This window comes from Dendropsophus ebraccatus, chromosome 10 (genome assembly GCF_027789765.1).
Source record: "Dendropsophus ebraccatus isolate aDenEbr1 chromosome 10, aDenEbr1.pat, whole genome shotgun sequence".
NCBI classification, from domain to species: domain Eukaryota; kingdom Metazoa; phylum Chordata; class Amphibia; order Anura; family Hylidae; genus Dendropsophus; species Dendropsophus ebraccatus.
The window spans coordinates 12271411-12501134 of NC_091463.1; the positions used below are offsets into that span (position 1 = coordinate 12271411).

Sequence of the window (229724 nt, forward strand, 5' to 3'; positions counted from 1 at the left end):
GGGAGAAAGAGCCGCCTCATCCACAGAGACTGGGAGAGAGAGAGCCGCCTCATCCACAGAGAGAGGGGGAGAGAGAGGGACGCCTCATCCACAGAGAGAGGGGGAGAGAGAGCCGCCTCATCCAAAGAGAGAGGGGGAGAAAGAGCCGCCTCATCCACAAAGAGAGAGGGAGAGCCGCCTCATCCACAGAGAGAGGGGGAGAGAGAGCCTCCTCATCCAAAGAGAGAGGGGGAGAGAGAGACGCCTCATCCACAGAGAGAGGGGGAGAGAAAGCCGCCTCATCCACAGAGAGAGGGGGAGAGAGAGCCGCCTCATCCACAGAGAAAGGGGGAGAGAGAGACGCCTCATCCACAGAGAGAGGGGGGGGAAAGAGAGCCGCCTCATCCACCGAGAGAGGGGGAGAGAGAGGGACGCCTCATCCACCGAGAGAGGGGGAGAGAGAGGGACGCCTCATCCACAGAGAGAGGGGGAGAGAGAGCCGCCTCATCCACAGAGAGAGGGGGAGAGAGAGCCGCCTCATCCTAGGAGAGAGGGGAAGAGAGAGCCGCCTCATCCGCAGAGAGAGGGGGAGAAAGAGCCGCCTCATCCGCAGAGAGAAGGGGAGAGAGAACCGCCTCATCCGCAGAGAGAGGGGGGAGAGAGAGCCGCCTCATCCGCAGAGAGAGGGGGAGAGAGAGCCGCCTTATCCACAGAGAGAGGGGGAGAGAGAGACGCCTCATCCACAAAGAGAGGGGGAGAGAGAGACGCCTCATCCACAGAGAGAGGGGGAGAGAGAGCCGCCTCATCCACAAAGAGAGAGGGGGAGAGAGAGCCGCCTCATCCACAGAGAGAGGGGGAGAGAGAGCCGCCTCATCCACAGAGAGAGGGGGAGAGAGAGCCGCCTCATCTACAGAGAGAGGGGGAGAGAGAGACGCCTCATCCACAGAGAGAGGGGGAGAGAGAGCCGCCTCATCCACAAAGAGAGAGGGGGAGAGAGAGCTGCCTCATCCACAGAGAGAGGGGGAGAGAGAGCCGCCTCATCCGCAGAGAGAGGGGGAGAGAGAGGAGAGCCGCCTCATCCACAGAGAGAGGGGGAGAGAGAGCCGCCTCATCCGCAGAGAGAGGGGGAGAGAGAGCCGCCTCATCAGCAGAGAGAGGGGGAGAGAGAGCTGCCTCATTCACAGAGAGAGGGGGGGAGAGAGACGCCTCATCCACAGAGAGAGGGGGAGAGAGAGCCGCCTCATCCACAGAGAGAGGGGGAGAGAGAGCCGCCTCATCCGCTGTATACCGTATAATCAGAGATACTTACAGGGCTCGGCCAGAGGTAACCCACTAGCACAATTAACATGTAAAACAAGGTTTCTATGTGGCTGATAGTGGAAGTATCATTCATCCTGCAGTAAACTAGTCAGCCATAAAGCAGAGCTGCCATATAGCAAACAGATATAACAATAAGCTGTAAGAAGCTGCACAGAAAAGGGAAGTAACTGAGAAGACTGAAAGTCTATACCAGCCGGAGGCCGATAACACGTATTCTGCCTATTTGTTTTTTTCCAGTGGATATGTTATTTTTTATATACACTGCTTAATGGTGCGTTCACACCTACAGGATCTGCAGCTGATTTTCTGCAGCAGATTTCATTTAAATAACTGAACACAGCATCAAATCTGCTGCAGATCCTGTAGGTGTGAACGCACCCTAAGAGAATAAAGGGAACATTAAACCAGACAATGTAACTCCAAGTCATGGAGACATCTGTAAAAGCTTCCTGTCCGGTTATCAAGCAACACTGACTCAATCTATTCTCTTGCTGTTGTACAAATGGAACAGACCACAGGTAGACATGATCGGCAATAAGCCAGACATCCCCTATAAAGGAGCAGTGCTGCAGGTGGCGACCACAGAACATTTCTCTGCTCTCATTTTTTTTAGCTGTTGTTTTGGTCGCTTTTGCATTTATCATTGCTCTGTCCCCTAGAGGTAGCATGAGGTGGTGTCTACAACCCACAGAAGGTGCTTAGGTAGTGCCGCTCATCCAGGATGGAACATCAATAAGAGCTGTGGCAAGAAGGTTTGCTGTGTCTGTCAGCACAGGATCCAGAGCATGGAGATACCAGGAGATGTGGAGGAGGCCATAGTGTCCAGAGCATGGAGAGATACCAGGAGACATGGAGGGGGCCATAGTGTCCAGAGCATGGAGCAGATACCAGGAGATGTGGAGGAGGCCATAGTGTCCAGAGCATGGAGAGATACCAGGAGACATGGAGGGGGCCATAGTGTCCAGAGCATGGAGAGATACCAGGAGATGTGGAGGAGGCCATAGTGTCCAGAGCATGGAGCAGATACCAGGAGATGTGGAGGAGGCCATAGTGTCCAGAGCATGGAGAGATACCAGGAGATGTGGAGGAGGCCATAGTGTCCAGAGCATGGAGAGATACCAGGTGATGTGGAGAGGGACATAACTGTCCAGAGCATGGAGAGATACCAGGAGATGTGGAGGAGGCCATAGTGTCCAGAGCATGGAGAGATACCAGGCGATGTGGAGGGGGACATAACTGTCCAGAGCATGGAGCAGATACCAGGAGATGTGGAGGAGGCCATAGTGTCCAGAGCATGGAGCAGACACCAGGAGATGTGGAGGAGGCCATAGTGTCCAGAGCATGGAGCAGATACCAGGAGATGTGGAGGAGGCCATAGTGTCCAGAGCATGGAGCAGATACCAGGAGAAGTGGAGGAGGCCATAGTGTCCAGAGCATGGAGCAGATACCAGGAGACGTGGAGGAGGCCATAGTGCCCAGAGCATGGAGCAGATACCAGGAGATGGGGAGGAGGCCATAGTGTCAAGAGCATGGAGAGATACCAGGAGATGTGGAGGAGGCCATAGTGTCCAGAGCATGGAGCAGATACCAGGAGATGTGGAGGAGGCCATAGTGTCCAGAGCTTGGAGCAGATACCAGAAGACATGGAGGGGGCCATAGTGTCCAGAGCATGGAGCAGATACCAGGAGATGTGGAGGAGGCCATAGTGTCCAGAGCACGGAGAGATACCAGGAGATGTGGAGGAGGCCATAGTGCCCAGAGCATGGAGGAGATACCAGGAGATGTGGAGAAGGCCATAATGTCCAGAGCATGGAGCAGACACCAGGAGATGTGGAGGAGGCCATAGTGTCCAGAGCATGGAGCAGATACCAGGAGATGTGGAGGAGGCCATAGTGTCCAGAGCATGGAGCCGATACCAGGAGATGTGGAGGAGGCCATAGTGTCCAGAGCATGGAGCAGATACCAGGAGATGTGGAGGAGGCCATAGTGTCCAGAGCATGGAGCAGATACCAGGAGATGTGGAGGAGGCCATAGTGTCCAGAGCATGGAGCAGATACCAGGAGATGTGGAGGAGGCCGTAGTGCCCAGAGCATGGAGCAGATACCAGGAGAAGTGGAGGAGGCAGTAGTGCCCAGAGCATGGAGCAGATACCAGGAGACGTGGAGGAGGCCATAGTGCCCAGAGCATGGAGCAGATACCAGGAGATGGGGAGGAGGCCATAGTGTCAACAGCATGGAGAGATACCAGGAGATGTGGAGGAGGCCATAGTGTCCAGAGCATGGAGCAGATACCAGGAAATGTGGAGGAGGCCATAGTGTCCAGAGCATGGAGCAGATACCAGGAGATGTGGAGGGGGCCATAGTGGCCAGAGCATGGAGCAGATACCAGGAGATGTGGAGGAGGCCATAGTGCCCAGAGCATGGAGCAGATACCAGGAGACTTGGAGGAGGCCATAGTGCCCAGAGCATAGAGCAGATACCAGGAGATGTGGAGGAGGCCATAGTGTCTAGAGCATGGAGCAGACACCAGGAGATGTGGAGGAGGCCATAGTGTCCAGAGCATGGAGCAGATACCAGGAGATGTGGAGGAGGCCATAGTGTCCAGAGCATGGAGCAGATACCAGGAGATGTGGAGGAGGCCATAGTGTCCAGAGCATGGAGCAGATACCAGGAGACATGGAGGGGGCCATAGTGTCCAGAGCATGGGGCAGATACCAGGAGATGTGGAGGGGGCCATAGTGTCCAGAGCATGGAGCAGACACCAGGAAACGTGGAGAGCCATAGTATCCAGAGCATGGAGCAGACACCAGGAGACGTGGAGGGGGCCATAGTATCCAGAGCATGGAGCAGACACGAGGAGACAGAGAGGAGGCCATAGTGTCCAGAGCATGGAGCAGACACCAGGAGACATGGAGGAGGCCATAGTGTCCAAAGCACGGAGCAGATACTAGGAGATGTGGAGGAGGCCATAGTGCCCAGAGCATGGAGCAGACACCAGGAGACGTGGAGGAGGCCATAGTGTCCAGAGCATGGAGAGATACTAGGAGATGTGGAGGAGGCCATAGTGTCCAGAGCATGGGGCAGACACCAGGAGACGTGGAAGGAGGCCATAGTGTCCAGAGCATGGAGAAGATACCAGGAGACATTGAGAAAGCCGTAGTGTCTACAGCATGGAGCAGATACCAGGAGACGTGGAGGAGGCCATAGTGTCCAGAGCATGGAGCAGATACCAGGAGATGTGGAGGGGGCCGTATTGTCCAGAGCATGGAGCAGATACCAGGAGATGTGAAGGAGGCCATATTGTCCAGAGCATGGAGCAGATACCAGAAGAGATGGAGGAGGCCATAGTGTCCAGAGCATGGAGCAGATACCAGGAGACGAGGAGGCCATAGTGTCCAGAGCATGGAGCAGATACAAGGAGATGTGAGGGGGGCCGTAGTGTCCAAAGCATGGAGAGATACCAGGAGACATGGAGGGGGCCATAGTGTCCAGAGCATGGGGAGATACCAGAAGATGTGAGTGGGGCCATAGTGTCCAGAGCATGGACAGATACCAGGAGACAGGCCAGAACTCCAAGTGATGTGGAGGGCAACAACCTAGCAGCAGGACCGCTACCTCCTCCTTTGTGCCAAACATCATGCAAGGCAATTGGCATTTGCCAGAGAACACCAAGATTGGCAGGTTGGACATTGGCACTCCTGTGCTCTTCACAGATAAGAGGAGGTTTACACTGAGAACATGTGACAGACATGAACGAGAGTCTGGAAACACTGTGGAAAACATTCTGCTGCCTGCAGCATCCCCCTACATGACCAGTTTGGTAGTGGGTCAAAAATGGTGTGGGGTGGCATTTCTTTTTGAGGGATGCTCAGCCCTCCATGTGCTCGCTAGAGGTATTCTGACTGCCATTAGGCACAGAGATGAGATCCTCAGACCCCTTGTGAGACCATATGCTGCTGCAGTGGGCCCTGGGGTCCTCCTAATGCAGGACAATGTGGCTGAAGTGTGTCAGCAGTTCTTGCATGATGAAGGCATAAATGCTATGGATTGGCTCTTCTGTTTCACAGACATGAATCCAATCTAGCACATCTAGGACCACAGACTCACAGGTCTGGGAGGAGATCCCTGTGGAGAACATCCACCTCCTCATCATGAGCATGCCCAGGCGTTGTAGGGAGGTCATACAGGCACATGGAGGCCACACATACACACACACACACACACACACACACACACACACACACACACACACACACACACACACACTACTGAGCCTCATTTCTTTGTCTTGAGACATTTCCACTGAATCCTGACCTCCATGGGATATTAATCCAGACCTTCATGGTATTTTCATCTAGACCTCCAAGAGATATTCCTCCAGACCTCCATAGGATATTCATCTAGACCTCCAATGACTATTCATCCAGACCTCCATGGGATATTTGTCCAGACCTCTATGGGATATTCATCTAGACCTCCATGGGATATTCATCCAGACCTCCATAGGATATTCATCTAGACCTCCAATGACTATTCATCCAGACCTCCATGGGATATTTGTCCAGACCTCTATGGGATATTCATCTAAACCTCCATAGGATATTCATCTAGACCTCCAATGACTATTCATCCAGACCTCCCTGGATATTCATCTAGACTTCTATGGGATATTCATCCAGACCTCCATGGGATATTCATCTAGACCTCTATGGGATATTCATCCAGACCTCCATGGGAAATTCATCTAGACCTCTATGGGATATTCATCTAGACCTCCATGGGATATTCATCCAGACCTCCATAGGATATTCATCTAGACTTCCATGGCATATTCATCCAGACCTCCACAGGATATTTATCTAGACCTCCAATGGGTATTCATCCAGACCTCCCTGGATATTCATCTAGACCTCCATGGGATATTCATCCAGACCTCCATGGGATATTCATCTAGACTTCCATGGGATATTCATCCAGACCTCCAAGGGATATTCATCTAGACCTCCATGGGATATTCATCCAGACCTCCATGGGATATTCATCTAGACTTCCATGGAATATTCATCCACACCTCCATGAGTTATTCCTCCAGACCTCCTAGACCTCTACGGGATATTCATCCAGACCTCCATGGGATATTCATCCAGACTTCCAGGGGATATTCATCGACACCTCCATGAGTTATTCCTCCAGACCTCCATGGGATATTCATCCAGACCTCCATGGGATATTCATCCAGACCTCCATGGGATATTCATCCAGACCTCCATGGGATATTCATCTAATTTACATTGATTGTAAACATTTCTATGTTTTATTTTCAGCACATTCGGCTATGTAATTAATAAAGATTTGCAACTGGAATATTTCATTAATTGAGATCTAGGAGGCGGTCTTAGTTTTCTCTTTATTTTTTTGAGCAGTGTAGAATTACCACAATTATATATACTATATGTTCATAGGTAAATTTGTTGTTCACGTCTTTATAGCATCATAGTCAGTGACTGATCCTGATATTTCTAAGCTTAATTAAAATTTACTTTAGACGTGGCTTCGATACATAGGTATGATTTTCGCTTGAAGATAGGAGGGGCTTCCCATTCTGTATATGAAATGAGGGATGTATATTGGTTTTAGAAATTTTTTGATATGATTTGTGTCCATGATTTTCTACTCTGTTAGGTACAGCAGTGGAGAGGTTGCAATCATAGCTGGGTCTCTATGCATCAGGGCATCCATAACCTTTCCTGGCACATGAGGAAAACAGCAATACCCCAGAGTCTTTTTCATGAAGATTCCGATGCAGATTTCATGTTTAGAATAGCTTAGATTCAATTCCCAAATTCCAGAATTTTCTGAAAGATCGGAAATCCAGTTAATGGAAGAAAGGATTTCTTTGATGGAGAATCCATGAATATGCATCCAAAGAAACATAAAGAAGGAGCACGCTTATATAAATAAGATGCATACTTTTTGGGGTCTTAGTGAGACCCCATTACGGTCCCTTACAAAAAAAAATTCCCAGAATAGAGAAAAGGCATGAAAACTCTCAGAACTGGTGGCAAGCAAGTCCATAACCTAATTCACTGAAGAAGCATCCTGAGGTTATTGCGAGTCATCTCCATATGATTTATGCTCTGGCGCCGTCTACTGGTTGAGACTTTCCTTTTCCTTATATTGAATTGTATGTTAAGCAAATACCAATCTTGCAAAGAAAAAAGCAGTCGCCATCAGCGCAGTAACTAAATCTCTTTCCTTATTGACGTCTGATGCTGTGATCTATGGAGCTAAACAGAAACCCATTAATGTCATAGTAATCCCTTCTGAAAACAAATGGCAGTCACGAAGGTGAAGGCTGTACCTGACTCACCTGTGTTACATCGCCTGGCAACAGCACAATTTGTCATCCTAAATATTTACCTGTTTGATGATACAACAACAAAGGAGCAAATCATTTATTTACCGTACGGAATACCAGGGCTCATCCCGGGTCATCTGCATGTGGAGCGTATTCCTTATGGAGCCAGCACAATGTCTGCGAGCTTCATCACTCATAGGAACTCATTCTTTTTTACTCTCTTTCATTGTTACGGTCAGAAAACACTGATGGTTTCCTGAAGCCTCCTAAAAGGTTTCCTGATCAGTGCTTTATGACTGTAAAAACGGCCACGGACGTACTATAGCTTACAAATACCTTACTTTTCTGTGATTCATAAGACCCCCATACACCTTTAATAACTGTCGGCCAAAGGATCGTCCAGACGTCAGTTTTATCTCCCGCCCGCCACCCATCCTCCATCCTCCCCATACACAGGGACGTTCTTGAAGGCCAAGCGTTCCTGTGATCTGTATGGGGAGTGGTACGCCACCGCTGCCACTTATCTCTCTCTAAGCAAAGGGGTCAGCTTCTGTCATGGCCGACCCCTATCACCACCGACATCTAGACAGTAAAGTACAACGATATGAAGCAGTCACCTGTCAATGGAACGACAGTGACATGGGAGGGTGCATGGGGTAATAGTTGTCCCCCTGATGCCCCAGAAGAAGGTGTAACTAAGAAATGCCTGATCTTGGGGGGATGTTGTGATGTCGAGGGGCACCTCTCTCTGTATACAGCTCTGACTCACAATATATACTGCACAGTCACTGACATATTTACCAAATATACCGGGCCACATAAATCATAGGAGCAGGAAGTTTACAGCAGACATAAATATCTGTCACCGTGGAGGAGATGGGGGGGGGGGTCAGGATTACTATATGGTGGGGGTTACTCAGTAACAGAGCATCTTCCCGGCTTTCCTCATCAGGCCATGTATCAGGGGGTACTCTGCAGGGTGACGCTGAGCCTGTGTATCTAAGCCTAAAGTGTGCGATACTGTCTACTACGCTGGTGTGTCTAAGCCTATAATGTATCATAGTGTCTGATGAGCTGGTGTACCTAAGCCTATAGTGTGCAATACTGTCTGCTGAGCTGGTGTATCTAAGCCTACAATGTATGATACTGTCTGCTGAGCTGGTGTATCTAAGCCTATAATGTAAGATGCTGTCTTCTGGGCTGGTGTATCTAAGCCTACAATGTGTCATACTGTCTGCTAAGTTGGTGTACCTAAGCCTATAGTGTGGAATACTATCTGCTGAGCTGGTGTATCTAAGCCTATAATGTGTGATACTGTCTGATGAGCTGGTGTATCTAAGCCTGTAATGTGTGATACTGTCTGATGAGCTGGTGTATCTAAGCCTGTAATGTGTGATACTGTCTGCTGAGCTGGTGTAGCCTATCATGTTTGATACTATCTGTTGAACTGATGTACCTAAGCCCATCATGTGTGATACTGTCTGTTAAGTTGATGTATCTAAGCCTATCATGTGTGTTACTATCAGACACTACAGAGCTCTTGTAGCTAGAGTGTGAGTGATATTGTTCGCTGAACCAATGTATCTAAGCCTGCTATGTGTATCTAGGCCTGTCATGCATAACACTGTATCTAAGCCTATTTTGTTTAATACTGTCTGTTGAACTGATGTATCTAGACAAACGTGTGTCTGCTAAGCCGAAGGCTGCATTTACACGGAACGATAATTCGCCCGATCGTACAATTAACGATTTCGAAGTAACGATTTTTTTTATAACGATCAGCATTTAGAATGGAATGATATATCGTACGGAAAATTTGGTTTGTGATAGTTTTGCAATCGTTTAAGCCTATCTCGCACATAGGAAAAATCGGTGAACGACTGTTAGGTGCTGTATCTAAGCCTGTTATGTGTGATGATTTGTGCAGAGGTGGTGTAGGTGTATCTAACCCTGCTATATGTCATATCGTCTGCTAAGGGGATGTATCTAAGCCAATCTTGCAGGATACTACATTCTTAACTGGCGTATCTAAGCCTATCATATGTGATATTACCTATTTAGACATTTTTTTTTAGTCTTTCATTTTTTCTTTTCTGGTGTATCTACGGATATAATACATAATACACAATGCTTTTTTCTCGGCCTGTGATGTGTAATGCTGTCTGCTAAGCCTTATATCCACATGTGGTAATTTCTTTCAGAGCCGTGTATCTAAGCCTATTATGTATCACACAGGCTCAGAGAAGCGCACACATGTAGATTGCAGACGTGCAGTGTTATGGACACTATGGGAGGCATTTATTAAGTCCGGCGTTTTTTACGCCGGACTTAAAAATGCCCCCGCAGCTCCGGCTGAGGACTGGAGTAGGTTTTCGGCGTATATTTGGGCGGAACGGATGATAAATCGCGCGGACTCTGAGTCCGCGCCCTCCGTTCCGCCCACTTCCCGCCTACTTTCCGCCCCCTGGCGTACTCGGCGGAAAGTGGCGATTTGCGATTATTTTATTCGCAAATCGGCCATTTGCGTATAAAATAATACGCAAATCGGCACTTTCCGCCAAAAATCATCCGTCCGCCGGATGATAAATGTGGCCCTATCTGTATATTTGTGCCGTTCTCTGGTATTCTTGGCTCGGATCCCTGAGCGGCAATAACAGAATGACTAAGTATCATCCTCCTCCTTACTGTGTAACAGGACGGCTCAGAGCGGAGATCCCACAGCCAACTCATCCACAACTACTATATATATATCTATAGGGGGACACAAGGATGGGGATTTACCTGAGAGATGCTGATAACCTTACCTTACCCTATCTGTGGGCATACACCTGATATAGTAGTTATATTCCTGTATATAGGAGCAGTATTATAGTAGTTATATTCCTGTATATAGGAGCAGTATTATAGTAGTTATATTCCTGTATATAGGAGCATTATTATAGTAGTTATATTCCTGTATATAGGGGGCAGTATTATAGTAGTTATATTCCTGTATATAGGAGCAGTATTATAGTAGTTATATTCTTGTATATAGGGGGCAGTATTATAGTAGTTATATTCCTGTATATATGGCCAGTATTATAGTAGTTATATTCTTGTATATAGGAGCAGTATTATAGTAGTTATATTCCTGTATATAGGGGCAGTATTATAGTAGTTATATTCCTGTATATAGGAGCAGTATTGTAATAGTTATATTCTTGTATATAGGAGCAGTATTATAGTAGTTATATTCTGGTACATAGGGGGCAGTATTATAGTAGATATATTCTTGTATATAGGAGCAGTATTATAGTAGTTATATTCTTGTATATAGGAGCAGTATTATAGTAGTTATATTCCTGTATATAGGAGCAGTATTATAGTACATATATTCTTGTATATAGGAGCAGTATTATAGTAGTTATATTCTTGTATATAGGGGGCAGTATTATAGTAGTTATATTCTTGTATATAGGAGCAGTATTATAGTAGTTATATTTCTGTATGTAGGGGGCAGTATTATAGTAGTTAAATTCTTGTATATAGGAGCAGTATTATAGTAGTTATATTCCTGTATATAGGAGCAGTATTATAGTAGTTATATTCTTGTATATAGAAGGAAGTATTATAGTAGTTATATTCCTGTATATAGGAGCAGTATTATAGTAGTTATATTCCTGTATATAGGGGCAGTATTATAGTACTTATATTCTTGTATATAGGAGCAGTATTATAGTAGTTATATTCTTGTATATAGGAGCAGTATTATAGTAGTTATATTCTTGTATATAGGAGCAGTATTGTAATAGTTATATTCTTGTATATGGGAGCAGTATTATAGTAGTTATATTTTGGTACATAGGGGGCAGTATTATAGTAGATATATTCTTGTATATAGGAGCAGTATTATAGTTATTCTTTTATATAGGAGCAGTATTATAGTAGTTATATTCCTGTATATAGGAGCAGTATTATAGTACATATATTCTTGTATATAGGAGCAGTATTATAGTAGTTATATTCTTGTATAAAGGAGCAGTATTGTAATAGTTATATTCTTGTATAAAGGAGCAGTATTGTAATAGTTATATTCTGGTACATAGGGGGCAGTATTATAGTAGATATATTCTTGTATGTAATACTGATACAACTTTTTAGTGTTCTGTATAGTTTGTTTAGTCTGGCAGCTGATGGTGCAGATATTCTCACATTCCCATGCTGACTCTCAGACTCTTTAGTGACTCCCTTTTGCCTCCCCGAGGCCTCCTGTTTAGCAGGTGTATGACGACACATTAGAATTATAAATAGCCACTAGTGGACGCCGCCTGGGACACGTAACAGTAGTGATGATCTGTAGCGATGTGTCTGGCTGCAGATCTCCAGCCGCTCTTACGTGATTCTCTATACACGGCTCCCGTCTGCTTTGTCACATTCTCTGTTTTTACTGTTTGACCTGTGAGCTATTTCTTGCTCATCCAGGAAAGTTTGATGGGTGGGTGGAAGGTGGGGGGGCTTTATACAATAACCGCTGGGGTTGTCACCTAGTTATGAGTATAAACAGACCCCTCTCCCTGATGATAGTGCATTGTATGTGCAGGGGGGGGGGGTGTCTCACATGAATGACATGGAACCCATGGGCTCACTTCCAGACCCTTGTAGACTGACGTCCAGAGGAGAAGCGTCACCCTGCGTCACCCCCGTAGCTGGAATAGATTTCTTGGTTATTGTGTGAGCATTTGGCACCGGGACAGGCCTTTCACTACGTTCTAATCTCCTACAGATGTCTGTGTTGTGTTTTCATAAGAGGTCAGTCAGAGGAAACCGCCATTCACATGGTCTATTACCCAAGTGGTGTTTTTCTCCTATGTTATACGTGCTTCGTATCCTCAGATTTATACTTTGCTCAATATATTGTATTAATATGAGTTGTAAAGGAATCAAAAACATCCCAGCAATGCTAAGAGCAATCCCAGAAGAAGGCCAAGTCGGCAGCGGATCACCCTACAACATGATGGCGGGCCGACCCCATGGCTGATCTGGTTTCCCATCGTATAACGTTGTAGCTTTAGTGACCTTTCTAGTACAAGAATAGAAGAATAAAATTGCAGTGATGATTGACATGTGAATAGACCTGGCCTCACCTGCAGAGCTAATAATAAATAGGTTCACACACAATAGCTAAGTAGATATCATTTAAAGGGATAATCCAAATATTTTTATATATATATATATATATATATATATATATATATATATATATATATATATATATAATTGTGCTCAGGGCGCAGCTAAATAGAAAGAAAACAAAACCTATACTTACATCTCTCCTCCCTGCCACCACTGCTATATCTGTGTTGGCTTCCTGCTGCGCTGCACTTCCTTGTTTCTGTGTAGTACAATGACCAACCTGCTCAGCCAATCAGTGGCCACAGTGGTGTCCTGACTCAGCCCCTGATTGGCTGAGCAGGACGGTTCATATGTAACATAGATACAGACACATAGACAAAGAAGTGCAGTGCAGAGCAGCAGAGGACCGATATGAAGATAATGGTGGCAGGGCAACAAAAGGCGGAAGTGTAGAGATAACTGTGCACAGTTAAAGAGTTAGGGTCTTATTACATGGGCTGATGGTGGCCCGATTGATAATGTAAACAATGTAAGCTTATTTACTGGGCCTATTACACGGCTTGATTATCGTTTAGCAAGGGCTGCACAGACATTGTTAGCCCTAGCCAATCAGTTACACTATTACATGTAGTGATGCGCAGTCTGCGGCCGATGATTTTAGGTCTGGGCCTAAAGAAACAATCAGCGGCTGATCGTTGTCTCTATTACACGGAGCCATAATCGGCCCTTAGGAGCTTCTCTAGAATACTGGGGGGGTTATACAGATTTACAAAAACACAGCTGCTTTCTCCAGAGAACAACAACACACCTGTCCCCAGATCTATTGTACAAGCAAATGCAATAGAAAAACTGACACCTGTGTAGGTAATAAGGAGTCTGACACCTCTGTAGGGAATAAGGAGGAGTCTGACACCTATGTAGGGAATAAGGAGGAGTCTGACACCTATGTAGGGAATAAGGAGGAGTCTGACACCTATGTAGGGAATAAGGAGGAGTCTGACACCTATGTAGGGAATAAGGAGGAGTCTGACACCTGTGTAGGTAATAAGGAGTCTGACACCTCTGTAGGGAATAAGGAGGAGTCTGACACCTGTGTAGGTAATAAGGAGTCTGACACCTCTGTAGGGAATAAGGAGGAGTCTGACACCTGTGTAGGTAATAAGGAGGAGTCTGACACCTATGTAGGGAATAAGGAGGAGTCTGACACCTATGTAGGGAATAAGGAGGAGTCTGACACCTATGTAAGGAATAAGGAGGAGTCTGACACCTATGTAGGGAATAAGGAGGAGTCTGACACCTATGTAGGTAATAAGGAGGAGTCTGACACCTATGTAAGGATTAAGGAGGAGTCTGACACCTATGTAGGGAATAAGGAGGAGTCTGACACCTATGTAGGGAATAAGGAGGAGTCTGACACCTCTGTAGGGAATAAGGAGGAGTCTGACACCTATGTAGGGAATAAGGAGGAGTCTGACACCTATGTAGGGAATAAGGAGGAGTCTGACACCTATGTAAGAATTAAGGAGGAGTCTGACACCTATGTACTGAATAAGGAGGAGTCTGACAACTATGTACTGAATAAGGAGGAGTCTGACACCTATGTAGGTAATAAGGAGTCTGACACCTCTGTAGGGAATAAGGAGGAGTCTGACACCTATGTAGGGAATAAGGAGGAGTCTGACACCTATGTAGGGAATAATGAGGAGTCTGACACCTATGTAGGTAATAAGGAGTCTGACACCTCTGTAGGGAATAAGGAGGAGTCTGACACCTATGTAGGGAATAAGGAGGAGTCTGACACCTGTGTAGGTAATAAGGAGGAGTCTGACACCTATGTAGGGAATAAGGAGGAGTCTGACACCTGTGTAGGTAATAAGGAGTCTGACACCTCTGTAGGGAATAAGGAGGAGTCTGACACCTGTGTAGGTAATAAGGAGTCTGACACCTCTGTAGGGAATAAGGAGGAGTCTGACACCTATGTAGGGAATAAGGAGGAGTCTGACACCTATGTAGGGAATAAGGAGGAGTCTGACACCTGTGTAGGTAATAAGGAGGAGTCTGACACCTATGTAGGGAATAAGGAGGAGTCTGACACCTATGTAAGGAATAAGGAGGAGTCTGACACCTATGTAGGGAATAAGGAGGAGTCTGACACCTATGTAGGTAATAAGGAGGAGTCTGACACCTATGTAAGGATTAAGGAGGAGTCTGACACCTATGTAGGGAATAAGGAGGAGTCTGACACCTATGTAGGGAATAAGGAGGAGTCTGACACCTCTGTAGGGAATAAGGAGGAGTCTGACACCTATGTAGGGAATAAAGAGGAGTCTGACACCTATGTAGGGAATAAGGAGGAGTCTGACACCTATGTAGGGAATAAGGAGGAGTCTGACACCTAAGTAAGGATTAAGGAGGAGTCTGACACCTATGTACTGAATAAGGAGGAGTCTGACAACTATGTACTGAATAAGGAGGAGTCTGACACCTATGTAGGGAATAAGGAGGAGTCTGACACCTATGTAGGGAATAAGGAGGAGTCTGACACCTACGTAGGTAATAAGGAGGAGTCTGACAACTATTTACTGAATAAGGAGGAGTCTGACAACTATGTACTGAATAAGGAGGAGTCTAATACCTATGTAAGGAATAAGGAGGAAGCCATAGTGTAACAGTAACTACACAAAGCTGCATAAACACCTGAACAGCAAGGAGAATGTCATGTAACAGGAAAATTACTATAATAACCTGACACCTGGCTTTTCCTTTTACATGACATTTTTCTCGTATCCCGAATGACCTGGAGATCACAAGGGATGTGATATAATCTCCGGACGGTAATAACGTTTTCTCATCTAAGAACTTGCGCACTTTCCTAAAACTCTCAAACAATCATCATGTGACTCCAGAAACAAATAAATGAAGAAACTTCCGTCAGGGTTTCCTGAAAAACACAGCTGCGGTGATGGTGCGGCTCACGGCCATCATTTCCTGATTGGTGAATTTATTCCTTACAGCCGAGTCGGGTCACGAAGACTGGTAACAGGATCCCTGGTCGTGTGAGTCTGTATTTACTGGCAGCAGAGACTCACTCAGCCGAGCGCTACCTCCATACTGAGCCAGATCCCGGGGTGATCGAGGTCAAGAGAGCCGGAATATTCTGGAAACGGCGAGATCTGATTTTCATTGCTGTGATTCTATAATGTGTAAAAGGAAAGAATGTAGACATCAGACATCAGGCAAGGCTTACAATAAATTTACTTTGAAAAATTATTTCCCCGATTTCTTCCCTTTTCACTATTTGTCATGAAAAGTTCAGATTATTCAAATAACACGAGAAAACAAACTATGAGGCTTCCGAATTCTGACCCATGAGGATCTATAACTCTGACCCATGAGGATCTATAACTCTGACCCATGAGGATCTATAACTCTGACCCATGAGGATATATAACTCTGACCCATGAGGATATATAACTCTGTCCCATGAGGATCTATAACTCTGACCCCTGATGATCTATAACTCTGACCCATGAGGATCTCTAACTCTGCCCCATGAGGATCTATAACTCTGACCCATAAGGATCTATAAGACTGGCCCCTGATGATCTATAACACTGACCCATGAGGATCTATAACTCTGCCCCATAAGGATTTATAACTCTGCCCCATAAGGATTTATAACACTGACCCATGAGGATCTATAACTCTGACCCATGAGGATCTATAACTCTGACCCATGAGGATCTATAACACTGACCCATGAGGATCTATAACTCTGACCCATGAGGATCTATAACTCTGACCCATGAGGATCTATAACTCTGACCCATGATGATATATAACTCTGACCCATGAGGATCTATAACTCTGACCCATGAGGATCTATAACACTGACCCATGAGGATCTATAACACTGCCCCATGAGGATCTATAACACTGACCCATGAGGATCTATAACTCTGACCCATGAGGATCTATAACTCTGACCCATGAGAATCTATAACTCTGACCCATGAGGATCTATAACACTGACCCATGAGGATCTATAACTCTGCCCCATGAGGATCTATAACACTGACCCATGAGGATCTATAACTCTGACCCATGAGGATCTATAACTCTGACCCATGTTGATATATAATTCCTACTAACACCGGCTGTATTGTATGTATTAAGGTATCACCCTTCTATATATATCCGGCATGTGTAAGTGAACGTGTGACTGTATCTGCCATTAATACGACCGGCGTCTATCGTATCCTGGAATCACTTACTCTGCTCTATTTCAATCCTATTTGCATGGAGTTTTTATGTTGGCAGAGACGGACATTGTTTTAGTTGTGAATATCGCTCCCACACCCAGAAAATAACACAAGGTTTCCATTGAAAACGTGCTCCACCCTTCCTCCATACTCCACGTGCCCTGGATTGTGTCTGTGCAGGAGTGTTATACACTAGGTACAGTATATACACCGCCAGGCCTGTCCAGTCCAGGATATTGCTTATATAACTGAATGATATGAAGGGCCACGTGCGCATAATGTATTATTCCCCGAACAATGACAAACAGAAAAGGTTCACTGGGATGGTCATTTGTCCGGCCAAGATGGAGGGATCTCGCCATTGTTCAGACTCCTCTTAGGCTTCCTACAGATAGAGGCCAAGAGACGGGTCATGCCCTCAGCCACATTACAGGGGTTATCTAGTGCTACAAAAACATGGCCCCTTTTCCCCCTCTCTTGTCTCCAGATTGGGTGGGGTTTCAAACTCCATTCCATTGAAGTAAATGGAGCTTAATTGCAAACCACACCTGACCTGGAGACAAGACAGGGGGAAAAGTGGCCGTGTTTTTGTAGTGCTGGATAACCCCTTTAACCTTATTGCCGTATACTAGTATTAGCAGAAATCACAGGAGTAATAGCAGTGTAGGACCTACAGAATCATACTAGTCAGACATCTTGTATTGCCAGGATAATGGCCACTAATACGCAAGATACCAGGGGACGCGCCAACAATTTGCAAAATACCAGGAGGCGGTCACCAATACAGAAGATACCAGGGGACGGACCACCAATACACAAGATACCAGGGGACGGACCACCAATACACAAGATACCAGGGGACGGGTCAGCAATACGTAAGATACCAGAGGACAGGCCACTAATACGGGAAAAAAACAAGGGACCGGCTATTAATACGCAAGATACCAGGGGACAGTCAACAATACATAAGATACCAGGAGACGGTCAAAAATACGCAAGATACCAGGGGACGGGGTAACAATATGTAAGACAGCAGGAGACGGTCAACAATACGTAAGATACCAGGAGACGGTCAACAATACGCAAGATACCAGGGGACGGGGTAACAATATGTAAGACACCAGGAGACGGTCAACAATACGTAAGATACCAAGGGACAGTCAACAATACATAAGATACCAGGGGACAGTCAACAATACGTAAGATACCAGGGGACAGTCAACAATACGCAAGATACCAGGGGACAGGGCAACAACATGCAAAATACCAGGGGACAGGCCACTAATGCTGAAAAAAAACAAGGGACCGCCCAATAATACGCAAGATACCAGGGGACTGGCCAACAATACGCAAGATACCAGGGGACGGGGCAACAATATGTAAGATACCAAGAGACGGTCAACAATACGCAAGATACCAGGGGACAGAGCACCAAGATGCAAAATACCAGGGGACAGGCCACTAATGCTGGAAAAAAACAAGGGACCGCCCAATAATACGCAAGATACCAGGGGACTGGACAACAGTACGCAAGATACCAGGGGACGGGGCAACAAAATGCAAGATACCAGGGGACTGGCCAACAATACGCAAGATACCAGGGTACGGGTCACCAATACACAAGATACCAGGGGAGCAGGGGTGGACGCAGACTGCAAAGGGCCCCTGTGCAAAAAATGTGTTTGGGCTCCCATAACCTATTTGTTTCTCCACCTTTTTGCCTTAAAGGCGCACACATATGTACACCCGGGTATCCGGTACGTGTGTCCTGGTCTCTCGCCAGGGCCCTACAGTACAACACAGATGCCAGGGCCTACTAAAGGACTGTACTGTAGTCTGTGCAGGCCCCAGTGTGGGACTGGGGTACCTGTGGCCCACCAATAGAACTGATCATGGGGGGGCACCCAAATAAAGAACCCACCAGAAGCGACATGCAAATCTTGTCCCATCTTGGACTGATGTATCTGTGACCACTCCCGGAAATTCAATAACTACAACTCTCAGAATGCCTTTCACTTATGAAGCTCTCAGAGAATGCTGGGAAGTGTAATTTCAACCCCTTGAGTTATCTGCTCATTTGTACTTCAAATACCAGCACATCCTGAGGGCTGCAGACTGCAGTAAATGCTGGGAGTTGTAGTATTAGCAGCTGTTGTACTTGGAGGGCCCTGGATCCATTATACACTGGATGCTGTGTGGGGGATGAGAGTATATAACTCAGAGTGTGGAAAAGACCCCAGCACTAATAGGGGATAGAACAAAGGGCCCTTAATCACTGTTGGGGCACAGGTAGGATACATGTACTGTATGTGGCTGCACAGGTGAGATACATGTACTTTATATGGCTGCACAGGTGGGAGACATGTACTGTATGTGGCTGCATAGGTGAGATACATGTACTGTATGTGGCTGCATAGGTGAGATACATGTACTGTATGTGGCTGCACAGGTGGGATACATGTACTGTATATGGCTGCACAGGTGAGATACATGTACTGTATGTGGCTGCACAGGTGGGATACATGTACTGTATGTGGCTGCACAGGTGAGATACATGTACTGTATATGGCTGCACAGGTGGGATACATGTACTGTATGTGGCTGCACAGGTGGGATACATGTACTGTATGTGGCTGCATAGGTGAGATACATGTACTGTATGTGGCTGCACAGGTGAGATACATGTACTGTATATGGCTGCACAGGTGGGATACATGTACTGTATGTGGCAAGATACCATGTGACGGGCCAACAATACACAAGATACCAGGGATCGGGCCACCAATACATTAGATATCAAGAATATTTAGCTAAGTCCGAGCTAAATATTTAGCTAAGGTGACTTGTATGCTGTACTCATGGTGGGCTGTCACTGTACAGTAAGCTCTCTGACCTTCTACATGACACAATGGAGGACTCTTCAAGTGTAAACAGAAGTAAAAGAAGCCCTTGTAGATGAAGAATACCGTGCTGGAGACACATGGGTGTCTCATGTCTGCAGCGCTGTTTACGCACAAGCCCCAGACTGAATGTTTTGGAGACACGAAGGGTTCCCCAAACAAGGGGATTGTGGGAGATCCCTGATTGAGATGCCATTCACACGGATGGCGGAGAGATTACTCATATACTGTATGACGGAAGACAGTCAGTCTGCACTAATGGACTGTGCTAAAAATAGGGTCTGACTCTACAAAAACAATATCAGGGAGGTGAGAGAAGAAGCTTCTGCGTCTCCAAAGAGCAAAAGTGAGACCCAAATTTTGGGCAGGAGTTTCTTCACATGCTGCAGATACTCAGAAGGATGACTCGTAAGATGACTGCGTATACTCAGAAAGATGGACCCATCCACCCCAAGTCCAAAGGAGATCATAGTCTGCAAGTATAGGGTTATCTCTGGATAGATTTTCCCGTTTCTGTGCAGAATATTTGGTAAAAGCTGCATATATTACCTGTGGTTTAGCGTTGCAGATTGCAGTACCATGCACGTGGATGACGTTTCACAGATCATTCACATACTGCAGATTTTTTTCCCATGCAGAAATTGAGCTGTGGGTTAGATTTTCTGGTGCGCATCATTTCAGTTCTGTTGCAGAACCACCAAGGATTGTTAGCAGATTTTCTCCATTGACTTTTAACAGGGATGGAAACATCTACTGTAGTGTCCCACCACGGGTGTTAGTGGTCTATACACCCCTCACAAAAGCCTGTACTCTAAGTGAAGTGGCAATGAAGTTATGTCTAAGTTTTGCCACTAGATGTCGCCATTATTTGTATCTGCACTTGTATATTGCACAGCTGTAGTATACAAGGGTTTACTGTTTGTTGGTAATCTGCGCACCAATTTTCTGTTCTCGACCTATCTCTATTCTCTTTTCTTTCTCTGCACTTTCCTCTCCACCACTCACAGGAGGTATTACACACCCTGTAGAAAGTTGTCTCATTGGGAGAGGAAGTACACAACCACACGCACAACAAGACGGTCCCTACTGTAGTCCAGCTGGGCCCTGGCTCTGCCAGATCCCCCCACCTGTAGTCTAGTCTAGAGTGTGGTAGTGGACAGACATATGGGAAGCACAGAGACTCTTTTCTTCTTCAAAGCAACACTTATCCTTATTATGCAATGCTAAACCACTCAGGAGAGGACAAGTCAGAGATCACTCCAACCCACGCCATGAACATCTCTAACAGTGCAGGACAGTATCTTGAAACAAGAGGAACTGATCCGGATAGAGCAAAGTTGCTACAAGCCTACGTACTCTATCTTGCAGCGCAGGTGTAACCAGGTAATTTGGCAAGCTTGCTCAACTCATGTAACAAGGTCAGGGGCTTGTGTCACCCTAGAAGGACGGTTCTCCCGACACTGTAGGGTAACAGGTGGTACAGCGACAACGAAGGTTGAAAAGGTCCAAAAGCTCTTAACGCAGATCATGTCTAGTCAAGTCAGAAGTCTATTATCTGCTACTGTATTGAGTATTCCCAAAGTAAAGAAGATTTTATTTATGGTAACAGGACTTAGGAGTGATTGTTCCGGCACCTACACAGCCATTACACCATCCTTGGGTCATTCCCACTTTCTGTGGGTGGAGGTACCGATAGTCAGGGTGGGTCATCTCTCCACTCTGGACCACCGTTATAAGTACCCAAGGGACCCCATCACAGTCCGGCAGGTCACCGACCACAGTGGAAAGGGTATAGCCAGCCTCCCTAAAATAAAAGCAGATCGTCACGACAATCTACCATCCGGCTGAGCTATACTCCGACCAACCACTACAGTAGTGGCGTCACACAGTACCATCTGGCAAGTGACCGGTCGTCCATAGGGCTACACCCCACTACAATGATATCTGCAAGTAATATATAGTTACAGACATTAAAATTTATAGATTTTTTTTTTACCCTTTTTGCACAATCCAAAGGGAAATCAATAGCAGCAAATCCGCATATGGATGTTTTGGTGCAGGATTGTTACCTTAACCCCTTCAGGACCAGGCTAATTTTCGTTTTTGCGTTTTCGTTTTTTCCTCCTTGTGCTTAAAAGGCCATAGCACTTGCATTTTTACACCTACAGACCCACATGAGCCCTTATTTTTTGCGTCACTAATTGTACTTTGCAATGACAGGCTGAATTTTTGCATAAAGTACACTGCGAAACCAGAAAAAAATTCAAAGTGTGGAGAAATTGAAAAAAAAAACGCATTTCTTTTATTTGGGGGGAATGTGTTTTTACGCCATTTGCCCTGGGGTAGAACTAACTTGTTATGCATGTTCCTCAAGTTGTTACGATTACAATGATATGTAACATGTATAACTTATATTGTATCTGATGGCCTGTAAAAAATTCAAACCATTGTTAACAAATATACGTTCCTTAAAATCGCTCCATTCCCAGGCTTATAGCGCTTTTATCCTTTGGTCTATGGGATAGTGTGAGGTGTCATTTTTTGCGCCATGATGTTTACTTTCTATTGATACCTTGATTGCGCATATACGACTTTTTGATTGCTTTTTATAAAATTTTTTCTGGATTTAATGCGACCAAAAATGCGCAATTTTGCACTTTGGGATTTTTTTGCGCTGACGCCGTTTACCGTGCGAAATCAGGAATGTGGTTAATTAATAGTTCGGGCGATTACGCACTCGGCGATAGCAAACATGTTTGTTTATTTACTTTTATTTGTAACCTGGGAAAAGGGGGGGGATTCAGACTTTTATTAGGGGAGGGGGCTTTTTACTTATAACAATACTTTTTTTTTTTTTTTTTACACATATACTAGAAGCCCCCCTGGGGTTAGGGTTATTCCCCCCCTGGGGTTAGGGTTATTCCCCCTGGGGTTAGGGTTATTCCCCCTGGGGTTAGGGTTATTCCCCCTGTGGTTAGGGTTATTCCCCCTGGGGGACTTCTAGTATATACACTTTGATCTCTCATTGAGATCTTTGCTGTATAGTTATACAGCAAAGATCAATGAGATAGGCACTCGTTTGCCTTCGGCTGCTGCAGCCAATAACAAACGAGTGCCGAGCCGGGGACGGCGCCATCTTGGAGAGGTCCCCGGCCGGCTTCAGTTACGGAGATCGCTCCTCCGGGATAACGTCCCGGAGGAGCGATCTCCTCCACTAGACACCAGGGAACAGCTGAATCCGGTAATCGGATGCAGCTGTCATGTTTGACAGCTGCATCTGATTACTGTATTAGCGGGCACGGCGATCGGACCGTGCCCGCTAATACCGGCAGTCTCGGGCTACAAGAGGCACCCGGGACCGCCGCGGTTCAGAGCGGGGTCGCCGCGCGGCCCCGCTCTGAACGCCCGCACCCGCGCGAGGGCGTACAGTTACGTCCTCGTGCGGGAAAGGGTTAAAGGGGTTGTCTGGTCAAGACCCATTTTTGCGCTATGGCCGGGGAGGGAGTTAGTGAAAAAAATAACATACACTAACCTCCCTGGCTCCTGAGGAGTCTGATTGTTTGGCATTAGAATACTAATGGCTTAACCCTTAGGCAACCCTGGACGTACCCGTACGTCCAGGGCCGCCTCCATGTGTTCAGAGGGGGGCCGGGTGTTCGACTGCGGTCCCGGGTGCCGCTTGAACCCGGGACCGCGGCTATTAGCGGGCACGGTCCGATCGCCATGCCCGCTAATAAAGTGATCGGATGCAGCTGTCAAAGTTCACATCTGCATCCGATTACTTCATGCAGCCGATCCCTGGTGTCTAGTGGGGTGGATCGCTCCTCCGGGACGTTGTTAAGGAGGAGTGATCCACACATCTTTCCCCGTCTGGGCTCAGCCCCGTAATGGCGCTGATCCCAGCTCGGCACTCGAAGCAATCAATGTGCCTATCTCATTGATCTATGCTGCATATCTATGCAGCATAGATCTGTATGAGAGATCAGTGTACTTATACTAGAAGTCCCCCAGGGGGGGGAAAACCCTAACCCCAGGGGGAATAACCCTAACCCCAGGGGGAATAAAAAAAAGTGTAAAAGAAAAAAAAAAGAGTTGTTATTAATAAAAATGGCGCAAAAAATGACACCTCACACAGCCCCATAGACCAAAGGATAAAAGTGCTATAAGCCGGGGAATGGAGCGATTTTAAGGAACATATATTTGTTAGCAATGGTTTGAATTTTTTTACAGGCCATCAGATACAATAAAAGTCATACATGTTACATATCGTTTTAATCGTAACAACTTGAGGAACATAAATAATATGACAATTTTACTGATAAAAAAGAGAAGATCCACAGCGTCTAAAAAAAGGTTTGTTGTCTTTATTATGAGGCATATAAAAAGTTACAAAAGATAAAAACGTTTGGCCTACGTTTTTATCTTTTGTAACTTTTTATATGCCTCATAATAAAGACAACAACCCTTTTTTTGGACGCTGTGGATCTTCTCTTTTTTACCATTATTACCGGGTGCGGCCCGCTACTACTCCACTTGCTCCTGCCTGAATGTCCACCATCACACAACAAACCACCTATGGTGAGCTGAGTTTTTTTCTTTGTTCATGACAGTTTTACCCCAGGGCGAATGGCGTAAAAACGAAAAAACCCCAAATAAAAGAAATGCGTTTTTTTCTTTCAATTTCACCACACATTGAATTTTTTCCTGGTTTCGCAGTGTACTTTATGAAAAAATTCAGCCTGTCATTGCAAAGTACAATTAGTGGCGCAAACAATAAGGGCTCATGTGGGTCTCTAGGTGAAAAAATGCAATTGCTATGGCCTTTTAAGCACAAGGAGGAAAAAAACGAAAACGCAAAAATTGAAATTGGCCCGGTCCTCTAAGGGTTAAAGCATTGGATGCAGCCCTAGGGAGTCCTAAAACATAGGCCATCGGCTGCATCCATGTTCTCCAGGACTTCCTAGGGCTGCATCCAGCTTCTTCAGCCACCGGTAACCAAATGCCGAACGATCAGACTGGAGCATAGTCGAGAGGTGCTCATCTCTACCACTCAGGCATTCAGTCTCACCTCTGTCAGCAAAGTGGCAGAGTACAGGCGGCAGGGCAGGAGCCAGGGAGGTAAGTGTATGTTGTTTTTTTTTTTTTTACCAACCTCCTCCGCGGCCCTCCCCAGCACAAAAAAGGTTCCTGACCAGACAACCCCTTAATAGTCGGTTCACCTTACATTTTTTGAGGCAAATATATGGCAGTATTTTGACAATTACTGCCGTAAATCCTGACCACGATTATTATTTACAATTGTAATTAGCCTCAAAAAATGTCCTTTTAATCGGTGTCAGGAGGTGAATGGAGCAGGCACAGTGCTTGGAATGTATTGCTCCTTGGTAGGGACCGGTCAGTCATTTGTACGGCCACAACATCTTATTTAAAGCCCTTAAGAAGTACAGACTTTCCCTGACTTTCTGTGCCCGTCGGCAGCGCCACACCCAGCACTTAAGTGTATAAACGGAGGATTAACAATAGAGTTCACCTTAGGACCAATGATCATACAAAGCCACAACTAAATATACACTTCCCTACTGCGCTGCCAGGTCACAGAGGTCTCTGGGGAAATCCAGATAAACCTGGCCCCAAGTGTGGCAGACCCGGCCTTTGTTATCCAGCGAGGGTACGGCCCGGACGTGTCAAGTCACTTCATTGGATATGATGAGCCCTTAAAGGGGTTGTTCACCAAAAATGTTTTTCTTGCAAATCAACTGGTGCCAGAGATTTGTAATTTCCTTCTATTAAGAAAAAAATCCCCAGTCTTCTAGTACTTATCAGTTGCTGTATGTCCTGCAGGAAGTGGTGTATTATTGCCTGTCTGGAGAGCAGGAGAGATTTTCTATGGGGATTTGCTCATGCTCTGGACAGTTCCTGACATGGACAGAAGTGGCAGCAGAGAGCACCGTGTCCGACTGGAGAGAATACAACACTTCCTGCAGGACATACAGCAGCTTATAAGTACTGGAAGATTGGTGATTTTTTAATAGAAGTAGATTACAAATCTCGGGCACTTTCCGCCACCAGTTGACTTGATTTTTTTTTCTGAACACCCTCTTTGAAGGGCATAATTCTCTTTAAAAGAATTGAACTCTATAGACATCTCTGGAGGGAGTCTTTCCCCCTCTTATCGCTCTGCGGTAGGGATAGAACACGTTATCTTTATTCTCAGAGCGGAGAGATAAGACATGCAGACTTGCAGGTAATATTCCGTGTCTGACACTCCACAGCTCTCAGATCCTCCGCAGATCCAGCGGCTGAGTCAGCGTCTCCCTTGCACCACAGCAGAACATTTCGAGGTCACATAATTACACATAGGGCCGCTTATTCATTGTTGCCGGTCTTTATGGTCGGCAAAGAGCAATCCATTCATAAAGAGAGCTCCAGATGCCAACCGGCCAAGGATCTGCGTACAACGGCCGCGTCATGGTTTCCTTTTATAGCAAAAATATTATCACAGGGCTGGATATGTTGTGAGGCGGAAAACAAGATAGCTCGATAGACCCCATTGGCTTATGACGGGTCTGTGGGGTTACGTCATGGTGTCTGACCGGAAGAATCCTGCATCTTGCTTTTGGCTACCTAGCAGAACTCCCACAAGCCTGCCAGATCCACTTTCACTATCCAGTCCCTGGTGGTCAGTGGTTTGTTCACCCAGTCCCCAATGCTGAGTGGTTTGGTGATGTGTCTACGGTCCCTAATGTTCAGTAGGTTGGTGATCTGTGGTCCCTAATGATCGGTAGGTCGTGATCTACGGTCCCTGATGGTGAGTGGTTGGTTATGCAGTCTCGATGTTTAGTAGTTCGGGGATCTACGGTCCCTGATGTTCAGTAGGTTGGTGATCTGCGGTCCCTGATGATCGGTAGGTTGGTGGTCTGTGTTCCCTGATGTTCAATAGGTCGGTGATCTGCAGTCCCTGATGTTTGGTAGGTCAGTGATCTGCATTCCCTGATGTTTGGTAGGTCGGTGAATTGCGGTCCCTGATGATTGGTAGGTCGGTGATCTGCGGTTCCTGATGTTCAGTAGGTCAGTGATCTGCGGTCCCTGATGTTTGGTAGGTCGGTGATCTGCGGTCCCTGATGTTTGGTACGTCTGTGAATTACGGTCCCTGATGTTTGGTAGGTCGGTGATCTGTGGTCCCTGATGTTTGGTAGGTCGGTGATCTGTGGTCCCTGATGTTTGGTAGGTCGGTGATCTGCGGTTCCTGATGTTCGGTAGGTCGGTGATCTGTGGTCCCTGATGTTTGGTAGGTCGGTGATCTGCGGTCCCTGATGTTCGGTAGGTCGGTGATCTGTGGTCCCTGATGTTCGGTAGGTCGGTGATCTGCGGTCCCTGATGTTCGGTAGGTCGGTGATCTGCGGTCTCTGATGTTCGGTAGGTCGGTGATCTGCGGTCCCTGATGTTCGGTAGGTCGGTGATCTGCGGTCCCTGATGTTCGGTAGGTCGGTGATCTGCGGTCCCTGATGTTTGGTAGGTCGGTGATCTGCGGTCCCTGATGTTCGGTAGGTTGGTGATCTGTGGTCCCTGATGTTTGGTAGGTCGGTGATCTGTGGTCCCTGATGTTTGGTAGGTCGGTGATCTGCGGTCCCTGATGTTTGGTAGGTCGGTGATCTGCGGTCCCTGATGTTTGGTAGGTCGGTGATCTGCGGTCCCTGATGTTTGGTAGGTCGGTGATCTGCGGTCCCTGATGTTTGGTAGGTCGGTGATCTGTGGTCCCTGACGTTCTTTGTAAATGTTCACGTTTACATGTAAAAACACAATCATGTTACAACAAAGTCCACAAGAGCCAAGAAATCTATAGAAGATGTGAAGCATCAGCATAGAGATCACATGCCGCACACTGCCCGATTTATAGACAAAGGCTAATACCGCCATCTAGTGGCCAAATACTGAACCTACACCAATACACTACATACTATCAAAGTCCAGCCATAGAAATAGCTAGGGATAGTAATAATTAACAAAGATGGGATTCTCTAAAAGTATCACACATAACATGCTTAGATACACCACCTCAACAGATTGTATCTCATATGACAGGCTTAGATACACCAGCTCAACAGATTATATCTTATATGAGAGGCTTAGATACACCAGCTCAACAGATTGTATCTTATATGAGAGGCTTAGATACACCAGCTCAACAGATTGTATCTTATATGAGAGGCTTAGATACACCAGCTCAACAGATTGTATCTTATATGAGAGGCTTAGATACACTGGCTTAGCAGACAGTATCACACATGGTAGGCTTAGATACATGTTTGTTTATGCAGTAGTACATGTTATATTTATATACCAGCTAAGAAAACAGAATCACATGATTAGATAACCAGCTGAGCAGACAGTATCAAACAATAGGCTTAGATACAACAGCTCAGCAGATTGTATTGCATATGATAGGGATAGATACCCTCAAACAGCACAAAGTATCACACAACAGGCCTAACTACACCAGCTCACCAGATAGTATCACAGAAGACGAGTTTAGATACATGGTTTAGCAGACAGTGTCACACATGCTAGGCTTAGATACCTTGGATCATCATGCAGGGTAAGAACCACCAGCTCTGTAGACAGGATCATAGATCATAGGCTTAGGCCTTGCCATGGGATCACACACAATAGGCTTAGATACATTACTGGGTACGCCATGTAAACACCAGAGATAGATACAATGAAAAATATGATAAATTCTCCCCTGTAAATGTGATGCTGGGGGTGTAGCCAGTGATAATGTTCTGATGGGAGAAGCTGGGGGTACAGTCTCTGTTACTGATCTCTGAGGCTGTTGAAGTTGTAGTTTTGCAACAGCTGGAGGGCAGGAGGTTTCCATCCCTGGCTGACTGCAATGTTTATGTGCTAGGCTTTGGTGACCTCTAGTGGCCATCTTGTAGAATACATCAGCACACAGGTGGCTCACATTTGATGTACAGTACATGTACAGGAGGGTCAGGGAGTATGGAGGATGAAGCTGGCTCAGGATCTGCACCTACTCCATACATGGTGGGTGCTGAGTGCGGCGGACCCCTGACAATAGTAGTTTGGATTGGAAATGACTTCAGTCCTGGTCATTTAACCCCTAGATCAGTGCTTCTCATTTCCAGTCCTCATGGCCACCAACAGGTCACATTTTCAGGATTTCCTTATATAATTATACTAAGTGGATCAGGTTTTATCACAGCTGTTCTTTGTTTGGGATTTACTCAAAACGGGACATGTTGGTGGCCAAGAAGACTGGAATTGAGAAGCAGTGGTGTAGATGGAGCTGTCAATGGTGACTGTGTGTAATGATGGAGGGGGAAGAGGAAAAGGCCAATCTACTAAATACATTCTTCTCTACTGTATCCACAGAGGAGAATCCCATAACAGAGGACATGACTCGGGATAATGTAAATCCTCCCATAAATCTCACCTGCCTAACACAACAAGATGTGGGGAGACGCCTTAAAAACATTAAAATCCATAAGTCACCGGGCCCAGAAGGTATCCATCCTAGAGTTTTGCAAGAATTGAGTACTGTGTTAGACAGACCGATATTCCTAATATTTATAGATTCTATAACGACAAGGAGTGTTCCACAGGACTGGCGCATAGCTAATGTGGTACCAATATTCACGAAGGGGTCAAAGAGTGATGCTGGAAACTACAGGCCCGTAAGTCTAACATCTATAGTAGGTAAAGTATTTGAGGGGTTTGTAAGAGATGCTATACTGGTGTATCTTAATGAAAATAATCTTTTGACGCAGCACCAGCATGGATTTATGAGGGATCGGTCCTGTCAGACTAATCTGATCGGCTTCTATGAAGAGGTAAGTTATAGACTGGACCTGGGGGAGGCTGTGGATGTTGTGTATCTGGACTTTTCAAAGGCATTTGATACTGTGCCGCATGAAAGGTTGGTCTACAAAATGAGGATGCTGGGACTCGGGGAAAACGTATGCAAATGGGTAAGTAACTGGTTGTGTGATAGAAAACAGAGGGTGGTCATTGATGGAAAATATTCAGATTGGGTTTTAGTTACTAGTGGGGTACCACAGGGGTCAGTGTTGGGTCCACTTCTTTTTAATATTTTTATTAATGATCTTGTTGTGGGGCTACAGAGCAGAATCTCCATTTTTGCAGATGATACTAAACTGGGTAAAGTAATCACCACAGAGGATGATAATATCATATTACAGAGGGATTTGGAGAAGCTAGAGGCTTGGGCGGTTGTCACGGCCGCGGCGGCTTCCCGCGTCCCGGGTTGCCGCCGCGACCGCCTCCTGTCCCGTGCAGCCGCCGGGGTCCTTGTGTAGGGACCCGGCGCTGCTGCTGCTTCGGCCCCTGGGGCGCCTCACCTATCCTCCGTGCATGTCGCGGTCTGTGCTGGCCGGCGCGCGCGTCCCCGCCTCCTAGGGCGCGCGCGCGCCGGCTGTCTCAGATTTAGAGGGGCAGTGCGCTCCTAATTGGTTAGTGGCACCAATCACTCCCCTATAAATCCCAGCATGCGCTGTCCTTAGTGTTGGAGCCTCTACATGCTTCCCATAGCGTTGGCCCAGCCCCCTGTTGTTCCTGTGTCCTATTCCGCTACCTGGTCCTAGTCCCTGTTCCTGAGTCCTATCCGTTACCTGGTCCTAGTCCCTGTTCCTGAGTCCTATCCGTTACCTGGTCCCAAGTCCCTGTTCCTGGTTCCTGTTCCCCTGTCACTCCATCTGTTCCCGTGTTCAGCCTGTCACGTGCGCTCTCACCTGCAGACCATTGCCTGTGCCATCTCCTGCCACGCCTCGCCTGCCGACACCAGCAACCAAGCCAGGGGTAGCGACCTGGGGGTCGCCTGCCGCAGCAAGTCCATCCCGCCTTGCGGCGGGCTCTGGTGAAAACCAGCGGCCCCTTAGACTCCGCCCCCTGGTGAGGTTAGTGCCATCGCTGGTGTCGGTCCAGTGGATCCACTACTCCAGGCGTTACAGCGGTGAAATGGCAAATGAAGTTTAATGTGGATAAATGTAAGGTTATGCACTTGGGCCGCAGAAATAATAAGCACAGTTATGTGCTAAATAATGGACCTGGGGGTATTGGTGGACAGTAAACTCAACTTTAGTGATCAGTGCCAGGCAGCAGCTGCCAAGGCTAATAAAATAATGGGGTGCATCAAAAGAGGTATAGATGCTAAAGGTGAGAACATAGTTTTGCCTCTTTATAAATCACTGGTCAGACCACATATGGAATATTGTGTAGTTTTGGGCATTGGTATATAAGAAGGACACAGCTGAACTAGAGCGGGTGCAGAGGAGGGCAACAAAGGTCATTAAGGGAATGGGTGGGTTACAGTACCAGGACAGGTTATTAAGCTTGGGGTTATTTACACTAGAAAAAAGACGTCTTAGGGGCGATCTGATCACAATGTACAAATATATGAATGGACAGTACAGAGATCTTTGTAGTGATCTCCTTACTCCTAGGTCTGTAACAATGACAAGGGGGCATCCTCTACGTCTAGAGGAAAGAAGATTTCATCATCAGCATTGACGCGGGTTCTTTACTGTACGAGCGGTAAGACTGTGGAACTCTCTGCCACATGATGTTGTCATGGCCGATTCATTAAATAAGTACAAGGGAGGCCTGGATGCTTTTCTTGAACAATATAATATTACAAGTTATGGGCATTAGATTTCCGGTGATACCTTGATCCAGGGATTATTCTGATGGCCATTAGAGTCGGGGGGGAGTTTTCCCCCTGTGATGGGGCAATTGTCATCTTCCTCATAGGGTTTTTTTCCTTCCCCTGGATCAACACAGTAGGGTTTCCCTAGGTTGAACCTGATGGGCTCTTGTCTTCTTTCAACCTTATTTACTATGTTACTATGTAGGCATTCAGATGTCAGGTGGTGATCTCCTGTGTAAAAAGAGAACAGAGCCAGAATCAGACATTCATTGTTTAGTGTCCGTTCTGGGTTATTATCTCTGTTCTAATTTACTTTACTTACTTTACTTAAGAGCTGAGCTGTGATAACTAGAGATGAGTGAACCTGGAGCATGCTGGAGTCCATCCGAACCCAAACGTTCAGCATTTGATTAGCGGTGGCTGCTGAAGTTGGATAAAGCCCTAAGGCTATGTGGAAATCATGGATATAGTCATTGGCTGTCTCCATGTTTTCCAGACAACCTTAGAGCTTTATCCAAGTTCAGCAGCCACCGCTAATCAAATGCCGAACGTTTGGGTTTGGATTGACTTAAACTCTAGTGATAACCCGGCACAACAACTACACAGTGTATGGCAGTGTCTGCCTTGGGCTCTGATCTCTATATAGGTGGGCACCATGTCTTGGCACCCCACTAATCTGATATTGATGATTGGTCCTAAGTACAATTATTGCCCAGAATGAATACACCTTGAGGCTATGTTCACATTGCGTATGATTCCGTCCGTAGTGCGGACCGCGAATATACGCAGGTAGTTTTGAGGTTGATGCGTTCGCTGGGAAGTATACGATATACGCCCGCACAGTGCACACTACGTATGAGCTTACGGCCGGATCGTATACGGCGCCGTGAAAAATGAACAAGACCATTGTTTGAGGACGGAAATGTTGAAACTCACGGCCGTGGATGTCCATGCGGTCCCGTACGGAGTACTTATTTCAGCTAAATTGAACTTGATTTTTCGATCCAAAAGGTTCTGTGAGTTTTATTGGGCTGGGCGAAGATTTCCAAGTAAATGACCTGTTTCAGATCGCTTCGAAACAAGCTAGGGAAGCATAACTGTACTGCGGGCGTATGTTCGCGGTGCGTACGCATCCGGGCAAATGTCGATTTTTTTGCACGCCCGTAGTTTCAGCCGCACATGTACGGCAGCGTAAGACCTGCGTACGGATTTGTACGCAGTGTGAACATAGCCTCAAGAAGCATGATAACCAGAAGGGGGACTGTATAATCCTGTAAGATCTCAGAGGTCCAATGTCTAATGGTGTGTTTACACAGACAGATTTATCTGACAGATTATTGAAGCCAAAGCCAGAACCAGACTAAAAACAGAGATCAGGTCATAAAGAAAAGACTGAGATTTCTCCTGTTTTCAAATCCATTTCTGGCTTTGGCATTAATATTTAATTAATAATTAGTATTAATCACGGCCGTTGTTGCCAATTTGCAAGCCGTGATTAATACTTCACTTACATTGTGCTGCAGCTAGAGGGATTCCCGGCCGGAGTGTATACACATAGTATATTATACATACACATAGTATACACTCCAGCCGGGATCGCTAACGGCCCAGCAAAAAACTGACATGCCTATTTTGTGCGGCCGCTATTTACTGAATAGCAGACACACATCCCTGACAGGTCACACAACCTGTCAGTTCCGGCCGCACGCTCCATTGTGTGCAGCGGGGAATTTGGATGCAGGCGTATAAAGAACGGCCATCACTCATTGATATTTGGTCATCTCACAGGCTATTGGCTCATGACAAATTTTATTAAATACAGTATAAATAAAAAAAGAAATGGTGATAACAACAACGTCCTCTGCCATTGTGAGCTATGAATGAACGTCCTATCATAGTGATATCAAACCGTGCTCCAAGATTTGGGGGGGTGAGCGGGGGGGAATGATGTTCTGACCATTTCGGCGGCCATTTCTCTATCACGTTCGGATTGTTACATTGTATCCCGTCAGATACAAGCGCAGCAGGAACAGCAGAGCCAGTTCTTACAGCAAATCCTTCTGGGAAATCGCGGCTCGGACACCGACTCTTGGCAGTTGCCCGTTGGTTGTCGGCTGACAGGGACGTTCTTTGCATATACTTTGAGTTCCTGGTCCGTATCTAAAGCCTTGCTGGCAGATCTTGGGCTATCTTTTTCGGATTTAACGGCTAGAAAAGCGGCCAGATCTAGGTCCAGCATGGCCACCCCTCCCCGGGGCGTTGGGGTGTTCTGGCGGCACTGCGGACATGGGATCCATCTTTGCTCGTTGGTCACTGAGTCGAGCTTCCGGATACAAGTCTGGCAAAACGTGTGGCCGCAGTACAGCCGCCGGGGCAGCCGGTTGGACAGGTTATAGCTGGAGAAGCAGATGATGCAGTCGATTTTACGGCTGTTTCTTTTCTCTTCCTCCTCAGCCGATGCATTTCCAATGACGCTGGAATCTGATTTGTCAGAGCATTCCGGGTTGTTGTTACTGTGAAACATTCTCAACCTGGAGAAAGAGGAGTAAAGATAATAAGTACGAATAAAAACGTGAAGGAAATCACTCATCCGGCATCTGACAATACAGGAAACACAGAACAAAACTGTTAATCAAATGTTACAGTATTGCAGTTCTTACACTGGCCACCAGATGTCAGGAAATTATAATACAGTGGTGGTGACTCGCTTTACAGTCTGCTGTGATAACTCAGAAGCAAACTTAGTTAAAGGGGTTTATGGTGACCTCCTGAGGTGTTGTGTCGGAGGAGCGGCCAGTCACTTGCTGGATGTTGAGGTGTGACGCCACATCTGTGGTGGTTGGCCAAGACACAGACGGACCTTGAGGTGTTACATCGTGACACCAGTGACGGTTGGGCACACAGGTGTGAGGGCACACCTGCTTTTATTTTACAAGGCCGGTTGTACCTTTTTTCCCTGTGGTCAGTCTCCGGCAGGGTTGATACAGGGTCCCTTGGGTTAATGGAATCAAGGATGACCTGAGTGGTTTAGTGACCCTCCCGGACCATCGGATCTGCCACCCACAAAAAGGGAAGTGTCCCAAGGTTGGGGTGTATACTGTGTCGGTGTAAGGTAAAAGAGTCTCTTTATCATAAGTAAGGCTGTTTTTACTGAAGAGTATGTGCTTGCAGCAGGATACACAGTTATGACCTTTCTCTTGATAAAGCATTGGATAAGACACTTGATAACAGCTGTAGATAAATACTTGGCAATACAGCAACCGAATCTGCGACAGGATTGAATCTGCGGCAGTGTTGAATATGGCTGTACTGATTGAGTAGCTTGTAGAGTGATGCAGAGAAGCAGAGTAGCAGAGAGGGGGATGTCGTGAGAGTCTCAACCCAAGTAGTACTGTGCTCTGCCGGGATGTTAGAGGATGAGGTAGAATAGTGCTTAAAAGAAAAAGAGGAAGAAAACACCTGTGCCCGTGACCTTTGATTAGTCTTCACACCACCTTATGCCCACTAGACTCGACTGAAACTTCCTAGAGGGTGACACAGGCCCCAGACCTTGTTACCTGGAATGAGCGGAATTCTGAGGGTTCCCTGCTGACAACTGTGCTGCGAGTTCCTAGGTTTACTGCAACTTTGCTCTATCTGGATCAGTTCCTAGCTTCTGTGGCTTTTGTGGATACTGTCCTGCTCTGTTACTTCTCCTAGTCCACGGCGTGGGTTGAGGGTGTCTCTGACTTGTCCTCTCCTGAAAGGGTTTAACGCTGCATAGTGTTGTGTAGCATCACTTGAAGAAAAGCTGTAGGTTGCATCCTGTCTCTGTAGAGTCTAGCTACAAAAGCCTCTCTGGACTGGTTCAGCTGTCCCTGACAGAGGACCTGGCAGGAGCCAGGCCCAGCTTGACTGCAGCAGGGAATGTCTTGTATTGTGTCCTCTCTGCACAGGAACCTAGACTGGGCTACACTTGCTCTACCCATGTGACTTCCTTCCTCAGCATATCTAAGGTGTGCTGTAAGTGGGTGAGGAGTGTGCATGCAGAAGTAAAGAGAGATAGGATAGGAGACAAGAAGAAAGGATTCCTATTGGCTCACAGATCCATGTGGTACAAGAGAAAAAACAATAACCTTATTAGTAACTTTGGCTGTGCAATACTCAGACATGTACAATACTGCCATCTAGTGGCAGACAATAAAATAACTTCTAAATACTCCAGCATTTCTTAAAGGTGTACTCCGGGCAAAACATATTTTTAAATATGTCATTACATAAGGAATGTTATACAAATCACTACTATACACTTATTATGGGAAATGCACATATAGTGCTATTTCCATCAATATAGTAGATCAGGAAGGCTTTACTTCCTCAAAAAAATCGTGATGTCACGTCTCAAGCCGTTTTTTCCGGCAGGGTCCAGCAGGGGGCGCGGTATATGTAGAAGAACAGAAGTCCCAAAATACTAGCAGGGATGCCGCTGCTGGGTGTTTTTCCCGGCCCCTCTCTCTCCTGCGGGCGTGCAAGACAAGCAAGAGGCAGGTTACTTAGGGCTGGTGCCGGGGTGCGTACCTCTGCTCTGATGTTACTGCAGATCCGATGCACCTGGTGGATCTGCTGCTGTACTTGAGGCCCCGGTCTCAGAGGAGAATTAGGCCGCAGGCGGGATTGGTGGTCCGGACCGCTCATCCCGCTGCATCCCCGGTAACATCAAAGCAGAGGTACGCACCCTGACATCGGCCCTAAGGAGGAGAGAGAGAGAGAGAGAGAGGGGCCCGGAAGAACACCCAGCAGCTGCGTCCCTGCACGAAGATGTGCCGCGGTGGGGAAGCAGCACAGGGGAACGGCTGCTGTCTCTTACCCGCAGGCACATAATGACACCAAGCTCCGCCGCCGCCTCTCTGCGCCCTCAGGACGTGCCACTCCGGCCATTACCGAGCCGTCAGCTTCTCCAGCAACAGCGCAGGGAGACGGGAAATGGCACCTCAGCCCCCTGCACTGCTGCTGGAGAAGCTGACGGCTCGGTAATGGCCGGAGTGGAGCGTCCTGAGGGCGCAGAGAGGCGGCGGCGGCGCTCGGTGTCATTATGTGCCAGCGGGTAAGAGACAGCAGCCGTGCCCGGACCTGGCTCTCCTCCTGGGGCCTCCGGTTGTCTGTGTACTCCGTGTGTGTCCAGACATAGCCGGCCAGCACCAGGCCTCCCGATAACCAACCATAAGGGGCCCGGAAGAACACTCAGCATCGGCTTCTCTCTCTGCTTCCCCTGTGCTGCTTCACCACCGCGACACATCTCCGTGCAGGGACGCTGCTGCTGGGTGTTCTTCCGAGCCTCTCTCTCTTTCCTCCTTAGGGCCGGTGTCGGGGTGCGTACCTCTGCTTTGATGTTACCGGGGATGCAGCGGGATGAGCGCTCCTGCACAGGACATAAAATTTGGGGGTCCCGATCACCAATCCTGCCTGCGGCCTAATTCTCCTCTGAGACCGCGGCCTTTAGTACAGCAGCAGATCCACCAGGCGCGTCGGATCTGCAGTAACATCAGAGCAGAGGTACGCACCCCGGCACCAGCCCTAAGTAACCTGCCTCTTTGCTTGTCTTGCACACCGGGAGGAGAGAGAGGGGCCAGGAAAAACACCCAGCAGCGGCATCCCTGCTAGTATTTTGGGACTTCTGTTCTTCTAGTAAAGCCTACCTGATCTACTATATTGATGGAAATAGCACTATATGTGCATTTCCCATAATAAGTGTATATTAGTGATTTGTATAACTTTCCTTATGTAATGACATATTTAAAAATATGTTTTGCCCGGAGTACCCCTTTAAGCTGATGAAAGTACTTTTTGGACAGGTGTATGAAACACAAAAAGAAAAGAAAAAGAACCACCTTTGTGGGATACCACAGGTTGTTCACCAAGAAAAAAAAAATTCTTACAGTCAACTGGTCCCAGCAAGTGCCAGAGATTTGTAATATACGTCTGTTAAAAAATCTCAAGTCTTTCAGTACTTTTCAGCTGCTGTATGGTCTGCAGGAAGTAGTGTATTCTCTCCAGTCTGACACAGTGCTCTCTGTTGCCACCTCTGTCCATGTCTGGAACTGTCCAGAGCAATAGCAAATCCCCACAGAAAACCTCTCCTGCTCTTCAGACTCTTACAGGGACCCTTGTGTGGTGTCCCACTAGAGGTGTTGCAGTTATATACACCATTCGCAAAAGTCTGTACTCATTATATTATTACTGTGATAAAACTAGCCAGTAGTGACTAGCCAGAGACAATCTCAACCCACGCCGAGGACAAGGAAACGTCACAGAGCAGGACAGTATCCATTACAGAGCCACAGAGCCAGGAACTGATCCGGACAGAGCAAAGTTGCAGTAGCCAAGGAACTCTGTCTCGCAGCGCGGGTGTTAGCAAAGGAACCCTCAGCGTTCCGCTCATCCCAGGTAACAAGGTCTGGAGCCTGTGTCCCCATTAGGAAGGTTCAGCCGAGTGTAGTGGGCATAAGGTGGTGTGAAGACTGAAGTCAAAGGTCAATACATGGGCATAGGTGTTCTTCTTCTTTTTCTTATTATTCTTACAAGTATTTGTACCTCATCCTTCAACATCCTGGCAGGCACATTACTACATGGGTTGAGACTCTCACGGCATCCTCCTCTCTGCTACTCTACCTCAGCACAACTCTACCAACACGACTATATCCTACACTGCATTTATCCTACAGATCTGGTTGTTCTGTTGTCAGGAGTTTATTGGGAACTTTGTCAAGTCTGTTATCAAGTGTTTTACCTAAAGGAACTTTATACTACCTAGTCTTTATTACCTACTGCACATTTACAAGCAGTAAACTAACACAACTTTATTGCAAGACTCTGTGATTATTCGCCACCACCGCCACAGCACACCGCAACCTTGGGACATTCTCCCCTTTCTGTGGGTGGTGGGTCCTACTATCTGGGAGGTTCATTACACCACTCTGGCCATCCGTGACATAACCCCAAGAGTCCCAGTAGCAACCCGGCAGGACACAGACCACAGGGGAAAAAGGTACAACCGGCCGGTAAAAAGTACAATCATCCTGACTGAGTAGCGTGCTGAGAGATACAAAGAACCAGAGTAGCAGAGAGGAGGATGTTGTGAGAGTCTCAACCCAAGTAGTCCTGTGCGATGATGTTGGAGGATGAGATAGAAAAATACTTAGAAGATGAAGAGAGAATACCTGTGCCCGTGTATTGACCTTTTAGTCTTCATACCATCTAATGCCCACCAGTGTCGGGTGACCTGTCCTATGAGGGTGACACAAGGCCCCAGACCTGTTGTTACCTGGGATTAGCGGAATGCTGAGGGTTCCCTGCTGACAACCGTGCTGCGAGATAGAGTTCCTAGGCCTTAGCAACCTTGCTCTATCCGGATCAGTTCCTAGCTTACTGCTGTCTGTGGATACTATCCTGCTCTTTGACTCTCCTAGTCCACGGCATGGGTTGAGGTTGTCTCTGACTTGTCCTCTCTTGTGAAGGGTTTAACACTGCATAGTGTTGTGTAGCATTAACTTAGGAGAAATGGTGAGCTGTGTCTTGTCTTGCTTCCTACCCATACGGGGCTCTGACTAATACTGACTTAAGAAGGGGACCTGGCAGATTGCCAGGGCCCAGAGAGGACCACTGTAGAGAGCTGACTAGCTTGTGTTCTTCCTCTACAATGTCCAACACGAAGGACCTGTGCACTTCCTCTACCCATGTGACTTCCTTCCTCAGCGTATCTAAAGTGCGCTGTGAGTGGGTGAAAAGTGCAATAGAAGAAGTAAAGGGAGAGGTGATAGGAGAGAAGAAGAAAAGACTCCCACAGGTCCACAGATCCATGTGAAATACAAACAAACAATAACCCTTTACACACTTTAGCTGTGCAGCATCTGAATTCATATATCTTATACAGCGATATCTAGTGGTGAAACTTTTATGAGGGTTTAACCAATAGCAACACCCGTGGTAGGACACCACACCTTCATATACCAGCTACATATTCCTTGGGTTATTTTCCCCTTTCTGTGGGTGGCGGTACCGACAGTCCGGGTGGGTCATCTTCCCATTCCGGACCACTGTGACAAGAGCCCAAGGGACCCATCACAACCCGGGAGGTCACCGACCATTTTAGGAGAACAGTTCAGTCAAGAACAGTTCAGTCAGACACCACTTAAAGCAGGCATACCATCACACCTGTGTGGCGTCACAACAGTACCATCACCAGCTAGGCTATACCACACTACCAGCCACCATAGAAGTGGCGTCGCCGCTACCACCTCAGTGTGTGACTGGTAGCACCTTCACCAGAGGCCCACCACATAACACTATACCATACAGTCATCATACATATATAATATACCATACAGTCATCATACATATATAATATACCATACAGCTATCATACATATATATAACACTATACCATACAGTCATCATACATATATAGCACTATATCATACAGTCGAGTATCTTCCTAGTACTATAATGGAGTTGTTCCTACCTTGGACTGCGGACACCGTCTTACATGACCCCTGGAGAGTGGACGAGATGCTTCTAGTTGGTTCCATGAAGAAGACGGAAAATAAGTAAAGGAGGTCGAGGTAATGCAGTCAGCCAGTGAGGAAACCATAAGGACTTCTCCGTCCACTCAGGTCTGATACCTCCATCTTCATCTGGTCAGTGTGAGAGGTCGGCCGGGGCCCAGAGGGTAGGAGGACTGTGCACTGCCCAGCAGCTCCATGTTTCATGTGTCAGGTGGCGGCTCTTCTCCTGTGTGCGGTCAGGTGGCGGCTCTTCTCCTGTGTGCGGTCAGGTGGCGGCTCTTCTCCTGTGTGCGCTATCAGCGGTGTAATTATATCAGGCTCAGGTTACGGTGTCAGTCAGCTAGTGTATCACAGCAGAAACCCTGCCTCACCCCCAGCTCAGCCTGACAAAGGCTCCGAAACCCAATCTGCCCCCCATCTCCCAGGACTTGGCTAACCCTTCCTGCTCCTCCGGCAGATGAGCGACCGGCAAGACTCTTTATTCCTAGAGTTCCCCTTATTTCAGATACATTTAGGGGAATTTCCAAAAACTACTGCAAACATTCCGTCCTACACACAGACACATGAAAGGTTCAGATCAGTCGGGGTCTCAGTGCTGGGGGCTTGTTAAAGGAGTACTCCAGCGAAATTTTAGACACTGCTTTTATAAAGTTATATTGATATGTAAATTACTTCTATTTAAAAGTGTCCAGCCTTCCAGTACTTATCAGCTGCTGTATGTTCTGCAGCAAGTGATGTATTCTCTCTAGTCTGACACAGTGCTGTCTGCTGCCACCTCTGTCCATGTCAGGAACTGACCAGAGCAGTAGGAAATCCCCATTGAAATTCATGGGCATGATGGGAATCGTAGTTTTATGGTCTCGGATCCATCACTGTTCACACCAGGCAGGATGGAAATATTGATACAATTAGTGATTCTGATTCCGAGGTCTCCATAGCAACACAATTTAAAGTTCTAACGGCAGCAGCTGGAGGTTCTCCTGTTATATTCTTTACCCCTCTGCTCATCCAGCGTGTCTGATAATCCGCCACGTGTCCGCTCCTCTGGATTATAGGGATTTAGGGTCACATTATAGGATTCCGGAGTCACAGAACCCTGCGTCTGTATCAGAGATTTCTAGTAATTACAACTTCCTGGTAATTGCGAGAATAGAGAGAAATTCCTTGTATTATTATAACCTATTAGGGATCTTATTACGTCCTGGGCGCACGCGGTGTTGACCGGATTGGGCCAGATCTGGACGCTCAGTCACTTTGTGTATCATGAGAAATACCAGGATAGTATACAGGGTTCTAGCCCCATTCTTGCTCTGTCCCAGGAATAATTTCGGAGGAAGCTCTACTCTTCCCATCATCTCTCTGCATTCTACGAAAGGAAAGTATCATAGCTACAAAGCAGTGCCCCCCCTGTCCTCAGGTTGTGTGCGGTATTACAGCTCAGCCCCAACACTAAGCTGCAACACCAGACACAGACAGTGGTGTGAAAAAATCAGGAACTTCTAGGGTTAGGCTACAAATATAGGGGATATCCGACATGCCTACCTTACTTTCTTCCAGAAACAGTGCCACCCCTGTCCTCAGTGTGCATGGGGTATTGCATAGTTGCCAACATTTGAAAAAATTTTCCAGGGACACTTTAGGGTTACAAAGGGGTGTGGCTTATTGTGGGTGTGGTTTTGGTGGGTGTGGCCTCTCATGGGAGTCGGTTCAAAATTTTCCAGTTTACAGTATATTGCACACCCATGTTACAGGTCCCCAGTATATTACACACCCCAGTTACAGGTCCCCAGTATATTACACATCCCAGTATTAGGTCCCCAGTATATTACACACCCCAGTTACAGGTCCCCAGTATATTAGACACCCCAGTTACAGCTCCCCAGTATATTAGACACCCCAGTTACAGGTCCCCAGTATATTAGACACCCCAGTTACAGGTCCCCAGTATATTACACACCCCAGTTACAGGTCCCCAGTATATTACATACCCTAGTTACAGGTCCCCAGTATATTACACAGAGAATTAGAGCACTCTACTGACTGACTGTATATACTGGTAGTTTGTACCCATATGATGCAGCTGCACGCCATATACTACTTCCCCCTTCATCCTCCTGCCCCTCCATCATCATACTACTACCCCCTTCATCCTCCTGCCCTTCCATCATCATAGTACTACCCCTCTAATACTCCTTCCCCCTCCATCATCATACTACTACTCCCTTCATCCTCCTGCCCTTCCATCATCATAGTACTACCCCACTCATCCTCCTGTCCCCCCATCATTATACTACTTCCCCCTTCATCCTCCTCCTATCCCTTTATCATCATACCAGTACCCCCTTCAGCATCCTCTTGTCCCTTTATCTGTATTAAAAAAAAAAAAAACAACTATACTTACCTCACCAGCAGGGGTGTAACTAGAACTGTCTGGGCCCCATAGCAAACTTTTAATTGTGCCCCCCAATATGCCAATAACTGACCGCTAAGCCGTGAAGAGAGCGCAATATGTATATATAGTATTAAGAAAAGCATTATAGCACCATGACCACTGCCATAACCACTATATTGTTACCAACCAAATCCAGTTTGTTAAGATGAATAATACAAACAGTACCAGTTTACATGGGACAAATATTACCCCCTCTCACTGACTAAAACCCCCACATACTGAATAATGCTACCACTGCTATGGAATAATATCCACAGTCCAATATCACCAGTGGCCATATAGTGGCATGTATAAGCTCCACACAGGCTTTACACACCATAAGTGATTACAGTGCAGTTACAGACAATAACTCACAGGGGTCGTCTTCTTTGAGTGCATCACAGAAGGCGTCTTCTCCACTTGGAGTTGCTCACTTTTTCCCTGCTTCTCCATCCAGCCTTGGCCACCATGAGGACATCTCTCAGTAGGATCTGCCAGACAAACAGTTTAGGTTCCTCACTCCTACACATCTATTTGCTCCATCTCTTTCCTCATATAGTAGTCCCCTCTGTATCCATATAGTAGTTAGACCACTGTGTCCCTCATTAAGTAGTTAGACCCTTCTCTACCCCCATATAGTAGTAAGGCCCCTTTGTGCCCCTATATAGTAGTCATACCCCGCTGTGCATCTGTATAGTAGTTAGGCCTCCCTGTGAAGGTGTCCCCTCTAGTAGGTAATATCCCCCATGTAGCTATTTCTCCCATAGGTAGTGTCCCTGGTAGGTAGGCATCCCCCTGTAATTAACCCCCCTGGAAGTGAATCTCCCCCTATGTAGTCATTTCCTTGGGTAGTTAGCCCCCCTCTGTAGGCATCTCCCCTGGTAGTTATGCTCCATCCTTCCCATGTAGTCATCTCCCTTGGTTAACCCCTTCCTTCATACAGGCTTTCACCTTAAAGGTACCCCGCCCCCCATGTAGACAATCTTATGTAAATTACCTTCCCCCCCCCCAATGTAAGCAATCCCATGTAAGTAGCCCCCCTCCCCCCATGTAGGCAATCCCATGCCTGCTAATCAAATCCCATGCATGCTAATTTCCCCCCACCTCCATGTAGGCAGTCCCATGTAAGTAACCCCCCTCCCCCCATGTGGGCAAACCCATGCATGCTAATCCCCCCCCATGTAGACAATCCCATGTAAGTACCCCCTCCCTCCCCCCATGTGGGCAAACCCATGCATGCTACCCCCCCCCCCCTCCAATGTAGGCAATCCCATGCAAATTAACCCCCTCTCCCCCAGTGTTTTGCTTGCGGTCACAAGAGGCTGATCCCCCAGCAGACGCGCAGCTCCCTGGCACACGCCGAGGAAGGGACCGAACCAGGGAGCTGGAAGCCGCACGTCTGCCGCGGAGGGGACCGAGCCTGCAGGAGAGAAACATGGCGGGGGAGCGAGTTGCAGGTCAGTGTTTTTTTGGTTACTTTTTCTTATCTGCTTTGCATGGGGGGGCATCTATATGTGGGATACATGGGGAGCCATCTATAAGGGGGATAACACAAGGGGGTCATCTATAAGGGGGATAACATTGGGGGGGTCATCTATAAGGGGAAACACATGGGGGGGTGGCCATGTATAAGGGGGATAACACAAAGGGGCTATCTATAATGGGGATAACACAAGGGGGCCATCTATAAGGGGGAATACTTGGGGGGTGGCCATCTATAAGGGGGACTACAAACGGGGGGGGGCGTATACAATAGGGCATGCACAGAGGGGTGCATGTACTATAGTAGTCTACACCAGTGTTTCTCAACCTTTTCAGGCCAAGTACCCCCATGCGACAAGATGCTCCAGCCGAGTACCCCCAACGATGCCATCCATTAATAACATTGCCCAGGGTAGATTTACATGTACGTTTCACAGCAAAATCCACTGCGATACTCTGTACTGTTATGGCCTATGGCTCTGCATTCTCACAGAGGATTTTTAATCTGCTGCGAGAATGTAGCCGCTGCCTATTTACCTAATTAGCTGCCGGCCCTTAACAGATCATACTTACCTCCCTGTACTCCCACCTGCTTCTCTGGCTCCCAGCTCACTGACAGCCCGCTCATCCAATCAGTGGCTACGGTGGGACTGTGCACTGATTGGCTGAGCAGGCCGTCAGTAAACCGGGTGCCAGAGAAGCAGGTGGGATATATCCCACAGAGATGGATATGTCCCCCTGGAGCCAGATACCTCCCCCCATGTGGTCAAGAGGCCTTCTTCTATGTAGCCAGATATCTCCCCCATGTAGTCAGATACCTCCCCCATGTAGTCAAGAGGCCTTCTTCTATGTAGCCAGATATCTCCCCTATGTAGCCAGATACCCCTTATATGTAGCAAGATATCCCCCCATGTAGCCAGATACCTCCTCCCCATGTAGTCAGATACCTCCCCCATGTAGCCAAATACTTCCTCCCATGTAGTCAGATACCTCCCTATGTAGCCAGATACCTCTGCAATGTAGTCAGATACCTCCCCCATGTAGCCAGATACCTCCCCCATGTAGCCAGATACCTCTCCCCCATGTAGCCAGATACCTCTCCCCCATGTAGCCAGATATCTCTCCCCCATGTAGCCAGATATCTCCCCCCATGTAGTCAGATACCTCCCCATGTAGTCAGATATCTCCCCATGTAGTCAGACACCTCCCCCATGTAGCCAGATACCTCCCCCATGTAGTCAGATATTTTCCCATGTAGTCAGATACCTCCCCCTACGTAGTCAGATACCTCCCCATGTAGTCAGATATCTCCCCATGTAGTCAGACACCTCCCCCATGTAGCCAGATACCTCCCCCATGTAGTTAAGATACCTCCTTCTATAGCCAGATACCTCCCCATGTAGCCATATATCACTTTTCCTTTTCCTCTCCATCTGGCCCAGACCACCATGATGATTTCTTGCAGCTACAATTTACCTCTTGCCAGAGAACCTGCCAAACATCTTAGGCGTCACAGTTTTCCTTTAACTTCCCTCCCTTTTTCCTACCTATAGGCTCCCATACAGTAATAATTCCGCTGTTTGGTGTAATGCGCTGTAAAGTGAGTAGGTGTGTGGGTTATCCCTGTATTTAGGATCCCTCATTAAAAATAATATCCCCTTCCATGACCCTCCATATAGTAATAATGCCTCCTGCCCTGCCCCCATAGTAATGCCCACCCTTCTACTCCCTCCCCCTCCTGCCCCAACAAACAAAAAAAATTCATACTCACGTTATCCGCCCATGGGGGGGGAGGGGTCTTCCTCTCTTCTCCAGCCTCTGAGCCACAAGGAGATTAAGGGGAGAGTAAGGTCTGAGGGGGAAAAGAAGGAAAGAGGAGGATAGAGGAGGTGAAGGGGGAGTGGAAGAGAGAGAAGGTGAAGGGGGGAGAGGAAGAGAGAGGAGGTGAAATGGGAGAGGAAGAGAGAGGAGGCGAAGAAGGGAGAGGAAGAAAGAGGAGGTGAAGGGGAGAGAGGAAGAGAGACGAGGTGAATGGGGGAGAGGAAGACAGGGGAGAGAGGAGGTGATGGGGAAGAGGAAGACAGGGGAGAGAGGAGGTGATGGGGGAGAGAGGAGGTGATGGGGGAGAGGAAGACAGGGGAGAGAGGAGGTGATGGGGGAGAGGAAGACAGGGGAGAGAGGAGGTGAAGAAGGGAGAGGAAGAGAGAGGAGGTGAAGGGGGGAGAGGAAGACAGGGGAGAGAGGAGGACAGAGAAGGAGAGCGGTGATGGGGGTGAGAGAAGGTGATGGGTGATGAGGGGTGAGAGGAGGTGGTGGGGGTAGGGAGGAGGTGGAGGGGGTACAGAGGAGATGATGGGGGTACAGAGGAGATGATGGGGGTACAGAGGAGATGATGGGGGTAGGGAGGTGATGATGGGGGTAGGGAGGTGATGATGGGGGTAGAGAGGTGATGATGGGGGTACAGAGGTAATGATGGGGGTAGAGAGGAAGTGGAGGGGGACAGAGGTGATGATGGGGGTAGAGAGGTGATGATGGGGGTAGAGAGGAGGTGGAGGGGGGGTAAGAAGTGATGATGGGGGTACAGAGGAGGTGGAGGGGGGAGAGAGGTGATGATGGGGGTACAGAGGTTAAGATGGGGTAGAGAGGTGATGATGGGGGTAGAGAGGTGATGATGGGGCTAGAGAGGAGGTGGAGGGGGGAGAGAGGTGATGATGGGGGTAGAGAGGAGGTGGAGGGGGGAGAGAGGTGATGATGGGGGTAGAGAGGAGGTGGAGGGGGGAGAGAGGTGATGATGGGGGTAGAGAGGAGGTGGAGGGGGGAGAGAGGTGATGATGGGGGTAGAAAGGAGGTGGAGGGGGAGAGAGGTGATGATGGGGGTAGAGAGGAGGTGGAGGGGGGAGAGAGGTGATGATGTAGTGGTGCGCCGGGGGCTTCTGCTGCAGTGGATTGTGGACCGGGAGATGGGGCACCCCACTTCCACAGGCAGCAGCGTCAACCGTATGACGAGGGGGGCCCCATCTCCCGGTCTACAAACCACTGATTGACCGGAGAGAAGCAGCGTCAGCCGTAGGGGAGACCGGGGAGAAGCGGCGGCAGGTGGACATGGGGGGCGCCCTATATCCTGGTCCACAATCTACTGCAGGAGCCGCGGGCGGGGTAGCACCACTACCCCCTCACAACTCACTGTCTCTGAGGCCCTGCTGGTCCGGCCGCCTGCGGGGACATCAGCCTGCCACCGCCGCATCTCCTCTCCTCTCCGCCGGGTCACCTCAGGCAGCCTGTTCGGGATTCGTCCCCAGGCTGCCGCATATCCTCCTGGGGCCCCCGGCTGGACGCTGCAACCCGATCCGGGAGCCGCGGGGGAAGAGCGTGAGGCTGCCGGATCGGGTTGCAGCGTCCAGCCGGGGGCTCCAGGAGGATATGCGGCAGCCTGGGGGCGAATCCCGAACAGGCTGCCTGAGGTGACCCGGCGGAGAGGAGAGGAGATGCGGCGGCGGCAGGCTGATGTCCCCGCAGGCGGCCGGACTAGCAGGGCCTCAGAGACAGTGAGTTGAGAGGCTGCTGGTTTGTATCCTCGGACTTCATCCTTCCCCCAGCAGCCTCACCATGTGCTGTACAGAAAGCTGGTGAGGCTGCTGGGGGAAGGATGTGAGAGCAGCGGCGGGGACAGGTGCCGGGACATTGCTGGGTGATAGCAGTGTCCCGGCACCCAAAATATTTTTTTCCCCCACCTCCCGGCGTACCCCTTCAGCCTGCGGCGCGTACCCCCTGGGGTACGCGTACCGCAGGTTGAGAAACACTGGTCTACACAGAGGGGGGTATGTACTATAAGGGGAGGTCACATAGAGTCAGCCTACCCACTATATGAGGGGGTAAAGGGGACAATACAGATGTGCAGTGTGTAGAGAGATGAGGATGGTGCCAGAGTGAGGAGACTAATATATCTGTCTGGCAGATTCTGTGCATTCGTGGCTCGGAGAAGTTCTCATAATGGCCCAGGGATGATGGAGAAGAAAATGAAAAGGGAAGAACTCCGATCAGAGAAGTTGTCCCCTGTGAGTCACCTGATATAACTGCACTGTAATGTATATGGTGTACAGAACCTGCGTAGAGCTGGGTCAGCCTCTATATGACTGGATGAGGTGATAGTGATCTGTGTGCAGTGGATGTTATTTAGTAGCAGCGGTGGTGTTAGTCAGTATGTGGCGGTGTTAGTCAGTATGTGATGGTGTTAGTCAGTAGCAGCGTGGTGTTAGTATGTGGCGGTGTTAGTCAGTATGTGGTCGTAATATTTTTTGCTTGTTATCTGGTACTGTGTTTTATTGGATTTAGTATACTGGATTTGGTTTTCAAGCGCCACTTCCCCGCACTTATTTTACTACACACATAAGGCAGATAGGCAGTTAGCTATGTGAGTGGGGGGAGGGGTCTCAGAGAGTTGCAGGATGTGAAACAATGGATGACCCCCAGGATGACACTTTTGTACCATTATGGGAATAGATTAGTGCTGGGTGGGATCTCAGGATCTGTAATATTACAGCAGCCACCAGCAGAGGGCAGTATCAGCCTTTATAAGATACATTGTAGGATAGAACTTACAGGAAGATATTTAGGTCAATTAAAGTAAAAAGTTTTGTATAAATCCAGCAGTATTTCTCAATTTGCAAACACGGGAAGAGGCAGATATCCCTCCAGGGAAGGAGACCTGTTGCCAGGAGGGAGATCACCAATCCACCCTGATATGAAGCCCTATCAGGTACATTCGCTTTAACCCCTTCATGATCGGTCAAATTTTCGTTTTTGCACTTCCTCTTTTTCCTCCTCGTGTTTAAGAGCTCTTATTTTTGCGCCACTAATTGTACTTTACAATGGCAGTTACAATTTCCATAAAGTATGCTGTGAAACTGGGATTTTTTTATTAATTATACATTTACATTATACTTTAACTTTGAGATCATTGCTGTATTAGTCCGATCTGCAGCAGACCAGATAGGAGGATTGCCGAGCCGGGATCAACGTCAGTGCGAAGCTGAGCCTCGACCCGGTAAGCAGGATAAATCTTCCCTCCCCGATCGCATTGCGCGCGGGGGTGGGGTAGATCCCCCACTAGACACCAGGGAAAGGGGCCGATCATACATTTAAATGCAGCTGTCAGTTTTGACAGCTGCATTTAAATGAATAATTAGCAGGCGCTGCGATCAGACCAAGCCCGCTAATAGTCGCGGTCCCGGGCTACACATAGCACCCAGGATCACGGTAGTTCAGAGCGGGGTCACCGTGCGACCTATACCCCCTACCCGCATCAGGACGTAAATGTAGTGACTGATGCGGAAAGGGGTTAAGTTTTGCTCAAGAATAGAACAGTGTTGGTGCGGGGAAGCTGGTGCAGCGGTCCTTTCACTGGAACTGCTTCTTGTTTCCCACGCACGGCGCTAGTCTATTACCAAGCAGCAGCCCGGGCTGATGCACTTCTGGGAGGAGACCCCCACCCCTCTGTGACGCAACTCCGGTTCTTGCAGCGAAATTATCATCCCACTGTATGGTCGTCCCCGTTCACCACCGCAGCCTGGTACATACATTACCAGGTCCGCGCTCCGGTTTGCTTCAGGGCTCCCGGCCTCTGGACGTCCCGCTCAGCCAATCAGTGGCAGTGGTGGAGCAGCACACTGATTGGCTAAGTGGGACGTCTAGGCGCCAGGAGCCCTGAAGCAAGCAGGAGTGTGGACCCGGTAATGTATGCACCGTGCCGCAGGGGTAAAGGGGGCGGCTTTTACATACCCACAGCGGGATGACAATTTCACTGCGAGTTTGTAATCATATTGAAAGTGACAGTGAAGGGACCCACTGCGGATACGTTATGCATGACCCACCCTTAAAGGGGTACTCCGGCCCTACAGTATAATCTGTGTACGGCCGGGGAGGGGGTTGAAATAGAAGCCGGCGGTGACTTACCTCCCCGATTCCAGCAGCGGCTCCTGGATCGCACCGCCCCGTACCCCTGTCCCGCGGCCGCTTCCTGGTTAGAGCTACGGCTTGAGACGTCACGCCTCATGCCACAGCTCTAACCAGGAAGCGGCCGCGGGATGGGGGTAAAAGGTGGCGCGATCCGGGAGCCGCTGCTGGAACCGGGGAGGTAAGTCACCGCCGGCTTCTATTTCAACCCCCTCCCCGGCCGTACACAGATTATACTGCAGGGCCAGAGTACCCCTTTAAGAGTCTCCATTGATACATTGCCCCCTATAGAGGAGACTCTTAAAGGAGTGCTCCATTGGATATTTTTCAGTGATCTCCCTTAGCTCAGTGATTGTTGTATTTTGATTAACTATCATTTTACCCCTTTAAAAGTCAGTGCTAAAAATATTAGGAAAATTAACATCATGAACAACACGTGTGCTGATCCTGAGTTACATCCTGTATAATAATCCAGAGCTGAACTCACTATTCTGCTGGTGGGGTCACCTCTGTCTGGGCATGCTGGGAGTTACTGGTATGGTACACTTATTTATACCATATGGGTTGCCATACAAGCGCCCGTAAAGATCCCACACATTAGGAATAAGGTGAGCAGGTGCAGTTTAGCACCAGCAGGGGGCGCTCATTTGGCTTCTGCTATGGCATTTCATTGCTCTGTGTATAGTCAAAAGAATTTTACTCCAAAGTTTTGATCTAGTTCACTAACAAAAATACACAAGGCAGCATATTTGTGGTGATTACAGCGTACAGAGTAATGGAAGATTAGGAGTTAATCCCGGCTAATGACGCTAGGTGGTAAATGTTGTCACACACGGCTCCTGTTTATAGGGTACGGTATACTCACTAACCAAGCTCAGGGGTCACGTCACCAATAATTGAGGGCACCATAAAGTTTGAAAAGCACTAAAACATCATAGCCATTACCTTCTTGTATATATGAGCGGTATTATAGTAGTTATATTCCTGTATATAGGGGAAGTATTATAGTAGTTATATTCCTGTATATAGGGGGCAGTATTATAGTAGTTATATTCTTGTATATAGGAGCAGTATTATAGTAGTTATATTCTTGTATATAGGAGCAGTATTATAGTAGTTATATTCTTGTATATAGGAGCAGTATTATAGTAGTTATATCCCTGTATATAGGGGGCAGTATTATAGTAGTTATATTCCTGTATATAGGGAGCAGTAATATAGTAGTTATATTCCTGTATATAGGAGCAGTATTATAGTAGTTATACGAACTGAAGAGAATGGAACCGCTGCACATCCCATCTATGGCTGATACTAATGCCGCTAGGCCTATATTAAAAATCAACACCAGTGTCTGTATATGAATTGATCAAGCCATATTGCCCCGTGTACCACCGCGCAGGTCCTCTGGTCCACACGGGTCCTTACGCTAACTCCACACCGTGTCGGTCAGCGACCGCCAACCCCGCAAAGCATGCACGTGCAGGGAAGGGAGGCCATGGAACGGCCCTGCAACCCCAATGTCACAGGACAAGACCCAAAAAGCCCCACCAAAACCCGGCCAGCACCACCGGCGGGGAAGGCTGCCCCCAAACGACACAAGTATGGATATGGTATTACACTTACCATTGCTGCTCTCACAGAATGGGGAAGACATAGGGTCCAGACATGTGAGCACAGGCATATCCTGCTAATTTTGGTCATGTGGGTCTTATAAAGGAGTGCTAGCTGTTCAGAGAGGGAGAATTGTAAAACACGAACTGGAGAGAATGGAACGGCTGCACATCCCATCTATTGCTGATACTTATGCCGCTAGGGCTATATTAAAGTAGTTAACTATTATAGTAGTTATATTCCTGTATATAGCAGTATTATAGTAGTTATATTCCTGTATATAGGAGCAGTATTATAGTAGTTATATTCCTGTATATAGGAGCAGTATTATAGTAGTTATATTCCTGTATATAGGAGCAGTATTATAGTAGTTAAATTCCTGTATATAGGAGCAGTATTATAGTAGTTATATTCTTGTATATAGGAGCAGTATTATAGTAGTTATATTCCTGTATATAGGGGGCAGTATTATAGTAGTTATATTCCTGGATATAAGAGCAGTATTATAGTAGTTATACTCTTGTATATAGGGAGCAGTATTATACTAGTTATATTCTTGTATATAGGGGGCAGTATTATAGTAGTTATATTCCTGTATATAGGAGCAGTATTATAGTAGTTATATTCCTGTATGTAGCAGTATTATAGCAGTTATATTCTTGTATATAGGAGCAGTATTATAGTAGTTATATTCCTGTATATAGGGGGCAGTATTATAGTAGTTATATTCCTGTATATAGGAGCAGTATTATAGTAGTTATATTCCAGTATATAGGAGCAGTATTATAATAGTTATATTCCAGTATATAGGAGCAGTATTATAGTAGTTATGCGGTTCAGGGAAGAAACAGAGTGCTGCACCTCACACCTATGGCTGATACTAGTGCCGCTAGGCTAAATAAAAAACACATCAGAATTTTGTGTATGAATTGATCAAGCCATACTGCCCCATGTACCTCGTGCCGGTATCTGATACACATGGGTCCCTACACTAAGGGCCCTATTCCACCGGACGATTATCGTTCAGATTATCGTTAAATCGTTCGAATCTAAACGATAATCGTTCGGTTGAAATGCAGTAACGATTAACGACCGAACGAGAAATCGTTGATCGCTTTATAAGACCTGGACCTATTTTTATCGTTGCTCGTTTGCAAAACGTTCGCAAATCGTTCGCATTGAATAAGACATCGTTCGGTCGTTCGCAATAGATACGAACGCAATAGCGAAGAAATACGGAAGAAGAAACGATCGCAATTACGATCATAAGTAACGATTATCGTTCCATGGAAATGAGTGAACGTTTTCAGGTCTTTCGCAATAGCGGTCGTTTGAGATCGTTAATCGTTAACGATTATGCTAACGATAATCGTCCGGTGGAATAGGGCCCTAAGTCCACACCGTGCCAGTCAGTGGCCACCAACCCCGCAGGCGTGCACAGTCAGGGAACGGGGGCCATGGGACGGCCCTGCGACCCCCATGCCACAGGACCAGACCCAAAAACACCACACCAGAACCCGGCCAGCACCGCCGGCGGAGAAGGTCGCCCCCAAACAGCACAAGTCTGGATAAGGAATTACACTCACCATAGCTGCAGCAAACAGAATGGGAAAAAACAGGAGGGATTAAAACCATGTGCACTCAGGTGTCTTCTGCTAATTGCGGTCATGTGGGTCTCACCAGGAGGAGTGCAAAACACGGAGAAAAGAGAGAAACAAAATGCGGTTCAGGGAAGAAACAGAGTGCTGCACCTCACACCTATGGCTGATACTAGTGCCGCTAGGCTAAATAAAAAACACATCAGAATTTTGTGTATGAATTGATCAAGCCATACTGCCCCATGTACCATCGTGCAGGTATCTGATACACATGGGTCCCTACACTAAATCCACACCGTGCCAGTCAGTGGCCACCAACCCCGCAGGCACGCACAGCCAGGGAACGGGGTCATGGGACGGCCCTGCGACCCCCATGCCACAGGACCAGACCCAAAAACACCACACCAGAACCCGGCCAGCACCTCCATGGCCTCCCTTCCCTGCACGTGCACGCTTTGCGGGGTTGGCGGTCGCTGACCGACACAGTGTGGAGTTAGCGTAGGGACCCGTGTGGACCAGAGGACCTGCGCGGTGGTACACGTGGCAATATGGCTTGATCCCTTCATATACAGACACTCTGGTGTTGATTTTTAGATATAGGCCATAGCGCATTAGTGTGCCATAGATGGGATGTGCAGCCGTTTCCATTCTCTCCAGTTCGTATTATAGTAGTTATATTCTTGTATATAGGACCAGTATTATAGTAGTTATATTCTTGTATATAAGAGGTAGTATTATAGTAGTGATATTCTTGTATATAGGAGCAGTACTATAGTAGTTATATTCTTGTATATAGGGGGCAGTATTATAGTAGTTATGTTCTTGTGCATAGGGGGCAGTATTATAGTAGTTATATTCTTGTGCATAGGGGGCAGTATTATAGTAGTTATATTCTTGTGTATAGGGGGCGGTCTTTATGTTGCTATCTCAGGACACGGTTGTATATAATCCGCAGTCTTTTCTTCCTCGGTGCTCTGTGACTCTCTTAGTACAGATGTGCCCTGGGGCTGAGTTATTACAGAGACGCCATCTGTTTTCTCTGTACTAGAGTAAAGCTGATGGTAACTAGTTTCTCCTTATACAAGCAGCATACATTTTCTGGCAGATTGTCACCATTGTCCCTCTATAATATATTTTATAAGAACTTCAGTGAACCAGTCTCTTCTGAGAAAGTATGTAGAAACACATAGTGGAGTCATGTAGAGAGTAGACAGGCAGCTCTCTTGTCAGTGTCCCCGGCATCCTCATGTTATTACATTATATTTAGTTACCGCGCAGGTTATCCCGGTGACTACAGGGAAATGTAAGCGGTAGAGAGGCAGTCATGTGTCACTGAGATATTTGCATGACCTTTTACACAGGTGTTTATGTCCTCATCTTTGAAGCAGACATCTCACCCGGCCGTGATTCATTTCCACTTTCCATCCTGGGCACCTTGTGTCCATCAGCTGAGCACATATCCGTGTATACATTGTATACATATATCCATGTGTATTGTATAAGGCCTTTTGTGTTCATGCCGTATCCCAGCACCCGTCCTGCCGCTGTAAATGGTTGTTGTGTGGCAGCAGATTTGTTACACTGTGACTGATCCATTATGACTACTCTGAGTCAATACATGTATTATATGTATTGTATTATACATACACTGTGGTTTAAGGGGAATTCTGGAAAAGTAAAACTGAATTCTGTTTAAAAAATATCTATAAGCATAAGAATACTCTCCAGCTCGCTTTAAAATTTATTTATTCTTTATTTGTATAATGTTTAAAAGGCCGACGCGTTTCGGGCTCTCTTGCCCTTAATCGTGGCTCTGTGTCAGATGGTCCCCAGACGACTCGTAAATTAAGAGGTCGTCACCCAAAATATAGGGGGGGACTATCCCTGTCCATTCCCCACAGTGATAAAGAAAGGCAAGCAAAGTGGCGTCAGTAGCTACGTTGTTTCTCTCTGTTATTAGAGTGCCCCGTTGTTTCCCTGTCAGTTATTAGAGTGCCCCGTTGTTTCCCAGTCAGTTATTAGAGTGCCCTGTTGTTTCCTTGTCAGTTATTAGAGTGCCCCGTTGTTTCTCTCTGTTATTAAAGTGCCCCGTTGTTTCCCTGTCAGTTATTAGAGTGCCCCGTTGTTTCCCAGTCAGTTATTAGAGTGCCCTGTTGTTTCCTTGTCAGTTATTAGAGTGCCCCGTTGTTTCTCTGTTATTAAAGTGCCCCGTTGTTTCCCTGTCAGTTATTAGAGTGCCCCGTTGTTTCCCAGTCAGTTATTAGAGTGCCCCGTTGTTTCTCTCTGTTATTAGAGTGCCCCATTGTTTCCCTGTCAGTTATTAGAGTGCCCCGTTCTTTCCCGGTCAGTTATTAGAGTGCCCCGTTGTTTCCGTGTCAGTTATTAGAGTGCCCCGTTGTTTCCCTGTCAGTTATTAGAGTGCCCCGTTATTTCCCTGTCAGTTATTAGAGTGCTCTCCTGAGCACTCTCTAGAGATTTGTTTCTTCCTCTGAGCACTCTGTGAGTGATCTCCAGTCCTGACACGTGATCTCCTCTCCTCTTCGGCATCACAGGAGCCGTACCTGCAGAAGGAGTTCTTTTTATGCTTCCTCCGCTTCAGCTCTGCGCTTGGCGTCCCAGTGAACATGAATACAGCGATACATACATAGGACAGAGTTGCTTCTCAGCACAAAGCCGATATTCATCTCACAGTAGCCAAACAAAGTCGTCCATTGTCCTGTGTGTAAGCATAGACAGGGCCTACACATAGCATGCAGGTTCTGTATTGTGGCCGCCAGACAATCAGTAATCTGTCACCGTCTCCTTGGACCTGTCATTATACAGTAACTACCTGCGCTCAATGACTCCATAGTCTCGCTGTCCCGGCCATCACAATGCCTGCTTGTTTGGTAGAAGAACTCACCGGGAATATACTTAGTATACTTGTATACAGCTCTTGTAGGCTGTTATGCGGCCAGTTCAGATATGGGGAGAGAGGAGGAGACACAGTTTGGGGATACTGGTTTATAGGTGGGTGACCACAGCGAGTTCTCTGTGCACTACAATGGCTGCCGCCTCCTGTCATTCCTGAAGTACAAAATGCAGCTCAGTACAGTGACATACGGCATAGAGGAAGTATTATCATGTACATGAAGGTAGAGTAGCTTTAATTCACTACATCTGCAAGTATCTTACATGTCTTGTACCATGATTGGGCCCAGAGCTGAAATCAAAATTCTGCTGATTTCCTGTTAGCCCTTAAAGGCGCAATCCAGAATATTCTTTTGAATTAACCGGTGACAGAAAGTTATACAGATTTGTAATTTACTTCTATTTAAAAATCTCCAGTCTTCCAGTACTTATCAGCTGCTGTATGTCCTGCAGGAAGTGGTGTATTCTTTTCCGTCTGACACAGTGCTCTCTGCTGCCACCTCTGTCCATGTCAGGAACTGTCCAGAGCAGGAGAGTTTTTCTAATTGGATTTGCTGCTGCTCTGGACAGTTCCTGACATGGACAGAGGGGGCAGCAGAGAGCACTGTGTCAGACGGAAAAGGATACACCACTTCCTGTAGGACATAGAGCAGCTGGTAAGTACTGGAAGACTGGAGATTTTTAAAAAGAAGTAAATTACAAATCTATATAACTTTTTGACACCTGTTGATTTGAAAGCATTTTTTTTTCTTTGCCAGAGTTCTCCTTTAAACTGCCAGACCTTAAAGGGGTTATCCAGGATTAGAAAAATGTAGCTGCTTTCTTGCAGACCCAGAGCCACTTTTGTCCTCACCCCTTTATTGAAGTAAATGCTACTGAGCTGTAAATACCACATGCAACCTGAGGACAGGGGTGGCGCTGCTTTTTCACTCAAAAAAATGTGTTTCTAATTATGGATAACCCCTTTAAATCCCTGTACTTGTCATGCCCTGCTGTGTTGGATTGTGGGAGATGCCTGGAGCAATAACAACCATCTCAGGAAATGAGTTCAGACTTGTCGGTGGCACTTTGTTCCCCCCTGTTGAGTGTTCAGCTCCTGTTGGTCTGGCGGTGATGGCGTCCGCTTCGTATCACCCAGGCGTGTCCTTTAATGGGATCCTGTACTGCCAGCAGGTGACTTTCTAGTCTGGAGTGACGGCAGGGCGCTCGGAGGGCACGTCCAGGTAATCATTAACCCTGATGATAGTCATAAGTGTTATGGTGGTTACCGATCACCCAGCTGGATGGCTGCACCAGTCACCGAGAGTCAGGTGACTGTGCCATTACTGCTGCAGCACAGGTTGTCACCCAGCTGTCTCACAAGCCTGAACGGCAAATCTTCCTACCACAATCTTCCTATTACACAGAACGATTATAGTTCGAAAAATCGTTAGATCGTTCGGATTTGCACGATAATTGTTAAGTGTAAACAATGATTAAACGACCAACGAGAAATCGTTAGGCGTTTGATTGAGTTTGGACCTATTTTTATCATTAATCGTTCACATGGAATAAGACGTTGTTCGGTCGTTTGCAGTAGCGGCGAACGCAATAGCGGCAACAAGACGACTGCAAGAACGATCATAAGTAATGATCATCATTCTGTGTAATTGGGCAAACGATTTCAGCGGTCGTTTGAGATGGTTAATCGTTGAAATAGTCCCCTATTATATGCTGCGTTTACACAGAGCGATAATTCGCCCAATCGAACGATTAACGATTTCAAAGTAACAATGTGTTTTTTATAACGATTTAGCGTTTAGACGGAACAATATATCATTTGGAAAATTCGTTATTGCGATTGTTTTCAGATCGCTTAAGCCTATCTCACACATAGGGTGAATCGGTAAAAGACTACTTACACGAAGCGATCTGCGGATTTTTAGCAAACGGCCAATGACGATTCCCTTCAGCCCCTTCTAATGGCCAGCAAGCTCCTCATGGCTTACAGCTAACAGCATGGGAACGGCCCTGAGGAGGAAGGTAAGAGACAGATCTATAGGGGATCAACCCTTGAAGGTAAATCCGGGAAATCTCCTCATTTTTGAGGTTAGACGAAGCATTTATTACATTTCAGAACAGATTGTTCAGGCCAAAATCTCAAAAAATACAAAACTAATATTGGCCATGGTCACTAAATCAAAGTTAGAGATCTTGGAGGTTTTTTTTTATTAGGTTTATATATGAGCGGTTATAGAACAGTCAGAACCCGGGAACAAACGTTATGTTATGTTACGTAGTATTATAGATTCCTGGGGACATACATGTACACCCAACTGGCTCATGCGGAGTAATAGGTAAGATGCCAGACCTCTGACCTCTGCCCTGGACTCAGGGGTCACCGCAGGAATCTCCGTCCTATGTGATTGAGGAAAAGAAAACAACAAATAATAAAAACCCAGAGGGACGAGATTGTGAGACGCTTTATAGCTGCAAAGAGGAAGAAACCGACACGTCCTGCAGAACTCCGCACATTCCTTCTCTGGGTGTAGAATAAAATTAGAGTGACACGCTGACACTTGGGGTACAGGATAGTGACACTTGGGGTACAGGATAGTGACACTTAGGGTACAGGATAGTGACACGCTGACCCTTGGGGTACAGGATAGTGACACGCTGACCCTTGGGGTACAGGATAGTGACACGCTGACACTTGGGGTACAGGATAATGACACTTGGGGTACAGGATAGTGACACGCTGACCCTTGGGGTACAGGATAATGACACGCTGACACTTGGGGTACAGGATAATGACACTTGGGGTACAGAATAGTGACACTTGGGGTACAGGATAGTGACACACTGACACTTGGGGTACAGGATAATGACACGCTGACACTTGGGGTACAGGATAATGACACTTGGGGTCCAGAATAGTGACACTTGGGGTACAGGATAATGACACTTGGGGTACAGGATAGTGACACACTGACCCTTGGGGTACAGGATAATGACACGCTGACACTTGGGGTACAGGATAATGACACTTGGGGTACAGGATGGTGACACACTGACACTTGGGGTACAGGATAGTGACACGCTGACACTTGGGGTACAGGATAGTGACACGCTGACACTTGGGGTACAGGATAGTGACATGCTGACACTTACAGGATAGTGACACTTGGGGTACAGGATAGTGACACGCTGACACTTGGGGTACAGGATAGTGACATGCTGACACTTGGGGTACAGGATAGTGACACTTGGGGTACAGGATAGTGACACTTGGGGTACAGGATAGTGACACGCTGACACTTGGGGTACAGGATAGTGACACGCTGACACTCGGGGTACAGGATAGTGACATGCTGACACTCGGGGTACAGGATAGTGACACGCTGACAGTGGTGTCGCTCATATGATTGCCATGCCCGATACTTCCTTGTACTGTGGTGACAGCTGAGGATTAGCACAGTATATTTGTCTCCAGGGTGACAGTCCTGATAACTTATCTTTAGGGTTTATGACTCTCGTATGATGTGACCTTTACCCCCTGGAGCATTACTGCCTGAGTCACAGGGTAAGTTCTAGATTAATTTGTGGTATAAATATCTTGTGCACCCAGGTAACATCTCCTCATAAAGTCCCATAAATATTGGGGTCCGGAGCAATCTGTATTCTTTGATGCTATGACAGGTCTTTTCCTTACACCTGATCCTCCATCCATCCATCTTATTCTGAATCCCGTCCATCACTCTCGGAGGACACCTCTTATATGTGAGAGGGATTACTTATTATTGTACATTATAGTAATACAGGAACTTCCCTGTAACAATGAGCAGATCCACCCCAGGCTTCTTCTCATTGTCACTTACCTGGATAGAATATATTCATGACCGAGAGAAGACAACACAGGAGGCGTCACAGCTGCATGGACAATGAGGTCTCCTTATATCCGGAGTCAGGGATCCTGCTGACTTATTATAGGGTGGGTCCGCACTTGGGATAGCTTTCCAGCTGTGGACCCCCACATAAAGCACATGAACTGCTCAAAGTTTCCTGAAGATAAGTCTAATAATTCAGCCATTTGATTGTTGAACGTCGTCAATATACCTTGGTGAGATCACTAGTCCCAGCCATACGTATCACTGTCTATAGCTTTAGAAATTTTTAGGTGATGCATGGTGCACCACTGCTTACTGTATGGACAGTAACAGTAATATCCTACCCTCTCATTTACTGATCCACAAGATTGATGCATTTCCCCCAATGTCTTCTCCCTTCTTCATAGTGGAGATTATAACCTGGGACGGGGATGACGGGGAGGGCCGGTAACATCTCATATATCATAAGGGACAATGTGTTCTAGCTTGTAAACTGATGTGTTGACCTCTTGGCATGACTCCCAAATATTTTCTAATACAATAGTCTCTTCATATCGGCCAGGTAAGTGTGTGCCAGGGCTGTGCCAGCCGGGCAAGAGATGCTTCATTGCTTCATAGGATTTCCATGGCAGTCGCTTCTGCACAGACGCCTCGATCCCAGGAATCCTCTGTACGCTGACCAGTGTTTAGGCCTGATCCCAGGAATCCTCTGTACTCTGACCAGTGTTTAGGCCTGATCCCAGGAATCCCTTGTACTCTGACCAGTGTTTAGGCCTGATCCCAGGAATCCCTTGTACTCTGACCAGTGTTTAGGCCTGATCCCAGGAATCCCCTGTACTCTGACCAGTGTTTAGGCCTGATCCCAGGAATCCCTTGTACTCTAACCAGTGTTTAGGCCTGATCCCAGGAATCCCTTGTACTCTGACCAGTGTTTAGGCCTGATCCCAGGAATCCCCTGTACTCTGACCAGTGTTTAGGCCTGATCCCAGGAATCCCCTGTACTCTGACCAGTGTTTAGGCCGGATCCCAGGAATCCTCTGTACTCTGACCAGTGTTTAGGCCTGATCCCAGGAATCCTCTGTACTCTGACCAGTGTTTAGGCCGGATCCCAGGAATCCTCTGAACTGTGACCAGTGTTTAGGCCTGATCCCAGGAATCCTCTGTACTCTGACCAGTGTTTAGGCCTGATCCCAGGAATCCTCTGTACTCTGACCAGTGTTTAGGCCTGATCAGTCATAGCTTTATTACCTTTTCCCTTTACATGGGATATTCTACATGTATATTTCAGTATTAGCTGGGAAAACTGATCACCTGATTGAAGACAATGTCTTCTTTGAAAACCATGGTTGTTGCTGTACAAGGACTTTCCATTTCCCTTTGTATACAATACATGCTTAAATATTGAAAACGTTGAACAAAAAAAAACAACAACAAAAAAAAAACCTAATAAAACCAGCCCCCCTACGTACCTTAAAGTTGGCAGGCATGTAATACTACATTTTTCCTGTAGTGGTCACTAAAGAGAGAAAGTATAGCTGGCGGCCCCCACCGCTCTCCTGAGATCTTGTTACAGATTTTGCATTGGGGCCCTGAGCTTCACATTACATCTCTGTCCATCCACTTGTATTATCTGAATCGTACACAGAGACGACCCCGCCATAAGGCGTAGCCACGTCTCCACTACACCCCAGAATCCTGAGTACCTCTTAGCTATGGGCACTGACACGCACATTGACTCATCTGGATGCAAGATAACAGCTATAACATAGGAGTAATAATATTACATAGAGAAGAGTCCGGCAGCTGTTCAGCAGGATCGGTGACCAATAGCTGATATTTACTAATGACTGATCGTCACGTCTCCACCCTCAATAAGATAACGGATCTATCCTACAAATATACAAGGATTATATTTACAGAGCTGGATGGACAGGGATGTAAACCTAAAGAGGGGGCCCTAAAGAAACAGTATCTCCTAAAGAAGTCTAATTCCTGTCCAGGACTAAGCTCTCCCCATATTTAGACATTGCTGACCCTTTTCATGTTAGAAAGAGAACAGGTTCCATGGTCTTGGATCTGTCTCTCAGGGTAAAGGACGGGAGGCTTGGGACAGATATAAGTAGAGGCTGCCAGCCCCGACCTGTGACCAATTGTCACACTGCCTGAGAGATCATGGATCATATCTTAGATCATGGTTCTGATCCTAATAATAGGGTTTACGGAAGCAATGAGAGGAGCAACTACCAATGTAATGTGGTCCCTGAGGCCAAGAAGAGATCTTACAGACAATGGGGGACATTTATGAAGTCTGACATTTTTTACGCCGGGCTTACAAATGTCCCCGCAGCTCAGGGGATTTATGTAGAGGCGCATTACCTCTACATAAATCACGATCGCATGGAGCTCGTCCGTGCAAAAACCTAGTATAATTTTTCCACTGAAAAAATGATAAATGCGGCGCACGCAGAGGCTGCTCCCCCTCTGTGTGCAGCCGAACCCCCCCGTAATGCGGTGACCCACTGGTGAAGGTGGCGCAGATGCGGAAAAAAAATTTGCAAAAATACCATTTGCGAATATTTTTACGTTGCTCTGCCCCATCTGCCCCTAAAAAAGGGCATTTACACCTTTTCATACATGTCCCCCAATATGTATATATATATATATATATATATATACATATATACACACACACACACACACACACGTACATATAGCATGTCTGTGCCTACACAGCAGACTCCCTGTATAAACACCATGATGTCACCCGTTTACCTTCTTCATCGTTCCATTCACTTTGTAGTAAAATTCTCCCATAACCAGTCTAACCATTTGCATATATTTTTGCATATTGTAAAATGCTCACTTACAAGCCTTGGGCTCCGCCAGTATATGTAGATGGGCGGCAGGCTGCGTGCACAAATATAGTCATCACCATCGTGAGATTTTACGAGGGATTTTATTTCACATTTAAGCCATAAAATTCCTCCCTGCAAGAAGTTGTGACTCCTCTCTCTCCGCCTCCAGGCTTGAACACTCGCCGTCCTGCACGCTCATCTGACGGTTTGTTTTTCCCATGGGGCACTGCCTTTACCTCCATGTTGGCGAAAATCTAACAATTTTAAAAAGCAAAAATATTTTTTAAAAAGAGCACAATGCTATTTACCCAGGGAACGATGGAGGAACAGTGACACAGAGATAGGCCGGTGTTTGACTACAGATTATGTCAGAGATAGTGAGCAAACAAAGGGAAAAGTCAATACAGCCCGAGAGATGGGAAACTTTCCTGTCATTCCAGATATGTCTGTCCTGCATAGGAGCGGCCTCTGAATGGCCTAAGACAGTCTGTAACGGTGCAATGATCTCTGTGATCGCCACTCTCCTACAATGACTTCACAAGGTCCGATCAGTTACGTTGCTAGGCCAATCAATCGATCCAGGTCTTTCTTACATCCTTTGGTCGTTCATTTCCTATTACTCAGGGAGATGTGCAGCCAACGCACCCTAGGTCGTCCATAGTTCACGCCTAAAGCGTGATCACTAGCCCAAATACACAGGGCAATATCAGCCACTTCTTCCGATAATCACAAGGTGTAATAAGATCCTACTCTTGGGGTCCACCACTTCTTGGGAGGGTGATCTAAGGCACCCAATATACTAGACTTCCTAGTAAAGGAACAATGGCCTACCATCTTAATAAGAAACAACTGGAAAACCCAACATGGTTATTTACGGTATCAGATTTAATAACAAGTACATATAAAAGGTAATGGCATTGCACACTTGAGAGCTGGCTTCATTATAGGCCATATATATATTAACACTTTGAAGTCCTGAGAAGCTCGATGAGTCCTTTCGGGTAATCAGGAGCATCAGTTTCTGAAGAATTTTTTTATACTATTAATAAAAACAAAGTCAAAGAGATACTTCACCAGGACAAGACGGCAGAACTGCCTCCACAAAGGACGACCATGGTGCTGTAATATTATATAACGGTGCAGTGTTGTAGACTGACCATCTCTCTCAAGACATTCCCAGACGGAGTTGTGGCTTTCCATCAGATTCTTTTGCTGCTGAACGTCAACTCTAATGATGAATCCCGCCGAGCACGCCAAATCTTATATTCCTCTCCCTTACGATATACATATTATATATATATTTTTTTTTTGTTTTTATACAAATTAAAATTCAGTATTTTTTTCAGTTTAGAGAACGTTGAACGTCCATCTTTACAATGTAGGTTTTTAATCTCTTAAAAATATTGTTCCTTCAAATTGCAGATTTTAGCCAGACGCTTACATCTGATCTGCTACCGGAGTGCTGCATTCTTATAGCAATGAAATACTGTGAGCATAGAACTTCAAGGGGATGGTCACTTCTAGACTGTTTCACCAGAGATAGGCAAATCTCAAAGTTTATCCTAGCCCGAGCACTCTGCTTTTTATTACTGGTGACGGGAAAAGTTGGATGCAATCCTAAGGCTGTCTGGAAATTATGGATACAGTCATAGGGAGTCCTGGAAATCATGGATACAGCCATAGGTCATAGGCTGTATCCATGTTTTTCAGGACTCCCTATGGCTGCAACTTGTGTGTTCAGGTGCGGAGAAACCCGAGCATGGTCAAGATTTGCCCATCTCTATATATCACCAAAGATACGTCAGACATGATAAGTCTGTAGAGGCTTGTGTGCGGTGGGAATGTGAGGTGTGCATAGTGTTGTATTTGAGGTGTTGGTGAAATGGAGTAAAAGTAATCGTCCCCTTCAGTTATACGACTGGTACAAAGTAGCATCTAGGAATTTATGTAATCCAGGTTGGGGGTCTTGGTTCATGGATCAAAATCCCAACAATAACTAGAGTCCATATTTCTTGATGATTGACATGTGTTGGCATCGTAAATACTAGATCATTACAATAAAAAATAAAAAATAATAATCCACAGGTAGACCCGATAGTTTTTGCTTTTCGATATTACCTCGAGCTTAATTTGGCAACCGAGTCTACACCCGAGACGTAGACCAGTCCCTCGTCATTGCACTTAACATTGGTTTACAAAGGTAGATAGGAGCCAGAGAACTGGAATAAGGAGATCTCCTTAAAATTCACGTTCAAGTCCAATACAATAAGGAACAACCCGGAGTCATTTTTTGTTTTGTGGCTCAGGAGACGGTCGCCGCGTATTAGGAGACGACGCAGCAGGAATTCCTGCAGCACGAACAGCATTTACAGCAAGGATAGCAGCAGCATGGTTTCTCTTCTTGGTTCACATCTTTGTAGTGTTTGTCCAGGTCGATGGTGTACATGGGCTCGGTTTGGCCTCCGTTTTGAGACTTATCCCCGGCATATGGGTTGTAAGGTCTTCTCCAGGAATCCTGCGTGTGGATTTTGTAGTCGGTGGTTGGGATGGAGGTTGGGTTGTTGTTGCTGCCGGGGGCTTCCTGTGTAATGTAAGTGGGGTAAGTTGGCACCGCTGAGGGGTTGGTAATAACTACCCCATCGAGATCTGCACCAAGTGTGTCCCGGACAAAGCTGCTCTTCAGCTGGGCCCGAGGGATGCTGACATTGGCGTAGGGGTTCTGGACTGTGGCTCCTTTATCCATCTTGGACATGTGACGTCTCGTCTTGGCTTTAGTTAAGCAGCTGAAGGTTCTCTATTGAAAGCAACACCTATAGAGGGGTAAGAATGGAAAATCATCATATAATCAAAGACCAATATCCTGTATCCTTCCGATATACAGGGAATCACTATGCCTACCCTTTCGTTTAATTTGTACTTTTTTTGTTTTTTTAATCCTAAATCTAGACAAACAAAGACATAAGATCAGCGTCCTATATATAAAGTCTCGATAAACAGAAGTGACTATAAGGGCGAGAACCGGACCCGTATCTTGTGTCCTACATTCCATCCTCGTGACTAATGGCTTCATTCGGTTCATTGATCCATATAAAAGAGCAAGAACCACTCAACCCTCGGCACATGCCGCCTTATGGAGAGCACAGAGTAAACTTGGCATTCTCTAGTCGATAACCCAACAGATCTGAGGAAGGACCCCCCCCCCCCCCTTTTATATCGATAGCAAAACTTGGAAGATGCTCGAGGAAGAACGTCCCAGAGAAAGGGTGCAGGGCAAGAGAAATCATATAAATCTATAGTAGAAAGGCAGTAAAACTAAGCCAGCCCATAAAATCCAATCCAGTCAACTTAAAAGTCTCAGAGACCGGTTATTACAGTACAGTAATGTTATACAGCCGCGTGCTCCTACAATACATCGGGAACGTTCACCGCGCCTCATGGAGGAGTAATGATGACTCGACCTCCTTACACATTTCATAGGTTTGTATCGCCTCAGCCTTTATAAACACTCATTTAGAGGGCCGCAGTTTACAACCCAGAATGCACCAGCCATGAAGCTAGCCCATCTACCCGACGTTCCTACAGAATTCTGTTAGTTAAAAGGACATCAGGCCCACTCCTACATACTCGACCCCATGGCGTCATCCTTTAGGGCAGCGATAGAGAACCCTTTAGCTGCTCAGCTGTTGCAAAACTACAGCCAAAGCCTTCAGGCATGATGGGAATTGTAGTTTTAGAAACAGATTGTCAGCAGAAAAAAAAACCCTGGTCCATCTAGTCGGCCCTTTTAGCATTTCCCTTCTAATTATCTTAGGATAGATATATGTTTAGCCCAGTCAGTCTGTTATTGTATGCACATCTGCTGGAAGTTTGTTCCAAGCATCTACTACTCTTTCAGTAAAGTAATATTTCCTCGGATCTAACCTCTCACTGTGTCCTCTTATTTAGTCCTATAACATACTTAAAGGTTCTCTGTGTTGGGGAGAGACCCTGCAATGTGTTTGGTGCAGTGATGGAAGTAAGCACAGCCAGAAAAGAAGAGAGACGATTAGCCGCCCAACGTGGGGCTCAAACCCACGTCCAGGGAAGTAAGTGGGGCTCAAACCCACGTCCAGGGAAGTAAGTGAGGCCCTGGGGTTAGTCTCATGCTCTACCGACTGAGCTAGCTGGGTATTTTACATTCTGCAACCGCCGGAGGGCCAAGGGTCGCCATCGATGCTTTAGGGACATCATATAGATCAGGTGCATTTATCTTCCGACAGGTCAGACAGAATATAATGTAGATCATAATCCGCAGCCACTCCTACGAAACTTCCAGCCTTCCCTACTCACTATAGATTACATTAGAATATTCCGTATCTCCTTGAGTCACCGAGGCGTGTGCGAGGAATGGAATCAGGTCACCATATTAGTGAATGGCCCAGCAGTGCCAGCGACACCAGGATTATCCCTTAAAATGATGGATTAGATACGGAACGTTATGACAGCGGCATTTTCCAACCTGCTGCAAAATTCCAAACATGCGGTGACAGCTGAAGGCTGGGAGTTGTAGTTTTGGATCAGCGGGAAAACACTGACATAGAGAGTGACGTCTATCTCCCCCCCCCCCCCCCCCCCCCCGACTTGATCTGTATGTCATGCACTCCCTGCACTCTGTTTACTTACAGGTTTAGCTTGAGCCAATGAACCTGAACACAACGCCAAAGCTTTACTGAGCAAACAGGGCGAGCGCTCAGTATATGATGTGTATGTGATACCTGGGATACCTTCACTATTGTGTTTTGGCATTAAACGGGAACTCCGGTCAAAATCTTTTATTTTTTCAAATCAACTGGTTTCAGAAAGTTATATAGATTTGCAATTTACTTTTATTTAAAAAAAAATCTCTAGTATTCCCATACTTATCAGCTGCTGTATGTCCTGCAGGAAGTGGTGTATTGTTTCCAGTCTGACACAGTGCTCTCTGCTGCCACCTCTGTCCATGCCAGGAACTGTCCAGAGCAGGAGAGGTTTTCTATGGGGATTTGCTGCTGCTCTGGACAGTTCCTGACATGAACAGAGGTGGCAGCAGAGAGCTGGAAAGAATACAGCACTTCCAACAGGACATACACCAGCTGATAAGTACTTGAAGACTGGATATTTTTAAAAAGAAGTAATTGACAAATCTATATATAACTTTCTGAAACCATTTCATTTGAAAGAACACAAATTTATCTGGAGTACCCCTTTAAGACTAAGCTGCTGAGCCAGTGTATCTAAGCTTATCATGTTTGTATCTAAAGTTGGCCATGCAGTTCATTTGGCCAGCAGCTATTGGTCTTAATCCCTTGATACACATGCACGTTCGGCTTAACTGAGCGTGCATGTGTTCTCAATGGAGCGAGGCTGTTGGCTTCAGACCCTCTGGCGGCTTTGGTCCTCAAGAACAAAAGGACAGGGCAAATGCAATCCATTGTTTCCGATCCTCCTCTCATTTTCTAGCATGGGGAACCCCTCAGTCCCACCAAAGATCACAGGCTGGTTTTCAACCTGAGGCAAAACTACAAAGCTGTCAGTGCAGGCTGGGAGCTGATCTGATGTGTATGGACAGCTCGAGCCTATCTGCTGGGCTTGTGTTTCTAAGCGCATTGTGTGTGATATGGTTTGTTTAGCCAGTGTATCTAAAACTCATGTGTGATACATTAACTCAGCAGACTGTACCTAAACCTCTCACGTTTGATATCATCTGCTGAGCTTGTGTAGCTAAGCCTTTGTATCTAAGCCAAGTAACAGAAGGAATGGAAGCCTCATTCTCCTATGCACGTCCTGCTGTCAGGATTTAACAAGGATAAAACAAATAGTTATAAAGGATTATACACAGAAGCAGCGCCACCCCTGTCATCAGGTTGTGTGTGGTATTACATCTGCACATCAAAGGAACTGAACTGCAACACCGCACCCAGACTGAGAACAGGAGTGGAGCCATGTTTTCTAGTCCTGGAGGAGCCCTGTAATGGTAGCTCAGCTCCACAAGTTCCCATCCTACCTGTTTCTGGCACAATGGTTCCTTCCTCACAGATATAAGAGGGTCGGAGGAGCCATTGCATTGGTATAGTTGCTGTTCACATTGGGCAGTTTGTTATGTGTCGGGAGTCTCCATTACTGACTACCTTAGCCGTGGATCAGAGACTTGTTTGTCATTCGTCATCAGTGACCCCATTGTTATCCGGGCAGAAGGAGGGTGAGTGCCACAGGAGGAACAGGCCGGGCAGGATGGCAGAGGCTACACCATAACTACCTGACACTGAGCTGCCCAAACTGGTTGTGATTTAGGACGGCCGGTTACTCTGCATTAGTCCTAATAAGTCCTGAGGGCATCACAGGCCCCGGCCACTGTAAGGTATAAGGGGCTTACATAGGACTGCTGCAAAACTGGTTGTGTCCAGATCAGGCTGGACGATTACATACCGACCTAACCAATAATAGCGCCATGCGCCATATACTGCCACCTGTAACATGCTACTGACTAACGTCCCCATGCCAGTAGGGATGCCCCATCCATGCCCATGTTATACCACCTCTCCTATTTGTGCCCATGTCATAGTGCTTTTCCAAACCATACCCATATCTTAGTGCCGCCACATCCACACCGCTACCATAACACCTGTCTATACATTGGTAAAGACCATTAGAATAAACACACCTGGAGGATGCATAGAGCGCCCCCTATGTCTCCCCAATAACCCCTTATATGCAGCCCTATGGACAGGTAACATTGGGGCACTGCGCACCCATGACCTATTCGCTCCAGGCCTGACACCATTAGCCGCGGCAGCCATGTTGGATCCACGTGCATCATGTGTGACTAGTGAAACGACTCTATAAACCGGCGGCGTCATTAGCAGCTATTAGAGCGTTACGAGACAGCTCAGGGTTATGTAATGGAGACAGTCAGCAGGGAGACTCATCCTGAAACACAACCCCGGGCAACAGCACTGACACCGTGGGAGAAGTGAGGTGATATACCAAGGTGTACGCAGCCCCCATGTGCGGCGGCCATTTTTATTTAAAGGGATTATTCTGCCATCCTTTATACCACACATAGTCTGTATTCTCTCCAGTTACTGTGCAGGTGAATACAGTCTATTGTTCCCTGTTATCAGCCAGGTCCAGCTCTTCCAAAGCTACAATTCCCATCATGCCTGGTGACGGGAATTGTAGTTTTGCAACAGCTGGAGGGCCGTGATTCTGACCCTTTTGCTCTACAGTGCCCCCCCCCCCCCCAGGTGAATACAGTCTATTCTCCTCTGTTATCAGCCAGATGGAGCTGGTATATACACTGTATATACACCATGGCAGTGTGGTAACCGCAGACGCAGCTTTTCCTCATTACACAGTCATCAGATCCCTCCCCAGATAAATAATGCACTCGCTGCTGTCGCCTGTTCTTCCCTTTCCCTTCAGGAAGACATTAGGTGCGGGCGGTGCTGGGGAGGCCGCTGCGGCTGGTTCCCCGGGATGAGCCTTGCGACATTATCAACCTTATATGAACCTGGACTTAAAGGTGAACCTTCACGACAGCTTAAAGCACGGGTGTCAAACTGCATCTCTCAAGCTATTGCAAAACTACAATCCCCATCATGCCTGGATAGGTAAAGCTTCCGCTGCCCAGGCATGATGGGAATGGTAGTTTTTGGGAGTTTGACACCTGTAGCTTAACTGGGTTCACACTACGTATATTTCAGTCAATATTGTCGTCCTCATAATGCAACCAAAACCAGGAGTGGATTGAAAACACAGAAAGGCTCTGTTCACACAATGGTGAAATTGAGTGGATGGCCGCCATTTAATGGCAAATATTTGCTGGTATTTTAAAACAACGGCTGTTGTATTGAAATAATGGCCGTTATTTACTGTTATATGGCGGCCATCCACTCAATTTTTAACATTGGGTGAACAGAGCCTTTCTGTGTTTTTAATCCACTCCTGGTTTTGGTTGCAATATGAGGACCACAATACTGACTGAAATATACGTAGTGTGAACCCAGCCAAAAGGGAAACTCTACTTTTTGTTAGAAAATATCACAATAAATAAACTGAGTACAGAACGTCCTGCTGTGGCAGCAAGTGTTCAATTTCCCTACAGCGCCACCACAGGGCAAGTGAGGTATTACACAGCGCCCAATGAAATCAATGGGCTGGCATGTAATACATGGCTGCCTGGGGTCCTCCACAGTGAGAGACGCTCTTTGTAGCCAGCCCCTATTTTGGGTAATGGTGAAGGTCCTGGATATCAGGGGGCCAGACCTATGGCATCTGTACCCCTATCCCTAAGCCCACTGGAGGTGAACAAAACAACCTGCCCCCCTTAGCTAACTATTCAGGTTACACATCTAGCAATGCTCAGAACCAAATGTCTTCTAATTTACATTTAACACATTATTGCCTGAAGCTGTATCCTAAAGGTAGGGCATGCTGGGAGTTGTAGTTTTGTAACAGCTGGAGAGCTACAGGTTAAGAGTTACAGACAGAAGGCTGTGAAGGCATACTGGGAGTTGTAGTTGTGCAGCAGCTGGAGACCTATAGGTTAGGGGTTACAGACAGAAGGCTATGAGGGCATGCTGGGAGTTGTAGTTTTAAAGCAGCTGGAGAACTACAGGTTAGGAGTTACTGACGGAAGGCTACGAGGGAATGCTGGGAGTTGTAGTTTTGTAACAGCTGGAAAGCTACAGGTTAGGGGTTACAGACAGAAGGCTATGAGGGCATGCTGGGAGTTGTAGTTTTACAGCAGCTGGAGAGCTATAGGTTAGGGGTTACAGACAGAAGGCTACGAGGGCATGCTGGGAGTTGTAGTTGTAGGAAAAGTGACAGTTTCCCATACGTCTGATATGAGAAGGGTCAGATAGGACGTCCGCCATTGTTAATCCAGTCTTAAAAGATTAATCTCTTTCCGCCTCGGAAACCCCAGAGATCATAGTGCAAGGTATATACAGCGCGGGGCAAAGGGTGTATAATACGCTATAATATAACGTACAGAACACACTTATGACCCTATAATAACCGGGCACGTCGCCCCCCTCCTCCCTCTTTGGTATCTAAAACTTTGGCTAAAGTTTAAAGCATGAGAAGTGATATAATTAACCCTGAAGCTGCCAGGACGGAATACACAGGGGTGGTGGGGTGTCTCACCTGCGCTGCTGTCATTCCACGGCCAGCGTGTTACTGGGGCTTCTCTCCTCCGGGGACACAGGACGACCATAGAGAGCAGAGTGATCGTGGGGAAGAGCCGCTCAGCACTGAGACTCTTCCACCTGTCGCTGACTTTTCTCTGGGAGGGGGAGGGGAGGAGGTGAGTTTCTGCAGCAGGAGGGTGTGACACCGGTTTCACATAGCGCAGTATAGGAAGCCATAGGAGCTTATTGACAATGCAGATCAGGGCGGGGAGTGGTGGAGGCTGCGTATAGACGGCCATAGAGCGCAGACCTATAGATACCTGGATGACACCTCAAGAGGACCCTGTGACGTATACGCTCAGCGGATACATAGATGTATATTTCTGTGGTTTTCGTTGCATACAATTTTTGGGGCACACATGGCGCACAATGGTGGCTTCCGTGTGTTACGCCTGTGTTAAAGTCCTGGCCTGATGGCAGTGGCCCGGGCTGATATCAGTGACCCGGGCTGATGGCAGTGACCCGGGCTGATGGCAGTGACCTGGGCTGATGGAAGTGACCCGAGCTGATGGCAGCGGCCCGGCCTGATGGCAGTAACCCGGCCTGATGGCAGTGACCCGGGCTGATGGCAGTGGCCCGGGCTGATGGCAGTGACCTGGGCTGATGGCAGCGGCCCGGCCTGATAGCAGTGACCCGGGCTGAGCTCAGGTCATCAGACTTCTGGTCAGGCTGGGAATATGGACACATGAGAAGCTGGTCATAGTGTGAGGTGTGTACATGGCCCTAGTGCCTCCACAGTATCATACCCTGACAGGCAGCTTCTCTATGGGCCCTTTAATACGTCTTAGGAAAGCTTGTTCACCAGATTATGGGCAGGTGTAAAACAGCCAGCGATCAGCCGATCAATGAGTAGACGCCGTCTCCTTGGCTGACTGGATCTTTTGACCGGCCACACATCACTCTTACACGGCCCAGGTCAGGTCAGCGCCCACTTGCTCCCTGTTCTCCGCTCGCTCTCGGTGCTATTACATGCAGTGACATTGAGCGTGAGGGCCGCGGAGAGCAGCCGGAGGGGCCGCCCAGTCAATCTTTACATCATCCGGGGGCCCATAGGAGAGAACGGCCAGCAGACCCTCATTATCGTTATCAGGATTTTAGTTCATGTTTTAAATCAACGATCAGCCGATATCGTGCCTATTAAATAAAAGACTTATTGGTCGGTAATCAGCTAAGTATGGCCGATAATCGCATCTCGTATTCGTGCCCTAAGGGGGAGATTTATCAAACATGGTGTAAAGTGAAACTGGCTCAGTTGCCCCTAGCAACCAATCAGATCCCACCTTTCATTCCTCACAAACTCTTTGGAAAATGAAAGATGGAATCTGATTGGTTGCTAGGGGCAACAGAGCCAGTTTCACTTTGCACCATGTTTGATAAATCTCCCCCTAAGGGTCCTTTTACACATACAGATAAATCACTAAAGTGCTCATATAGCGAACGACAGGTGACAATAGGCGTTTAGACGACAAGATAAATTGCTATGGAAAGTGGTTAATGCCATTGTAATTGTGTTGGTATATATTCTGTAAATGATTGTGTTGGTATCTATATACTGTGAACGATGAGGAGATTAATGATGATTTTGAGGTCGGCTACACAGATGCGATCAATGATATACAAACAGATTTTCATTAGTAGTTTGATTGTTGCCGCATTTACACCAGTAGATTATGGTTTATATTGGAACGATTTTTTGCAGGATAATCGTCCCGTGTAAAAGTCCCTTAAGCAGGATGTGTCTGGGCCGTATTACATGGTACAACATTTAATCTAAGCGAGCGCAGATCTGTGCTCGCTTAACGAGACTATCAGACGGCTCGATGATTGTGAAGCAAGGGCTGTATATATATCGTCCGTGCAGCCATTACTGTATACAGTAAATATATACTTACCTGTCCACCCTCCCCGGTGTCCTTCTAGCTTCTCTGAGCTCACAGGACCACCGCTGGAACTGCTGAAGCCATCTGCGCAGTGACAGGCTGCTCACTGGTCGAGACAGTGATTGGCCGAGCAGGCTGTCACTGCAGAGACAGCTTCCGGCGGCTGCGGAGAAGCTGTATAGTAACTTTATTATTGTACTTTACACATTCCTCAGCTGGCAGCCACGTATCACTATTACACACAGCCATGTGTGTAACATGTTTAAGGACAACAATCAACCAGTCATCATTTCTTCAGCTGATCCATGTCTGATTCGGCAGATTAAAGTTTCCTGTAATAGATTCCTTAGCATTAGCAGTGTGCTGCTGTACTTTGTGTCTATCTATCTATCTATCTATCTATCTATCTATCTATCTATCTATCTATCTATCTATCACTTTTAAGTAGTTCATGTGAACAGACCGGAGGGTTTAGGCCTCTATTGTGCGATGCAGGAATTTTAATCCTATTCACATTGCTGACTATACCTACAGCCGGCCGCTCTGTGTAGCGTTGTGTTGTCTTTGTTTGTGATGTCATTGTTGTGTTTTTGTCGCTTTTGTTATGTAACACTGCATTATATTCTGTTCTCCTCCATGCAGTGTCCCAAACAAACACAGCATCTGTCCCATGTCTGGCCGTATATCAGTGTCTCATAGCTATGCCATCCTTTATTGGAAAAAAATACTATATCCAGACATAAATGTCATATTGCTGCATGGGGTTATATGTTGTTATGGCAGAAATATAATGATTACAGGTGAGGTCTTATAACATGCTGGGTCTCCCCCCGCTGTCCTATAAGAAGGCTCTTGGATGCTACTTTTGGGTAGTGTACTTGGTGAGAGGTCACTGACTACTAGACATGTCTCTAAGACATACTGCCTAGTTAATAGACTGCTAGATGCATCATTGGACTGAGAGAAGCTGAATGGTTGTTTTAATAAATTGCCACCCATAATGTTCCGATCAACAGGATCTACAGGCCCAGCTACAGCAACCTGCAAGTGTACAGGATCTACAGGCCCAGCTACAGCAACCTGCAAATGTACAGGATCTACAGGCCCAGCTACAGCAACCTGCAAGTGTGCAGGATCTACAGGCCCAGCTACAGCAACCTACTAGTGTGCAGGACCTACAGGCCCAGCTACAGCTACCTACAAGTGTGCAGGATCTACAGGCCCAGCTACAGCAACCTACAAGTGTGCAGGATCTACAGGCCCAGCTACAGCAACCTACAAGTGTGCAGGACCTACAGGCTCAGCTACAGCTACCTACAAGTGTGCAGGATCTACAGGCCCAGATACAGGAACCAACAAGTGTGGAGGATCTACAGGACCAGCTACAGCAACCTACTAGTGTGCAGGACCTACAGGCCCAGCTACAGCAACCTACAAGTGTGCAGGATCTACAGGCCCAGCTACAGCAACCTACAAGTGTGCAGGATCTACAGGCCCAGCTACAGCAACCTACAAGTGTGCAGGACCTACAGGCCCAGCTACAGCTACCTACAGGTGTGCAGGATCTACAGGCCCAGATACAGGAACCAACAAGTGTGGAGGATCTACAGGCCCAGCTACAGAAACCTACAAGTGTGCAGGATCTACAGGCCCAGCTACTGCTACAAACAAGTGTGCAGGATCTACAGGCCCAGCTACAGCAACCTACAAGTGTGGAGGATCTACAGGCCCAGCTACAGAAACCTACAAGTGTGCAAGATCTACAGGCCTAGTTACAGGAACCAACAAGTGTGCAGGATCTACTGGCCCAGCTACAACAACCTACAAGTGTGCAGGATCTACAGGCCCAGTTACAGCTACCTACAAGTGTGCAGGATCTACAAGCCCAGTTACAGCTACCTACAAGTGTGCAGGATCTACAGGCCCAGCTACAACAACCTACAAGTGTGCAGGATCTACAGGCCCAGTTACACATCCCATCCCTTCAGGCCTTGTGACCCTCTCAGTAGGACGTCACTCTCGAGATCACTTCCCTTCGGGTCTCCTGACCCTCTTGGTGGGACAGCACTCTAGTGATCACATCCCTTCAGGTCTCGTGACCCTTTCGGTAGGATGTCACTCTTATGATCACTTCCCTTTGGGTCTCCTGACTAGAGATGAGCGAACCGGGTTCGGGTTCGAGTCCAGACGAACCCGAACAATCGGCATTTGATTAGCTGGGGCTGCTGAACTTGGATAAAGCTCTAAGGTTGTCTGGAAAACATGGATACAGCCAATGACTATATCCATGTTTTCCACATAGCCTTAGGGCTTTATCCAACTTCAGCAGCCACCGCTAATCAAATGCCGATCGTTCGGGTTCGGATGGACTCGAACCCGAACCCGGTTCGCTCATCTCTACTCCTGACCCTCTTGGTAGGACGTGACTATCGTGATTGCATCCCTTCAGCCCTTTTTACCCTGTCAGAGGGACGTCACTCTTGTGATCACATCTCCTCAGGTCTCATAACCATCTCGGTAGGACGTGACTCTCGTGATCGCATCCCTTCAGGTCTTGTTACCCTATCGGAGGGACGTCACTCTCATGATAACATCTCTTCGGGTCTGAGTCCTGACCCTCTTGGTAGGACGTGACTCTCGTGATTACATCCCTTCAGGCCTTTTTACCCTATCGAAAGGACGTCACTCTTGCGATCACATCTCTTCAGGTCTCATGACCATCTCAATAGGACGTCACTCTTGTGATCACATCTCTTCAGGTCTCATGACCATCTTGGTAGGACGTCACTCTTCTGATCACATCCCTTCAGGTCTCATGACCCTCTCAGTAGGACGTCACTCTGCATTCCTCACCTGTCTCACAGAAGATGTGACTCGGGAGACACCTGTACAGAAGCATCACCAACCCCTCCCCTAACCTGACAATGCAGGAATCTGGTCCGACACCTTCAGCGAATCATTCCTTAAATTCCTTTCACCCCGAGACCCTGAGATATCAAAAGGTGTGGTGCGATGTGCTGATAGGAGCCCAGAATGTGGTGACACCTCACTCCACCCGATCCTCCGTGTGATCTCATGCCATAGTATTTGTTATTATGTGGTGACGATGTGCTCGGTACTGTGCAGTCACCCCATGTATAAGCAGTCTGCTCTGCACAGTATTTCTTATGGTGTTTTCCCACATTGACTTTTAGGGCAGATAAACAGGACACCTCAGGGGAGACAGTACAGGACACCTCTGGGGTCAGTACTGGTCGTAGAGTCATAGTTCAAATTTCCAACAATGTGGGCAAACCTGCAATTTGCTGCACTAACCTTGTATATAAATACTTCTATCAAGACATAGTAGCCTGTTAGTGCCCCCCTCAGCACCTCCAGCAGTGCCCCCGGTGAACTTACAGATTCCTCCAAGGATGCAAGATATATGTCCAAAGGAAGTCTGGAGGCTGAAGAAGTATGAAGGGGCACTAGGACTGGTACTGGGGGCACTAAGACAGTGGGGGGCACTGACATAAGTACTGCAGGCACTGTGATGGGTACTGGGGGCAATGTGATGGGTACCAGGGGCATTGTCATCTGTAAGTACTGGGAGCATTGTGATGATACTGGGAGCCTTGTGATAAGTACTGGGAGCACTATAATGGGTACTAGAGGCACTGTGGTAAGTACTGGGAACACTTTGATGGGTACTGGAGGCACTGTAATTGGTACTGGAAGCACTGTCATCTGTAAAGGACGTACTGTAATAAGTACTGATGGCAATGTGTTCAGTAATGGACCTCTGACCAGTAATTGAAGCACAGTCATCAGTAATGGAGACACTGTGGCCAGTATTGAGCACTATGGCTTGTACTGTCTCTGGCACTGGAGGGTATTGGAGCTGGTACTGGGTACACTGTGGCTTGTACTGGGGCCTTTGTAGCATATTGGGAGCACTTACTGGTCCTGGGGATATTTTGGGCTCTGTGGCTCCTTGTAGGGGAACCATTGCCAGTACAGTGGGCACTGTGATACTGTACATTAGAACAGGGGCGTAGCTATCTACTGTATTTACCTATAACAGCCTATAAGGAGCCTCATGGTTATATACATAGGTGCAGGAGCAGACTACCTTTTGCTCAACCCCTTATTTACTGCAGTGTGTAAGTGACCCAGTATTCTCTTACATGCTGCAACACAAAAAAGTGTTACTAAGCTAAAGACAATTAGCTCTCTCCTTCACTACTCCTGCACTGATAACCTCTGACCTCTGAGCTTCTGCAGAGGTCAGGGGTTATCAGACCAGTGAGGCAGAGAGCTAATTGTCTTTAGCTTATTAAAGGGAACCTGTCACCAGGGACGCAGGCACAGAGCCTGCCCGACCCCCCCGGTGCAGCCCCCGGATACTTACCCTTTCCGGCGAGTCCCACTCCTCGAGCCGGTCCCGGGACAAAGATATCCGAAGCCGTGCATGCGATGTATGCAAAGTACCTGAGATGAGTCCGTTCTCTATTGGCATCGGACTCTTTTCTGCAGCGCGAGTGCACGGCTTCGGGCGCTGATATCTTCGTCCCGGGACCGGCTCCAGGAGCGGGAATCGCCAGAAAGGGTAAGTATCCGGGGGCTGCACCGGGGGGTCGGACGGGCTCTGTGCCCGCGTGGACCGGTTCCCTTTAACCCTTTTTTGCATTGCAGCATGTAAGAGAACACTGGGTTACTTACACACTGCAATACATAAGGGATGAAGCAAAAGGACACAGGAGGCTGTTATCTTCCCTGTGCATCGGGCCCCCTCCTCCCAGGGGCCCCATAGCAACTGCCTTCCCTGCCTCTATGGTAGCTACGCCACTGCTTTAGAAGTATTTACAATACAGAAGCTGAGGGCATGGTGATAGCTGGTGAGACCCCCACACTGGCCAGGGTGGATTGTGCAGGTGACTCTATTGAGACATGACTCTGAAGGTCCTATTATACAAAGCGAATTCAATATAACAATCGAAAATGAGCGATTATCTGTCTGTGTAATAACACCCAACGATCAAACGATGAAAAATCGTTCATTTTTGTTTTTCAACATGTTGAAAAATTATTGTTGGTAGTTCGACGATCGTTCGCATATCTGTTCGTGTAATAAATTGTTCACTAATAAAACATGTTGTGTGGATCGTCCTGAGGAACGATTAGCCACGGTTAAACGACGTAAAAACAAGTAGTCTGGGGGATTCCATCTGACCCCCGGCTATGCTACGCTCATCCTGACTGACTTGCTATAATACCTGACGGACGAGCGGCTTCTAATTTTACACCATCAATCATTTCCATCACTGAGGAGGGAGTGACAACCTGTAACCTGCAAGAACCAATGATCCCTAATAATGGGGACCACCCTGCCCCAAAGATAGAGCCATTTTACATAATGGGGTCCAGGTACGCAGAAGCTTCCCCCACCTCATCCCTGGTCTACAGCCCTGGCAGCCCATCCATGCTGGACTCAGTGGAGCCCCCTGTGTCTATGGCAGATACCCAGCAATGTGTATATATAATATAAAGCAGATGTTTTCAGCCATTCACACTGGATAAATCATGCACATAAATAATCCAGGATCAGTATGTACATCTGTATACCGCCATGTGCGCCCCATACATCATCTCCTGTGTCACACAGAGAACGCAGCCGTGAGTCACAGCATGAAATAAATCTGCCTATAAATGGATACAGGGAATTCAGCTCATGTAAGTGCCCCTAATGTTACATAAATGATATGTTACTAACTGTATACGAGCAATACAGTATTATATAACACATACCGCACTCCACATATACTATATATCCTATTATATCTGTATATGAACCGGGCAACGGGTGTTAAGATCTCACACTCATATATATATACTCTTGTAAATAGGAGCAGTATTAGGCCATGTTCCCACATAGTAATACACCGGCCGGTGTCAAAGATCATCCCGAAAGATCTTCACTGCCGCTGAATCCAAATTCACTGCTACTCACAATGGAGCGTGTGCACTGTCAGGTTTTCTGCGGCCGCCATTCAATGGGATCCCAGCTGGAGTGTATACTATGTGTATACACTCCGTCTGGGATTCCCTCGGCTGCAGCACTACGTGAGTTCAGTAGAAATCACGGCCGTTGTTGCCGATTTGCCGTGATTTACGTAGTGGGAACATAGCCTTATAGTAGTTATATTCTTGTATATAGGAGCAGTATTATAGTAGTTATATTCTTGTGTATAGAAGCAGTATTATAGTAGTTATATTCTTGTATATAGGAGCAGTATTATAGTAGTTATATTCATGTATATAGGAGCAGTATTATAGTAGTTATATTCTTGTATATAGGAGCAGTATTATAGTAGTTATATTCTTGTATATAGGAGCAGTATTATAGTAGTTATATTCTTGTATATAGGAGCAGTATTATAGTAGTTATATTCTTGTATATAGGAGCAGTATTATAGTAGTTATATTCTTGTATATAGGAGCAGTATTATAGTAGTTATATTCTGGTACATAGGGGGCAGTATTATAGTAGTTATATTCTTGGATATAGGGAGCAGTATTATAGTAGTTATATTCTTGTATATAGGAGCAGTATTATAGTAGTTATATCCCTGTATATAGGAGCAGTATTATAGTAGTTATATTTCTGTATATAGGAGCAGTATTATAGTAGTTATATTCCTGTATATAGGGGGCAGTATTATAGTAGTTATATTACTGTATATAGGAGCAGTATTATAGTAGTTATATTCTTGTATATAGGGGCAGTATTATAGTGGTTATATTCCTGTATATAGGGGCAGTATTATAGTAGTTATAGTCTTGTATATAGGAGTAGTATTATAGTAGTTATATTCTTGTATATAGGAGCAGTATTATAGCAGTTATATTCTTGTATATAGGAGCAGTATTATAGTAGTTATATTCTTGTATATAGGAGGCAGTATTATAGTAGTTATATTCTTGTATATAGGAGCAGTATTATAGCAGTTATATTCTTGTATATAGGAGCAGTATTATAGCAGTTATATTCTTGTATATAGGAGCAGTATTATAGCAGTTATATTCTTGTATATAGGAGCAGTATTATAGCAGTTATATTCTTGTATATAGGAGCAGTAAAACAAGAGGAATGTTGTCAGCTCACCCACTCAGCCTAACTTCACCTGATGTGTGGATCTCCGTGATTTGGAAGCTCGCGGGTGCTGGTATTGGAGACCGCAACCCGAATCATCCAAGATAGGAAAAAATGTGTGCATCCGCAGCTTCATAAAATTCAGTAGCTTTATTCATCGTCACAAAACATAAAATAACAAAGTAGTTAAAAGACACGCCGACGCGTTGCAGGGTGAGAACCCCTTAATCATGGCCATGATTAAGGGGTTCTCACCCTGCAACGCGTCGGCGTGTCTTTTAACTACTTTGTTATTTTATGTTTTGTGACGATGAATAAAGCTACTGAATTTTATGAAGCTGCGGATGCACACATTTTTTTCCTATATAGGAACAGTATTATAAATTACACGCTGTAAAGCACCAGAGGAGTCAGCAATGTATAGTCTTGGCTTATTTTCTGCTATGTATACATGTAGGAATATTGCCTGTTGTAGTGCAGGATACAAATTTGCTCCTCTCCTGATATTCTCTATCATGGCTCTGGGGCTGATAAATATTGTTGTATTCTCCTTTGTGTACATAAAAAACATTTCTTATTATTATTATATTATGAAAATAAGATTTATTATATCTAATATCAGATTCACAACACATAACAGTGAAGATAAAATAGTTTTCATCCCTCAAGGTAATAACATTCCTGTCACATGACACAGAAGCGGAAGAGCATTATTAGAGGCTGGAGAAGAATAACTTCTGAATCAAAATTAAATAGCCATAAGTTACATCCATCCGGATGATCTTCACTGCCACTGAATTTGGATGCAGGCCGTGCACGCTCGCATCTGAATTTACCGCTCCATTGTGTGAACTGACATGTTAGTTCCTTGCGGCGCCACTAGAGATCCTGGCTAGAGTGTATACTATGTGTATACACTCCGGCCTGAATTCCATAGAGGGCAGCACTACGTAAGTTACGTAGTAATCATGGCCGTTGTTGCAAATCGGCAACAATGGCGGTACTAATACGTAACTTATGAAGTGTGAACATAGCCTAATAGTCCATACTATTTATATGACGAAAGCAGCAGAATACTATAGCTACTTTAAAGAGAACCAATCACCAAAAAATCACTGTCCCTATTATCAAAGGTAATCTCTCCCTATGTCTATCTATGAAGATACAGACTGCCTTTGCAGTCTGTATCTTATCCCTTTACCCAATTCTCTTGTTTGATGCACGAAGGCCTGGCGCCGCCATCTTGATTACGTCACTTTGCGTTTCACCGCTGGAACGCAAGTGACGTATTAAAGATGGCGGCGCCCGGCCTTCGTGCACCGAACAAGAGAATCAGGTAAAGTATAAGATACAGACTGCAAAGGCAGTCTGTATCTTCATTTTGTGTATTTATGAAGATACAGACTGCCTTTGCAGTCTGTATCTTATACTTTACCTGATCCTCTTGATCCCTGCAGCAAGGCCGGCGCCGGCGCGAGGCAGGAAAGTAAAACGTCTGTAATTAGAAAACGCGGCAATAAAAATGATTGATTATATTTACAAATATTCTTAAAGTGACAATATACATCCAATAAGGAAAAAAAATTTTTTTGATTTTCGGCCGTGATTGGTTCTCTTTAATACGGCTCCCTATATACAGGAATATAGCTACTATAATACTGTTCCTATATACAAGAATATAACTACTATAATACTGCTCCTAAATAGAAGAATATAACTACTATAATACTGCCCCTATGCACAAGAATATAACTACTATAATACTGCTCCTATATACAAGAATATAACTACTATAATACTGCTCCTATATACAAGAATATAACTACTATAATACTGCCCCCTATATACAGGAATATAACTACTATAATACTGCTCCTATATACAGGAATATAACTACTATAATACTGCTCCTATATACAGGAATATAACTACTATAATACTGCTCCTATATACAAGAATATAACTACTATAATACTGCTCCTATATACAAGAATATAACTACTATATATGTGACATTGGGGTTGCAGGGCCGTTCCATGGCCTCCCTTCCCTGCACGTGCACGCTTTGCGGGGTTGGCGGTCGCTGACCGACACGGTGTGGAGTTAGCGTAGGGACCCGTGTGGACCAGAGGACCTGCGCGGTGGTACACGGGGCAATATGGCTTGATCAATTCATATACAGACACTCTGGTGTTGATTTTTAATATAGGCCTAGCGGCATTAGTGTCAGCCTTAGATGGGATGTGCAGCGGTTCCTTTCTCTCCAGTTCGTGCATAACTACTATAATACTGCTCCTATATACAGGAATATAACTACTATAATACTGCTCCTATATACAGGAATATAACTACTATAATACTGCTCCTATATACAAGAATATAACTACTATAATACTGCCCCTATATACAGGAATATAACTACTATAATACTGTCTCCTATATACACGAATATAACTACTATAATAATGCTCCTATATACAGAAATATAACTACTATAACTACTAGACTTGTGCTGTTTGGGGGCGACCTTCTCCGCCGGCGGTGCTGGCCGGGTTCTGGTGTGGTGTTTTTGGGTCTGGTCCTGTGGCATGGGGGTCGCAGGGCCGTCCCATGACCCCGTTCCCTGACTGTGCACGCATGCTGGGTTGGTAGCCACTGACTGGCACGGTGTGGACTTAGTGTAGGGACCCATGTGTATCAGATACCGGCACGAGGTACATGGGGCAGTATGGCTTGATCAATTCATACACAAAATTCTGATGTGTTTTTTATTTAGCCTAGGGGCACTAGTATCAGCCATAGGTGGGAGTTGCAGCGCTATTTTTCTTCCCTGAACCGCATAACTACTATAATACTGCTCCCTATATACAAGAATATAACTACTATAATGCGGTTCACGGAAGAAAAAGAGCGCTGCACCTCACACCTATGGTTGATACTAGTGCCCCTAGGCTAAATAAAAAACACATCAGAATTTTGTGTATGAATTGATCAAGCCATACTGCCCCATGTACCATCGTGCAGGTATCTGATACACATGGGTCCCTACACTAAGTCCACACCGTGCCAGTCAGTGGCCACCAACCCCGCAGGCATGCACAGCCAGGGAACGGGGGCCATGGGACGGCCCTGCGACCCCCATGCCACAGGACCAGACCCACAAACACCACACCAGAACCCGGCCAGCACCGCCGGCGGAGAAGGTCGCCCCCAAACAGCACAAGTCTGGATGAGGTATTGCGCTCACCATAGCTGCTGCAGACAGAATGGGAAAAGACAGGAGGGATTAAAACCATGTGCACTCAGGTGTCTCCTGCTAATTGCGGTCATGTGGGTCTCACCAGGAGGAGTGCAAAACACGGAGAAAAGAGAGAAACAAAATACGGTCCAGGGAAGAAAAAGAGTGCTGCACCTCACACCTATGGCTGATACTAGTGCCCCTACTACTATAATACTGCCCCCTATATACAGGAATATAACTACTATAATACTGCCCCTAGGTATTCTTAGCCTTTGTGCCTCCTGTCATTCATTCTCATGTAGTCCTGACGTTCGGCCACCATCACGCAGTGAAGAGGATGGGTGTTGTGGTGTCTCTGGCTTGTGCGGTATGTGGTCGGGGCAGATTATCTGGTTGATATGTGACACCCTGCATATCCATGACGCACCCACAATGTACAAAGCTCTATTGTTTGTTGTATATATACATACTGTGACAATATCCTTTTCTCCCTCCAGTATAAATATACAGTGAGACGGTAGAACATGTTATCAGTGACAGCGGCTACAGTATTGTAAACCAACATCCGAAACAGCACCTCCATAACACGGCCACCTATAGCACCCCCATACCGCATCCACCTATAGCACCCCCATAACACGGCCACCTACAGCACCCCCATACCTTGTCCATCTACAGCACCCCATACCACATCCACCTACAGCACCCCTATACCGCATCTATCTACAGCACCGCCATACCGCATCCATCTACAGCACCCCCATACCACATCCATCTACAGCACCCCATACCACATCCACCTACAGCACCCCAATACCACATCCATCTACAGCACCCCCATACCACATCCACCTACAGCACCCCCATACCACATCCACCTACAGCACCCCAATACCACATCCATCTACAGCACCCCCATACCACATCCACCTACAGCACCCCCATACCACATCCACCTACAGCACCCCCATACCACATCCACCTACAGCACCCCCATACCACGGCTATCTACAGCACCCCCATACCACATCCACCTACAGCGCCCCCATACCACATCCACCTACAGCACCCCAATACCACATCCATCTACAGCACCCCCATACCACATCCACCTACAGCACCCCCATACCACATCCACCAACAGCACCCCCATACCTTGTTCACCTACAGCACCCCCATACCACATCCACCTACAGCACCTCCATACCACATCCATCTACAGCACCCCCATACCACATCCATCTACAGCACCCCCATACCACATCCATCTACAGCACCCCCATACCACATCCATCTACAGCACCCCCATACCACATCCATCTACAGCACCCCCATTTTACATCCATCTACAGCACCCCCATACCACATCCACCTACAGCACCCCCATACCTTGTTCACCTACAGCACCCCCATACCACATCCACCTACAGCACCCCCATACCTTGTTCACCTACAGCACCCCCATACCACATCCATCTACAGCACCCCCATACCACATCCACCTACAGTACCCCCATACCTTGTCCACCTACAGCACCCCCATACCACATCCATCTACAGCACCCCCATACCACATCCATCTACAGCACCCCCATACCACATCAACCTACAGCACCCCCATACCACATCCATCTACAGCGCCCCCATACCGCATCCCTCTACAGCACCCCATACCACATCCACCTACAGCACCCCCATAACATTCCGGCCCCTTCTTGCTATTACTGTAGTGCAGTGCTTCTCTATTCCAGTCCTTGGGCCTCACCAACAGGTCATGCTTTGAGGATTTCCCATACATAGAACACCTGTGAGAATACCTGATGACTATAATTATATCACCTGTGAAATACTAAGGAAATCCTCAAAACACGACCTGTTGGTGAGGCCCGAGGACTGGAAGTGAGAAGCACTGCTGTAGTGAATGAGGCAGCAGTCTGTATGGCGTGTACATAGATACAAGGTGTATATACTGTCACTAGCTGTGCACTGCAGTATACAGCGACTTCACTTCCTCTATGAGATGCTGCTGTATAGCTGGGATATACTGTAATAACTGTATGTGAAGCTGGCGGCACATCTACAGCACCCCCTTTTTACATCCATCTACAGCACCCCCATACCACATCCACCTACAGCACCCCCATACCTTGTTCACCTACAGCACCCCCATACCACATCCATCTACAGCACCCCCATACCACATCCACCTACAGTACCCCCATACCTTGTCCACCTACAGCACCCCCATACCACATCCATCTACAGCACCCCCATACCACATCCATCTACAGCACCCCCATACCACATCAACCTACAGCACCCCCATACCGCATCCCTCTACAGCGCCCCCATACCACATCCATCTACAGCACCCCCATACCACATCAACCTACAGCACCCCCATACCGCATCCCTCTACAGCGCCCCCATACCACATCCACCTACAGCACCCCCATACCACATCCATCTACAGCACCCCATACCACATCCACCTACAGCACCCCCATACCACATCCATCTACAGCACCCCCATACCACATCCACCTACAGCACCCCCATACCACATCCACCTACAGCACCCCCATACCGCATCCACCTACAGCACCCCCATACCGCATCCATCTACAGCACCCCCATACCACATCCATCTACAGCACCCCCATACCACATCCACCTACAGCACCCCCATACCGCATCCACCTACAGCACCCCCATACCACATCCATCTACAGCACCCCCATACCACATCCACCTACAGCACCCCCATACCACATCCACCTACAGCACCCCCATAACATTCCGGCCCCTTCTTGCTATTACTGTAGTGCAGTGCTTCTCTATTCCAGTCCTTGGGCCTCACCAACAGGTCAGGCTTTGAGGATTTCCCATACATAGAACACCTGTGAGAATACCTGATGACTATAATTATATCACCTGTGAAATACTAAGGAAATCCTCAAAACACGACCTGTTGGTGAGGCCCGAGGACTGGAAGTGAGAAGCACTGCTGTAGTGAATGAGGCAGCAGTCTGTATGGCGTGTACATAGATACAAGGTGTATATACTGTCACTAGCTGTGCACTGCAGTATACAGCGACTTCCCTTCCTCTATGAGATGCTGCTGTATAGCTGGGATATACTGTAATAACTGTATGTGAAGCTGGCGGCACATATTATGCAGTACAGCTGTTTGTGCTGTGCGCCACCTTGTGTATATAACAGGCAGTGCACCTGGAGAATGCAACATCCTGTATATTACTACAGTGTGGGGGAAGCTGCTTCTCCTCTATACTTATAGAGTGGATGATAGGACTGTGTAGTACATCCCTCTCCTATGTAGCAGTATGATCTCTCTCCTATGTAGCGGTATACTAACTCTCCTATGTAGCTGTATGATCCCTCTCCTATGTAGCGGTATGATCCCTCTCCTATGTAGCGGTATGATCTCTCTCCTATGTAGCGGTATGATCCCTCTCCTATGTAGCTGTATGATCCATCTCCTATGTAGCTGTATGATCTCTCTCCTATGTAGCGGTATGATCTCTCTCCTATGTAGCGTTATGATCCCTCTCCTATGTAGCGGTATGATCTCTCTCCTATGTAGCGGTATGATCCCTCTCCTATGTAGCTGTATGATCTCTCTCCTATGTAGCGGTATGATCCCTCTCCTATGTAGCTGTATGATCCATCTCCTATGTAGCTGTATGATCTCTCTCCTATGTAGCGGTATGATCTCTCTCCTATGTAGCGTTATGATCCCTCTCCTATGTAGCGGTATGATCTCTCTCCTATGTAGCGGTATGATCTCTCTCCTATGTAGCGGTATGATCTCTCTCCTATGTAGCGGTATGATCCCTCTCCTATGTAGCTGTATGATCTCTCTCCTATGTAGCGGTATAATCAGTCTCCTATGTATCGTATGATCTCTCTCCTATGTAGCTGTATGATCCCTCTCCTATGTAGCTGTATGATCCATCTCCTATGTAGCGCTATAATCCCTCTCCCTATGTAGCAGTATGATCCCTCTCCTATGTAGCTGTATAATCACTGACCTACGTAGCGGTATGATCCCTCTCCTATGTAGCGGTATGATCCCTTTCCTATGTAGCTGTATGATCTCTCTCCTATGTAGCGGTATAATCAGTCTCCTATGTATCGGTATGATCCCTCTCCTATGTAGCAGTATGATCCCTCTCCTATGTAGCTGTATAATCACTGACCTACGTAGCGGTATGATCCCTCTCCTATGTAGCGGTATGATCCCTTTCCTATGTAGCTGTATGATCTCTCTCCTATGTAGCGGTATAATCAGTCTCCTATGTATCGGTATGATCTCTCCCCTATGTAGCGGTATGATCCCTCATCTATGTAGCGGTATGATATCTCTCCTATGTAGCGGTATGATCTCTCTCCTATGTAGCAGTATGATCTCTCTCCTATGTAGCGGTATACTAACTCTCCTATGTAGCTGTATGATCCCTCTCCTATGTAGCGGTATGATCTCTCTCCTATGTAGCGGTATGATCCCTCTCCTATGTAGCTGTATCATTACTCTCCTATGTAGCTGTATGATCCATCTCCTATGTAGCGCTATAATCCCTCTCCCTATGTAGCAGTATGATCCCTCTCCTATGCAGCTGTATAATCACTGACCTACGTAGCGGTATGATCCCTCTCCTATGTAGCGGTATGATCCCTCTCCTATGTAGCGGTATGATCCCTCTCCTATGTAGCGGTATGATCCCTTTCCTATGTAGCGGTATGATCCCTCTCCTATGTAGCGGTATAATCACTCTCCTATCTAGCAGTATGATCCCTCTCCTATGTAGCTGTATGATCCCTCTCCTATGTAGCTGTATGATCTCTCTCCTATGTAGCGGTATGATCTCTCTCCTATGTAGCGGTATGACCCCTCTCCCTATGTAGCGGTATGACCCCTCTCCCTATGTAGCAGTATGATCTCTCTCCTATGTAGCGGTATGATCTCTCTCCTATGTAGCGGTATGATATCTCTCCTATGTAGCGGTATGATCCCTTTCCTATGTAGCAGTATGATCTCTCTCTTATGTAGCTGTATGATCTCTCTCCTATGTAGCTGTATAATCACTGACCTACGTAGTGGTATGATCCCTCTCCTATGTAGCGGTATGATCTCGCTCCTATGTAGCTGTATGATCCCTCTCTTATGTAGCGGTAGGATCCCTCTCCTATGTAGCGGTATGACCCCTCTCCTATGTAGCGGTATGATCTCTCTCCTATGTAGCTCTATGATCTCCCTCCTATGTAGCTGTATGATCCCTCTCCTATGTAGCGGTATGATCCCTCTCCTATGTAGCGGTATGATCCCTCTCCTATGTAGCAGTATAATCCCTCTCCCTATGTAGCGGTATTATCACTCTTCTATGTAGCTGTATGATCTCCCTCCTATGTAGCGGTATGATCCCTCTCCTATGTAGCGGTATGATCCCTCTCCTATGTAGCGGTATAATCCCTCTCCCTATGTAGCGGTATGATCCCTCTGAAGTGTTCCAGAACAGAGTTCCTTCTTTTATTGTTTCCTTCAAAGTGTGTCTTTATAGCTGAGTCAGTCAATATGTTATTGCCTCTGTTCTGGAAAGTTATGGTCCACTGCAAACTGTGTGTATTGTGTCACCCAGGGGCGTAGCTAGGATTCATGGGGCCCCATAGCAAAAAACTGTACGGGGCCCCATGAATCCTGTACGCCCCCCCCCCCCCCCCCCCCGCCGCCAAACAGACAATGACACACATATACACACACAGAGGCACCATTAACATATATACAGATACGCCACTGACAAACACACATATATACGCTGTAATGTGATTACACTAGTGCAGATGTATACACCCTGAGTAGAATGTACACAGGGAAACCATCTCAGTGTAATAGGAAATACTCAACCAGAAATAAAAGAAAATGCAGCAGATATTAGTGGTGGGTTCTTTTATTAGAGCCCAGCATTAATAGAAGCTGCTGCAGAACATCTTTGGGAGCAAACCTGTCAATCACTTGAGACACAACTGACATACACAAACACACACATATACACCAGTGCTACAGACATTGCTGACATACACACACATATATAGCCACAGATACATACACATACTGACATATAAATATATACACAGATACATATATACACATACTGACATATACATATATACCCACAGATACATATATACACTCACTGACACACATACACAGCACTTACAGCTCCCAGGCTTCCCCCTCCTCCTCTTGTAGTCTGGGCTGATCTTCACATAGAAGTATTGAGGACCTTTGGGTAATGTGACCCAAAGGTCCTTCATCCCTCTCCTGTGCCGTCTGGCAGGTCCTGCTCCTCTGTTCAGCCCGCTCACCCGGCACTACAGTGAGAGGGCTGAACAGTGCAGTGGGGGTCCCTCTTCCTCTCTGGACCCCTGGGGGAGCGGGGTACCTACCATGAAGGTAGGGCAGGCTTCCTCAGGCCTCCTTCCTGCAGGGGCCCCATAGCAGTCGCCTTCCCTGCCTTCATTGTAGCTACGCCACTGGTGTCACCCCTCTCAGTATTCAGGTCTGTTATTTCATTTATTTCTCATGCATATTCAGTTATCAGTGCCTAATGGTATTATGTCGCCTCCCAGTGTTCAAGTATGGTACTTCTTATGTATATTTGGTCCTATATGTTCTAATGGTGTGATGATGCAATGGCTTGGTGTCACGTGACTGCCCCTGCTTCCATGGTAACTCCAATAGTCATCGAGCTCTGGTTGGGGAATACCATGTGACTTCCTCTCTACCTCAGTCCTGTCTTCCACCTTCAGGGGGACAGGGTGTGTGTTGCTGCTGCTCCTGTGTCACAAGGCCGCAACCTTGCGGTACCTGCTGCTGCACTTACCAGAAGTGTTCCTGGCTGTGTTCTATTCTCAAGTCCTCATGATTCTCATCCTAACCACAAGATCTGGGTGCTGTCTTCAGTTATTACTCTCATCATCATCTCTAATCATCAACAGCAAGTATTCATCTCAGTTACATTCCACCCAGCATCTCCACTTCAGTATCACTACTACTCCCATCATTCAGTACGCTATTCTCACAGCCTATTGCAGCTTCACCCATTACTCTGCCTTATCCAAGTCTGCCTTATTCCCGGTTGCATCCGGAGAGACTGTTGCTACGAGTTACCACCGTTATAATAAATACACAACTACCGTTGTTTCTGAACCTTGGCATTGGTGTAATTATTGGTGCCCTGACTAAGGACAACAAAGAATTGCTCGGCCTCCGCTTGGTCAGGTTCCCGGTCTACAGCTGCTATCCCTCGTGCCCATACCGTGACATACCATCAGGCAAGTGGCTAACCGGGTTCCTACCCAGTACTACCACCTACTACTACTCTCAGCGGAGTGGCCCAGCGCACCTCTCCTATGTAGCGGTATGATCTCTCTCCTATATAGCGGTATGATCTCTCTCCTATGTAGCTGTATAATCACTGACCTACGTAGCGGTAGGATCCCTCTCCTATGTAGCGGTATGATCCCTCTCCTATGTAGCGGTATGATCTCTCTTCTATGTAGCTGTATGATCCCTATCCTATGTAGCGGTATGATCTCTCTCCTATGTAGCGGTATGATCTCTCTCCTATATAGCGGTATGATCTCTCTCCTATGTAGCTGTATGATCGCTCTCCTATGTAGCTGTATAATCACTGACCTATGTAGCGGTAGGATCCCTCTCCTATGTAGCGGTATGATCCCTCTCCTATGTAGCGGTATGATCTCTCTTCTATGTAGCTGTATGATCCCTCTTCTATGTAGCTGTATGATCCCTCTCCTATGTAGCGGTATGATCCCTCTCCTATGTAGCGGTATGATCCCTCTTCTATGTAGCGGTATGATCTCTCTCCTATGTAGCGGTATGATCTCTCTCCTATGTAGCTGTATGACCCCTCTCCTATGTAGTTGTATGATCCCTCTCCTGTGTAGCGGTATAATTACTCTCCTATGTAGCGGGATGTGGTTTACCATAATCTTGCTGAAATTTGCAAGGCCATCCCTGAAATAGACATTGTCTGGATGGGAGCTGGGAGCATAGGTTGTGCTATATACTCTATATACTGTCCACCATTGATAGTGTCTTTCCAGATGTTTCAACCGTCCGCACCATAGGCACCAATGCAACCCTATGATGTCATAGATGCTGTCCTGGGAATGTGCTGCTGACATCATGTTCTCAATAAGTATAATTATTTTCATGACCTGGTAAAATGTCTCACCTTAAAGGACGACTCCAGAGACTTTAGATTTTTTGTTATAACATTGATTTAATAAAGTTATATTACATTATAATATAACTTTATTAATATAAACATACACTTTCTACTTTACCACTCACCCTCTGTAAAGTGGCAGCAGTATTTGGTTTACACAGCAGCGATTTGATTTTTATAGCAATCAGACGAAGTGAAAAATCGTTTAAAAAAAACGTTATTGCGATCGTTTTAAGATTGCTTAAGCCCATCTCACACATTTGTAGATCTGGGCTGCAGCAGCCCAGAGTAATACAGCTCTGATCTAATCAATCAGTGCTGCATTATGTATACTGTACTGATCTCTATGATAAATCAGTGCAGTTGTATTAGAATTCTCCCAGGGGGGATTTAAATTATTGTATGTAAAAAAAGCTTTTTTTATTAATAAAAAATCCCATGCCCTAGCAAAAGTTTAAATCACCCCCCTTTTCCCATTTTACAAAAATAAATAAATAAACATATTTGGTATTGCCGCGTCCGTAATAGTCTGAACGATGAAATGATCACATTCCTGATCTTGCACGGTAAATGGTGTAAGCGCAAAAACCCGCTAAAATGCAAAATTGCTGTTTTTTGGTCACATCAAATGCAGAAAAATTGTAATAAAAAGTGATCAAAAAGTACTGATAGAAAAAACAGATCATGGCATAAAAATTGACACCTCACACAGCCCCATACACAAAAAAATAAAAGCGTTATAAGGATAGGGAGGGCAAATTGAAGAACTTTTAGGTTTTTTTTTAAGTTTCAATTTTTTTTAAAAGCCATCAAATAAAATAAAAGTTATACAAGTTACATATTGTTGTAATCGAACAGAGATAACATGTCAGTTATACCACAGGGCGAATGGTGTAAACACAAAACCCTCAAAAATAAAAAGAATTGCACTTTTTATGGAAAAATTAAGTCTGTCATTGCAAAGTATAATTGGTGTCGCAAAAAAGGGTTCATGTGGGTCTGTAGGAGAATAAATGCAAGCGCTACGACCTTTTAAACAGAAGGAAGCCAAAATGAAAGCACAAAAATTAAAAATGGCTCAATTAATCAAACATTTCTCATTTGTAAAAAAAAATTGACAAATTGCATATTTTTTGCATTAAAATATGGAATCAGCACCTTTCATTTGGGTAAAATCAGCAAAAATATTTAGGTCAGAAGAATTTTTTGTTTTCAAATGTAGTCCAGTGTAATTGTTTGCTGTAAACGCACCATAAGAGCGTTATCAGCCCCTCTGTTGCCACCCATGTTTGTGTTGGGAATTGCAGGGCTGTTTTTCCGTCTCTGGAGTACCCCTTTAAGCATCTGATCTGAGTTCTATTAAGAATACAGCCGAGGGCCTACCAGATTTGCAGATTATTGCATTGTGTTTTTATTACATTTATTTACATTTTAAACATTGTCCCAACTTTTGTTGTATTTCACACATTATTTTTTTTTTCACATTACATTCCATGTAAAAAAAAAAAAAAAAAGTACAACTTGACCAGCAAAAGGTGATATCTGTTTATGGAAAGATAAAAAAAAAAAAGTTGTGACTGTTGGAAGACGAGGAGGAAACAAACAAAACCCCAGTACCAAACATGACAGGAAGGGGTTAAAGCAGTCTCTTCCCTCCTTCTTTTCTGTAGTTCTGTGACATCACCAGTAGATGGCGCCATGTAGTTAAGAAATACTTTTACCTTCCTGTTTTTTGTTACACTTGTTCTCATATATTATTCGCCTTCTCTTTTTATGGTTTGGATAAGTAAATTATCTGTTTTCATGACGTTTAGGGAAAGATTCCGGGATTTTTCTCAACATTTTTTTATAATTCTACTTGCACCTTGAACTTTGTAAGTGTCACCACTAGATGGTGCTGTATGTTCTAAGACACATCATTTGCAGCTCAGGGATTCTTTAAATGGAATTCCAGCAATAACTAAAGCAGTGATTCCTGCCATGTGGCTCTCCAGCTGTTATCAAACTACACCTCCTAGTCAGGGCATGCTGAGAGTTGTAGTTTTGCAAGAACTGGAGAGCCACAAGTCAGAAAACTTGCAGCACTCACTTACATGATCCTGGCAGGAGGGGGCGCTGTCTCCTCACCTAAGGCTGTCATGGCATGATGGGAGTTGTAGTTCTGCAACAGGTAAAGAGCCCAAGGTTGGGGGGTCAGCTGTAATCTGTAGGGTCACCTGACAGTAAGTGTTCAATTTTGCTGCAGCGCCACCACAGGGCAAATGTAGAATTACACAGAGTTCTCTGAAGTCAGTGAGCTGTCTATTTAACCTAATGGTGCCTTTACACGGACAGATTTTTGAAGCCAAAGCCAGGAATGGATATAAAAAGAGGAGAAATCTGTCTTTCCCTTATGACCTGCTCTCTGTTAATAGTCTGTTCCTGGCTTTGGCTTCAATAATCTGTCAGACAAATCTGTCTGTGTAAAGGCACTCGAAGAGATGGGGATGATGAACAGACACTCACTTACACTCCCCCCTCCCCACTCCTTCTACCATTTATTCAGAATTGGTGTGTGAGATTAGGATTTCTAAAGCAAAAAAAAACCCTTTAAGTGTTACATCACCTGTGTTCTGACCGCACTTACCCAACCAGTGCTGAAATCCTCTGCACTTCCTCTACTGTGTTTATCAGGACCGTGCACTCTTATGCTTTCTGCTCCTGGGCTGCCAGCAGGGGGGGTGAGAAGATGACACCTGGTGGTTATAGGGCATCCCAGGAACTGCACCTCTCCTGTCGTCAGGTTGTGTGTGGTATAACATCTCAGTTCCATGGAAGTGAATGGTGCTGAATTGTAATACCACACACAACCTGAGGACAGGGGTGATGCTGTTTTCGGAGGAAAGTAGTTGTGCTCCTTTTAATCCTAGATGACCCCTATACTACCCATTCTATACATGTGGGTGACGTGTGTGTCTGAGTAGGATAGTAAACCCTGTTTGCTGCCTGAGCTGTATATACATGAATTATCTGGAGTCATTGGGCTGTTACACAGCAGCTGTGAGCCAGGGAGTCATCTCTCTGCATCCATCTCTCCCCCTGCTGCAAGCACGCCTCCTGTCTGATTGACGTCCCTCCCTGCTGTGACAACGGCTGTCAGTTTTCTCTTTGTATCCACCTCTCTCCCTGATGCATGCACGCCTCCTGTCTGATGGTTGATGGCCCTCCCTGCTGTAACATCAGCTGTCAGTCATCAGGCAGGAGGTGTGCTTTCAGCAGGGAGAGAGATGGAGGCAGAGAGATGACTTACGGCCTTATTACATGGGACAATTATCGTTCGAAAAAGTATAATAGCAGACGATTAAACGACCAACGAGAAATCGTTGGTCGTTTAATAGAATCTGGACCTATTTTTATCGTTGATCGTTCACAAATCGTTTGCATGGAATAAAACGTTCAGTCGTTTGCAGTAGCGACTAACACAATAGCGACGACAAGACGACCGCAAGAACGACCATAAGTAATGATCATCGTTCTGTGCAATTGGGTGAACGATTTCAGGTCGTTCAACATAGAGGTCGTTAGAGATCGTATATCGTTCATAGTCAAAAAATTGCTTCGTGTAATAGTACCCTAACAGCTGATATCACAGCAGGGAGCACTGTCAATTATCAGGCAGAAGGCGTGCTTGCAGCAGGAGAGATGGATGGAGAGAGACGACTGACAGCGGATTTCACAGCAGGAAGGGCTGTCAGTCATCAGGCAAAAGGCGTGCTTGCAGCAGGGAGGGAGATAATTGTATAAAGCTGTTGTGTATCGCCTCAATGACTCCTGGATCATCATGTACATACAGCGTAGACAGCAAATACTCCAGACTGATATACTTATGGCCTGCACCGACACATTGTAACAAACCATGAGGACACAGCTGTGAGAAGTCTGAGGTCAGGTGGGTTTCATCCTCTGGAAATGTCCCGATTCAATGACAGCAAGCACAGGTCTTGATGAAGTGACACATAGAAGGTATAGAGTAACTGTGATCCCCAACCTGTGGCGCAATAGCTGTTGAACAACAGTCTTTGGCTGTCCGGGCATGCTGGGAATTGTAGTTTTGTAACAGCTATAGAGCCATCAATATGAAAGGGGTAGCACAGGGTGTCATTGTTGCATTGGTGTTGCCTTTGGTGACTGTCACCACTGATCTCCGGCTGATCGCGTAGTGCAGGTGGTGGCGGCGGCTGTGTGTGCAGTCTCTCAGCAGCTGTTCATTCGGTTGAGGCTGCGGCTCCATCTCTCCCACGCCTTCCTCCCAATTATTCCTCCTTCTTGCAGACGGTGAGCACAGCGCCCCCCTCCTCCCGTTCAGACTAATTGCCCTCCGAGCGACTAATGATATCAGAGCTGACAGTGCGGGATACAATACCAGTCCGGGAGACGCAGAGCTTTATCTTTACCCCAGAGAAATGTAACTGTGTTGGTGTAAAAAGCCTAAAGTAATGTTCATCCTGAGCTTCCTGGTTCATGAATGGAATGGAATGCTGGGGGACACTAAATTTGGGGGGAGGGTGGTCCACACCAGCAGGAATGCGGACATGTGTCTTGATGTCAGGGACAATGAGCATTGTGTTAGTGGCTGGCGGGTCCTGGGGTAACAGTTTCCTGATCTTCTGATCACGGAGTAGAATAAATAAGCAGTGAAAGCTTCCTACTAGACATAAAGGGAATTCCTGGGGATGATGGGGGTGATGGTGGTCACCTCTTACTTTTCTGGTGGTCACGTAAACCTGTCAGCAGCAAGCGCTTTATATATGACCATACACTTTAATGTTCATAAACAGCGCCACTCCTGTCCGTGCCTGGTATTGCATATGTATTCTATCTATCTGGTGCAATCCATGTAAAAGTGCTGAACAGGAAACAGTGCCACACTTGTTCACAGGATATCTGTAGTACTGCAGCCCTATGCACTTCAATGGGGGTGAGCAGTAATACCAGACACAACCCATGGACAGGTGTGGTGCTGTTTCTTTAAAAAACCATGTTTCTCTATTCCTGGAAAAAGCTCTTTACCTCCATCACCCCCTCCCCCCCCCCAAGACCACCAGGGATATTTACCCGTTGCCACCCTAGAGCACCACATATATCACTTAAAGGGGTACTCCAGCATGGGGGCATTTTTTTCCTGGGACCCGGGAGGAGGTGGCTGAGGGAAACAGCGTCCACTCACCTCCCCGGTTCCAGCGGCGGGTCCCGCATCGCGGCGCTCTGGTCCCCGGCCGCTTCCTGGTGTCTGACGTGGGCCCAAGACGTGATGTCTCAGGTCCGCTCGGCCAGTCAGTGACGGAGGCGGGATCCGTTTCAAGTCCGCTCAGATCTCGCCTCTGTCACTGACTGGCTGAGCGGACCTGAGACGTATCGTCTCGGGGCCATGTCAGACACCAGGAAGCGGCCAGGAAGCGGGGACCGGAGCGTCGCCATGCGGGACCCGCCGCTGGAACCAGGGAGGTGAGTGGATGTCGTTTCTCTCGGCTACCTCCTCCCCGGTCCCAGGAAAAAAAAATCCCCCCCCCCCCCACAAAGTGTGAACACGGCCTTAGAGCCCTATTCCATGAGACGATTATTGTTCAGATTATCGTTAAATCGTTCGAATCTAAACGATAATCGTTTGTTTGAATAGCAGGTAACGATTAACGACCGAACGAGAAATCGTTGATCATTTAATACGACCTGGACCTATTTTTATCGTTGCTCGTTCGCAAATCGTTTGCATTGAATAAGACGTTGTTTGGTCGTTCGCAGTAGTCACGAACACAATAGCGACAATAAGACGACCGCAAGAACGATCATAAGTAACGATTATTGTTCCATGTAAATGGGTGAACGATTTCAGGTCTTTCGCAATAGCGGTCGTTTGGATCGTTTATCGTTAACGATTATGCGAACGATATTCGTCCCGTGGAATAGGGCCCATAGCCTTTTAAAGTCATCACTGTTATCTCTTTCCACACCTGAGACCACCAGGGACATCCCCAAACCTCTAGATCACCAGGGATATTACAGGAATGCTATATACAATAGTGGATAGAATCCTGTGGAGGAGGCCCAGGCCGTTCCTGCTTCATTCTGAGCAGAGAACAAGACGTTTCCCTTCACATTATGCAGTCGGCGGGCATGCAGCCCTCACCCAGGGATTAAGAGGTTAATGCCAACCTGCGCTGCCAGCTATTTATATCCCTGCTGCATCTGGCAGAGCCATACGTGGTAGATGCGGCTGCAGTGCTGGTGTCTGCTCAGCAGGCGGTCACTCTCCACACAGGCTGTCTGTGTACTCTGCACCAGGCCCCGACTCAAAGGAGCCCCTGTTCCCTGCACCACGTGCCGCCCGATACAGCACACTGACAGCGCCGGCCATTGTACGGCTGACAGGCCCTGGTGTACGAGCCTCACCTGGTGGCAGCATGTCATCATACCTGGTGATGTCACCATGCATGGCTATATAATACAGTGAATTAGGGGAGCTGCAGTACCATGCACAACCAGGGGACAGGTGTGGCACTGTTTTTGGCAGAGGTTTGCCTTTTAAAGGCATTGTATGAGATTAGAAAGAAGGTGGTGAGCCGCAATAACAGACGTGGCCCGTAGACTGAAGGGGCGCTGTTTATCATGGAAAGGAGATAATCTTTATTTAATCCTGGATACCCCTTTTACTATGTGGCTTTTTTTTCTTAAAGGGGTTGTCCAAGATCTATAAAAATTTCTCACCATCCGTAGTCCCAGTCAATCCACAGTGTGGCCTTATAATGCAACATCCACAGTGTGGTCTGATGTCACAGTATGCTCTCATGATGTCACATCCACAGTGTTCTTTGATGATGTCACAGTGTTCTCTGATGATGTCACAGTGTGCTCTGATGATGTCACATCCACAGTGTTCTCTGATGTCACAGTGTTCTCTGATGATGTCACATCCAGTGTGCTCTGATGTCATATCCACAGTGTTCTCTGATGTCAGTGTTCTCTTATGATGTCACAGTGTGCTCTGATGATGTCACATCCACAGTGTTCTCTGATGTCACAGTGTTCTCTGATGATGTCACATCCACAGTGTGCTCTGATGTCATATCCAGTTTTCTCTGATGTCAGTGTTCTCTTATGATGTCACATCCACAGTGTGCTCTGATGATGTCACATCTCCAGTGTGCTCTGATGATGTCACATTCACAGTGTTCTCTGATGTCACAGTGTGGTCTGATGATGTCACATCCACAGTGTGCTCTGATGTCACATCTCCAGTGTGCTCTGATGATGTCACATTGTAGTCTGATGATGTCACATCCACAGTGATGTCATGTCACATAACCATGGTGAATACTCTCATCATTGTGGACACAAGAGCTAGGTGCGGACACTGCAGCGCCCCCCGCTGACCTCTCTTCACAGGTCACAGGCAGCATCTCTATGTGAAGACTCTGCAAACAGCTCCTCATATCTCAGCTTCCTGAACATCTATGAATGTAATATGAAGGACAATGATGCTCGGGTTCATTTTTTGAGTGGAATTGGTTAAAAAATGAGGCTAGAGGGGGAGGGGTGTCACGTCCTGTCTGTGTAACTACTACTCCTTTATGACTGGGACTGTCTGGGTGACGTATGTGGAATATAATGACCCCGGCGCCCCCTCCCTGTACGGTGGTCACATGTTTGGTGTCGCACCCTCAGACTATGACATCACCGCACTGGAGGATTTCTATTCTGGGCGCACTCCTCGCCCACTCAGTCAGTTCCCAGAGTAAATTGTCCAAAAATTGTTCCAAAAATACCGGGAGTATGAGTTATGGGCCCGCGCCATTGAGACGTTTACGGCCGCTGGCTCAGTGGTTACAGCTATGGGCGGCGCTCCAGTAACTGCAGCCACAGAGACAGGAGTTTGGGGGGCTGCGAGGGGAGAATCAGGGGGTGCACGTGATCCAAGGAGAGTAAATCACTGAGCTGTGATTGGCCGGTTCATAGATACAGAGGATGCTGATTGGCTGCTGGGTCCCTAATGAGTCTGAGGTGGTTGTCATGGTGACAGTAGTGAATAGTAAGCAGACGCTCCCATAGTAACACCTCTGCAGCCGCCACCTAGCACCATTGTGAGCGAGGACTATGGATTAACCCTTCATATGCATGGGGAGAGCTGTGAAGAGTCATGTGAACAGCGGCAACAACAACAACCCTGTCCTATATAGCGTACTGGCCTTTACTAGCACCCCTCATAGTGACAGGGATGTGCCCCATAACTGTCCTGTACCCAGTACCCCTATAACTGTACTACCCACAGTGCCCCAATAACTGTACTACCCACAGTGCCCCAATAACTGTACTACCCACAGTGCCCCAATAACTGTACCCGCCCCAGTATCCCATAACTGTACTGTACCCAGTACCCCATAACTGTACTACCCACAGTGCCCCAATAACTGTACCCGCCCCAGTACCCCATAACTGTACTGTACCCAGTACCCCAATAACTGTACTACCCACAGTGCCCCAATAACTGTACCCGCCCCAGTACCCCATAACTGTACTGTACCCAGTACCCCAATAACTGTACTACCCACAGTGCCCCAATAACTGTATGGCCACAGTACCCCATAACTGTACCAGCCCCAGTACCCCATAACTGTACCAGCCCCAGTACCCTATAACTGTACTACCCACAGTACCCCAATAACTGTACGGCCCCAGTACCTTAATAACTGTACTACCCACAGTACCCCATAACTGTACCGGCCCTAGTACCCCCATAACTGTACCGACCCCAGTACCCCTATAACTGTACGGACTCAGTACCCCAAAAACTGTACAACCCACAGTGCCCCAATAACTGTACTACCCACAGTACCCCATAACTGTACTACCCACGGTACCCCTATAACTGTACCGGCCCCAGTACCCCATAACTGTACCGGCCCCAGTACCCTATAACTGTAAGGCCCCAGTATCCCAAAAACTGTACCACACACAGTGCCCCAATAACTGTACTACCCACGGTACCCCATAACTGTACCGGCCCTAGTACCCCAATAACTGTACCGACCCCAGTACCCCAATACTGTACCGGCCCCAGTACCCCATAACTGTACCGACCCCAGTACCCCTATAACTGTACCGGCCCCAGTACCCCAATAACTGTACTACCCACAGTACCCCATAACTGTACCAGCCCCAGCACCCCAATAACTGTACCGGCCCCAGTACCCATAACTGTACTATCCACAGCACCCCATAACTGTACCGACCCCAGTACCCCATAACTGTACCGGCCCCAGTACCCCATAACTGTACCGACCCCAGTACCCCTATAACTGTACCGGCCCCAGTACCCCAATAACTGTACTACCCACAGTATCCCATAACTGTACCAGCCCCAGCACCCCAATAACTGTACCGGCCCCAGTACCCATAACTGTACTACCCACAGCACCCCATAACTGTAACAACCACAGTACCCCTTAACTGTACGGCCCCAGTACCCCATAACTGTAAGGGCCCCAGTACCCCATAACTGTACCAGCCCCAGTACCCCATAACTGTACCAGCCCCAGCACCCTAATAACTGTACCGGCCCCAGTACCCCAATAACTGTACTACCCACAGTACCCCATAAATGTACCAACCCCAGTACCCCATAACTGTACAGCCCCAGTACCCATAACTGTACCGGCCCCAGTACCCATAACTGTACTACCCACAGCACCCCATAACTGTACCGGCCCCAGTACCCCATAACTGTACCGACCCCAGTACCCCATAACTGTACCGACCCCAGTACCCCATAACAAAGGTGCCCATCAATGAAATCCATGAATGTTGACTAAGCTCAATGATTGGCAGGACGGGCCAACCATCTAATGTGATGGGGACCCTGACAGGAGGTGATGAGAGAAAGAAGGATCAGGTAGTTGGATTTCCTGCCTAATCCTTTGTTCTCAGAGAAGTGTCTGGCAGCAGCTCATTCTCTTTCCTACACTGAGAATACAGGTGCACCTAAGCAGTCCAAGTGTACACATGTATGGTGGGAGAAGCAGCTGGTGTCTGAACAGCTATCTAAGCTATATGGCTACAATATCAATCACAGTGCCCCGTAACAGTGTCATCCACAGTGCCCCCATATAGTGTCAGCCACAGTGCCCCCGTAACAGTGTCATCCACAGTGCCCCCATATAGTGTCAGCCACAGTGCCCCCATATAGTGTCAGCCACAGTGCCCCCGTAACAGTGTCATCCACAGTGCCCCCGTATAGTCTCAGCCACAGTGCCCCCGTATAGTGTCAGCCACAGTGCCCCCGTAACAGTGCCATCCACAGTGCCCCTGTATAGTGTCAGCCACAGTGCCCCCGTAACAGTGTCATCCACAGTGCCCCCGTATAGTGTCAGCCACAGTGCCCCCGTATAGTGTCATCCACAGTGCCCCTGTATAGTGTCAGCCACAGTGCCCCCGTAACAGTGCCATCCACAGTGCCCCCATAACAGTGTCATCCACAGTGCCCCATAACAGTGTCATCCAGTGCCCCCATAACAGTGTCATCCACAGTGCTCCCATAACAGTGTCATCCACAGTGCCCCCATAACGGCATCATCCACAGTGCCCACATAACAGTGTCATCCACAATGCCCCCATAACAGTGTCATCCACGGTGCCCCCATAACAGTGTCCTCCACGGTGCCCCCATAACAGTGTCATCCACAGTGCCCCCATAACAGTGTCATCCACAGTGCCCCCATAACAGTGTCATCCACAGTGCCCGTAACAGTGTCATCCTCAATGCCCCCATAACAGTGTCATCCACAGTGCCCCCGTAACAGTGTCCTCCACAGTGCCCCCGTAACAGTGTCATCCACATTGCCCCCACAACAGTGTCCTCCACAGTGCCCCCACAACAGTGTCCTCCACAGTGCCCCCATAACAGTGTCATCCACAGTGCCCGTAACAGTGTCATCCTCAATGCCCCCATAACAGTGTCATCCACAGTGCCCCCGTAACAGTGTCCTCCACAGTGCCCCCGTAACAGTGTCATCCACATTGCCCCCACAACAGTGTCCTCCACAGTGCCCCCACAACAGTGTCCTCCACAGTGCCCCCATAACAGTGTCATCCACAGTGCTCCCATAACAGTGTCATCCACAGTGCCCACATAACAGTGTCATCCACAGTGCCCCCATAACAGTGTCATCCACAGTGCCCACATAACAATGTCATCAACAGTGCCCCCATATAGTGTCATCAACAGTGCCCCCATAACAGTGTCCTCCATAGTGCCCCCATAAGTGTCCTCCACAGTGCCCCCATAACAGTGTCATCCACAGTGCCCCCATATAGTGTCATCCACAGTGCCCCCATAACAGTGTCATCCACAGTGCCCCCATAACAGTGTCATCCACAGTGCCCCCATAACAGTGTCATCCACAGTGCCCCCATAACAGTGTCATCCACAGTGCCCCCATATAGTGTCATCCACAGTGCCCCCATAACAGTGTCATCCACAGTGCCCCCATAACAGTGTCATCCACAGTGCCCCCATACGAGTGTCATTCACAGTGCCCCTGTAAGTGTCATCCACAATGCCTCCATACCAGTGACAGCCACAGTGCCCCCATAAGTGTCCTCCACAGTGCCCCCATAACAGTGTCCTCCACAGTGCCCACATAACAGTGTCCTCCACAGTGCCCCCATAACAGTGTCATCCATAGTGCCCCCATATAGTGTCATCCACAGTGCCCCCATAACAGTGTCATCCACGGTGCCCCCATAACAGTGTCATCCACAGTGCCCCCATACGAGTGTCATCCACAGTGCCCCCATAACAGTGACAGCCACAGTGCCCCCATAACAGTGTCCTCCACAGTGCCCCCATATAGTGCCATCCACAGTGCCCCCATAACAGTGTCATCCACAGTGCCCCCATAACAGTGTCATCCACAGTGCCCCCATAACAGTGTCATCCACAGTGCCCCCGTAACAGTGTCATCCACAGTGTCCCCATAACTGCGTCATCCACGGTGCCCACATAACAGTGTCATCCACGGTGCCCACATAACAGTGCGATCCACAGTGCCCCCATAACAGTGCCAGCCACAGTGTTCCCATAGCAGTGTCATCCACCATGCCCCAATAACAGTGCCCTCCATCCGCTGTCCGCCATACAGCGCTGGTGATCTGTATATACATTTCTTCTTGGGCGTTACCGGTGTGCCCCCATCCTCTGGGGTGAGAGGGCTCCCTCCTGCCCTGGGGCCCCTGTACACAGATCTGGCTCCTCACATGGCTGTCACATCGCTGGCTGTCGCCTCCATCACATATCACATCTGACAGCCTCTATTTTTATCTCTCTTCACCCGGAGCCTCGGACCGAGCGGAAAGCTGCGCAAATCTAGGAGGAGCAGAGCCGGCGGTGTGAGCACGTCTCCAGGAATCACCATCACTCCGCACATACTGCGAGCTTATGTGCCCCTCATCACAAGGACAGAATACAGCCAGGGTGTATCTAAGCTGATCACCTGCGATACTGGCTGAATTATATCATATATCAAACTGGCTGCAGAGTCTGTGTATCTAATTATATTGTGTGATACTGGCTGCTGAGACTGTGTATCTAATCATATTGTGTGATACTGGCTGCTGAGCCTGTGTATCTAATCATATTGTGTGATACTGTCTCCTGAGCCTGTGTATTTAATCGTATTGTGTGATACTGTCCGCTGAGCCTGTGTATCTAATCATATTGTGTGATACTGGCTGCTGAGCCTGTGTATCTAATCGTATTGTGTGATACTGTCCGCTGAGCCTGTGTATCTAATCGTATTGTGTGATACTGTCCGCTGAGCCTGTGTATCTATTCATATTGTGTGATACTGTATGCTGAGACTGTGTATCTAATCGTATTGTGTGATACTGTCCGCTGAGCCTGTGTATCTATTCATATTGTGTGATACTGTATGCTGAGACTGTGTATCTAATCGTATTGTGTGATACTGTCCACTGAGCCTGTGTATCTAATCATATTGTGTGATACTGGCTGCTGAGCCTGTGTATCTAATCGTATTGTGTGATACTGGCTGATACGTGTGATACTTTCTGCAGAGTATCTAATCAAATCATGTAATTCTGTTTACTTAGCCAATGTGACCTTAATCCCTACTATGTGTGATACTGTCATGAGTGATAATTTATGGCAAAGCTGAGTATCTAACCCTCTCACGTGATTATGTCTACTTAGCCAATGTATCTCAGTCTATTATTTGTGATACTCTCTAAGCCAGTGTAGCTAAGCTTTTTATGTGTGATACTGTCTAAACCTAAGTTTCCAACTCTGTCATGTGATATGTAAAACTGTCTGCTGAATTCGGGTATGTAACCCTCTAAGGTGATTATGTCTACTTAGCCAGTGTATCTAAGCCTGCAATGTGTGATACATTCTTCCAAGGCACTGTATCTAGCCTTTAATATGTAATACATTCTGCTGGGCCACTGTATCTAAGCCTATCAGGTGTAATACATTCTGCTGAGCTACTGTATCTAAGCCTATTATGTGTGATACTTTGTGCTATGCCATTGTATCTACAGTATCTAAGCCTATAAGGTGGGATACTGTGTACTAAGCCATTTTAGCTAAATCTATCAGGTGTGATACCACTGAGCCACTGTATCTAAGCCTATCAAGTGTGATACTGTGTGCTAAGCCACTGTATCTAAGCTTATCAGGTGTGATACTGTGTGCTGAGCCACTGTATCTATTTCTATTAGGTGTAATAATATGGCAGAGCCAATGTATCTAAGCCTATCAGGTGTGGTACTCTGTGCAGGGCATCTGTATCTAAGCCTATTAGGTGTAATACTGCACGCTGGGCCACTGTATCTAATCCTATCAGATGTGATACTATGGCAGAGTCATTGTATCTAATCCTATGATGTGTGATACTATGGCAGAGCCACTGTATCTAAGCCTATGAGGTGTGATACTATAGCAGAGCCACTGTATCTAAGCCTATGAGGTGTGATACTATAGCAGTGCCCTCCTCCCTCTAGCAGGGTGTCCTGGCACTTGTAGTCCCCCTGCTCAGTGCAGCCGTCTCTCCCTCCTTTCCTATAAGTGTTACTATAAATACCTGAAGGCCTCTTCTCTCCCCAGGAATTAGGTGGAGGTCTGGCTGTTATTCTTTCCTACAGCGGTGGGCGGAGCCCTGTAACCTGCATATAAGCTGCTGCCTGGCTGTTATTAGGCCCCGTTCCCACTGAGCAAAGCTAGCGGAATTCCGCGACGGAATTGTCCGCCGCGGAATGCCGTTAGCCTCCCGCTCATAATGGGAGTCTATGGGAGGCGCGCGCTGCTGCTCTGTACGCGCTGAAGAATGAACATGTTCATTCTTCAGCGCGGACAGGGCAGGAGCGCGCGCCTCCCATAGAGTCCCATTATGAGCGGGAGGCTAACGGCATTCCGCGGCGGACAATTCCGTCGCGGAATTCCGCTAGCTTTGCTCAGTGGGAACGGGGCCTTATTCTTTCCTACAGCGGTGGGCGGAGCCCTGTAACCTGCATATAAGCTGCTATTCTTTCCTACAGCGGTGGGCGGAGCCCTGTAACCTGCATATAAGCTGCTGCCTGGCTGTTATTCTTTCCTACAGCGGTGGGCGGAGCCCTGTAACCTGCATATAAGCTGCTGCCTGGCTGTTATTCTTTCCTACAGCGGTGGGCGGAGCCCTGTTACCTGCATATAAGCTGCTATTCTTTCCTATAGCGGTGGGCGGAGCCTTGTAACCTGCATATAAGCTGCTGCCTAGCTGTTATTCTTTCCTATAGCGGTGGGTGGAGCCCTGTAACCTGCATATAAGCTGCTGCCTGGCTGTTATCCTTTCCTATAGCGGTGGGCGGAGCCCTGTATCCTGCATATAAGCTGCTGCCTGGCTGCTATTCTTTCCTATAGCGGTGGGCGGAGCCTTGTAACCTGCATATAAGCTGCTATTCTTTCCTATAGCGGTGGGCGGAGCCTTGTAACCTGCATATAAGCTGCTACCTGGCTGCTATTCTTTCCTATAGCGGTGGGCGGAGCCTTGTAACCTGCATATAAGCTGCTATTCTTTCCTATAGCGGTGGGCGGAGCCTTGTAACCTGCATATAAGCTGCTGCCTAGCTGTTATTCTTTCCTATAGCAGTGGGTGGAGCCCTGTAACCTGCATATAAGCTGCTGCCTGGCTGTTATCCTTTCCTATAGCGGTGGGCGGAGCCCTGTATCCTGCATATAAGCTGCTGCCTGGCTGCTATTCTTTCCTATAGCGGTGGGCGGAGCCTTGTAACCTGCATATAAGCTGCTATTCTTTCCTATAGCGGTGGGCGGAGCCTTGTAACCTGCATATAAGCTGCTACCTGGCTGCTATTCTTTCCTATAGCGGTGGGCGGAGCCTTGTAACCTGCATATAAGCTGCTATTCTTTCCTATAGCGGTGGGTGGAGCCTTGTAACCTGCATATAAGCTGCTGCCTGGCTGCTATTCTTTCCTATAGCGGTGGGTGGAGCCCTGTAACCTGTATATAAGCTGCTGCCTGGCTGTTATTCTTTCCTATAGCGGTGGGCGGAGCCCTGTAACCTGCATATAAGCTGCTGCCTGCCTGTCTCCTAGGACCATCACAGCCCCCCCCCCCCCCCCCCCCCAGGTTCTCCTCATGTCGATGTCCTCACTGGCGGGCGAGGATTCTATCCATCCCTGCTGATGGTTTCCTCCAGTCTCATCCTGGTCTCCAGACAGAGAGAGTCCACCTGCACTGATACATTGTAACAAACAGAACAGGAGAGTCTGGGAGTCTCCAGCTGCTGCAAGACTACAACTCCCAGCATGCCCTGACAGCCGGGCCAGGGGTTGGATGTGCTTGTGTCTGGGTGGCTGCTGTGGTCCCAGTGGCTTTGTGTGCTGGTGCGGGGGGCAGCCATGGTGCTGTCTCTGTACACATCCCCTATTGTTGTTGTACAGTTACAGACAATACACTGATCCAGCTCTGCTGCTCCGCTCATCCCTCCTCTGCTGACCTCTCATTTTGCTTCGCCAACAACCCGGGTCATCATGGCTGTGCATCCCAGCTACGGGGATACTGGTATCATCTGCTGGGTACTAGGGCGGCCAGTGCCCCCCGGCATGTGTGCCCCCCGAGTCCTGCAGGGAGAAGAGTCCACCTGAGACTGTATCACATGTAATAGGCTTAGATACACTGGACTGACAGACAATATTACACATCTTAGGCTTAGATACACTGGATTGATAAATAATATCACACAGTAAGGATATACAGTGTATGTTTGCTGCATCCTACTATGGATATAGAAGATGTTGGGGGATGTATACTCCGAGTGCACTACTATTCTAACGCCCAAGAATACTGTAAAATAAGATCGTGTGTAGGCTCTCTGGGAGTAACTCCTATATGTCTGGTATATGTGGAGGCGAATCAATACGGAGAGGTATTTATCGTAAAATATATCACAATTTTATCTTATAAAAAGCAAAATTAAAAGTTCATGAATTTATAGGGATAAGCATCATCTTATAAATAAATCCAAACAAATAGTTAAATACATAAATTAAATAAACAATAAAAGCCAACGTTCTATAGTAATTTGCTATAGAACGTCGGATTTTATTGTTTATATTATTTTTATATATTATTATATTATAATTTTTTACTATTTGTTTGTGATCTTAATATCACACAGTCACTACCAACACGACAGGGTTATACAGACTAACCGCATAGATAGTATCACACACCACAGGCTGAGGATGTGCTGCAGAACACCTGCACAGTACATGGATTAGATGCTCTGCACAGCTCTTTCTCAGTACATACATTGGTGAGATGTGCTGCAGAGCTTCTCTGTATATGTAGTGGTGAGATGTGTTGCAGAGCGCCTACTCAGTAATTGGTGAGATGCTCTGCACAGCTCTAGCTTAGCACATACAGTGACAGTAGGTGAGATGCTCTGCAGAAGTAAAGCTCAGCACATTAAGTAACAGCAGGTGAGGTGTTCTGCAGATGAATAGCCCAGCACATGCAGTGACAGTAGGTGAGATGTTCTGCACAGCTCAAGCTCAGCCCATACAGTGACAGTAACTGCAGAGGTAAAGCTCAGCACATGGAGAGACAGTAGGTGAAATATTCTGCAGAGGTATAGCTCAGCACATGGAGTGACAGTAGGTGAGATACTCTGCAGAGGTATAGCTCAGCATATGCAGTGACAGTAGGTGAGATATTGTGCAGAGGTATAGCTCAGCACATACAGTGACAGTAGGTGAGATGCTCTGCAGTGGGCAGGGGTCCTGTAGCAGTGACCTGTGGGATGTGACACAGCAGTCAGTGACTTCACGCTGCGTGATTCCAGGCGTTCCCGCTTCCACTTATTCTTACATAACCTCCCCCGACCTCACAGCCAGAGGCCCCCACCCTAAAGAACACAGCCTGAGGATATGGGGGGGCTCAGTGTAAGGAAATGGGGGGCTCAGCCTAAAGATATGGGGGCAGGGGGCTCAGTGTAAGGAAATGGGGGGGCTCAGCCTAAAGACATGGGGGCGGGGGGCTCAGTGTAAGGAAATGGGGGGCTCAGCCTAAAGATATGGGGGCAGGGGGCTCAGTGTAAGGAAATGGGGGGCTCAGCCTAAAGACATGGGGCGGGGGGCTCAGTGTAAGGAAATGGGGGGGCTCAGCCTAAAGATATGGGAGGGGGGGGGGGCTCAGTGTAAGGAAATGGGGGGCTCAGCCTAAAGATATGGGGGCAGGGGGCTCAGTGTAAGGAAATGGGGGGCTCAGCCTAAAGATATGGGAGGGGGGGCAGTCTGTGGATGGGGGGGCTCAGCAAGAGGTTTGGGCTCCTCTATACTCCCTGTATGTGTGGCCCCCAGCAGACTGTAGCAGATCCCCTGCGGCCTGAGCTCTGGGCTCCTCTATATTCCCTGTCACACTGTAGCAGATCCCCTGCGGCCTGAGCTCTGGGATCCTCTATAATCCCTGTCACACTGTAGCAGATCCCCTGCGGCCTGAGCTCTGGGATCCTCTATAATCCCTGTCTCACTGTAGCAGATCCCCTGCGGCCTGAGCTCTGGGATCCTCTATACTCCGTCACACTGTAGCAGATCCCCTGCGGCCTGAGCTCTGGGATCCTCTATAATCCCTGTCTCACTGTAGCAGATCCCCTGCGGCCTGAGCTCTGGGCTCCTCTATACTCCGTCACACTGTAGCAGATCCCCTGCGGCCTGAGCTCTGGGATCCTCTATAATCCCTGTCTCACTGTAGCAGATCCCCTGCGGCCTGAGCTCTGGGCTCCTCTATACTCCGTCACACTGTAGCAGATCCCCTGCGGCCTGAGCTCTGGGATCCTCTATAATCCCTGTCTCACTGTAGCAGATCCCCTGCGGCCTGAGATGTGACCGATTATCTGCAATTACTATAATTGTCTGATGAATTAGTAATGGCCGAGCGCAGAACCATCAATGTACTGGGGCTCCGGGGCTTAGAGTGTCAGCTCCACAGACAAGAGAACTGGTCTATATGAAGAGCGCTGTATACTATCAGACACTAGTGACATACACCAGCCCAGTATCATAAATTATATCAAAGGCTTAGATACAGAAGCTCACCATCACACAGGATAGCTTACATACAGCTTAGCAGCACAGGATCACACGTGATACATTTAGATACACACGCTCAACACACAGAATGACACTGGATAGGCTTAGATACACCAATTCGGCATACAGTATCATACAAGCCTCCTAGATATACCAGCTCAGTAGATAATATCACACAGCATAGGCTTCGATACAACAACTCACCATATAGTATCACACAGAATAGGCTTGGCATACAGTATCATTCATGATAGGCTTAGATACACCAGCTCAAGAGACAGTATCAAACAGGCTAGGCATAGATACACCACCTCAGTATATAATATCACACATGTGGGCTTAGATACACCATCTTAGCATATAATATCACACATGGTATGCTTAGATACACCAGCTCAGCAGACAGAATCACACAGGATAAACATAGATTCACCAACTAAGCATATAGTATCACACATGAAGGGCTTAGATATTTAGGCTCAGCAGACAGTATCGCACATAATAGGCTAATATACACCAGCTCAGCAGACAGTATCACACATGATATGCTTAGATACACCAGCTCAGCAGGCAGTATCACACAGAAAAGGCTTAGCTACACCAGCTCAGCAAATAGTATCACACATGATATGCTTAGATACACCAGCTCAGCAGGCAGTATCACACAGAATAGGCTTAGATACACCAGCTCAGCATAGAGTATCACACATGATATGCTTAAATACACCAGCTCAGCAGGCAGTATCACACAGAATAGGCTTAGATACACCAGCTCAGCATATAGTATCACACATGACAGGCTTAGATACACCAGCTCAGCAGACAGTATCACACAGAATAGGCTTAGATACACCAGCTCAGCATATAGTATCACACATGACAGGCTTAGATACGCCAGCTTAGCTATACCCTACTGAATGGATGGAATGTTTGGGTGTAACACTGTGACCCCTGAGTCAGGCATATCTCGGTGGTCTCCTCCTCCGGAGCGGACTCGGAGGAGCAGCCAGGTATCCGTATGTCTTATTATTAATAAAGAGAGGAATGCTGCACAATGTGGGAGGAGGATGGGGGGGCCATGGTCGGACCCCCCCAGCCCTGGCAGGAATGTGGTGACAACAGAGAAAGTAGCAGAGGGGTCAACCCAATATAAGCCTGGTATACAGGATACCCACCATACCCAATATAACCCTGGTATACAGGATACCCACCATACCCAATATAACCCTGGTATACATGATACCCACCATACCCAATATAACCCTGGTATACAGGATACCCACCATACCCAATATAACCCTGGTATACATGATACCCACCATACCCAATATAACCCTGGTATACAGGATACCCACCATACCCAATATAACCCTGGTATACAGGATACCCACCATACCCAATATAACCCTGGTATACAGGATACCCACCATACCCAATATAACCCTGGTATACAGGATACCCACCATACCCAATATAACCCTGGTATACAGGATACCCATCATACCCAATATAACCCTGGTATACAGGATACCCACCATACCCAATATAACCCTGGTATACAGGATACCCACCATACCCAATATAACCCTGGTATACAGGATACCCACCATACCCAATATAACCCTGGTATACAGGATACCCACCATACCCAATATAACCCTGGTATACAGGATACCCACCATACCCAATATAACCCTGGTATACAGGATACCCATCATACCCAATATAACCCTGGTATACAGGATACCCACCATACCCAATATAACCCTGGTGTACAGTATACCCACCATACCCAATATAACCCTGGTATACAGGATAGCCACCATACCCAATATAACCCTGGTATACAGGATACCCACCATACCCAATATAACCCTGGTATACAGGATACCCACCATACCCAATATAACCCTGGTATACAGGATACCCATCATACCCAATATAACCCTGGTATACAGGATACCCACCATACCCAATATAACCCTGGTGTAGAGTATACCCACCATATCCAATATAACCCTGGTATACAGGATACCCACCATACCCAATATAACCCTGGTATACAGGATACCCACCATACCCAATATAACCCTGGTATACAGGATACCCACCATACCCAATATAACCCTGGTGTAGAGTATACCCACCATACCCAATATAACCCTGGTATACAGGATACCCACCATTCCCAATATAACCCTGGTATACAGGATACCCACCATACCCAATATAACCCTGGTGTAAAGGATACCCACCATACCCAATATAACCCTGGTATACAGGATACCCACCATACCCAATATAACCCTGGTATACAGGATACCCACTATACACTATGTCCTATATACACATGATGTAGGGGTTGTATCACACAGCATAGGATTACATCTGGTAGGTGTATCACTATTTAGTTTATCTAATCCTGGTTCAGCAGACAGCTATACACATAAAAGACTCATGGCTTAGATACAATAGCTTGGAAGACAGTATCACACATGATAAGCTTAGATAAATGACAGATGGTATCACAAATAATAACATCAGATACAGCATCATTCAGGAGAGGACTGTATATATATATATATATATATATATATATATATATATATAAACAAAAAATCCGCAGCACAACAGCTGAAATAGCAGAAAGGGTGCCTGCTTCCAACTACCTGATCCAAGGTATGCGAATATAGAGTCCAAAAAATGGAAGCGGCACGTCCGTAGATAAGGTGAATCAAGTGTTTATTTGCTCAAAGGAAAAAGCGACGTTTCTGTCCAAACAATATGGACTTTTTTCAAGCCAGAGTGAACACACAGTGTATGCACAGGGTATATATGCACAGCATTTGATTAACACAGTGATTAAGTAATTAAATGTCAAAATACATATGTGAAGAGATAATACGTGCACAAAAATAGTGAGGTAAAACAGATTAAGAGGGACATGCAGTCCCATAGACCTAGTGAAAAAAACATGTAAATAGATGTATATAAATACGTGAATATAAGATTATAAGTTAAATAGCAATCATATCGAAACAATAGGAGCACCTGATGAGCGCCGGACGCCAACCAATGGACAAGAAAAGAAAAATCACGTAATAAGAATGAGCACACCTCCGTGGGAAGTCCTTCCGATGGAACGCAGATTCTCAAAATGGACGCAACTGAGTGCGTGTCAGTAGATCTGCGCATGCGTGAGACTTGGCAAATCTCACGAGATGACGGGGGAATGTCACATGATCAAACACGTCATGCATTAAATGAAAAAACCATAAATAATAAAATGAATCTGAATACTCAATATGAATAATAAATAAATAAATGAAATAAAGTAAACAAATGAAAATAAATAATGAAATAAGATGAAAATAAATAAACAATGTTATGTCACAGCACCACAATGTATAAGGAGTCATAAAGGGTGATTATGTGTGTCTGTGTGGTGCACACCAATTAACACAGGGAGTCCAAGACAGATACGGAGCCCGTACCCTCTGGTCATGCGGCATTGCTCCAGTCGCATTGGCCCGAGTCACGAGCCAGCAGGTTGGAGCTACACCAGCCCCGTGGGGGCACCACTGCACAATCTCTAAGGTGCTGGACTAGGGCCATGGCGGACCCATATAAAATAAATAGCGTATACATAGATTAATTAAATAAACCAATAAATGAAAATAAAAATAAAAATAAATAAAAAAATAAAGAAATATATAAAATAAATAGAAACAAGAAAATAATAATAATAAAGATAAAAAAATAAAAATTAAAATAACAAAATTAAAAAAAATTAAAAAAATAAATTACATGCAGACGAATATAGTGAATCATTCCAAATAATAGGCGGCTCATGAAAGGAGAGAGGTTGTCCAGGTGGCGAAACGTAGTTCATCATGTGGCTCCAAAGATAGCTTGAATTAGTCTCTATACTTCAATTAGCCACGAGAAAGGTATGCAAGCCATTCGGGATGTACTTGGGGATCTTCAATATTCAGCTGAATGTCAACACTTCGTCATGCAATTGATTGAGCTCATACTGACTTGTAACTTTTTTATGTTTGACAAACATTTTTATTTACAGTTGGTTGGTACGGCAATGGGGTCTAATATGGCTCCGGCATATGCTAATCTGTATGTGGAATCACTCGAGGAATCGTCGGTCTATGTGTCCCACCATGCCCAACATTTGAGGGGCTGGTGGAGATACATAGACGACGTATTCATCGTCTGGTCAGGCAGTGATGATGAACTCACCAGTTTTTGGCATTTTCTCAACAGTATGGATCCGGATATCCAATTTACACTCCAACGCTCAACAGAGAGAATTGAATTTCTTGATACCGTAGTTTACATACAGGATGGCCGACTACACACCACACTATACTCTAAACCTACTGACAGGAATACCTTATTGAGGTATGAGTCGAGCCACCCACATAACATGATAGCGAGTTTACCCAAGAGCCAGTTTTTAAGAGCAAAACGTATTGTCAGTGACCCTGATACACTTACCTCCACACTTACCACTATGTCACACAGGTTCCTTGAGCGGGGATATCCTAGGAGAATTATAACAAGACAGATGAGTGACATCACTGATATGAACAGGGAATCTCTATTACATCCACATGAACAGGCTCCTAAAATGAGAAGAATTCCACTGGTTACTACATTTAATTCATCCAGTCCCCAAATTGCTAGCATCATTAATCGTCACTGGCCAGTGATCAAAAATAGCTATCCCACAATTGCTGTATTTCAAGCTAGACCTCTGATGTCCTACCGCAGGTCTAATAACCTTAAAGATTTTTTGGTGAAAACTGAGGTCCCTTTACACAAACCTTCCAGTAGCACGTTCTTGGGCCCCAAACCCATGGGCTGCTTCCCATGTCATAGATGCGTTAATTGCCGATACATCCAGAAGGGACAGTTTTTCACTCACCCAAATACCGGGAAAACCTATGACATTAGACACTGCTTGACCTGCAATTCTGAATGGATTATTTACCTGTTGTGGTGTCCTTGTCCCCTTGTGTATGTTGGGGAAACCACGTATGATGCCAGAACTCGCCTGACACAACATAGATATACCATACGCAAACAGCGCCTTGATCTCCCTGTGCCAAAACATTTCGTTGAAGCACATCATCATGAACATGATCTTAAATGTATGATTATTGATCACATACCACCTCCACCCAGAGGTGGCGACAGACATGCCCTTTTAAAAAAACGTGAACTACAATGGATTTTCCGTTTAAATACATTGAGACCGTGTGGACTCAATGTCGACTATAAGGTTTTACCTAAATATTGCCGCATGTGATGAGTTATTGTGGGGAGAATTGCCTTACTTTGTCCTGAACTTGTTGCGTTCTTCCTCTGCTCTTTATATACCATTTTGAACACACTATAATTGGACATTTGTATTAGTATTGTCATACTTATTTTTTCTTCTTTCTCCTTTTTTCATTAGATCTAATTCAAGCTATCTTTGGAGCCACATGATGAACTACGTTTCGCCACCTGGACAACCTCTCTCCTTTCATGAGCCGCCTATTATTTGGAATGATTCACTATATTCGTCTGCATGTAATTTATTTTTTTAATTTTTTTTAATTTTGTTATTTTAATTTTTATTTTTTTATCTTTATTATTATTATTTTCTTGTTTCTATTTATTTTATATATTTCTTTATTTTTTTATTTATTTTTATTTTTATTTTCATTTATTGGTTTATTTAATTAATCTATGTATACGCTATTTATTTTATATGGGTCCGCCATGGCCCTAGTCCAGCACCTTAGAGATTGTGCAGTGGTGCCCCCACGGGGCTGGTGTAGCTCCAACCTGCTGGCTCGTGACTCGGGCCAATGCGACTGGAGCAATGCCGCATGACCAGAGGGTACGGGCTCCGTATCTGTCTTGGACTCCCTGTGTTAATTGGTGTGCACCACACAGACACACATAATCACCCTTTATGACTCCTTATACATTGTGGTGCTGTGACATAACATTGTTTATTTATTTTCATCTTATTTCATTATTTATTTTCATTTGTTTACTTTATTTCATTTATTTATTTATTATTCATATTGAGTATTCAGATTCATTTTATTATTTATGGTTTTTTCATTTAATGCATGACGTGTTTGATCATGTGACATTCCCCCGTCATCTCGTGAGATTTGCCAAGTCTCACGCATGCGCAGATCTACTGACACGCACTCAGTTGCGTCCATTTTGAGAATCTGCGTTCCATCGGAAGGACTTCCCACGGAGGTGTGCTCATTCTTATTACGTGATTTTTCTTTTCTTGTCCATTGGTTGGCGTCCGGCGCTCATCAGGTGCTCCTATTGTTTCGATATGATTGCTATTTAACTTATAATCTTATATTCACGTATTTATATACATCTATTTACATGTTTTTTTCACTAGGTCTATGGGACTGCATGTCCCTCTTAATCTGTTTTACCTCACTATTTTTGTGCACGTATTATCTCTTCACATATGTATTTTGACATTTAATTACTTAATCACTGTGTTAATCAAATGCTGTGCATATATACCCTGTGCATACACTGTGTGTTCACTCTGGCTTGAAAAAAGTCCATATTGTTTGGACAGAAACGTCGCTTTTTCCTTTGAGCAAATAAACACTTGATTCACCTTATCTACGGACGTGCCGCTTCCATTTTTTGGACTCTATATATATATATATATATACAATATTGCACATGTTAAGCTTAGATACATTTTGATTACAGTTTTTCCCCCTGTTGACACTGACACATCTTCCACTATTTTCTGTCTATAGAGAGCAGATTAGGGGGTGGAAGGAGTCAGTTCCATGGCTGCAGGATCAGACTACTCAGGGTGTTTGTAGTCTGTCACCATGGAGACACATGGGTCTGCACAGGAGCTGTATGCATGAAACAGTAGGAAAGTTTCTATCCCGACTTGTAGCCTAATTTGTTATGGCACTGCATGTAATGGTTAGTGGGGTGGACATGCCCTTTAAGTAGTGGGTGCAGGTGGAACCCCGGCATCTGTATAGGAGGCTGTGTGTTCCATATTACGTATGTGGAGATTGCCTTTGCGTGCAGAACAGCGTACAGACAATAGTCACACGGCATCAGCTATGGGGACAATCCAGGGAGAGTATATAGAAGATTAAACATTCATGAGGCAGAACAATGTCCGGGATTCCCTGAAAAAGCCGCTGACATGTCCCCCGCAGCAACATGGCTGACGTCTCTGTTACCGGCGAGATTCTCTGTCCAATGAAACCCGGGGGACACGGCGACAGCGCCAACACTATAGTACCACGATCCCCAAACCAGTGACCACAATCAACACCCGCAGCCCTGTCACCCCCGAAACACAGCTACATCTTAGATAGATAGATAGATAGATAGGGAGATAGATAGATAGATAGATAGATAGATAGATAGATAGATAGATAGATAGATAGATAGATAGATAGAAGTGTAGTTCCTATCAATGTAGTCTGATATATTTTACATGGATCTTTAGATCAGGGAGATGGATAAAGCGCTGGCTCGGTCCCCCGGCAGTGAGCGGGGATAGCAGAGCTTCCAGCCAGCAGGTGTGATCCTAGCACAGAGCTTCCATCCTCTCCCTGACATGGTGATATAGCGGATGGTGCACGGTGGGGGTAGTAGTGATACATTGCTATTCTCTCCTGTTATTTGTCAGCAGTAAGTAAACCTAGCCTACCTACACGTCTCTGCTGTGAGATTTCCACCACCTCACACTGACCATGTCACCGGTGTCGGTGTGGAGCAGTACATGTCACCCGCCTACACTCCATGTGTCACCTCTCACAGGTTCAGCATTTTCCAACCACAATAAACACATAACAGCTTCCTCTGTTCTATGTAGTCAACACTAATAGTAGAGATCAGAGCAACACTCAGTCCTGTACCCCAAGAGTCAGCGTGTAACTATCTTGCACCCCAAGTTGCAGTACTCCTCTCCCAATTCCAGCAGGATTAACAGACGCAACGACTCCCAACAGATGAAGTATAAAAAACTACTTTATTAAAGGGGTAGTGCGGTGCTACACATTTATTCACTAAATAACACACATTACAAAGTTATACAACTTTGTAATGTGTGTTATTTAAGTGAATGGCCCCCTTCCCTGTGTTTCCCCCACCCCCCGAAGTGTGGTGCATTATACTCACATAATCACTGTCGACCCCGGCCGCCATCTTGGGTCAACCGCGTCATCTTCAGGAGGCGTGTCATCAGCTGCTCATCCGTGATTGGCTGAGCATAACTATGCTCAGCCAATCGCGGCTGAACAGCTGATGACGCGCTGGAGGGGGGCTGGCATGAGGGAAGGCTGGAGTGGTCCAGCCGGCCTTATTAAGATGACACGATCAACCCAAGATGGCGGCCGGGGTCGACAGTGATTATGTGAGTGTAATGCACCACACTTCCGGGGGTGGGAAGAAACAGGGTAGGGGGTCATTTACTTAAATAACACAAATTAAAAAGTTGTATAACTTTATAATGTGTGTTATTTAGTGAATAAATGTGTAGCACCGCACTACCCCTTTAAACTAATAAAAACATATGTAAAAGGCTCAGCATTACGCTTTTCTAGACAGGATCGGTCTCTTCATCAGATGCTACTAATGAAGCATCTGATGAATAGAAAAGTCCGGTCTAAAAACACGTAATGCTGAGCATTTTATATATGTTTTTATTAGTTTAATAATGTAGTTTTTTTATACTTCATCTGTTGGGAGTAGCTGCTGCTGGAATTGGGAGAGGAGGAAGGCATATTGTTCTGTATTCAGATGTGCGTTCTGTATAAGCAAAAATGTTGTAGAAAATATATTGCAACAAAAATTTCAAAATCTTCTCCTTCCTGTTCACATATGAGCAATAATAACCAACTCACATATAAGACTAACAGGAAATATTAATACTCTGACTATTATCTATGTATCTGCCAGATGTAGGAGCCCAGCTGTATCCACTGCTCCATCTCTATCATCCTGGTCTATTCCTGTCTATCTATCTATCTATCTATCTATCTATCTATCTATCTATCTATCTATCTATCTATCTATCTCCTATCTATCTATCTATCTATCTATCTATCTATCTCCTATCTATCTCCTATCTATCTATCTATCTATCTATCTATCTATCTATCTCCTATCTATCTATCTATCTATCTATCTATCTATCTATCTCCTATCTATCTCCTATCTATCTATCTATCTATCTATCTATCTATCTATCTATCTATCTCCTATCTATCTCCTATCTATCTATCTATCCATCTATCTATCTCCTATCTATCTATCTATCTATCTATCTATCTATCTATCTATCTATCTATCTCCTATCTATCTATTTATCTATCTATCTCCTGTCTATCTATCTCTCTCTCTCCTATCTATCTATCTATCTATCTATCTATCTATCTATCTATCTCCTATCTATCTATTTATCTATCTATCTCCTGTCTATCTATCTCTCTCTCTCCTATCTATCTATCTATCTATCTATCTATCTATCTATCTATCTATCTATCTCCTATCTATCTATCTATCTATCTATCTATCTCCTATCTATCTATCTATCTATCTGTCTCCTATGTATCTATCTATCTATCGATCTATCTATCTATCTATCTATGTCCTTGCTATCTATCTATCTATCTATCTATCTATCTATCTATCTATCTCCTATCTATCTATCTATCTATCTATCTATCTATCTATCTATCTGTCTCCTATGTATCTATCTATCTATCTATCGATCGATCTATCTATCTATGTCCTTGCTATCTATCTTACATGCAGTAGTAACATGTGCAGGGATCAGCTATATATCATGTATCTGTGTGCTGAGCAGTGACATTTGGCGGTATACACTGTATGGTTGGCGGGGGTCTCGGCCTCCACATCCTCTCTATATTATTAGTGTCGGTGCAGTATGCCAGGAGCCTCTTCCAGTCATTGACTATTTCATTACTCAATGTTATATCCCGGGAATAGCCCCCTGTCACCATCCATCACCCCTCGCCTCCTCTCCTATATTGCTCTGCACCACTCTGGGGGCTCTTATGCAGATGTAGCAGAGCTCAGTTTGCCATTTGCCCCATTTTACAGCATATCATCATTCTCTGAGCCAAGGTGGAGTGGAAAAACTCATCTCTGCTCCATCTGTGCCTGTATTATCCAATGTATGAAGCCTATGACTCCCTTGTCATGTCGCACAGCCCTGTGCTTGTTCTGGAAGGGGGTGCATATATAAAGAGCCTGTGTCTGCGGACCCCCTCCCCTCCAGCAGCTGCAGGCCTGTATATAGTGAGGCAAGATCATATAGGTAGAAGATGAATGAGAAGGGGTATGGCCTGGGGAGGAGGCTCCTGCACTGACAGCTTCGCCTTGTAGAGAGGGTGGACCCTGAGCTACTGCAACCCACTGGGCTTGTGCTAAGTGATTGAGAGAAACAGGAGCAGCCTGCATCACTGCAGAGCCCACTGCAGACAGGGAGGACCAGGCAGCAGGGACCTGCACTCACACTGGTAGGTGCTGGGGGATCAGGGTGAGGGCTCCGACATCTTATAAGGGGGGGCACTGACTTCTTCTTGCATCCGTCTTGCATCAGGGATGAGGTCTTCTTTGTGCAATGACATTCGCAGCCTCCTGTATGACCACCCATCTTGGATTTATCATCCTCCCCCCCCCCCCCTAAGAGGCTTTCCTGACATGACAACCCATATAAATACAATGTTTCTCTTTGGAAACTTCCCATTCTTCCAATCGGATTACTAGCGGATCCTGGCTGACATCCTGCACAAGCCTTTAATGCCTTCTCCCCCCCCCCCAGGACCTCCAGCCTCATCTCCCTCTGCAGGTGATTGACAGGCGCTCTTCTCTATGTATGGGATTTTTATTGCAGTCTTATTTGAATGTGGATAGGGATGACCCTATGGGGGTTTGTGGGGGGATTGTGTGCGCCTGGAGCGGCATAGAAGAGAGGGAGCGAGCAGGAGATGGGGGGGCGGGGGGAGCGGTGACAGAGCACTGTGCATCTAATCTGCCTTTCAGATAACCTTTGCAGAATGTGGCCTCCCAAAAAGCACTGACAAAGCCTGCCAGGAGCCGTGTCCAGCCTGGATCCTTATGGTGGAGAGGAGGGGGGGTTCCATTGCAGGGATGGGAAGGAGGTGTGTGCCCCCATATTGTAAATAGCTGTGCACGCTCCAATCCATGGAGACTTCCAATATGGACGGTGCTTTGATGCTAGTGATGGCAGAGGCTGCATAGATAGATTATTGGATCTCGTAGAACCCCGAGATCCTTCAGCCAGTGCGGAATGTAAACTGGAATCGTATCAGGATACTAAGGGTTAATGATGGGTTAATCAGTCCATAATATCATATGGGATGTCGCAGATGGTCGGGAATCAGGGACCCGGGGGCTGGACGGTGAATGGGGGAGAAATATCGTAAGAATCGGTCGATGATCCGGTGCGGATTGTTATTTTCTGTGGTTATTGATCTGTGCACCTGTACTGGTCTGATGAGCTGACAATCTAAATCCGAACAGATCCTGCTGGGATCTGTGGCCGACTCCACATCCATTGGTCGGCCCTGGATATAAGCGGCGTCTGAGGTGTCTGGCAGCTGCTCGTTCTCCTTGGAAGTAACAAGCTGATTGGGTATTTTATGGGGCAGTGGAGGATGAGAGTTGTTGGATAACTGATGATTCGGCCCGTGATATCCGGGGGGGCAGTCAGGGGACCATGGCCGGACAAGAAACGTTTCCCCCCCCCATAAGATTTCCCACTTCTGGGCCTCCTGTGATCACATGATTCTCACCATATGTTCCTGCTATCTATGGCGCCTCTATCTCTACATGTCCCATGTGCCCCCCACTATATATGGCACCAACATCTAGGGCAGCACTGTGTGAGGACTGCGATCACTCACATTACCCCCTGTTCACATTGGGGTTACAATTACTCAGCTCAGATATACGATGGGACAAATTTTTCTGGAAGCCAATTGACCAGAAAATAAGAAAACCGGGCAACCCTTGAGGATATATACCCCAAAGAATAAGTAATAGAGAGAAAGATGGACTCCTGTGATGTCATCAGAGAGGGTCCTCCCCACCTCCACTAGAGGCACTATGGCAGGCTCATGGAACAGGACTGATAAGATTACTGAGGATGATGCGGTAGTAGTGGAGCCTGGGACCAGGACTGATGGGACTACTGATGGTGATGGGGGCAGTAGTGGAGTCAGGGGGCAGGATTGATAGGACTATAGAGGGTGATGGGGGTAGTAGTGGAGTCAGGGGCAGGACTGATGGGACTATAGAGGGTGATGGGGGTAGTAGTGGAGTCAGGGGCAGGACTGATGGGACTACTGATGGTGATGGGGGTAGTAGTGGAGTCTGGGACCAGGAATGATGGGCTTACTGAGGTTGATGGGGTAAGTAGTGGAGACTGGGTCTGGGACTGATAGGATTACTGAGGGTGATAGAGGTAGTAGTGGAGTCAGGGGGCAGGACTGATAGGACTACTGAGGGTGATAGAGGTAGTAGTGGAGTCAGGGGGCAGGACTGATAGGACTACTGAGGGTGATGGGGTAGTGGTGACGTCTGGGACCAGGACTGATGGGATTACTGAGGGTGATGGGGTAGTAGTGGAGACTGGGGCAGGACTAATGGGATTACTCAGGGTGATGGGGGGCAGTAGTGGAGTCAGTAACCAGGACTGATGGGACTATTGAGGGTGATGGGGGTAGTAGTGGAGTCAGGGGCAGGACTGATAGGACTACTGAAAGTGATGGGGGCAGTAGTGGACTCAGCGGCAGGACTGATAGGATTACTGGGGGTGATAGGGGTAGTAGTGGAGTCAAGGGCTAGGACTGATAGGACTATAGAGGGTCATGGGGGTAGTAGTAGAGTCTGGGGCAGGACTGATAGGACTACTGAAAGTGATGGGGGCAGTAGTGGACTCAGCAGCAGGACTGATAGGATTACTGAGGGTGATAGGGGTAGTAGTGGAGTCAAGGGCTAGGACTGATAGGACTACTGAGGTTGATGGGGTAGTGGTGACGTCTGGGACCAGGACTGATGGGATTACTGAGGGTGATGGGGTAGTAGTGGAGACTGGGGCAGGACTAATGGGACTACTGATGGTGATGAGGGCAGTAGTGGAGTCAGTAACCAGGACTGATGGAGCAGGGCCGCAGATCCCTCAAAATATTATTTACTGAAAGTCCTCCACCAAATACTGACAAACAAGGTTATTCACAGATTGGCGCCAACTCGAGGAGCGACAGGAGGTGCAAAATACAATCTGGAGACTGTGATGTGCACACTGCCAACACGTGGGACGCTGAATCTGACATTTACTTATATTTTTCTATTTTATAAATAAAGTTTATTGATATGAGCAATGTAGGCCAATCAGAATTCAGTTTATTGTACCAATGCTGGTTGCAACCAGGAAGCCAAACTCTGGTTGCTGAGCCTTAACCGGTCCTGACAGTCTGGACATATGAGGCCCATCAGGTGTAGGTGTAGCTGTAGTGTGCTCTTCAATAAACTTTATTTATAAAACAAAACTGAGGAATTAGGAGATGGAATCTCAGTGGTGGCTGATTGGTTGCTATATGTGACTGCTCATCCTGACTGGCTGCTATAGGTGACTGCTCATCCTGATTGGTTGCTCTAGGTGACTGCTCATCCTGACTGGCTGCTATAGGTGACTGCTCATCCTGATTGGTTGCTCTAGGTGACTGCTCATCCTGACTGGCTGCTATAGGTGACTGCTCATCCTGATTGGTTGCTCTAGGTGACTGCTCATCCTGACTGGCTGCTATAGGTGACTGCTCATCCTGATTGGTTGCTCTAGGTGACTGCTCATCCTGATTGGTTGCTCTAGGTGACTGCTCATCCTGATTGGTTGCTCTAGGTGACTGCTCATCCTGATTGGTTGCTATAGGTGACTGTACATCCTGACTGACTCCCATAGGTGAATGCTCATTCTGATTGGCTGCTATAGGTGACTGCTCATTCTGATTGGCTCCCATAAGTGACTGCTCATCCTGATTGGTTGCTATAGGTGACTGCGCATCCTGATTGGCTCCCATAGGTGACTGCTCATCCTGATTGGCTGCTGTAGGTGACTGCTTATTCTGATTGGCTGCTATAGGTGACTGTTAATCTCTGTTAGGCTGCTATAGGTGACTGCTCATCCTGAATGGCTGCTATAGGTGACCGCTCATCCTGATTGGCTGCTATAGGCGAATTCTCATCTTGATTGGTTGCTATAAGTAAATGCTCATCCTGGTTGGCTCCTATAGACGACTGCCGCTCCTAAATAACTCCTATAGGCGACTGCTTATCCTGGTTGACTTCTATAGCTGACTGCTCATCCTGATTACGTGCATGGCCATCAGTTACATGCATCGCCATCAGTTACATGCAACACCATCAGTTACATGTGTCGCCATTAGTTACATGCATCGTCATCAGTTACACGTGTGGCCATCAGTGACATGTGGGGCCATCAGTTACATGCATGGCCATCAGTTACATGTGTGGCCATTAGTTACATTCAACACCATCAGTTACATGCAACCCCATCAGTTACATGCGTCGCCATCAGTTACATGTGTGGCCATCAGTTACATGTGTGGCCATCATTTACATGCGTGGCCATCATTTACATGCATGGCCATCATTTACATGTGTGGCCATCATTTACATACATTGCCATCAGTTACACATGTGGCCATTAGTTACATGCGTGGCCATCAGTTACATGCGTCGCCATAAGATACATGTGTGGCCATCAGTTACATGCGTGGTCATCAGTTACATGCGTGGCTATCAGTAACATGCCTGGTCATCAGTTACATGCATGGCCATCAGTTACATGCGTGGCCATCAGTTACATGCGTGGCCATCAGTTACATGCGTGACCATCAGTTGCGTGTGTGGCCATCAGTTACAGGCGACGCCATTGACTCTCCCTGACAGCACACTGAATGTTTGGCGCTTGTGTGTGCACCATCTGCTCCTCTAAGAGATCACTGACCGCCATCCTTTCCATAAAATTTGAGAGCACATAACCTCTATCATTATCAACATATTTGGTAATAATTCAGAATCGGCGCTGTATAAACCGATTTACAGGAAAACAGCCGCCTGGGAGCTGTGACCCGATTGGTTGACGGGTTTTACCAAATAAGCGCTTAAGTGATAAGACACGAGGTTGGTTAGTCATGTTCTTTCCTGTTTTATGTTGTCACTAAGGAAAAATGCTGCATTGTCCGAGACGTAACAATCACCCGCGCCAAGCAGCGAAAATTTATTTCCACTAAAAGGGCAAAACAATATTCGTTGCCTTCGCCCCTCCCCCTCCACGTCTCCTACTACAGCTGTGTAATCTATTGTTTCCCCATGGCTCTATTGTCTGGGTATATACAGCACGGGCTGTCAGGGGGGTGATACATATATTTATATATACGCTGGAAGACGCCATTGTAGGAGACCCTGAAATACATCTCGCAATTCTTGGAATGAAAAATGGTAAATCTGTATTCATGGCCATGTGCTGGCACGAAATGGGGCACAAAGAGCGTAAAATTCTTACTCACTGGGTGAATACAGCTGGCAGCTGATCAGACATTATAGTCCCCGATCACGTCCCACCGCGTTTCATGTATCACTTTTATATTCTGTACCCCATTGAGACTAATGCGGACGAATACCGGAACGGATATTGTATAAGCAATTTCAGTACGGACGACACCATTTTAAGTCACCATATGTTACCTATTATTCCATATAAGGTGCAGAATTTCTATCATGTCCCTATCCATTCATGCCATTCCATTAAGGCAAAGCAGTGAACGCCATTGTAAGCAATGCCTGAGGTCGCTGCTGCAAGATTTTGTCAGTTCTGGTACTACAGCCTGTTCTTGTGTTATAGCTGTCACACTACAAGTTCTGTCATAGCACTACTGTACCCAGCATGACCTGAAGAAAACATGTGGTACTATTGCAAAACGAACACGCTCAACTTCTGGATTTTTTGCCCTCTTCCCCCCCCAAAATGGCTGATAATAGGAAACAATAGACGGCGTTCACCTGCACAATCCCTTTAAGCAATCTTATGACTAGTGTTCAGCAAACCTGCAGAACTGTTCGGGATCAGCAATGCTTTCTGAACCTAAACACTCGGCATTTGTCTCCTGGCAGCTGGAGAAGTTGGATGCTGCCCTAGGGAGAACGTCCTAGAAAACTTGGATACAGCCATAAGCTATATCTATGTCTTCCAGGCAGCCTTAGGGCTGCATCCAACTTCTCCAGCTGCTGGGAGTCAAATGCAGAACTGTTGGGTTCAGGAAACGTTGCTGAACCCAAACAGTTCTGCAAGTTCGCTCAACAATACTTGTGACTAAAGATGGCGGCACATTTCATGGGGTCCTTATATTCCCTTGATATTTATGTTTTCCTTCCCGTCCCGCTGCGATCCCTTCCCCTATGTTGTCTTATTGACTCCGGTCCATTCACTATTCCAGTAACCCAGGCTAATGTAATGGACGTTAATGGACGAAGCTATTTATTATTCATGTTTTTCTTCTCTTTTTGGATCTTCAAGGTTTATTTATTTTATTTTTTTTTATGAAAAAAGGCAGAGAGAAAACACCAGTGACCCTGCGAGTCCAGACAGAGTACTCCAGGCGTCTGTGCGATTCTTTACGTCTCCCCTGGTTTTCCACTGAATAGACTATACGAAAAGATCTCTGTAGGCCAATTGGTATTGGAAAATCTGCAAAAGGCCGAAGCTACATCACCCATGCCTTTAAACCAGCCAGGTTTAGTTGTTAGGACGTGGCCATTGATGTGGATGGTGGCTAGATATGGCAGGATGAACTTCCAGAAGTGTTGTCATAGGGCCTATGGACATTGACATATTATGTGGGCAGATGGGACAGACGAGACATTGTATATCGTGTTGGGCCGGTTTCTGATATCAGGGGTTAGAGCTAAACTTGTCACATAACCGATTCCTTTGTAAACCATTATAAAATATTATATCTTCTTGGGTTTTGCCAATAGTAAACTAAACTCTATTGCATCTGTGTAAGACAATGGACAAAGTGCTGAGGCAAAAGAAACAGTAGCGGTAACTCCTTGTGATTTATGGGCGTTAGAAGCAGTTCTTCTTACAGGAGGTCGAGCCCCTTCCAGCTCCTTATTACTGTGTAGTTACATTTCCTGCAGCAGGTGGGGGTCACTGTGCCATACAGGGGGGTGAGGTTACCATAACCGTGCTTGTTTATGGCCAAGACGAACCCAACAAATGTGTTTCCTCTGAAGAAATGTGACTATTATTCCTGAACAGGGAGCAGGCAGCTACGTTTCCGGCAACATTCCAGAAAGCTCGGAACGTTCCCATTGTGACACGGTGGATGTACGTTCTGTTCTGTCTGAGCACCTCCCGGCCCAGGTCCTCCCAGCCGCCATCTCTATAGAGAAACAGCGAGCAAACTAATAAGAGGGGAGAGCAGAAGCCGAGCCGTATAAAAGGAAACGGGAAGTGAAACTGTATTCTCTCTTCGAACTGATTATCTATGTAAATAATATCCAATCCATCGCAAATTATTACCCAGAGTAACAGAAAACCGTACAATATGTTTACACCAAAACTCATGACCAAAGGAGCAATATTATTGCAGTTATACACCTTGTATATAGGAGCAGTATTCTATTAGTTATATTCTTGTATATAGGAGCAGTATTATAGTAGTTATATTCTTGTATATAGGAGCAGTATTATAGTAGTTATATTCCTGTATATAGGAGCAGTATTATAGTAGTTATATTCTTGTATATAGGAGCAGTATTATAGTAGTTATATTCTTGTATATAGGGGGCAGTATTATAGTAGTTATATTCCTGTATATAGGAGCAGTATTATAGTAGTTATATTCTTGTATATAGGAGCAGTATTATAGTAGTTATATTCCTGTATATAGGAGCAGTATTATATAGTAGTTATAGCCCTGTATATAGGAGCAGTATTATAGTAGTTATATTCCTGTATATAGGGGGCAGTATTATAGTAGTTATATTCTTGTATATAGGAGCAGTATTATAGTAGTTATATTCTTGTATATAGGAGCAGTATTATAATAGTTATATTATTGTATATAGGGAGCAATATTCTATTAGTTATATTCTTGTATATAGGGGTAGTATTATAGTAGGTATATTCCTGTATATAGGGGCAGTATTATAGTAGTTATATCACACGAGCTTCAAAGAGATGTCGGCACTATCACGTTCAGTGGTGAGGAATGTGTTCACAAATGTGTTTTAAGAATATACCTGTGCTCACATTACAGTACCTCCATGTTTTTCCCATTCTGTTTGCAGCAGTAGTGGTGAGTGCAATACCATATTCATAATTGTGTTGTTTGGGGGCAGCCTTCTCTGCCGGTGGTGCTGGCTGGGTATTGGTGGGGCATTTTGGGTTTGGTCCTGTGACATTGGAGTTACAGGGCCATTCCATGGCTTCCCTTCCCTGCAGGTGCACGCTTTGCGGGGTTGGCGGCCACCGACCGACACGGTGTGGAGTTAGCGTAGGGACCCGTGTGAACCAGGAGACCTGCACGTGGTACACGGGGCGGTATGGTTTGATCAAATTATATGCCAACATCCTGACGTTGGTTTTTAAAATAAGCTTAGCAGCATTAGTATCAGCCATAGGTGTGATGTGCAGTCGCTCCTCTCTTTCCATGTCGTGTTTTACATTTCTCCCTTTTCTAGGCAGCTGGCACTCCCCTTTATAAGACCCACGTGACTCAAATCAGCAGAATATACCTGTGCTCACATGTCAGTACCTCCATGTTTTTCCCATTCTGTTTGCAGCAGTAGTGGTGAGTGCAATACCATATTCATAATTGTGTTGTTTGGGGGCAGCCTTCTCCGCCGGTGGTGCTGGCTGGGTATTGGTGGGGCATTTTGGGTTTGGTCCTGTGACATTGGGGTTGCAGGGCCATTCCATGGCCTCCCTTCCCTGCAGGTGTACGCTTTGCTGGGTTGGCGGACACCGACCGACACGGTGTGGAGTTAGCGTAGGGACCCGTGTGAACCAGGAGACCTGCACGTGGTACACGGGGCGGTATGGTTTGATCAAATTATATACCAACATACTGACGCTGGTTTTTAAAGTAAGCTTAGCAGCATTAGTATCAGCCATAGGTGTGATGTGCAGCCACTCCTCTCTCTCCATATCATATTATAGTAGTTATATTTTTCTATACAGGAGCAGTATTATAGTAGTTATATTCTTGTATATAGGAACAGTATAATAGTGGTTATATTCTTGTATATAGGATCAGTATAATAGTAGTTATATTCCTGTATATAGGAGCAGTATTATAGCAGTTATATTCTTGCATATAGGAGCAGTATTATAGTAGTTATATTCTTGTATATGGAGCAGTATTATAGTAGTTATATTCCTGTATATAGGCGCAGTATTATAGCAGTTATATCCTTGTATATAGGAGCAGTATTATAGTAGTTATATTCTTGTATATAGGAGCAGTATTATAGCAGTTATATCCCTGTATATAGGAGCAGTATTATAGTAGTTATATTCTTGTATATAGGGGGCAGTATTATAGTAGTAATGTTCTTGTATATAGGAGCAGTATGATAGTAGTTATATTCTTGTATAGAGGGTAGTATTATAGTAGTTATAGTCTTGTATGTAGGGGCAGTATTATAGTAGTTATATTCCTGTATATAGGAGCAGTATTATAGTAGTTATATTCTTGTATATAGGAGCAGTATTATAGTAGTTATAGTCTTGTATGTAGGGGCTGTACTATAGTAGTTATATTCTTGTATATAGGGGCAGTATTATAGTAATTATATTCTCATACATAGGGGACAGTATTAAAGTAGTTATATTTACACGCCTCACACTTTCTGGAAGCCTTCTTATAATATCTATACTTTGAGAGAGAGAGAACTGCACCGCCTTCGCGTACACTTCTGTAATTAAGTAATAAATGAGGTGAACTAACATCTGCAGAACAATACACTGTGTTACTTTGAAACTTTTTGTTTTTCTCCTTACTAAACCCTTCCCCCCTTCTTTATTTTGTACACAGGTACTTCAAGAACCAGATAGTCCATTACGTGAGGACTCTGCAGTATCAGAGGTAATGATTGATCTCCATAAACTCAGCTCCCTCGTCTCCTAAAGCCAACCAGCTCCCACAACTCCTCCTCCCCCCTTGATTACGAGGCCTCATTGAAGCAGTCTGGATGTACGTCTGACCTATGCCAGCCTTGTACAGTGATCATCAGTCTCCTGGAATGCAACTGACCTGTTAGTGGGAGCTAAAGAGAAGTCAGGAGAAAGGAATTTGTATAACGTTCTGCAACCTTGCTCCAGCCTACCGCACCCGCAACAATAATAACAAGGAAAAGGTGGAACACCTGTTCTCAAGGTACACAATGCCCTTGATGTGGTGTAAGCCTCAGCCTGCCTGCACGGATTATACTGTGTTCTTGTGAAATTTTGGGATCCTCTAAAGCTTCCTTTCTCTACTGCAGACAATCACTGCACCTCCTTCAGGTCTGGTGCAGACTCTACGTATATCAAGGCTTCCTGATCTGGAGGAACATCCTACAGGAGTTGCATTTTGACCCGACTGCTTGGATATTACACACTGGCTTATGTATAGTCTCCTGGATTGTGTTATCTTGTAGGAGATGACGGACGTCTGCATCGGAGTCCAGCCTTACTCTTCCAACGTTAAATCTTTGCCAAATCAGTCTTTTTAACTTGTGAGCGGTGAATCTTTCTCAAGCCACATGCAGGGGGCTCTAGGAGAAAACAAAGTTGCGGACAGTAATGTGAAAAAAATTCTTATGTCGTGTCTGAAAGGGCAGCAGGTGATTATCAAGATGGAGGCGATGAAGATCATACAGGCTGAGAAGTTCTCGGAATGCCAGAACTCTCAGTCAAGGTACGGTCCTCCGTCGAGGAGGGAACCTCCACTAGTTGCCAAACGTGCCTGGCCCTCAGACTCGGAAATTATTGTCAATCAGGCCTGCGGGGAGATGCCTGCTCTGGAAAACGTTCCAACTACTTTGGGTCTTCCTAGGACACCTCCACCACCGAGACGGGAGAAAATCTACCCTGGTCAACGGAAAGCTAGTTCCGAAATCTGTTACCACCGTAAGACCCCTTCCGATGAAGTTATCGTAAACCAGTATGTGCTGCATCCGTCCACACCATGTGAACCCTTAGAATGTCCAACCTGTGGCCACATGTACAATTTTACAAACAAGAGGCCTAGGATCTTATCATGCCTCCATTCGGTGTGTGAGGAGTGCCTGCAGATTCTCTACGAGTCATGTCCCAAGTACAAATTCATTTCATGCCCAACCTGCAAGAGAGAAACTGTGCTGTTTACAGACTATGGCCTGGCTGCCCTTGCTGTGAACACCAGCATTCTCAACAGGCTGCCAACTGAGGCCCTGACGGCCAATCCCGTACAATGGAACAGCGAAGCAGACCGCAGTTGCTACCAGACCTTTCGCCAGTACTGTGGTGCAGCGTGTAGCTGTCAGGTCCGCAATCCACTGTCTTCCTGTACCATCATGTAGCTGGTGTTGTCCCGGAGAACTGTTACTTGTGCAGTATTATCTCAGATAGTGGCCGAGGTGTTATCGGGGCAGATTCAGCCACTTCTATATCCAGACTTTATTCGATATCAGTGAAATAGACATTGTGATTGACGGTGACACCTGAACCAACCGGCCATAGTTTACATCTTCCTTCCATCCGTCTTGGTGACTTCTTCTTGCATCCCTCTGTATTTTTGTCTACTCAAGCACCTTCTCGTCTGTCCTAAACTTGATCCTTCTCTAGTTCTTTCTTTGTGTCTCTCTTTTCTTACTGACCTTTTCTAAGTGGTAATGTAAATATGCATGAACGGATGGGTACAGGAAGGACTTGTTGGACCCTTTGTTCTGTTACAACCAGCTGTGCCATGTAATCACGGCACCAAGCACAACTCTGACCATAATGGTGGATGGCAAAGCCACGGGTTGTTGGCTACAGCTGCTGGTCACTGGATCTAACCCACCCCTATACCCGAGGGGTGGGCATCATCTGACGCCTCCCTTTGTCTAAGTTGTTTTGCCAAAGCTATTATTATTATTATTATTTCAGTTGCTGAAAAGAAATGAAACAGAAATGATATATTTTAAATTATTGTATGTATTTCAAAAATGTAAAAAAAAAACCAAAAAAACAAAAAGGACAAAAAAAAACTGTGACTGCGTTAACCACTTTGCAGGCCCCTCTAGCATCAGTTTAACCTGTTTTCTGCCAGCGAGGTCTGCATTACATTGCAGTGCGATATACTGAGGATCTTGTTGGCGGAGAGGGAGGTTAATTTGCAACCTATTTGTCCTGATGAAAGAATCATGGTGGGAGACGACTATTTCTTGTTTATGTTGAAGGCTGTGTATTGATCTAAAGAACCCTGCTATTCAATAGCTTGCTGACCAGGGACGGTTGTTGCTATACCTAAGCTTCCTCCTCAGCTGAAATAACCATCAACTACATAAATGGCTACAACACACTCAGCTTTGCTGTCTTGCATTTGCTTTATTATAAACATACATATTCTTTTATGTGTATATGTTAGACATCTATATGGTAAGTGAAGAGAAGGTGCATCTTGTGAAATGCCATACAGATCTATTTTGTGGAGACTTTGACATCAGACATGTCAAAAGTTATTGATCACAATGGATCTCACTGCTGAGACCCGCTTTGATCAGAAGATATAGCCGGGGAGAGATTGCAGTAGCATGATTAACTCCCTGGCCGCCCGCTCATTCCATCAATATTATCTCATAGACTTACACTGACAAAAATATTGACAGAAGAGTGGCCAACCACAGAGTGGATTGTGCAGTCTCTCCATGGCTATATCTTCTGATCAGAGCGGGTCTCAAAATTTATTTGTAGTGACATTGACCATTGAGGGTACAAACACACAGGCCGGATCCGCAGTAGATTTCTTGCTGCAAATTTGCAGCTGTAGTTTCTATGAGAAGACAGTGGGATTGACATGCGTGGAGCAGGTACAGTATGCTCCGGCCGTCGGGGGGTTAAGAGGGTGGTCTCCTTACATACATCCCACTACAAGTATGTCTTTTCATAGAAACTACAGGCAAGGGATCCGCAGTGGATTTAATCGCAATTTGCAGCAAGAAATCCGCCGTGGATCTGGTCTGTATGTTTGTACCCTAAGGCTATGTTCATACAATGTAAGAGACCGGACGTTCCGTGACCCGGCCAGGTCACGGAACGCTGGTCTTAGAAATTATCATCCCGGCCGTTACTGCAGTGCTGGCCGGATGATCTTTGGCGCAGCAGAGTTCTGATGCGGGCGCACACAGAACTCCCCACTGCACACTATGGAGCGAGTGGCCAGAGCTGCTGACAGGGTTTTCTACGGCTGCTATTCAATGAATAGCGGCCTCAGAATACTGACATGTCAGTTGTTTGCGGCACCGCTAGGGATCCCGACCGGAGCGTATGCCATGTGTATACGCTCCGGCCAGGATCCTATAGACGGCACGGTAATGTATATTTTCTCAATAATCACGGCCCTTGTTGTAATGTGCAACAAGGGACGTAGTTTAACGAAAATATATGTAGTGTAAACATAGCCTTAACCCCTAAGTGACCGCCATGCTGCCTTTTAATGGCGGTCACTAATGGACTTTTTTCCGATGCGTATGCCTTTTAACGGTGTACGCATCGGAATGAATTGCAGCAAAGAGGGGGATCAGCGGTCACCGCTGACCCCCCCCCCCCCCCTGAAAATGCCCGGAGTGGAGGATTCTCCGCTCCGGGCAGTTTAACCCGTTAAATGCCACTGTCAAACCATGACAGCGGCACCTAACGGGTTCCGGTCGGCGCCGTGGGTCACTTACGTGATCACGATGTCCCGCTGCGCCGTCCGATCCTCCGATGTCTCCATGGTGATCCCGGGGTCCTAATGAAGGTCCCCGGGGTCACCATGGAGATGCCTCATGCTGACAGGGGTGGCTGTGGCTATTGCCTGTCAGCATGAGGCATGACACAATACATTGCAGTACATCAGGTACTGCAATGTATTGTATCAGTGATCTAAGTATTTTACACTAGTGTACAGTAATGTACACTAGTGTAAAAGTAAAAAAAAGTGAAAAAAAATGTGCACCAAACACAACACAGCCCCCCCAGCCCCCCCCCCAATAATAAAGATGCATTACATTCCCCATACACAATAAAATGTGACATAAAAGTGATCAAAAACACAAATCCTAAACATATTTGGTATTGTTACGTCCGTAACGACCCAATCTATAAAACTATATCAATAATTATATCGCACGACACACTGTAAAAAACAAAAAAACAAAACAGAATTTTATCAATCCACTTTAGAAAATACGTCATAAAAGAGATCAAAAAGTCATAAACATTTAAAACTTGGTATCAATAGAAACTACAGATCTTCCTGCAAAAAGTAAGCCCCAAACCAGCTCTGTCACGCAAAAGATGAGAACGCTATGGATCTTGCAATGCAGCGATAGTTTTTGTGGGTTTTTGCTAGGAAGATAGTTTCTACTGCGCCAAAGTGATAATAGTTAAAAAAAAACTACACAAAAGTGGTATCGCCGTAACCGTAGTGACCCAGAGAATACATGTATTATGTTATGAGTGACCGCTGATACGGATTTTTACGGCGATCACTAATGGGCTCTATACTGCTGCCATCAGCTCTTTATGGCGATGGCGCAGAATAGTGCAGCGGCGCTGGTAATGCCCGCAGCCCCCTCCTTATAGCTATCAGAGATAGCTGAGGGGTTGGGGCAGAGTGTGGGCTCAGTCCCGGCCAGTCCCCGCACCAGCAAACGCTGTTATTACCAGTATGACGGCGGCCACCGGTAACGGACATTGCCAGCGCAGCTGAACGCTTTCATCTCTTCTCACAGTGAATTCACGGTGAGAGGAGATGAGAACATGTCCCCCCCCCTGTCCCCAGAATTAACCCTAGTGACCTGGTCACTGACCCTCCCCTCTCTGGGCGGCCATCTGATCCAAGATGGCCGCCGCCATCACTGTGAACAGACTCTGTTCACAGTGATGGAATTTCTAAAAATGATCAAACCTCCATTCTCTCCACCACCGGAGGTGGCGGAGAGCATGGGGCAATGATCGGGGACCACCCGGTGTGGTCCCAGTACAAGCGATCAGTGGTATATACTATATACCACTGATCGCTTGTTCCAAATGGTGCCGGCACTTTTTTACCCGTCACCAAAGTCAAGTGCCCTGGATTACCCGTAACCACCCCAGATTGCCCGTAACCACCCCAGATTACCCGTAACCACCCCAGATTACCCGTAACCACCTCAGATTGCCCATCGCCACCCCAGATTGCCCGTCACCTCCCCAGATTGCCCGTAACCACCCAGATTGCCCGTAACCCCCCAGACAGCCCGTAACCCCCCAGATTGCCCGTAACCATCGCAGACAGCCCGTAACCATCGCAGACAGCCCGTAACCACCACAGATTGCCACAGACTGCCCGTAGCTACCCCAAATTGACTGTCACCACCCCAGATTGCTCGCAACCTCCCCAGATTGCCCGTCACCTCCCCAGATTGCTCGCAACCTCCCCAGATTGCCCGTCACCTCCCCAGATTGCCCGTCACCTCCCCAGATTACCCGTCGACACCCCAGATTGTCCGTCGCCACCCCAGATTGCCCGTCACCACCCCCAGATTGCCCATCACCACCCCAGATAGCCAGTAAACACCCCCAGATAGCCAGTAAACACCCCCAGATTTCCCGTAACCACCCCATATAGCCAGTAAACACCCCCAGATTGCCCATAACCATCCCAGATTGCCTGTAACCACCCCAGATTGCCTGTAACCACCCCAGATTGCCCGTAACCACCCCAGATTGCCCATAACCACACCAGATTGCCTGTCGCAACCTCAGATAGCCAGTAAACACCCCGAGATTGTCCATTATCACCCCAGATAGCCAGTAAACACTCACATATTGCCTGTAACTAAAATGACACTACTTCCCATCTGAGCCCTGTGTGTGCCCATACAGTGGTTTATGCCCACATATGGGGTACCATTGTATTCAGGAGAAGCTCCGTTACAAATGTTGCGGCGCTTTTTCTCCCCTGTTCCTAGTGAAATTGAAAAATTTCAAACTAAACAAACATGTTATTGGAAAAATTAAAATTTTTTCTTTTTTACTGTCTAGTTTTGAATATTTCCTCCAATACCTGTGGGGTCAAAATGCTCACGACACCCCAAGATGTATTCTTTGAGGGGTGTACTTTCCAAAATGGGGTGACTTTTGGGGGCTTTTTATTCTGGTGACACTATAGGGGCTCTGCAAACGCACCTGGCGCTCAGAAACTTCTTCAGCAACATCTGAACTGGAAATGCTAATTGGCGCTCCTTCCCTTCTGAGCCCCGCTGTGTGCCCATACAGTGGTTTACGCCCACATATGGGGTACCATTGTACTTAGGAGAACCTGCGTTACAAAATCTGGGGTGCATTTTCTCTCATGTTTATTATGAAAATGAGATACTTTAATCTTAACAAATATATTATTGGAAAATTTCTATTTTCCATTTTTTTCCGGCCTAATTGTGAATACTTTCCTCCAGCCCTTGTAGGGTTAAAATGCTCATTATTTTATGAAAATTTTATGAAAATTTCATAATTTGCTGATACACTTCTAAGCCCCGTAACACCCTAAAAAAGTGAAATATGTTTATCTCAGAATCGCTAGCATGCGTTAAAGCATCACTGAGCTATAAGCGCATAAAGTGAGACAGGTCAGATTTTGAAAAAGGAGCCTGGTCATTAAGGTCCAAATAGGCTTGGTCCCTAAGGGGTTAAAGTGTATCTGTCCCTTAAAAAAAAAATACTTCATAGAAACATGTCAAAAGTTTTGATCAGTTATGGTCGGGAAGAGGGGGGGGGGTCAGTTATGCACCCCCTTGGTCAGCTTTAGTGCAAGAGATCAATGGGGGTCTTGGTTTATTGGACCCACAACACCAATAACATTGTCTGACATGTCAAAAATTCATTCAAATACATACATATACATACACCTTCAATACTAACAGGGCAGAAGCCACATATTAGATCGACTATGGATTTACTAATGTCTCTGGTGTCCGAGATGGTGCGTGTACTCTCTATACCATGGTAGGTTCATACAGGGTATAGCAGGCTTCATATAAAGTACTTGACTGCCAGGAAGGAAAGCTGCCTCCTCCTGTGCGTCAGATCAGGTGAGTCACAGCAACACAGGTGACCATGTCCTTAAAAGTCCATAATTTGCAGGGAGTTTCTGCTGTGTTGCCTACCCCTTATTTGATTCCCTAAAATGCTATTTTTATGGCATGTTGAAAGCATGTAATAGTATACAGAATACAATACAAAAGTAATGCACAACTAATTTTTATGGACTTCTCCTTTAAGCCATAAGAAATGAGTTTGAGGTGACAAAACATGTTTACTGTACACAGTCGTCACTTTGCAGGTATCATCGGGTGAAGAGCTCACTTGTTATGGAAAAACTGTATTCTTTGCCCAAGAATTCTGCTCATAGAGGAATACTGCAGCCTGCCCCGGGCATGATATGGCTGATAACAGAGAACAACCGACCTCACAGCACAGGCACAGGAGGTGGACTGTAGGAGCATTGTTCACCAGGAAAACCCTGATGTCCCATGACTCCCATCATCATCCTCAGAGGAGCCATCAGTAAACAGCAGGACGGTTCCTAACAATAGCCGGTGAGCTCATCCTTACTCAGGGATTGCTCTGCTCTCTGGACTAATGATTAAAGATTTACCGTAACCAATGAGAATTATTACTAACAGATGGGGCATTATGTGGCGGCCGGCGGTGAGTGCAGCATGTGAAGCCATTTAAGACAAGGTCTCATAGGTTCTCATTCTAGACAAGGTTGTAACCATTGTGGTCTGCAGTCAGACATGGGAGAGCGGTGACATCACTTCCTGTCTCTGAACACATATGAAGGCCTTGTGAGAAACAATACCATGCAGGAAGCTGTGTGTGAATAGGCGGCAGGTGCAAAGGGTTAGTCTGTTAGTCACAACCTATGAAAGTGCAACTGAGGGAGAGCAAAAAAAAAAAAAAAAGCAAAAGTGCCCAGTCTGCAAGAATTATTATTACAAATCCGCACCCCCGCCTTCCATCTAGTAGCATATTGGACCCTCATAACCCTTTTATAACCACAGTGATTCACGGTGATATAGATTTCACCAGGTGGTGAAATTGTTATGCAGAAATGTCGACCGGATCGCCTCCCGCAGTAACCACATGTTAAATGTTCTAACCAGGCCCTTGTACCTCAAAAAGTAATAACTATAGGATTAGGATCTAGGGACCGTGAAGGCCGAGGAAGTGAAGAAAGCTCACGTTCCTGGAGCTCATCCATAACTATATGATCCTGGTCCTGCTGACTGTTATCTCTGGAAGAACTTGGTCTACGCACAATACCTAGATAAGTCCAAATGTCCATCCACAGGTATCAGAGGAGCCAGGGTGCACCAAGAAAACATTCCCCCACCATTACACCTCCTCCACCAACGGGATCTGTTCACACCTGACAGGTAAAATCATCATCACTTGCTGCTTGTGCCAGATCCTAAACACCATCGGTACAATGGCACAGAGATCTAGATCCATCTAACCAGGACAGGTTTCTCCATAGAGATCTAGATCCATCTAACTGTGCCAGGTTTCTCTACAGAGATCTAGATCCATCTAACTGTGCCAGGTTTTTCCACAGAGATCTAGATCCATCTGACCGTCCATGTTCCTACACAGAGATCTAGATCCATCTGACCGTCCATGTTCCTACACAGAGATCTAGATCCATCTAACTGTGCCAGGTTTCTCCACAGAGATCTAGATCCATCTAACCGGGCCAGGTTTCTTCACAGAGATCTAGATCCATCTGACCGTCCATTTTCCTACACAGAGATCTAGATCCATCTAACCAGGCCAGGTTTCTCCACAAAGATTTAGATCCATCTGACCAGCCTGTTGCTACACAGAGATCTAGATCCATCTGACAGGGCCAGGTTTTTCCAAAGGGATTGGGATTAGAGATGAGCGAACCTCCAGCATGCTCGTGTCGATCCGAACCCGAACTTTCGGCATTTGATTAGCGGTGGCTGCTGAACTTGGATAAAGCCCTAAGGCTATGTGGAAATCATAGATATAGTCATTGGCTCTATCCATGTTTTCCAAACCCGGTTTGCTCATCTCTAATTAGGATCCATCTGACCTGGCAAGAAAAAAAACCCCAAGAAAAGCTCCAAATTCGAATTATTTTGTTCAGGGAACTCCATCAGCCCAGCCATCCACCATTTTTCCATGAAAAATAGCCATCACATTGTTTGTTTTTTTTTACTAAACCCCAACATGTTCACACCAAATGCCACTAATTATAATCTGAACCTTGTGTAAGGAGACGTTTCTGTACCAGGTAGGAAAATGCTGACTGTCCCCTTTAAATAAACATTAGGCCCTAAGTGCACTTTTGACTGCAAAAATAACTAACAAAAATTTAGGTGCATGAGACACAAGCCTCGAATGTTACTGTTATTTCCTGTGCCTTCTCACTGCAGGTAATCATATGTTACTGATCTATATTTATCCCACATCTAATGTATGACACAGTGGAGCAATACTGAGAACCGTAAAGGGCAACTCCTGTCATAACTCATATAATAAAGACATTTTAAAAACAGGCTTGTTAAATAAATAGATTTCTATTTGGAACACCCCTCCCATCATGCATCAGGATAAAAACAGATATCACATTCATGTTCCTGTACTCATTGATGGCCCATGCTAAGCATGTTACATGAGCTGCATCTACCAAGAGGTCTGCAGGAAGGCAAGCTGTCTCCTATATACAAGAATATAACTACTATAATACTGCCTCCTATGTACAAGAATATAACTACTATAATACTGCTCCTATATACAAGAATATAACTACTATAATACTGCTCCCTATATACAAGAATATAACTGCTATAATACTGCCTCCTATATACAAGAATACTACTATAATACTGCTCCTATATACAGGAATATAACTACTATAATACTGCTCCTATATACAGGAATATAACTACTATAATACTGCTCCCTATATACAAGAATATAACTGCTATAATACTGCCTCCTATATACAGGAATATAACTACTATAATACTGCCTCCTATGTACAAGAATATAATTACTATAATACTGCTCCTATATACAAGAATATAACTACTATAATACTGCTCCTATATACAGGAATATAACTACTATAATACTGCTCCCTATATACAAGAATATAACTGCTATAATACTGCCTCCTAGCTGTGAGGACGTGTTTTGGTTGCTCTCCTGATGCCTGGAGAAAGCCCAGGGCGGGGCCACCCTGGGTGGGGAAGCTCCCCAAGCGAGGCCCAGGCTTCAAGGCCTATTATGGGAAGTAATTCCCAGACCCCTTCTCCTGTGGGTGAATACCCCAAAGTTTTTCCTGTTGGAAGAAAAGATGTGAATGTCAGCAGTCCCAGTGCAGCAAGAAGTGTTGATGGGAGTAAAGTTGGTGAAGTAAAGAAAGTATCGTCAGCAGCAGCAAGTAAGAGAGTGGTGGAAGAAGCTTCCAGTGTGGGTGTGCAGCAGGCAAAAGAAATGAATGTAAGAAAAGAAAGTTCTAAAGTTCTGGATAAACCAGAGAACAGAAGCCCCCAGAATGTGCAGGAGGTGAGGCAGACTCCATTGCAGCCCTCAGGTGTGCAGTGCCCCCCTCCCCATGGCAGACAGAGGAGAACGTCCTTGGAGAAGCAGACCATGCAGGAGAATCTGCAGCAGCCTGTGCTCATACGGTCTGACCGCACGCGATCCCGGAGCGGTAACAGCGCAAAAGTTACCATGTCTGTGGAGGAGACCAAAGTGAGAGCAACTGGAAGGCTTCCTATCACAGCAAGTGCCGCCATTGGGAAGAACCAGGGGCCCAGTCCCCAATCTGCAGATTGTGACTCCACAGTGAGAAGCCATCCACCTGCAAAGCTCCTGGAGCATAGAGAGCGCGCACCTGAGCTCTGCCTGGCTGATAATATACCTGCACTGGTAAAAAGACTAAACACACTAAAAAAGAACAAACTACTGCTGCAAAAACAGATAGACTGTGTATACCATCTGAAAGCTGCAAACCCTCACAGCCATGCCATCCATGATAAGAAACTCACCTCCCTGGCTAAAGATCTCGCAGACAATGTGAAGGAGATTGAACACATTCTGGAGCAGATGGGACCAGTTGCAGAGTCCTACAGGAACCAGCAACGATTTGAGGAGGACAAGCAGAGGTCTGAGCCCAGATCACCTCCATCTACTGCTGGAACTAAGACTAAGACCATCCTGGATGACAGCATGCAGTCCTGTGCAAGGCCTGTACTGAGACCAGCCACCTTTCTCTTTGGAAAAAAGGATTTGGACAGACAAGGAGGAACAGGTGTCCAGCAGCAGCAAGGACCTGCAGTAGCTGCTCACCAGACACCACAAGTCCCAGAAGGCCCTACTGTGAAGCAGGACTATGGCATTGTACCTGAAGGTAACGGTGTAGTAGCAGTGCAGTCACCACAAGCCCTGGGGGGCAGTACAGAGCAGCAGGACTGTGAACTTATTTCTGGAAGTAACAGTGTGGCCGCACACCAGGGTTCACAGGCGATTGATGAGCAGGACTCTCCAGGCTCTGGTGTGGTAGACTCTCCGGGCTCTGGGGTGGTGGACTATCCGGGCTCAGATGTTGGGGGCTCTCTGCGCTCTGATGTGGTGGACGCTCTGGTCTCTGAGTTTGGGGCCTCTCCGGCCTCTGATGCTGTAGACTGTCCAGGCTCTGCTGTGCAGGATCATGATACAAGTGACTCTGTGGATATGACTGTATCTGACATTGCTGTGTGTGATATTGATGCTTCACAGTCTGTGTGGGACCTGGGATCATCTGTGGGGTCTGGACCATCTGTAGCTCACCCTGTAGAGGCTGGTAACATGGAGAGCATAGAGGTTGATGGTGGAGAGGGGACTGTACAACCTGGGGCACAGGACTTCCCTCCTTTGGCTACAGAGGTGTCAGGTCCCAGTAGTTCAGGTGGTCAGCAGCCACCGCAGCGCCCCCAAGTACAACAGGAGGGTAGAGCTGGGCAGGCCTCCTCTGGCAATGCCTGGAGCCGGGGATCACCATTCTCCTCTAATGTAAACTATACAGGCCAGGCATTTAAGAGGAGGAATGTGGTCAGGTTCAGGCATAGAGGGGCCAAGGAAGATCTGCCAGACAGGAGGTTCATAGTCCGAGAGCTACTGTGCAAACAGATGGGCTTCTTGCCAACTAACATCCTGGCAGTGATCAATCTCCCGGACAGACAGGGCTATGATATCAGCTTCAAGCTTATGTCTGACCTGGACCGCTTCTGGTCCGGCTTCGCCAGGTTCAGAGATGCTGATGGGTGGAATAAGTTCAGTTTCATCCCCATCTCTAAGCCAGACACTGTTACTGTCACCATCTTATTCTGGAATGAGTCTGTTCCCCATCAGGACATTGTAATCTGGCTCAGGAGACATTGTGAGCTCATGTCTGATCTGACTAAGACCAGGGATGAGGATGGTATATGGACTGGAGGGTGGCGGGTCTTGGTGAGGTTACACCAACACAATAACATAACCCAACATCTGCCCAACTCATTCTTCATTGGTCGGGAGAAGGGCGTCTGTTTTTATGCAGGTCAGCCTAGGAAATGTTTTAAGTGTGGTAAGCCTGGCCATATAGCGAGTGTGTGTACCGTCCTGAAGTGCCATCTGTGTGGGGAGACCGGTCATGTGAGTGCGGAGTGTAAGAGCATTAGATGTAATCTTTGTGGTAAGATTGGTCACCCCCATAGGGACTGTCCGGATGCCTGGCATAACATCTGTAAGGACTTCCCTGATGAGGACCTGCTGGAAGGGGCAGATGACCTGGAGGAGGAGACCTTGTTATCAGGGTCACTGTTGTCACAGCCAGAGCCCCAGCACCATAGTAATGATATAGTGCAAGACCAGCCCCATCCAGTAGCCATTGAAGAGAACAGGGAGGGTGCTGAACAGGTTGTGCAGCACTCAGCGGCCATGTCTTCTCCTGCCCCAAAGGTTAATGCTGAGAGTAATAAAAATCCACAGAAGAGAAAGAAGAAAGATAAGTCCAGTCGCATGCCTGAAGGTGAATGGACTACTGTCCGGAAACCTTCTAAAAAGAAAGTGAGTACAGAACCAGGTGTAATGGTGGTAGAGAATAGGTACAGTGTCCTATCAGAGTCAGATGTAGAGGCAGAGATGGAAAAAGAGTTGAACAGAGTCCGAGAAGAGTTTGATGAGGAGCCGGAGGGCGATCCTCCCCCCATAAAAAGGAGACTCCCCCAAGTTGAGCAGCAGACTGAGTCAGACATGGAGACGGGTGGTGAACATGAGGACTCTGATTCAGAACTATGATGATGAGGGTTATATCTCTGATACTTCTAACTGGCTTTGCTCTGATGGCGGACTTTACCCTTAACTTCATTTCCAGTAACGTAAATAGTATAAGAGTGAGGAGGACACGGCAGGCTGTCTATGAGCATCTGGAATACCTTGATGCCGATGTGTTTTTCTTACAGGAAACCCGGTTAAATACTTTAGGGCTCTTACGAGAGGCAGAGCGGGAATGGCAGCATGGTCCGTCCTTTTGGTCACTGGCTGTGGAACCGAGTGCCGGGGTCTCTATCCTGTTTAACACCCATGATGTCACCGTACATAAGTTAACAGAAGTATTAATGGGACGGTGCTTAGTGCTAGAAATTACCATTCGAGGTAGAAGACTCCGGCTTATTAACATCTATGGTCCACAGACAGTGACTGAGAGGATTAACCTCTATAATGAAGTAAAGCCATACCTTTTTACATCTGTTCCGGTGGTCTTGGCGGGGGATTTTAATGCCTCTAGGTCAACTGATGATAGATCCTCTCATAGACCACTGACCAGGGATTCTAAGGTCCTCAACAGAATCATTCTGCAAGCTGGATTGTCTGATGTGTTTACACAGGGTGGTAGGAGGCCAAAATATACCTACTCATGTGGTGGACGAAGTAGTCGAATAGACCTAGCCCTGGTAAGCCCTACAGAGGTCATCAGTCAGAAAGATGAAAAGTTGGTTCCCTATTCAGACCATCTTGCCTTGTATTTTTGTTTGGGTGCTACAAAGTGTCCAGACATAGGTAAAGGGCTATGGAGACTCAATTCCAGTCTTGTAGAGGATCTTTCTGTTCAGGAACAAGTTCACTCTCTTTTAATGAGTCAGCTAGAGAGAGTGGACTTTTATGATCAAATGGCCGACTGGTGGGAGGATGTCAAGGATGAGATCAGATCCCTCTTAAAGAGACTGTCAATTAATAGAGGGAAAAGTAAGTATGGCCAGTATCTCAGGCTGCGTAAAGAATTAGAGTCACTCTATTCGGCGGGTGGGGAAAACCAACAGAAGATTGACCGGCTGAAATCTGAGATGAGGCAGTATCAGTACAGTAGGTATACCTCCCTGGTAGTTGAACGGGATTATGGGTCCTTAGGGTCTCCTGATCCCTTTGAAAATTGCCGGGAGCGGGTGGCAAAGAAATCTGTCACCGGTCTCACTGACTCCCAGGGTGTTTTGCAAGAATCACGGGAGGGTATCCTGGGGGTCGTGAGATCGTACTATACTGACTTATTTCAGAGGAAGGCTTTGGATAAGGAAAAAGTGACCCAATTCTTGGAGGCAACTCCGCTCCCTGATACTAATAATTTGGATTTTTCTCCTTTGACAGCACAATTATCGGTGGAGGAGGTTAAAGAGGCCATTGATAAGTTACATCTGAAGAAGGCACCAGGTCCAGATGGTATTACAGCAGAATTCTATAAGAAATTCAGAGACCTCTTGGCTCCAATCCTTGTGGATGTATATAGGAATTGTTTAGAAAATCACCTGATGCCTCCATCCATGAGGGTCTCATCGCTAATTCTGCTGTCTAAAGGTAAAGACCCTAGCGACATCAAGAACTGGAGGCCAATTGCCCTCTTGAATGTCGACAGGAAAATTCTGGCAAAAATTCTGTTCTCTAGATTAGTTTGTTTGTCCCCGGCACTGTTGGCAGGCTGTCAGTATGGCACGGTACAAGGGCGGAACATCTCTGGAGCGGTGCTCTCCATCAGGGAGATGTTTGAGAGATGTAAAGCCCTTGGGTGTGGGAGATATGTTGTGAGTCTGGACCAGGCTAAAGCCTTTGACAGAGTGGATCATGAGTATCTATGGGCCACTTTGACAAAGTACGGTATTCCGGGACAATTCATAGATTGGCTGAGAACTTTGTACTGTGAGGCTGAGAGCTTTCCTCTGATCAATGGTTGGCAGGGTGGCACGTTCAGTGTAGAGGCAGGGGTGAGACAAGGTTGCCCACTGAGTCCACTGCTGTATGTGTTTGCTATCGATCCGTTCCTGAGGTCACTGCAGCGGTGTGGTTTTCAGGGGGTACCGGTCCCCCATTGCTTGCCCCTGGATGTTGTTGCCTATGCGGATGATGTGACTGTAGTGATATCTGAGCCTCGTGAGGTGAAGATGTTGTCTGCAGCCATCAGAAGTTACTCGGAGGCCTCAGGGTCTCTGGTCAACCTTGAGAAGAGTCAAGCTCTCTGGATATTAGATAGTGATCCAGTTTTTGATCTGCCACAGTTTTCAAGTGCCTCCTCCTATATTAAGATCTTAGGGGTTAAATTCGGGAGGGACGATAATGCCAGGTTAAATTGGGAAGAAAAGTTGGAAGCCGGAAATGCAAAGATTCAGCGATGGAAGAACTGGAGGCTGACCTATAGAGAGCGGGTTACGATGTTGAAGACTTACCTGGTCCCCGTCTTCTTGTACGTCTCTGTCGTGTTTCCTTTGCCAGAATCTTTCTCGGCTAGGCTCTTTAGCTTGTTCTTCCAGCTTTTTTGGGGGAACAGGTTGAACCCAATAAAAAGAGGGATAACTTACCTGCAGAGGAGAGAGGGTGGGATGGATATGTTAAATCCAAGGGTGTTCTTTGACTCCATGTTTCTAAAAGTTAATTTTGGTTGCCTGGACTCAAACGACAGTCCTCTGTGGGTGAATAGTATCAGGGACTGGATATTGCCTTTTGCAGAATCTTGGATGCGAGGCGGCAGTCTCAAGAGGGGGAGAAGGACGAGAGACTACCTCCCCCAGTATCTGGAGTATGGGATTAAATGTCTTAAGAGATGGGGCATAGAAAAATCTTACATTGAGAGTAAGACCCGGAAGGAGCTATATGTCAGGGTGTGTAAGACCTTTTTCTGTTTGCTGCCAGCACTAAGGGACTGTACAACTGCAACCCTACAAGACAGTCTGAAGCTCCTCAATGGTGTCAGGCTCCCTCCCAAGTTCTATGACATTGCCTGGTTGTCTTTACATGGGAGACTTTTAGTAAAAGGTAACTTGAAATACCTGAGCGTGTCAGAGCGCAAGTGTCCCCTGGGATATCCGGAGGAGGAGACCATGGCACATTTTATATCAGAGTGCTGGGGAGGGCGACAAATATGGCAGGTAATATCAAGCAGGCTAAAAATCCCACATCTAAAGTCCATAAAATATCCAGATATCATCTATGGTGTACCATCTAATGTGAGTGACATTGATCGGGGGACCCTGTATATAATCATCACTGTCATAAAGTACTATCATTGGCAGACCAGAACCAGGGTGTCCATGTACAGTGAGCCCTTCTATCATAGCCGAGCAGTGGACCTGATCCTGTCAGAGCTCAGATGGATCAAATCTTTAGAAGTAAGGAAAAATGAGAACAATAAAACATTATGGAGGAATGTATATATATAGAATGATATCCATCATTATACTGCACTTGTGTTGTCTTTACTATTTCTTTTTATTTATTTAATTTTCCCATTAACAGCAATGGACTTTTGTTAAACTAATATTTTTCATTTTACTTTAAGTTTGACATGTATGATTTCTAATACTTGGTCATTGTATTGTTGATTTGATGGAATATTCTGTATTATTTCTGTTTGTTTTATACTAATAAAAATTGCCTCCTATATACAAGAATACTACTATAATACTGCTCCTATATACAGGAATATAACTACTATAATACTGCTCCTATATACAGGAATATAACTACTATAATACTGCTCCCTATATACAAGAATATAACTGCTATAATACTGCCTCCTATATACAGGAATATAACTACTATAATACTGCCTCCTATGTACAAGAATATAATTACTATAATACTGCTCCTATATACAAGAATATAACTACTATAATACTGCTCCTATATACAGGAATATAACTACTATAATACTGCTCCCTATATACAAGAATATAACTGCTATAATACTGCCTCCTATATACAGGAATATAACTACTATAATACTGCTCCTATATACAAGAATATAACTACTATAATACTGCTCCTATATACAGGAATATAACTACTATAATACTGCTCCTATATAACAGAATATAACTACTATAATACTGCTCCTATATACAAGAATATAACTACTATAATACTGCCCCCTATATACAAGAATATAACTACTATAATACCGCTCCTATATATACAAGAATATAACTACTATAATACGGTTCAGGGAAGAAAAAGAGTGCTGCACCTCACACCTATGGCTGATACTAGTACCTCTCGGTTGCATAAAAAACATCAGAATTCAGAATGCAACTCCCATGCCACAGGACCAGACCCAAAAATGCCACACCAAAACCCAGCCAGCACCACCGGCGGAGGAAGCTGCCCCCAAACAGCACAAGTCTGGATAAGGTATTGCACTCACCATTCTATCTTTGATAGCTATGGTGAGTGCAATACCTTATCCAGACTTGTGCTGTTTGGGGGCAGCTTCCTCCGCCGGTGGTGCTGGCTGGGTTTTGGTGTGGCATTTTTGGGTCTGGTCCTGTGGCATGGGGGTTGCAGGGCCGTTCCATGGCCTCCCTTCCCTGACTGTGCACGCCTGCGGGGGTGGTGGCCACTGACTGGCACGGTGTGGACTTAGTGTAGGGACCCATGTGTATCAGATACCTGCACGCGGTACATGTGGCAGTGTGACTTGATCAATTCACATACAGAATTCTGATGTTTTTTATGCAGCCGAGAGGTACTAGTATCAGCCATAGGTGTGAGGTGCACCACTCTTTTTCTTCCCTGAACCATATTTTGTTTCTCTCTTTTCTCCGTGTTTTGCACTTCTCCTGGTGAGACCCACATGACCACAATTAGCAGGAGACACCTGAGTGCTCATGGTTTTAATCCCTCCTGTCTTTTCCCATTCTATCTTTGATAGCTATGGTGAGTGTAATTCCTTATCCAGACTTGTGCTGTTTGGGGGCAGCTTCCTCTGCCGGTGGTGCTGGCTGGGTTTTGGTGCGGCATTTTTGGGTCTGGTCCTGTGGCATGGGGGTTGCAGGGCCGTTCCATGGCCTCCCTTCCCTGACTGTGCACGCCTGCGGGGGTGGTGGTCGCTGACTGGCACAGTGTGGGCTTAGTGTAGGGACCCATGTGTATCAGATACCTGCACGCGGTACATGGGGCAGTGTGTCTTGATCAATTCACATACAGAATTCTGATGTTTTTTTATGCAGCCAAGAGGTACTAGTATCAGCCATAGGTGTGAGGTGCAGCACTCTTTTTCTTCCCTGAACCATAACTACTATAATACTGCTTTTATATACAGGAATATAACTACTATAATACTGCCTCCTGTATACAAGAATATAACTACTATAATACTGCTCCTATATACAGGAATATAACTACTATAATACTGCTCCTGTAGGTATGTATGATCGGTTGTATTCCCTTGCTGTTAGTAAACACTCTCCGGCATGCCTCACATTGCTGACCCTATAGTTGTGGTTGCGGTCACTCAGGTATTCTGGGCTCTCGCAGTAATCGCTGTCTGTGTTGACCCTTCATATAGAACGTCCTCTGTGTCATCTGTACATGGAATTCCCTGATATTTACAGAGGGACGTGTGAATCAGTAAACGCTGAGCTGTGACCGTGTCCGGGACCTCGTGGCCCCTGCCATGTTGTTATGAAATGTCTCATGTATGTAGCTGACACATCTCTTCCTGGAAGTCCTCACATTCCTATAGGGGACTGAATGGTGTATTACATATAAGGCCTATATACCATCTACAGCAGTGTGTATGGATAGACAGGAGAAATATGGCTCTAGTTACAGCTCATCAGTATAGCATTTTACAGGGGACTCCCTAGGTGGGCAGCCATATTGGATGTCACTTAGATACCCAGCCGAGGACATCTCAGGATTGCGGGATAATACAGAAATATTCTGTGAGAGAAGAGGCTGCTGAGGTTCTGCTGTGGGACGGGAGATTTGTTATCAGAGGAGCTGGCGCGGGGCACGGGCAGCCAACGCCCTGGACTCGGTACAGCTCGCTCTCTACATGTAATTCCTGCCTTATCTGCTGTACAAGCTCCAGAGGAACCGCTCCAAAAATATTTCCTATCAGCGCAAGGAATTCATGATATCCCTATCTCCCACCGCTGTGCCCTGTGACCTGAGGGGTACATCGGGATCATGGATCTCACCTTCATGTATATGAGGAATTTCTGGAACTGCTGTTGGATATATGATTGGCCCATCAGTCAGGCTTATAAAGGGGCACAGTTTGGTATATCTGCTGTACCAATGTTGTCAGGACTACTGTCCGCCCATGTAATATACGGGATAGATGGCGGTCACACCTGGACAAATGTGCAGGGAGGCGCACTAAGAAATCAAGGCTTCTGTATATTGATTTCCCCCATCTCTCTACAGTACTCCACTTTAAATGACGCTGTTCAGAGGGAAGATGAAAAGCTATGGAACCTGCATGGGAAAAGAGCGGCCCAGTGCAGGTGCTGGCCCATCTGGCATTTGCCAGCAAAAATTGTGCAGCCACTGGTCACCCTTACTTTACTTGGTTAATTTTCATCTGTTCCAAAACTACAACTCCCAGCATGCCCTGACAGCTATTGCAAAACTACAACTCCCAGCATGCCCTGACAGCTAATACAAAATTACAACTCCCAGCATGCCCTGACAGCTAATACAAAATTACAACTCCCAGCATGCCCTGACAGCTAATACAAAACTACAACTCTTAGCATGCCCTGACAGCTAATACAAAACTACAACTCCCAGCATGCCCTGACAGCTAATACAAAATTACAACTTCCAGCATGCCCTGACAGCTAATACAAAACTACAACTCCCAGCATGCCCTGACAGCCGAGTTTTGCAGCATGTGTAGAGCCACCGGTTGGGGATCACTGTTCTAGCCTGACGATTTATAAGATTATAACTTTATTTGCCTTCATAACTTCCACAAATACGGGACACACGAGCGTAAGATCAGTCCTGTGCTTCTTGGCTTCTAAGAAATCTCTCTACCAGGTAACAATCGGGTTAATGATTTGCTTCCATTAAATACCTCGATCATGTTAGATATGAATACAAAATGTCATGACATCCAGAACCTATAAAATTGTTGCTGCTTTCGGGGTCGCCCTACGGGTACTGGTGCCGCAAACTGGAAAACTCCAGTCAGGTTCTGTTCACACTTGTGGCATGGCTTCCGCTTATAAACCATGACACTGCAGGATCTGCCACATGACTGCTATCAGACGGACCCCCATGAGTTATAATGGAGGCCATTGGGTTCTGATTTGTAGAGGTATCGATGTAAACAGTAGGCACGCAGCACGGTTCCTTCAATCAAACCTGTCAGCACTGCTGATTCCGCAATGTGAACAGTGCCTAACCTCCATATTGTATCACCGGTAATTTCTTATTGTATCTTTACATCGGTGGGATCAGGATGACCAACACCATGTCCTTCCCCCGCTGGCCCATAGAAGTCATTGCAGACCCCGACCTTCAGGCTGACCCCTCGGCCCGTAACCCTTAGCTGTCCCTGATGGTGTGGCCCTTGTCTCCTGACCTCTGTAGGATTCGCGCAGTGGGTCATTGTCCCATCTCTCCGCTCCGGCTGCCTTTGGCTCTCTTCCCGCTGATGTTACGGCGGCGGGAGGACACAACTCGCCTCCTATGTTTGCCGGCTATGTTAATGCGGCTCATTTTGTGGACAAAGATCAAACGCTTACAAGTGACTTTTTCCTTTTTCACCACTTGCCAAACCACTTTGCGAGCGAGGGCCGTGAATTACAGCATGTATAATTTATCCCAAGTGCTGAGCGCTGCTGGAAAGGAAAGATCCGCCGTGAAAGCTTTCCACACCTCAGTGAGAGAGGACTGAGCGCCTCCTCCTTAAACACTCTGTTCTGCTGGGGACTCTGCCTCTATCAGGGTGATGGTTACATTTCCTCTCTTAATATTACCATCACTAAAATACTCTGTGCTGCTGGGGCCTCCTACTTGTCTCCATTAACCTTCTTACATCAATATTAAAGTATTGTTCAATCTCTGGGTGACCACCCCAACAGGGGATGGGATGTACTAGCGGCCATATTAGTTGTCACCCAACTTTCCCGAGTACAGATATAACACTTGAATAGACTCCACATGTAGTTTTCATGATTTTTTAAAATGTTTTGTATCATTTTGAGGTGTTCAGGCACCAGGATAATCCACATGTTCCCGGATGCTTCAGCTCACGCTGAGATAAAATGGCGCTCAGTGATAAATGTGCACTTTCCAGCGTGGTGAATGGGACGGTGGTTGCTTAGCAACCGTCCAATCTCCCTACTGACATGAACCTGAGATCTGTCTTTCTCCGTTGAAATATTTATGTGGTGATGAAATCCGCCGTGGATCGAGCCTGTGATGTCCTCCGCAAATGCCAACCAATTACCCGGCATGAGACGCCGCCGCCAGAATAATGAGCCACCTTTGCACGCGGCGGTGAAGCCCAATGAGAGAAGAATTGTGGGTGAAAAAAAAAAAGATAAAACATGATGACTAGGTCTATAGAGTCCGAGAGGTAAATCGTCACGGAAACACGCCAATAATAGTCACAGAAGTCGTTAATAAAACAACACGAGGCACCCTGTCAGTAATCATAGCGCCATAGCCTGTTATTTATAGTTTTATTAATTACTGGTTTTCTTTATGGTTTTAAAAAAAAAAAAAATCTAAAAAATAAATTTCATTATTTTTTTTTTAAATGTAACCTGAGGTGGAAGTTCTGTGCGATTACCCGTCACTTTGAGCCCTGAATGAATTTTAGATCCCACTGCTTATATCGGGTGTGTGAGGAGATAGCGCCCTCTACTGTCTGCATCACGTAAGCGGCACTACATTTTTTAAGAGCAGTGTTCTCCGAACTGTGGCTCTCCAGCTGTTGTGAAACCTAGGGCTGCAGGGGCATGCTGGGAGTTGTAGTTTTGCAACAGTTGGAAAGCCGCAGGTTGGAAAACATGTATCTAGAGGTCCCTGCTCATCAGTGGTTTCTAGTTCTGGCTCTGCTGCTGTAGGTGGCAACTGTGATTATAACATAGTGCAAGGACGGGACCTCGACTACTCCAGCTGTGGCAAAACTACAACTCCCATCATGCCCCTGCAGCCCTTGGTTTCACAACAGCTGTAGAGCCACAGTTCAGAGAACATTGCTGCTTCATATCTTTACATATCTAACCTTCCTCTCATGATTAGATATATAAATCATATCTGCATATTGTAATAGCATATCTATGTAAATGTTCCTCACCTGTTTACGGCTAAACTGTGCACGGCCTACATGTTTTTCAAACTGTTTAAAACAAATACCTTTCTCCAATAAAAACTATTGAAACTAAAGGCTGTCCAGGCATGATGGGAGTTGTAGTTTTAAAACAGCTGGAGAGCCAAGGTCCCCTACCCCTGACATTGTGAGTACTTAATGAGTTCCATGTCGTATTAGAGCCCCCATCTAATGGCGGGGTGGACCTCCTCTGTTCTTCACATCCACAGCAATTGATTGTGACATTGGTTCCAGTAGGCGATGACAACCTTCTGCAGGAATATCGGACCATGTGGATAGGATCGCTTCTTGCAGTTGTTGCATATTACATGGCGTTCCTGAAATAAACCACTCGTTCTATCTCATCCAGAGATGTCTACAGGATTAAGATATGGGGATCAGTGAAAGCCAGGGAAGGGATCATTGTCTTGCTGACAGTCTCCTTCTGCCAAAGAGAAAATAGCCACCATGGAAGGATGAGCTTGGTTGCCACAATGTTTAGCTAAGACATACTAAGCACATGTCCATCCACAGGTTTCAGAGGAGCCAGGATGCACCAAGAGAAGAGATCTGGATCCTTCAGACTGACTTTATTTCTCCACAGAGATCTGGATCCATCTGATCGGCCATGTTTCTCCATTGAGATCTTAATCCATCTGACAGCCATGTTTCTCTACAGGCATCTGGATCCAGGTTTCTCCACATAGCACAGCCAGATGGATCCGGATGCCTGAAGTATCCCCTTTTACTGGATATTTTTCCTTGATGGCACCATGTGTATTGTCTTTAGGGCTCCATGAGATCACTGGATTTTCCCATGTAACATGGATTCTCAGAAAGCTGATTGCTGTTTTTTATGCTGCGCTCTGGGGTGATAGGTCTAATGGCCACACAAAGAGAGGGAAAAGGCGCACAGTACTGCAGAACAGTAAAGACTGTGCATCACCGGTTGTGGCGGGAACAACATATAGGATCCTGAAGAGCAGCCACATACAGAACCTATGTGTCAGATAGTAAACTAGCCGCCTAGCACCTCTTACAATGCACATAACCCTCCTCCATCAATGTATATTAAACAAAACAAGCAATGACTCAGAGGCTTTATACATCCACAGACGTCACCATATGTTTTCCTACAATATGCCAGGTCTATACTGTGAGCTCCTGAATCTCATGATCCTCCAGATCGGCCCACACAGCGGCTAATTATAGAAAGTCACAGCTGATTTTAAGAGGGGCTGCAGAGGGGGAACAATGGGAGAGGACCAGAGGGAAGACTGCACAGGCCAGGGATGGTGTGACTGTCTAAAGTAGTGAGGCTGCAGAGGGGGAACAATGGGAGAGGACCAGAGGAAAGACTGCACAGGCCAGGGATGGTGTGACTGTCTATAGTAATGAGGCTGCAGAGGGGGAACAATGGGAGAGGACCAGAGGGAAGACTGCACAGGCCAGGGATGGTGTGACTGTCTATAGTAGTGAGGCTGCAGAGGGGGAACAATGGGAGAGGACCAGAGGGAAGACTGCACAGGCCAGGGATGGTGTGACTGTGTGACTGTCTAAAGTAGTGAGACTGCAGAGGGGGAACAATGGGAGAGGACCAGAGGGAAGACTGCACAGGCCAGGGATGGTGTGACTGTCTAAAGTAACTACTACTCCCTGCCAGTGCATGATGGGGGTTCTAGTTGCCACTAGTTGGGAAACACAGGTTTAAAGGGACACTAGAGCGTATGTCCATCTTATTTCCATGTGCTATCCCTTTTATTTATTCTATTGTCCTCTTTTATCAGCCAAATCAGGTCAGGAAGTGTCTGACTGGCTTCAATGGTTTATTAACAGAAAGTTCAGGAATCTCCCTGCTTCCCGTGATCACCACTGGGACTTTACCATTGTGGGATGTACAGATGTAGAAGGTCCCAGTTGAAGAGTAAAGCCCCTATTACATGGGCCAATGTTTAGGAGCAAGCGTGCGCCGACCTGTCAAAACAGCGCTCGCTTGCTCCTCGCCCCCCCCCCCCCCGCATGTGTAATAGCGCCGGCAGCGGGAAAGGGTGGGGGGGAATGCGAGGGCTGGCAGATGATCTTTAGATCGTCCATGTGGCCCAAAGAAGACAGCGGCAGTCTGCTGCAGCCGCTATTATCTCGCGGAGCGAGCAGCCCGTCGGCTTTGTTCTTTTATTTTCAACATGCTTGGTGTAATAGGGCCTTATTTCTAGTAGTTTCCACCCAATGTTGAACAGAATGCCACATCTGCAGTGAGGACTGACACAATGGCGGAGCAGTTGTGGCACACAGCTGCACTACTTGTCTACCAGGAGACTTCCGCAGGCAAGCTAGGGTTAATGGTTTGCTGGAAGCTTCTGTTTTTTAAGCCTTCTGGTCACTGCTGTGGTGTCAGGGATTTCCAGGGCTGACGTCATCATATTACAGTGTAACTAGGCCTTCCCTCTCCGTATGTCCCCAGCAGCAGCCTGAAGTGGCTACACAGCACATTACTCCATTGTTTTCTCATTGGCTTCAGGGGTGAAAGGATAAAACTTTCTAAGGGTGTGTTCACACGTAAAGGTTTTGAATTGCAATTACTGAATATAAAGTGAATAACCGATCTTAAGAAACAAGAATAAAGGAAAGACTGGGACTTCTCTTCAAATCTATTACAGGTTTTGTGTTAAACAATTGTAATAAAAAACCTGAATAATACCCCAGAATAGCTCTTAGATCTAATAAGCAGAGCTTGTCCTCTAATACCTTCACCCGAATGATACGGGTATTGGGTACAGGGAATGTATGCTGCTGGTAGTGGCCACCATCTGTCATTCACTTCTTAGGGTACTATTACACGGAACGATAATCGACCCGATTCGGCCAATTATCAATCTGTGTAATAAAGACAACGATCAGCCGATGATCGTTGTCATCGGCTGATCGTCGATATAGGTTCTGACCTATAATTGTCAGGTGCCGACCACGCACCGCTACGTGTAATAGCGGTGTGCGGCCGGCGACTGACGATATACATTACCTGTCCAGGCTGCAGGGCTCCTCTTCCTCTGTGCTTCTCCCCGGGTCCCGCACGCTCCAGCTTCAGAGTGGCCTATCAGCTGAGACAGGCCACTCTGAAGCTGGAGCGTGCGGGACCCGGGGAGAAGTACAGAGGAAGAGGAGCCCTGCAACCTGGACAGGTAATGTATAACGTTAAAACAAGGGCTGCAAGGACATCGGTAACGATGTCCCCGCAGTCCTTATTAAACGATTATCGGGCCGTGTAATAGGCCCAGTAAATGAGCGCCGATCTAGCCGATCGGTGCTGGTTTACATTTATTATCGGGCCCTGCTCGGCCCGTCTAATAGTACCCTTGGTCTTGGAAGGAGCTACGGAGATGGCTTTGGGGGGGGGGGGGGGGGGGGGGATGATTTTAGGAATATCTTGAGTATGGCATCTCCTAGAGAGCCAACACCTGATGTAAAACCCTCTGAGGCATCTCATTACTTACACTAAGTGATAAGTAAGTTACAGAAAGCTGATATTTTCGTTTCTGTTTTCATATTGTGTCATTTTCTGACAAGTGAAGTGAATCTCATAGAGGATGAGTGTCACCACGAAACTGCAGCTACCGAGCTGCTGAATGAACGGGGACAGGGCCGTCACATGTGTATGGAAACGTGTCTAGCATCGGCCTGTAAAGGGGGTTTTCTCTATCTTAATCCTTCAGTAATGAAAAATTCTGCAACTTTCTTTAACATCTTTGTGTTTCGATTTTTCGATTTCTGTAAGTGAATAGGGACATTCCCGTATATATCCAAAGCTGACTTCTTAAAGCTGAGGGTTTGTTACAATTGTTTCCAGTCCAGACAATGATCTGTTAGACATGGATATTAGACATATTGCATGCACTGACACATTGTAGCAAACTACGACAAGGGAAACCCCCTTTAACAGTCAAGCCCCTCTCCTTCCTGTTCCCTTGAGGTCGTCTCCCCCTCTCCATGTATTCTGAGTTCAAAGAATTATTTCACATTTTTCACAATGTGGACATTTCTGAACTTCCCATGTAGTGAATGTGTTCTGGTGGCGATGCCCGGTGTGTTACCTCAGTGTGGTAATATGTTACATAGGGCGCAATGTCCTTGTCACTTATGTTACACATCTACAGTGAAATACACTTACAGATTGTCTATGGGTGGAACCTCTCAGGTTATAGATCAGTTTGTAAAACTTTAGTTCATTTTCTTTTCGGGGAAGAGGGAAATATACACAGTGGCCACCCCAACTGTGAAGGAAGAAAGGAAGAAATGATGTTGGTATAATGGTAGCAGATTACAAAATGCTGCCATATAGAGCTGAAAATATAGTGTCGTACAGGGACCACATAATACCATATAATGGCCACATAGTACTGCCATATAATGAATACCTAATACTGCCATATAATGACCACATAATACTGCCATATAATGAATACCTAATACTGCCATATAATGACCACATAATACTGCCATATAATGACCACATAATACTGCCATATAATGAATACCTAATACTGCCATATAATGACCATATAATACTGCCATATAATGGCCACCTAATACTGCCATATAATGACCACATAATACTGCCATATAATGACCACATAATACTGCCATATAATGACCACATAATACTGCCATATAATGAATACATAACACTGGCCAGTGTCTACAGTGATCCCTCCCTGCCCCGATATGTGCTGCCTGACTGACACTGTGAAACTGCTTCAATAAATTACAACAGCATCAACGTGGTGAGTGCCACTCTTTATTCTATGTGCTTTCTTCAGGGCTTGTGCTTATCTTCTAAATGAATTTCCTGGGCTGGAGTACCCCATGAACTGTTTAACACCGCACAGAAGGACACACTGCAAGCGGTGACCTTACATCCCATTGTATGCATGTTTATTTTCCACTGAAACTGACCCTTATTCACTGACAGGAAGCAAAGATAAGTGCAGAAAATCATCTCTTTTACTTGTGAATTAATGACTACATAATACTGCCATATGCAGCAGCCCAGCTGTGTCAGTACAGCACCGGGAAGATTTAGGGTGTGTTCACACATACCATATTCGCAGCAGATTTCATGGTGTGAGTTTCTCGCAGTAAGAGAATATCATGCCATAGACTTAGACTTACCTACTTAGCTCCCCACCCCATGCTTACCTGTCCACATTCCGCCACTGGGCTCCTGCATGCTTCTCTGGATCCCCAGATACTGACAGCCTGCTCAGCCAATCACTGTGCTGTCTAGCCGCAGCCAGTCATTGTCGAAGCGGGCTGTCACTGAGCAGGGACCCAGAGAAGCATGTGGGAATGTGGTGGTGGAATACAGACAGGTAAGCATGGGGGTCGGGAGCTGAGGAGTTAATTTATATAAGTCTATGGCACGATATTCTTGCAGTGGAATATAAAGGCCGGGAACTCCAAAGTCCACTCTGCTGCGCATTGTCCATAGTTACGGATAGTGCACGGAATAGTATGGTAAGAATTTAGCAGTTCAATACAATACTATAAAAATACTCTGCATATAGGGAGGGATTTACGAAGACCCGCGCACAACTACGCCGCTCTTATATTAGGCCCCACCCCCTTTTTCCTGGCAGGATTCACTAAGAGGTGCCCAAATCTGTGCCCGGCGTATGAAATCTACAGCTGCTTCCAGCTGCTCGCAGACGTAAATCATGATAAATGAGGCGCGGGAGGAGGCCACAAGCGGGAGGAGGCCACACCCTTTCGGTGAGAGGGTCGTACGGGAAAAGTATGCCAGGGGCTCAGAGTAGGGGCGAATCTGCACCCTCTCCCTGGTGTACGCCTCTGGCGTAGGCTTCGTAGGTCCCTCCATAGTGTCTATATAATAGTGCCTTACACTCAGTATATAACAATGCACACATAAAACTACTATATTAGGGATACATAATAGTACCTTTCAGCTTGCATATTACAGTGCCAGACAATGCCAACATAATACTCACCAATATTGCCTACATTATAGTGCCATATAGTAAGTCACAGTTCCATACAATACTAACATAATGCTGTACAAATAATACCTATATAATAGTGCCTCAAATTGAGAGTATAACAGTGCCCACACAATACATGCTACAAAAGTGCAATTCTGTTAGCCTTTAATAGTGACATATTACTGTCATATACTGCATACACGACAATGCCATATAATGTTCACATAGTACTGTCATATACAGCATACACAACAATGTGATATAATGCTCACATATCACCGTCATATACTGCATATACAACAATACCATATAATGTTCACATAGTACTGTCATATACAGCATACACAACAATGTGATATAATGCTCACATATTACCGTCATATACTGCATATACAACAATGCCACACAGCCAGTGATCACATCACATAGAAAGATAGGTCATGGCTTTAAAGTTGCCAACAATGAGTCATCATCATGCAGTGAGAGGAATGGGGGTTTTAGGAGGGGATCCCCATCTTGTGGCTATCAGTTTTCAGTTTTCATTATATTTGACCTTTCCAGAGAAAAAACCCTTTAGTCATAACCAGGTTTTCCCTAATAATGATGTATACTCAGGGACTGCTGTGCTGGTTACTACATGGACTATCAGGACGCTTGCTCTCACTTCTCTTGTGTAAAGACAAAAGAACAGAGTGGATTCGGTCAGTGACATCTTGTATTTCCTCACATTAGGATCCAATGTAAGCAGGTATGTGAATGATGTGATCTGTGTAAATAGTTTATATCACTTATCCTGTACTGATCCTGAGTTATATCCTGTATTATACTCCAGAGCTGCACTCACTATTCTGCTGCTGGTGGGGTCACTGTGTAAATACATTACTGATCCTGTACTGGTCCTATGTTACATCCTGTATTATCCTCCAGAGCTGCACTCACTATTCTGCTGGTGTGGTCCCTGTGTACATACATTACATTACTTATCCTGTACTGATCCTGAGTTACATCCTGTATTATCCTCCAGAGCTACACTCACTATTCTGCTGGAGGGGTCACTGTGTACATACATTACTGATCCTGAGTTACATCCTGTATTATTCTCCAGAGCTGCACTCACTATTCTGCTGGTGGGGTCACTGTGTACATACATTACATTACTGATCCTGAGTTACATCCTGTATAATACTCCAGAGCTGCACTCACTATTCTGCTGGTGGGGTCACTGTGTACATACAATACATTACTGATCCTGAGTAACATCCTGTATTAAGGTCCTTTTACACAAAACAATCTTCAGCTGTCCGTCCATTGATTCAATCAATTGATTTCTAGGGCTGCTTAAGTAATGCGATCAGCCAAGGATCGGCCATTTTCCTGCTCCTCAGCTGATTGCTGACACTTTTACACGGGCAGATTATCAGCCGAATAAACGTTTCTAGCAATGTTAGATAATAATCGATCAGTGTAAAAGGGCCCCTATACTCCAGGGCTGCAGACAATTCTATAAGTGTTGAAGCTAAAATCTCCCAGCATTGTTGGGGTGTTTAGGATGTGCTCTGAGCTTCATCTGGTAGTCTACAATCATAAGTGATGTGGAGGAGACACACTACATCTATTATGAAGACAATCCTAGAATTTTTGTTATTTATCTAATTTTTCCCTTTTTTTTTTAGAATGTTGAACACATCTAGAAACTTCACCACCTGTCAGCCTCAACACATCAGCATCTTCATCCCGATCTTCTTGGGCGTCATCTTCTTCATTGGATTTGTGTTGAACTGTATTAGTCTGTGGATATTCTGGTTTCGGGTAAAACAATGGAACTCCACTGTGATTCTCCAGTTCAACTTGGCCATCACCGATGCCATCATCACCCCGGCCGCTCCTCTCATCATCATGTATTCACTGACTGACCACTGGACCTTCGGAACCATCTTGTGCCAATTTAAGGTCTTCCTCCTCAGCACTCACATGTATGGAAGTATATATTTCCTTACGCTAATCAGTATTCACAGATATTTTTCTGTTGTCCGTAACGATAAAAGAAAGGCCTTGACCACAAAGCCATTTATCACAAAGCTTTCCATCATAGTCTGGGGTTTTCTTCTTGTACAAGGAATTCCATTTTTCTTCTTTCTACAAACTTCTGAAGTCCATGGAGTCACAAAATGTCTCAGTATCCATCAAAATGATCAAGCGGTTTTATTTTTTGTGTGGAACTGGATCATCTTCTTCTCAGGCCTCCTCATTCCTTTCACCATAACCTTGATCTGCTACAGTCTTCTGAGTCGATATATTCTCAACGTGAATCCAATTAACAATCTCACGACTGTGATGGTCAACAAATCTGTGCAGACCATATCTGTCTCCCTGATCATCTTCATTATCTGCTTTATTCCAGTACATATCACCAGGACCATGGGGGTCACCATCATCCTGTTTTTCCCATCCATGTGCTCTATTCTGGAAAAAGTTGAGGTGGCCTATTATATCACATGGACGTTATCGGGAACCAATTGCTGTATGGATCCTATAATATACTGCTTTGCCTCTGACAGATTTAATAACACACTTACAGGACGACGTAGCTTACGGCAAAGACAAGATGTCAGCTTCAGAAGATCATCACCATGGTCGTCCCTTGAGCAAGACAACAACAGGTTGTCCCTTGCATGAAAAACTGTTCATACGAATAATGCCGGATAAACACTAAACCAAAACTGAAAGAGAGTTTCTTGACTACACATGGTTGTATTGGTTGAGGTCACATGCTTTTAGGATGTTACCCCCACTAATATGACCTTTACCAGGAAAATGAAATGACTTTTCCATGGCTGAAGCCAATATTTTTCCTTTACTAAAACCAAACACCTTCATAAATGAATTATGCCAAATGTTCAGCAACAGGTTGTAAGGTATCTACTGCTATTAAAATAGTGGCATTGGAAGCAGAACAAGATTTACTCATAGAACCCTATTATATACTATTCCTCCTACAAATTGCAGAACACCTCTTCTCACTTTGGAACTGAGAGTAAGCATACACTCTCACTATGAGTTCTGTGATTACAAAATTAGGAACATGGCACTTACTGTATATAGTATCAATGTACCCATGTATCATGTACACATCCCTTCTGCACTGCAGTTATTGTCAGACGTTTGTAGCAGAGCTCAGAACAGGTCAGTGCCTTATTGCTTACACATTATTTCTTACCAGTTGAACTTTCCCACTTTTTTCTCTTTGTCTTACACAATGTACTAAGAAAAAAAAGGAGAAAATGACAATTGGTTAACATGGATAATAACAGGACTCTATGTCTTATAAGATGTTTATTTTTATTTAATAATACAGATACAAGGCTATAGGTAATTGTGGGAGGAGGATTGCAGAGGCACCGCTATGGGGGCTACCAGTAGGTCATGTTAAAGACCACAAGGAAACAGAAATTAGATTTCTGGCAGGTGAAACACTACAATGGAACTACAATGGATGGTACCTCTGTGTCATGTTAAAGGGGTACTCTGGGCAAGTCATGGACAGTGATTGGCTGAGCGGGCTGTCACTGACAAGACGAGTAGTGGAAAAAGCATTCAGTAAAGGACCCGAAGAAGCTACAAGGGAACCGCTAGAAAAGTCTGTTAGGGGAGTATGAGTTACCATTTTCTGTGCAGCCGTAGCAACATATAAAAAAAATGAGTACCCCTAAAGGCTACCAGGGAACTGCAGTGGGGGTCTCTTTATGCCATTTTTCAACCCTTTCTAAGTTGGTTATCATTTTTTTTTTTTTAATTACTTAGACTTAAAGTTACCCAGGGTACAAATAATCAACTTCGAACATTATATACTTATAACAAGTATATGTGCCATCAGGTACATTTGCTTTACGCTTTGCACATGAATAGAATAGCGCAGGCGCGGGGAACCCAGCGACACGGTCCTTTTTTTTAACCGCAGCCTGCTTCCTGCACGCGTCGCTGGTCTATTACCGAGCACCAGCTTGGTCTGAAGAACTAGAGGCGGGCCGGCCAACCCCTAGTGGGAGGAAACCCCCACCTCTCTTTAACGCGGCTCCATAAGAATTAATAGACCGGAGCTGTGTGCAGAAACCGGGCCGCGGTTAAAAACAAGGACCATGGGACCGGCTTGCCCGCGCTGTTCTATTTATGTGTAAAGCTTAAAGAGAATTTTAAGTGATATTGTAACAACATCCACATTTTACAATTTAAGTCATCCCCTAAGTTAGAATTTTCTTTTGTAATTTCCTCCAAGCGAGTCACACTAGAATCAGTATTTTTCTACTGTAAAAAAAAAATCGGACTATATACTAAACCTTGGGTTATGACAGTTTTTATAAGGACTATCTGTAAATTCTCATTTGTGCATCTTATTTTCCAGTTGACAACTACAAGATGGTGAATTAATTGATTAATCCCTTCATCCTGATCTTCCTGAGCTTCATCTTCTTTATTGGGTTTGTGCTGAACCGTATCAGTTTGTGCATATTCTGGTATCGGGTCAAACAATGGAACTCCACTGTGATTCTTCAGTTTAACTTGGCCATCGCTGATGCCATCATCACCCCGGCTGCTCCTCTCATCATTATCTACTCTTTGACTGACCACTGGACCTTCGGAACCTTCTTCTGCCAGTTCAAGGTCTTCCTCCTCAGCACTCACATGTATGGAAGTATATATTTTCTTACACTGATCAGTATTCACAGATATTTTTCAATTGCCCTAAAGGTTAAAAGAAAGGAATTGACCACAGAAAAAGCGGTTTTATTTTTTGTTTGGAACTGGATCATCCTCTTCTCAGGCCTCCTCATTCCTTTCACCATAACCTTAGTCTGTTACAGTCTTCTGAGTCGATATATTCTAAAGGTAAATCCACTGAACAATCTCACAAATGAGATGGTCAACAAATCTGTGCAGACCATAAATGACTTTGGCTATAGTACATGCTGAGAATTGTAGTGTCACAACGTCTGGAGACCACTCAAACACTCGAGAATGCTATAGCAATAGTTCAATGATTATTTGTCAATAAATATTTTTGAATAAAAAAAACAAAAAAAAAAAACAACCATGAATAATGACCCCAACAATTAGATACTCTCACCCTTGCATTATGATCTCATTCACAGGGAGGTGGAGTCGGTAAGCTAAACTTTTTTCTATTTCTAAGCTATTTCTACTGACTATAAAAAACTGACTGACTCCACAGCTCTGCTCATTTATAATAACATATGTATATTGCATAATTTTGTATGATGATGTATGTACATAATAGTAAATAAACTTTTCTATGACATATTTTGTGTCCAGATGTATTTAAAGTAAAGCTTCTTCTTACACTAAATAATCTGAAAATCTACATTATAACTCACATAAATTACAATGTATATTTATTCCAACATCATGGTCACAGGTACAAATGAGAAAAAAAAGGTAGAATAATGGAAGACAAGGTCCAGTACTGCACTCCCTATCATAGATCGTGTATAGTGCCAAGGTAAAATTTTGGAGAGCCGTTTCACAGCTTCTGAAAGCAAGTTCTTAGTGGTTGGCTGGGTCGGCTACATCTGTGATTTTCAACCTTTTTTGAGCCGCGGCACACTTTTTATACTTAAAAAATCCCGGGGCACACCACCAACCAAAATGGCACAAAATGACACTAAAACAGTACATATTATACATATAGTTAATAATATAGTTTCTAAATGTATTTATACTCAGTGTGAAACCTGGGCCTGTTTTCTTCTCCCCCCTGTGATTCTCTCCTGTGCTTCTCTCCACCATACTTCTCCCCCTGCTTCTCTCCACCATACTTCCCCCCCCTGCTTCTCTCCTGTGCTTCTCTCCCCTGTGCTTCTCTCCACCATACTTCTCTCCCCCCTGCTTCTCTCCGCTGTTTCTCTCCCCCATCCCCATGTTTCTCTCCCCTGTTTTTCCTCCATCCCCAGGTTTCTCTCCCCCATTGGTTTCTCCGGTTTCACAGGGGCACCATAGTTTGGGGAACTTTCCCCGCGGCACACCCGACCATGTGTCGCGGCACACTAGTGTGCCACGGCACACTGGTTGAAAATCACTGGGCTACATCACTACAGCATGTAAATAATGTAGAAAACAACAGAAAGAACAAGAATTGGCTATAGAAGTGAATGGCATATATTAATTACATAGAAAGACAAGCCTATTAGAGATATGCTAAAAGAACTTAGGAAAACACCTTTAGGGTGCGTTCACACCTACCGGATCCGCAGCTGATTTTCATGCTGCGAGTTTGCAGCGAAATCAGCTGTGGATCCTGTACTGTGAAGCTCAATGGGTCCCATACACACAGCGGATCCACTGCCAGCATGGGACCCGGCCCCTTTAACCCCCGCACGCCGGATCGCCAACCAGGCCCCCCCGATCGCCAACCCCCCCCCCCCTCCAATCGCTGCCCCGGCCCCCCGCACGCCTGATCGCAGCCCCAGCCCTGAGCATACATCCCCTGCGGCAATCGGGCAGGTGAAGAATTATGAAGAATTAGATGACAAAGAAGATGGACACAGCACATCTCTTAATCTTCGCCTCCTCCTCCTATTTTTTGTATGCTTTTCCCTTGACTTTTCCTATACAGTACACTTGTGAATTGTTTGCTTGAATGCTGAATTACAAACTTTTTCTTGCTGGTGTTTGTATGAATCCAGAAAAAGTTAACTCAATATTCAAATGGCCTTTGCCCACCAGTTTCAAAGCGTCTATTATGACTAATTTATAATCTTTCACAGGTTGGTAACCCTCTCAGCTTTTACCAACAAGGGGCTAATACTCACTCTTGGCCAGTTTCTCTCTTAATGATAGTGTATGGTCACCAACTCAAACTTCCATTACAAGATACCATCCATTCTCCATGCTAATGAAGTTTTTATGCGAACACTTCTTTTTAGTTCTAGTGCAAATCAGTTCAGTTCTTTTTCAATTGACTTTTCCATCTTCCACAAGTTCTGTCATTGCCAGTTTTTATACCGTCAGTCTTGTGCAAATTTGTAGGTAAATCCAATCCAACTGAAGTTTAAAGGGTTACTGGGATATTGCAATACTTAATCAACTGGGAAATATATGGGCCAGAGAGGAGGTACATAAAGAAGTCAATGCTTGTCTGCTCAAAAGTTTCCAAATACAGTTTAGTACCCTGAAGGTAATTGGGAGTGGGCCCTAAGAGAAGGGTACTGCTAAGGGTACATTCAAATACCCAGGATCTGGGCCAGATCTTTCAAAACCCCTAGACTTCTCCAATCTGAGGTAAAGCTTTTAAGCTTTGCATCACAGAGTTATGGTTTAGTATTATGAACTTGTTTGATTACTGCTGTGGATCTTCTGTGTTGGCGATTCTTCTGTTTTACCCCTAGCATGCTGTGACTTCTGGTTCTATGGTTTTGACCACTGCCTTGTTTACTGGAGTTTGCTTACTATCGCTTTCTCTGGTACCTTGGCTGATTCAGTATGCCCATGCTTGCTAGTTTGACCATGTTCTCAAATCCACTAATATGGGCTTCTATACATTTCCACTATTTAGGGCAATTTCTTACCGTTGATCACATCCATAATGCTGATTATGTGTTCAGACACCAGGTAGCGCATAGGTCACCAGTACAGGAGATCATTAATAGAAGGAGGCATCAAAGCCCCCCCCGACCACTGGACCTTCAGAACTTTTTTCTGCCAATTTAAGGTCTTCCTCCTCAGCACTCACATGTATGGAAGTATATATTTCCTTACACTAATGAGTATTCACAGATATTTCTCAGTTGTCCACAACAATAAAAAAAAAGGCCGTTTATCACAAAGCTTTCCATCATAGTCTGGTCTGGTCATATGTTGCCATCACCCCGGCTGCTCCTCTGATCATCATCTACTCTTTGACTGATCAATGGACCTTCGGAACCTTCTGTCAGTTTAAAGTCTTCCTTCTAAATGCTCACATGTATGGAAGTATATATTTCCTTACACTAATGAGTATTCACAGATACTTTTCAGTTGCCCTAAATGTTAAAAGAAAGGCCTTGACCACAAAGCCATTTATCGCAAAGCTTTCCATCATAGTCTGGTCTTGTCTACTTGTACAAGGAATTCCATTTTTCTTTGTTCTAAAAACTTCTGAAGTCCATGGAGTCACAAAATGTCTCAGTATCCATCAAAGTGATAAGGCAGTTTTATTTTTTGTTTGGAACTGGGTTGTCCTCTTCTCAGGCCTCCTCAATCCTTTCACCTCAACCTTAGTCTGCTACAGTCTTCTGAGTCGATATATTCTAAAGATAAATCCACTGAACAATCTCACAAATGTGATGGTCAACAAATCTGTGCAGACCATATCTGTCTCCCTGATCATCTTTATCATCTGCTATATTCTGGTACATATCACCAGGACCATGGTGGTCACCATTACCTTATTTTTTCCATCCAAGTGTTCTTTACTGGAAAATGTTGAAGTGGCCTATTACATCACATGGATGCTATCAGGTACCAATTTCTGTCTGGATCCCATCCTGTATTGTTACGCATCAGAAAGGTTTAAGCACACATTCACAAGCTGGTGCAGTCATCTTATCAAACGTGTAAAAGATCAGAACATGACACTTGGAAATACTCAAAGTAACCAAGTGGAGTCAGCTCCAGAGCAACATCGTCCTCTCCCAACTGTGAGCACGAGCGACACAGGTTTCTCACTGTCGACTGGGGCTGATAAATGACTTTGGCTATAGTACGTGCTGAGAATAGTGCCTCAACATCTGGAAACCACCTAAACACTCGAGAATGCTATAGCAATAGTCCAATGATTATTCGTCAATAAATGTTTTTGAATAGAAAAAAAGAAAAGCTCCCATGAATAATGACTCCAACAAACTTGGCACTAATACTGAGCTGTGCTGCATCTGTCTAATTGAGAAATAGATAATTCCTTTTTCAGACATCTTGATTTGACTACCGGTCATGTTTCCACTTCCATTTCCCTTTTATGAGGTACTTTCACCCTTGCATTATGATCTCATTCACAGGGAGGTGGAGTCGGTAAGCCAAACTTACAGCTTCAAATATTAGTCAGGCTTTTTCTCAAGCTATGTCTTTACTTAATCATATATAATGCATAATTTTGTATGATGATGTATGTACATAATAGTAAATAAACCTTCCTATGACATATTTTGCGTCCAGATGTATTTAAAGTGAAGCTTCTTCTTACACTATATAGTCGTCAAATCTTCATTATAATGGAGGCTGCGGAACTCACATGAATTCCAATGTTTATTCATTCCAACATCATGGTCACAGGTACAAATGAAAAAAGGTAGAGTTTGTTTGAAATTTCCGATATGGACTCTGTATTGTGTATTTTGCCTTAGTATTTGATGCAGACATATTCAGTGGGGTTTACTTATATATTGGCTACTCATTGCAGCTTTTATAGGGAAACCGCATAGAAAGAAGTTACACGTTTCTGTTTTCCGCAGCGCAGAATTCTACACTTAGTGAAGATTTAGTCACACGAGACGTATGGATTCTGTACATGAAAATCTAACATGTGAATTGAACCTGACTCCAAGATAACAAGAATGAGGCAACAGCACAACACATAGAACAGGAGAGTGAAGGCGTCCAGGAATGAAGGAGAACAAAACTAGGACAAAGAGAAACTCAAGCTGAACAAACCTGAAACACAGAAACTTATAGGGAAACAAAGTGAGCAAGAAACTATCAAATGCACATAATGGCATGACACAAACAGGAATCAAGAAATAGCAAAGAAACGGGGAACAAGGGTGAGAACATGGAAGTTGAGAGATACAACACAGAGATGAAACATAGTGTAACACACGTTATAATGACTGTATTACGGCTCTACCCAAAACTTTCTAGGACGGAGAAATCAACATTGACTGATCCACTGGTCTGGAACAGGCTATGGGACAGTGACGTAGGATAGCAACTGCCTGACACAAAGAATAGATAGAAGAGAGGACAGACTTAAGCCTTTGCCCACAGAATTTGTACAATGTCTGTAAGTATAAAATAAAAAGGACCTAAGGCACCCAAAAAAGAAGGATCAAAGATATGGGGAGCCTCTTTTAAAAGATAGTTCTGAAAAGTATATTCTTTACAATGAGATTCCAGGCTGCATTGCTACCACAGGGGAAATTAATTATTACAAAGTTCTCATAGAAATCAATGTACAGTCCTCAAAGGATGTGATGGGTAGAATGACATTCTTACTTAATAAATTACGCCCGAACATTTCCCTTACACAGTAAATGTTTATTCCATCCAGGCCCCTCCACCAACATCTTATTTATACTAAGAAGATTAAACAAACTGCAATAGACACAGTGAATATTAAAAGTGGTGAGAGAGCGCCAACTCGTGGGCACTTACCTATGTACATAATGCTGAAGTAGCAAACTCATAACATAAAGTCACCATCTACCAGCCTGATATGTACAGTTTTCGGACACATCTGAGAACTGAGCTATTATGAGATTAACCTCCTGTTGCATTGATGCTTTCTCCTCTTTTACTTCATACTCCATCTCTACTGCAGTACAATAACTTTATATCCAACAGGTGATTATTTATGAAGAATTTGTAGAAAAAGTTAATGGGGGCGGGACATCCCAGAAATCAATGGCTTTTTCTAGCACTGGAGTGCTCATAACAGAGTCATTATAAACTACAGAAAAACATAACACCAATGAGACGAAGATTTAAAAAATTCCATGCATTGACTGGGAAGACGTGTGTAGTGACCTGGTACAGGCACCTAAGTCTCATTGCACCTGAGTAAGGTAACTCCCTCGGGTTCACATAAGTGGGATGAGGTATCCACTGTAGTTAGTGGTTTTCCCACTGGGTGTCGATACTGAGTTTCTATGTAATTTATTTCTATGAACAGCTGAAGCTCCCCAAGGGTTAACTGTTATGTGTCACATGTTGCCTTTCTGTCCACTCACAGATGCAGGTGCTTTCCCTCTTTCACTAGCCTATCTTCTTCACTCTCTCTCTTTACACACACAGCCCCACCAATCATAGACAGGGTTAGATAAATCCCTGGAGCTAGGACTTTGTTGCTGGTGTGAGGAGTTGGGTAGTCTAGTCTAGTTTTCAGTGAGAGAGGAAGAAGCACAGACCAGTCTCTGCAGAAGCCAAGCCAGGTCCTCTGAGGAGGGACACAACTAGACAAGTCAGTTTCTTCTGATGAGCACCAGAACCACTATGCAGTGCTAGAACTCTACAGCGGGAGAGAAGCCATACAGGGAACACCTTGTTCATGCCATGAATCTCTCCACAACGTGCAGGGCAGTCATAGGAACTGACCCCAGTGGAACAAAGGTACGGAAAGTCTACATATTCCACTTTGCAGCGCAGGACAACTGGGAAGTCACAGGGGTCTTCTTAGCCCAGATAACAAGGCCTGAGGCTTGTATTACCCCCCCAGGATGGGTAGCTCGCAACTAGGGGGCATAAGGCGGTCAGACATATCACCATGTCGGCTGCAGGAACATAATTTTATTTTATTTGGATTGTGAGCACATTTGGGTGTGCTTGCAATCCAAATAACCATTGCAGTCCATGCAATGTACGGCTGTCAGAATGGCCATACATTGTGTGGACAGAGCTGGAACAACGGCCATTGTTCTTGCATTAGCGGCTGCAAATAACATGTCAATTATTTGTGCGGCCACAGGGGAAACAACAGCCATTATTGGTGCAGTGTCTCCACGGAACTGGTGGCATTGCATAGATTACAATGTGGTGCCACCCAGTCTGAAAAGAACAGCCGCGACTTCCGGTTCCGGCGCAGGGATGTGAGGACGTGCGGGACACAGCTCCTCCAGACCGCCTTTACCCAGCCGCATTTATACCGACCTGACCGGAGGGAACGGGAGCCAGATTGTGTCACATCACCCCCGTGCTGCTTCCTGCATGGATCGCTTCGTCCTGCGCGTGCCGCCGGGACCGACAGCAGCCGACTTAGCTGCGCAACAGGCTCCCAAGATGGCGGATGCAGCATGTCCGTCTCCGCTCCATGGGGAGCTCTCACAGCCGACCGGAACGGGCGCTGCTGCTTCACACACACCGCAGAACAATGCAGGCCCAGCTGATGATGACTACGTCCTTCTATCTCAGGACTCACAAATATCTCTGCCGGCTGAAATGGACTCACCACTAAAAGGTCAGGCTATTCCTATTAATTATAAATACCTTGCCATCGCAGTGGCGGAGCGTCTGGCACCTGACTTGAAAGAGACTCTGATCTCCACGCTGACTGCCTCCCTGCAAGCACTCCAGGTAGAGGTGCAGCAACATACTCAGCATATTGGAGAACTAGCACATAGAATGGACCAGGTGGAAAGTGTCTCGTCCTCCACTGTCGCGCAGGTCAGAATGCTCACCAAAGAAACTGCGATGCTGCGCGATAAAATAGAAGACCAAGAAAACAGAGCAAGACGCAATAACCTGCGAATAGTAGGTCTCCCAGAAGCAATAAAGCCGCAGCACCTTAAACAGATTTGTGAATCCGAACTACCTGAGGCCCTAGGGCTGACGTTTCCCAAAAAGGTGGAGAGGGCTCATCGTCTAGGCCCAAACATGGCGGCTCCCGACGATAACAGCGTAACTAGAGCGCGCCCGCGCCAAGTGATCATGAGATACCTGGACTACACTGATAAAGAGGAAATTCTAAAGGCATTCAGAGCCAGAAACACACCTTTGCTACTGAGAGGGTACAAAGTGATCTTATTTGCTGACTACTCTGCTGAAACCACCAGAAAACGTAGAGCATTCAGCTCTATTTGCTCTGCTTTATACAAACGTGGAGTCAAATTCAGGCTCCGATACCCAGCCACTCTCCAAGTCCTTTACAATGATGGCAGCCTGCAGAATTTTGCTTCCCCAGAAGCCGCAGCGACGTGCCCCCTACTCCACTCGAGTGAAGATAACCCCCTGAATGCTCCGGAGGCCATGATCCAAGGGACACAAGATTCCTCTTTCCTCCAGAGCCCGGACAAGAAAAGGCGCAAACAGCTGCATATGTCACCTGCCACCTCAACCTCTCTGCCTACCTGAAACTGAACTTAGTTTCTGACAGACAACTGGTCGTAATCATAGTATCTGTATCTATGGCTTCCACAAAAAGTTTAATTGTCGTTTTATTCTAACTAATTTGTTCTTTCTCTGAGACTACTTCTCATCTGCCACCTATCCTACACGGCGGGACCTGAGACAAAAATCACGTGTACCCCCTCTTAAGGGTAACTCCCCACTGTATGTGGCTCCCCTCCCTCCATCTCCCTTCCCCTGCTTCCCCTCATCATACCAAACATTTTCCCCCACTTCCCCTCACTTCTCCCTACTGCCTACTAACACCTACCCCCTCCCCCCCCCCCACCCACACACACACACACACTACACCCTTACAGAAAAGGTTTGAGTGTCTGTTGGGGTGTTCCTTCCCCTGAAAAAAGGAAGTTATGTGCGCCTATACAATTGTGGCTAACAGTCCTGCTTTAGCCATTCTGCCACCTGATGGCGCTGTGTTAATGTTAATGTTGTTTTTCATTAACGTATTTGTATTTCCATTTTGTTTATTTTCCAGATATTGGTGTTCCTGTTCTGGTCCTGTGTCCTGGACCTGGGGTAATCTGTTCCATCGCAATCTCATATACATATATACATCTTCTGTAGGGCCGTCTCAAATCTCCTGTCACCTACAACATTATGAGAGTCATAGCCTGGAACGTTAAGGGGTTACGTTCCCCTCAGAAGCGCATGATGGTGCTTCGGCACCTTAAAAAACTTAAGGCTGACATAGCCCTATTGCAAGAGTCACACCTAGAGGAAGGGGATTTTGTTAGAATGAAAAAACTCTGGGTGGGGGAGGTATATGGGTCCCCGGCGGTAAACAAAAAAGCAGGGGTCATAACCTTGGTACACAGAAACCTGGAGCATTCCTTGGTAACTACAGACCATGACAATGAGGGACGTATACATCACATGACCCTGAACTCACCTTGTGGTGTTTTGAGCATCTATAACGTCTATGCCCCAAATGGGGAAAACGCCCCCTTCTTTGCAAACTTGGAAACATCCCTCTTAACAGACACTGTACCGCACAGGATAGTAGGGGGGGACTTAAACACGGTTTTACACCCACTGGAGGATAGGACATCAGGGACTCTTGGTCCCCCAGCGCAGGGAAGAGACAGGGTCCTCCCACCTTTGCTAAGGTCCACTAACCTGATGGATCCCTGGCGATCCCACAACCCAGTAGAGAGAGCATATACCTTTTACTCAGCGCCGAGAGACTCATGGTCTCGTATTGATTATATTCTAGTCTCGCAAAACCTCTATATGAAAGTTGGACACGCAAGCATAGAACCTCTAGTAATTTCTGATCATTCCCCAATAACAATCTCTCTATTAGAACAGTTCCCCAAAGGAACGGATATCTTATGGCGCTTCCCTTCCTCTCTTAGCACAGACGAGTCCTTTGTCTCTTTCCTCAAAGGTTGGTGGATGTCTTACACCACTGATAACATCGCCCACAGGGACAATCCCGCCCTCTTCTGGGACGCAGCGAAAGCGGTCATTCGTGGTCACATAATAGCGTACACGTCTGCTAAAAAGAGAGATATACTTAAGAACTACGAAAATAATAGTAAACATCTTAGAACTTGTTATACTGCTTTCTTACAGAATCCAGATTCCAACACCAAAGAGGCATGGGTAAAGGCCAAACACGTCTTTGATGACTGGGCTGCGCAGAGAGAGAGCTTCTTCCAGACTGAACTGGAGGCCACCCTTCATAAATATGGAAACAAGGCGGGTAAGTTACTTGCCAACCTAGCAAAAGGTCGTACCCCACCTAACCATATCACCGCCCTTAAGGATAACCATGATCGTGTTCTTACCAGCCCAAAACTAATCAGTGACTACCTGGCCCAGTACTACACAAGTTTGTACTCAGACCCATCCCCTCCGACTTTGACTGACACCCTCTTATCTAAGGTCCCCCTCCCGACCATTTCCCAGGACCAACTTGACTTCCTGAACGCCCCTATTACCCCACAAATTGTTAATGCAGCGGTTAAAACCCTTAAAAATTCCAAAGCCCCTGGCCCGGACGGATATACCGGGGAATTTTATAAAATTATGTGCGAACAGATATCCGATACCCTGTCTGACGTATACAATGATGCCTTATCTGACAAAGGTTTACCTTCCTCAGCGGACATGTCATATGTCAAGCTTTTACCCAAACCAGGTAAGGACCCTCTCCTACCTGGATCTTACCGTCCAATATCACTTATAAATGTGGACACTAAATTGATCTCCAAAATAATGGCGGACAGGCTGTCGGATATCTTACCATCCCTAATTTCCCACGAACAGGTGGGCTTCATTCGCAACCGTTCTGCGGTTGCTAATATCCGAACTGTACTTACGGTTTTAGACAGGGTGCATCTCCTCCCCCAGCCAGGGGAACAGCCAACATTAATCACGTTAGATGCCGAAAAGGCTTTCGATAATGTGCGCTGGCCCTGGCTGGGGAAGGTACTAGACACCTTTGGCATTAGGGGGGCTTTTAGAAACCTACTCTCCCACATATACTCTGCCCCCAAAGCCAGGATATATACTCCCGGTTTCTTATCCCCTGTTATACCCCTTTGCAAAGGCACAAGACAGGGCTGTCCGCTGTCGCCACTTCTTTTCGACCTAGCTCTAGAACCTCTAGCCAGGTACCTCAGCTCAGGAGCTGCTTTCCCAGGCATAAAGGTGGGCGAGGTGGCGGCACGGACGGCCCTCTTTGCAGACGATATAATTCTTTTCTCTGATAACCCTGCTCATGATATACCTAACCTGATCGGAATCTTGGAAGATTTTGGATCTTATTCTGGATATAGGGTCAACTTCTCCAAATCAGAAGTTCTCCCTCTCTTCAGCCCCTCTCGGTCCCAAATGGCAGAGCTCGAACGTCTGGGACTGACAGTGGCCAAAAAGACCATCACATATTTGGGTATCACTATAGGTAAAAACCCACATTCTTTATATTCCCTTAATTATCCTCCTTTAATCTCCAAAATACAGACGGACCTCTTTAGATGGAGATCTCTCCCTTTGTCTCTTATGGGCAGATGCCACTTAATAAAAATGTCTTGCTTTTCCCGCTTACTATACCCCCTACAGACGATCCCAATCCTTTTACGACATTCTGACGTAAATTCACTGACTTCCTCCTTTACCAAATTTATTTGGGCTGGTAAGAAACCACGAATCTCACTGACTAAACTCATGTTATCCAGGGACCTTGGTGGGGTTAACTTCCCGAACATAAGGGGTTACAACCTGGCGTGCCTATTTCGACACGTGCTGGATTGGCAACATAACACACGTATGCACTCCAACACACCATTGGAGCGACAGTTATTCGCACCATGGAATCCAATGGCGATTCTGCATGGCCCTCTCTCTGCGCTGCCCAGATCCCTAAAATTGTCAGTAGTACTTAGAGATACAGTCCTTGCCTGGAAACAGATCTGTCTGGCATACAAAAGACCCTTTAGGTGCTCTAAACATTTTCCACTGTGGAATGTACCTGATTTCCCTCCGGGAGCAAATAGCCGTCTTTTAGCCACCTGGAAGGACAGAGGCGTGCAAACCTTAGGTGACTTACTTCACCCAACGGAACGTAGATGGCTCACTCTGCCCGAACTGTCCGCTAAATTTAATGTCCCACTCATAGACTTCCTCTCATTCCAACAGATCAAATCATATTTCCACTCTAGACTGACGGACATGGGCTCTGAAGCCCCGCCAAACGATTTTGACCAGTTACTACTTCACCCCCCTGACAACTCCATATCTAGCTTATATAAAAAACTTTTTCCTTACTTGACCCCGAACTCCAAATCCCCTTTTGGGAAATATTGGAATCAGATCCTAAACAACCCGCATATGTCTAAACATATCATAATGGGACTACGAACTTTTAACAAGCGAATTGTGAATGAGAAATGGAGGGAGCTTCAGCTCAAGCTCATACATAACGCTATCTATGCCTTTCAATTCCCCCCCTCCGTCCTACTCCCTGATCGCAAACCAGCTTGTCCCAAATGCTCAACCCCCAAGACGGATCTCTTTCACGGCATTTGGACCTGCCCACGCCTAGAAGCCTATTGGAAGGACGTGTCCTCTCTTATACAGGAGCTAACTCCTCAATCCCATACACTTACTCCGGTAGAGGCCCTTTTCCACATAGGAGTGACTGGGGAAGGCGACGAAACTTCTTATATTAACCTGCCCCACTTCGCTCATGATATCCTAATTGTAGCTAAGAGATGCATAATGTTGGAGTGGATACGACCATCCCCTCCGACGTTGACGCAAGTGACCACACACTTACGAGAACTACTCTATGTGGAGCGCAAGCTGGCTATGAGATCAAAGGAAATGCTCACGGGCCCTCTTTTCAGAAAATGGAGGCCTTTTATCACCAAATACATCCCTACTATTGAACTGCCTTTGCTAATCAGCCCTTTCACTCAGTCAACTTGGTACCTAACGGAAGACCTGAAAGGGACCCTGGGTATCCTCAAAACTCAGACTCCCACAGCCCCTAACACACCCTCTCCGACTTCCCCCCCCGCCTGATAGGGTACTGGCCCGTGCACTTGCTTTGGTCTCGCTTAGCTGCTGTTTGATACCCCCCAAACAAAACAAAACACACAAAACAAAACATTTTTATGAGATTTTTACTCTGCTATGGATACTGCGGTTCTTGCCCCAGATACCAGGACACGGGAACCCGTTTTGATACTGTTTCTGTTTTTGTTCTTGTTATTTACTTAATGTAGTTTTTTAAATGTCAGGTTACGTGATATACTCGTCCTCACCTGGGAGTTAACAGGTTGCCGAATTATCGCCTCATGATTCTCATCCACAACACATATTCAGGCGAATCCAACAAACTATTGCAATATTAGTCTTACCTGAAACTGTAACCCTCTTCTTCGTCACTGGATGCTGCCCGCCCTTTATACCTAACGGACACATGGGCCTGATCCTTTCCATGGGTGGTCCTATGCGGACCCAATGCATAACGCCTAAGCATACACCTTCTTAGATTAAACGTTCCCGCTCCCCTGCTGTTTTCCCCCCTTTTATGATTTCAATTGCGTACCTGACAGCCTTTTGTACCTGCTGATCTGTATTTTCCTTTTGATGTATTACAAAACTGAATAAATTGTTTATTAAAAAAAAAAAAAAAAAAAGAACAGCCGCTGTTTTGAAAATTGTGGCCGTTCTTTAAAAAAAAAAAGATATTGTTTGAACATAGCCTTGATTGTCAAATCATCTTCTAAGGTCAGAATGCTCATACATTTAACAGTCTTGCCAATTTAGAGGTAAATCCAATCCAATTAAAGTGTAGTAAAGTAAAATAGCCAGAGAAGAGGTACATAAAGAAATCAATGCTTCCAAATACAGTGGCCTCTTTAAGAAGTTAATTGCGAGTGGGCCCTAAGAGAAGGATATGCAAACATGCAAACACCTAGGGTCTGGGCCAGATCTTTCAAAGCCTCTGGACTACTCCAACCTCAAGTCCAGCTTATGATTTGGCATTATAAACTTGTTTTATTGCTGCTGCCATTACTCAGACTTGCCGATTCTTTTTTTTTTACCCCTAGCATGCTGTGACTTCTGGCTCTATGGCTTTTGTATCACTGTCTTTTTTACTGGAGTTTGTGTACTCTGGTACCTTGGCTGTTTTCAGTATGCCTATGCTTGCTAGTTTGACTATGTTCCCACATCCGCTAATTAAAGCTATAGATTTCCACTACTATTTAGGGCACTTTCTATTACAGATTATTGTAAATTTGCCAGGCATGGGGAGGTAAAACGTCAGAAACTATCATATTAGGGTTATTAAATTCCCCTCATTGTGTCTTCAGGTGGAAGTAGTGTAGTGTAGTGGAAGCTCCTGTAGAATAGTACTTATTGAACATGGCATCAAAAAACGCACAGATCACGTTCCACACCAGCCAAATAACCTGTCGGATATTTGTGACAGAGCTCAAACAGGTCAGTGCCTTATTGCTTACACCAATCCAACTTTCCCACTTTCTTTCTTTGCATCTTACACAATATATGTATACGACAGTGTATATATGCTACACCAAGCAATAGATCAATTGTATCCCAGCAATTGACAATACAAAACAAAAATAGGATATGCTTGTGTATCATCTTACACAATATAGTAAGAAAGAACAGATATAGAAATGACCCGTGGTTAACATGCATAATAACATATGCAAACATAGTTCAAATCCCAACAAGGGCAACATCTGCAAAGAGTTTGTATGTTCTGTCTGTGTTTGCGTGGGTTTCCTCCGGGTACTCCGGTTTCCTCCCACACCCAAAAACATACAGATAGGTGGATTTAGATTATGAGCCGTAATGGGGACAGGGAGCAATAATTGGCGAAACTATGTAAAGTGCTGCAGAATCTGTGTGCGCTATACAAATAAAAGCATTAAAGAAGCAGTTCAGTTTTGTTTTTTTTCGGCCCCCCGGGTAGCCGCTGTCATGTATACTTACAGAAGATGATCGGTGTCCCGTTCCCGTAGGTCAGTTCCCGTCCCGCGGTGCCGTTCAAATCGGGCGCACTCACTTCCGCCGGCTGCTGCGAGTCCTCTTCTCTGACCAGTGATTATACGCCGGAAGCCACTCGCTTCCATGCATTCGCTATGGAAGCGCGTGACTTCCGGCATTCAAATTACAAGGCCGAGAAGAGGAGTCACAGCGCCGGCGGAAAAGAGCGCGCCCGATTTGAATGGCACCGCGGGACGGGAACGGGACACCGATCATCTTCTGTAAGTATACTTGACAGCGGCTACCCGGGGGGGGGGGGCGAAAAAAAAAAACTGAACTGCTTCTTTAAAAGCATTATTATCTAAAAATACAGCTCTAGGTGTAACTGTAGTAGGAACACAAGGGTACTGCCATGGGGGCTACCATTAGACCATGTGAAAGACCACAAGGTATTCAGTACGCCTACTGTGCGGTGAAATACTAAAATATAACCACAATAGGTGCTGCCTCTATGCCATGCTAAAGGGGTATTTCGGGCATGCAGTTTTTAAAAAATATTTTGGTGGGGCTATACAGAAAATAAATAACACATATTCACCCTACAGGTCCTCGTGGGGATCCCACTGTGACATCCTCGGCTCCCCTGCTGAATATTCTGAAGGCTACTCCTGAGACAGATCTCGGAAGTAGCGTCCAAAACAATATGCTGAAGACTTGAAGAAGTTACAAAGGGACCCATGGTGGAGCTGTTGGATGAATATGTGTTAATTATTATTTTATGGGCAGACCAGCAAAACATTTTTTTAAAAAGCTGCATTCCTGGAGTGCCTCCTTAAAAGCTACAAGGGAACTGCAGTGGGGTGTCTCTATGCCATTTGCCCCTATTTTCTAACTTGGCTAATTTTAAAAACAAGCATATAAAAACCTCAGGCATATGAAAGGATTTATAAGGATTATCTGTAATTTCTCATTTGTGCAACTCATTTCTCAGGTGAAAACAACATTCAGGATGGCGAACTTTTCTGCAAATTTCACCGGGTGTCATCCTCAAACTATCAATCCCTTCATCCCGATCTTCCTGAGCTTCATCTTCTTCATTGGATTTGTGCTGAACTGTATTAGTTTGTGGATATTTTGGTTCCGGGTAAAACAATGGAACTGCACTGTGATTCTCCAGTTTAACTTGGCCATTGCTGATGTTGCCATCACCCCGGCTGCTTCTCTGATCATCATCTACTCTTTGACTGATCAATGGACCTTAGGAACCTTCTTCTGTCAGTTTAAAGTCTTCCTTCTAAATGCTCACATGTATGGAAGTATATATTTCCTTACACTAATGAGTATTCACAGATACTTCAGTTGCCCAAAATGTTAAAAGAAAGGCCTTGACCACAAAGCCATTTATCGCAAAGCTTTGCATTATAGTCTTGTCTACTTGTACAAGGAATTCCATTTTTTTTTTGTTCTAAAAACTTCTAAAGTCCATGGAGTCACAAAATGTCTCAGTATCCATCAAACAGAACAAGCTGTTTTATTTTTTTATTGGAACTGGATCATCCTCTTCTCAGGCCTCCTCATTCCTTTCACCATAACCTTAGTCTGTTACAGTCTCCTGAGTCGCTATATCCTTAACATGAATCCAATGAACACAAATGTGATGGTCAACAAATCTGTGCAGACCATATGTGTCTCCCTGATCATCTTTATCATCTGCTATATTCCAGTACATTTCACCAGGACCATAGGGGTTACCATCACCATGTATTTCCCATCCATGTGTCCTTTACTGGAAAATGTTGAAGTGATCTATTACATCACATGGATGCTATCAGGTACCAATTGCTGTATGGATCCCATCCTGTATTGCTACGCATCAGAAAGGTTTAAGTACACATTCACAAGCTGGTGTAGTCATCCTAGCAAACATGCACAAGATCAGAACATTACACTGGGAAATGCCCAAAGTAACCAAGTGGGGTCAGCTCCAGAGCAACATTGTCCTCTCCCAAATGTGAGCACCACCGACACAGGTTTTTCACTGTCGACTGGGGGTGAAAAATGATTTCATTTATAGTATGCGCTGAAAACTGTAATTTTGCAATATCTGGAGACTACTAAGATGCAAAAAAAATAAATGAATAAAGACACTAACAAACTTAGCACTAGTCGATCTGACTGAGCTGTGCTGCATCTGTCTAATTGATAAATAGTTCATTCCTTTTCAGACATCTTGGAGTGACTATCGGTCACATTCCCATTCCCTTTTAGAAGAGATTAGCTTCTTCCTAAGCCAAACTTACGGTTCCCACACTCCGACTCAACTCATGTATTTTTATTACTGACAACTATTTTTCTGTAGCACAATAATAGAATCAGCTCACCTTCGAAACTAAATATGCCACAAGACATGTTTTTAATAAATCATAAATATATAAATATTATACAATATTAATTAGTTTTATATTAATAGTTTAATATGTATACTAATGTATGAATAATAATAATAAATGTTATAATATAATTAATAATAATATGAATAATTTATAAAAAAAATTATTAATATTAAGCTATTTATACTGAATCCAACAAAACTGTATATATATATATATATATACACACACACACACACACACACACACATATACTGTATAATGCATAATGTTGTATAATGATGTATGTATATAATACTAAATAAGTTTTCTATTATATATTTTCTGCCCAGATCTATGTAAAGTAAAGCTCCTTCTTACGCTATATAGTCAACAAATCTACACGTTTTTACTAGATTCGTATTGTTTTTGCTTTTGTAAAAAAAAATGTCCTGCCTCTGCCAGAAACAAGCAAGCTACTGCTTCTGATGACGGATCTTCTTCATTACACCTTATAAAGTGTACAAGGAGAGCTCTCCTGAATAGGATGTGGTTCCAGTTCTCTGCAAAGCACCTGGGTGCTATGTTCCCACTACGTATATGTCCGGCCACATATTTTCGCGGCCGGACATATACGTGTTAAACTCCGGACGGGGATTTACGCAAGTTGCGGCCGGCTACGTACGGACCGCGAACTTACGCCCGTAGTCTACTTACGCTTCCCGAGCGCCCTACGTAGCGATCTGACAGCGGTCTTTTACTTGGAAATCTTTGCCTAGCCCCGGACACCTCACAGAACCTTTTGGAGCGGCAAAGAAAAGTGGAAAAATGAAGAAATCACCACTACGTACGGGACCGCCGTAAGTTACGGCATTTTTGTCCTCAAACAATGGTCTGGTTAATTTTTTACGGCGCCGTGTACGATCCTGGCGTAAGTGACGTAAATCTCCGGCCACTTATTCACGGAACGTGCTACGTCCGGAGACTTACGTAATGTGAACATAGCCTCATGTAGTCTAAAGATCCAGCTTCATATCATGGTATTAGGAATCCAAAATTTTTAACAAGCTATTTCTATATCAGGTTATATGAATAAGATCCATTAACAGCAACTCACCAAAGGTTTTTCCATGATAAAAAAAGTGCAGAGTAAAGTATAGCCTATAGTAAAACAAGGGGACTGTTTTATGCAAAGAGAACGGCTCCTACTCTGGTTAACTGGATGCAGCTATTCATTACATGGCCACACATTTATTTAAAGTGGTTGTGTGCTGCTTAGATAACAGCTGACTGTCAGGATGGCTTCATTCCGAGAAGGAGCTGCCTAGAATCATCTATAAAAATATGGAAAACTGACCCTATGACATATGTCACCACTTGTGCTGTGGGGTAGGCGCAGGAGTACAGTCCTGCCCAACCTGATTGACCTAACCTGTTGGTCACTTTTACATGATGGATTTTGTGTTTGCAAGTCGGACTTTGACGTTGTATGTCATGTATTTTGCCTCAGTTTCAGAGATTTAGCCATATTCAGTGGGGGTAATCTGTATCTTAGCTACCCACCGCAACTTCTACAGGAAAATCACATGGAAAATAGTCACATTACTTTTCCCACATGTCACAATTCTGTTCCATAGTTTTCAAAACCATGCATCAAAAATTCTGAATCATGCAGATGGCAGCATAGATGAACATATAAATAAAGGGCATGGATTTTGCATTGGAGTCCACATGAAAATCATGTAAACTGAACCTGACTCCAAGATAACAAGAATCAGACAGCAACGCACCATTACTGGCAGTGGAGATGATGGACAGTATGGTGACGGCATCCTGAAATATGGCAGAAGATGACAAAACTAGGCCAGGTAGGGTTACCACTGGCATAAAAATGGAAAATGTTGGAAAAGTGATGTTAGCTCATTCTTGCTTTCGTGTATTTGAATTTCGACAACTACAACTACAATGTCCACACGTTTTTTCAGCTCTGTTTAAAATGACATCTGTCATTTTGAGTCTAAAATAACAGACGTCATTTAGCAGACCGGCCTCCTCTTAGTGCAGTGACTGGTGTTGGTACATTATTCTAGTTTGGTTACTAATTGCCCTTCGGATGCAGCTTAACTGAAAAGTCCATTGAATTTAATAGTAAAAACGGAGAAAGAACGGTGGCAAAAGAAAAACTGTGTGTGAACAACTACTAAAAAACGTCTGCTGTTTGCAAAAGACGTCCAAAAAAAATTATCATGACGACATTGTGTGCATTGGACGTCCGTCTTTCCATTGACTTTAATGCATTGCCACTGCAGTCAGTTAAATCGCGGCAAAATCGGTCGCATTTTCTCTATTTTTGATGTTGTGTGAACATAGCCTTATAGTTTTATATGCAATAGTAAGTGTGGAGCCTCTTTGATAAGAGAGTTCTGAAAAGTTGAAAAAAATTCTTCACATTAAAATTCCCAGCTACATTGCAACTACAGGGGAAATAAACCATTACAGAGTTCTCACTGAAACCAATCTGCCTGTGTAGGATGTGATGGGTCCTGTAGATAGACTAAAGAAATTAATGTTCCAACATTTGCTATATCAGTATTTTCCATCCAGGTCCCTTCACCAACATCATTTTCTATGCCAAAGATTAAACAATAATGCCCTGTGAACTAAATTTAGAAAAAATTGTTCTGAAATATTGTATAGAACAAGTCAAAGATGCAACAGACGCCACAGTGAATATTAAAAGTGGTAAGAGAGCGCCATCTCGTGGGCACTTTTGGGCACGCTGGAGCAGTAAACTCAAAATATGTTCCAGCCTGCAATGTAAAGTCATGTCAGATGAGCTAGTATGAGATTAACCTCTTGTTACAATGATTTTTCCTCCTCTTCTTAAGTAGATGAAGGCGGTCCTTTTCAGAAATCGATGGCTTTTATTGACACCAGTCTGCTCATTACAGAGAAATGGCTTTCATTACAAACATGTAGTCATTATAAACTACGTACAACCAAAACACCAATGAAAGATGAGCAAATTTCAATGGTCTAAAAATTCCTGACCTGCAGACCTTCCCTGGTTATAGGTATTGTACTGTGCGGCTCCCAGGAGGAGTAGGTAAGTATCGGGTGGGTTCTGGGGTGACATGTTCCCTTTAACTGACTTGGCTTCTTGGGCTACTAGGGTGGACTCAAGGAGAGAACTGTCGATTTCCTCAACTTTATGAGGTTTCCAACTCTCTACCCAAGCAGAACTCCGAGTAGAACCATGGGGAATTTATGCAATTGAAGCACTCCTCTGTCCTTTGCTTTAAACCAAGAAGCAGGGAAACTCTCAGCCATAGTTGAATGAGGAGGAATCATCATTAGAGATGAGCGAACCAGTTTAGCCAGTATGGGATCCGGTTCGGATTTTTCTAAAAGTCTGAGTCCGATTGGATTCAGATTTTTGGAAGTCCGCTCCGAATTTTTTTTTTCTTGCTTTCTAAAATGGCAGCCACCATTTTAGAAAGCAGGAAGTGTTCCGGATGGGAAAAGCGATTTCCCATGATGCCCGGAACACATCCAATCAGCAGGGATCTTGCAGTAGCCCACCCCCTGTGTGACGTCGGTATTGCTTTAATAGGAGCGGTCACATGACCGCACTACGCAGTCTGCACAGAGAGAGAGAGGAAGGAGACTAGCAGTGCACAGAGCTCGTCATTGCCAAAATGCTGCTTGTGCTGCTGTACTACTGAGAAGATATTGTAGAAAAGCAAAGACCAAAAGATTAGGAAAGCGGAGAGGAGAAACATAGATAGATTAGGCATAGGAGAGCAAAGGGTGGACGGAACAAAAACGTGCTCTACAGATAGACAAGTCCTATAGTTGGACCCTTGTGATAGTGTCTATCACATACGTGTTATCCTGAGAGACAAATATACCTGGTGCATGTGTGTAGCATAAAACTCTAAAAAAAAACTGCTATACAGACAGACAAGTACTAAAGTGGGACGCCTGCTAGACTGTATTACAGAAAATACTGTTCTCATCTACCAAGTGTAGAAATCCTAATTTGAATATAAAGTCATGGCACAGCGGCAGCAGGAAACCTCACAAAAAGTTTCAAGCAGAGGGCAGGGCAGAGAGTCTGGCTCAAGAGGCAGAAGAGGAAATAGCGCAGGAAGAGGGTCCAGTGGCCTGAGATTCCTTTGTCACACCAGGGTCGTGTCCACACGTCTAATTCCACAGTCCTGGAGTGGCTGGCTCACACTTCGACGTCCACAAGGATGAGTAGTGAGACAGCCAGCCAGGTATCTGTGGGTACCTCGGACACGATCCTGACTTGGCACGGGCACGCAGCAATTCCCCCACCTACTCCATCTGACATCATCAGCAACATCCCGCTAACTTTTGAACCGCCGCCTGCAAGGGAACTGTTGGCGTTTATGAGCAGCGAACTGCTCTTTGATGACGATGAGCACATGGGGGAAGAGACAGGGGACAATCAAGTGGAGGGCATAGCTGTGTCAGGGCGATATCAGAGCAGGCCCATGTTAGGCCTGGCAGGATAGCAGTAGGCAGTAGACGAGAGAGGGCTGGGCAGGAGCCTGATGAGGATGATAGCATCATTCTGGAACAGGGTGATGCTACATCGGATGTTACATGGGATCCACGGCAGGATTTGGCTTATTCGACGGATTCGTCAACCGGGAATCCGTTCGCCAGCAGGCTCGCCACAACTACAAAGCAGACAGACAGACAAGCGTAGCCGGGACAAGCAGATGACCACTGGGGAAACCTCCTCCACTGCAGGTCCTAGTATCGGCAGCACCCGCCCATCCTCGCAGCCTGTCGGTACTAGACTGTACACCTCGCCCATATGGCAGTTTTTTAAAAAGTGCCCGGAGGATACCTATGTGGTCATCTGTCGCCTGTGCGACAGGCACAATAAAAGAGGCAAGAGTTGCCATCCTGGCACCAGCGCCATGGCTGCTCATATGAAGCACCACCACCTTTCCGCCTGGGAGATACGGGTGATAGTGGGTCACAGAAAGCCCAGGCAGACCAGCGGTCAACAGCAGCAGGAAGCAGCAATAGTCAGGGCGCCTTTCACAGAGTCAGACCTCCTCTGTGGAAGGGAGTGTGGCTTCACTCCCTTCTTCAGCTGGTGGCCCCTGTGTTGCTAGCAGTAGGCAGCTTGGCATCATGGAGTCCCTATACGGCAGGCAGACATATGCACCCAGCAAGCCCGCAGCAGTCAAGCTGAACGCTAACCTGGCTAAGTTGCTGGTGCTCCAGGCTCTGCCGTTTAAAGTTGTCGACTCAGCATCTTTCCATGAACTGATGTGTGCGGAGCCACGGTGGAAGGTGCCGAGTCGACACTACTTTTCCAACACAGCTATCCCGGCCATGTATAGCTATGTTCGCGAAAAGGTTCCTCACTCGCTGAGCCACTCAGTGAGCAGACATGTACATTTAACCACAGACATCTGGAACTGTAATGACGGGCAAGGGCAGTATATGTCCATTACTGCTCAGTGGGTAAATGTAATATGGCCGGCGGACCCCCAGCAACTTGGCCAGGGAAGGGCAATGACACCACCCCGTTGTCACAGCAGGGTTCCTGTGTCGCGGTCCTCCTACAGTAGGTCCAAAGCCTCCTCAATCGCCAGTGTTCCTCACTTGTACCACTTGGGTGTAGCACGGAGGTGTCACGCTGTGCTGCACCTAGCCTGCCTGGGGGAAAGGAGGAACACAGGGGAAGAGCTGCACCGCCTGCTCGAGACGGAAATCCTCTCGTGGCTGACTCCACGCCATCTCAAAGTTGGGACGGTGGTGAGTGACAATGGGAGCAACATTCTGAGCAGAGGAAGGCCTTGACTGATTTCCTCTTGATGCAGGCGGACACGGCAACCCCCCTGTGTAACCTGGAGCTCGGGCAGTGGCAGCTCATGCGTGACACCTGCCGCTTGCTATGACCCTTTGAGGAGGCCACTTTTCTGTCCAGTGGGCAAGACACAGGACTGAGCGCCATCATACCCATGCTTCATGTACTGGAGCCGATGCGACTGTCACACTGTCACAGCCTGGGTCGCTGGAGGAAGGCTTGGCGGAGGGAAGGCAGAGGAAGTTGAGGAAGAGGAGGAGGACCTGTACACACAGCAACTCTTAGGGGAGACGGGTGGAGGAGAAGGAGATGAGCCTTCCTGCCAGACCAGAGGAGGATATGCAGGGCTATGAGGAGGATAAGGAGGATGGAGGCAGTACCCATTGGCAGTATGCTGTGGAGATGGAGGCGGGGAATCCTTCCCACTCCCTGGTGGAAATGGCTAAGCGCATGTTGATATGCTTTCGGGCTGACCCATGCTTGCAAAGCATTTGTCAACGGGACGAGTTCTGGATGGCCACACTACTGGACCCACGGTATCGCAACAAGCTGTGTGAATTCATTCACCCTTCACAACGGGAGGAAAAAATTTATTATTATAGAGAGGAGCTGGGTGCACGGTTAGTGGCAGCCTTTGGAACACGGCGCTCTCATTCATGCCATTCCCACCAGGGCCACACCAGCAGCGCTGCCTCCTCCACATCCTCCTCTAGCAGCTTGGGTGGCATGAGCAGCGGCACCAGTCTGAGCCTGATGCCCATGATGCACGCTTCCATGCAGCCAGAGGCCGGGGTAACAGGAGCACCTGGACAGCAGCAGGACATAGCGGGACACCTCAAACAGCAAGTCCAGGTGTTTTTGGACTCTACGTTGCCACCTACTACTGAGTTTCCTGCATAGACCCTGTAATGGTGAGTTTCCTGCATAGACCCTGTAAAGATGAATATTGAGGTCTAAAATGTATGTTACTGATGTGATGATGTTACTGACATGTAGAGCCCTAAATTCAACCAAATACACTACCTCCATATCATATAGAAGGTTTAAACTATGAAATCCGAAGAAATCCGGAATTCGGTCGAACCGAACGTTTAGAAAAGTTCGCTCATCTCTAATCATCATAGGCTTAACTGGTTCTTTTACGAGAGATAAATTTTATTGACTTGGCTTTGGGCCAACGCCTGAACGTATTGTGAACTCTTCCTTGACCACCCTGTCTCACTTCACCAAATGATCCCATATTCCATGGCAATTGATTCAACACCAGACTGTACTAGTTGAAGTAATTCCTCTCTCAGAGGATAAATGTGCACTTTTATTAACAGTTTTCAGCCAATGTCTGTGATTACCAAAAAGAGGAAGCTTCAGCAGGATGATACTTATTGTACATTACACCAAAAATCGTACAGATCACTTTCAACAGCAGCCATTGTCAGACATCAGCAGAGCTGTGACCAGGTAAGTGCCCTATTTCTTATCAGTCCACCTTTAATAATTGTATGCTGAACAATGCACCATAAAACAAGTTGAAAAACAGTTTAACCGCCCATGAATATGGGTAAAGACACTAAGGTCTACTTTATTACATAGTGCAGGGAACAGAGGCAATCTTTATTTCTATGAGGAGATATCGAGGGACAAGAGAACTGCAATGGCTGCCATGTCAAAGCCCACTCAGTATTTTCAGTGGGTGTATTTTCACATCATGTCAAAAACTACAAAAATACTAAAGTGATGATCCTCTCTATGTAATAAATTCATCTTGTCTAGCTTGGCAAATTGTTATCCATGTTTCCTTTTGACTTTACCTCAAAATAGATTGTTATGTAGAGTAGAACTGGTGTTTTCCAACCTTGAACATAATGTGATAGTGACTTTTCTTACAGAACAACCATATCCTACAATTTAAGTTTCCCACATATTGTGATGCTTGGTTATATTTGGCTTCATAGCTATCTTGCTATTTTGCCTCACTAGATTAAGGAGTTCTAGATTCCAATGAAGCTAATTTGAATTCTGACAGGCTTTGTAAGGTTTATCTGTAGTGTCTCATCTCTGCATCTTATTTTTCAGTTTAAAACACCCGCGCCTACCACAGGATGAACATTTCTGCAAATTTCACGAGGTGTCAGCCTCAAACGATTAATCCCATCATCCCGATCTTCCTAAGTTTTCTCTACTCCATAGGGTTTGTGTTGAACTGTATTAGTTTGTGGATATTCTGGTTTCGGGTAAAACAATGGAACTCCACTGTGATTCTCCAGTTCAACTTGGCCATTGCTGATGCCATCATCACCCCGGCTGCTCCTCTCATCATCATCTCCTCTTTTACCGACCACTGGACCTTTGGAACCTTCTTCTGCCAGTTTAAGCTCTTCCTCCTCTGCACTCATGTGTATGGAAGTATATATTTTCTTACCCTTATCAGTGTTCACAGATACTTTTCAGTTGTCTACAGCAATAGAAAGGCCTTCACAAAAAAGCCATTTATCACAAAACTTTGCATCGTTGTCTGGTGTTGTCTTTTCTTACAAGGATTTCCAATTTTCTTTCTTCTAAAAACTTCTGAAATGAATGGAGTCACAAAGTGTCTTAGTCTCTATCAAAAAAATGTGGCAATTCCATCTTTTGTTTGGAACTGGGTTGTCCTTTTCTCGGGTGTCCTCATTCCTTTCACCATAACCTTGGTCTGCTACAGTCTTCTGAGTCGATATATTCTGAAGGTGAATCCCATGAACACTATCACAAATGTGATGGTCAACAAATCTGTGCAGACTATATTTGTCTCCCTGATCATTTTTATAATTTGCTTTATTCCAATACATATTGCTAAAAACATGGCAGTCACCATCATCTTGTATTTCCCATCTAGGTGTACTTTACTGAAAAATGTTGAAGTGGCCTTTTACTTCGTAAGCATTCTATTTGGAACCAATTGCTGTATCGATCCCATCCTGTACTGTTATGCCACAGAAAAGTTTAGGCAAACATTAACAAACTGGTGTAGTTGTCCTATACTAATCAATCGCAATAGAGAATGTCCAAGCTAACAAACTAGTCAGTTTTGGAACAATATTGTGTTCTCCCAATTGTGAGCACTAGAGTTGAGTGAACCTCAACCCTGTTTGGGTTTGTCCGAAGTTGGATACAAACCTCAGGCTGCCTTATGGATACATACTATAGCCATAGGCTGTCATCATATTTCCCAGGACTACCTAGGGCTCCATCCAACTTCTGCAGCAACCAGTAATCAAAAATTGCATGCTTCGGGTCTGAAGAACCCAAACAGGCTTGAGGTTCGCACAGTTCTAGTGAGTACCTCTCAATGAATATGCATATTGTCCCACAACCTAAACTCTGCTACATCTGACGGAATATGCTGTGTTGTATTTGTATAATCCCCCTTTTGAATTATTATTAGGTATGATTATCTGTCAGGTTTCAATTTTCATTTCCCTTTTCCATGACATCTGAGATGAGAGATTTACTTCTTACAATGACTGTCATTATTGCATAACAGTCTCTATTTTTCTTCATCTCTGGTTCTGAATACTTCATGAATAATAATTAATATGAACTAATTTACTGTAGTAATATGGAAACATCAAACTTTTTCCCACCTGAGAAGCTACATGTGCAACTAGTTTATGCTACCCAGAGATAGGACAGCATAAACCTGCTGACAGAGTCTCCTTAACCCTTTAAGGACATGGCCCATTTTCGTTTTTACGTTTTCGGTTTTTCCTCCTTGTGTTTAAAAGGTCATAGCACTTGCATTTTTCCACCTAGAAACCCACATGACCCCTTATTTTTTGCGTCACTAATTGTACTTTGCAATTACAGGCTGAATTTTTGCATAAAGTACACTGCGAAACCAGAAAAAAATTCGAAGTGTGGTGAAATTGAAAAAAAAAACGCATTTCTTTTATTTGGGGGAAATGTGTTTTTACGCCATTCACCCTGGGGTAAAACTGACTTGTTATGCATGTTCCTCAAGTCGTTACGATTAAAACGATATATAACATGTATAACTTATATTGTATCTGATGGCCTGTAAAAAATTCAAACCGTTGTTAACCAATATACGTTCCTTAAAATCGCTCCATTCCCAGGCTTATAGCGCTTTTATCCTTTGGTCTATGGGGCTGTGCGAGGTGTCATTTTTTGCGCCATGATTTGATCTTTCTATCGGTACCTTGATTGCCCATATACGTCTTTTTGATCGCTTTTTATTACATTTTTTCTGGATTTGATGCGACCAAAAATGCGCAATTTTGCACTTTGGGATTTTTTTGCGCTGACGCCGTTTACCGTACGAGATCAGGAATGTGATTAATTAATAGTTCGGGCGATTACGCACGCGGCGATAGCAAACATGTTTATTTATTTATTTATTTGTTTACTTTTATTTAAAACCTGGGAAAAGGGGGGTGATTCAGACTTTTATTAGGGGAGGGGGCTTTTTACTATTAACAACACTTTTTTTTTTTTTTTACACATATACTAGAAGCCCCCCTGGGGGACTTCTAGTATATACACTTGGATCTCTCATTGAGATCTCTGCAGCATAGATATGCTGCAGAGATCCATGAGATCGGCACTCGTTTGCTTTCGGCTGCTGCAGCCGGAAGTAAACGAGTGCCGAGCCGAGGACGGCGCCATCTTGGACGCGTCCCCGGCCGGCATCAGTAACGGAGATCGCTCCTCCGGGACAAGGTCCCGGAGGAGCGATCTCCCCCACTAGACACCAGGGAAACGTTGCCTCCGGTAATCGGAGGCAGCTGTCAACTTTGACAGCTGCCTCCGATTAGCTAATTAGCGGGCACGGCGATCAGACCGTGCCCGCTAATAGCGGCGGTCCCGGGCTACACGCGGCACCCGGGGTCGCGGCACTTCAAAGCGGGGCCCCGCTTTGAAGTGCAAGTGAGGACATAGGACGTACCGGTACGTCCTATGTCCTTAAGAGGTTAAAGGGAGGGGATAAATGACAGGCAGAGAGGTTCTCTGCCTGTCAATCATCCCTTGAAGCGTGCTGACAGGCAGGGAGCGGTGACTAGACACGGGCGGTGAGCCACCCAGATGACTACCTCCCCATCTCTGCCTGTCATGCGCGGGGGGGGGGGGGGGGGGGGATAAAACTCATTTTCTCTGGTATAAAGCATCTGCAGCAGCCATAGCTGGTACATGCTGCGGCTGCTGCAGGAGCTTTATACAGCGCTCCTGGAAACCATATCAGCCCAATCAGGCTGGTGAGGGAGGGGGTCCACATCAGCTTTTACAGACCCTTTGGTCTTGTCAAGTTCCTGCTCAAGTCCTTATGCTCTGTGCCACAGGTTTGCTGAGACAGACAATGACCAAAAGTGATGTCATGGGCAGCAGCCATTCTGACCAGTCTGGGGGGAAGGGAGGGGGGAAGGGAGGGGGGGTTTGGTCGGGCACTTCCATGGGAGGGTTCAAAGGTGAAGTCCGTATTATGACTTACACCATAAGGCTATGTTCACACTACGTAAAAGTACTTTTGTGGAGCGCAACATAACCTTATCTGATATGGGATCCCGTCCGGAGCATATACACATCATATAAGCTCCAGCAGGGATCCCATACGGGGCCACAGATAACTGACAGAAAGACCTGTCAGTTCACACAGTGAAGCGAGCGTCTCCAGCCGCTCGCTTCATGGTGCGCTATGGGAAGCTCTGATGCAGGCGCACGCTGATGCGCCCGCATCAGAGCCCTGCGACCGGACGGATCATCCGGCCGGTACCTAAGTACCGGCTGCGATGATCCGGGCACAGACCAGCCATTCTGTGACCCGGCCGGGGTCACGGAAAGGTCGGTCTGATACATTGTGTGAACATAGCCTAAGCCTGGTCTGGCTTACACAACTTTGACTACTGGGGGGAAAAAGAGGACCCACCTACAAGTAGCAGAATACATCTTCTCACTTACCCATCTAACAAAGGATAAGTATTCACCATTACTATCAATTTCCAGCCATGTCTGTAATTACCAAAAAAAGAGGAAGCACTACTTATAGTACAATACATTGAACAGTGTAAAGGACACTTTATGCAGCATTACTAACACTTGTGCCAAAGCTGTGAACAGGTCAGTGACTTTTTTTTTAGCTTATTTCTTAGAGGCCACTTTTATTATTTTTCTCTTACACGATCCACTCAAAAAGATGAGAGGAACAACAGTTTAACTAATCATGAATATGGATAAAGACATTACTATATAACTTTAAAATACAACAATTTTAAGGCTCAATCTTTAACATGTTGGGAGTTACTCTTTAAATATAAGCATTGTATGACAGCGATATTTCTATCTAAATATGAGTTATTATGGTGTTTTTATGCCATAAAGCCCTCTATCTAGCTTGGCTATCATACTTATCTCAAGTTCCTTTGACTTTCTTTGACTTTTCCTCAAGATAAAATGTTTTTATTACTGGTAGTTTAGATTACAGTACAAAATCTTTGCACTCATCCATAAAGCTCTCGACATTGCTACATCTTCTTACCTCGTTCACCTGTATCTACTACCCTACCTGGGCTCTACATTCTGCTATCGGGTTATGCCAATATAATACCAAGGACACAAACTCATTTCTAACACCCGCAGTTTTAAGCGTGCCCTAAGAACATATTACTTTAGGCAGGATTATAACATTGTATCACTGCGGCATGTAATCTAAAAACACTGTACTTCATTAGGTTTGCATTAAAAATATAGTTAACCAATAGTCCAGGAGGGAATTTTCATAAATAAAATTATCAAGTGTGAGTGTGACTTCTTGCAGTTATTCTTGTTAACCCTTATTCAATAAAATCGACCCTCTTTTCTGTTCACAAAAGACAGATATATCATAGCATTACTGGTGACGTACAAACATCTGGCACCAGGGTCTCAACACGTTTCACCCACAACTTGGGTTCATCAGGAGACCAACAATAACCAAGCAAGAGCGTAATACATAAGGGCCACATCACCCATAACAAATAGGAAACCACCCATCATAACAGCATAAAATCAATGTCCAATTCCTGTGATTTCTTAAAGGAAGTCTAATTAACAAAGGGTGGACCCTGGCTCTAGTAACTGCATAAAGGGTCATATAAACAATGATAAGGTAAAACAACCAGTATTGTGCACCATGTTGATTTTATGGCACAAACTATTAGGTTGTTCTGAACAATGCCAGCAGAAACAGCACAATGCAAACAAAAAGATGCCCAGGCTCATCCAAGCCACTCACGGATTCCCATGTCCAGATAGATGGTGTAGGATATGCCGAGAACCCAGGGAACAGAAAAGTGGGTTGACTTTATTAAATAAGGGTTAACAAGAATAATTGTAAGAAGTGATCTGACACCTGATATTTGTATTTATGAGAATTCCCTCCTGGACTATTGGTTAACTATATTTTTAATGCAAACCTAATGAAATACAGTGTTTTTAGATTACACGCTGCAATGATACTTTGATTTACAATACATGTTACTAAAGGATTGGGTATATTTTTGATATTTGTTAGGATTATAAAATTCCCTACAGTTTCCTCTATTTGTTATATTTCATAGTACCCCCATAAGCTATGACCTTAGTTTCTGTACATCTCTAGCATCTGTACATTTCTGTGTATCAGGCTCATCCACATTTATGTACACTAACATATTTGTATGTGATGGCTGGGTTATTATACAAATAAAGCACTCTCTGCCTTTTGTCTCTGTAAATCCCTGTTCCTGTGAGCAGCAAGGCCCACACTCCTAATATCTGAGCAACTATTGTGTAATTATGTAATTCTAATGTCTATGTAACCCAGAATAATAAAGCGCTGCAGAAATTGTTATTGTTATATTCTTATTATTATTATTATTTTTACTATTACCTTTATTATTTGTCTTATTGTGATACTTGGTCATACTCCTTTTTTGACTTCCTTGCAATTTTGTTTTAAGTTACACATTCATATAAAACTAACTACAGTATACATCAGCCCTTGAATAATGACAGAATATATAAGGGTTATCTGTAATTTCTCATCTGTTCATCTCACATTTCAGCCCAAAACAACATTCAGGATGGCGAACACTTCTGAAAATTACACTGGGTGTCAGCCTCTACCAAGTATTTTCTTCGGTTCCATCTTCCTGGGATTTACCTACTTTATGGGGTTTGTGCTCAACTGTATTAGTTTGTGGATATTCTGGTTCCGTGTAAAAGACTGGAACTCCACAGTGATTCTTCAGTTTAACCTGGCCATCTCTGATGTTATCATCACCCCGGCTGCTCCTCTCATTGTCACCTACTGGTGGACTGACCGCTGGATCTTCGGCACCTTCTTCTGCCAGTTTATGGGCTTTCTCCTCGGCACGCATGTGTATAGAAGTATTTGTTTCCTCACCCTAATCAGCATTAACAGATACTTTACAATTGTCCACAATGATAAAAGAAAGGCCTTGACCAAAAAAACATTTATCTAAAAGCTTTGCATCTTTATCTGGTGTTCTCTGCTCTTACAAGGAATTCCAGTATTCTTCCTTTTACAAACATCTCAGGTTTATGGAGTCATAAAATGCCTGAATATCCATCAAACAGAACAGGCGGTTTTATTTTTTGTGACAAACTGGATGGTCCTCTTCTCAGGTCTCCTTATTCCTTTCATCACAATGCTGGTCTGTTACAGTCTCCTGTCCTGTCCAATCGATATATTCTCAAGGTGAATCCAATGAATGCAGCCACGTCTGCCATGGTTTCCAAATCGTTGCAGACCATATTTGTCTCCCTAATTATATTTATAATCTGCTTCATTCCAGTACATATCGTCAAAACCATGGCATTTACAATCAACTGTTTTTTCCCATCTATGTGTACTTTACTAAATAATGCTGAAATGGCCTTTTACCTTACAAGCCTGCTATTCAGCACCAATTGCTGTTTGGATCCCATCATTTACTGTTATGCCTCCGAAAAGTTTAAGCAAACAATCACAAGTTGGTGTAGCTGTACAAACAATAAAATCCAGGCATGAAAAATGACCGCCGCTGTCAAGGCATTCGTAGAGTTGTAGTTTTACACACACGTACACTACAGCTAACAATAACCCTTTAAATAGAGCAAAGGTTGCTACATATGTCAAACGCGTCAACTGCATGCATTTTTCCTGTTATGAGAAGGTTTTGTAATATAGAAGATTTATACTTTTTAACTGCAGACCAGGGCTGGAATTCTTTGTTTTAAGCAAAGAAATAACATAGGTTGACTTATAACAGACAGGTAAGTGTGAGCAAGTGGTGTCATGATATAGATATCAGAAAGTCACGACTCTAGCAAGTAGTTGTCAACCGAAATCAACAAAGAAACAAACTGACAGACAGACAACCAGGGAAAGGGGGTGGCTCGGATCTTTGTCTCCAGAGGTGGGCATGAACAAGTTGTATCAAGGTTGTGGAAGTCGTCACAGGCGCTTGGTGCCAATATGCTGCATGGAAGGTACTAGAGAAAATGTAGGAGGAGGGGAAAGAGGGAAAGTGAGAACCGTTAAAGTCAGAGAACCCGAGAGGCCAGCCTAGATCAAAGCCCAACATGATGGGCCAATTTTAATTGCAACCCAGGAGTCCAGATTTGTTCAAATTTAGTGTCCTTAGTGTCCAACTCGCCAATTCCAGAGTGCGTATATGGTCCACTTTGGAAGCCAGAAAAGGATAGTGGGGTGGATTGTCTCCAGAGTGCAGGTATGAGTAGTTTGGCAGCAGTAAGGAGGTGAACTATAAGATTATGCTTGGATAGCTGAATGTGTGAGGGAGGTAGCCATAATAGCATCAGTTGTGGAGTATTAGTAATAGACTGACCACAAATCTTTTGGATGTCCTTGGTCACTTGTTCCCAAAACGAGGTAAGGGTGGGGCACGTCCAGAAGACGTGTGTTAACGTTCCCCCCTGTTCGCTACAACTCCAACATGGATCTAGGGGTAAGACCCCATCTGTATAGCTGGTGGGGTGTGTTGTACCGAGTTAGAAAAACCATGCAAATGAGAGTATAATTTTAATGTCCTCGCTAACGATTGTTGGGCCGTGGAATAGGCATTGTTTACATCGTTGATCGGGCCCCCATCGGCCCGTGGAATAGGACCCTAAGGCTTTCTAGATGAGTCAAGTTTTGACTCGTAGGCATGGTTGCCACATTGCTGAAAGAGTAGCTGTATTTTAGTACTACCCCGACAAGGGAAAATAACTCTATGTCTATGGAATACATAAATATGATAGATCCACATTGCCATTCTTACTAAAAAAATAAAAAAATTAAAAAAAATACATCTTAACCCGTTAGTGACCGCCAATATGCCTTTTCACGGCAGTCACTAACGGACTTTATTCTGATACATATGCCTTTTTACACAAGCAGCAGCATTGCAGTAGATTAGCTGTCAGTATGACAGCAGATCTTTCCCAATAACTACCCGGAACCTGCTAAATGCCGATGTCAAATCATGACAGCACCAGTAATCCGAGGTCCCACTGTGAGGTCCGGGCTTCTTCTCCACATATAATAAACTGTTAAAAACCACAAAACCTATACATGTTTGGTATCGCCATATCTGTAACGACCCAATCTATAAAACTATATACCATATTTTCCGGCGTATAAGACGACTTTTTAACCCCAAAAAATTTGCCCAGAAGTCGGGGGTCGTCTTATACACTGGGAATGGTCGCCGCATTCGCCCCACCGTTGCGGCGACCGCTACAAAAAAAAAAAAACAACAATTCAACTCACCTGTCATCTGTTCCCGGCAGCCGCACGTCTCCCCTCATGTTCCCAGCGCAGGCAGCATGATGAGACACTGCTTGCGCCGGAGGTCCCCGAACCTCTCCCAGGCAGCCAAGCATCTCATCGAAGAACCTCAGAGATGCTTGGCTGCTCTGGAGGACTTCGGGAGAATGGCAGAGGCTTCTGGGACTTCCGGCACAGCGGTACAGGTGACACACAATAGACAGGACAAAGATTATAGCTAATTAGTCGGAGTGGAGCTTATTAACCTACAGAAAGGACTGGAGTGGATAAAGAACAGAGTAATCAGAATCAGATTTCTTCTGTGCTTTTTTTCCACTTCATATAGTCCCCAGTTTGGAGACATCAAAAACATAATCTTAAAATACATTCCTCTCTTGTAGCAGGATTCTGTGTGTGAACGAATACTTACACCAGCATGGTATGTGAGTCCATTCCTACCCATGATACCTGGCTCACCATGTTAGGGTGTTTCTTTTTTTTAAATTGAAACACAAGTTATTTCATTTGCCTGACCTACTGTCCCACCTGCAGGCTGCAATATGTAGGCAGCACTAAAAGGAAAGCAAAAGCACAGAGGTTACAGTTACGGAGGTCCGTGTTGGGGTTAACTAAACACCACCAGGAGGATTTTTTCTAACCTACAGGTTACCTTCATTGAAAAGGTGTTGACACCCCAGCGTGGAGGGGATTGGATTCGTGTATTTCTAGACATAATGCACTCCCCTCTTTGTAGCAGGTCATATGCCATATGGAATGTAACCATACATACAGAAAGGATTGAACGGTTTATCAGATGTAACCATATGTATATAAAGGGTTAAATGACTCTGTTGTGATCTTATGATTCATTTCCACTCCTCCTTGTTTGGGGCAGTGTTTTTGTATTTGGTGCCATTAAGTAGCATACAAAAAGATGTAATTGTACATTGTGATATCACCATGATTATGGGGGTTACCGCGAAACGCATCAGTGTGATTTTAAAGCTTTTAGGAATTATTCATATGCCACAAAAAGTCGTGAACTTTTAAGCTATTGGAGCTGTAGACTTCACTTACTTTTGTTCTGGACTTGCTACTGGGGGGCGGCCCGAGTTCATCCCCGTGCTCCTCTACGGGGACCTGGCTATTATTCAAAGGAAAGCAAATTTATTTGGTGAGCTGACACTCTTTCGTATTCATATAGTTACTATTGTGGCAAATTGCTAATAGTAAAAAAAATAAAAAAATAAAAAGATTTAAACTTGGTATCACTCCGACTGTCCCTTGTGGCGGCCCCCCTCTGCGGCGTCATCAGCTGCTCAGCCGCGATTAGGGTCGACACACATCGGGTGAGTATAGAGCACTACACTTCCGGGGGTGGGGGGACACGGGGAAGGGGGCCATTCACTAACATAACATACATTACAAAGTTGTATAACTTTGTAATGTGTGTTATTTAGTGAATAATTGTTTAGCGCCGCACCACCTCTTTAAGGCCCAAAATAGGCCGGTCACTAAAGAGATAGATTTACTATCTATCTACACCACTTTATATGTTAAGAAGGTTAACCTAGATGCTTTTACACAAAAACCCCATCCATAAAGTTTTAGATACAACAGGCCTAAATATGATGCAGAAAAATTCAAGTACAAATAAACCCCACACTGAATGTTTAACCCCTTGCCTCTAAAGCTTGTTTTGGCCTTAATGACCAAGCTAATTTTTCAAAATCTGACCTGTCTCACTTTATGCGCTTATAGCTCAGTGATGCTTTAACGTATGCTAGCGATTCTGAGAGTTTTTTTGTAACATATGGCACTTTATGTTAGTAGTAAAATTTGGTCGCTACTTTGTGTGTTTTTTGTGAAACACATCAAAATATCATGAAAAATTGCATTTTATGAACTTTGAAATTTTCTGCTTCTAAAAAAAAGGAAGTCGTATCACATAAATTAGTTACTAAATTACATTACCAATATGTCATCTTTATTCTGGCATAATTTGGTAAACATATTTTACTATTTTAGGGTGTTACGGGGCTTAGAAATTTATTAGCAAATTATCACATTTTCGTCAAAGTTTCCAAACTGATTTTTTTTTTAGGGACCAGTTCTTTTTCAAATGGATTTAGGAGGCTTGTATACTGGAAACCCCCATAAGTGACCCCATTTTGGAAACTAGACACCTTAATGAATTAATCTTGGGGTATAATGAGCATTTTGACCCTACACGGGCTTGAGGAGAGTATTCACCATTAGGCTAGGTTCAGACTATGTAACTGTGCGGCTGTATTTGCGGCTGTATTTTTGGTGGTTCATGCGTACGCTGGAAAGTATACGATATACGGCTGCACAGTGCACACTATGTATGAATCTACGGCCCTATCGTAAACGGACCCGTAAAAAATGAACAAGACCATTGTTTGCGGCTGGAAATGAGGCCGTGGATTGACAGGCGGTCCGTACGGAGTACTTCAAAAATAGCCGGCAATGATGCCGAATGCCGATGCCTCTAATAGTTAATATATTAAATTAATAAAACACATTTTCTTTGTAATAAAGTCCCTTTTGTTGTTCAATAATTTAATTCTAACGAATCCATCATTTTGCAATTAAATATACTGTTAAAATAAATATATATATAAATAAATGTATATTTATATATATATATATATTTTTTTTTTTTTGACAGTATATTTAATTGCAAAATGATGGATTCGTTAGAATTAAATTATTGAACAACGAAACTGATTTTATTTCAACAAAAATGTGTTTTATTAATTAAATATTAATTAGTACAGGAAGCTCCATAAGCCGTTAATTCATATTGCCGGCAATAGAGCTTTCTGTACTAATCATCACTTTACTTTAATTAAAACATTAAATGTTTCTTCTAATTATGTTATCACAATAGCATTATTAGAAGAAACATTTAGAATTATATGTGCGCTCAGCTGATTGGCTGATCGCACATATAATTAGCGGGTCCGCAGCACAGTGACTTCATTGTGCTGCGGACCAGCGAAGAGGACACATCGGGGTGAGTATAGAGCTCTCCCCACACCCCTCCCCAGCACTGCACCCCTCCCAGCAAGGAAGGGGGGTCACTTAACCCCTTCCTTGCTGGGATGGGTGCAGTCTGACATCAGTCTGGCCCCCAAGCGGTTAAGGGGGATGCAATACATCCTCCCTTAACCCCTTGGGGGCCAGACTGTAAGCAGCGATCTGTAAAGATGCTGCATACTGTAAGGAGCACAACACCGCTCACAATGATGGGTGTTGTGCTCCTGTTTGTGTGTTTTTTGTGTGTTTCTCCCTTTTTGTTTTTCAGATATCGGTATCCTGGGGATTACGTCGGATTCCGTGGACTACGTCGATGACCAGCGGTTGTTTGTTGTATTTTTTTAATAAAATGGTTAATGAGGGGTGTGGGGGTGTTTTTATTTGAATAAAAATTTTTTTTTACTTGTGTCTTGTCTTTATTTCTTTACTTTATAGACTTAGTAGTGGAAGCCGTCTAATAGCCGGAATCCATTACTAAGTTGGGGCCTAGTGTTAGCCGGTATAAAATGGCTAACACTAACCCCCCATTATTACCCCAGTACCCAATGCCACCAGGGGTACTGGGAAGAGCCGGGTGCTAAAAATAGGGGGGACCCTATGCGTTTTTTTTTAATTATTTATCTTAAAAAAAAAACGCATAGGGTCCCCCCTATTTTTATAACCAGCCGGGTTAAAAACCAAATGACAGCAGCCTGGTAACACCAGGGTGGGAAGAGCCATTGTTTTAGGCCCTCCCCAGCCTAAATCTTACCAGCCTGCTGCCGCCCGGTCCAGGAGCGCCAATTTTGACGCTCCGGGACCACTGGCACCCGGCTCTTCCCAGTACCCCTGGTGGCATTGGGTACTGGGGTAATAATAGGGGGTTAGTGTTAGCCATTTTATACCGGCTAACACTAGGCCCCAACTTAGTAATGGATTCCGTCTATTAGACGGCTTCCACTACTAAGTCTATAAAGTAAAGAAATAAAGACAAGAGACAAGTTAAAAAATTTTTTTATTCAAATAAAAACACCCCCACACCCCTCATTGACCATTTTATTAAAAAAAAAACATTAAAAAAAACGCTGGTCATCGACGTAGTCCACGGAATCCGACGTAATCCACAGGATACCGATATCTGAAAAACAAAAAGGGAGAAACACACAAAAACACACAAACAGGAGCACAACACCCATCATTGTGAGCGGTGTTGTGCACCTTACAGTATGCAGCATCTTTACAGATCGCTGCTTACAGTCTGGCCCCCAAGGGGTTAAGGGAGGATGTATTGCATCCCCCTTAACCCCTTGGGGGCCAGACTGATGTCAGACTGCACCCATCCCAGCAAGAAAGGGGTTAACTGACCCCCCCTTCCTTGCTGGGAGGGGTGCAGTGCTGGGGAGGGGGTGGGGAGAGCTCTATACTCACCCCGATGTGTCCTCTTTGCTGGTCCGCAGCACAATGAAGTCACTGTGCGGCTCATTATATGTGCGCTCAGCCGATCAGCCAATCAGCTGAGCGCACATATAATTCTAAATGTTTCTTCTAATAATGCTATTGTGATAACATAATTAGAAGAAACATTTGATGTTTTCATTAAAGTAAAGTGATGATTAGTACAGAATGCTCTTTTGCCGGCAATATGAATTAACGGCTTATGAAGCTTCCTGTACTAATTAATATTTAATTAAGAAAACACATTTTCGATGAAATAAATTCAGTTTCGTTGGTCAATAATTTAATTCTAACGAATCCATCATTGTGCAATTAAATATACTGTCAAAAAATAAATATATATATAAATATACATTTATTTATATATCTATTTATTTTAACAGTATATTTAATTGCAAAATGATGGATTAGTTTAAATTTAATTATTGAACAACGAAAGGCACTTTATTACAACGAAAATGTGTTTTATTATTTTAATATATTAACCATGAGAGACATCGGCATACTGCAGAGGATCGCAAACCCCGGTAATAGCAATTCATGTAAACTGTGTTCCCTGCTTTCCCAGATGCATCCAGAGGTGTTTGCATCACTTTCTTAAGATTTTATTTGTTATTTTTAGTTGAACCAGATTTCCAAGTAAATGACCGTATGTTTTCAGCCGCATGTCTATTTTTTCCCACGGCCGGAGTTTCATCCGCACATTTACAGCCGCATAAAAAATACAGCCGCACAGTTACATAGTGTGAACCTAGCCCCCGGCTGCATTCACACGTTCAGTGTTTTTCCTGGTCTGTGATTGTGGTCTGCTAGTTACCTCCGTGATCCGTGCAAAAGAGTCAGTTTTGTCATCCGTTTTGCATCCGTGTCTGTTTTTTTCACGGATCTGTTTTAAAGCATTTTAAATTACATTGATTACATCACATCCATGCTTTTCACGGACGAACACGGATGTCAAATCCGTGTACATCCGTGAAAAACACGGATCTAATTGATTTCTATGTAGAATCAGATCCGTGCTTCCGTTCCGAGATATGACAGGTCCTATTTTTAAATGGAACGGATTGGAGATCCGTGAAAACACTGAACATGTGAATAGCCCAATACAAAGCAATAGGATATACATTTGTCCCTATACACGGCTCCGTGCGCACGGACAACTTTACGGAAAGTGTGAATGCAGACTAAGAGGATAGGTCTTCACTTATACTATCAGTTCTTAGCCAATGAAAACAGGAACCTCCAACAGGATGATACTTAATGTAAAATACATTGAGCCGCATACAAATCACTTTCCATAGCAGTCAAAGCTGGACGCATGTGGCAGAGCTGTGAACAGGTCAGTAGCTTCCAACTTTATTCTTTGTCTCTTACACAATGTACAAAAAAAACAGAGGCAAGAATCATTTCCATGGATAAAGATATTACTCTATGGATTTAATAAGGCAATAATTTTACAGTCTATTGGGGGGGGGAGGATTTATCATCTCATATGCCGTCATACAAAATACCCTGCCAGTGTACACGGAATTTATGAAGAGCCACGCACCTATACATGAATACAGGCACATCAAGCTGCTTGCTTTCAGAGCTGGCATAGATTTCAGCAACAATTTTCACCTTTGCAGATATATTATGATAGATACGATATGCGTGGAAATCATACTCCCTCTACGTGCAGCCACACTCATCGTAACCCCCCCCCCCCTTAAGTTTGTGCAATAATATTGCAACTTTTTGCCATCTGTGCCACCCATGCAGCATAGTAAAGCACTTCTATCATTACATATTTTAGGAAGTTTCTGCTTAAATGGTAGTACCATAAGCTATATTGTCATCTAAAAATAAAGATATTGGTTAATAGCATGTAACCGTAAAAAGATAACAAGGGAACTCCAATGAGGGCTGCCACCATGCCGGGTGGAACCTCTCTTTTTTACCTTGGCTAATTGCCAACCAATATTATAACTTTTTTCTAAAGATTTCCCCATAAAATAAAATGTTACATAAGGTAGGTCCAACTAGTAGACCTTTTGTTTTTCAGCTTTCATATCCTACAAATTAGGCCTTCCACTTTTTGTGACACCTATACTGTTTTGTTTTTTTTGTTAGTTCCTGATTTTGTTTTTCTTTTTGCTACAATGAGGAATTGTAAATTTAGGAGAGTTATATGAGGGGAAACAACATTGCAGTTATCTGTAATATCTCATCTGTGCATCTAATTTTTCAGCTAAAAAAACTTTCAGGATGATGAACATCTCCACAAATTTCACCGGGTGTCAGCCTCTAAAAGGTCATCTTTTTACCCCGATCTACCTGAGCTTTGTCTACTTCATAGGATTTGTGTTGAACTGTATTAGTTTGTGGATATTCTGGTTTCGGGTAAAACAATGGAACTCCACTGTGATTCTCCAGTTCAACTTGGCCATCACTGATGCCATCACCACTCCGGCTGCTCCTCTCATCATCATCTACTCCTGGACCGACCGCTGGACCTTTGGGTCCTTCTTCTGCCAGTTCAAGGGCTTCTTTCTCAGCACCCACACGTATGGAAGTATATATTTCCTTACACTAATCAGTATTCACAGATACTTTTCAGTTGTCCACAATGATAAAAGAAAAGCATTGACCTCAAAGCCGTTTATCACAAAGCTTTGCATCATAGTCTGGTCTTGTCTACTTGTACAAGGAATTCCATATTTCTTTGTTCTGGAAACTTCAAAAGTCCATGGAGTCATGAAATGTCTCAGTTTTCATCAACATGATGAAGCAGTTTTCTTGTTTGTTTGGAACTGGATCATCTTCTTCTCAGGTCTCATCATTCCTTTCACCATAACCCTGATCTGTTACAGTCTTCTGAGTCTAAATATTCTTAAGGTGACTCCAATGAACGGTCTTACAAATGTGATGGTTTCCAAATCTGTGCAGACCATATCTGTCTCCCTGATCATCTTTATAATCTGCTTCATTCCAGAACATATTAGTAGGATCATGGGAGTAACCATCGCCTTGTATTTCCCATCAATGTGTTCTTTACTGGAAAATGTAGAAGTGGCCTATTACATCACATCCATGCTATTAAAAATCAATTGCTGTCTGGATCCCATCTTGTACTGTTTTGCCTCAGAAAGGTTTAAGAAGACATTTACAAGCTGGTATGGTTATCGTAACAAACAATGAGAAGTCAGCTTTGATACAACATAGTCTTCCCTCAACTATGAACACTGCTAGCAAGAGTTTCTCTCTTTGCTGTACTGCTTCACTATAATGGAGGAATATCTTTGAGTTACTATCAGTCCTGTTTCCATTTTATTTTCCCTTTTTTGGAACATCTGAGAAGAAAAACTTTTTTTTGCAGTCACTATAATCCTTACATTATGGTCACATTCATAAGGCTGTGAGTCAGTGAGCCAAACTTTCAACTTCTGTTTTTCTATACACCAACTTCGGCTCAGACCCTGGCTACTTCATAAATGACTCAAGAATAATAATAAGTAGAGATGAGCGAACCGGATTCGGGTTCGAGTCAACCCGAACGTTCGGTATTTGATTAGTGGGGCTGCTGAACTTGGATAAAGCTCTAAGGTTGTCTGGAAAACATGGATACAGCCAATGACTATATCCATGTTTTCCAGATAGCCTTAGGGCTTTATCCAACTTCAGCAGCCACCGCTAATCAAATGCCGATCGTTCGGTTTCGGATGGACTCGAACCCGAACCCGGTTCGCTCATCTCTAGCTATGACCTTTTAAGCGCAAGGAGGAAAAAACGAAAGAGCAAAAATGGAAATTGGCCCGGTCCTTAAGGTGTTAAAGCTCATGAAGGTGGATTTGGTCCACTGACCATTTGGGATCAGGATGGAAACTTGTTACCCACACCCCCTCCCCTCAATCCCCATCTTCTCTCCACTCTTGGTGTTTTCAACTGTATTAATCAATTGGCTGAGGGTGTTATTGTGTGTGCCAACTACGGTAATGCTCAGACCAGGAACTCAGGCAGCAGGTTCAAGAGTAATGTATGCTTAGGTTTGGATCATACTCCCCATATTATGACCAAAAAAATCAAGCTAGGAAAAGCCCCCAAAAATGTCCCCAATGCAAGTGCCCATAACTGTTGAAATCCTATCTACCTGCTTGTGCACAATCCCTATGACATCCTCATACACAGGCTTCATTTACATGGGTTGATTTTGAGGCCTTCTTGTATTTCTATGACCTAATGAAACAACACACTGAATGTACTCAGGAGCAGAATATCGTTTTTCATGCCTAGAGAACATTAATACCATGCACAATACTTGCAAACACCAAAAAAGGGGAAGTACCCAATATATTTGACTATTTGGTACTAGAGTAAAATTTACATTAGTCCCAGAACATCTAATGTAAAAAAAAACTCATCACTCGGCAATGTGTCCTGTGGTGGAGAAGTCAACTGGTCAGCAGCCTATGGTCTAGTAGTCATTAGAGTCTTATGGATCACACACACAACTTTACAAATAAAACTTTGCATAGCTTTTATACAGAAAAGTTTAAAAGATTTAAACAATGAGGGACATTAGCTTGAATAGACTCCTTAAAGTGAACATGACCTATTGTTTAAATTAAAGGAGAAGTCTGGCGAAAATGTTTAAGTATTGTATTGTCCCCCAAAAGTAATGCAAATCACCAATATACACCTATTATGAGAAATGCACATAAAGTGCTTTTTTTTCCTGCACTTACTACTGCATCAAGGCTTCAAGGACAACTCCCATGAAAAACATTTTTCCAGTAATTGAAGCACATTACAAAGTTATATAACACTGTAATATACTTCAATCACCTGTCCGTGCTCCTTCCCTATCTTTTCCCCCCTTAACCCCCCAGCAGGAAGTGTAAGAAACTCCTTCATACCTAATTACTGTTGTCACCAGGCTCCTCTATCAGCTCCTTCTAGTGACAATGTGTCATCGGCAGGAGGGCTGGTCTAGGTCATGTTACACCAGCCTTCCCCTCCCCTGCCTGGTCAGGTGACTCAGCTTGCTCAGCTCCCATTGGCTGAGCAACTGTAAGCCATCTGACATTCTGCAACTCAATAATGACTCGTGACTGACTCCCGGCACATAACCAGCTACAGGACCCCCTCCCCCATACTCCCTCCTGCTGTTGAGTGGACTCAGTGAGTGATTGAGTCATGTCACTTGCTAACTTTCTCCTCACTCCCGGCATGTCAGCTACACAGACCCCGTCTTATCTCTCCCCTGCTGCCCTGACCTAATTAGGGATTCTGCAGAATGTACACTACAGTGACGTGAAAGTATGTGTGTGTGTATATAGCAGCCTGACTGAAGAGAGCCAGAGAGGGGGTCATGTTTAGTGTATGATGGGAGTTGTAGTGAATGGAGGGGCAGGCACTTGCAGTGTCACAGCAGGGGGCTGGCTTGTCACAGCAGCCAAAGTGCATCATGGGAAGCTGAAACCAGGAAGCAAGGAAGAAATAAAGAACAAGACTAGAAATCAGAAGGTACACAGACGGTGGGAAATTCAAACAGTGACAGCTCAGGAGGGATGATAAGTATAAAAGCTATGTTTCTGACGGGGCGTGACATCACCATGTTATCCAGGAAGTGACATCACCATGTTATCCAGGAAGTGACATCACCATGTTATCCAGGAAGTGAAGCCTTGATGCAGTAGTAAGTGCAGGGAAAAAAAGCACTTTATAAGCATTTCCTGTAATAAGTGTACATATATAAAAATTTTCGCCAGATTTCTCCTTTAAGTTCTTGGCTTTAGATTTTATGTTCACACATAGTGTTTCCATCGGTATTTTGTTCAGTCTTTTTTATAACCAAAACCAGGAGTGGGTGTTGTTGTCCTGCAGGGGGTTGGGGAGGTTCGCACCGTGGCCCCACTCTGAACCGTCGCGATCCCGGCTGCTTACTGCAGCACGGGACCACGGCTATTAGCTTGTGCCACCGATCGGCCGCGCCCGCTAATTAGGACAGTTAGATTCAGCTGTCAAACATGACAGCTGCCTCTGTCTTGTGTCCCCCTCTCCCTGGTGTCTAGTGGCTGGATCTCCCCCCACGATGCGATCGCGGGGGAAGATCCGGTGTACTGAGCCGGCTGGGGTTCAGTGTTGGAATGAGGCTGATCCCTGCTCGGCAATCTGGCCTCCTGCAGCACATTTAGCTGCAACGTCACATACCTAGTTGATGGACTGCCACTGTCCATATACCGTATATTACCACTGTCCACCGTATATTATTCTTAATTATCACTCACAATGGGGCATTTATTTCTTTGATTTAATCAGATCTAAAAGATGTTACTGTAGCCAACAATAATTAACAGTCATGACTCCCACAACACTGTCTTACAGCCTGCTTCATTATTATATGCATATTGAGGATTATGAAGGTATGAGGCACTACTGGCAGCTGAGCTTATATTGGAAATGGGTCATCAAACTTTTATTCCATTTATCATACCTTGGTCTTTTATAATCTATTGTGTCAATATATTCTACAGGCCAACCCAATTGGTTTTTACCAAACACATGGGGGAGATTTATCAAACATGGTGTAAAGTAAAACTGGCTCAGTCGCCCCTAGCAACCAATCAGATTCCACCTTTCATTTTCCAAAGAGTTGCTGATTGGTTTCTAGGGGCAACTAAACCCTTTCTACTTTAACCCATGTTTGATCTCTCTATGGTTTACATTTTCCTATTACCAAATTTGTCCCTTTAATTGTACCTCTAACAGGCCTTATTTTCTCAGCTCTGTGTTCTTTAACCCCTTCTCTCCGCAGGACGTACCGGCACGTCCTGCAGGGGGGTGGGGAGGTTCAGAGAGGGGCCGCGCCTTGGCCCCGCTCTGGACCGCCGCGATCCTGGCTGCTTACTGCAGCACGGGACCATGGCTATTAGCGGGTGCCGCAGATCGGCCGTGCCTGCTAATTAGGACAGTTAGATGCAGCTGTCAAACATGACAGCTGCCTCTAACTGTCTTGTATCCCCCTCTCCCTGGTGTCTAGTGGCTGGATCCCAAAGTGCAAAATTGCGCATTTGTGGTCGCATCAAATTCAGAAAAATAGCGATCAAAAAGTTGCATAGACGCAAGGTACCGACAGAAAGTAAACATCATGGCGCAAAAAATGACACCTCACACAGCCCCATAGACCAAAGGATAAAAGCATTATAAGCCTGGGAATAGAGCGATTTTAAAGAACATTTAGTTGTTTTTTTAAAGATTTTGATTTTTTACAGGCCATCATATAATATAAAAGTTATACATGTTACATATCGTTGTAATCGTAACAACCTGAGGAACATGCATAACAAGTAAGTTTTACCATATGGCGCATACACAAAACCACCCCAAATAAAAAATATTGCGTTTTATTTTCAATTTCACTGTGCATATAATTTTTTTTCGGTTTCGCAATATATTTTATGCAAAAATTAAGTCTGCCGTTGCAAAGTACAATTAGTTGCACAAAAATAAGGACTCATGTGGGTCTGTAGGTGAAAATATGCAAGTGCTATGGCCTTTTAAACCTGAGGAGGAAATAAACGAAAACGCAAAAACGAAAATATGCCCAGGAGGGAAGGGGTTAATGTTAAGTGTTTACGTGGGTAGTTCCATACCTTGAATACCATCAGCAATAAATTGTTGCATGGATCCTATACTGTGCTGTTGTTAGGACTTCGGTACGTAACAACTGCTTGGGCCAGTTGCTAGGAGCGCGCTGGCGGCATCCATAGCAGCCAGACTGCTTCTTGTTTTCTGCTCTGCTATTCCTTGATGTAGCAGTGGCCAGGGTGTTACTGCCCCGTCCCATTAGCATTAACTGTTTGTGATCTCAGTGATTTTAATTGACAGCTGACATTACCAGTCAGCTGTTGGTAAATGGGCTGGGCTGGGACTCCTAGTTCCACAAGTACCTGCACTTATATCAGATCTAGTGCCTGTGATGGAGCCTAGTAACCCTATTGTATCTTGAGCTAGCATTCCTCTGACCTGTTTATCCTGTTTTCCTGACCTCTGGCTTTTGGACCTCGACTATTCTTTTTGGACTCTGATTTTGTACCTGAGTAAACTGAATGTTGCTGACTTGGACTGCTGACTACCCTTTATTGTGTGTATTCATCTTGTCTTGTGTGCTTCACTTTACCACAGGTGAGGGAACGCCGCCAAGTTGTCTGCTGCCACCTAGGGAAGAGTGTGGCAAGCAGGTAGGGACAGCTGGGGCAGGTGTCAGCAACAGGGACTGCACCGTCTATTTGTCTTCCCAGTCGCCGTCCTAACAGCTGTTTTACATCCGACTCAGTATAGGGCTTTTAAAGATAATTGAGCGTTGTACATGGTGATCTTCAGTAGTCTCATAGCAAGTGAATAAAGCGACAGCAAAGATTGAGCACTGCTGCTCACTTCACCGGGAGAACAAGGGACTTTAATTTTTGTGATCGGCGAAGGTCCCACTGGGTCAGGATTAAACAGATAGAGAAGTGTAATCCATCATTTCACAGAACATGTTTCTACTTCTCTTCAGTCCAGCGGTGGCAGCTTTAAACTGTTGACAAGTGACAATGTGCATAGTGATGTAAGACTTGCTGTTCGAGTATGGAAACCCATGTCATGAAGCCTCTGTAGGGCACAGTGTTTGTGCTGATACCAGATGAGGTTTGCCTTTGCAATCATGGAGTCAGCAGAGCGGTGGTAACTTTTACTCACTATGCGCCTCAGCACTTAACGTTCTCTAGCTTAATGTTGTTCCCACCTTGTAGATGAGTTGCTATCGTCGTCACTTCAACTTCTCAAAGATGCTGGTAGATGAACTTAGAGGGAATCTGTCACGTGGGAGAGGGCCGAACCTACCCTATCCCTTAATAGAGGGATGTTTACCCACTCCTGTCGGTACCATTCCAGATTCCGGCCACGTCGCTGGGAAATCACTGCAACTTCTCCTCACGTTCATTATGCTAATGAGCAGAGATGAGTTTGATGTCCATTGGAAATTACTGTGCAGGGATTTCCTATGGACATCGGACTCATCTCTGATCATTAGAATAATGAACACAAAGAGGCGCGGCGGCGATTTTCTATCCACGCGGCCAGCAGCCGGAGCGTTACCAGCAGGAGGGGTAAGTTTCGGGCACTCTATTAGGGTATGTGCACACTGAGGAAAAGGCGAGGAATTCAGCTTAAAATTCATCTTGAAATTCCTCCCGTAAAAAATGTACAGAGCAAAGTCCCATTGTGTTCAATGGGTTTTCTGCTATGTTGTTCACACTGCAGAATTTCTGAGCAGAATTTTCTGCTAGAGGAATCCTATAGAAGTCAATGGGGGGCTTAAATTCTGCTTTAATTCTGTCTGAAAACTTTCTTCTTCAATTCCTCGAGAATTCCTCAGTGTGCACATAGCCTTAAGTGGTACAGAGCCCCGCTCTCCTTGGTTCACTTTAAAGTAAAAAATTTCAGGAAGTGACGTGTATGCAGTACATTAGTACACTCAAATTCAGTGAGATTAACCAGTTCTCTCACAAATGTTTGTCAAGGCAGACTGCATTCATCGGGGCAGAATTTTATAAACAAGTTGCAATGAAACTAAATGAAATTGCTGAATACAATGAAATAAGTCCTAATACATTCATTTATATGGTGAAATCAGCCCTGTTTTATGACACACCCATGTATTCTTTACTCAAGACTGGGTAAAAAGGCCAATAGCATCATGTGGGTTATATCTCTTCTGATTGTCTCCACCATGCTGTAACTTTATACTGACAATAAAGTAAAGTGCTCATAAGGATCCTTTGATGAGTGATATTTTTTTCTGTTCAATTGAAAATGCTGGATGAGACTTGTGTTGTTTGTTACTGATCACCCCATGGTTCCCCGGGTTTGATCAGTGTCGCTATTTTTATGCATTGATACAACTGGGAAAATAAAGCATTGCAGTGCTCTCATTAATATTTAAAGGGGTAGTGTGGCGCTTTAGTTTTTCCGCTTAATTAACACACATTACAAAGTTATATAACTTTGTAATGTGTGTTATTAAGCAGTCTGGGAGAATAAAAGGCTGCTGGTGAACTTGCGCACCAGCAGCCTCTTCACTGGAGCGCATCACATGGCTTCCAGCTTGCTCAGCCCTGATTGGCTGAGCTTGCTGGAAGCCATGTGATACACTCCAGCCAATAAAAAGACTGCTGGTGAGCATGCGCACCAGCAGCCTTTTCTCTGCCATTCACTGCACCTGGACCCGGAAGCGAGGACGGTGGCTGAAGATGGCGGGGACGCGGCCGGCGGGAAATTCAAATGGCGATTGCCACCAGTGGCATGGTAAGTATACTTTATGTGTCTGTCTGTGTTTGTTTGTTTTTTTTTGTTTTTTTGTGGCCGCCACACTACCCCTTTAGGACATGTTCATGTAATGCATGAATGAGAAGAGTCCTCTTATTAGTTGCTCTCTTTGCTTTGCGGATGGATGACGGTTTTAGATATTCAATCTTGACAAAGACAAAGATCCCAGCCTGGTGGTTTCTGGAAAAGGTTGTTCTCATTCTGTGGTCTGATTTTGATATCAAGCAGTGGAACTCAAACTCAAACCCAAACCCGCTTCACCACAAGGGGAAACTTACTGAATAGTGAATGTCAGAAAATTGTCCTGGTTCAGCCAGGTGGCTGAAAACAAACACTTGGTATTCAACTCTGGAGTCTGGAGACTGGAGAAGTAGCATGCCGCCATAGGGCTACAGCCTATGACTGCATCCATGTTTTTCAGGACTCCCTGAATCGGCATTCAATTTCTCCAGGCTCTTGCTGAATCCCAAGAGTTTGGGTCCATCCACGTGGCCAAACCCAGACCATAAAGGCGGTCCCTGCTCTGTAACAAGTGAAAACACCAAACAAGGACAGACAAACAAACACAATTTGGGGTACAAAGGTACAAAATTGTCAGGCAAAGGAAGGGTCAAAAGTCAAGTAGAAAAGTCAAGGCAGGCTGCAGATAAAGAAGTCAAGAAATGAGCAAAAAGGTCTGGAGAACTACAAGTCACAGCAAGAATGCGCTTGGCCTAGCCGGAACACCAATAGCCAGCAGTGTCTGTTGGGCTTACACACTATACATGGAGGATCAGGGACTCACGCCAACAGCTGATTGGGCTGGCCCCTGATCCTCCACACAGCTCACCTGCACAACAGCAGGTTAACCCTCAAGCTGCCAAGGCATAAAAAGCAAGACGGGTAGGGTGAGCAAACCTAAAATAAACCTGTGTTCAGACAGGGTTCTGGAACTGCACCAACTCAGCGCCTTCTTGGCCGCACAGCCTGAGCCGAGGAACGCCAGCGCACAGTCCTGACACTTACTCATCACTATTGCTGAAGAAAACCTAAATCCAACTTCAGTAAGCTCCCTCTAGTAGTGACCCATAATTTCAGAGTTATGATATATATACTGTGCAGCAATAATAGAGAATGACCATGGCATCAGTAAACTATCTACATATATGAGTATTTGAGTTAAACTATCTTACATAATAAAATAGATAAATAAATATATATATGGACCAACTTTTTCTTATATAAATATGTTTCACACATGCTTTACCAAAAACACGATTCCTATGTTAAAATGAAGCTAAATGTGAATAACCAAATGTCCCTGTGCATTGAAAACAGATATAACAGGTGTGCAGTATGATATAGAACATTTCAAATAGCAAAACAGGCCATAATAGGTTTTTAAAGCGGTGAGAGCGCCACCTTGTGGGCACTTATGTTTCTACACAATGCTGCTTTATTTTTCTATTACTCTCTCCCCCATACCGTTCTTTCTTCCACCTATTATATACTAGAAAGCCAAATGTGTGATCAGCAGATGCAGACAAGGGCTACACCGCTAGATCATTTTACTGAGGCGGCAATTCCCTAGCGACCAGTGTGGGTTGCATTAGTCTTACTTACCAGGACTGAAAAGGCTGGTCCAGAACTTCTATTTCCCCTAAGAAATAGAAAATACAGACTTTGTTACATAGTGATAATGGCTGAAGCTGCTGCTGGAATCATCTACTGTGGGCCAATATCCCACCAACATTTGATGTAGTCAGGTGACCACAACATCCAAAAGAGTTTCTATCAAGATGAGTATATCCTATCAGGGCTGTGGAGTCGGAGGCGGAGCTAGTTTTGGCTGTAGTCGGAAAAAATGTACCGACTCCAGCATTTAAAAAATTTTTAGAACAATTTAAAATTGAGTTTTGATATGAATTTTATAAGTTTTGCTCATGAATATATATTTTATGAGCAACATTCTAATAGGACACTGGCCCTATTACATAAGGGGAGGTCGAGGAAAAGTTGTCAGTCACCATTTGGCAGTTTGTTTCTAAGCTGGAAGAATCCATTGTGTGTGTGTGGGGGGGGGGAGATCTGTGCTGTTCTCTTCCTGGATGCTGGATGATTGTATATGAGCAGCAGTGTAATATGAAGATATCCTGTGTAATATAGAGGAGGAGAAGACAGTAACCTCAACCTCTGTCCTCAATGTGGTGTTTTTCTTTTGTGTACTATGGCCGCAGCAGGCTGTGTGTGGGTGTGGTGTGCGCTATGGCTGCAGCAAGCTGTGTGTATGCTATGGCTGCAGCAGGCTGTGTGTGTGTGTGTGTGTGTATGCTATGGCTGCAGCAGGCTGTGTGTGTATGCTATGGCTGCAGCAGGCTGTGTGTGTGTGCTATGGCTGCAGCAGGCTGTGTGCGTGCTATGGCTGCAGCAGGCTGTGTGCGTGCTATGGCGTGCCCCCCCCCCACACACACACACCCACACACATGCTATGGCGTGAATATTTAGTTAGAAACATAAAAGATTGTCAGCAGGAAAATATCACCTGCTCCATCTAGTCTAGTTGCGAGTAGTTCAGGACATGGAGGCTGGAGACTGGCTGTATCCACTGCACACACAGGAGAAGCTGCTTTATATCTTTCCTTATTCCCTCGGAAGTCGCCCCAGGATCATGTAGGACATTAGGGAGAAGCTGGTGAGCCAGTGTGATAAATAACTCCCCTGGTATCTGACCGGCCATTTATGAAGGAGCAGGAGTCGGGGTTGGTCCTGATTAGGGATGCACGATGCACCGAAAAATCGATACTACTATCGATTTTCGGGGCAAAAAAACGGTTCGGTACCAGGATTTCCTGGTATCGATACTTTGTTAAACTACAAAATAGCGTAGTTTAACAGAGTATAGTGCAGAGAACATGACAGGCGGCTACCTGAGCGCCTGTCATGTTCTCTATGTGCCACCCCTGCAAACACAGACCTGGGACCCCGATCTTCCGCGCACCATGCTGCTGCCGCCGGCCGTTCCTGCCTCTCACATCGCCGCGGGGTCCCGGGTCAGTATAGCATTACAGAGCAGCGTCGGCGGCAGGAGAGGGAAGAGAGAGGCTGAGAGCTGCACCGTCCGGGGGAGAAGGCTGGAGGTGGGGGAGGCGAGGAGGAGATCTGACAGGAGGTGGGTGGCTGTGAGGTGGGAGCTGAAGTGTGTGTTACATGTATACAACCCCCATCATCCCTGATAGCTGAAGTGTGTGTTACATGATTACAGTTCCCATCATCCCTGATAGCTGAAGTGTGTTACATGCCTACAACCCCCATCATCCCTGATAGCTGAAGTGTGTGTTACATGCCTACAACCCCCATCATCCCTGATTGCTGAAGTGTGTTACATGACTACAACCCCCATCATCCCTGATAGCTGAAGTGTGTGTTACATGCCTACAACCCCCATCATCCCTGATAGCTGAAGTGTATTACATGACTACAGCCCCCATCATCCCTGATAGCTGAAGTGTGTTACATGACTACAGCCCCCATCATCCCTGATAGCTGAAGTGTGTTACATGACTACAGCCCCCATCATCCCTGATAGCTGAAGTGTATTACATGACTACAGCCCCCATCATCCCTGATAGCTGAAGTGTGTTACATGACTACAGCCCCCATCATCCCTGATAGCTTAAGTGTGTGTTACATGACTACAGTTCCCATCATCCCCCTGATAGCTGAAGTGTTATTGTGCATATTATAAGATTATCACCTTCCTGATGATGCACGGTAAATGGTGCAAGCGGAGAAACCACCAAATTCAGTACCACATAAAAACGTGCTACTAAATAAAACTAGATTGCCCCACAGCCATGCAGGCTAAAAGATAAAAAAGTGTTAGGCCCCATTCACACGTCAGTGTCAGTTTTTACTGTCAGGAAATCCTGATCAGGAGGCTTCAAATGTCATCAGGAAAGTATCAGGAAACCTTCAGGATTTCCTGACAGTAATCCGTTTTTACCTTCAGGAAACCATCAGGAAAAGCCTTCAGGATTTCCTGATCAGAAAAAAAAGTGTTTAATATGGTCTAGTATGCCAACATACATCACAAGTACCCACATCGCTCCTAGTGCACCGTGCCACCATCTCCCCCTCATGTACCGTCCCACCATCTCCCCCTCATGTACCGTGCCACCGTCTCCCCCTCATGTAGCCTGCCACCATCTCTCCCTCATGTACCGTGCCACCGTCTCCCCCTCATGTACCGTGCCACCCTCTGCCCCTCATGTACTGTGCCACCGTGCCCTTGTGTCCCCTATGTGTATCGTGCCCCCTTACCCCCTTGTGTACTGTGTCACCATCTCCCCCTCATACCATGTGTCATCTTATCTGTTGCAGAACTACAACTCCCATTATGTGATGTAGTCCTGCATATTATTACACACTATGCTGGAAGATGTAGTTCTACAGCCTACCCTATATACCATGCTGGGGGATGTAGTCCTGCATATTACCACACACATCATGATGGGAGATGTAGTTCTACTATGCCACTGCCTCACCCCTCTTTTACCGTGTCAACCTTTCATTTGTTGCAGAACTACAACTCCCATTTGAACTGCCAATAGCACATGATAGGAGTTGTAATTCTGCAACCTGGATGACCGCAGATTGCAAAACTACAACCCCCATCATGCCCTGATGGCAATCCATGATGAGAGTTGTAGTTCTGCAACCTGGAAGGGCCGCAGGTTGCAAAACTACAACTCCCATCATGCCATGAAGGCAATCCATGATGGGAGTTGTAGTTCTGCAACCTGGATGGCCACTGGTTGCAGAACTACAAATCCCATAATATCCTCTCAGCAGGGCATGATGGGAGTTGTAGTTTTGCCATCTGAGACCATCCAGGTTTCAGAAATACAACTCCCACCATGCCCTGCTGACAGGTCATAATGAGAGTTGTAGTTCTGCAACCTGGATGGCCACAACTACAGCCCCCATCAAGACCTGTCAGCAGGGCATGATGGGAGTAGTAGTCCTGCAACCTGGATGGCCACAGGCTGCAGAACTACAACTCCCATCATGACCTGTTAGCAGGACACATGATGGGAGTTTTACTCGGGGGGGGGGGGGGGTAATCTCACCAGTCTCGGCGGCCGTTGATCAGCGCTGAAGGAGCAGGAGCGGCGGGAGCAGGGGCAGGCAGTGGTGAGTCCCGGGGAGCAGGGGCAACCTGCTGCGGTCGCCGGGGGGGGGGGAAGGGGGGGTTGCAGGTGCGGGGTTGCGCGGGACGACCTCCAGGCACGGGGACGGGAGGCTGGGGACCACGGAGCGGGAGCAGCGGCAGCACGGCAGGTGTTGAGTCCCGGGGGGAACCTGCAGGTGTTGAGTCCCGGGGGGGGGGGGCGCGGCGTTTGGGCTTCATCATCAGGCCCCGGGGGGTGGGTGAGAAGTCCCGGCGGCCAGCCGATTAGAGCAGGAGGCCGCCAGTGAGGTTCGGGGGGTGGGGGGTGGCGGATGAGGGATATGAGGAGCGAAGGGGTAGTGAGGGGAGCTCTGTCAGGCCATCCGGAGGTCCGGACGCTTTCCTGATGTGCATCAGGAAAGCGTCCGGAGCTCGGGCGCTCCCATAGGCTTCTATGGGAGCGTCCGGGCCGGGTTTCCGGATGAAAATAGGACAGGATCTAAAAAATCCTGACCTATTTTCCGGAACGGACACCCTTCCGGAAAAATCCGGAAGGTTGTCCGTGTCTAATGCAAGTCTATGGGTCCGGAAATCCGTCCGGATTTCCTGATAGGAAATCCGGGCAGATTTTCCGGACGTGTGAAGGGGGCCTTAGGAGTGAGAATAGGGCAATTTTTTAAAGAACATTTATTTTAAATAAGGCAAACTTTAGTTTTAAAATAATATGGTCCGTACGGGCGCATCTCTATTCTTGTGGGGTTTTTTTAAATAAAATTTATTAAGTATCGAATTGGTATCGAGCATTGAAAAAAAAAAGTTGGTATTGGTATCGAACTTAAAATTCTGGTATTGTGACAACACTAGTCCTGATAAAATTCAGGAGTCGGAGTTGGAGCTGCGGCTTACCGACTCCACAGCCCTGTATCCTATTGAATACTCTACCAGTTTCCTGAACTGTCAACAATGTCTCCAGAAATAGAGCAAATGACTCTGAAAATCTGCTGGAGTTGTATATGAGCTGTATACATGTGTACAGTATAAACAGACCCCCCCATATAACTGGTCATTTCTGCTGGAGCTGTATACAGCTATATATACAGACCTCCCTATATAACTGGTCGTTTCTGCTGGAGCTGTATACATCTATATATACAGACCCCCCCATATAACTGGTCATTTCTGCTGGAGCTGTATACATCTATATATACAGACCTCCCTATATAACTGGTCATTTCTGCTGGAGCTGTATACAGCTATATATACAGACCCCCCCCATATAAGGCCTTATTCACACGTTCCGTAATTTACGGATCCGTATTTCCGGATCCGAGTTAGTGCACATTGAAGTCTATTGGGCTATTCACACGATCAGTAGCAGAAATGGATGAAAATCAATCCGTAAAAAAAAAAGGACATGTCCTAGTACGGACCGGGTGCGGACCCATTTTTTTTTGCGGATCCTCTCATTGAAATCAATTGGTTACGGATTGTTTACGGATTGTAACATGTTGGCATCCGTATTTCCGCAAAAAAATCCGGATGAAGTGCATTGAAAAGCAATGAGTAGTAAAAAAATGGAATTACGGAAATACGGATGGAATACGGATGTCCAATCCGCAATTTCTCACGGGTTGTTTCAGGACCAGAAAAAAATACTGAACGTGTGCATAAGGCCTAACTGGTCATTTCTGCTGGAGCTGTATACAGCTATATACACAGACTTCCCTATATAACTGGTCATGTGTACTGGAGCTGTATACATCTATATATACAGACCTCCCTATATAACTGGTCATGTGTACTGGAGCTGTATACATCTATATATACAGACCTCCCTATATAACTGGCCATGTCTGCTGGAGCTGTATACATCTATATATACAGACCTCCCTATATAACTGGTCATGTGTACTGGAGCTGTATACATCTATATATACAGACCTCCCTATATAACTGGTCATGTGTACTGGAGCTGTAATATATACATACAGACCCCCCTATAACTGGCCATGTGTACTGGAGATATATATATATATATATAGATATATATATATACCCCAATAACTGGCCATGTCTGCTGGAGCTGTATACAGCTATATATACATCCCCCTGTAACTGCACTTTTACAGGGACCCTCCTCTTCTTGTTTTTGGGGGGCACCACGTTTCTGGTCACAGTCATGAAGTAAAGCAGGCCAGTGACTGGGCAGCTGTAATGGCCGCCATCTTTGTTTTTTCAAAGCTTTCCCACACACAGAACTAAGACATAGCTGAAGAGAATTCTTCCACCCTGATATAGAAGACACGACTGGCACACCGCAGGGGCCACAGGTACTTACTGCAGGGGCCCCGCTCCTCAGCATGAGGCCTGCTCCCTCCCCTCAGCCACCCCTGCTGCCGCCTGGGCCGAGATCTCCCAGGTGCCCATAGCAACCAATCAGATAAAAGATGATCAAATATTAAATCTGATTGGAGAACGGGGCTCACAGCCTCCGCCCCTGATCTCTTGGTTCCGCCCCTTCCTGTATACATTGCTGCTTTCATAGATTTCCACTTATCTGCTCATTGGTTAGACCCCCTGTCAGTCATCAGGCCCCGCCTCCATGATGAGACCGACTACAGTCTATGGCCCAGTTCTTGTTGCACTACTGTACTCAGCAAAATGTGCATAAAATACAGGTTATATTTCTTACTACATGTTCCAGAGTATTGTTATGGAGTGGAGTATGTAACCTGACAGGCTTAGATACAGCAGCTTAGCAGAAAGTATCACATATGAGAGGACTAGATACACAGGATCAGCAAAGAGTATCACAAATTCTAGGCTTATATACACAGATTAGATAGGTGTATCAGACAGTGTCACATGATAGGCTTAGATACACAGCTCAGCAGACAGGACCATTTAGCAGGCTTGGATACACATTTTCAGCATACGTGATACACTTGGATACCCTGGCTCAGCAGACAGTATATTATACAGTAGGATTAGATACACCAGCTCAGCTGACAGTGTATCACATAATAGACTTGGATACACCAGGTCACCTGATAGTGTATCACACAATAGACTTGGATACACCAGGTCACCTGATAGTGTATCACATAATAGACTTGGATACACCAGGTCAGCACATAGTGTATCACATAATAGACTTGGATACACCAGGTCAGCACATAGTGTATCACATAATAGACTTGGATACACCAGGTCAGCACAGTGTATCACATAATAGACTTGGGTACACTGCCTCAGCAGACAGTATTACACCTAATAGATTTGGATACACCAGGTCACCTGATAGTGTATCACATAATAGACTTGGATACACCAGGTCAGCACATAGTGTATCACATAATAGACTTGGATACACCAGGTCAGCACAGTGTATCACATAATAGACTTGGGTACACTGCCTCATCAGACAGTATTGAACATAATAGACTTAGATACGCCAGGTCATAAGACAGTGTATGACGTAGCAGACTAGGATACACCAGGTCAGCAGACAGAATGACAAGTATTAGACTTGGATACACTAGCAGACAGTATCACACATAATAGATACACTAGCTCAGCAGACAGTATCATACTCAATAGGATTAGATACACCAGCTAAGCAGACAGTATCACTCATAATAGCAGTCCTGACCTTTTAAAGGGATAGTAACCCAAAACTCCATCCCCTCTTAATTTGCTTTGCGAGTTGAAGGTAATTTATAGTTCTCTGTTATCAGCCACTAGGCCACCACGGCTGCTACGGCAGTAGTAACGTCCCTGCATTACATGCTGCCAGTCCAGGGAACGTTTGCATCCCGGTGACGGACATCAGTATACCGTCTTATACCAATCCTGTATAGCAGGACTAGTTTAGGGTTAGTGGGCCTAACATCACAGTCTGTAGGAGGGAACGTACGGACCAGCAGATTATGGAGTCCTGTAACTTGTGCAGTCAGGATGGTGACAGGTGCCTCATCCTCCCAGAACATATAATATTCATCTAGTCAGACGTATAAGGGAGGGGTTTTTATAACAGATGCTTCCAGTGTGGATGGGGTTAAACCTTATGGAAACTAAGACAATGACATGTGATCTCCTGTTACATTGTTAATGATCAGTAACCAGGAGCCGCCAGATAGAAGATCCCGAGAGTGACAACACAACCTCCGAAGTGCGAGCGAGAGACGCCAGCGACATCAGGGAAGAGGAAGTTCAGGAAAACTTAGAGGCCACGCTACAACCCGGAAAGTCCTGTGGCCGAGTACGGTGGTCCAGCTCCATCCCTGAGAGTTCTGTGGTCTAGTACGGTGATCCATCTTCATCCCTGAGAGTCCTGGCTGAGTACAGGGAACCATCTCCATCTCTGATAGTCCAGTAACCTTTTGTAGGGATCCATCTCCATCCTTCAGAGTCCTGTGGCTGAGTACGGGGGTCCATCTCCATCCCTGAGAGTCATGTGACCTAATACGAGGCTCCATCTTCATTCCTGAGAGTCCTGCGGCTTAGTACGGCGGTCCATCTTTATCTCTTATTATTCAATGACCTAGTACGGGGGTCCATCTTCATCTCTGATAGTCCTGTGGCTGAGTACAGGGGTCCATCTCCATCTCTTAAATTCCAATGACCTAGTACGGGGTCCATCTCCATCCTTCAGAGTCCTGTGGCTGAGTACGGGGGTCCATCTTCATCTCTGATAGTCCTGTGGCTGAGTACGGTGGTCCATCTCCATCTCTTAAATTCCAATGACCTAGTACGGGGGTCCATCTCCATCCTTCAGAGTCCTGTGGCTGAGTACGGTGGTCCATCTCCATCTCTTAAATTCCAATGACCTAGTACAGGGTCCATCTCCATCCTTCAGAGTCCTGTGGCTGAGTACGGTGGTCCATCTCCATCTCTTAAATTCCAATGACCTAGTACGGGGGTCCATCTCCATCCTTCAGAGTCCTGTGGCTGAGTACGGTGGTCCATCTTCATCTCCGATAGTCCTGTGGCTGAGTACGGTGGTCCATCTCCATCTCTTAAATTCCAATGACCTAGTACGGGGGTCCATCTCCATCCTTCAGAGTCCTGTGGCTGAGTACGGTGGTCCATCTTCATCTCCGATAGTCCTGTGGCTGAGTACGGTGGTCCATCTCCATCTCTTAAATTCCAATGACCTAGTACGGGGTCCATCTCCATCCTTCAGAGTCCTGTGGCTGAGTACGGTGGTCCATCTCCATCTCTAATAGTCCAATTACCTAGTACGGGGTCCATCTCCATCCTTGAGAGTCCTGTTGCTGAGTACAGTGGTCCATCTCCATCTCTGATTGTCCTGTGACTGAGTACGGTGGCCCATCTCTGCATAGTCCTCAGCTGATCATTGGATGAAGTCTTCTGTGGACGGCTCCATTGATGATATGAGGAGGATATGGTGAGGATATGGTGAGTGTCCCCGTCACATATAGCCATTAGTCTCCATTGTCTTATTCGGCACCATGTCAGTTGAGGTGGAGGGGGATGCGTCTCCTGATGTCTTGCGTTGTACAGTATGTCTAGAGGACTACAGACCCTATGGACCCCTCAAGCCCCGTATTCTACCCGTCTGTCTACACACGTTCTGTGAAGGTTGTTTGGAAAAATTAGGGGTGGACAATGCCTACAGCATCTCCTGCCCGATCTGCAGAGTGTTTAATGACGTCTTTGGAAAAGATGGCATACAGGCATTGCCCATCAACACCCGGGTACCCTTCTATGAGACCATAGAAGAGGAGACAGAAGAGGCCGACATCTTTACCTTCATCGACCCCTCCATCCCGTCTTGCCCCATGTGCGGCAGTATAACCCTCTTTGCCCCTTTCGGTTTGGATGCCGATATTACACAATGTCACACATGTCAGTGGGTGAGTGTGGAGGTCATGGAGTATGAAGAGACTGTCCTGCCGGCCCCGAGCACTGTGGAGATTCATATTGACAACACTGTGCAAGGGGCTAGGACAAAAGGGTCTGCGTGCCAGAATGGTGGACCACAGTGCCGAAAGAGGAAGACCCTGGGGGGACGACTTATGAGCTACTTGAGGTGAGTCAGTGACTTGTGATCCTCCTTGTGTAATGCCCAACTCTTTTTGTAAGATTTTCTTGATAGTCTCCGCACTTTGGCCCAGCCCATAGCTCGGGGTAAAATGGTCTGTAAACTGGTTTCATGGATTATATCCTGATGTAGAAATTACAATTGCCATCATGCTTAGAAAGCTAAAGCTTTGGTTGTCCAAGGCGTGCTGGGAATTGTAGTTTTGCAACATATTGAAGGCCAAAGGTTCCCCATCCCTGCTGTAGACTAATACATCCTACCATGTAATGAACAACTTAAAACAAGGAATCGACAGCCCCTCGTGATTCCCCACCCACCTTTAAAATGGCACGAGAGAAAAAAAATATATATATATATTTGTGCTTGCTCTGTTGACTCTTTTGAGCTAAAAATATTTTTGAGCTAGTTGTAAAAATGTACCAAAATTTTCAAGTAGTCCAAGTTATGATGGGTTCTTAAAATCCAATAACACAGCACATACTTGGGGTGAGTGAACAATATACATACATTCCTGAGAACTGACCGATATTTTATTATTCAGGAAACGTTTTCCTCCATCCCGCTAAGACAAGATGAAGACGGGAGGCCGGTGGAAGACAAAAACTGCAAGAACCCATCTACTGGCTCCTATGTAAATGTTTCCTGCCGCTGAAAAAAATAACTTCTACTCACACGCACCCTTTTTTTATTACTTATTTCTTTACGATATGGTATTTCTACATTTTAAAGGGCAAGACAAATAGGGTAGAAACTGTTCAAAATCTGGTCCTTAAAGGGGTACTCCAGCGATTCAACTGGTGTCAGAAAGTTATACAGATTTATATTTTACTTCTATTTAAAAATCGCCAGTCTACCAGTACTTATCAGCTGCTGTATGTCTTGCAGGAAGTGGTGTATGCTTCCCAGTCTGACACAGTGTTCTCTGCTGCCTCCTCTGTCCATGTTCCCAAACCAAATCCCCATAGAAAACCTCTCCTGCTCTGAACAGTTCCAACAAGGACAGAGGTGGCAGCAGAGAGCACTGTGTCAGAATGGAAAGAATACACCACTTCCTGCAGTAAATACAGCAGCTGATAAGTATTGGAAGACTGAAGATTTTTTTAATAGAAGTAAATTACAAATCTGTATAACTATCTGAAACCAGATAATTTGAAAGTTTTTTTTTTTGTTGTTTTTTTAGCACTCCTAACTTACCACTCTTCATCTTAGACTTATTTAGATTTTTGCTGCATTTAGGAATTTATGAGATTTCACTCTATATTTGTCATGGTGACAACTCTGCATTTTTATTCCAAGTCCATGGCAGGTTGTCGCAGCCCCGCCTCTCTTACCGGTTTGGCTTGATCTGTATCTATATATAATGAAGTAAAAGATGCAGATAAACTATTTCTGTTATTCTTGCCTGATGTTAGATGCAACGGGTGACAACTCTTAGTCCGGAGTATAGAGTATAGAATATACTGCGGTTGTCACCTCAGTTTGCTTCCTGTAGATCAATGTTCACCAATTTGTAGCTCTCTAGTGCACAACCACCACTACAGGTATGCTGGGAGTTATAGTTTCACAACAGCGTAAGTGGCAACAAGGCTAAGGGGGCACACAGAGATGGGAACCTTCGGCCCTCCAGCTGTTGCAATACTACAATTCCCATCATGGCTGTCCAGGCATGATGGGAATTGTAGTTTGCCCCAGCGGGAGGGCCGAAGGTTCCCCATCCATTTGCAGGAGCATAACGCATCTCCCCTGTATGAAGTGGCTGATAACATAGGGTAACAGCATGTATATAAAACACCATAAAATACATAATACTACTACAGCATAGTGAATGAGCTCTGTGGCAGGGGTGACCTTGAATAACATGGTGAGTGGTGACATAATGCTGATAGCTTATCGGTAACATACTTATTACCCGATAAGCTTCTTTTGTTCTTTTAAGCAAATTTAAAGGAGAACTCTGCTACAATGACACCATTTGGTCACATGTAGCTACAGGCACAGAAGCAGTTACAGAAGGTTCTCTCTGCTATAACAGATATTGGGAACCTCCAGCTGATGCAAAACTACAATTCCCATTGTGCTGGATAGACAAAGCCATAGCCCTGGCACTCCAGGCATGATGGGAATTGTAGTTTGCATCAGCTGGAGGTTCCCCATCCCTGTGCTATAACCATACGATAAAGTCCTGAAATACACATGGCCCACAGAGGGACTGCACAGTGTCATTCAGGCTCTATCATTTTTCATGGACTTATATTTCAGCTGTGTTTGTAAAGTTTTTGGATTACAGCAAAACCTATAGCCCAGAAGAAGACTTTATTTTGGGCAATTTACTTTACATGGCTACATAGCCCCCCCCCCCCCCCCTAAAAAAAACTATAAAAACTGGAAGAAATAAGGGGGAAGGCAAAAACAGAGTGGACTAAAGCTATGTGCACACATAAGCTGTGCTGAAAAATAGCTAAAAAAAATCCTTTAAAACTGTGTTAGAACATAGCCTCATGCAAAAAAAAAAAGCAAGAACAAACTGAAAGTAAAGCTGAAAACATGTTAATACTGTGTGTGAACATAGCCTGAGGGTGAGGGGTGTGGAGAACCAAGGTGGCCTGCAGGTGGTCACTCTCATACAGGGGCTGTACAGATCTGTTAGCAGTAGGCTCCCCCTAGTGGTGACAGCAGACTGGCGATATTTTGCTATCTAGGGAGAAGGGAAGCAGGCTTTGGAACTCAGTATAAAGTCATGTTCACACACAGTTTTTTTTTAACTGATTTGGTTTAAAAAAACAAAAACTAAATATTTATACAAATTGGTTAAAAAAAGCGTATTTTTTAATGGTTTATGGCTGATTCTGTTATTCTGTCTGATGAAAACAAAGGACATGTAAATTAACACCCTTTGAAATAACGGCTCTTTTTATACCTTACCTCTTTACCCCGGAGGCTGGTGCTGTTCAGGTATCAGACGTACATGTGAATATAGATACACATCAGATACCTGTTGGCCATAAGCTTATTTGTCAGGCAGCAATCTCCCCGATTTCTCCCTTAGGGTGCCTTCACACCTACCGTATCGCAGCAGAAAATCCGCTGCGGATCCGCAGCAGATCCGCAGCAGATTTAACTAAATAAATGAACACAGCATCAAATCCGCACTTACAAATCTGCTGCGGATCCGCAGCGGATTTGACAGTGCGTTTTTAATGCTGTGTACATTCATCTAGTTAAATCTGCTGCGGATCTGCTGCGGGCGGATTTTCTGCTGCGATACGGTAGGTGTGAAGGCACCCTTAGAGTGCATGCACGCTATGGAATACACACATAAAAGCCGCTGCGGATTCCGTCTCTAGCCCTTGCTCGCGGAAGCATGCATAAACACTATTTTATGGCCGGGCCGATTCCGCTGTCCGTCGAAAGAATTATTTCGACGGACGGCGGAATCTGTCTGTGCCTAGAATGGAGTCTATGGCACAGGCGGAGATTCCCGCGCCCGCGAGCAGGGGCCAGCAACGGAATCCGCAGTGGCCTTTACGCACATATTACGTAGTGTGCATGCACCCTTAGGGTATGTGCACACTGAGCAATTCTTGAGGAATTTAGCTGAAAGATTTCTGCTTGAAATTCCTCACCTATTCTGCTCTGGCAGAATTTGAGCGGAATCCGAGCGGAATGCAAGCGGAATTACCAGCAGAAATCAAACAACATTGACTTCTATAGGATTCCTCTAGCGGAATCCGCCCAAAGAATTGACATGTACATTCTTTGGGCGGGTTCACACTGAGGAATTCTCGAGGAATTGTAGAGGAAAGCAAGAGGAAAAATTTCTGCTTTATTTCCGCTCATTGCGTCATCGTGCGGAATCCGCACAGAAAACATGCGGAATTGTCGGGGAATTCCGGACGGAAATTTACTCTATGTGCACGGGCAGTCGGAAATCCCATTGTTCTCTATGGAAGGAGCAATGTTGCATTTACACGGGCAGAATTCCATGCGGATTCCGCCCGCTTTTTATGGCAGAATTCCGTGAGAATTGCTCAGTGTGCACATACCCTTACACATGAACACTTGGCTTTACTGAGCATTCAGGTGTTCAGAATAGAGATGAGGGGTCAGCCGCTGCAAATCAGGTAATTGAAATATATATGCCTGGTCCTTCTCCCTCCCAAAGTCTGCTGTCAGGGGAGAGTCATGAGGCCCCCATACAAACTGAATATAATCCTTAGGGTTCGGGTTGTACATCTGAGGTCTGTATACAGGCAGTAGTAGACTATGTTCGGTCCCGGAAAGGGGAACGGCAAATTATTTTCTTTCAAATCAACTGGTGTCTTGGTGCGTTTACACAGGCAGATTTATCTGTCAGATTTTTGAAGCCAAAGCCAGGAACAGACCATAAACAGGGAACGGGTCATAAAGGAAAGACTGAGATTTCTCCCTTTTTCAAATCCATTCTGGGGTTTGGCTTCCAAAATCTGTCAGATAAATCTGCCTGTGTAAACGCACCATCTGAAACCTATATAGATTTGTAATTTACTTTAATTTAAAAATCCTGAATCTTCCAGTACTTATCAGCTGCTGTATGTCCTGTAGAAGGTGGTGTATTATTTCCATTCTGACTTACTGCTCTAGGCTGCCATTTCTGTCCAGAGCAGGAGAGGTTTTCTATGGGGATTTGCCGCTGTTCTGGACAGTTCCTGAGCACTGTGTCAGACTGGAAATAATACACCACTTCATGCAGGATATACGGCAGCTGATAAGTACTGGAAGACTGGACATTTTTTAATAGAA

General features: G+C 45.5%; 8 protein-coding genes and 2 pseudogenes across 12 annotated transcripts; 8 read left to right on the plus strand and 2 right to left on the minus strand.

Moving 5' to 3' along the window:
• Positions 1-33466: 33466 nt before the first annotated feature.
• RNF224 (ring finger protein 224) lies at positions 33467-40189 on the minus strand. The gene is made up of 2 exons (XM_069986420.1): positions 40114-40189; positions 33467-34147 (listed from the first exon to the last, which is right to left on the minus strand). The coding sequence occupies exon 2, from the start codon at positions 34138-34140 to the stop codon at positions 33625-33627; it is 516 nt and encodes a 171-aa protein (XP_069842521.1). The 5' UTR covers positions 34141-34147; positions 40114-40189; the 3' UTR covers positions 33467-33624.
• A 23536-nt stretch (positions 40190-63725) lies between these two features.
• Positions 63726-221302, minus strand: CYSRT1 (cysteine rich tail 1). 5 transcript variants are annotated; one of them, XM_069986425.1, is made up of 6 exons: positions 221217-221302; positions 215332-215368; positions 199960-200026; positions 163456-163499; positions 115742-115869; positions 65508-65671 (listed from the first exon to the last, which is right to left on the minus strand). In XM_069986425.1, the coding sequence occupies exons 3-6, from the start codon at positions 199998-200000 to the stop codon at positions 65633-65635; spliced, it is 252 nt and encodes an 83-aa protein (XP_069842526.1). In that variant the 5' UTR covers positions 200001-200026; positions 215332-215368; positions 221217-221302; the 3' UTR covers positions 65508-65632. The 5 variants fall into 5 exon arrangements, with proteins under 5 accessions (XP_069842523.1, XP_069842524.1, XP_069842525.1 ...); XM_069986422.1 differs by lacking the exon at positions 115742-115869 and having other exon boundaries at positions 63726-65671; positions 221217-221281; XM_069986423.1 differs by lacking the exons at positions 115742-115869; positions 199960-200026 and having other exon boundaries at positions 63726-65671; positions 221217-221283.
• On the plus strand, positions 121725-133574 carry RNF208 (ring finger protein 208). Its single transcript, XM_069986348.1, has 3 exons — positions 121725-121806; positions 131440-131781; positions 131888-133574. The coding sequence occupies exon 3, from the start codon at positions 132149-132151 to the stop codon at positions 132944-132946; it is 798 nt and encodes a 265-aa protein (XP_069842449.1). The 5' UTR covers positions 121725-121806; positions 131440-131781; positions 131888-132148; the 3' UTR covers positions 132947-133574.
• Positions 161913-162914, plus strand: LOC138766202 (P2Y purinoceptor 4-like). Its single transcript, XM_069943600.1, has one exon. The coding sequence runs from the start codon at positions 161913-161915 to the stop codon at positions 162912-162914; it is 1002 nt and encodes a 333-aa protein (XP_069799701.1).
• LOC138802783 (P2Y purinoceptor 4-like) lies at positions 164670-169279 on the plus strand (the record flags this gene model as incomplete). Its single annotated transcript, XM_069986427.1, has 2 exons — positions 164670-164918; positions 168212-169279. Coding segments are annotated over 2 exons (1017 nt in total), but the record flags the coding sequence as incomplete, so codon positions are not given.
• LOC138802594 (P2Y purinoceptor 4-like) lies at positions 180883-181935 on the plus strand (annotated as a pseudogene).
• On the plus strand, positions 190199-191149 carry LOC138765774 (P2Y purinoceptor 4-like). The gene has a single exon (XM_069942827.1). It carries the CDS (start codon positions 190199-190201, stop codon positions 191147-191149), a length of 951 nt encoding a protein of 316 aa, XP_069798928.1.
• LOC138765775 (P2Y purinoceptor 4-like) lies at positions 196190-197139 on the plus strand (annotated as a pseudogene).
• Positions 205627-206559, plus strand: LOC138766367 (P2Y purinoceptor 4-like). Its single transcript, XM_069943945.1, has one exon. It carries the CDS (start codon positions 205627-205629, stop codon positions 206557-206559), a length of 933 nt encoding a protein of 310 aa, XP_069800046.1.
• Positions 221303-221472: 170 nt separating the features above from the next.
• Positions 221473-225717, plus strand: LOC138802776 (tripartite motif-containing protein 2-like). Its single transcript, XM_069986412.1, has 3 exons — positions 221473-221556; positions 222997-224933; positions 225487-225717. The coding sequence occupies exons 2-3, from the start codon at positions 224353-224355 to the stop codon at positions 225509-225511; spliced, it is 606 nt and encodes a 201-aa protein (XP_069842513.1). The 5' UTR covers positions 221473-221556; positions 222997-224352; the 3' UTR covers positions 225512-225717.
• The last annotated feature ends 4007 nt before the right edge of the window (positions 225718-229724 follow it).

What these genes read in the sequence shown, in the direction of transcription:
- RNF224 (XM_069986420.1), bottom strand. Translation starts at nt 34,140, where the DNA reads ATGTTTCACAGTAACAACAACCCGGAATGCTCTGACAAATCAGATTCC.
- CYSRT1 (XM_069986423.1), bottom strand. Translation starts at nt 65,613, where the DNA reads ATGTCCAAGATGGATAAAGGAGCCACAGTCCAGAACCCCTACGCCAAT.
- RNF208 (XM_069986348.1), top strand. Translation starts at nt 132,149, where the DNA reads ATGCAGGGGGCTCTAGGAGAAAACAAAGTTGCGGACAGTAATGTGAAA.
- LOC138766202 (XM_069943600.1), top strand. Translation starts at nt 161,913, where the DNA reads ATGTTGAACACATCTAGAAACTTCACCACCTGTCAGCCTCAACACATC.
- LOC138765774 (XM_069942827.1), top strand. Translation starts at nt 190,199, where the DNA reads ATGAACATTTCTGCAAATTTCACGAGGTGTCAGCCTCAAACGATTAAT.
- LOC138766367 (XM_069943945.1), top strand. Translation starts at nt 205,627, where the DNA reads ATGATGAACATCTCCACAAATTTCACCGGGTGTCAGCCTCTAAAAGGT.
- LOC138802776 (XM_069986412.1), top strand. Translation starts at nt 224,353, where the DNA reads ATGTCAGTTGAGGTGGAGGGGGATGCGTCTCCTGATGTCTTGCGTTGT. An exon ending in CGACTTATGAGCTACTTGAG is followed by an intron (nt 224,934 to 225,486) that starts GTGAGTCAGTGA and finishes TTTATTATTCAG; the next exon opens with GAAACGTTTTCCTCCATCCC.